This window comes from Enhydra lutris, unplaced genomic scaffold (genome assembly GCF_002288905.1).
Source record: "Enhydra lutris kenyoni isolate GAN:26980312 unplaced genomic scaffold, ASM228890v2 scaffoldscaffold49, whole genome shotgun sequence".
Lineage (NCBI taxonomy): Eukaryota > Metazoa > Chordata > Mammalia > Carnivora > Mustelidae > Enhydra > Enhydra lutris.
In genome coordinates this window covers 3,247,774-3,536,131 of record NW_019154133.1, presented here as the reverse complement: position 1 = coordinate 3,536,131, position 288,358 = coordinate 3,247,774, and the positions used below count along the sequence as shown (strand labels likewise).

The window sequence follows — 288,358 nt, the reverse complement described above, 5'->3', positions numbered from 1 at the left end:
AAGGGAGCGGGGATGAAAGAGAAAGGGATTGAGAGAGAAGGAAAAGAAAGAATGAATGAATGAAAGAAAGAAAAAGAACAAGAAAAGATTGCGTATCCAAAGGTAGGTCTTTGAGTTGCTGGTGGAACTCAGGCTTCAGGCTCCTTGTTTGCCCCTTCTTAGAATGAATGTTCCCCTCCAAAGAGAAGGAAAAGAAGCAGCAGCTCTAGCATGTGCCTGAGGCCAGCAGCACCGCCCTAGCCTGGGGTCCCCTATATAGTCCTATCTAACAGCTTTATTAAGATAAAATACACATAAAACATACCTATTTAAACTGTGCAAAAATTCAGAAAAAAAAAACTGTACAATTCAGTGTTTTAAATATATTCACAGAGTTGTGCAAACATCACCATAATCTACTTTTAGTACACTTTCATCACTCCTCAAGAAACCCCGGGGCCCATTCACAGTTTCTCCCCATTCCTGCTCCCATCTCCTGAAACCCAGGCAACCATGAATCTGCTTTTTGTTTTTCATACATTTGCTCATTCTGGACATTTCATATAAATGAAATCACAGAATATGTGCTTCTTGTGACTGGTTTCTTTCATTTAGTATCATGTTTACAAGGTTCACCCACATTGTAGCATGTACCAGAACTTTCTTTGTACCGTGGAATAATAAATAGTCCTTGGTATGAATACACCACATTTTACCTGTCTCGTCAGCCGTTGATGGGCATGTGTGTTGTTGTACATTCACTTTTGTACCTACTTTGTATATACCCTGCTGGTAGTCTCAGAGAGTAGTGGACAGGGTCAACAGACTGCCAGCACTATCTTTATATCCACTGGGCCTTCCCAACTTGCCCTTGACAGTTGTCAGGGAGCACTGGGACCCTATCTTGGATACCTGGAGAGGGATTTGAAGCTAAAGCTGCCCTGTGCCCCACTTCCGGCCTTGCTTCCCGGCATCCTGATTGAGGCTTCCAGGGGTCTCCCCTCAACCCAGGACCAGCCCAATGTAGGTGGGAGTATGGAGGAGAGGAAGAAGTGCCAGGACCCGACCAGGCCTAACCAGATGCTGGCATTCTGGTTGCAGGAGCCACGTCAGCTCTGATCAAAGAGCTAGAGTTCTCTGCGGGCTTACTCTATCTAGCAGGAGGCCCTGCCTGAGCACAAAATTAAAGGAAGTTATAAATGTTGCTCATAAGCTGTATGAAATTTCTCTAAAGTAATCCATTTTTTTAAAAGTTTAGTCACTTATGCTAAAGGAAAGACTGGATCATCCCACTTTTTCAATGGAAAATTATATTACGAAATTGTCATATGAGGAGATGATAAAAGAGTATTCGGAGAGGAATGATGTCAGTGAGAATGCTAGAGTAAGGATCTCCAATAGTCTTCCTTCCATGGAAGCAAAGAAAAAGCTGGCGAAAACTGTCTGAATCAAATTTTTCAGAAGCCTGGAAATTAACCAAGGGCTTGCTACATCCAGGGAGTACTTATTTAAGGAAAATGATGAATCTCAGTAAGATAGTGAGGTTTGTGGCATTTTAACTTAGCCCAGGCCCAGACCCACACCTAGCATAGAGGTAGCCTTGAAAAAGAACAGGTCACATTCCCAGTACTGAAGGGACAGAATGGACCTCATTTGCAAAGAATTATAATTTTATTATTTTTTTATCTGGTGGCTTCCTAGAAGACCAGTTCAAAAGGTTTGCCTTCATTTGCCTTGATTTAGAACTGGCCCAGTTCAAAAGCTACTGGGAAGGAGGGGTTATTTCTTGTTGCTGCTGTCTGAGGCTATAGATAACAGTTACTGTAAATCAAAAAATGAGGATAAAAGGCTGGGAAATTAGATGTTTATAAAGACTTTGAAAAGTTGACACATATTCCTGGCAATCTAGAATGCCATGATGCTCAGGAATGACATGAGATGGCCATAGGGTCTGATCTTTGGCTGACCTTGAGATTCTGCACAAAAAGAAAATGAATGTTTAAGCAGAGTTACAAACTGCTGGGCTGTGTGTTGAAAACATACCAACACATACACACAGAACCACTTTGGTAAAAAGCTATTTTTGGTAGGTTTTGAAAGTTTTTTGGTAAGTTTGGAAACGAAATATATATTCAATCATTAGCTCACCACTAATCTAACAGAACAGTGACTTAAAAGGCCCCAAAGAATGAGACTTTATAGAATAGTTCATAAAAGTCAGGAAACAAACAATAATAAATAAAATAAGCAACAAGCAACAAACCCTAGAAAGAGGAGAGAATCTGATTATCAGATTTGCCACATTATGATATTCAAAATCCAATTTTCAACCAAAAGTTATAAAGCATACAAAGAAAAAAGAATATATGGCCCAAACACAGGAAAAAAAAATAGAATTTAATAAAAGTTTTTCCTGAGGCGGTCCAGACATTGAACTTACTAGAAAAAGACTTTAAATGAAATAGGTTCAAAAACCTAAAAGAAACAAAACAAAACAAAGCAAAACATATCCAAAGAGCTAAAGGAAAGAAACAGAATGATGTCTAACCAAATAGAAAATAACAGTAAAAATATAGAAATTATATATTTAAAAGAATCAAATAGAAATTCTAGTGTTGAGAAGTACAAATGAATTAAAAGTCCACAGGGCACCTGGGTGGCTCAGTGGGTTAAGCATCTGCCTTCGGCTCGGGCCATGATCTGGGGATCCTCAGATGGAGACTCCTATGGGGCTCCCAGCTCAGCAGGGGAGGCTGCTTCTCCCTCCCCCAGCCTGTGCTCTCTCTTTCTCTCTCTCACTCTTTCTTACAAATAAATGAATAAAATATTTTTAAAAAATAAAATTGTTTTAGAGGAGTTCAATAGTAGATTTAACCAAGCAGAGGAATTAGCAGCACGAAGACAGGTCAATTGAAATTATCCAGTCTGAGGAACAAAAGAGGAAATAAAATGAAGCAAAAAGTTAATAGAGTCTTAAAAGCCTGTGGGACACCATCATATGTATCATGCAGATCCTAGAAGGAGAGAAAAAAGAGAAGGGAACAGAAAAAATATTTCAGAAAATAATATCAGAAAATGAAAATTTGATGAAAAACATTACCTACATATCCAAGAACCTTCATAAACTCCCAAGTAGAATAATAGACAGTAGAATTCACACAGACATATCATAATCAAATTATCAAAAGGCAAAGTCTCTTATGTACAACAGGAGAAAAATGACTCATTACCCATAAGGGAGCCTCCATAAGATTAACAGCTGATTTCTTATCAGAAACCACAGAGGCCATGAAGCAGTAGGATGATGCACTCAAAGTGCTCAAAGAGGGGGGGAAAAAAAAAGGTCAACCAAGAATTCTATATCTGGCAAAATATTTCCTTCACAAATGAAGACAAATTAAGATATTCCCAGATTTTAAAAAATGCAAGTGTATGCTAGCAGATGCACCCTATAAGAAATGCTAAAGAAAGTCATTCAAGCTGAAAGAAAAGGTCATTGCATGGTTACTAGAAGCCATATAAAGAAATAAAGATCTCTGATACAGGAAACTACGTGAGTAAATATAAAAAACAGTATGAATGGATTCTTTGTTTATAACTACTTTTTTTCTACCAGATTTAAAGATAACTGCACAATGCAATATTTATCAACCTATGGTGATGGGTACATAATGTATAAAGATATAATTTGAAATAATAACAGCACAGAGCAGGCAAGGTGGGAAAATTGAGTTATGTAGGAGCAAAGATTTAGAACACTAAACTTAAATTGATATTAATCCGAACTAAATTGTCATAAATTAAGAGGTTAATTGTAATCCCCGGGGCAACCACTAGAAAAAGAATTCAGAAATATATAGCAAAAGAAACTACAAGGTACTTAAGATGGCACAGGAGAAAATAACATAAAAGAAGGCAGTAGTGGAGGAACAACAAATATATAAGACATATAGAAAATCAATAGCAAAATGGCAGTTGTTTTCCTCCTTAACAGTAATTACATTAAATGTAAATGAATCAAACTTTTAAATGAAAAGGCAGAAATTGGCAAAATGGATAAAAACTGATCCAACTACATGTTCTCTGTAAGAGACTCACTTTCGATTCAAAAATTACAAATAAGTTGAAAGTAAAAGGATGAAAAAATATATTCTGTGCAAATGGTAACTAAAAGAGAGCTGAGTAGCTATATTAATATCAGACAAAAATAGACTTTAATTGCTACTAGAGGCAAAGGATTTTCAAAATAATGAAAGGGTCAGTCCATCAAGAAGGTATAACAATTATAAACATGCATACACCTAATAACAGAGCTCCAAAATACTGAAACAAAAACTAACAGAACTGAAGGAAGGAATAGACAGTTGAATAGTTATTGTGGAAGACTTCAATGTTCCACTCTCAGTTACTACTAGAACTAGACAGAAGACATATCGTAAGCAAATAATTTGCTTGACACTGTCGATTCTTCTATTTCTTTGCTGAAAGAATCCTTTCAGCAAAGAAATAGAAGAATCGACAGTGTCAAAGGACATTATCAAGAAATTGAAAAGACAACCCACAGAATGGGAGAAAATATCTACAAATCTTATATCTAAGAAGTGTCTAGTATCCAGACTATATTAAGAAGTCTTACAACCCAACAACAAAAAGACAAACACCCCAATTTAAAAATGGGTAAAGGATTTGAATAGATATTTCTCCAGAGAAGATACACAAATGACTGAAAAGCACATATAAGGTTGCCCAAGAGTATTAGTTATTAGGAAAATGAAAGTCAAAACGATAATGAGGTAACACTTCACACCCACCAGGACTTTCATTATAGAAGAAAAAAAAGCCATAAGTGTTCCTGAGGATGTGAGATATTAGAACTCTCTTATATTCTAGTAGGAACATAAAATGATGCAGCTGCTTTGGAAAACAGTTTGGCAGTTCTTCAAAAAGTTAAACATAGAATTGTCATATGACATTCCACTTCTAGGTATATTCCCCAAATAAATGAAAATGGGTACTCAAACAAACCCATATACACACATACATAGAAGTACTATTTACAATAATCAAAAGGCAGGAAAAAAAACACAACAAAAACATGTTCCTATCAACATATAAAGGGACAACAAATTGTGGAACGTCCAGACAATGGAATATTTTTTTTAAAAGATTTTGTTTATTTATATGAGAGAGCACAAGTGAGGGAGCACAAGGGGGAGGGGAGAGGGAGAAGCAGACTTTCTGCTGGAGCGGAGAAGCCGGATGTGGGGCTCAAGATCATGGTCTGAGACAAAGGCAGACGCTTAACCGACTGAGCCACCCAGGCGCCCCCAGACAATGGACTATTCGTCATCCATAAAAAGCAGTGAAGGACCAATATATGCTACAATATGAATAAACCTCATAAACATTATGGAAAGTGACAGAAGCCAAACACAGGTCATATACTGCATGATTCCATTTGTGGGAAATATCCAGAAAAGGTAAACTCAGAGAGTACATTGGAGGTTACCAGGGGCTGGGGGAAGAGGAAATGGGGAATAACTGCTTAATGGGTATGAGGTTTCTTTTCGGGGTGGTAAAAGTGTTCTGGAACTAGAGGTGGTATTATATAACACCGAGAAAGTACTAAATACCATTGAATCATTTTAAAATGATTAATTTTATCTTATGTGACTTTCACTTCAATGAATTTTTTTAAAAGGAATAAAGTACTGTTACAAGCTTCAGCATGGTTGAGTCTTGAAGACTTCATGCTAAGCGAAAGAAGCCAGATCCCGAAGGCCCTGTGTATCAGTATATCAGTATATATATGTGTGTGTATCAACATTCTTTCCCTTAAGGACTTTAGGCACTGAATAAAGAAATAAGCACATGAGAACAATTAAGAATATTAATATTATAAATAAATGTCAAGTGGCATACTGCAGAACAATAAAATGAGCACTGATGGCTCACAGAGCGCAGTGGATTGTATCATCATCATCACAAATGGGTTAAAGCTGATCAAAGGCAAGTTTATTGGCGTTGAGAGGTAGTAAATGGATTCAGGTGAAGGGCATTAGTTCAGGGTAAGGAGGCAAAGTGTTCTCTTTGGGAAGGAAAGAACTTGAAGGCTCTTTGGATGTGGGGAGAGAATTTTAACATTTTCATGTGGAGACAAGGGAATTCTTTGATCCCAGTGGGAGGCCCTCAAGTAATTTAGTGTTTTCTCTGGGTGTACTATCTTCTTGTACTGAGATTAAAAGACATACATGGTAGTCTGAGAATTTTTCCTACTCCAGTGAAAGCTTCCCGTGAAACCCCAAATCCCATTTAGTGAGGAAGAAGGAAATGGGGACCCAGTTAGGTACACGGAGTCAATTTATGGAACCTGAACAAAAGCAGACTTTGTTTTCCTCTCTTCCTTGGTCTTCCTCATTCGCTCAGCACTCTGAGGGCTTCCCAGGAGAAGCGGCAGACCACGCTATGCTAGGGACTCATTGGTGGATTCGTAGAAGGTAGAAGACACTTTTCTCACTTTATTTTGCTAGACTAGAATTCTGAGACCATGAAAGACAAAACAGAACCAAAAATCACAATGTATTTTGTATGTGAGAGGAAGAGGGGGAATCATCTCTCTTTTGGTATGCTGATGGAAAAGAGATTTATATGCTCCTTGGGGAAGCATGTGGTTAGTTTATTATGCAAATTTTAATCTAGTGTTTTATAGTTTTCTTCCTCTCCCTCTCTCTCTCTCTCTCTCTCTCTCTCTCTCTCTCTCTCTCTGTCACACACACACACACACAGTTTGGGAAGGTTTGCTTTGATGCCTTTGCCCTTATTTCTTGCTTCTCATGTCCCCAAACCTGGTGCCCAACCTCCTAAGCACCACGGAGATCTTCTAGGAGGATTTGCCTTTGCCTGAGAGCGTGAACATTGATAAGCCCAGAGGACTAGACGCTCATGAACCTGGAAGAAGAAATCTCCAGTGGGAGAACTAAAATCATGAGATGAGCCATGGGAGGTATTTGGGGGATTTAACAGAAAATCTCAAACCTCAGCAAAACCAGTGACTGATTCTTGGTTTCTTCCTTCCTTCAACAAACCACCGAATGCGTACTATGTGTTTGGCACTGTGCTATTGAAATGACATTGATGGGTAACTACTAAAGGATCTTTTGGAGGAGTTACGCCATCAATAAATCCTATAAGTAAATGTAAAGTTGCCTCTGTGTGTTAGAAAAGAGAGTTTAGGGCCATGCTGGTGGTGAGTGGGGGCACTTCTAGAGAGAGAGGACATCAGACTTAAGTCCCCGTAGCCAGAGAAAACCTAGCCAGTCAGAGAGATTAAAAGGTCAGTGTGGCCTTTACAGATTTGATTAGAAAAAAAAAAAAGTCACTCTGGCTGCTCTGTAGACAAGAGCCAAAGTGGATGAGGTGAATTGTTTAGGAGGGCACGTGGTAGCTTATAGAACTGGAAGTCTGGAAAACTCAGTTGGCCTCAGGAGACCCTGGAACCTAGCCCTGAAAGCTTCTGTTTCTCTGCCTCTCTCTGTCTCTTTGTTTGTCTCCCTCTCTCTTCTGTCTCTGCCCCTCTCCCTTTCTTTTCTCTCTCTGTCTCTCTCCTCCTCCCTCTCTCCCTATTCCCCTATCGGTTTGTCTTCTCTCCCTCTGTTTTCTCATATTCTTTCCCTGCCTACTTCACATACCTGCATTAGCCTTGGTTCTCTCTGCACCCAGATTAGGAATCTCTCTGTATCCCCCACCCCACCCTTGTTAATTCCTTGCTGGGTTAGCAGAGACTTACCACTTGGGGGGAAGAATGTGTGGGGGCATCATGCATGATTTTAGTGACTCACCACCAGAGTTCTGAGGGAGGGGGTTGGCTGGCCAGACCCCCCACCATGTATTTCTTACTAATACATGATTGTCCTTCCCCATGTTCTATGCATTGATCAAACGCATAGATTTTTAATTTTTAATTTCTTTTTTTAAAGATGTAAAGATAGAGAGCGTGTGCACAAGCATTGGGAAGCAGCAGGCAGGAGAAGCAGGTTCCCTGCTGAGCAGGGGGCCCGATGCTGGACTCCATCTCAGGACCCTGGGTTCATGACCTGAGCTGACAGCAGATGCTTAATCAACTGAGCACCCAGGTGTCCCCAGACACATAGATTTTTAAAAATAGCCACACGGGGCTGGGGCAGGGGCAGTCTATTACCCTAAGGCAGAACAGCCACCATTCATTGGCAAACATATTACTTGTGTACTGAGCACTGTGATAGGTGCTGGAGAAACAAAAGCAGCCCTAGACCTCGAACTGCTCATATCTTCTGCAGGAGGCAGGCACAGTACCGAAACCCTTCACATTCCTGAGTACTTTGCAGAATATTTCTTGTCTTCAGTTCAACTTAACTCAATTCAGTTACCATACTATGGGCACCGTGAGAGGGAACACAAAAATAAATGCTTGGACTCTACCCCCAATGAGTTCAGAGCCCAGGAAGGGAGACACATATCAACAGATATTAATGGTGCGGAGTGGCAAGTCAATCCTGTATGTGAAAGATTCACAGGCAGAAGAGAGAAGGGAGTGATTATATCCCCCCACTCCCCAACAACACACACACACACACATACTAATCATAGTCATCTTCCTGGAAGAGGGGACACCTGCTCTGGGCTTTGGATGCCATTCCAAGCAGTGGGGTTGGGGCACAAAGATTGTAGAATGATACAGCTGGAAGGTGAAGTGATGTCGGTGGTGAGTAGGTGGGAAGGTGGGGAAGGCAGCAATGGTGAAATTGTGAAGGCCTTTGTGTACTCTGATCAGGAGTTAGGCAGGGGCACCTGGGTGGCTCAGTCGGTAGAGTGTCTGCCTTTGGCTCAGGTCATGATCTCAGGGTCCTGGGATGGAGCCTTGTGTCAGGCTCCCTGATCAGCAGGGAAACTGCTTCTCCCTCTCTCTCTCTCTTCCTCTCCCCTGACTGGTGCTCACTCTCCCTTTCTTCCTCAAATAAATAAATAAATAAAATCTTAAAAAAGAAAAGGTATGTAGATGATGTGTAGCTATAAAAGACGATAGGGAGCAGAGAAATATGAATGGTGCGTGCAGGTGGAGAGACCGTTTGGAAGATGATGATGAAAATCTAGATAAGCGATGATGAGGACCTAAGTAAGACAAGTCCATGGGGATGAAGGGGAGAGGCTTGACATGAGAAAGGTTTAGGAAAGAATTCGAATGTTTGGTGACTAAGTTGGATGCATGTGTGTGTGTTGGGGTTGAGGGAGTTGGGGATGTCACAGAAAAAAATCCAAAATGAATCTCAGGTTTCTGCCTCAGGCCAAGAGAGAATATAGAAGGAATAGGGACAGTGGGAAGAACAGGACAGAGAAGGGAATCATTGAAGTTGGAGGAGGTTAGGAAGCATTTACATGAAGGTTTTCGGAAGAAAGTTGAGGATATATGTCTGGAGCAGGAGGAGAAAGCAGGACAGAAATGAACAGAAATGAAATTTGCAATCTTCTGGAATTTAGGTGTCAGAACCAAGGGAGAGGTTAAAATCTCCTCAATAAACAAGATAGGAGAACCCAAAAGAGGAACTGTTAGTGCCTCAGAGGTTTGGTAGGGTAAAATGATTAAAGGAAAGACATCAAGTAGGAGAAAGATAGTAGGGTTCTCAAAATCAAAAGGAGAAAGTGGGTAAAAGTATCAGTTGCTACAGAGTGGTCAGGAAAGACTCAGTAAGGATTTGGTAGCTAGGAAATTGTCGGAAACCTTTGCTTGGGTACCTTTTCCTGCATTGTTGGGAATGGGAGACCAATTTCGGGGTTGAAGAAGTGGCATTGTGAGTAGAGTTATCCCATCAATAAACTTGACTTTGAAGGCATGGAGAGAAAAGGTCAGTAGCTAGAAGGAGGCACAAGGTTTGGGGAAGGGTTTTGTGTGGTAGGGTCTTGAACATGTTTGTAGATTGAGGGGAAGGTGCCTGTTGAAAGGGAAGTTGAAGGTACACCTGGCTGGCTCAGTCGATTAAGTGTCTGCCTTCGGCTCAGGTCATGATCCCGGAGTCCTGGAATCGAGTCCTGCATCGGCCTCCTTGCTTAGCGGGGAGCCTACTTCTCCCTCTTCCGTGCTTCTCCCCCTGCTTGTGCACGAACTCTCCCTCTCTCTGACATATAAACAAATAAAATTAAAAAAAAAAAAAAAAAGGAAGCTGAAGAGTGAAACCTCCCTAGGGAGACAGAAGACGATGGGTTCTAATGCACAATTGGAGACACTAATCTTCAGTGAAAGGAAGAACATATCTTCCCCTAAAATTTTAAGAATGGCAATGGGTATGAAAAGGTTTTTTGTTTGTCAGTTGGTTGCTGTAAGGAAAATTTAGGAATTTTAAGCCTGATGGCTACCATTACTCAAATATGAAGGAGGCCATTTTTAAGGGTGAAGAATCAAGAAAAGAGGCCTGAGAGGCCATACTTTTTAACATATGCTGTGGACATGAGAAGAATGAAACTTACAAAGTGGAACTCCCTGGCATTGATACCACTGGAGAGATCATAAATTAGTGGAGGTGCCCATTGGCAGTCCAGAGACTCAAGTGTCTTCTTGCCCATGTCAAACTACTAAACCCAGGTCTAACACAACTTGAATCTGATGCTCTAATTCCTAGAAGTTCTGGGCTTTTTCCTTATGAACTAAGTACTTAAGTTAGATGAATATAAAGCCAATGCAAAAAGAGTCTGCTAAAATCACTGAATTTGTGGATTCTGCCAGTGGTTATTGAAGGCAGGTTTTCTGGCATTAGGAGACCGCTTCAAGCTATTAGATCTTCATTGAAGACAGGACAATAGGAAATGCACTTAAATTGCAGCAAAATGTCAAGAAAGAAGGATGTTCTAAGAAGGGTGGGCTCTGAGAGGACAGACAATAACCCGCGGAGGTGATTCTTAGGAACAAATAGTCTCAGGCGGTTTTACTTCAGTCCTAGGAGATGATTTATTTAGATTTCTTACATTCCCTTTTAGGTCTGTGCCACGGTTTGATAGTAAGTAAAAAGGATATCTAGAAGTAGCACACAGCATAAAATGGGAACAGCACATAATACTTTTTCTTTACATTTTATTTTATTCTCATAATGGGCACATTAGAAGTAGCTGCTATGTAAAAATAATCTGGACATTAAAGTAGAATAAGTCATATGTAATTACTAATTGTGTCATAGCCCCATCAGAGAGAGAGAGAGAGAGGAAGAGAGAGCAGAGAGAGGGAGAGAGAGCAGAGAGAGAGAAAGATTCATAAACCCCCAATTCTCTATCCAGCCTTGTTGGTTATCTCTAGCTTGATTAAAGGGAATGATACTCATTTGTAAATGCATTTGGCAAACTTACCCTGCTATTGTTTCCATTATTTTGCAAATTACAGACATTGAGATGAAGGCTCTGTAATTTCCTAGCGTTCCCTTTATTCCTGCTTGGAAAACTGGTGTTGCCCTGGCATACTTCCACTTTGCTGTTATTTCATTTGAATACAGCAAATTCTTTATTATGATTAACAAAGACTTCTGCTCCATTCCTCTTTGAATATCAGTCTGCTCATGGAGATGAGTTGATTTTGAGCCCTGCTGTCTCCTTGAATCTCTCTGCTTCGCTGATCTCAAAGATGTTCAAGACAACAGACACCCAAGTATTCCTAAATGACATGTTTTTTGTGTGTTCTCCCTTTTGAATTTGTTATATGTTTAGTAATTTTACCATCGTCTGGAACTTTCTTCTCTTCTTTCAGTTGTCTCATTCTAAATGTCTCGGTGCATTACTTAAAAGCTTGAAAATATACATGCAGTTGGATTTGATAATCTTGCTATTTTTAAGCTTCTTTCTCTTTTAATGTTTCAGTTTTCCTTTTTCCTCATACATACTTCTCTAAAGGTTTTACAAAATTTTGTAAACAGTCTTGATACCAGGAACTTTGGGGCATCTGGAATACAGAGATGGCATTCTTTGAGCACTATACATTTCTAATTCATACATTAGTTGTTGCGCTGGAATCACTTTTCCCCCAGTCAGGCTCCCCTTCTTTAAATATTGCCTGGATGTCCACCCAATATAACACTCACATAGCAGTCCTTATGCTTAGAGAGTGCTAATTAAATATTTCCTTCCTAAGATCAGTCATATTTATAAGAAATCCCATTGAGAACTCTTCTAGGGCTTGCTGGAAAATGCTCGTGCATGACTGTGACTTGGGAGCCCACGGTCCTCGATCAGATAAAACATTCTTCTCTTACTACTCTTTTCCCTCATTTCCTCTGGTCTTTTCTTATATATCTCCTCTGACATCTCAGCATCTTTGGTCACCCCTTGTTGCTTTAACTCTGTTGGGCCAAATAATTGGAAGGAATATGTGGAGGTGAGGGTAGAGCAGCCCTTTTTTTTTTTTTTCATATTTGGGCAGATAGCATTGTGGAAAATGAGGATACTAATAGCAACAATAATGTCTCCTACTAATCAAGAGCTTACCAGGCATTGTTCTGTCTGCTTTATGTGTTTTTATCTCAGTTAATCTTCTTAAGAATCTTATGAGGTAAATAAGACCGTTGGGTCTGGATTCTGATAGCTCAGAGAGGTTGGGGAACATGCCTCAGGCCCCACAGCTAGCAACTCAGCAGTAGGTGTGGGATTTGAACTCAGGATTTCTGATTGCCAAGCTCGGAGTAGACTGTACCTACACAGAGGAAGTGCCCAATGAATTGTTAGTATGAATTGTGGCAATTATTATTCAGATGTTTATCTTCTGTATGACCCTTTTGTCTGATTGAATTTAATCACAGTACTCCATGGAGTTATGCTTTCCATTTTGTAATCAAGGAAACCAAATCTCAAAGACTTTCTGTAACTTGCCCACGCTTACTCAGCTGGGAAAAGGGAGGTCCTGAACACTCCAGCGAGTTCCCCCTGTTCATCCCTCTCAGGGGTTTGCTCTGGAGAACATGTTTCTCTTCCTCAGGCTGCAGAATCAAATGAGGAATCTAACTTTAGTGATAACTCAGACGTCAATGGCGGGTGCTCTTACCTGCACCAGCAGGGTTCCCGCTTGAGCTGGGACCTGATCCTGCTTCCTGCAGCACTGCTGTCGCCATGAGGCCCCCCTCCCCCAGGGGCTCATCTGGTACAGTGTGGTCTGTGGCAATTGAGGGAGAAGCTCACACTGGCCTTAACTGTCCAGGTCCCCTGGTGGCTAGAGCTGTTGTTCTAGTGCTTTCCTAAAAGCTCCGAAAAAGCTCTTTCACTTTTCATTTCCAGCCCCTCTGCTGTCCGTAAGACCCCATTTTGAGTGTGGGGGGAACAGGCTCGGGATCGGATTCACAGGACAGAGCCATTCTGTGTTCAGAATCCTCCTCCTGTCCCCTGATTAAGATATAGGCCTGCTCCCTGGTGGAGGCCACTGAACTCGGATCTTTCTCTCTTTCGTTGACTCCTCCCAGGAGCATCCTCTTTCAGGGTCCACATCATCAATTTTCAAAACATGTTCTATACATGAAATCTCTCATTCAGACTCAAGCGTGGAGAATCTGTGCTGGCTGTTTTTTGTCCAGTGTCCAGACTTTCTAGCCTACAGCCCCCATTTCCTTTTGGGAAAATGCCTTTTCCCTAGATTATGTGGCCTGGGTGGAATTCCTGCCTCCTCCTGGGGGAAGCCTAGGGACCAGAATCTCCCCTCAAGCAGCCAGGGAGTGAGTCTGTGTCCTCATTTGACCAATCGGTGCTCTCCTCTGTGTCTTTGAGGTGGAAGGGACACAAAGAGGAGAGGGGTGGGTCGCAGTTGGTGTCCCTGTAGAAATGCTGTCCAGGGACCAGGCAGCTCCTGCTGGGAGTCCCGAGACCCAGCGCTCACGCTGCCCCTCATGTTTGCAGTTTCCAAACCTCCAGCCAATTGTCCGAGCTCCGGCTGTCCTTACAATAAATGACCCCTCCTGTAGCAGCCATGGTACCTTTCTGTTGCATACGAAGACGAGGACAGACAGAACTGCAAAGAAACGTGTAATGTAATGTAGCAAAAAAAAAAAAAAACATCTTCCTGGACCTCTTTTCTCTCCTTTTCATGCCCCTCCCTACTCTCCTCTGCTTCCAAATCCTCATGGACCTGGTGTTGGCCCCCTGCTCAGGCCCTCTTGTGGAGCTAAGGGCCCTACGCTTGCCCTCCCCGTAGCCAAGAGGTCTGGATTTTTTTCTCCACCTTTTACCACAACCCACATAGCAACGTCTTCTGTGCTTTCTTCAGCAAGGACCACCGTCCCCCAGGTCTTCATGGTTGTAAGGGGTTTCCATAAAAGCATACATTTTAAATCCTAGAACGCTCTTGATAAGAGCCTTTGGGAAATAATATGTCTTATCAGGGAAAAGAGCAGCTGCTCTGGCCCGCAGTGAGTGTGAAAGCCAGTGTGATAAGCCAATCCGCACTCCCTTCCACCAAGAGTATCCTAGGCTGATGATGCTTCCGAAAAGGCAGCCCAAAGAGTATTTGACTGGACCCGAGGTGACATAGGATCATCTCCCATCGCTGCCACCACCTCATTGTGGAGCTTTAAACATTAAGCCACTGAGCCCTTTTGGGTTTCACTTTCTGAGTTTGGAAAAAGAAGGGCATTACCTCAGTCTTTAAGCACCTTTCCATACAATGATTTGGTATTGGTATTTGCATTTTAACAGAAGATGCTTGAAGATTTCATACTTTTGAGCTTCAAATAGATCACCATTATCCAGACGTCAGACTTTGTAAGAGGCTAGAAGGAGAAGTATTTTTGGTTTGCTGGGGTGGGGGTAGGAGAGAAGGGAAGGAGACAAGAGGAGCAGTTAAGTACCTCTCCTCTCGGTCAGACTTCCCGTCCATTGCACTCTGCCGCCAGTCGCGTCCCTCATTAGACCCAGAGTCTCTCACCACTCCGGGGAGGTAGGAAGGGGCTCACTGCTGTGCCTCCACATTTGGCCAGAACACAAGACAGATGCTTTCCTGGTGCTTGTGTTCATTACCCATTCTTGCTCAAATTCAGCAACATCAACTCCCCTCGGAGTTCTTTTGTTCAAAACACAGTAAGTGGATCCACATTTTCTCCTTGAGTAAACAAAAATCTCTGCTTGCCACCTTGCTTAGAGCAGGCCGGTTTTTCTCTATGTGGGTCTGCGTCTTTGTATTTCGGGTCTCTTGCCCCGATGGGGGTGTTTTGTCTTGTTTTCTCAATTACAGCTCGTACTAATGAATGTTAGCTGACATGCCTGAAGTGTAGTTACTGTCTCTTCAGGATTTACACGGTGCGTACACAATGTTTGCAAATAATTTAAAAATATTACCATTTGTTTTAACAATTGTATTAGAGAAGTAAATTTTTTTTAAAGATTTTATTTATTTATTTCACAGACAGAGATCACAAGTAGGCAGAGAGGCAGGCAGAGAGAGAGGAGGAAGCAGGCTCCCCGCTGAGCAGAGAGCCTGATGCGGGGCTCAATCCCAGGACCCTGAGATCATGACCTGAGCCCAAGGCAGAGGCTTTAACCCACTGAGCCATCCAGGCGCCCCGAGAAGTAGATTTTTATTTGCATTTTAGATGAAGCATCTGGGCAACGAGAGTGTCCGTAACTTTCCCAAAGTCACTCAGATAGTAAGAGGCCTACCTGGGATGCGAGCCTGTGTCCATCTTTCTCGAAGTTCTTATCACTGTAAGGAACCTGGAAGGCAAAGGATGTTTTCCAGCATGTGGGCAGGTCACCTCAGGAATTGGAGGCAGACCAGGGCCTGTTTATCTCTATTCATTTAGACTCAGGCCTTCCTAAAATCAGGAAGTAGAAGGCACAAGTGTTGGCCACAATATTTGCAGTTTGTAACTTAGAAATTAGCAATCAGCCCCTTTTCACGTAGGACACTATAATAAACACTGGCATGGGCCCTGCAATTTGGTTATGCAAAGAAAACAGGAAACAAGCGCATTTCCAGTGCGCCTTCAGTCTGAGGAGGGCTGGCATCTGCCCACGTGAGGGCTAGATTTTCTTGTCAATATTGTATTTACTATCCTGGTCACATGAGTGGAGAGAGGAGGATGAGTCACAGTTAACTGACTGCTAAATTAGGCAAATGTAATCCATTTGTTTCTTTCAAATTAGATCCCCCCCCAAAGCATTTTAAAGCTTTTTTCCTCAACAATCATACTCACAACCTAAACAGCTAATGCATTCCCAATTTGTGCTAATCTGGCTCTCTATTATAAGCAAATAAGTGATCATTTTGTAGCATTGTCTTCCTCTGTGAGGGCAGGATTCTGAGTGTATTAATCTTCACCCACAAATGCCAAACCTCTGCAAACCTCCTGCCTTTGCTTTACTCATGTCCGCCCCTCGCTACTTACTTTGCAAAGCCATCAAAATACAATGCATCACGTTGAGTGATTCATATTATTAGCAAACAGCAACGTAGTCCTTAACCCCTAGGAATCACAGATCAGCAGCTCTGGAGAAGTCAAGTGGGTCATTCAATACAGCCGGCTAATTTTATAGATAAAACTGAGACCCAGCAAGGCTGAAGCAGTTGAATGGACTCAGGTCTTTGCATACCCAGTTCCTCATTTCTGGCCCTCTCTCCCTCCTCTGCAATGGCACACCTGGAGATCAGTGCTGCTCAGAAAGCCCTGGTTTGGAAGTGTGAAATGTGCGATGGTCAAAACAAACAAAAGAGCTAGTCCATATACCGCGCCAGTGCGGCCATCCCTCAGGAGAGCTCCCTGGGGTAAGGTCGCTGGCTCTGGACCTGTACCCATTTGCTTAATTTCCCTATGAAATTTGCTGCCTTGACTCAGAGTCTCATTTCTTATTTTACCCAAATTTAGCAATGAGGTCAGAGAGACCTGGATTTATTCGAGAATAGACACAAAGTTGCTCTTTTGATCTTTATTTTCAAGGTGCTCTGTGACTCTTTGGAAACCTCTGATGGTCTTTCTCCAGATGAACAGAGCTGTGTTTCCTCTTGCTCTGCACAGAGGAGGCACATGTCAGCCCATGCATGGGTGGGAATAGCCTCTGTAGGAATGTGGGGCAGGAGAAGGGACCTCTGGCAACCATCAGTCCTCCTGGGTCTTCCTTATCGTCTGCATCTCTTGCATTTATGGGGGGCAGTCTAGGACATTTGCATGGACGCCTCTCATTCTCACATGAAATGTTTTATAAATGAGAACACTGTTTTGTAGAGGTTAAGAAACCTGCCCCGGGCCACGCTGCTAAACAGAAATTCAAGCCTGAAAACGGAAATTTGACTCTGGAGCAAGTGCTGGAAACATTGTCCCACGTGGCCTTGACTGATTCACTCAGAAGTCAAATGTCCCAGCATTTTCAGCAGCATGTACGTGTTGAAAGAGAGCATCTACACATCATATAGGTCCAGGTTCTGGTTCAGCTACACCTGCTTTCTAGCTTGGGCATGGAAGTTGAGTTTTCAGTTTTAATTTCTTGTCCGGTCTAACAGTAATAAAAACAGGAGTTGCTGTAAGACTGAACTGAAAAATTGCATCGTCAATGAAAATGCCTTGAGTGGTAATAAAGACGGCAAATGTCAGTTGCTTCCCTTCCTTCAGGGAGATGCCTGGACTAACCTAATGGAATCACTTTTACTCTCTAATGGTGATTTTTAAAACCCTGGGGACTAGTCCTCCTGGACAGACAGTTTGTGGTAAAGGAGCACCAGTGTCGACCCCCTTTTAGCCATTTTGAAGAAGATAGCATTTGCATACCGTGGAGCTCTAGTGCAGGAGCAAAGAGCTCAAGGGCCAGATCTTGGCTTTGATCTCAGCTGACTGTTTGCTCCCTGTGTAACCTGAATTTTCTGGGCCTCAGTTTTCTTGTTTTAAAATTAGATTACACTAGCAAACCCCCAAACAATCCAATGAAAATGCAGGCACACTGTAGCTATTTCTTCAAAGGATATTTACACGTGGCCAAAAAGCACATGAAAAGTTGCTCAAACATTAGGCATCAGGGAAAATGGTTAGTGTTGGCAAGGCCATGGAGAAATTGGAATGCCTGTGCCTTGCTGGTGGGAGTGTAGGACGGTGCGGCTTCTGGAAAAGTTTGATCGTTTCTTGAAAAGTTAGACATAGAAATACCATTTAATTCCAGCAATTCCACTCCTAGGAATATGTCCCAAAGAATTAAAAACAGATATTTAAATAAAGCCTATACACTTAATTTAGAGCAGCATGAGTTATAATAGCCCAAAGATGGGAACAAACCAAATGTCTAGCAAATAGTGAATGGATAAATGATGCGGTATACCCATACAATGGGACACTGTTCAGCCCTAAAAGAGCACAGAGTACTGATAAATCCCACAACACGGATGAATCTTGAAAACATTTTGCTAAATGAAAGAAGCCAAACCCCAAAAGCCACATACTGTATGATTCAGTTTGTGTGAGAAATCCAGGGTAGGCAAATCCCAAGAGACAGGACGCTGAGGAGTGGTTGCCAGGGGCAGCTGGGGGGAAGGGGGACCAGGGAATGGCTGCTGACTGGGTATAGGGTCTCCTTCTGGGGGTGATGAAAACGTTCTGAAAGTAGGTAGTGGTGACAGCAGCACAACACGTGCATATATTAAGTGCCGCTGGATTGTGTAATTTAAAATGGCAAATGTAACGTTATGTGTGCTTTGCCACGATAAAAAAGAGATCATGGTAACACATACTTCAGAATTGTTTTAAGTCTTAAATTACATTGTAAACACAAAATAATCATTGTCAGTGATGATATCAACAGGGTTGGAGGATGGGAGACGGTAGAAAGGGGTATAAAAGTCAGGGTTGAAAAGGTGGAGTGGGGGGGCACCTGGGTGGCTCAGTGGGTTAAAGCTTCTGCCTTGGGCTCAGGTCATGATCCCAGAGTCCTGGGATCGAGCCCCGCATCGGGCTCTCTGCTCAGCGGGGAGCCTGCTTCCTCCTCTCTCTCTGCCTGCCTCTCTGCCTACTTGTGATCTCTGTCAAATAAATAAATAAAATATTTGAAAAAAAAAAAAAAGAAAGAAAAGGTAGAGTGGGGAAGAAATAAGTTGAAGCCTGGTAGGGAGGGCATGAGAGATGAATAGAGCTTGTGCAGGAGAACCTAGAAAAGGTGGTGCAGGCAGAAAAAGTGTATATACATATGTATTAAATGAGAGGAAGACATTGCAGCCTTTTTGTAAAAATCTAAGCAGTGGACTAGTTTACACAAATCCCAAAATCTATGGTATGGTTAATATTTTGTGATGAGAAGAAAGCCAGTGAATTTAGTGGCACATGTATAGCTTTGTAAGCCCTGACTTATGCAGTAGTCAAGTTTCAGTTTTAGAGAGAATGTTCATATTCAAGGGGCCTCATTTTTAAACATTTCTAAGTATACTAAGAAAGAGTAGTCAGGGGTACTTCGGTGAGGATGGACACATTTGTTAGGCAATGGCATGGATTCCAGGAGATGGGGCTGTGATGTTTGGTCCACCTCTGTTGAGCCACAGCTCCAATTCTAGAATATTCTTTCTTTCTTTTTTTTTTTTTTAAGTAGGCTCCATGCCCAATATGGAGCCCAACTTGGGGCTTAAACTCTCAAACTTGAGCAGAAATCAAGAGCTAATCATTTAACCAACTGAGCTGCCCGGTTGCCCCTACAGTATTCTTGATAAGGACCTTCTGATTGTGACTCCAGGGGGAAAGAATAATGGGCCCATAGCCAGCATTGTAACCCAGAGTGGCTCTGTGGGTTTCTTAATGAAAAAGATGCTTACCTCTCATTTCCACATAGCACCAACCCTCCTTCACCATCCTTCCCCTACCCCCAATATTCTGGCCATGTTAGTCTAAGTGTGAGTTACACACCTCTCACACCAGAAAACGTGGTAATTCTTAGGACCAAAATCTAGAAGAGAGAAGGGAAAGAGAGTAAGTTATGAACTGTTATCCCTGCAACTCAGTTATCTTACTCCTTGCTCTTTGGTGCTTAGACACTTCTAACTGGCAGGCACTCCCTTGAAAGTGGGAATAAGATGCAAACTTGTAGCAGACTAGGGTTCAAGAGTTCTTGATGGGTGCTCTAGAATCCCAGGAAAGTGTGATACCAGCTTTGTTGGCAGTCTGTGCTTTTGTCTTTCAGGTATGGTAGATCTACTTGTTTATGGGTGAATGTTTCCAGTGTCCTTTCTCCCAGGCCCTCACCTCATTCACAGATTTCTCCTCCCCCCGCCCCTTTCCACCTACTAACTGGGAATCCAGTTGGGTTCCTGAATGGTTTTGAGGAAAAAATTGAGAGAATGGAAGAAGGCAGCCTAAATGGAAAGGGCCCAGAAAAGTCAGGATTGAAATGGAAAGTTTAGAAGAAAGGGAATGGGGTGGGGCAGATAGCTTGGAGGGGCAATGACAGCCCACGGAATGGGGAAAAGGGGAGAGGAGGTGGGATGGGGGAGAGAAAAACCTAATGGGCTGTGCTGAAGAGGGAATTGTGGATTTTTGCATGTGAGAGGTTGTGCAGGAGTGTATGAGACTTGTGGGTGGGAAAGAAGGGGCTTTCGGTCCTCTTAATTAGAATGCTGCGGGAGATGAAAATAGGTTCAAATCCTCTCAAATTGCTTTTTGACAGCTGGACTGGTGTTCTTTGAATATAAAGATGAGAGCATAGAAGATCGGCTTATATCTGGGTTACACACTTAAGGTAGAGACTTGAATATCCTCTGGTATAAATTGTCCCTTCGATCTAAGAAAGAAACCCGAATGATGAAAAGACCATTGACAAAGACAAAGATTGATGAGAAGCCAATAGTTTTATGAAGCTAAAATGTCCTATGAGACACTGGTAGCTGGTTGTGTATGATCTAGACCCAGATGCTGAAAGTTTTGTGCATCTCTGAGTGGCACCATTTCTCTTTGGTTTTATCAGATGGATCTATATCCCTGAAAATCCTAGGATTCTTTCAGAGAAATCTCTCCTCCCCTACGAGTTAAAACAGATCCATAGCTATCGAAGCAGTGAAATCCTGAGGAGCTCAAAAGCTGAGAGAACCCTTAAAAAGATCTTGAGACCAAGTGATTTTAGGAAAATTACATTCATTCAACCGGTTACTTCCTCCTTGTCTTTACCATGAAATGTCAGGGATGTTTAAGTCTTATTATAAACTAGGTAAGAATTTCATTTAATCCTTTCACCACGACCAAAGTTACAAAAGGTCCTGGCCATTTTGAAGTACCCAATTTTTTTCCCCTTGTTTTAAAAAATGGATGTTTTCTCATCTAAGAAAATAAAGCCCCTTAGAAAATAACCCTGCAGTTACTGCTTTCAATCTTTTGAAATGTTACAGTGAGGTCATCTGAGCCCCTGTTCCAGTGAAATCATCACTTCTTCAAAGATTATTTCTAGCTGTTGTTTCATCTATTGTGTGATGAGAGGGATTGCTTATGAAGTCCCCCTTTAGACCCGAGGTGGGATGAGGGAACGGCAGACAGCCTTATCCCATGGACTGTTTTTAAGGCCCCAGTATAACAGACTTGCAGAAGTATAACAGAAAATTCCTTGTACGTATGAGGTAACAAATCTTACACCTTGGTTTTAAAATAGGCCTGGAATATTAAATCTCTCAACTTCCCACCGTCTCCTCCTTCCATGAACTCTAAAGAGCTGTAACCAAACCAAACCAAGCCGAGCCAAACCGTACAGGACCAAACCAAACCAAAAACTGCTTTGAATTCTAATATCTTTCAAAACTTTCAAGTCAGATGAAATTGTTTACAGTGATTTACCACAACATAAATAAATGTTAAGGGAGAGGCAAGGAGGAAAATCTCGCCAGCTCATGAGATCACTGTTCTCTACTAACTGCCTGCTTTTGCTGATCTGACAAAAATACGTTATTTCCTCCCAGGTTTCTGACATAGTTGTGGCAATATTTTGAAACAGGAAAAAGTCCTATTTGCTTCCACACACAGGCCTCTTGGACTTTGGTTCCCTGGGTATGATCCTGAGTTTGGAAGTGCTCCAAGTGACAGAAAATTGGCAAGTTCCTCCTCATTGATTCCCCACCGGCTCTTTGTGGGGTGGGAGTGGGGTGGAATTCTGCCTGGGACTTGGCTGAGCTCTTTGCTTGGCACCCCAGCCAGTTACTCCAAGTTCAAGGAACTTGACAGACAGAGGCTGCTTGTCTAGTGAAAGATGTGAATGGGCCAGGTTGAGCCTGCCATCTCATGCCAGCACATTCTGTCTTCTTCTGGGGAAGCCTAGTTTCTGACCAGGCTCACAGTGGCTCTGTGGGAAGACTGCCCACCAGCGGTGGCACTGGTCTTGCGATTGGGATGCAATCCATACCGCTTCACAGTGACCTACAGAAGTAGTGGCAGTGTATGAGAGAGAGAGAGAGAGAGAGTGTGTGTGTGTGAGACAGTTAAACAGTAAACAGTTAAAAAAAAAAAAAGACAGAAGGCTTAGACAGAGTTCCAGGAAACAGGCTGTGTTAGTCTAGACTAGTAAAACCCAGCCAATTTAATTTCTGAATTTGTGATTATTATTTCTGCATTTCTTTTGTATTTAACTACCACCCCCCCAGCCGCATAGAGTTAACAAGTGAGAAAAACTATGTATATGCACTAAGCTCTCAAATGACCAGCCAGTTTCAACCACTTTGAGGGCATCAATAGAGTTAATATTCTAAGGACTAGAAATTATATATTGTTGTTACAACAAAGAGCCTTTGTCTGAATATTTAACAAATCCTACTATTTTGTTAATAGGAAAGCAACATATGTCATTGTTGAAATTTTAGAAAAAATATAAGCAAAAAGAAGAAAATTAAAGTCCTGTATAATCTCACCATCTAGATATAAGGTTTCACTGTTTTGTTAGGCAAGAATTGGCTTTGAGTTGGGTAGAACAGAATTTAAATTATGGGCCTAACAGTATGACTCAGAGCAAGTTCACTTTGCTAAACACTGATCTTCTTAGCAAGACACCTATCCTATAGGGGTGTTGGAGGATTTTGGTAAAGTTTTGGACACAAATAAATTGCTGATTGATAATACCAGTATTTTATTCTTATATTACTGATCATGGCTCATTATTAATTTTATACCACCTACAGTTTCAGAAAATGAGCTCATGTAATTAGTCTTAGATTCCTTTCTTTCCTATATTGCTATGACATGAATTTATGGCTTCAGTGTTCTCATTATTGTTTCTGCTGCTTATACTTGTTTGGGAGAAGATGTATATAGAACAATATTTTATAGTGAGTAAGCCTGATTTCATACTCCATTATTTTTGGCCGTGGATGATATTGAGGCAATTCTGAGACCAACTTGATTTTCCTCCTTTTGTGTGGTATATTTTGCCTGATAGATGCCTGTAGATTTTCTTCAAATTCCATGGCATACTTAGGATAAACTTTGATATTGGTATTCTAATTTAAATATTCTTGGAACATAGTTTTCACTTTCATCTACAGTTATTGTAATATCTTAGATAATTCTCTTATATTATATCTTGGAATATATCTTCTATTTTGAGGTTTTTCAACTCAGATGTACCAATTGTTCTTATATTGGGTTATGTTTATCTACCATATATTGTTTTGTATATAATTGCTTTGCTTCTTTCATTTGTATTCACTGGGTTAGTAATTTAATTTTCAGCGGTATTTATTCTGTTTTGATTTTATTAGTTCTAAAATGTTGCTGTTTTGTCTTTTGATATGTTTTCATCTAGAAATTATCTTTTTTATTTCATTGCCTTGCTATCTTCCTGATTTGTTGTTCTTTAGTCAGTTGTACTATAGTGAGAAGGGAGTGCTGCTGTTGTGAATCAAAGTTTTATCTAAGTTTTTTTTTGGCTTTTTGGCTTTTGTGTGTTATGGTCTTTTTTTCCCCTTTATTTGCATTACTCAGTTTTTTTTTAAGTCAGCATTTTTATTTTATTGTATTTTATATATATATATATATTTTGGTAGCATATTATATTTTTTAATTAAAATTTTTATTTTGAGATAATCGTAGATGCACATGCATTGTAAGAAATAATACAGAGAGGGGCACCTGGGTGGCTCAGTGGGTTAAAGCCTCTGCCTTCGGCTCAGGTCATGTTCCCAGGGTTCTGGTATTGAGCCCCACATTGGGTTGTCTGCTCAGCAGGAAGCCTGCTTCCCTTCCTCTCTCTCTCTGCCTGCCTCTCTGCCTACTTGTGATCTCTGTCAAATAAATAAAATCTTAAAAAAATATTAATAAAAAATAATACAGAGAGATTTGATATATCCTTTTCAGTTTCCCTCTCTGATAACAGATTATAAAAACTATAGTACAATGTCACAAGTAGGCTACTGACATTGATATAGATTTCCCCAGTTTTACTTGAATTTTGCATGTGTGTATGTGTTTATGTATTTAATTCTATGCAGTTTTATCACATGTAGGTTGGTTTAAAAGATTTTATTTATTTGTCAGAGAGAGAACACAAGCAGGCAGAGTGGCAGGCAGAGGCAGAGAGAGAAGCAGGCTCCCTGCTGGACAAGGAGTCCAATGCAGGATTCGATCCCAGGACCCTGGGGTCATGACCCGAGCCCAAGGCAGCAGTTCAACTGACTGAGCCACCCAGGCGTCCCAGATGGGTTTATTTAGTACCCAATTACATTACTACACAGACCCCTGGGTTGTCCTTTATAACCATAATTTACCTATTTTGGATATTTAATATAGATAGAATCATACAATATGTGATTCTTTGTGGCTTGTTTTTTCCATTAATGTTTCAAAGTTTGTCTGTATTTTAGCATTTATCATTACTTTCTTCCTTTTTATTGCCAAGTAACATTCCATTTTACTAATATACCACATTTTATGAATCCATTTATCAGTTGATGGGACATTTGGGTTGTTTCTCCTTCTCGACTATTATGAATAATATTGCCATGTACATTTATGTACGAGTTTTTGTGTGGACCCATGTTTTCATTTGTCTTGGGTATATTCCTAAGAGTGGAATTGTTGGGTCATATGGTAGCTGTATGTGTAACCGTTTGAAGAATGGTGAGACTGTGTTCCAAAGTGGCTATACCAATTTACATCCTCACCAGAAATGTTCGAGGCATCTAATACCTCCACATTTTCACAAGAACGCATTATTATCTATTTTTTATTGCCTTTTTTTTGCGTTTTGAAAAAAATTTAATTCTAGTATAATTAACATAACGTAATTAACATTAGTTTCAGGTGTACAATACAGTGATTCAGTAATTCTATATATTACTCAGTGCTTATCCTGATACATGTACTCTTAATCCCCTTCAAGTATTTATTCCATCCGCCTACCAACCTCCCCTCTAGTAACTGTCAGTTTGTTCTTTATAGTTGAGAATCTGTTTTTCATTTGTCTCTTTTTTTCTTAAATTCCACGTGCATAATATCATATGGCATTTGTCTTTCTCTGACTGACTTATTTCACTTAGTATTATGCCCTGCATATCTATTCATGTTGTTACAAATGGCAAGATTTCATTCTTTTTTATGGCTGAATAATATTCCCGTGCACATGTGTGCATGTATAGCACATCTTCTTTATCCATTTATCTATTGATGGACACTTGAGCTTCTTCCTTAATTTGTCTGCTATAAATAATGCTGCAATAAAATAGAGGTGTCTATATCTTCTTGAATAAGTGTTTTGGTATTTTTTGGGTGATTACCCAGTAGTGGAATTACTGGGTTATATGGTAATTCTATTTTTAATTTTTTGAGGAATCTTCATACTCTTTTCTTCAGTGGCTGCAATAGGTTTCATTCCCACCAACAGTGCGAGAGGGTTCCTTTTCTCCACATTCTCGCCTGCACTTACTATTTCTTGTGTTTTTGATTTTAGCCATTCTGATAGGTGTGACACGGTATCTTGTGGTTTAGATTTGCATTTCTCTGATGGTGAAGGATGTTGAGCATCTTTTCATGTGCCTGTTGGCCATCCATACGTCTTCTTTGGAGAAATGTCTGTTCATGACTTCTGCCCATTTTAAAATTGGGTTATTTTTCTGATACTGAGTTGTATCATTCTTTATATATTTTGGATACTAACCCTTTATCAGATATGTCATTTGCAAATATCTTTTCACCTTCAGGAAGTTTTGTTTTAGTTTTCATGATTGTTTCCTTCGCTGTGGAGAAGCTTTTTATTTTGATGTAGCCTCAATAGTATATTTTTGCCTTTGCTTCCCATGCCTCAGGATACATATCTAGAAAAATGGTGCTAAGGCCAATGCCAGAGATATTATTGCCTATGCTCTTATCTAAGATATTTAGGTCTTTAGTCCATTTTAAGTTTGTTTTGTGTATGATGTAATAAAGTGGTCCATTTTCATTCTTTTGCATGTAGATGACCAGTGTTCCCGACACAATTTGTTGAAAAGACTGTCTTTTTCCCATTGCAGATTCTTGGGTATTTTGTTGAAGACCCAGTGAATTGGCCATTTAACTGGGGGCTTACTTCTGGGCACTCTGTTCTGTTCCATTGATCTATATGTCTCTTTTGTGCCAGTGCCATATTGTTTTGATTACTACAGCTTTGTAGTGTTCCTAGAAATCTGGGATTGTGATACCTCCAGTTTTGTTCTTTTTCAAGATTGTGGGGGCTATGTGGGGTCTTTTGGGGTTCTATACAAATTTTAGGATTATTTGTTCTAGTTCTGTCAAAATGCTATTGGTATTTTGATAGGGATTGCATTAAATCTGTGGATTGATATTGGACACTTTAACAATATGTGTTTCTCAGTCCATAAGCATGGAATGTCTTTCCATTTATTTGTGTCATCTTCAATTTCTTTCATCAGGGTTTTACAGTTTTCAAAGTATAGGTCTTTCATGCCGTTGCTTAAGTTTATTGCTAGGTATTTTACTAAATTTGGTACATTATAAATGGGACGGTTTTCTTAATTTCTTTTCCTGTTATTTCATGATTAATGTATTGAAATGCAATGGATTTCTGTATATTGATTTGTATCCTGCAATCTTACTGAATTCTCATATCAGTTCTAGTAGTTTTTTTGTTTAATCCTTAGGGTTTTTTATATATCATATCATGTCATGTGCAAATAGTAAGTTTTACTTCTTCCTTACCAATTTGGATGCATTTTATTTCTTTTTGTTGTCTGATTGCTATGGCTAGCACTTCCACTACTATAGTTAAATAAAAGTGGTGAGAGTGGACATCCTTGTTTTGTTCCTGATCTTATGGGAAAAGGTTTGCTTTTCACTATGGACTATGATTTTAGCTGTGGATTTTTCATATATGGCCTATATTATGTTGAGGTACTTTCGCTCTCAACCTTCTTTGTTGAGGGTTTTTATTATGAATAGATGTTGTACTTTGTCAAATACTTTTTCTGTATCTATTGAAATGTGGTTTTCCTTTCTGTCATTGATGTGATATATCACTTTGATTGATTTATGAATATTGAAACACCCTTACAACCCAGGAATAAATCCGACCTGACTGTAGTGGATTTTTTAAAATGTATTGTTGGGTTTGGTTTGCTAATATTCTGTTGAGGATTTTTGCATCTGTGTTCATTAGAGATATTGGCCTGTAGTTTTCTTTTTTTGTAGTATCTTTATCTGGTTTGGAATGAGGGTAATGCAGGCCTCATAGAATGAAATTGGAAGCTTTCCTTCCTTTTCCTTTTTTTTTTTTTTTTTTTTGACTAGTTTGAGAAGAATAGATGTTAACTCTCTTTTAAATGTTTGGTAATGTTTGGTAGAACTTCCCTGTGGAGCCATCTAGTCCTGGACTTTTTACTTGTTGGCAGTTTTTTGATTACTGATTCAGTTTCAGTGTTGGTAATCAGTAGGTTCAAATTTTCTATTTCTTCCTGACTTAATTTTGGGAAGTTACATGTTTCTAGGTATTTATCCATTTCTTCTATGTTGTCCAATTTGTTGGCATATAATTTTTCATAATATTCTCTTATAATCCTTTGTATTTCTGTGGTGTGGTTATTATTTCTCCTCTGTCATTTCTGATTTTGATGAGTTCTCTCTCTCTCTTTGTGATGAATCTGGCCAAAGGTTTATCAGTTTGGTTGACCTGAGGAACCAGCTCCTGGTTTCATTGATCTGTTCTATTATTTCTTTAGTTTCTATTTTGTTTATTTTTTAATCTAATCTTTATTATTTCCTTCCTTCTACCAGTTTGATGTTCTAGCTCCTTTAAGTGTAAGGTTATGTTATTTGAGATTTTTCTGCTTCTTGAGGTAGGCTGTACTGCTATAAACTTCCCTCTTAAAACAGCTTTTGCTGCATCCCAAAGATTTTGGACGATTGTGTTTTCATTTTGTTTGTCTCCTTGTGTTTTTTATTTCCTCTTTGATTTCTTGGTTAACCCATTCATTGTTTAGTAGCATGTTATTTAGCCTCCATGTATTTATGATTTTTCCAACTTTTTTTCTTGTGGTTGATTTTTAGTTTTATTGCATTGTAGTCAGAGAAGATGCATGGTAGTACTTCCAATATTTGAATTTGTTGAAACTTGTTTTGTGGCCCAATATGTGATCTATTCTGAAGAATGTTCCATGTGCACTTGAAAAGAGTGTGTATTCTGTTGTTTTAGGATGTAATATTCTGAATATATTTGTTAAATCCTCTGGTTCAATGTGTCACTCATAGCCACTGTTTCCTTGTTGATTTTCTGTTTGAATGATCTGTCGATTGATGTAGTGGGGTGTTAAACCCCTGCTATTATAGTATTAATACTGATTAGTTCCTTTCTGTTTGCTGTTCACTGGTTTATGTAATTGGCTGCTTCCATGTTGGGTACATAATATTTATAATTGTCTGTCTTCTTGTTGGATTTTCCCCTATATTATTATTATATAGTGTCCTTTTTTGTTTCTTATTACAGTCTTTGTTTTGAAATCTTTTGTCCCATATAAGTATTGCTACCATGGCTTTCTTTATACATCCATTTGCATGATAAATGTTTTTCCATCCCTTTACTTTCAATCTGCATGTGTCTTTAGTCTGAAATGAGTCTCTTGTAGGCAGCATATAGATGGGTCTTATTATTAATGCATTCTGTCACCTTATGTCTCTTGGAGTGTTTAGCCCATTTACATTCAAAATAATTACCATTATTTTTTAAAGATTTTATTTATTTGACAGAAAGCGACATAGCAAGAGAGGGAACACAAGCAGGGGGAGTGGGAGAGGGAAAAACCAAGTTTTCTGCTGAGCAGGGAGCCCAGTGCGGGGTTTGATTCAAGGACCCTGGGATCATGACCTGAGCTGAAGGGAGACGCTTAATGACTGAGCCACCCAGGCATCCCTGAAAGTAATTATTGTTAGGTATGTACTTATTGACATTTTGTTACTTATTTTATTGTTGTTTTTATAGCTCTCCTCTGTTCTTTCTAGCTCTCTTCTTATGGTTTGCTGGCTTTGTTCAGTGATATATTTAGATTCCTTTCTTTTAATTTTTGCATATCTATTACTAGTTTTTGATTTGAAGTTACCATTAGGTTTATATGTAACATCTTAAGTATATAGCAATCTGTATAAATTAATGGTTGCTTAAGTTTGAATTCATTCTAAAAGCACTAAATTTTTACTCCTTTTCCCCCAGCATTTTAGGTATATGTTGTCATACTTTATATCCTTTTATTTTATGAGTTCTTTGATCAATTTTTATAAATATACTTTACTGCTTTTGTGCTTTCTACTTTTCTTAATCCTGCTTATGGATATATTTCTATTTCACTATATAATATCTCTACTAATATTATCTATTTCTCTGAGAAAGTCTCTTTTAACATTTCTTGTGGGGTTGGTTTAGTGGTCATGAATTCCTTTAGCTTTTGTCTGGAAAACTACTTCTCCTTCTCTTCTGAATGATAGCCTTGCTGGGTAGCATATTTCTGGCTGCAGGTTTTTTCCTTCCCCAGTACTCAGAATAGTTAGTGGTCTGCAAAATTTCTGCTGAAAAATCCACTGATAAGCTTCTGGGGTTTCCCTTGTATGTAATTGTTACCCTCCCTGCCCCCACCCCACTTGCTGTTCTCTCTTTATCACTACTTTTTTACCATCTTAATTACTATGTGTTTTGGTGTGGACCTCCTTGGATTGATTTTGTTGGGTGCTTTTTGTACCTCCTGGATCTGGATTTCTGTTTCCTTCCCCAGATTTGGAAAATTTTCAACTATTATTTCTTCAAATAAATTTCTGCCTTCATTTCTCTCTCTTCTCCTTCTGGGATCCCTATAATGCGAATGTCATTACACTTGATGGTGTTGCTGAGTTCCCTTAATTTATTTTCATTTATTATTATTATTATTTTTTTCATTCTGTTGTTCAGCTTATTGTTTTCCATTACTGTGTCCTCCAGGTTGCTGATCCATTCTTCTGCTTCCTCTGGTATACTATTTATTCCCACTAGTGTATTTTTAAAAATTTATTTATTTGAGAGACAGAGAGATCAGAGAGAGAGTTGGGGAAGGGGCAGAGAGAGGGAAAGAAGATCTGAAGCAGACTCTGCACTCAGCATGGAGCCCACATTGGGGCTAGATCCTACAATTGTGAGATCATGACCAGAGCTGAAACCAAGAGCTGATTGCTTAACCAACTGAGCCACAGGTGCCCCTCCCTCTAGTGTATTTTAAATTTTAGTCATTGAATTTGTCATCTCTGATTGGTTCTTTTTTTATGTTTTCTATCTTTTTGTTAAGGGTCTCACTGAGGTCCTCCACTCTCGAGTCCAGTGAATATCTTTATGACCATTACATTAAATTCTCTATCAGGCATATGAGTCATGTCTGTTTCATTTAGCTCTCTTGCTGTGATTTTGTCCTGTTCTATCATTTGAGACGTATTCTTCTGTCCTCTCATTTTGTCTAACTTTCTGTGTCTGTTTCCATGTGTTAGGAGAGTCAGTTAAGTCTCCTGATCTTGAAAGTAGTGTTCTTTTGAAGAAGAGGTCTTATAGTGCCCTGCAGTACAATGGCTTCTGTTCATCAGAACCTGGCTTTTCAGGGGTGTCTCCTGTGTGTGTTGCATATATCCTATTGTTGTGGCTGAGCTGCTTTTTCCTTTAGTCCAGTAGTATGCAATGGTTCTCTTTGCCTGTTGTTGGCAGGGTTTGATTCCTGTGTTGTTGGGTAGGCCAGTCTGGGGCCAGTTAGTCAGGCCAATGTTTGCTAGAGCCATGGTAGCACCAAACTACAGGGCACTTTCACATTGCCTGTTTTAGGTACCCTGTATAATGAGAATCATAAAATATTTGTTCATTCATGGCTGCCTTGTTTCACCTAATATAATATCTTTAAGTTTCATCTACGTTGTAATTATGTGTCAATTTCCTTCCTTTTTAAGGATGAACAATATTCCATTGTGTGTATACACCTTTTTTTGTTTAGTCATCTGTGGATGGATACTTGGGTTATTTTCACCTTTTGGCTGTTGTGAATATGCTGCCACAAACACTAGTGTACAAATATTTGAGTCCCTGCTTTAAATTTTTCTACATATATACCCGTAAATATAATTGGTGGATTATATGGTAATTCTGTTTAATTTCTTGAGCACCTGCATCAGTATGTTTTAATATTGACCAGGTGACTCCAGTGTGCAGCCAAGTTGATTCCCATTGGCATAGAGCCTTGCCTGATTCCTTCAGGTAAATGTAACTCCTCCTCTCTCTTTTTTTTTTTTTTAAAGTTTTTTATTCAGAGAGAGAGAGAGAGAGCATGAGCAGGAGGAGTAGGGGAAGAGAGAGAGAAACTCAGACTCCATGCTGAGCATAGAGGCCAGTGCAGGGCCCAATGTCACAATCCCGCGATCATGACCTGAGCTGAAACCAAGAGTAAGAGGCCTAACCCAGGTGCCCCACTTCTTCCTCTTCTGATCTCAGCCAGCATTTTACTGAACTTTTCTTATAGTGCCCACTTATTTTATATTATCATTTATTTAAATATTATATTAAATATTATTAATATAGTAAATGTTAATATATGAAATATTGATATATCATAATATAATATATATTATAAATCTTATTACTATTTAGATTTTATATTAAATATATTTTATTTTTATATTATTTATTTTGTTATCATATTGTAGATGCTGAGTATATAAAGACAAACATCCCCCCCACCAAAATAACTTTAATGAAGCTTGCAATTAAATGGAACAGAGAGATACTAACTATATAATCATATAAATGTATAATTACAAACTGAATTATCTGCTGTGAAAGAAAGAAACATTGCTCTATTGAGGGCAAATTAATAAAAGAAACTGACCTAGACCAGAGGTGGAGATTGGAAGTCTTCCCCAAGTAAGAAATACTGGGGTTTAATGCTAAAAGATAAGGAGTTATGTAAGCCTATAGTGAGAAGGAAAGTCATTGTGGGTAGAATAAACACAGGTTTGGTGGGTATAAAGAAAGTCAGTTTGGCTAGCATGTGAACATCAAGGGGCCAATGCTACAGGATGAAATTGGCCATCTACAGGGGGCAGACCATTCCAGACCTTACAGGTATATGAATGACTTTGGTCTTTATGCTAAGAACAATGGGGAGCCACTGAAAGGTTTTGAGCAGTGGGGTGACAGTTGTGGATTGGCATTGTGGAAAGATCTCTCTGCTGCTGTGTGGAAAAGGGATTGGATGGGGTTAGTGTGGTCATGGGGTGATTACAGTGTTCCAGCTGAGAGAGGCTGAGTCTTTGAACAAGAGAGGTAGCAGTGGTGATGGAGAAGTGTCAGAGTTGAGAAATACTTAAGAGGGATGATCCCTAACAATGAATTGGACATAAGCAACCAAGTGTCAAGGATGATATCTACTTTTCTGACTTGCTCAAAGCTTTGAGATTGTAATTATGCTTGATTACACTTTCAATGCCTCCAGACCACCACACACAAAACATAGGTTCACTGAATAATAATCTTCTGATGAATTGATGAGTCAAAAACCAACCATTATATTATATTGAATACACCCATATCAGGCATGCTTAATAGCATTATCTTCTAGATTATTTTTTTCTGCAGATGGATATTTGCATGACTGTCTCAAATGAATTAAGTTCAGAATGTTTCTTCTCCTATAGTCAGCACTGTGCTAGGCACGGAGAATACATATGTAGATAATATATTATCTGCCTATGGGTAGTTCTAAATACAGTGGAGAAAAAGATACACAGATAAATAATTATAACAAAATATAATTATAGTAATAAATGTACACTTTAATTGCAGAAGGAATACAGAGGAGTCAGTGATTAATTTTTCTTCCCCCAGGAGAGCTAGTAAGGTTCCCAAGGCAGAAATTAAGTACAGCATATTCCAAGTGGAAGCTTCCCCCACCCCAAAAATGTACATAGATGTTTTAGGGAAGGCAGGCTTATTGTGGTTGGAGCATGGGAGACCAGGCAGGCAATATAACCAAAGTGGGGAAGGAGGTAGGAAAGAGGATGGAAGAGAGAGATAAGTGGCTGGAAGCCTGAGCATCATTGCAGCATAGGGACTGGGAAGAGTGAGAAGGCAAAGTATATTCTATGTTATACTTGCTCTAAGATGTTTTTCTAAGTCAAAGGATTTCATGGCCAAATAACATTGGTAAACACTGATAATTAAATTTTGGAGATTTGTATGCTCGTTGGCATATCAAAGTCTCTGTAGAATAGAAATTAGTTTAATTTTGCTCAATACAGTATTTCTTAAATACATTTGACGAATAAAATTCTTTTCCCCCCATATAACATATCACACATATTGAAATCCTGAAGTAGGTAAGAGTTTGGCAAAAGCTATATTGGGCTATGGATTAGAGATGGTTTTCATGGTTTTGCTGTCATTAGGATCAAGGTGTAGAATAAAGTCATATTTTTAATGAATATATTTGGTATTACAATATGTCTTTCAGATGGAACACTGAGCTGAGCAGGGCATGATAGAACAGGGTTCAGCTCTGCTAGCAGGAGGTAAAAGGAGAGCCACGGACTGAATGTTTACTGAAAGACATAAAATGCTACTTTGAGTAGGAAGGACAGTGTAGTTAGACTTCTACCTACTAGGGATCCTGTTAGTACAGGGTTGTTTTAGGGACCCTGTGAGACATTGTTAAACTGGACTAGTGACCGTGTTATCATTATTGCTAACTTGTTTAGTGTGTGTGTGTGTGTTTTTAACTTTAATCTCTTTTGAAAAGATTCCAGGAATAGAAAAAGCTGAGATCCATTGTTACTTCCCTGATACAACATTTGACAGACACCAGAGTATCCATCAATCCCATTTCTCAGTGACCAGTCATTGGATAGATGAGCAGATCCAGTCAGATGAGCAGAGCTCAGGGGCCAGGGGTCTAAGCATGGGTCTAAGCTCAGGAGCCAGGGGGTCTAACCATGGTTTTTGCATGTCCAGCATCCATTTCCCCTTCTGGTAGAATATCCTGATTTTTCATTTAGGAATAATCTCCTGAAGCTTGTTGTGGGTACCTAAGTATGCAAGAGCCATCTTATCCCTGTATGGGAGAACAACGCATCTCTCTTCCTGAAGTTACTAAGTTGCTCGTCTGCTTATAAATTCTTTTGCTACCCAATGACTCATGTATTCCTCTTGTGAAGGTTTTTGTCTTAGGGAGCAAAGCCTTTTTACTTTTTACAAGACCCTTCCTATAGGCCCTATGCAGTACATGTCACGTTACTGGAACTAAAAATAAAGTGAATGAAATGACTAGATCTCGCATAAAATATCTCTTCCATGAGTTATAGAATTGCTAAGCTGCTCTGCAATGTAAGCAATTATAGGGGTGCAACCAGAGCCTACCCGACTCTTTTATTCCCTTTGAATATTAATCACATAGGTTTTTTTCTTTCTGGCTTCTTTAGGAATTAGCCATAAATTTGGATCAGATGGCACTCTGGCAGCCTTACTATTACTCTGTGAGAAAAATAATATTATCTTGGTATTCCACTCACAGAAATTTGCTTTTGCCTTTTTTAGGATTAAACCTCTCTGCAACCCTTAGGGTGCTTTCAAATATTTATTTGATCTTTCTTTTGAAGCTCATGTACCTCTTTCAGGTCTAGGGTAAAACTAATTCTTCCCTCTTTCCTGGGTTAAAAAAAAACAAAAACAAAAACAGAAGAAATTCTTACATTCTTGTTGTCTGTGCCTGTAGTATGGCGTGGAGCTCAGGTAAAAAGATAAATTCTGTCTGAGGAACTTCGGTGCCAAGATAGTCCTCTTTCTTTTTACAAGTGTAACATGATCCCGACTTCACTGTACATTTAAATTCTCTCACTTGGGTGAGACAAGTTTATTCAAAATCATATGTATTTTTAGATGAGTGTCATATTTTTTTTTCTTTAATTCAGATGCTACTGCATTAATAAAGTAGCAGGAATAGAACTCTACTAATCCCTTAGGAAAGGTCCTTTTTCCCAAAGTAAAATGCAAAGGAAATGTAAATGAGTCCTCAATCCAATTGAATAGTTCTGTTTTCTTGTTGGGAGTGGTAGAAATTGTAATGGGGAGGGTGTTAGAAAAGCATAACTTGTTTCAATGAAACTCCCAGAGGTTTAGGAAGAGAAGACCATGGTTTTATAAATGTCTGAAAATCTTGGAAGGCTTTAGTGCCAGGGTAAACAGAAAACAGACACAGCTGTCATTTTGGATTTTTTTAAAGGTCTCAGAGAAACTTACCCTTCATGCATTTGTATTAGGGCACAAAGAAAGACTTGGTTCTGACTTGGATGTGGACAGGGAAACAGAGAAGACAGATCACCAACACAGAAGCTTTCCAGACCAAGGTTGGATCAAGTAGGATATTAACATGATGTACTTTATATGAGACAGCAGGTCATTGGTGGGATCCAAGGGAAATCTATAACATAGCGGGTCTAGAGTAACACCCCCATTGATCTGAAATCAATCACATTTTCCTAAGGAAAAAGTGAAATTTCACCCTGGTAAAATGCCTAGCTAACATTCATTTATTCATTCATTTAAAAAAAATGTGAAATTCCTACCAGACACTATTGTGGATGCTAGAAACAGAGTCCCTGCCCTTGCATGGTTCACATTCCAGTGGTAGACGATTCATATAAACTAAATAAACCATGTTTTCCCCTTATTGACAGCAGTTCTTATTTTATTAAGAAAATATACAGAACAAGATAGAACATGACTAATAATGGTGGGAGTGAGGTATAGACAGGGTAAGGACTTCCTAGGATAGCTAGGGGAAACCTCTCTGGAGATCACACCTGAGCTGAAACTGAATGACGAGAAATGGCCTGACCTGCTCAGGGTAGCAGCAGAACATTTTGGGTGCAAGATCAAACACTCTGAGGTCAAGACTCAAATGAAGGCAAGTGAGACTAAAGCAGAAGGAAAAAGAAGACAGAACTTACCCATTAAGTACCAAATTTGGATGCATTTTTTGGCCAAGTTTATTGAAGTGTAATTTACATAAAATCAAATGCATGTAGTTTAAGAATGACGTTCAGTGAATTCTGATGTAAGTGTTGACTTTTGCTTACTCCAAGATCTCATGGTTTCCTTTTAAGAGTTTTATAGTTTGGCTTTTATCCTTGCTTGTATCTATGATCTACTTTGAGGTAATTCTTGTGTTTAGTTTGAGGTAAAGGTAAATGTTTATTTTTTCCCATAAGGTTACCTCACTATCCTAGCATTGGTTGCTGAAGAGACCATCCTTTCTCCATTAAATTATCTTGGCATCTTTGGTAAAAATCAGTTGATCCTACTCATGTGTCTCTTTCTATTTTGAACCATAGATCTTTAGATTTATCCTTGCACTAGTGCCAGTCTTGATTACTGTAGTTTTATAATAGTTCTTGAAATCAGAGAATGTAAATCCTCTAATTTTTCTCTCTTTATAATAAAATTGGCTATTTGAGTTTTTTTTAAGACTTTATTTATTTATTTATTTGACAGACAGAGATCACAAGTAGTAAGAGAGGCAGGCAGAGAGAGGAGGAAGCAGGATCCCTGCTGAGCAGAGAGCCTGATGAGAGACTTGATCCCAGGACCCTGGGATCATGACCTGAGCTGACGGCAGAGGCTTAACCCACTGAGCCACCTAGGTGCTCCTATTTGAGGTTTTTTGATTTTTGGTATGAATTTTAAAATCAGCTTATCAGTTTCTACAAAAAGTCCTGCTGGGGTTTTGTTGGGGGTTGGATTAAATCTGTAAATCAATTTGTAGAGAACTTCTGTCTTAGTGATATTGAGTCTTTTGGTGCAGGAACACCGCATATTTGTCCATTTATTTGGGTCTTTAGTTTTGCTGATCAGTGTTTTGAAGTTTTTGGCTTATATGTCTCACATATGTTTTGTTAAATTTGTTCCTAAACATTTCATGTTATTTATGCTACTGTAAATGACATTCCCTATAAGTTTATTTTCCTATTTTTCATTGGTTGTATATAGCAATACAATGACTTTGAGTATCTGACCTAGTATTCTATAACCTATTTTTGTGGTGTGGAGCCCAACATGGGCCTTGAACTCACAATCTTGAGATTAAGACCTGAGCTGACATCAAGAGTCAGTTGCTTAACGGACTGAGCCTCCCAGGCACCCCTATCCTACAGCCTTTCTAAGTTTACTTATTTGTTGTGATAGGTTTAATTTGTTTGAAATGGATTAGAAAATGTGTTAGTTGAATGCTCAGCCTTACATGTTTGTAATTGAGGCTTTGGGTGAGAGGCAGGCTGTGACGTTCAAGGTTCAGCACATCTGGAGGCCTGTAGAGGTCCTATAGTGGGGCTGGGTGCGTATCAACCCACGAAGCCTCCTGGGAAAGTTGTCAACCTAAGGAGCCAACTGATGAGTCAAGGATTATGAGTTTTTGGAAAAGAGACACTGATAAGAAGCAAGATTCTTATCAGCCATAAAAACTAAAAGAGCTTTTTCACTGAAACCTTTTAAGACAGATAATCCTTGTTAAACCATTTGGAATAAAAAGTAACCACAACTAAAGAGACAAAAATGGGGATTTCATTTTGTTTCTGTGGTAATGTGTGTGTATGTGTGTGTGTATGTGAGAGAGAGAGAAAGAGATGGAGCGTTCCCAAACGAGATAGAGAGGGGAAATTTAACTTAATAAGACTTTAATGAGATAGAAGGACTAAGAACAAATTGAGGTTAAAGGAGCTGGCAGAAATTCCACACCTCTCTTCTCCCTTTCCCACCCCTGTCTGCCAGTATCTGCCCGCCACACACACATACGCCACAAAGGCTTAAATGAAGTCCATTATATTAAAAAATACAGGGGAGCCTGGCTGGCTCAGTCAGAAGAATCTGCAACTCTTGATCTCAGGGTTGTGAATTTGAGCCCCATTTGGGGTGTAGAAACCTCCTGAAAAATAAAACTTGAAATACAGACTTCTGTTGTGGTTGTTTGGATAGTAACACGTCATAGTTGACTGCAGTTGCATGAGTCAGAGCTGCAGTGGTCGTGAAAATAAAAGAAGTTTGGCAGATTTTAGATTTCTTCGGGGTATGGAAGAAAGGGTCAAGCTGATCTCACCTGTACCTCATGGGCCTGGCAACTCCAGCTCACATTTGGCATTCACGGGTAGCAGCACAGGCTGCCTCTTCCTATCTCACCTTTTATCTTCGTAGCTGTGTCGGAAAACGCACACGGTTCCAGTTTTGGAGATGGTTCGTCAGTGTCAGACGTACGGCCGGTCCACGGTTACAGAGCCTTGGGTTTACTGGTCCATTTTCCACCTGCTAGGGGAAGAGCTGCTCGGAGTGTTGTGTAGGGAGACTCCCTGTTCCCTCTGATCATTTTTTTAAAAAAGATTTTTAAAATTTATTTATTTGAGAGAGAGTGAGAGAGAGAGAGAGCATGAGAGGGAAGAAGGTCAGAGGGAGAAGCGGACTCCCTGCAGAGCTGGGAGCCCGATGTGGGACTCAATCGCAGGACTCCGGGATCATGACCTGAGCTGAAGGCAGTTGCTTAACCAACTGAGCCACCCAGGCACCCTGTTCCCTCTGAGTATTTAAAAAAAAATTTTTTTTTTTTTTAAGATTTGTTTGTTAGAGAGAGTGGGAGAGCGAGCAGGGGGAAGGGGCAGAGGGAGAGAGAAACCCAGTCCGACTTCGCAGTGAGCACAGAACCCAGTCCTACTTCGCAGTGAGCAGAAGGCCCAACGTGGGGCTGGATCCCACCACCCTGAGATCAGCGCCAGAGCAGAAGCTGAGTCCGCTGCTTAACCCACTGATCAGCAGCGCCACCCAGGGGCCCCACCCTCTGGTCATTTTAATATTAATGTAATCTGAGACTCTGCTCTGGTTTTCTGTTCTTTCGGTCATTTATTCACTTTTTAATTTAAAAAAATTTTTAAATTTTTAATTAAAAAAAAATACTGAAAGCCCACTACATTGTAGGCATTGTTTTACGGAGCAGGGGGTTTGTGCTGGGGGTTCAGGAGCAAATAAAGCAGACAAGATGATCTGTCTTCATGGGGTTTATATACACTATATATATTATACATTAAACTATTACTTCAACACCCATTGGTCGTACTAGGACTTGGGTCTGGTTTCAGTTTCACTAGGGGAAGGAGAAGATAACTATGTACCATACAGGGTGAGAAACGCCAAAACTGAGGTGAGCACAGGTTTCTGTGGAATTAATGAACCTATCCTGCGAAATCAGGGAGGGCTTCCCACAGGCGATGTCGGACCTGGGTGGGATAAGTATAGAAGGCAGGCAGAATTTTCCTCCACCCTCCTAGGGGCTCCAGCTGGGACTGACTTAAGAGGGGTTAACTGGAGAAAAACATATGCATTTTATTTACATATTCACAGGAGCCTCACGAGAAAACTAAAGACTCAAGTAGTGGCCCGGCCCAAGTCCTTCTGTACTAGGTTGAACAAAGCTTTGCAATTGCAGAAAAGTCACTAGAATACTCAAAAGGAGGGGGACCACTAATGGAAGAGAAGAGTTTTTTATTTTATTTTATTTTTTTAAGATTTTATTTATTTATTTATTTATTTGACAGACAAACATCACGAGTAGGCAAAGACATAGGCAGAGAGAGAGGAGGAAGGAGGCCCCCTGCTGAGCAGAGAGGCCCAAAGAGGGGCTTGATCCCAGGACCCTGGGATCACGACCCAACCTGAAGGCAGAGGCTTTAACCCACGGAGCCACCCAGGTGCCCCGAGAAGAGTTGTTTTTTTTTTTTTTTAATATTTAATTTATTTATTTGAGAGGTAGAGAGCAACAATGAAAGAGAGCATGAGAGGAGAGAGGTCAGCGGGAGAGGCAGACTTCCTGCTGAGCAGGGAGCCCGATGTGGGACTGGAATCCAGGACTCCAGGATCATGACCTGAGCCCAAGGCAGTCGCTTAACCAACTGAGTCACCCAGGCGCCCTGAGAAGAGTTATTTTAATCAGATCTGTATGTACAGATTTCTCTTAGCCTGGACGCCCTTTCTCTGACAAAAAGAACATTTCTTATGGCAGGGCACCATTCACATGGGAATTTTATCTCCTACTTTTAAGAAGAAAAAGGAAGGTCAGAATGCCCTTCTCGCACCTGCTGTTTTTTTTAAGGGAACTTTAACTCAAAAATAATATAACTAAGTGGCATATTTTGGGGTGGGATGTCTTGAAATCCTCCAACTAGGAACTATCTGGGTGAGACAACAGGAGCCGGCATTCCCTGCAGAGCAGAGAGGATGGGGGTGTGTGCTCATGGCCTGGGGAACCACCCTGGGATGGCTCTGGAGCATGGTTGGGGGTAGTGGGGGCTGTGAGGCTCGAATGGTAAGCAGAGTTTCAACACTGAAGGCTTGGGGGATGACGGCATCAGAGTATCTTACTGGGGCCGTAACATACTGCCGATGCTTGCGTATATCATCTCATAGTGCTGGTGGTCAGAAGTCTGAGTGGGTCTCACTGGGCAAAAATCAAAGTGTCTACAGAGCTGCCTGTGCTCCTTCCTGGAGGTTCTAGAGGAGAGCCCCCTTTCTCTCCTCCCCCACCACCCTGCCACTGTGCCTCCAGCCTTTTCCAGCTTCCAGAAGCCACGTGCATTCTTTTGTTTGTGGTTCCTTCGTCTTCAGAGCAGCCAGCACAGCATTTCCCCCACGTCTCTGTGCCTTCTGCTTGCTTCTCCCACTTTTAAGGACACTTCTGACTGGATTGGTCCCATGGGAGTGATCCCAGATAATCTCATTTCAGGGTCCGCTGGTGAGCAGCTTTCACATGATCTGCAGTTTTAACTCCCCACCCCCCTTGATGTCTAAAATTCCACAGTTACAGGTTTGGGGGATTCAGGTGTGGACATTTTTGGAGGGCTGCTGTTCTGTCTACCTCAACTGGGGAGCTTCTGAAGGACACAAGCAGAGGAGCCCTAGGGGCTGGGTGTAGAGGAAATGCATTTGGAGGAGTTGTCCTGAAGGTTGTGTGGAGCTTGAGCTGGGGTGAGCGGCTTTGGGGAGGGGAGGGCACAGGGCAGCCGCTAGCAACAGAGGCTGTAAATAGAAAGCCCAGGCGAGTGACAAAGGGTGAGTGTCTGTATGCACATACTTTAGGTAATTTATTCCTAGAATTCTTAGAAAAAATTAATCTAATTGAGCTTGAGACACACCCCCACAGTGTGGAGAAAAGGAAATTGATTTTTAATCCTGGTTTAAGGCATGAATAACTTTGGAACAAAGGCTGTGTCTTCATGCAGAATTTCCTTACGTTTTCCCAAAAGGAATGTTTTCTGAGTTTGTAAAATGGGGCGCTTGGATTAGGGCACCTGTAAAGTCCTCTATACCACCTCTCTGACTTTGTGAAAAGGGGATGGGGCTTGTAACCTGTTTATTTAAATTGCGACTATTAGGTAAATTAACCACAGGACTGAAAAGACCTTTGTGAGTGTAACAGAGCTAATGCTAAGTGCCATCCTTTCAGCAAACCACTGAGGACTAGAGCAAATGCTTCAGTGAACAACTCTGTGAATCCCAAGAACTGGGAGATTTGGATGTTCCTGGGGTGTGTTTTCAAAAGAAACACAGCAGGTTTTAGCTTCGATTCTTTTTAACCTTGCTGGGGGCAAAAACTCACTAAGGAGGGGATTCATACTGTGTCCATCAGGACTCCTGGTGGCAACTGAGGAGCCCATTCGGCCTTTAGAGGGAGGATCTTGAGGATGCACATTGGGTGGCTGTTAACGTCTGGGCTGGGAGGACCATCAGGGAGCAAGGGAACACTGGGGCCTCCGAGTGAGGAGCCACAGACAAGGGCATGCTGCAGAAATGTTTGGAACGTTGTGCCGCACCTGATTCTACAGAGCACATTACCTCAGTCTTTGTGTTACTAGCTAGAGAGCCAGAGCTCTGGGGGAAACATCTGGCTGGCCATGTACCCATTCCCTTAGCTGGAGAGGAAGTCTGGGCCCCCATGGCTTGGCCTCCTGTGTAGCCCACTGTTCACACTGAGAAATCTCTGTGAAGTGGAACAGATTCCAGTAAGCGTTTGTCTGTGGCAGGGGTGTTGTGTGTATATGTTGTTGTTGGTGGCAGGGCGGAGAGGCAGGGAGGATGGATGGCTGCTAGATAGCAAAAAAAAAAAAAAAAAAAAAAAAAAAAGACCGATGTATTCTAATCCAGCTGTCTTGGCTTTTCCCTCTGGTCCCCTTGCCTCTTCTGGGCTACTTTTTGGTTTGTTAACTCACTCTACGAGAAGTATGCCACATCAGTTTAGATCAGTGATCAAAGTAGGATCCCGACTTACAGAGCCAGTTAGAAAATGAGATTTTTAAGAGTCACTTTGATTTTTCTGAGTGCCGTCCAGCTGTAACATCCCCGATGCTGCAAATCTGTACCCCAACCACGGTTGAAATTTTAGCCAGTTTGATTTGTCTTTGTAGTGCAGACAGCTTCTGACTGCTTGCCAGAGAAGGCAAGGCTGTGTGGAAAGACAGAACAGGCATGGAGAACAGCGTGGAAGGACCATTGCTCAGGGCAGACGGCGCCTTCGCAGGAGTGACATCTGATCGCAGACTGGCAATGCCCCTGAGTTCCGTACGATACTTGTGTGTATATAGTGATTGTTCTCGTCGGTGCTCAGCGGCAGAGATAAGCCAAATGGGCTGCTTTGTTTTCTGGATGTGTATGTTCGCTGTTAATAGGACCGGAAAGGGATAGCCTTATGTACTAAATGTCACCATCATATGGATCCACAGTGAGAAAATAGATGCAATCCAGCCACTTGGGAAGCAAAGGTCTGGCTTTTTAGGGACCACTCCGTGTGTGTGTGTGTCTGGCTGAGGGGCTGGAACAAGCCCAGGCCTACTGGGAGGAGGGGAGCCAGAGGGCCAGGCTGATGACTCCAGCTCTGTCATTGTCCCCATGTGGGGATACTGAGCAGCAGACAGAACAACCACTTTCTCCTCTTCCTAGACTTCTTTGTCTGTTGGTTTCTAGCCGGGTTCAGCCAGTGAGACCCACTGGTAGGAGATTGGAGGGCAGGAGGAAGGAGCTAGGAGCTAGAACGTGTCTCTCACTTTGGATGTCACACTATGCAACAGTTACCACCCTTCTGTGGCGGCTCAGTAAAGTACGTGCTCCCCCAGCTCTGCCCGGGCTCTTGCTTCCAGCAGGTGCCCAGCCTCTGGGCTCTAATCATTCTGCCTCTCCATACCACCCCCCCCAACCCCGCCCCCCCTGGCTTGGTAGTGCCTTTCCTGCCATTGATAATCTCTAGAGTTTCCCACCAGCCCCTGGTGCAATTCCATTAACATAATCAAGTCCCTTAAATTCCATCTTGTAAAAATACTTAGATGGTTTCTGTTTTCCAGATTAGGCCCTGACTACTACAGCCAAGGTGAGGCTGTGGGGTAGTTCCCAGGGGCAGGAACTGAGGCCCTGAGGCCGGGACAAGAGGCTGCCACTGGTGCAGTGCTCTCTGTGGAGGTCCCACTGATCGTCCCCTTCGAAGAGCTACCGTCTGGATGCCTGCCATGACAGGGCCATGGGACAGCTGGGTTAAAGACTGTTTTCCTTCTTTCCATTTTGCCCTCCCCCCTTTGCTATGCTTTCCCTCTCCCCAACCCTTGGAGGAGCCTGAAGTAGCAAGCTGAGGGGAGAGCAAGAGAAGCAGGTGTGGGGTAAGGAAAAGGGAAAGAACGGACTCCCCCCTTCTGTCTCTGCTGAGCCCGGCAGAGAGCTACCATCAGGAGGGGGGGCTGCGAGGGAGTTTGGGAGGGAATTAGGTCCTCATTGACCCACACCTTAGGAAATAGCGGCCCACGTTAGTGACTAGGAATCGAAATCATGTTTTTAAACAGTCTTTATAAGGGGGGGTCACACATGAGAATGGCTAAATGTGGTAGGGCCTTCTCCATTCATTCACTGATGGACTTGTTTCACCAGTATTTGTTGGTGGCCGTGTCTCCAGACCTGATCTTCTGTCCCGAGCACTGAGAAGGTGGCGGCTCCTTCGTGGTTTCTGTAGCTATTTCTAAGCTTCCCCGAGTGGTTCAGAAAGCCCCGTCTTATTGAAACAGGACCGTGCTCTTTCTCATCGTTACCCGCGTTGTCCATTCAGAGATGCACACACCGTACGTAGATCGTCTGAGTGATTCTCTATTGAGGAGGGAGGATCTTATTACTGGACTCTGCCAGTTGATTTTCTTAGTATTTCTGAACATCTCAAGTCTCCAGAAGTCGTGAAACTGTAAGCCCTCCAGCTCTCGCCGATCCGGTCGGAAGGACGAGCCGCGCTGCCACTGCGCTGCCGCAGCCTTGGGAGGGGGTGCTGGCCGCTCACCTCTCTGTTGCCCAACGAGAAGTCAGCCCCTTCCTACAGCTGAATTAGAGCCTTGTACCGCAGCCAAAACACAGCGTGAATTAGACAACTAAAGATGTCTTTTCAAGTGAAACAAAGAAATTAATTAAAGCCAGACAGGAAGCGTCTTCGGTGCGGCGTCTGGCGTTGTCCCCTCTCCGGGGCCCGCGGGCTCTAACAGGAGGGCCGCCGTGTGGCAGGTGGCTGCTGGGAACGGAAGCCAGACCTTGGGGTTAGCGGAGGACCCCGCGTGGGATCCGTCCTGGCACACTGTCAGCGCCGGTGGGCGAGCTGGGTGGCCTTAGCCAGAGAGAGGGCGTCAGGGGTGTGTGCGCGCGCGCGCGTGCTTGCATAGGACTTGCTCAGGGGAAAGAAGAGGACCTTGAGAGTCATGACAAGGATAAATGGGCACTTTTCTTTTCCCCAGTGTAAAGGGACAGGGTCTCTGAAGGAAGGAACAAAGAAAACTAAACATGGCCAGGAGGATAGTAAGTCAGGCAGTTTCATCCATGTTCTTTCACGTGATCCTTTGAGGTGAGCACGGTCCCATTTTCCCAGATGAGCAGACTGAGGCAGCTGGAGTGCTGGTTAACCTGACAAAGGTGAAATGGTGGGCCAGTGGAGTCACTGGGATGTGAGGTCGTGAGGTCTGGTGTTTGACACCAAGCAAGCCTGTAGTCATCCCGCCCCCCATGCTGCCTCTCCAGTGGCCTCTTCCTGCACTTCCTTCCAAACAGTGTGCATCCTGGAGATTTGCTGAGTGGGACTCAGAAGAGAAATCACTTTGCCTCATGTCTTCATCTGTACAAGGAGGTGGATGAACTAGGTGAGCTCCGATTCCTTCTGACTCTGTTCGTGAAGCCTGAAGGATTTCAGGGGAGGCGGAAGGGTGACCCACACTCTAGGCTAAGCTGGTCATGGTGGAAATCTTACCTCATCAGCAGTTCCAGACACACATCATGGTATTTAATTTCTCAAAACTGACTTGGAATCAGACATTAATCCCCACTCTCTTCAACTGCAGGCCTCCTATTTTTAGAGGGAAATACAGTGCCTCACCCATTAAAAGATGAGTTATTATGTGGTGGGTGCATGGAACCGTGTGTGGAATTGGGCGCTCATGTGGCCGAGTGCTGTAGGTGTTGGGGGAAGGGAAGGAACTGTGCAGAAGAACATAGAGACACATATGTACGTAAGAGAATCTCAAATATTTACTACTGGGATCGAGTGGTGAAGTTGCGATTTTTTTTTTTTTTTTTTTTTTTTAGAAGCAAAGAAGCAAAGAAAGATCTGGTTTCAGTGGGTTAGTTAGATGACTGACTTTGATGTGGCTGCTTTGTAGACCTAGACTTACAATTCAGCAGAGGCTGTTTTGTGGAAAAGAAGTGAAACTTTAAAGCTACTGCCTATATTAAAGCTACTGAGTAGATGATCTGTATCTTGGAGGCAGTTAATTAGTATTAGAATATGCAGTGGAGGCTCTGGGGCTCAGCTGGGAGTGGAGAACAGAATTGCACAGGTTGTTCGAATAAGGAGATTGGGAAGTGTGTGTGTTCAGAGGAAGAACATTGCGGGTGGGTGCCTGCAGTTCAATCAAGATGCTTAATATTCAGTTCTGACTCCGACCTACGGCAACATCTGTTACCTGTATAAATGCTTTGTGCGAGTGATTTCCAGGGACATTCTAAGGGTGGGGTGTGGGTCACCTTAGAATAGGAAAGAGAACAGTTCTAAGAGCTAAGAAGACAGCAAGATGGATGGTTCAAGGACCAAGAGCCGTGCATGCCGAAGGCTCCTGGCTCTCTCCGGAGATCTTGGGACAAACTTGGACTTTCTAATATAGATGGGTGCATTTTGTTTAAATTTAAGAGAGCATGGCCTTCGTTGAAGTCTCCACAGTGTGGTTATGAGGTCTTGAGTGTGTGGGGCATCGCGAAGGCAAAAGGAGAGGGGCATTTGATTGAGAAAGCGAGTGAGAGCAGGGCCCACGATACACATGGCTGCTTTATTCCAGGACTCAGTGGGAGACCACTGGTGCCAAGGGATATGAATATTTAACATTTTCTCAAGGAAACAGTCAATCTGTTAGTTTTATCCTTCCCCATTTAACAAGATGTAGACGATAAGCAAGTGAAAGACACTGGGGACAATGGAAGATCACCGGATCCAACTAGTTATGAAAAAGAATGAAGTGAGAAGCATCAGGGGATTGAATGCCATGGAGGAAAAAAATGCTAATAATAATTGTAATTGACAACAAGAATCTTAGAACCAAAAACGTGTCATTTTCAAAGGCTTCCCAGTAATTAATGAGTAATGAATAAAAGAGAGTAAGGAACGTGATTATTTTGTGGGAAAATTATTTTTACCTCAATTAAAAAATTTTTAATTGTGTGTTACTGGACTGGTCGTAGAGATAATTTAATTCCCTGTGCATTCTTTCTTCCCTCTAACTGCTGGCCGGCTCTACTTCATTGAGTCTCTCGTCAGTTACTATGCTAGTCTCCATTCAAGTGTTTGTAGAGTTTTCATCCAGCATTGGCTACGATCATAATATAACATAACACTTATTCACTGAGACTGGGGTTAATGTAAACTAAGTTAATGAAGATAACCATGAATTTTCAGCAAACTCTCATGTGGAAGGACCTACTGATTTGGCTCATGTCTGGTTAATCATGGTTCAGTGGAAATGCCATAGTTTTCCAATTTAGTATAATTGGAGAGTTTACAACTCCTTGCTCCCTTATCCCCCTGCCCCCCAACTTGGTACATGAGATTATATAATATCTTTCACCAAGAAGCTCAAAGCAATATTATTGCATAATTATGATACCAATAAGAAATAGGTGAATATTATATTATCAGTTGTGGAAATGGAGAGGTGGATATTCTAAGCTCAAACCAAAGTCCTTATTTACCTTGCTTTATACCTTCTCCTTCTATATTTGTAGTTCATCCATATTATCATCTACCCAGAAACCCACGAATTATCTTTTCATCTCTGGGCCTCTAAGTGCCTACATCTTATCAGTTGCCGGATCCCTTCTGTTCTATTATCTTCTTAGGCAGAATAAGCATCTGTTTTTTCTATTCCCTCTGCCTTGGTCAAGCCCTCATCACATCCAGACTGGTCTCCAGCCTCTGGTCTTACTTAGAAGCCTCAAATTCAAACTCCAAGTTTGACTTGGAGCCAGACTGAAGCCTCTCAGTGACTTGCCATTGGATCTGCAGATGTCGCCTGCATCACCCAGAAGGTTGGGCACTCGAGGGGACAGAGGGAATCATGTGTGACATACATTTGTGTTGCCAGCATATAGCCTAGAGCCTGGCACATCAGCTCCACAGAAACCTCCACCCATCCATCATCCATCCTTTCCACATCTGTTTACTGAGCTCCTACTATGTGCAGATACACTCATGGGTGAATGAGACCATGGCAGTGAACAAAACAGATACTGTTGTCTTTACATATGTTGCTTCTTAGCCTGATACATATATTTAAACTTTTATAAAGGAGTTTTGTAAATGCATGGAGTCAAACATATCCCTATTTCTTTCTGTTTTATGCTTTTTGTGCATTGCTCAAGACATGGTTTGGTTCTAAAGCGTAATAAAAATCTCCCATGGCACAATGATGATTAAGAACCCAGGCCTAGAGTGCAGTGACCTGTATTCAAATTCCATCTTGCCCACTAGAAGCTGGGAAACTTAGTTTACTCTTCTGAGCTTTAGTTTGATCATTTGCACAGATAAGAGTATTTAAGGGTATTTAACTCATGGGGTCGTTTTGGAGATTAAATAAGCTAATACAATTAAATGCATATAGAATTATATCTGATAAGTTACAAGTTTGTACTATTACTCTGTTCTTTATTTCTCTAATCTGAAATTTATTTTCATTTATGGTGTAAGTTGGGAATCCAGTGTTCTCTTATTTTTCATATGGAAAGCTGTTGTCCCTGAGTCCTCAGTTATACTTTTTCAGTGGTTTCTCTTTGCCCCTAGAGTCACAGTATGATTCCTTACCTTAATCTACTTTGCTGTAGAGAATCTGGTCCCCACCTGCTTTCCAGACATTCCTTTTCACTACTCTCCACTGCTGTGCTTTTGCCTTGCTTGCCTTCTTTGTGGTCCTGGAATATACCAGCCTCTTTTCCTCCCCAGGGAAAGGCCCTTGCTCTTTCTCCTCTTGGAATGTTTTCCTCCCCCTGTTTTATATGGCTACTCCGGGTTATTCAGGTCTTCCCTGCCCACCCAATAGAAAACATACCATCCCCTCCCACTCTCACCTTCCCCCCCAAACCTAGGCATGATTTCATCAACATTTTACTTACTTTATTACATCGTATTTATTTTCTTCATCACATTTGTGATGTGAAATTTGGATAAATAATTTCTTCTCCCACTGAAATGTAAGCTTCATTGGAACAGAAGGCCTTGCCTGTTTTGTGTACTGCTGTATCCTCAGAATCTAGAATAGTGCCTAGGAAATAGTGGGTACTTAATAATTACTTTATGGGGTCATCTGTTCTTTTCTTCTGACCAAAATAGGCTTGCTTTTGAGATTATCCTGCTGAGTGTATGGAAGTTTGATTCGAGGTATCACAGAGACACTTAGGGTGGGAACTGGCTGCACAAGGGCAAGAGTGATGGAGAAAGAGAAATCTGGGAGTTCTGGCAGGTTGTGTTATGTCTACTGGTGGGGGAAGAGCTTGGTTTGCTTAGCTTGGAGTCTTGGTGTTGGCTATGTTTGATGCCTGGTATGCTTTTTCTCTGGCTTATCATTTTGGTCTCTTCTGAACTATTCACTAGTAACCTATTCACAGAGGCCTTTCTGGATCCCTGTACCCAGAGTGGATCTCCAGAGACTTGGTACCATTGGCTAAGGTATTGACTTATGAGCACCTTGAGAATTTAAATGTGCACGTCAAGCGTTTCAAGGTAAGCGTTGAGGCAGGCCATTGAGGTGAGCTCCAACGAGGCAGGAGTTTTTCTTCGATCATCGTGTTTCCGCAGCTGGCACATAGTAAGTGCTCAGTAAATGTTTTCTGAACAAATCATAGAAAATGGTTTTTCTATGGTTTCTTTTGTTTTCCTGTTAGCTTGTTTTCTATTTTGAGGTTGCACATTTATTTATTTATTTTTGTATCCTGGACCTGAGCATTTAAAGCTGTTTGGTCTGAATGACTTGTCTGCTTGAGAAGACCATTCTGCCAGGTTGTAATGCTGCTTATCTGCATGTGAGGTATTTCCCTTCCTCCCCTGGCTGCCGCTTTCTGGGCTGGTCTCACTTGGAGGCCACCTCTACTTGGTTACTCTGCCATCTCTTCAGAAATTCACAGTCACAGAGATGGTTGGGAAAGAGCTCAAGGGTAATCCTAAGGGTTTAGACATGCTCGTTCCAGACAGGCTCATTGGACTATGGTTGATAGAGAAGTGTGAGAGGTCGAGTCAGATCAAACATGTATTTAGTGCTTGCTGTGTGCGGGAAACTGTGGTATATGCCATGGGGGACACTTCAAAGCTAAAGTGTGCCCCTAAGGGCAAATGAGGCAGCTGGGAAAGATGCACTCCACTCCAGGATGATCACATTTCGAGATGACATCAGGACATACAGATGGAGAAATCTTGGAAACAGATGTGATGCCTGGTAGACAGTTGGCTTGGGAGCACCCGAAGGCCAGCCTTGAGATTTTTAAGAATCATCTAGGATGAGAGCAAATATTCATAATGCTGACCTTAAAGGTACAATTGGGTACTGAATCATTAATAACAAAAAAATTTAAAAAAAATAAAAAGAATCATAGTGCAGACTGTATTTATAGAGGTAGAAAGATGGACCAATGAACAACTTTTTTGTTTTTTTAAACAATGACAAGAAAGGGTGGAGTATGTCAGGCTCACCTTACCTTGGGTCTCAGAATTCTCCACTTCCTGTAATGAGTACTTGTTAAATATGTCCTATGAATATGTCCTAGAACTGGCAGTGTGCCTCTGAAAGGATTGAAAAGACCAGTGTATTCCATGGGTGACAGGAAATCTACCAACTTGCCAAGCTCTAGAACTTCAATTTCCTCAGGTAGCCCTGGTGGGAAACCTGGTTCTGTGATCCAGACACTCACAACAGACTTTGTTGTGAGAGAGCGAGCGAGTGAGCACGAGATGGAGCGCGCAAGTGCACGTGTGGATGAGGGAGAGACCGAATTTGCAGCAGGCGTCCTGCCCAGCACATAAGCCCCACGTGGGGCTTGAGCTCAAGACCCTGAAACCTGAGCTGAAATCCAGAGTCAGACCCTTAACCAGCCGAGCCACCCGGTCACCTCTTTTAGCTCTAACCCTTTGCACACAGAATGGAGTTGGGAGAGGAAGTTCTCCCCACATGGAGAGAAATGAAGCAGGGCTTTGAAACCCAGATGGCCTTCCTGCCTTTGCCTCAAGGTTGTCATCGCTGCCCTGCATCAGGGCAGAGAAGGTGGAGAGGGAGTTGAGAGCCATGGGGCAGGGTGGGGGATGGAGGGAAGGAGGCGGGGCATCTGTGAAGGCACCACAAACATATGCTGGTGAGGTATGGTCTGCAGGATGCCTTTGTTCCCTCCTTTGCCCCGCCCCACCCCCATGATTTGCGGGGCCCACAGTGACAATTAAGGGTGGTTGTGGCTCAAGACTATGCAGGGCAGCAAGGTCTTTAAATCATAAACAATCCTAGGAGCAGTGGGCACAGTAACCTACTACAGCGAGGAGTTAGTCCCTTAAAAAGAAATAGCTCAGTTCTGTGGAAGCTGGGACCAGGGTGTGTATCCTTGTGCAGAAGGGGCAGAGCAGAAGGAGGGAGCAGGGAAGGGACCCAGAGAGGAGGGCCAAGTTGTGTGTGTGTGGGGGAGGTCTAATAACAGGAAAGGTGTGGGTTTGGGGTATCCAGGAGTTAAAGGGCCAGAGGTAAAGGAGTCAGGAGCTTGCCAAAGAAAACATTTGCTTCCCCTTTTGGCCCCAAGGCCATTCTCCAGTTATCAGGGAAGGGGACAGCCAGGGTCACTGATTTCAAGCTCTTTGCTCTGAGATCCCTGCTGGGGTTACACCTCCCTTAGCCGTCAAGTGGTTTTCCTCACAGGCTGGGACCTTATATGCTCTCAGGTTGCATTTCTTCACAAGAGTAGCTGGCAGTGTGAGTAGACATCGTCATCAATTTGGTGGTCTGCTTGCGTTTACAGAGCATTTAGCCTTTATTTGCTGGGTACCGTGCTCAATGCCTCATTTAATCCCCAACACGTCCCCGTTAGTAGGTTCTATACTGTTAACCCTTACTTTTACGTGGAAATGGGTATGGGAAAGTCCAACAGCTTCCTCAAAGTCATCGTGGAGCTGGGAGTCAAACTCGGGGCCTTTTCTGCAGTTTGCGAGTCTAACCTGGACCCCTGATCATCAGGCACATCGTCTTTCCCGGCCCGCGGTGAGCTGGCTGCTGAAATCCCACAACCAGGGTTATGCACAAAGGCATTTACACAAGCATACTTGACATTCCCAAATACCAAATGAATTTTAACAAGCTTTTATATAAAACTGACTTTTATTGCAATTTAAAAAGAACAAAGACAATTTGATAAGTGCCTTTAATTACAACGTACCTGCTATTTACATGTAATTATACTTTTATACATAGCTTGAATAAGGTTCATTACATGTAAACTATAAGATATTACAAGTTAAACTCCAGCTTTTGGGGAACATTCAGAATAGAAATAGTATGGGCAGAAACACAGAAAACAAATACAAATTTCAGTTCCTTACGTACCATTACTAGGTGAATGATCAAGATTTGGCCACAGAAGAGAATTGTAATTGTGTGTTGAATTGAAACTTATTCTTAACATGACTAACAGTATTGCTGTTATTTAAACCCTAAACGTAATAACTGGATCATTAAAAAACAACACAACTTTAATTTATATAGCACCTTTCTTCCAGAGATCAAAGCGTTTGTATTTATATTATCTTATTTGTCCCCATAACATCCATGAGGTAGGCAATGGTAGGTATCATTATCCCCATTTTGTACATGGAGAAACTGAGGCACAGAGTAGTTAAATTATTTGTTCAAGGTCACACAGTAAAGTTGATGCTGGAACAGGGACCACAGAGCTGTGAGCTCATCTCTAAATCCAATGCTTCTCTTTAATATGTCCTCTCTGAGAATTTAATTCAATACCTCAATTCACTTTTCCAAGAAAAAAAAATGCATTTTTTTCTCCCATAAAAATTGTTGAAAAACTATACTATAGGCAAGAAACAAGCACTCTGGAGCAGATGATAGGCTGATGCCATACTCTTTTACTGAAGTCTTTTTGTTGGCTTTTTTTTTTTTTTTTTAATGAGGAGTTTCTATTCCCAGTTATAACAGTTAGGTCTTTAGATGAAACCTTTCACAACAGTTAGGTCTTTAGATGAAACCTATCTGAAAGGATGTATCTAGTTACCTGCAAATTACAGCTCTGGTAGCCATATTATGCTATTTACAAACCAGGCTTGTTCCTGAGTTTACAAAGAAGATATCTAAAAGTAATTTAAATCACTGAGGTCATCTTTTTCATTTCTACATATACATTTAGTGTGCTCCTTAAGCAACTCAGAGTGGGAGACAGGGAGCTGGGAAAATACATTTCCCAGAGACACACACAAACCGAGACGTAAGGGGTGGGAAGTCCAGCCCATGTCACTTAGTTACAATTTTATGTAGTTGGTACTCAGAAAAATTTTTTTAAATGTCAAAATCTGAGACATAAAGGACTTCTCAAATGCTTGTTGACTTGTACATAAAATTCAGCTTGTCTGGCATTTCCTACAAGCTCCTCCCTAAGAGGCAGGCCCAGTAACAGTGCTGCCACATTGCCGGGACGCCAGGAGGTGGTCATGGAGTAGCCCCTTGGAATTGTTTCTAGCATGGCTCCAGGGAAAACAAAACAAAACAAAACAACAACCCATATATTCAAAAAGTAAGTGCAAAAAGAAAAAAAAAAGCTTACAGGATAGGTCACGAACATCATCTCAGATTCATTATGGGCTTTCCATTAAAAACATAAAAATATGTCAAAGGAATATTCAGAGACAGTGTGGCTTTTGGTTTTAGCCCCTTAACCTAGAGAAGGACACGGCTGTCTTTCAGGGAAGACTTTACTACCTAAATGGGGTCTAAAATTAATTTTTTTTTCCTCCTTCAGCTTAAGAAGGGAAAAAGAAAGTTTGTTTTAAACTCATAGTTTCCAGCTTGTTGAGTTAAGCAAAACAAAACCAAGCCAGACTTTACAGTAAAATAGTTCTGAACTGTAGGCTCCAGGGGCCAACACTGGTCTCTCTTTTAGCCTGAATTTCCTAGTAAGGGAGTCTAACTGGTACACTAGGTGAACTTTTAAAAATTAAATCTGTAAATAGAATGAGCAAATATCAGTTCTGTTAATTGGCAGGGTGGGGGGTGGAATTACACTCTAGAATACCCATTCAAATAATTAACTATGACTTAGAGTGACGTTTAAAAGAACTAAACATATCCTGGATCCTTAGCTATATAAAAGTGACAGCCTCCCCGTCCCCCGCCCCCACCTCTGTATCACCCTTAGGTGAGTGCTTAAAAGGGATCTGGTTTCTCACTTCAAATATCAGTTTCCCTACAAATGGCCAAATTATTCTCAATATTTGGTAACTCCACAGCTAAATGCTCGAATATTTTTTGTTTCCTTGACACCTGGGGAAGTAGATCAAACTAGTTACAACTAACATAATTAACAAGCACTCTTTCCGGAGGGGGAGAGGATATAGTGGCCACATGGCTAAAAAATGTTACACTGTTTATAAGTGATTAATTTTTACAAGGAAGCAGTGGTTTTCCTCCAAAAAAAAATAAATAGCATCCTCCTACTTTATAGTTAAGTATGGGTCTGTTATTATCAGGATTTAACTTCACTGGAACTTAGGAGACACAAGGCAGTCTCAATACATCGTGGGGGACAGTGAGCTTACCCCATTAGACTGTGGTGCTGATTTCCCTGCAACCGTGAGTTTGAGTCCTCATTAGAACTTTTTAAGTTCTGTTCCATGGTCCCCTAGTGCTAACCATCCTCATGAAGGAGGTGGATTAAGAATGAGGATGGTTTAGCAAAGCCCATAACAAACAACACCCAGCATCTGCTTCCCTAGGTGGACCTGTGGCCTTGTCTCAGCAGCCTGCGACACAGCAAAACATGAGTTGGGCAGAGCGGTTTGCTCCCTAGATGGTGGGGGGGCATGGTTCTATGCTGGAAGGCAGGATCTGTGATCTGAAGATTGTGTCCCTATGGGAAAAGATGTGTTGGGAAGTCCTACCAATAGCAGAGAGCGGCTGGGGTGGGGGAGAGGAACAGGGGTGGTGCTGCGCCAAGTGGCAGGAGGAACCAAAGTGAGATGGAGGAAAGAGTGGCTTTGTGTCCCCGTGCTGCAGACCTGCTCCTTGAAAGGACCAGAGTAAGGCAGGGGAGAACATTCCGAGTTGAGGCCAATAAGAGATATTTTCAAACTTAAAACGAAGGTTTAAAAATTCCCAATATTGGAAACAATTTCCCCACTCTTGTGAATCGGACAGTTAGACCATGACAAAGACCGTTTGAGACAATGTGTCAAAATGCCACAGTCTTGAATGATTTTTGAGCAAAAGGAGCACTTTGAAACTGATCAGGACCACCTAAGAGATAATAGGTCACTTTTTTGAGAAACGATTTTTATGAGGAAAAAATGCATGAACAATGAAATGCAAATTCCTATTTGTTTAGCTATATTTCATACTTTCCCTGAAAACATGAGGTGCATCAATAATACATGATGTTTACAAGCTAACATTAAACTGTTGCCAATCTAACACACAGAAGTTTGCAGAATGACCATTTACCAGCCTTTATAATCCATTACATAAGGTGATCTGAGACAACCAGAGTACAACACATTTTTAAAAAATACCCCTAGCATAAGTGGTGAGCAAAGAAAAATCTGATTTAAATGCATTAAGTGATTACCAAACTGAATGCTTAAAAATTGCCTTTTTAATAAAAAGCATGGCATTAAGAGAAATCCGAACTACTATTTCTTAGTTCAATAAAGAAGAACCTAGGAAAACAGGGAATACTTTATAACTAGCAGAGACTGGCTGTAAACAGACTTAGAAATGAGCAGTAGGGAAAAAAAACCACTTATGAATATTTGTTCTCTTCTGGACCACGGCTTTTTAAAATTCACTTTCATAATTTCAGATGAAGACTAATTTAGCTTGTTTTCTGTACTGATCTCTTTAAGTCAGACACTTTCTATGTGTGTTCAACTTGTCCAATGGCACTGTCAAGAATGATGTTAAGAAAAGATACAACACAGAGCAAGAAAATACTACCACAGGACAAGGAATATAGATTTCACTGCAAAAAAAAAAAAAAAAAGCCATATTTGATATTTAGACACATGTTCCTATTTTTCACATCAGTCACTTATTATCAGCAAACATTACACTTTAACTTTCCTCAATTACACAGTACAATAAGCCTGTCAAGACGGTGCCTCCAGCAGCCCAGAGGAAGCTGGCGGGGGACCGGAAGCCGACACTTGCAGAAGAATGGCATCACTCGACCACACGGGCTTATAGGAACTAGTACAAGGAGCACTGAAAAAAACGTCATTTACTCATTTACAAAATCCTACTTGAGTCTTGAGCTGCGGCTCTGTGATTATCCACGTTCCCACCTCCGAGCTGGGCTCCGTCCGTAACGCTACCTCGGGGCTTGTTGGCTCTGCGCTAACCTCTCCAGAGAGTGAAAGAAAACGCAGCCCTGTGAGAACAGGCTCTGCTCCTGCCACCCAGTGGGGGTCACCTTGCTGGGGCTCCATCCCGGCTCACGTGGCTCTTGGTGTTTCTGCCAGATCTCTTCTCCACATGATCTCTGAGAAGGATGCCTATTTACATTTCCTCCTGTCATGTTGAATATGTAATGAGCCACACATATAAGAAAACTATTTTAAAAAATACCACTGTTCTTCAGCTAAGAGAATTATGGATGCAATTTAGAATCTGAATTTATTAATTAGAAAAATGATATGAGGTAACTTAGGAAGGTTTTCTTGTAATTACTAAATGAAAACTATTGGATAACATTTTTTCTATTCTGCTTTTATGACAATAGTCATCACATTAATAGGGTAGACATTCCAAATACATATTAGGATGTATCCTCACTAGTCAGGCACCAGAACTTTATATATGTATATGTGTGTATACGTAAATATATATGTATAGTGTACATACACACACATACACAGTTTGTTACCGGTTAAAGTAAACAAATGCTCTAATTAGAAAAATGAAAATCTAATACAAGAACAGATCTAGTGACATCCTGAGATTAAATGTTAGTTTTTTGTGTGGACTACCTATTGTTAGCACTCAATTAAAATTAACTCTTAGATTTTAAGGGTAGATTTTGAGGGCAGATAAATCAGTAATTAGCCTTTTCACCACAAAGGACAGCAGTACTTTCAAAAGCTTTTAATAGACCTAATGTAATTTAGTTCAGGACCGGAAAAAAAATTTATGTGGCCCACATATTAGCAAAAATTGCTTTCTTCTAGAATTTAAAATTTCCTCAAACATTTCACATAAAACAGGTCATACTTTCCTGCTGACTACATTTGAGAAACCGTAAAAGCAGCATAAAAAACTCTTCTAAAACTTCAAAATACCTGACTAAATAGCAAAGATTCTACTTTTAGGCAAGATGAGTTTATAATTCTGACTTATAAACAAACAAAAAGAATCTCCTAAAGCTTATTTTATTTGTAAGATTTCACATAACCTAAATGATAACAACAAATAATATAGATGTCAAAGTTGAATAGTAAAAAAAAAAAATATAATTACCTTTCATACATTTAAACTGTAACATTTAGCTGAACATGAAACTTTTTTCAAGAAACCATAGGCTTTTGTCCCATTCAAAGACTAGCACAGATTTTCAATGAATAAAGTAAAAAGTGATGAAATTTATGAAATGCTGTACAGGTCAAAACCACGATGATACATCAATGAAAATGCTTCAGTAAGGTACCCAGCAGTCTCAAGAGCAGAGCCAGCTCCTGAAGCTTACTCTGTTTCTCCCTCCCTCAACCCTCATGGATTGTGCTATTACTTTTTCTTTTAGGATCTGTACTGGAGGGCCTTCTAGTTTCTTCTAAAATATACTTATAATACTTTAAATCGCAACTTAGCACAGATCCTCAACTCAAGAGAGAGATTTCAGTGCATATTTTATGGCTATATTGCATAGCCTTTATTTTAGAACTTCTGGGGGGAAATTCTGATAATGAAGTTTCAAGATGATATGACTATTTATAAAGAACTTTTCTCTCTAGAAATGATTTTGCACTTTAGAGATCATATCCACTTCCCTGGCAATAAGTAAAGACATTATGAAATACAGGAAAACCTTTGAGTGGTCAGGTGCTCATAAAGGACATTATTGCAGCAAGCACAATACTAGGTATGCCATGTGACACGGCCATCACCAGGAGCTAAAGAAACCCCACGGTGTAGAGATTGTGGGGTCAAACTCATCAATACTAAGTAAGCAAAGAAAATCACCAGGCAAAAACAGTGCTTATGAAAGATATGAATTTAGAGAGTGAGGACCTTGGCACCTTCCTGATAATCTTTCCCCCAATCCAAGCATATTCTGCCATTTCCTTCTAGTCCGTGATGACTGTGCTTAGGCTCATGAGGTCTTCATGGGAGAGACCAGGCTGACTGTAAAATAATGACAACCGAGCAGTTTACCCTGGCAAAGCTCACTTCACAATTGCAGAAATGAATTGCAGGCAGTCACAGAACCAAGCCTTGAATGCAGGGGACGGGAAGGACACGCCAGTGGTCCCTCCTGTCCGCAAGATGCTTCGCCCTCCCAGCTGCATCCTTTGTCATAAGGAGTGAAAACAGTGAGTTTATTCAGTCTGAAAAGCCAGAGATGTCACAGCAGTACAGAATAACTGCCTCTTTTTTAAATCAGCGTAAGCAAGGGCCCCTTGCTGTAGCCGCTCCGCATAATAGCAGGGTCCTTCTCAAATGAAAAGTGAACAAGTTTCCCAATGTTGGCCTTATAAAATCTACAGAGATGATTAAATTCAAACCAGGCTGAGCTCTTAATCGGAGTTATCTCAGCCACTGATTTTTGTAAAACGAAGGGGAAGAAAAAAATCCCAATAGGCAATTTGCATTTGCAAGCACTGGATTGGAGAATCCACCACTGTAAATTTTCTTAAAAATGTAACTAAATCTTACTGGAATTATAATACCTTCATGAGGTTAATGCAGTCATCCCTAGTCATATTTCATTCTTCCTTTTTTTTTTTTTTTTTTACCATTTCAAATATTTGAGTATTGCCCACCACAAATCACGGAAAATGGTCATTTATGTCCACTCCACTTATTTCTGTAGTGAGCCAGAAACTTTGACCAGGGCTCCAAGTACCATTTGAAAAGTCTTTAAAAACCTTCAATATTTTAAATACTTGATTAGAAAACAGATAACAAGTACATGTAATTATCTAGCTTATGTGCTTTATGGTGTTTTTTCAGAATGAGAGTATAAATCATTGTACATAAAATCAAAATAGTTAATATACATTTTTTTCTGGCACTTTCTAGAAATTAGGCATTAAACATAAAACATCTTATAAATTTATATAACAAAAATAAATGTTTACATTTTAATTTTCGATAGATTACCTTAGGGTAGCAGTTAACTTATGAAATCTCACACTGTTGGTGTGGCAGCAGGGGTCATCAGAAGTACACATTCAAGTCCACAGCCCTTCAGAGACGGACGCCATGGCTGCCGTCCAGATATGTGGTCTGTGTCCCAACATAGAGATTAAGGCTCTCTGTTTCAGAGGAATGAGCTCTGGGCTGAAACAAGTATAGAAGTACCACAATATTCATTGAAAATACTGAAAAGGCTCTGAAGAGTTTCAAATACTGGGTGTGTAGGGGGTGAAGGAGGGGAACCGCTTTGACTAGAAAAATAAAATAAAGCATCTAAAAATGACTTCAAGTACTTCGTGAGAGGCTGCCGATGTAGAGGCCCAAATCAGGAGGCAGGAAGGTGTCAGGAGCTCAGGGCGCAGCCCCAGTCCTGCCCACTGTGGGGTTCTTGTTCTCCCAGGTGTGGCTCTCAGAAGATCACCAGGCACCTGACAGTAACCAGCGACCACAGTTTCTTACATCTTGAGACCCCAAAGTTGAAGGCAAAGGCCAAGCCTTGTGGGAGAATTTTCTTGGAATGAACCATTAGAAGTCAGACGATTTCAAGGGGGAAGAAAGCCATACATTTAAACATGAGGAGCAGACCGCAAAAAAGGGAAGAAAGGAAGAAAAACCTGGCTCTTGGGAATGGCAGTATCCTGGGCAGTTGGAGTCGTGGTTCTTGATGGACGCAGTTCTTCCTTGCATCTCGGCTTTCCTCACTCACCGGGTGAAACCACAGACAGCTGGGATCTTTCCAGAAGGTGAGGGTACATGAGGGAGATGTGCTTGGGTGGGCCCTGAGGCCCGCTCGGGGGCAGTCCCGGTCCGTACCTCACTGTTTCCAGCCCCAGGAAACAGTCTCCACGTGTTCAATTGTCATCGGGTTACTGGAGCAGCGCGCAGAGAAGGGGTTGCTTTCGCTTCTTGTCCTCTGCAGAAGAAATGCCCCCACCGGCCAGCATACGTTGTGCGGGCTTGACTTCCCGCTTGCTAGAGCCTGGTCATATCGCGGCATTGCTGCAAGTCCCCAATGCTCTCATAGTCATTCTCTTTTGGGAAAAGGCCACGCTGGCCATTGGTCTCTGGGGTGGCCTTGTCTTCCTCTCTGTTTAGAGTTTGTATTGCTTCGTAATCAGGCTCCGGCTCCTCACTGGGTCTCGCTGCTGGTGGAAGAGTGCTGACGCTGTTTGGAGTTTTCTCGAAGTCTTTAACAGTAGCATAGAGATCATTACAGGAAGAGGGGGATCTCTGAGTAGCTCCTTGGACGGAGGTGTGGCTGGACTCTGGTGCTTTGAGAGTCTGTCCTGATTTATTCCCTGACTGTCCGGGTTTATTTACTGAGGAATACATGGCTGAGATCTGGAAAACAAAGGGTAAATGAAATAAGCTTCAAGTTTGACTTCTCCCTGCCCCTTTATAGCGACAAGTTAGATATTTAGCACTATCGGCACGTGTGTGTCCCTTGCAGGTTGCTTTTTGTTTTTTTCTTTGACCAGTTTTCCCTCCAGCTTTAGCGAGATATCATTGACATATAACTTATGTATGTTTAAGGTGTACAACATGATAACTTGATAGATACTGTAAAATGATTACCACAAAGGTTAGTTAACTCCTTCATTGCCATAATTACCATTTTTGTGTGTGTGTGGTGATAACATGTAAGATCTACTCTTTCAGCTTTCAAGTACGATAGTATACTCCTTTTAACTATAGGTATATATTAGAGCCTCGGAACTTATTCAGGATATAGCTGGGATTTTGTACCTTCTGACTAAGGTATCCCTATTTCCCCTACTCCCCAACCCCTGGCAACCCCCGTTCTATTTGCTATTTCTATGGTTTGGCTTTTTTAGATTCCACATGTAGGTGAGAACATACAGTATTTGTGTTTCTCTGACTTTTTTTACTTGGCATAATGCTCTCAAAGTCTATCCAAGTTGTCACAAAAGGCAGAATTTCCTTCTTTTCCATGACTGAATAATATTCCTGTGTGTGTGTGTGTGTGTGTGTGTGTGTGTATGTGTACACCTCACATTTTCTTTATTCATTCACTGGCTGATGAACACTTAGGTTGTTTCCACGTCTTGGCTATTGTGAATAATGCTGCAAAAACATGAGGGTGAAAATACGTCTTCAAGACAGTTTTCATTTCATTCAGATATAAACCCCGAAGTGGATTCTTTGTTACCTGTACTGATCCTTGAGTATACTTCTAGAGAACAATTATATATAGTATCTTCAACTTTGCAAGTAGACCAGCCATATTGGCGTAACTCCATGAACACCAGGTTCTCTGGGTCTTCTGAGGGGCAGGCATGAGGAGAACAGGAGGAACAGGAAGTTCAAGAGGTCCTTGGGACCTCACTACAGTATCATGTTTTATTTGATTTCTATTATCTGAATGCTATTTCATCTGAAAAAAAGGCTCTACTGCTTTAGAAAAAAGGGCAGAAAACATGTTAGATGAATGGTTCTCAAAATGTGGGCTTCAAACTGGCAGCACCAGAATCTGGGAATTTATTAGAAAGCTAGGGGCTCCATCCCAGAAAGCAATGAATCAGAAATGCTGGGGCATGGGGCCCCAAAGGCCCACTAAAGTGTGAGAACCACTGAATTAGACTATCTGACCCACTCTTTCTGCATGAAAGTAGTCTGAAAAGTAGGTCCTGGATTCTGGTTGGCAATACACATATATCTATAAAAGCTTCATTTTCCATTAATTTTCAACTTCATTGCATCTTACTGGTTAAATAGACATTTACAGATGGGGCTAAGTTTTCTTCAGTGGGAAAAACTCATTCTTATTTGCAAACCAGCCAACTCAGAAATGAAATTTGTAGACAGTTAACGTACAGGACACTCTTTCCTGTGGGAAGATTGGGCTACTTTCCAGGCATACCTACTCAGTCTCCCTAATATACCCCCATATAACCTCTACTATCAAGAGGGATTTAATTTTTGTTGGTAATCATAGATTAAACATACTGATTAAGAGATTTTTTTAAGAGATTTTTTTTGAGGGTTATTATTTTGCTGTTAGAAATCATGCTTGGAAATAAGTGGAAATATCTTTCATTACCTATATTTATCTTGGCCATAATGATTGATTAATTCAAACACCCAGGAAATAAATGAACATGCCTGTTGACAGATGCTTGGCTTCCCAAGTGCGGAGAGATATTTTCTTGCTTTCACATATCTCACATACTGTGGATGAAGTTTCCAGCTGGCCTCAAAAGCTTCTCAAGACAGGCCTGCCGCATGCTAACTGGTCATTTGCATGAGAACTTTTCATTGCAGTCTGGGGGCTCTGTTTTGCCAGGCCTTGACAATCCAAACATTTGGAGCCAGAGAAATCATCTTTGGGAAGCGCTTGCCATGTTGCTCTGACCCTTCTAATGAATATTAAATTGACATTCTTACTCAAAATCTCACTGACAAACTCAGAATCTTAGAGATTTTAGTGGGAAAAATTACTCTTAAGATTTATAATTTCTTTGAAATTAGGAAGAATTAAGGTACATCATCTGCTTTTCCTAGCGAGGTACAAATATCTTAATATCTAAAAGGTGGTCTGAGCCAAAAATGTGGCTAGATTATCAAGCGTACATCATAGATGAGGATGAAGAGGGGAGGCAGCGTACTAGCCGGCCTCTTCACCTTCGGGGGAGCATCAAGGCTGAACACACAATGGGATTGGCCTCTGAGCTTCTCTCCTCAATGCTCTTCCCCCGATGCCTGCCATAAATGCCCCTACTCTTTGTAATTACTTGGGTTTTCTTGGTCTTTATATTCTTTTTAGAAAGTTATAGGCTCTTTCATTAATTTGGAACTCGTATTATTTCTGGGCAGGAGCCTACTCTGCAGAGGATGTCATAAATTTTAACGCTTATAAAAGATTCTCAAGTCTTCTAATGTTCTGTTTGAGTATTTGCCTTCAAGGACTATTCTGTTTTGTTGGAGTAAATTTTGTTCCTTTCAAGCCCCCTTGCTATTTGGCTTCATAACTTTTCTCTCTTAAATCTTTCATCTTTATTATTCTGGCTATAAATTGTTATTATGTTCTCCTAAATTACTACCTTTTCCCCATTTCTCTTTCTATAAGCAGCCCTTTCCCCATCATTCTGCTAAATTGGGATAATAGTACTGAAAACTCAGATCTCAGTTTCAGTCTGGACTAACATTCTATTACATTAATACAGAAATAAGTGACTTCCGTAATTATTTTTTTCTAAAACATCTTCCTAAAATGACTGTATGTGAATCACAGCACTTTAATCTATGTTAAAAATTCATCAGTATATCTAGGTCCTATTTTCTACAACCACAAACAATGTAAGATTAGAAGAAAAGTAATTTAAAATTTTACTTAGTCTCAATGTATTTTTTTTTTTAAAGATTTTATTTATTTATTTGACAGAGAGAAATCACAAGTAGGCAGAGAGGCATGCAGAGAGAGGAGGAAGCAGGCTCCCCGCTGAGCAGAAAGCCCGATGTGGGGCTCGAACCCAGGACCTGGGATCATGACCTGAGCCGAAGGCAGCGGCTCAACCCACTGAGCCACCCAGGCACCCCAGTCTCAATGTATTTTAAAGGCCTGGTTTCCAGAGCTCTCATATATTCTACTTTCTTGTCCAGCGGGGAGGGCTGTGGAGCAGTGTGGATGAGAGAAGGCTGGAAGAAGGCAAAGGAGCCGCCACAGGCTGGCAGGAGGGCGCGCTGCCTTAGTGAGGGGAGGGGCAGGCACTGTGTGCATGGAGAGAGCGGTGTGGGAAAGAAACCAGGGGAGCTGGCTACTGACTGACTTTGAGGACAATGAGGAAATGGGGTGGGAAGGATGATGTCCAGGGTTCTGGCTTATAAGGCCAGTGAGGAAATGGGGTGGGAAGGATGGTGTCCAGGGTTCTGGCTTATAAGGCCAATGGCAGATCCATTCCAGGGGGCAGGAAACACAGAAGCAAGTGGACAGCATTACCTGTGGACAGCTCGTATGATCTTTGCACTTCCAATGTGGGATCGTAGTCTATTTCCTATTTTAATACTCTGTGCAAAGTGTGATGGTAGGAGGGGATGTACCTGCATATGCATATCATTTTTCTACATGTACCAAATTTACCGTACTAGGAATTCTAGGCAGAAGCTATATATAGCCAGATAAATTAAGGTGTTCAGCTCTCTGAGCCTAGCTTGACTGTGTGTGTGTGTGTGTGTGTGTGTGTGTGTGTGTATGTATATGTATGTATGTATGTATATACTGGATTGTGTAAGTTTAATGGTTCACTGAAAAGTTTAACCAGTGAATATTTAGCCCTGGTATTTGGGAGAATTGAGAGTCCTCTCCTGTTGGCTGCTATGTCTGACTGTCGAGCCAGCCTGGAATTGGACTTCCTGGAGTTACTTGCTCTCGGCCTCCAAAATTCCTCATTAAAACCTTTCTCCTCCATCTCCTAGACTGGATTAAATTCCCTATACCCACCTGTTCAATTCCCTGTATTTTCCAGTCCATGATTAATTTCCTTCAAAGGTGGCCTTCTTGATTGCTCACTAAAACTCTCAATCATAAATTTCTCTCTTCTCATCCTACTTTCTCCCCTCCTCTATTTTTTTCTGATGCTTCTTTCCTACTCAGTTTCTTTTACTTAGGTGACCTGTTTATCCTCTCTTCATGTCTTACCCTCTGCCAGTCACTCTCTGAACCATTATAAAGCCAACATCCCCAAACCCTGATCTCCAGACATATGCTGAAGAGAGTATTTTAGCTTTTTTGGAGAAGGTAACATGACAGTCATTTATGCAAGGAGAGAAACTCTTTAGAGCTTTTGTGATTATTTAAAAAAGGCAACCAAACTCACCTCTTCTTCTGTGAGAGTTGGGTCCTCTTCCCGGGACTTGTACGACAATGAACTAAATCTCTGTTAAAATAAACACAAACCAAGGGAAGGTATAGTTTGAGGTCAATAATCCATCCTTTCTTTCACATATGTTGGGACACATCTATCTATAAAAATGTTTTCAAATGTTTTTTAGGGAAGAAATTTTTCTACAAAGAAATATGTCAAGCAACTGAAGATAAACACTTAATAAAAAATCTGTGTGATGTTGTTCAATACCCAGTAGTATTAAATACCCAGTGCTCTTCCTGATCACTGGTGAATTCAACCCTCCTGTGAGGCCTTAATGCTGCTCCCTGTCATACCACACCTGCTCGTACACCCAGTCCCTGCTCTCCTAGCTGTCCACTTCCCACTTTTTCCTCTCTCCTCAAACATCAACACCTTCTCACCCATCCTTAGTCTTAGCTGGTGACCCTGAGAAAACTGAAGAAATCAGAAGACATGCCCATCAACTTTTACCCACCTGCCCCCATCGCTGCATTCGTGAGTTTTCCTTCCTCCCCATCACCAAAGAACTAAATAAGCCCCTCTTTAAGATGACCCCCTCCTCTCATGCATGAGATCCTGGCCCTCCCCATCTACTCAGGAATATGTGCTCCAGCAAGACTCCCATTTTGTTTATACCATCAGCTTTTCCCTCGCTATGAAATCATTCCCACCCACGTGAAACCATGCTGATCTTTCTGTTTCTAAAAACAAAGCAACCCTTCTTCCAGTTCCATCTATTGCCTCATCCCTTTATAGCAAAACCTCCTAAAAGAGTTGTCTGAAGAAATTGCTCAAATAATTTTTCTCTTCTATTCTCTCTCTAAGCCCATTTCAGTAAAGTTTCTCCCTCTGACACTCCAAGGACACCAATATCCACCGTGTAACCAATGGGACGGTCAGTCCTCAGCCCGTACTTTCTGATCCACTGCTGTGTTTGCCATAGTGGCCACTCCTCTGTCCCTGCACCTTCTTCACTTGGCTTCCAGGACATTGAACTTCCCTGTTTTTCTTTCCTATTTTGGTGTCCTCTGCTGGTTCCTTTTCCTTCCCAGACCTGTGCCCTGGGAACTCTTCTAGATGCCATTGACACTCATTCGATGACCTCATTCAATGTCATAGCTTTAGGAAAAACTTTCTGCTGAGGATTTCCAAGTGTACAAGTGCAGCCCAGGCCTTTTCTCATAAGGCTGCTCATTCGTGCATCCAGTATGTGTCCAAAACAGAACATGTCTAGCACTGAATACCCAGTCTTCTCCCAAAACTTGACTGCCTGTAGTCCTCCTCTTCATTTCAGTTAAGGGTGATTCCATCTTTCCAAAGGCTCAGGCCAAACCTGGGACTCATCATGATTTTTTTCTTTCTTTCATTACACATCTGGTCCACCAGCAGAACTCCTGGCTCTCGTTTAGCATCTCCCATTATTGCCCTGTTCCAAACCACCATCCTTTCTCGTCTGGTTTGTGAGAATCCCCACCTGATTGGTCTCCTACCTTTGACACTTGAATTTGACACTACAGTCGGGGCTATCTTTTCCAAACTTAAGAATAATCCGTTCTTCTGCTCAAGATTTTCTAACGACCCCCTTTTTATTCAGATTTTGAATACAGGCCACACAGGATTGGGCCCTTGGTTACCTTTCTATCACTCTTCTCTGGCTACACCTCTGCCCTCCTCTTCCCTGGGTGGGCCGGGCAAGCTCCAGCCTCAGCGCCTCGCACTGCCCCTTCCCTGCTCCACCTGCTTTCCCCCAACTTTCCCGTCTCCTTGAACATTTCATTCAGATGCCACTTTCACAGTAGGCATGCCCTGACCATCTATTCACAATTGTACTCCCACTCTACTTTCCTTGTCCTCCTTATTCTAATTTTTCCCAGTAAACCTTAAAACCTTCTAAAATAAGTGTGTGTCTTATGTGTCTATTTATGTCTCTCTCTCCCCACTAAAGTGTAAGCTCCACAGGGGCAGGAATTTTTATTCATTTGTATGTTTTGGTGACCAGTGTATTCTCAGCACCTGGAAGGTTGTGTGGCACATAGTTGGTGCTCACTAAAATCTTCTTGTGCATGAATGAAAAAAATGAATGAATATTAAATATTTCAAGTTCCTGAATTACTTAAAATTAGGATTGTTTATAATGGAGATGATGGGTTATTCATTCTTGTATTACTATAGAAAAGTAATCTGATTCCCAGATGGATAGTTACAGATTCTGATGTGATATCTGGAGAATTGTTTACCAGTAGTGGTTAGATAATTGACCTTCTTATCTTTCAAGTGCTTTTAAGTAAAAAAGCCTTAATTGCTTCAGGCACAATTTATATGAAGGGCAAAATGTTAGGCTGCATTTTTGCATTTCATGACTAGGTTCATAAACACCTATATTGAGGCTTTCAGCAGATGATTTCATGGGTAATATTAAAGTCGAAATGCATTCAGAGAATACTGTGAAGAATGACTTATGTAGTATAACCTCTATAACCATAGCCAGGATTCACATTTTGATCATGAACTCCAGATCCTTTTTAAGGCTACTATTGACTGACCTACTTGTCCTTCCTACCAAAACCTGCGATGAGAGAACCTTGCTTTTTCCTGTGTAGTGAACAGAAATTATATTGTAGTTGCCTAAGAAGACTGGCCTAGTTAAATTCCAAGAAGATATTTACAACAGAAGATGTGAATTTCAGGCTGTTGTGGTCTGGTTCACAGAAAGAGAGAAGGCTTGGCCATTGTTTTATTTATTTATTTATTTATATTTTATTTAAAAAAAATTTTTTTTAAAGATTCTATTTGTTTATTTGACAGACAGAGATCCCAAGTAGGCAGAGAGGCAGGTAGAGAGAGAGGAGGAAGCAGGCTCCCTGCTGAGCAGAGAGAGCCCAATGTGGGGCTTGATCCCAGAACCCTGAGATCATGACCTGAGCCGAAGGCAGAGGCTTTAACCCACTGAGCCACCCAGGTGCCCCGGCTCGGCCATTGTTAATACATTTCAGAGCTTTGTTGAATATCTAAACTTAAGAGTTAAGGCTACTGTGGAAAGAACCTAGATGTCCATTAACAGATGAATGGATAAAGATGTGGTGTGTGTATACACACACACAATGGAATACTATGCAGCCATCAAAAAACTGAAATCCTGCCATTTGCAACGACGTGGATGGAACTAGAGGGTATTATGCTAAGCGAAGGAAGTCAGTCAGAGAAGGACAATTATATGGTATCCCTGATATGAGGAATTTGAGGTTGTGGGGGGTAAGGAGGGAAAAAATGAAACAAAATGGGACTGGGGAGGGAGACAAACCATAAGAGACTCTTAATCTCAAGAAACAAACTGAGGGTTGCTAGGGGGTGAGGGGGGTATGGAGAGGATGGCTGGGTTATGGACACTGGGGAGGGTATGTGCTATGGTGAGTGCTGTGAATTGTGTAAGACTGATGATTCACAGGCCTGTACCCCTGAAACAAATAATGCATTGTATGTTAATAAAAAAAAATTTGAATGGATGCCTATGGGAGGAGGGCAGTGAGATTGGGAATGGTGGATGAAGGGGACAAAACAAGAAAATAAACATATTTTTCTTAAAAAAAAAAAAAGTTGTAGGCTACTGTTTTGAAACTGTCCCAAGATAAAATCTACTTGATTCATATAAAAGTGCATAGAACCAGGTACTACCAGTGGCCCCTGTGAGTCTGTCCTCTGCATGTGTATTCCTGTGCTCAGACTTCTGGGGTCCCAGAGGGTAAAGATCACCCTGCTGCTTGGGGCAGCAACGAGCAGAAGGGGTAACTATGTGGCCAAGAGTCTAGTCTCCATTTAATTCCTGATCTTCAAAATGAAGAAAATAGTATTTGGTCCCAGTTAAACATGATGTAAAAACTGGAAAATATCCAAGTTAGGTGCCAACAGAGAAATATTTTACAAGCATGAGTTTTCAGCATTTTACTATTTGGAGGGGGAATAAGTCAACACAGCTTACGCTAAAACAGCTATCATCATTCAGCGAACCTGAAAGTGTTTGTATATATTTCCCAGAACGATGTGCCAGCAAAAGCCCCAGGAGCAGCTAGATGCCCAATCATGACAAAAGCACATGAAAGAAAACCATGGGAGCCCACCTTGTTGGTTTCGCTGGTCCCCTCTGAGGCTCCCTCCTCTGCTGTCTTGTTCTCTTCCTTCTCCTGAAGGTTTTCATTCTCATCCAGAAGTTTAACGGGGACAGGTGGTGGGGCCTCCTCTTCCAAGTCGCATGAATTTCTGAGAACAGTCTCTGCGTTAACGCTCTGTCGACACTTCTTGTTTCTGTCCACGGAGGCATACTCAGCAAAGTCCGCCTCGGGGGCTTGGGGCCCCGGAAGCTCTTTCAAAGCGGAAGTCGACTTTGACCTGCTGCTGTGGCCTTTCCCTGGGTTCACGGCTGCTGCCACCTCCTTTATTTCTTTCACAGTTTCATACAAGCAGTCCTCCACCATATTCTCTTGGGAGGAACTATCCTTGAGCACTTCATACGGCCCTTCCGTCCCCAGGCCCTGGTCCCCGTCCATGCTCCTCGCGTTGAGCATCGTGTCCACTGCGCTGTCAGGAGGAATTCTGGGCAGTTCCCGGCTCTGGTGACACTTTGGCTTCCCCGTGCTGTCCTGGGAGTCCAGCAGATCCGAAGCTGAGGTCTGGACCTCCTCATAATGTTGCATGCAGGTCAGAGTACTGTCTTCTGAAAGGACTGAAGCAGCAGAAGTATTAAAAATGGAGAAAGACTATCCCTTAAATAATTATTGCAGTGAACTGGGGTAATGCAAAGTCAAGTTAAATCAAGGTGCTTGTTTTTTATTTGACTCTACACTGCAAATTGCAGACAATATGATTGTTGATTTTTCAACCACAGCTGAAACTAGGGCCAGCTATTTTACATCTTTCCAATACAATGTTTAATAAACTGTCTTAGCTTTAAATTTGGTTCACACTTTCATCGCTCCTTGGTGGGATTCTTGTAGGCAGTGTGTCTAATGTGACCAGAGTTCTGACTCTGTGAGACGCTGGGCACCAAAGTTGGGGGGCACACATGGTGGCTGCCTTCCATTTGGAGGGAATAATTGGTAGCCATCCACTTTTCAGTGGTCACTTTTGTTTGGTAGACGTGGTGGAAACAGTGGGGTAAAACGTACCCTCAACCGCAAGTACAAAGGGATGGTACACTCGTGGCTCTTTAAAGGTCTTCCTTCTGTCTTGCTGCTCCTTTCCCCTACCATTTCTACCCCAAATTAGAAAATCAAATGTGAAATTCTTAGATTTCCATAGATATGCACTGTGTGAAACCATTCAGTCATCCCTCTGTCAAATGCTTTTGAGTGCCTACTACATGCCAGAGACCGTTAAAGTGCATCATCATCATCATATGTCATACATCAACCAAGCCTAGCCCCGCTCTTCTCATACTTAACATGGCAGTGAACAAGTTCTTAAATGACTGTCGCTCCATTTTATAGTTTTTATATAGACATTTAAAAAAAGTACATATGTATAAATGTGTACTTAAATACCTATATTCATGCATATATTTCTTATATACTTTTTATATAACATACGGTCCTTACATATTATGTATAGTCCTTATATGCGTGTGTATGTGTGTGTTTATGACTTAGGAGTTTTAATCTTTGTTTTTACTGACTAGACCGGGGTTCTCTAAGGCCCCTGGAGCCCGGGCCCATGTCTAGTACAGTGGTAGGCAATGCGGTGTGTGTACCCCAGCATCACAGAGGTGCAGATGAACAACCCGCTGAGCCTGAGATGGGAGAGCAGCCCAAGTTACCCAGGGGGGGCCCAGTGTAATGATGAGGGTCCTTTGAAGTGACAAGAGGCGGGAGAGTTGGAAAGAGACGGGGAGATGGAGGGAAAGGCTAGGAATCAAGAAATGCTGACGGCCTCAAGAAGCTGAAAGAGGTAAGGAAATGGATTCACCCCAGAGCCTTCAGGAGGAAATGGAGCTCTGCTGGTACCCTGACTTTGGGCTCTGAGTTAATACATTTCTGTTGTTCTAAGGCTCTGAGTTTGTGGTAATTGGTTGAAGCAGCAACATGCTACTGTTTCTTCACCCATAAGCTGTTAACAAGGGCTATCTTACAGGGAGTAATAATACTATTAATAACAGTAATCTTATCGGGTGGTGTAGGGATGAGTTAGTATACAAATCTTAGAGCAATGGCACAGAGAAACCAATGAATCAATATTAGCTTTTCATCCAAATGAGCTTATTTGTGCTGAAACTGGCAGGAATACTAAGAGTGAGCATGAACACACTGCCTAGTTTTTGAGCTGCATATTCTGAAATGACTTATTTCTCAGGAGACGAGGCCTGCGTGGAAAGCCAGTATCTTTGCGGAACTTACTGTCGCCATTGGTGAGTATCCCGTTCTGCTCGCTGCTGGCAGGCGCGTCTGTGGCCAGGCTGGTAACTGAACGGCTGAACATCTCCTTATCGGAAGGCTGCAAAGCAAACACCACATGGATCAGACTATAGGCAGAGGACAGTCGCCATGGCTTTTTCTCCAAATGAAAACAGCAACAACAGAAAGCCAGATCCACTCAAACTTAAGTGCTACCCAGCAGATCTGAGCTGCTCAGCTGAACCCGCCACACTGAGAATGCTCCGCAGCTCTCAGGCGCTCGGGGCTACTGCACCAGCTCAGGCGCGGACCATGTCCCTGGGGGTGTGGAGCTCTACTAGACAGAGTGGTCCTGGACTCTTCAGCACCCTGGGAGTCTTCCAAGACCATCTGCAGAGCTTTCTGCCCTGTGCTCTACAAGTGGGCTACAGGTGGGACATAAGGGATCAGTCCCTTTAGCTCAAGGTGAAAAGGGGACCAAGAGCTCCCGTGCTGGTCAGAATGGACGCCACAGACAGCAGGCTCATCGATGTGCCACAGGGGCTGCGAGATGCTGTTCTTAACAGAAACGTGCCATCTGAAGGAAAGACGGGAAGAGACTGCAGCCTGGCGGAAGGGGATAACGTCGCTGATGTCTGCCAAGTTTCTGCATCAGGCTTCATAAGAACTCCGTATGTTAAAGAGCAGGTCTGCAAATCTTTCTTAGTGTCACGGAGTCAGGATGCCTGGAGGGAAGAATGGCACTGACCATTTTCCTGCCGGGCTCGAATGTGGGGATATTACATGGAATGAGATGCGGCAGCCCGAATCACTGCTAATGTGACCTGTTCCACATCCTACTTGCAGAAGACACAGCATGTGTGACCCAGGAGGCCACAGCTGGGTCATGTTCCGGGAGTCCACATGGAAACTTCTTATATAAGCAGCCCCAGAAGCTTGGCCAGTTGACTTCATAAATTCTCTGACTTCTTACTGAGAACCAAATAATAATAATAATAATAATAATAATAATAATAATAATAATAGCAAACAGCTCACGCTGTGTCATGGACCCTTCCTGCGAGTCTGCTGCTCCTGAGTGAAGAGTGTCCCAAACTTAGGTTCTCATAGCAGACTCTCATAGCACAGAAGGGTCCCGCCTGGACAGGAGTCAGAGGGGTGGTGGAGGGGGGAAGGCCCCCATTCTGGCTCCTAACAGCATCCCAACCCATCTCTGCTGAAGTAGCATAAAGGGTTCTAGCCACCATGTCTAATCTCAGCTTCCATGACAGACATCCTGCAGGGAGCCCAGAGTGAGCCTCCCTCTCTCTTGGTAGCTGCAGGTGCAGACTCCAGGGCACCCTGTGCCCGGGACTGTTTGAAGCTAGGATTTAGCTGTGGCTGCTCTAGGGCTCGGGGGCGGGGCCGGGATGTAGAAGAGCTGGGATTGGGGGTGGGGTGGGTGGTGGTGGTGAGGCTGACCGCAGGGGCTTCTTAGGGCTAAATGGCGAGTCTGCAAGTTGAACAAGATTTAGAAGCTGAGAGAGAAGCTCTTAGAGCTGGGTGGACAGGCTGTATGTGTGAGCTCACACACCACTGCCCCTGTGCACATGCACACCCGTGTAAGAAGAGGCTGTGGGGTTGTGAAGGCTGTGGTACATGAGCATCTCCGTCTTCCTTTCACCTGTCTGCCACCATCTTCCCTCACACCCAGGGCTGCTGCTGACCTGGGGTGGATGAGCAGGCGCTGGAGGTCTACCACGGGGGTGCTCAGGCGGGAGCATCCAGCAGAATCACACGGTGGGGGGCTTGCTAACAGTTCCCTGGGCCCCGCGCCAGCAGCACAGGCCACTCCCTGAGAACCGCTGCTCAGGAAGGATGCAGGATGGAGGACAGACCCTCCCCACTGAGCCCCAGAAGAGCCACCACTAAATCCTAGCCTCAAATAGTCCCAAGGCGTGGGGACTCCTGCCCTAACCTCACCTGGCACCTGGCACTGAGGAGCATGGGGGTGGTGGAGAAACTCGGCTCCTGGGACCTGCATGTGGGAGGAGCAATAGTAGAGCCCTCCCCCCACAACACCGCCATAGCAGCAGTCTGTGGGAAGAGAGGCATGAGGTGCAGCTGAGAAGTGGGTTGACAGATGGGAAAAGGGTAAAGGGTCCTGGGTGCTGAGAACCCAGGACAGCCGTGGGTGTGGTGTGTGTGCCCAGAGAAGGAGGCTAGGAAACCCCAGGGGCTCCCAGCTGCTGGAGATACAAGAGTCCTGCCCCTCTGTAGGGTGGGGAGACCAGTAGTGAGACACCTCCTGGGGAAGCTCTGCCTCTGTCTGCCCACTCCATGTTTCACACCCTCTCCCCCAAAGCAGTTTTTCCCTGACCTTGAGAAATCCAGGGACTGGAAACACTTCTGTTTTCACACTGCCATGGGCTCAAGCAAGATGGATGCCGTCAGCCCTGCCAGTACGGGGGTGGCCCGGTCCCCAGCTGCTAGAATGGCTCAGTCAGGTGAGGGCATGACCCTGAGTGGAGAGAACATGACCAGGAGGCTCACGCTGCTCCTCACCAGGGGAGATCTGAGGGGCTTGACCAGGCCCCATAAAAAAGGAGGATGGTGGAAACCCAGCTGGGCCATATACAGGATGAGGTCATGCTGGAGTCCTTCTAATGGGGAAGCTTGTACAGAAACACGCAGAGCGGAGAGACCACATGGAGAAACACAGGGAGAACAGCACATGACAGCGACGGCACCAAGGAGCGGCAAAGACCGCCAGCAAACCGCCAAAGCTAGGAGAATGGCCTGGAACACGTTCGCCCTCCCAGCTCTCTGAAGAACCAGCCCCGTGGACACCTTGATCACCAGTTTTAGCCTCCAGGACTCCAAGACAGTCCACGTGTTACTTAAGCCCCACAGGCTGTGGTCCTTTGTTACACAGACGTAGCAAACGGGTACGAGGCTGGAGCTGGGCAGAGGCGGCCCTGCAGTCGCAGGTAGGCTGGAGCTCTTGAAGGCTCTCTCTGGCAGCAGCATGAGTGCATCCATGTTAGAAACTCTCCCAGCCAATCTGGCTAATTGCACAGGCCTCTAGCCACGCTGAGTAAGAATCCTACAGAGAGAGGGCACAGCCTAGTAGCCAGCAGACTCTGGCTGGGTTCTCTTCCTCGGTTTCCTTCAGCTTGCCAGCTTGTGGGCACAGGGCCCAGAGAAGCGGCTGATGTATTAAAGCACACACGGACATGTGCACATGGGCTCACCACGTTCATCAGGTTCTCATGGTCCCCACTGTGCTGCCTCGGCTTCTTCTCTCTGAAATGGAAAAATCAAACATTGCTGGATTGTCAAACATGCTATCTAAAATCAAACATACACTCCCCTTTCTATCCTAATATTTATCAACATTTAAATCTCTCTTTAAGATCCTGGTTTATTTTGCCAAGGAAGCAAAAGCTGGACAGTGACTCCATCACTCCTTTGCAGGCATCAGGGTCTGAGGGGGGGGTCAAGTCTCAGCATGAGACCGGTCATCTCTCTGGGTCTCCCTCTTCTCCCAGATTAGAAAATACAAGTTTACAACAAGAGGACTAGGCACGTTCATATCTAGAATACTAGAAATGATTTTGCTTTTTTTTTTTTTTTTAAACCAAATCCAGACAGTTCTCTACTCTTCATTTGTCTTAACTCAGGATCTTTGCTAAGTTGACTGCACACTGCCATGGGACTGGAAAAATAATGAAAGAAAATACAAATTTTGGCACGTCAGGAAGGATACATGCTCTCGGGATGAGTCATATGTACTTCCAGTCTATGGAAAAGTCCATCGAATAAAAATAGAATTTATTTTTACTCAGGACAGTCTAAAGAAAGCCGTCAATACTAGAGACTACATTTCCCACAAATGTACAAAGCAACAGTGACACCTAGTGGGAGTGTAAATAATTACAGACAGGTCCTCCCACGTCCAGGGAAGCAAACTCTTCTGCAGGCCACGTTTCCTGATCCGACTCAGACCAAGCTGTAGAGCCCCAGGTCCAAACTGGGCAGGGATTAGGAGGCTACTTGGTTCAGAGAATCAGACGTCCCCCCTCTTGACAGAGACCTCAGGGTCTCTCCTGAAGTCACTGGGAGGAGGGATTGGAAGAGGGCTGGCTGGTCTATACCAATCCACCCGGAGGCTGTCAGCATTCTAACAGTGTCTGAGCACCTGGGAAATTACTCCCCATTAGAAAGAACTTTGCTCCTAAGCAAAGATCTCTTTTGGGAGAGTATAGACATTTTATATGAGGGGACATGGAGGGGTGGAGGAAAAGAAGCCTAATTCTAAAAAAAGACAAGATGATTATTTCTCATACAGTTCATCTCTCCCATAGGAAAATTAATCTGTTTCTTAAGAAACAGTAGTTCTAGATTACCAATCTTTAATAAAATGATCCTTTCAAATCATGTAACAGCAATAATTCTCAGTAACTCTCAAGGGGCAGCAAAAAGAGTACCTTTAAGACACATCAGACTTAAGATTTTCAAATGTGCATAGATGGCAAAAGACAGCATACAGTTTAACAAAGATGTGCTCAGAAGAGCGGCAAGAATTTCATTCTGGGAAGTTTCGTACATGAGGCTTCTTCCAGTTGCTCCTCAGCAAAATCAGATACAGATTTTCATTCAACCTCAAAAAAATGTCCTGGGATGCTTTGCAGCAGAGAAATCAATTTTAACACAGGGGTTTCTGTGAATGCTTGAGAGTGGGATTCCTACATGCTTTTCAGGTGAAGAATCTTCTGGGTACAGGGAACGGGTTATTTTAGGGTTCCACTGGATATCCCTTGGCTCTCACCTGTCACAACTGGAGCACAGAAAAATCAGGAAGCTGATGAGGAAGAAAGCGGCAACAGCGGCCAAACTGCCCCACAGGACAACCTGCACTTGCCCACTGCTCAGCATGCTCCCCGGGGGGCCCATGGTGGGTGCACGAAGTGGCACACGCTGATGGAGTCTGTCAGTCCTTCAGATGGGGAACACAGGCATGGGGTGCTTCGTCTTCCTGCAGAGAGAATGGTGTGTTCTGAAACAACTTCTCACTAAAGTGATAGTCTTGTAATGCATGCGTGTTGGGAGGGAGGCTTTGAGCAGAGTTAGGGAGGGGTGTGCAGGACGCGCTGGGTCTCTCTTGTCTAGGCCTTTGTTTCCCTCACCTAAAAACGTACAGTGGGAATGCACAAGCGCCCAGCACAATGGATAGCTTACTATTTTGAATATGTTGGGGGACAGATTCTTAAGGTCTTCAAATCAAATGAGATCACATGAATTCCACAGCAAATAAATGCTTATTTGGATTTTTTTCTCCCAGAGCAGTGGAAAGCATTTATTACAGCTTTCAAAAAACACAGTTCACACCTTCCCCACCTATCTCCCTAGTTCTCAAAGCTACCACTCTTGGAGAAGGTTGAAGGCCGGTGCAGTTAATGAAGGAGAATGTCTTTTTATTCACCCCAGAACAGTTATCTGTTGTGACTGTGACTGTCTTCAGAGCCAGTTTTCACTGAACTGCTGTGAGTGCTCCATAAGCACATTTTCCAAAGAACAGATGAAAGTATGTGCTAAGAATACATCACCAGAAGTAAATAAGACCTCTTTATAAAAAACTACAAATTAAGCACAAAAGCTGTACCTAGTACATTTTAATACCTGGCCTGTCCTGGAATTTTTGCTAAACACTTTCCTTGTTAACTGCTACTGGCCTGTGAAGAACGCTCTGCTCATCCCCATTTTTCAGGCAAGAAAGTTGAATGGCAGAGACATTGAGTAAGTTCTCGCATGATGGCACAGAGGCGGAGTGGTAGGGTAAGCATGGGAGTCCAGCCATTTCGGACTCCAGAACTGTCGTCTTAGCCCCTAGAGGAAGCGCCCTCTCAGCGGGGGCGACTGCGTGCTCCCTGTTCCAGCTGTTAATCTTCTAAATGAAAATGGTCACATGAGTATTGTGGAATATTTTCAGTTACAGATTTTGAAAAATAAAGTAGTATATTAAAAACTAATGATTATCCTGGGAGATACAGGCTTCCAGTTATGGAATGAATAAATCACGGGAATAAAAGTCACAGCATAGGGAATACAGTCTGGTACCGTAATAGCGTTGTCTGCTGCTAGATGGGAGCTACACTTGTGTGAGCAGAGCATGACCTATAGAGAATTGAATCACTATCTTATAAACCTGAAACTAATGTAACATTGGCTGTCAACTAGACTCAGAAATTTTTAAAAAATTAATAGTTCTCTCTTGTCAGAAAGGCCTTGCTTAAAGAACATTTGCTTTGGCTCAATTCTAGAATATTCTAACTTAAAAGGAACCGCCTTTAATCTCAAATTTCACAAATTATCTTAATCAGAACTGAAAAAATTATTTTTCCTTGCAGAAGACGACCCATATTTACACTGTCGTTTGCTTCACTGAAAGAGCTGTGAGTACATTCTGGGAGCACCGCGCTGTGTGCCTCAAGCCAGCACCTGGCTGGCTTAGTGCCAAGCAGGAGTGCCCCTTGAAAGGGCTTGGAGAATAAAAGCCATTTTGGCAGAGGCAGTTCAATTGGACCAAATTTTCTCAAGTGAACACATACATTTATTTGAATATTCAAGATCGGAGAATAATAAAAAGCTGGAGAAAAAGAAACTTTGATCTACAATGTATGCAGAGAGTATTTTAGATGAAGTCCATGTTTTCCTTGGGGCCCTGAATCAACATGAACACTTCCTAATGCTCTGTAAATATATAAACGTACAACTTCCTGCGTAATACAGAGCGTCTTTCTTCCTGTGCTGGTTATATATTATGCCTGTAAACAATACACGCATACAGTAATGGATGGTCAAATTGCTTCTGTATGTTTGCCCCTGGACAGCTATAACTGAATGAAAATAACCACCGCTTTTCTTCTGGTTTGTTGAAGCAATGAATAATTCACTTTAAATTTAGACTACAAATTGGCACCACAACCAGTTACTAAAATATATTCAAGCAAGCACATAAATCATGGCGACCTATGAATATATATGAAATAAATTTTTATATACAGGCCCAAAGCATAACACATTTTAGGAAACACAAACAAAAGAGATCTGTTGTGCAGGCGTTTGCGTGTTCCCTCCTTCGTTCACTCATTCGCTCATACAACAGATTTAATCAATGTCTATTTATAAAGTGCCAGATTCCTAGAAAATATTTTGCTGTGTGAATTATTCAAGAGCCAGATATCCATCCAGCAAGCTAGTGTGGAATCTGTTGGACCTTTCTCCCTTTCTGCACACATTGTCTCTCTCTCTCAACAGGGAAGGTGGGGAGAATACAATGAAGTTATGTGGGGTGCCCAGCCTATCGGAACGGTGTAGGGAGACGATGAGAGTGGATTATTATGAGCTACTGAATAAAAGATGTAACTCAGAGAAAATGTGTCAAGGCTCCTGGCTCACTCCCCTTCAACTAAAATTTGTTGAAAAGCTACTAAAAGAGTTACTTTGTTCCCGGACAAGGATCTCACAAGGAAAAGCATGACCATCAGTGCGTTTCTGAGCTGTATTCCCGAAGGACAAGGGCTCCTGTGGTTTGGGCAGCTTCTGCCTGTTAGAAGCCTCAGAGTGAAACTCCACGGGAGGACACGGGAGGACCAGGTCACAGCAGTGGTGGCAGAGCAGCAAGGGCGGCCCCCCTTTTAAGGGCCTGGTGGGAGAGCAGGGGTTTGCACACACCTGACCTCTGGACCCTTGCAGCAGACCTGGGGTGTGTTGGGGGGTTTCCTATTGTACAGCAAGGCTGTGTCAGCTGTTGTTATTCTCTCTTGGTCTCTTCCTTTGTCTGGACTTCGGTTTCCGAATTCTCTCCCCCATTCCCTCTCTGGTCATCGCCTTCCATTTTGGGGTCTTATCTACAATTAAGCTAGGACTGTATGTCCAGATGGAACCCCACCATGTGTCCGGATGCACATATCACTCCACGCTCTTTTTTCTTGCTGGGGATGAGAGTACAGGTCTAGTGGTCCAGGCAGTGCAATCGCCTTTCCTCCCAAGACTAGATTCATGCGCTGGTTTCATGGAGGTTAAAAGCACTGCTCAGGGGCCAATTTAGTGTGTTCTAAACTGGGGGGCGGGAGGGGGAATCTGTGACGTTCCCTCTGCCTGGAAGGCTTCTATCAGGATTAGCAATAGCGGGATAGAATAAGAGGACAAGAGGCACCCTGAAAAGGAAGAGCTCCTGCCGCAATGATGACGTTTGCCAGCTTATACACTGTGCCTTTTTCCTAGACAAGTTCCTTGCGGAAAAGAGAATCAAAGGCTCCAAAGTCTGTGATACGTTCCTGAGGACCATCTTATTTTCCTCTAATGGGTATATCAGGGATGGTATTCTGAGTATCCAGAATTAATCTGTAGCAGCAGGACAGTTTGGACACCATGAACAATATGGAGCAATCTCCCGTGTTTTCTTGGAGTTATTTAAACCTCTTTCTTTCAGTCCTGTTCTTACCTGACTCAATAAAATTGCATTCAACTGTGGAATATTAGTTCTTGGAAGTTTGAAAAATATTTGTCAGACCACATGGGTAAACATTCTAAATATTCTATGAGTTACTCAACATAGAGAAAGGGAACACCATTCATTGTACCTCAGCTAACATTTATGGTGGCACCCATATGCCCTACTGAGATGAGCTGAAGATCATCATATTCATGAAAGAGTAATAGTTGCATATCATTTATTTTTGTTTTAGAATAGACTTCATTATTGGCTGCACTGATGTACACTCAGCTGAGAGTGTTACTTAATACAAATGTGTGATATTGTAAAATAGGCAATGGTACCATCCTCCCACCCCAATTTTATATAATTCAGACTACTGTGAGGACTTGTCATTTCGCTCTGAGAAAGGTCAGTACTTGAGGTTACAGAACTTCTGTTGGGGCTTCTCTGAAAAGATCTGGAAAGCTAGTCTTAATAAGTATTTTGGACAAAATTATTTTGCTCCATCATCTCTCATCCTCTTATATCCTTTCATGTTCTTAATATGTGATTCAATCAGGAAAAAACGATGGCCTTTCACTTTGAAAGCAGGTGCCACAAGGTGGCGGTATAATCCTAGTCTCAGCCCAATGATCAGCCCCTTCAAGGAAAGACTTTACTCTGCTGTTTGCGCCTTGTGCTAGGTGTTTCGTCTTCATTAGCCTAGACTATCAGCCACCTAAATCGATTCCAACAGGAAAGAAAAAAAAAATCCAGATGAAATTAGTGAAAGGGGACGACCAAATGACAGCTATTTGGTTTTTTGACTCTTTTAACAGGTAGGTGCTCTGACCACAGCAGACCGTGTAAGTAACAGTTTGGTGGAGTTGGGATGGCCAGTGAGATCAGAGATAGAAGCAGACACTTTGATTCCTCTGAAGCAGGCGAGGTTGGTAATGATAGTCATTACCATTTTATAGCTGTCCTAGTCAACTCATAATTAAGCATGATAGAAACCACCTCCGCTCATGACCCCTCACTGATAGACAAAATCAGGAAGTCAGGACACAACCCCATGGGAATTCCTCCTTCCTGGTCATGACCAGGTGTGGGAACCATGAGGTAAAATGACACATTATGAGTCACAGATTAGCCAGACAAATTTAACAATAGCCGAGGAGCCAAATTCTCTGCTGGGCTCCTGTCCTGTGAGGTATATGGGCAGATGCCCAGGCTAAGGCTAAATTAACCCATCGATAAGATTCTCAAGTCCCCTGAAAGAGTTTTAAGCTCATGTATTTAAACTCATGTAGATTTCTGTTCCAATTAGAGAGACTCTGATCTAGGCAAGCTGCTATGCTGTACTCCAGATGAGCGTGAGCCAGGTCTGCAGTGAGCATGGGGAGCTAAACCAGTGTTGGTCGTCCATCTTGCTAAAGGCACAAAGGTTCTCTGCCAAATAAGGTCGTCACAAAGATGTCCCTATTTCTCTTTTTTCCTGAGTTGGGGAAAATATATCCAAAGAGCAGAAGGTGGTGAAGGACTCCAAGGTAAGAGTCTTCTTGTTGATAGTTTCTCAAACTGTAAATTTTAGAGCATCACCATGGAGCAATGACTTGACATTTCTTCCTCTGCAGCCCAAGAGAAGCACAGCACCTGTGCGCGTAAGACAAAGGAACCTGGAAATCCTGAAGGTCGCTAACTGACCCTGTTATCAAGGGTTGCTGCTGAAGGCAGAACGAGCCAGGCATTCATTCTCAGAACAAGTTATAAATCCCGAAGGCCATCTGTCAGTGTAACCGGATTACTTTTCGTAGTACCAAATGTATTGATCCACACAGGAAACGTGAAAGCTGATCCTTTCCAGGGGAGGGGTCTGTGTGGCTCTCGCTTGTCTTCAAAACGTTAAACTCACGTGACAGAAATAATACAGTTTATTGCTTATGAAAGCTCCATCACCATTTTTGTTTTTTTGTCTTTAGTAAAGCCAAGGGGTAAGAGACTGATGGGTAAGGAGTAACTTCTAAGGTTGCTTTTGCTCGTATCCTGACTTGAAGACCAATTCTTAAGGTTCATGTAATTTTTAAAGATATTTATATATTTATTTATTTAGAGCAGGCGAGTGGGGAAGAGGGAGAAGAGTCAAGCAGACTCCACACTGAGTGCAAGGCCCAACGAGGGGCTCTGTCGCATGGCCCAAGACCATGACCTGAGCTGTAATCAACAGATGCTCAACGGACTGAGCCACCCAGGCCCCCTCATTTTTTTATTTTTAATGGTAAATCTCAAGAGAAAGGGAGGGAGAGGGGAAAAGGGAGCTACTGATAGATTCTTAGAGACCAGGTGAGGTACATAGTAAAAGGGCTTCATTTTGTGTAAGCGAGTCTAAACGGGAAGTGTGCAACCTGGGCTTTACTGTCTATCTCCTATGCCCTTGCTCTTCTGCACTAAATTCAAAGTTCCCTGGGGGCGGGCAGGATGTGTCCACCTCATTTCCCCCCTCTTCTCAGCATCAACATAAACTGGAAAATAGGAGCCAATCAAGAAATTTTTTTTTACTGAACGCTTATTTCTGTAGGAAAGATGAGGAGTAAAATTCCCAAGCAAACTCTAAAAATGAACGTTTAATGATTTATAAGGAAGAGAAGAAGAATAGAGATGCGCACATCAAGCAAATAATTAAAAAATAAGCCAAGTACGTCTTAAGGCCAAACCTGAACACAAACCAAACCTTAAACACCGCCACCTGGCTTCTCTGCACTGTCGCCAAAGCAGCTGAACATCTCTCGGGAAAAGGCACAGCAGGGGACACGTCGGTGCCTGTGCACATGGATCCTCGTGGCCTCTCAGCGCTGGTGGCCCCACTACGCCCCTGAGCTCGGCGTTCCTCTGACCCCTTCTCAGCAACGGCCTTTCATGCCTTCCTCTCTCTTCCCTCCCTCAAAAGGCATTGGGGCTTCCATGTCTCAAGGGAAAGAGAAGCCTTAACTATTCTTGGCTCGCCTCACGTTTTTTCATCTGATGAAAGCCTAACCACGCTTCAGATCTCAGTTGAAGTGTTACTTCCTTGGAGCCACTTTCTGGACGCTGCAATTCAGCCCCCCCTCTACACAGAGACACACACACACACACACACACACACACACACACACACGCATGTACGCAGGCACATGCCAGTTTAGGCCTGTTTTGTAAAAGCTTATAAAGCTGTTTGCTTCATGGCATTACTCAAAACTGAAATGATGAAGCTCTTCGCTGTCTCCTCCATTGGCCAAAAGTCAAAAGGGGGTGCTGAGAACAGACCTATCTGGTTCACAGCTATAGCCCTAGTGAGCGGCACACAGTAGGCACTTAATAAATAATCTGAATGAATTAACAGTCGAATGAACTAATAGAGCAGAGGAGAAAAAGAGGTGAATGTTGACCAGGCCTTCAGAGATGAGAAGGATGAGAAGAAGCTGCTCTTTCTTAGTCTTTTCAGATGGTGTTGAAATTCCGCAGAGACACAAGGAATTCCAAAAGTCTGCTTGTCAGCCTCCCTGATAGATTTCCATGGTACTGCCTGCCTCCCACCTGTGATCATCTTGCTCTACCCAGGCCCTGAAGGGCCCAACCACGTGCCAGCTTTGACTCAAAGGCTTGAAATAAAAAAGACTGAAAAAGCCCAAGTGAGTGTGTGCTCACTCTCCAGTGAGTACACTGGACTGGACTAACACTGGACTGGACCAGTCCAGCGACTGGACCAGTCACTCTCCTGCATGTTATGTTACTTCCTCCTTACGGTGTTCTGGTGGAGGCAAGGAGACTGAGGCTCGACGGTTAAGTACTGTGTCAAGGGTCACACAGCTAAAGGTTTCCTGACTTGGTGTCCCCGGCACTTTCCACTGTAGCATGACACCCAGCAGCGTGTTCTCAGGGGGCGGGTGGTGGCCAGCCCCACGCTGTTCACCATCCCCAGCCGTCCGCCTGTTTGGGATGTGGGAGCCTCACCCTTCTTCCTGGCCCTTTTAACTTCCCTCTATCATGACTTGTTCTTAGCACCAGAGGTTAGAATGCTCAGTCTCTTCTGGCTTACTCACTGCTCATTCCCAGCCATGCATCAGCACATGCTCTCCTTCCAGGGAACCTAGAGAACCCCATGAAGGCTTGGTGTTTACCCAAGGGTCAGCTTCCTGAGACCAGGTCTTGACAGCCCCGCTCTCTTAAGCACTGTTTGCACTGTTTTTATTTGGCTTCTCAGGTACAGTGATTCAGCCAGTTTCTTTTCCATAATAGTAAAAGGTGTGACCAATAACAACTTACATTTCTTTGCTGGCAGGTTCCGAAATTTACTGCTTGACCTAAATGCCTCTCAAATCTTCTCCATTCATGGCTGATGGTATCTAAACGATCAGGTATGTTTTAACAGCTGTTCGGACTGGGGGTGGACAGCTAATTACAAATGCTCCAGTATCCTTCACATGCCAATTAGCTTCTACCAAGCCCTCCCCGAAAGGCGCTATCTCATCGAGACTGCACATCAAAGGGCGCTTCTTCTGGGAAAGGTCAACTCTCACGATGGGAGAGGCAGAATCGAAGATGATGGCAATCTGAGTGGCGTGCCAAGGAATCCCCCTGGAGCACTGGTTTCACCCAGAGCTGGGGCAGAATTCGGGCAAGCAGTCTGGCATCCCTGCCACACCTCCCAATGTGGTTCTACACCCTCACTCGAGGGCAGTGGGTGTCAGAGTTCGTGTTCCCCCAGGTGCCGACGAGAATGTGGCTCCGCTTGGCCTCCGGGACCTGGTATGCCACGGCCATCTTCGTTCTCTTCTTGACTGTTTTTTAAAACACTATGAATTATTTATGTCATAGAATCAGCAGACAAAATCCTTTTTATTGACTCCGAAAAAACACAATCAAAATCTTCAAAAAACATCCCTATGAGTTACTTGCTGCTGTTACTGGGAACCCCTCGGGGCTGGGACTAGTTATAGTAGAGTAAGTCTGAACTTGTATTTGAAAGCACAGGTTCTCCGGGTTCATCCTCAGGGCCTTCTGCCAGGAACGGAGTACTCAAGGGCTCTAGAAGATTCCCAAGTGCCTTGCAAAGAAGTGGCAGGGCAAGGGTTCCTGCAGAGCAGAACTTCTCACAGTGGGGGCCTGGACCAGAAGCCTCATCGTCTTCCGGGAACTCGTTAAAAATATAGAAATCCGGCTCACCTGAGGCCTGTGAATCAGTCAGGGTGGGGCCCACAATCTCTCTTTTTTAAGATTTTATTTTAGAGAGAGAGAACGCAAGTGGGGAGGGAGAGGGACAAGCAGCCTCTGCACTGAGCACAGAGCCTATGTGGGGCTTGATCTCATGACCCTGAGATCTTGATCCAAGCCAAAATCAAGAGTCAAATGCTCAACGACTGCTCTAAAACAGACTTTAATATATCTATAGATCATCTGGGGATCTTGTTACGGTGCAGATTCTGAATTCTGTGTTTCTCACTGGTTCCCAGGTGAGGTCTAGGCTGCTGGCCTGAGGACTGCATTTGGAGTAGTACTAGGATACATGATCACCTTCCTTCCAACTGGGGCTGAAGGGTCATCCCTCCAGATCCCTGGGGCAGCTTGGTCTTCATTTCATTCAAGGTTATGTGAAGACGAGGCCAGAGCCCTGTGTCACAGGACTTTCTTGATTCCCATAGAAGTACTCCAGGGAAAGGCAGTTCTGTACCAATCCAGAGACCCATGAAATGCCAGTGAGCAGATGTCACTGTGTTCTTTAACATAACATGTTCAACCAAGCCCAAACTTCCTGCGCCTCAGTTTCTCCTGAAAAATGAAGTCATTTATAAGGTTTCTTTCCAACTCCAAGACTCTGTCATTTTGTGAAAGTAGCCAGAAATCCCTCGGGTCTAAAATAAAAACTCAGGGCTTTCCACCCAATGGGAAATGCTGACCCAGCAAGAACACGAAATTCTCAGTGTGATCAATGGTTTCAACTCCCCAGAAAGCACAGTCTTAGTAATTCCCAGGAAAACCTGACAAGGCCGCAGTGGTTACAGGAACGTCAGGAAGAAAAATCACAGGCAGCCTTTTCAGTCAGTGCCCGAGCCAGGAACCAGTCCCAATGGCCTCTGCCGTCATCAACTCCACTTCCAGCGAGCCCACTGCTGAACACTGGCGGTGCGGCTGACTTATGAGTCTGTTTTTTTCATCAACATCTAGCTGGCATATTTACCCATTTATAATTCATATTTATAACAGCCTTTAAGTAAAATGCAAAGACAAAACAAAAAATATGCAGATGGGCACACACCTGTCACAGAGAGAGAAAATGCTGCTGCTGGAAGCTTCTGAGGCTTTTTAAAGGCATATGCTCAAACTTAGAAAGATCTTACAGAGAAAGCAAGTCTGGAAGGGATCTATCTAATTTCTAACCTCAGTATTTGATAAGCCTGGAGAGGTTCCAAATGTAATAAAACATTCTGGAGAAGTTCTCTGTTTCTATTATTAAAGACGGTCAGCTCTTTGTGCTGGTTTCATTAGTTTCTAGGCTAGTATCTCTGATATTTCTTACTCTTTAACACAAAGGCACAAAATGTATTTTACTCTTTGACACTCTGTAATTCATCAAAAAAAAAAATTGTTAAATACCTACTATGTCCCCAGCATGGTTTCATCTTCTTGAAAATGAGATGACACAGGTCTGAGGCAATTTAATTGCAAAATTCAATATTCAGGAGGAGAAAAATGTCTCGAATCAAGTTCCTAACACAGAGCTATATTTTGATCAAAGACTGTAAAAAGCCCATTGTTGAGTTCCAGGCACGTGAAATCAGAAAGAAACAAAAAGCCGCAAGCCTTTTCACTTCTACCGTGTTGCATCAGTCACAGTAATTGCAGCTGGATTCCATTCAGCTTGGTGGCAGAGGCGTTGTGGCACTGACGCAGCCCCAGTGCCCTTGGACTGATGTTGTTTCAAGCTGGGAACTGTCCTCAATGTGTCTGGTGGATTCCACTGACAGCCTCTGCATGGGCACAGGGTGGGAAGGACCACCTCCCTGCATGCACTCAGTCATAGTCAGGGTCAGCCAGCCTCCAGGGACAGGTCAGAGTGCAAGGACCAGGGAAGGTACCTGTAGAGCTCCACCACCTCCTAACTAAGTGGGAGAAAACTGCTTTCACCTTGTGGTTAAAGGTGGTTAAAGGTTAAAGGCTTAGAAAACCAAATATTCGTGTAAGCGTTGGCATATGTGTTCAAAATCTTACGAAGGCATAACATGGAATAGACCAAGTCACCTGGTAAGGGACAGGGAGGCAAAGGTGAAGGATGAGAGGGCTGAGGCCAGAATGCAGGCACTGTGCGTGTGAGGTAGGCTGAGGGAAGAGATTTCTGTCATTTTTACCCTGCTTTACCACTTTACCTATAGCTGGCTTTAATCTGTGGTTACTTTGTGAATTTAAGAAAGATCTTTTCCTCTCTTCTTTTGCACAATTTAGGGAAGATAAAACCACACTGATGGGGTAGGGGAGTAGTTGTAACAGAGTGGAGATACCTTGGAGAGAGGTTCTTACACGACTCGATCCGGCACGACCAGACAGAACTCGACAACCAGAACCAGTCACCTCCTTCGGGGAGGTCCGTGTTCACTACAGAGCCACTCACATGCCAGGGAGCCAGAAGACTCTGGACCAGACAGGAAAGACAGATGGTGCGAACTCTAGGTTCTGAGGAAAGACATAGCAGGACACAACAGGATCATCCTTCCGAGCAAGAGAATGTTTCCTCAGTTTAAAGGAGGAGTAGTTTGTGGTCTGCTGAAGTGCCTCAGTTCAATGGCAGCCAGCCCCCTCTGTCCATCGGCCTCATCAGCTGCCTGTGCCTTCCTTCCCGGGCACAGGAGAGCACCAGCCATTGCACTTGTGTCCCTGAGGACCCCCCCACGTCCTGCTTCACAATGCCTGGGGCACTTGTTAGGTAGGCTGCTGATGCCCAGGCCTGAGCCTCAGATACTCTGATATCAGAGAGTTGGAGTGGGGCCCAAGAATCTATCTCTCACATGTCCTAAGTGATTCTGAAGTGAGTAGTTCACTGAAATCCATTGGCTCCAACTTTTTTAGGAGCCCAGTGGGAATCCCAGTGAGGTGGGAGTTACTCGACAAGCTTTCAAGAGTTCTGGAATCCTCAGAATAGACACAGCATTTGGCCAGGGGAGTCACTGTGGGAAGAATTAGGGAAGGATGAGAGGAAACGTCTTTATAAACACGGTTTCATGTGCTGTATTGTTTCTGTGGGTTCACCCTGTGAAAGGAAAAATCTAATCCTGTATTCAGTCCCCATGTGCAAGAGGTAGTGAGACTCCGGGGGAACCCAACCGGGGATCTCCGCAGGGCAGCTCCTCTCCTTACAATGTCACACAGCTAATGTGATTATGAGACCTAATGAACTGAAACTAATGCAATTTTGAAAATCTTCATAGCTAATGAAAATCACATCTTCTCCCTCCAGATTTCCCATTTTCTCTGTTTGTAAGCCCTGAATAAAATGGAAGTTATGGGTTGAGGCTATATTTATGGAAAGTCTTAATATAATTTGGAGAGTTCTACATTTTGAGTGTCACAGTGGCTCCAAGTTGAAGGGTTACATTTGGAACTTACATTCAATGTCACAGTGCTACGGAATGGTGGAAGAGACCTAGAATATAGATTCAGGACACTGACATTTTAGAGACAGGCCTTTTTCCCCTGCTGACTTCAAAGCACTCCATATGTCAAATAGTTAGTGTTGTCACTCTGTCCCAATTTCCATTTTCCCTGGAAAGTAGAGAACAAGAAAAGTCTTTCGATTGCACACTAAATGCTATTAGCGGGGTATAGCTTTGACATTCCCCCACCCTTCACTTCTCTCTGCTAGTTTTTCACCCATTTGCGGGGGAAGGAATGTTTCAAAGGCATTAAATTGAGAGGTAGGGGAGAGGCCTATGGTGGCAAGCTTCACAGGCTGGGACAGACACATCTTAGAGACGTGCTGTGGTAAGCTTGGGAGAAAGGGGCCAGCCACATCTCCTGAGGGTCTGAGGGACCCAATTTTAACTGTATTAAGAAAAGAAACACAGATATTTAAGGAGTATAAGGTAAAACTATTTACAACTTAAAAAATGGAACATGGGAACTCAAATTTTGCACACGGAGTCAAGAATTTGAATTCACTCTTCTCCGCCACTGACACTGAGATGTTCTGCCTTTGCTAACAGCACACACTGTAACAGGTGACTGGTGCCTCCTAGAGGTGTGCAGTGTCACCACAGAGCTGTGCTGGCAGCTCCGTAAATGCATCCTGTGGGGGAGCTAACAGTGGGATGTGATCCTGAGAGGGGCCCTGCTTAATTATTTTCTCATACCTCTATTACAGGACGACTTCAAGAAAAATATACTTACATAAGGAACAAGAAGGTATGTTTTTAGACAGAAAAGAAAACTCATAAAAAAAATCAAAATAGTGACTGACATCTAGTTATTGCCATTGGGAAAAGAAATTAGTATTTATCATTTTAATTCATTGGATTAAATGATCTAGGCCAAGTGGCTTCATTCCAGTTCTTTTTGTAAGCAATTATTTATAATGGTTATGAGATTCCTCAGTACTAATTGTAAAACAATACATTGTTAGTCCTGAAATTTAGGAGAAGGATTCAATCTTTTTTACGTTACTTAGCTTAGACCTTTCTTCAAAGTCTTTGAAATTTTACTTCATTTTATTTTGTTGGTGTATTATCAGGAACAAGCAAGTTTTAGGGACAGCTGGTCTGCTAGCAGTAACCTGTGTACACGGTTTCATTTTCCTGACAACATGATTAAGAACCATCGGAGACATTCTACAACATTCATTCGTCTGTCATAAGTCTTTGATTCTGGAATGGAAGGATCCAGGGTCCATCCAAGACACCAAGATGTATGATTTCAATAGAGTCCCCAAACTATTAATACTCTCCCCAAGACTGTGTCGGATCACTCAAAATCCAATCTGTCCTATTTCCTAACAGAGTTGTGCCTGATGCCTTTTCCCCTAGTCTATTACTGGATATGGCTTTCAGATGGACTAAAGGACAGACTGCTACCCTGGCTGACTGGAATATAAATATCCTCCATATCATAGCTGATGGGGTCCTATTGTCGTGAGCGAGGGCTACACTAGGTAGCAGCTAAACCTATGGACTAATGTCTTAATGAGGTGGCTGTTATGAAATAACAGTATAAGAAACTGTCAGGATTTGTTTATCTGCATTTTTTGGTAAAACTATTAATGACATTGTTCTGTTTTGTAGTACATAAAGCTTTGTGTGTCTGTGTGATAAACTTAGAGATTTTAGTGCCTGGAAAAAGGCTTTTTATCCTGCTACATTAGTTTGCATTTTCTTAATAACAACTCAACTGTATGTACGAAAATCATATTTCCCTTTTCTCATCCCCTCTCATATAGCTGGCTGGAAACTCAAAGATGTAATTATCCTCAATTATGGCAATTACCTTAGTCTAGCTCTTTCTTTCCTCTCTCGAAACCAACTGCAACTGCAAGTTTTTTATTTCAAACATTTTGAAGAGCATTATATATGAATGTCTTTATTATAACAACCTCAATATTTCTTAGAAACAAATCTTAATTTCTAAATATTGCACACATGAAGTTTTAAATTTAATTATCATGAACTGCTTATAGATTTTAAAAGTTTTCAATGTCTAGAATAAGTTTTATAAGAAGAGACTTTTTTTAAAAAAGCAAAGGATAAAGGGAAGGAAAGAGGAAGGAAGGAAGGAAGGAGGGAAGGAAGGGAGGGAGAGAGGAAGGAAGGAGGGAAAGGGATTTTCCCACTAATTTCCCACTAAGTTAATCTTCTGGATCATAAGTTCTGACCTTTACTTTAAGGAAATAATGAAAGAAGTATCCAGATGATATACAAGATACAAAGACAAAGATAACTGAAATCAAACCAACTTTATCCTAAAGGTTAAACAGAATTAGTAAGTTCCTCTGAATTAGATTAGGGTTTTCAGCCCTGGCTATAGATTAGAGTCACTTGGGAAACTTTTTATGGTATATGAAATGCCCAAGCCTAACCCTAGAAATTGGCATCAGTAGGGATTGGGTCTGGACATTGACATTTGTAAATGTGTCTCCAGACCATCTGAATACATAGTTAGGACCGAGAATCACTTAGCTGGATTATTCATTCATGTTTCTAAATGCTACTTCATCTTATTTCTTATGGTATTGAAACCTGCATAGTCAGGATGTGACCACGTGAAAAAAAAAAAAAAAAGCTCATCGTTCCTCTTCCCACACAAGTCCACACTGGTAACCACATCAACCAAGTGTTTTGCACACGTATATCCTCAGAGCTTGGGCCCAAAGAGAGCATGTGTAGAGTCTATTCCGGAAGGTGGTATCTGAGCTTGCAACATAAAGACCCAGACCCAGAAGACATTGGCACTGAGGCACATTCTCTCTCTGCTGTGTTGTCTACATATGTTTCTCTGCATTCCTCAAAACACTAATCTAGAAGTCATATGGCTAAACACAATTGACTGGATAAATAAAAAATAATTAAAATGATTAATTTTAACTTTAATAATTAAAATAATTCTGTTTTTAAAGTATATTCAAATATAAACAACAAGAAATAACAAAAAAAATCTCCTGATTGTTTACTGGTTCTCACATAGCCCTGGTTTTCGGTAGCCTGTCAAGGCTGAGCACAAGGACGCTCATTATCTCCCACTTGCAAAGTGACCCACAATACTTACAGGTAGAGAGTGTCCTGGAAGTGAACACAATAGGACGACGATACTTTGCATTATACTTTAGGCTACTTTAGCTTTTCTCTTGATCTTCGTTGCTTAAATGGACACAAGGCATTTTGTTCACCTCAGACAAACAGTTACTGCAAGGCTGCTGTGGCCTTTTCCTTCCAGCTCTTGGTCTTCACCCTGGGTCTTCTATCCTAAGTCTTTGTCTGCTGGAATGTTCATCCTTTAGGTCCTAGCAGAGCCGCTTCCTCTTCGTTTTTTTCTATCCGGTTCAAGCACCATGTTCTCAGGAAGACTTCCAAAGCCCTCCTTGCCCATCCCCACCTCAGCCTTTATCTATCCCATTATCTTTTCTTCCTTTCAGGCATCCCAGCTGAAAGCATCTTCTGTGTTAGACTTTGTGTTTACGCTTGCAGGATCCTCTTCAAGGTATAAGCCCCATGCGGACCCTCTGTCCTCGCAGCTCTAACTTCAGCACCCACAAGAGCAGCAGGGGCTCCATAAACCCCGACAGGGCGCATGACTGCATACGTGTGCAGGCTGACCAAGACTGTGCTGAGGACAGTCGTGTCCCCTTGAAGGGTGAAACTACTGGTAGTAATAGATAATAAATGAGAGTGTGTCCAGTGGCAATTTTTAACCTTTAGTTCCCCAGGCGATATGCACGTGCTGGGATTTTAATGAGACTCACGGGGCCAGCTGCATTTGCAGAGAAGGCGATTTGCACCCTGTGCCTTGCTGGCTCTACGCTTCTGCCGGAGGGCTTCTCTGTGCACACATCTTGCAGTCTTGGCTGTTTCTTTCACTTCCCAGCAGAGAGCAGCTAGACATTAATGTTTGTAACAGCACTCCCAATCTTCTGTTGAGGTTTCTTTAGACCACTTTATGGGGGGGGTGCGGTAAACACCATGCTTCTTTGGCATTGGATCCTGAGGGAACCAAGGAGAAGTTTTTGCATCTCTTGTTATTGGTCTTTCCCATCCAGGTCTGGCTTGGGACAGGAGTTAGACTGCAAAAAGCATCCACTTCATGTTGGGGGATTTATTATGGCCTGGGATCTTTTGTCAGTAATCTTACCCTTCCATTATCACCACATGATACTAATAGACGTGGCCAGGAAGTCAGCTGTAGTATCTTTAGGACAAATCCTACTGACATATGGAACCGACAGTTGGACACTACCTCTATTCTGAGGCGCTTCTGTTGGGTCTAGATTAGCACTTTAAGCCATATTGATAACACACTCTGCCAGCCTTCCAAATATGTGCTATGTTTGCATGTCAGCTTCATTCAGAATCTTCAGTATTTCAGTTTCCCATTCAGTACAGAAAAGTATATTTGATATCACTAGCAAAATAAGCTATGTTTGTATCCTGTGAAACATGCAGTTTAACTTGCCCTCGCCCAGAAAAGGCACTTGATAAATATTAGTTCCTCCTTCTGCTTTCCTTGCTATTTTAACAAAAATGTATTTTATTCAAAAATATATTTAAGGAATCTGCATCTTTTAAAAACTCAAAGTATATAAAGTATTTAAATGTCAGCTGGTATCTGCTTCTCTTTTTAGTTAAATGGAGCTACACTGAATGCACAGGGTGAACTGTAATCGTTACCAACATCAGAATCGGCCGCTTCGGACGCCGGATGGTTGATCACACTACAAAGTTCGAAGAGACAGTAGAGCTTTCCTTAGCCAAATCTAATATGCACAAATTTGTATTTGTAAAATAGTGGTATTATGACATGATACGAATGTTTTACAAAAAATACTATTTTAAACGATGACCAATTCAAATTTGTTTAAAATATAATTCAATTTCCAATAGACTTTTATGGAAACATATAGGAACCTAGTAACGCAGACAGTAGGTCATAAACAGTCACAAAGCCAGCTCAGAACTAACCATCCTTCCTCAGCAATGCTCTTCCAAAGACGGTTCAAACCATAGGGTTGGGGCTGATGGGAAACTCTGTAGTGAGTGAGTCAGGATGATTACACCTGAATCCGGTGATTAATCTTAACGTCAAGAAAAGAGGTGTAATCAGACACTGGGTTTTGCGGTGCAAGACAAGGCACTAACTATGAAGTCTTCTTGCCAAAATATGAATCTGAACTGATTAAGCTTCTAGATGCAACCATCAGGCCACTATTCATCTTTTTTTTTTTTTCCACTTCTATCACTGAAATGATCAAATAACAATCAAGGATTCTGTCTGCCCGGGTCAGTTAACTCACACTCATGAGACTGTGAGGTTTGTGATTAAGCTTCTATGTGTCTGTCTGTGTAAAAAAGGAAGAACCCATTTTATGTGGGCACCTCATATAATTATTCATGATGACTGTCATCAGTGTGTCAACTGAAATGCCACGGGCTCGTGTGTATGGAAATGAAAATGACAAACCGTGGTGCCAACCGCACACTGAGAAGACATTCCCAGAGCCTCACTCCTCTCCCTGGTTGTGTGATACTGTGATTCTTCTCTGAGGTTCAGTCTTAGGCCCTTTTCCTTACTTTCATATTATTCTCTTCCTGGCATCTTATGCACCCAAAGTCCTATGATGTCAGTCTGCCTTAGCACTTGTTATGGCAACGGCAGGAACAAGGCAAGAATCACAACATTATTCATAACACAGGGAATGGACACGGGGTCAGGTGTCTGACAGACACAGGCGAATTCCTGCTTCTGTGGTAAGTCACCCCATGCTCCGGGTGGAGCTTCTCAGCCTGAGTCCTTTCCTCATCTACAGAGACCCGGGAGCCTTCATGTTCCCTCAGCCCTCAGGTTCAGAGCAGCTATTATTATCACATTATTCCTGTGTAATACCTCAGTTTATCAAACATTTTCATAGATTTTACTTTTTGAGTAGCTTAACAATCCTGTGAGAAATTTAGGGCAGGGTTTATTTTTCTTTTTCTTTTTAAAAAATCATTATTGTTGTTTGAAGCTGAGGAAACAACAGACCAGAGAGATTAAGAGGCTGGCCAATGGCCAAGACCCTAACTAGGACCCACCCTAACTAGGAAAGAGTGGAGCCATCCCCTTCCACTGCCTTCCACTCTAGATCCTATAGTCTTTCCCCACTATACGTGGTATTAAAACATTGTGGTCTCATACGAAGTGAAGTTCTCATCAACGAGCCAGGAAAGCAAAGAGCACACAGCTGCCACCAGCCACCAGCTCCAATGCCGCAGGGTCCTGGCACGTACCGCAAACACTGAGGCAGGCCAGGTGGATATTAACCACGAGGAAGTAAGTTTCTCTTTCTCAAAGAAACGGGTTTCTCGTTTTTCTTTAAAGACAGAAGCTGTTCATTCTATCTTTTGCTTTCTTTTTAACTCTACCTTAAGAAAACCACAGCACAAAACTATTAATTGATGGTGATTAACATTCAACCTGATGGGCGGGGAATAACAGAGTAGGGTGGGGACTGCGGCCAATGATGATTCCCCACCCTCCATGTTGGGTGTTGGTTGCCATCCTTCTGAAAGGTATGGCATCCTCTAAAAGGGATAAAGTTCCATGGTCTTAACAGGAAGAGGAAGTGTGGTCCTTCACTGTGTCAGCCTGTGAGAACTTGCATGAATACTATAGAGGTATGAGGTCGAACTAATATTTACATTTTCCTAATCGCCTAAAATCTGAAGAATGAAATCAATTACGCTTACTAAATCTGTCGATGGTTTTCGTGTGACTAGGGTTTCCAATAGCATTCAAGGCATGTGCTCAATGTAAAATGTGTAATATACAGTACATTCCTTTATAGTAACAAACTAAAAACCTTATGATGTCCAGGGATTTTGAGATTGAGGACAGCACATTTGCATTTAATTTTTACTTATAAGAAATCATTGCAGTATTTTAAGAGCTTTGCCGGGTCTGCAAGGGTAAAATTCTCTCATCTGGGTTCAGAAACCCAAATACAACTTCTAGTTTGGCAAGCAAATGTCAAAAAATAGGGAATTTCCCTTAAAGACATTATGTATAAACAGAGCCATCACATTTAGAATAGCAAGGCCCAGATGGTCTATTAGTATCAACAAAAACCACTGTCCTTGCCAGCATGAATTTCATAAAGCAGAAATCATTTCCAGGCATGCAGAGACAGACACATCACATCCATGAATACTTATTACCATATGCTCTGGACCAGGTAAGGAACGTTATTACATGGCCCATAAAACAATACTTGAAAAACAAACACCAAGTGTTCAGATAAACTGTTTACTCTGATGGCGAGGGCACTGAAGCTTTTATGGAAAGCATGGCTTGTATACCCGTGTTTCAGAGTGAGACCGGATGGTGATTATGGCTGTGACCCGCAGGCTTTAAAGGCAGAAGCAAGGCCATGAGCAAACCTGGTTGTATTGGGCTGTCTTGAACATTTTAATTTACATTCTCTTTTTCTTTCTGATGACCTAAATTTCTGGGATTCGACATTTCTGTTAATAGCCATATGATGCAACTTCCATGTAAACATAAATGTCTGGACAATCATTATTGGCAAAATAAGGAACTGAGGCTTATGGAGTTTCAGTAGCTGTCCTTCACCCCCATCGCTCGGAGAGGAGGAAAGTGAGAGAGAGGAGGACAGCCATAGGTCTCTCCACCTCAAGGACTTCCTAAAATCATAAAAGGAACTATAATATGATGGAAGGGGAGCCCCTGGAAACCAGTGTCAGCAGGTAGACACAGCCCTTTGTGGGCTGTGGGGCTTCTGGAGGTGGAGGGCTGGGAACGCGGGCTGGATTTGGGATGCAGAGCCCAGGGGTCATCTGAGATCCCTTTGAGGAGCTTCAAATTACCGCAGTTGTAAAAAAGCAGACACTAGCCTCAGTGAGCATGTGCCATTTTTCTATACTACACGTTCTTGAATAACCTTTGATGTTCTATTTATTTTAAAGAAGATAGCCTTTTTTTTTTTTTTTTGGACCCAGTTCACATCACTGATTAGAGATATTCTAGCTGTCAGATAGATAAATCTCCACTGAATCCAATTTACAGGATCCAAGAGCAGTTTATGGATCAATGTGGAACAATATGGGGGTTAGCTGGTTTTGTGAAAATACTTAAAACACAACAATGAAAACAATCAATAAAGATTTATTAAGGCTGTTTTTGTGTTTTTGGTTTTTTTTTTGCATAGGTTTAAAAACGAGTTCTAACCCATTAAAAAGGACTTTAATATTTTTTGAGTTGAAATATAATGCTTTACTGTCTCTAACTTTTTTCTTGAGTTGACCCTTATTAAGCATGTCTTTCTCCTGGGCAGCTGTAAAAATGCCTAGCTCCACTGCTGGTCTGTCACCCTCATCAGGTGATGACACCTGAATTCCAAGCCAAGATATGCATGCACTCACGGGCAATGAGCTTTTCCCTACTCGTATCATCTTTGTGCAACAGAGCAAGAAAGCCTAACATTTATTTAACCTTTGTGAATACCAGTTGGAGGTTCACCTAATACTCTTTAAAATAGGCAATTAAAAGAAATCTGGCTGAAAATCTGATTTCTAATGTATGCAAGAAAAAGTTAATAGCTTCTTTTTATGGAACATCTACCATTTGCCAGATGCTTTTTAACTTAGAGCCTCACCTAGAAAAATCAAGTTACATTTAACTTATTCTTCATAGGATTTTTGTGAATGATAGGTAGGTTTAGAAGACTGTACAAATGGTTACAATTCTTCTCTTCCCTGTGTCCTCACTGCTTGCAATTTGACTTCGTAGGTCCTTCCAGTAAAAAATGTTGCCTATGTCTCTACTCTTAATTCTTGCTTTCCCTTGTGACTTAACTTGTCTAATGAAATGCATCAAGAAGCAACAGCGTGTCAATTGTGAACCTAGACCATAAGGTTTGCATGCTTCTGCTCTCTCTTGATATCCTTTGTGTGAATAAGCCCAGACTAGCTGGCTAGATGAGCACCATGTGGACCAAACACCCTCACTGCACCCCAGCTAGGAGCAGACACCTAGCCCACTAACAGTTGACTGCAGACATATATACGAGCCCAACTGAAATCAGAAGAACTGCCATAATGGTCCAGCCCACAGAATCAGGAGCCAAGTAGACCAAAGCCAAGTAGACAGTAAACTGTGGCATGGTTTGTTACATAGCAAAAACTAACATACAGAAAGCATTACTCTCTTCACTGTACTAAAGAGAGCTATGGAAGTTGGTAACTTGTCTAAGGTCACTCAGATGGAAAGCTGTAAAGCTCTCACATTATTACATCTGTCTTATGGGCCCGCCCACACTGTACTGATTTTTTTTTAAGTAAATGATGTAAATGTAAATGAAAAAGTACATGTTGAGTGCCTTCTACATGCTCTGTGTTGGACTGGACATATTTCCTACATCTGGGAAATTTTACAATCTCTACTTTGTTTTTCACTAAGGAAGGTGCAGTTTGTCAGGTCTGCTCATGCTATTGCTTTCGCCTCCAGTGCACTGTTTGTTTTCCTGGTTTGAGCCTGTTCAAACCATCTCTCAGACACCTCCCTTAATGTCCCAAGACAGAATTAGAGTTTTCGCCTGTAGCTTGATTGCAAAAATAACCACAATTACCCTCCCTCTTTCTTTTATCCTCACCCTTCGTAATAGGACTTCTTGCTATCATCCACCGAGAAATCAAGTCTATTTCCCGAGCCCTTGGATCTAGACTGGACTTGTGACTAGCTTTGGCCGAGAAGCATGGCAGACACGACAGTGACAGTCCTCAAATCAGGCCTAGGATACCTTATACTCCTGCGTTCATTCTCTAGGTAACCCTAACTCCCTCATGTGAGGAGGAACAGGCGAGCCCCGCTGAAGGATGAAAGGTCACAGGGACCACAGTTTGACCAGCCACGTTGTCCAGCCCACACCCCAGACATGTGAGAGCCCAGCTGAGATGAGCAAAGCGAAACCACAGCTGAGCATTGTTGTGTGTGGGAGACTGGCTGAGACCAGAGCAATTGCCCAACTAAGTCCAGCTTGAATTGCAAACAGCAGAAGTCATAAATGGTCATATTTAAGCCACTAATCTTATAATGAAGCAAAAGATAACACACACAGATCCTTTAAAAGTACTTTAAAAACTTACTTTGGAACAGCCCATAAATTCAATAAATGTTGTTTGAACGGACGAATAAATGATCAAATATCCAATTACACTGAGATACAACTTCTCTGACAAAACAAAACTCTGACTTTATTTTGAAGTGAGTAGCTTCTTTTGGTCCTGGCTGTGAGACAGAATGGTGTTTAGCACAGCGCCTGAAACTCACCAGACGCACTAAATGCTAGCTCTCACTGGTCTTGCAAACTACAGTGCCACACAAAACAAGAGCCAAAGCAAACACTGTAGTGCTGGAGCGTGCAATTTCAAAATCAGGGCAGACTCTCCTGGTATCTGTGAGGTGGAGATTTAGGGCAAGGGACATGCTTTTGTTCTTTAATCAGGCAAGCTTCCTTCTCTTTGGAAGTTTACAGTAGTCCTCCCCTTTATCCGCAGTATGGCCTTTGCGGTCTCAGTTATCCGCAGCCATCTGTGGTCCAGAAGCGCATGGCCCCCTGATGAGTTGTCACACAGTCAGTAGTAGCCTAACGTTACATCATAATGCATTCTGTCATGTCAGCTCATCCCGCGGGCATTCTATCCCATCATGACCAGAAGGGCAAGTACAGTCCAGTAAAATATTCTGAGAGAGACCACATTCAGATAACTTTTATTATAACATGCTGTTTTAATCATTCTATTTATTCTTAGTAATTGTTTTTAATCTCCTACTGCGCCTAATTGCTAAATTAAGCTTTATCACAGGGGGTATGTGTAGGAAAGACATAGTACAGACAGGGTTCTGTACTATCTGTGGGTCCAGACATCCATGGGGGGCTTGGAATATGTCCCCTATGGACATGAGAGGACTACTGTTCACTCTTTAAATGACCCATAGCTACTGAAGTCACCCAATTTCCAAGGGTGGGAGAGTTCTGCTGTATAAAGATCATCGCAAGAGGCATCCCTCACTCCTCCATTTTTGTTTTTAATGAAAAAAAAAATTTTTTTTAAGATTTTATTTATTTGACGCAGAGAGAGAGAGAGAGAGAGAGAGAGAGATCACAAGTAGGCAGAGAGGCAGGCAGAGAGAGAGGGGGAAGCAGGCTCCCTGCTGAGCAGACAGCCCGATGTGAGCCTCGATCCCAGGACCTTGAGATCATGACCTGAGCAGAAGACAGAGGCTTAACCCACTGAGCAACCCAGGTGCCCCTCCCTCATTCTTCCTTAAGGCTAAGAGTTCTTGACTTGCACTGTGTATTGGAGGCACTTGGGAAATTTTAAAACAATGCCTCCAGAGATTGGCTTGATTAGTTTGGGGTACAAGCTGCACAGAGGGACTTTTAAAAGCCCCTTGAGTGATTTTATTGAACAGTCAAAGCTGAGAATCACTATTCAGCCATTCCTGAGAGTGCCTCCACCAATCAAGTGGTTATTATTCGATTTAACTTTCAAGGCAGACCTAAATAAACTTTCTTTTTTTATATGCCCCTAATCAAAATACAGCACTGAAATACTAGAGCTAGAAACTAATTTCTTCTTATGGACAATGACTGGCTCAAAAGGAATTAAGAAATAATTGTCGAATGAGTAACTTCCTAATGATTAACTCAACAAGCATAATATGGACACTTGGCAGGATCTTAAATGTCTGTAAATGGCTTGAGAATAATTAGGTATTCAAAATTTTATTATCATTAACTAGAATACCACATAACACTATAAATTATATTAAATAATAAATTCAAACTTAATCATTTAAGTATATGATCCAAAAGCACATTAACCTAAAATTTTTGTTTGAAAATGTACCTTATATGTACTTTTGTGTACTTCATCACAAATTAAAGTAAAATTTAATATTTTAATATGATTTTTAGTTCAGATCTAATGTGGGTATTTGAAGACATTGTGATCTTGTCTTTTTAATGCCTAAGTGACCCTCATGTGGCAACAGTATTATTTTCAGGGACTATTTCCTTTTTGGCAGAATTCAAAAGTGCTGAAAAATGATGAATATTAATCTTATGCTATAAACTATAATAACTCATGCAAATTGGCTCAGTGCCAAAATTTCATCTTCAATGAATTCCATAGCTACAATCACAGACTTCCAGCACACATTCAGAGTAGAAATGCTCTAAGTCACAGATTTCCCAAGAGAAAAATCTGATGTGACCTCCTGATTTCCTAGAAATGGAAAATGAAGCCCAGAGAGGTTAAAAAAGTCAAGTAAAACCCCTAACCAAATGGCTGGGAACCGAGCCCAGGAAGCCTGAGCCTGCACCCTCTCAGCTTTCTGGAAAAGGGCACAGGCAAGATCATAGCAGAGCGTGTTCAAGGCCCACACAAATGGTGGTTGGCTGGATCTGGCCCCAGATTTTGCCAAAGTCAGCTACAGAGGGTTATATTCAAAGAGGACCTTGGCAAAAAGGGAACAGTTATCACTTTGTACCCTAATTATTCTTATCACAAAGCAGACTGCAGTCAACTCTACTGTTTAATACATTAGCCATAAATATAGTTATTGTAATTTTTCTAATCTACTATTAACTTTGTACATTAACATGGTACATTTGTATAGTTAATGAACCAATCCTGGTACATTATTATTAAGTAATGTCCATGTATTATTCAGATTTCCTTAGTTTTCAATAATGTCCCTTTTTTGTTATCCCGAGGATAGCACATTACATTTAGTTTGCACTATTTTTTATTAGTTCAACACTTTGTGTGTGGGGGGGGGGGTTGTATGTAAAAGAGAGAATGAGAGAGAGAATATGAATGTCTCTATTCGGCCACTTAAAGTGCAAAACCCTATAAATTACTGTTCTCATACTGTCTAATGTAAGAGAAAAGGCCATATGTTAATAAAGTAATCTAGAGTTTAAATTATGCGAAAAACACAGTGGAGAGTAGAAGGTTAGATTAAAAAGAACTTGACATTTGGAGGGACCTAGAAACATGGTCTCTGATTTCAACATGGGTTAGCAAAAATCTAAAAAGCAAGGAATGGGACAGAGTAGTGTGGAATTTAAAGTAATAAAAGGCAATTCACATAGAACTACAGTAATGCAGAAGAAAGCAATAATATTGTGAAATTTGTCATCATTTACTTTAGGGGAGTTTGCATTTTTAAAATCCACAGAAATGCAGTTACAGTTTCCTTGCCAATATTTGTATAAAACATTTTCCAAACAAGACTGATTCATCTTACTCTGAAATGAATTGTTAGATCACAACAGAGAATGTTAAAGAGTTTGCATCCCTTATAGAAATGCCAAACATTTTACTCTGCCTGATGCTGTACTATAAATAGGGAAATTCAAATGCTAAAAATGTTCTCCAAGTTGCCAAACATAGTTCTTTAACATCTACTTCCTAGTACAAATGACTCATTCTTCCAAAGTTTGAAAATGAAAGCTAGTTACAACACACAGAGAAATGTTGTAGCTTATACCAATTAATTAAATAACAAAAGATACTTCGCTTATGTATATTTCTTTTTCCTTAGGTCAAATCCACAGAAATGTTTCATTAGACTTTTATCGAGGTTTTATTAAAGAGTAGTTATTCCGATGACAGTTGGATTTTTAAATTAACAATTAGAACAGTCAAGCAACATTAAGATTGTTGGAACATGATGATGCTGATTGAAATCATTTTGAAACTCATTAGCTGCATTTGAATGTAATAGATGTAAAATTTACTATAATAAAAAAATAGTGAAGTCAGAACATGAAAACTAAGAAGCTATCTAACAAGACAGTACAAATTATGCTCCAACATCCAAGAACACAAGGAAACGCAACTCTAAGAAATGCAACCCGATTAAGAAAAATAGGGCTTCTTAGGAAGAAGTCACTTTTTGGTGTAAAATGAACAATAAATAGGGGACATGACATTCGTTTATGATTGGTATTTCAACATAGTATACATACGTAATGTATATCTTGCAATAAGTAAAGAGAACATCAACAGGACAGGGGCTTGTGTAACACATCTGAGGTCAGCACCCACTCGCAGAGGTAATGGCTGACTTTCCCAGAGAGATGGAACAGGAAATGGCAGCAGATGCACCTGTGATGTGGGGGTAGGGTGGGGGGGGAGGGAGGCAGGGCAACAGTGGTTTCATAACATTTTATTCCAATCAACTGACTCTACTGTCGAGCTTTGATCTTCTTTCTGCACCTCACTATACCTCACATTATCTCATTACCAACCACTTACTCCAGAATAGCAACATTCTCTTTAAACTGACTACAGATAATTACTGCAACGTCCTGTCCAGGCTTCACTCAAGTCTTCCCCTGCTTTGACTTGCATAAGTATGTATTCGCAAGCCTCCGCTGGAAGTGTTTGGATTAAAAATTTTATGGTATATAAGGAAGAGGTGACTTAAGTACAATTCTTTGATTTTAGACAAGCTATTAAAGTTTGTATTATCATGCTCACATATAAACTTTAATAATTCTATTTTGAGTGTTTCTTTTTTTTTAAGGGGAGGAGGGGCAGAGGGTGAGAGAATCTTAAGCAGGCTCCACAACCAGCACAGAGCCCGACACAGGGCTCGATCTTGCGATCCGGGGAACATGACCTGAACTGAAACCAAGACTGGGATGCTTAACTGAATGAGCGACACAGGCGCCCCTTGAGTGTTTCCTATTTAACAAGTGATGTACTATTCAATTTACTCTAAATTAATTATAGAATAAAATGCATGATTTGCAGATAAGTTTTTGAAAAGACATACAGGCATATGACATATATATCAAATATATAAATATTTTCATATATGTTTCAAATACATAAGTTCCAAATTATATTTAATATGTTACAATATCAAAACAGATAATAATTGCTTTCATTAGCTAATGTTCGGGTAGCTACCATTTTGGACAAACATAATCGACCTACGATAATTTTTGTGTTTACTTATAAAACAATAAGACAAGATAGAAAGGTTTAGGCTGCTGTTTGCAAGCATTTCTCTGCAATAAATATCTCTATTTTGTCCATTCTGACTGTGTTGTCCGCTTGCCAACGGGTGTATGAGGACACATATATTAAGGGTATGGCTGATACTTATTTCTAATAAATAAAAAGCTGCATTGTATGATTGTCACTACTACTTTTTTTTAACATAGAATTTTGTACAATATTCCAAAAAGCGGATATGAAACTTACCAAATATATTCAGATATTTAAGATTTACAGAAAGTATGATACAATAAACACCCATGTAACTACTACCCAGTTTAGGAAAAAAAAGGTCACCAACAATATGCTAAGTATATAAGAATTTTGTCCAGAGGACTGCAGTTTAGAATGACATTGATAATTCTTATGTTTCTTGTCTCACCAGTCAGCTAGCCACTATATAAAGTTACAATATGTGATTAAATATCAAAACTAATGAAAGCTGCCATGGGCTTGCCGCATTTGAGTGACATGATTGTTTCTCTGTCACTAAGGGCTTTCTATACTCTATGAGGTCCTCCAACAGTATCATTTTCTTTAAAAATATTTCAGTAATCATTCTAATTACTAAGACTTTAAAAAGAGGACGTGGATTTGAACCTTTAGCACCCTAACAATGAAAGACCCTGGGACATCTCTGACCTTATTAAGAGGCTGCAGGTAGATCCCGATCCAGGCGAGGACAAAGGGTAGGAAGTCAGATGTGGGTGGGGGGCAAGGAGATGGGCATCCTGAAAACAGAATGGAAGTAATGACGCTGTACAAGGCAGGTCACACAAATGGTCTCTGCCCGAGACACCGTCCCACTCAGCCCGCTGGCCTCCCATCACACAGCCCTCCAGGTTCTGGGGAACACTCCAGAGTCCAGGAAATTGAGCGAGACTCAGATGCCTGCACGTGTGCCAAGGCAGAGCGGCTCCACAGTGTGTACTGGTTTCATCAATGAGGACGAGGTATGTATAGCTACCTATGAAGCACTTTTATGGACGGCCCATCTCTTTGGCACCAGCCTGACACAGAGCCAAAATTTCGACCTGAAAGACCAAAAGGCCATAGAATTTAAAAACCGTGAGAAAAAACTGGTCTCAAAACTGGGAACCGTTGTTTCTGCAGCAAACATTTGTTTTTAGCTTAGGAAACGTTAATTCCGAAACTAGGATTCTAGTTCCTCTCTCTTCAACCTATTCATCAAAAAGCACTGAACAAGGAGCACCTGCCTTCAGTTCATCAAAAAGCACTGAACAAGGAGCCTCTGCCTTCAGCTCAGGACATGTTCCTGAGGGTCCTGGAATCGAGTCCCGCATTGGGCTCTCTGCTCAGTGGGGAGCCTGCTTCCTCCTCTCTCTCTCTCTGCCTGCCTCTCTGCCTACTTGTGTTTTCTGTTTGTCAAATAAATAAAATCTTAAAAAAAAAAAAGCACTGAACAAAACTTGTTTCTTTCATATCCACCATGAAGGATTTCACAGAATTCATTCTGCATACTAACCTCCTTCCTTCCTGTCTTTCCTACCTTCTATTCCCTATGCCTCATTTTACCCCCACCTGTTTTTAATTTACTCTGTCTTAATGCATTCTATATTGTGCCTTATTCTTAAAAGTCCTTCTGGAGCCAGGTAGGACACAAACAAATAATTGCCAGCTTTTCACAAAGATGAAAATAGCTTAGAGATAATCCAGTTCTATCCTCCATATTTTACGGATAAGAAATCTGACGCGCTGAGGTCCCAGTGACTACTGGTTTTAAGATGGACTGAAAGTTAGGAATCCCAAATGTAGCTGACTGATCTTTCCTCAATACCTGACTACCTTCTATGACCTGTTCTGTTGTCTCTCCTTTTCTTAAGGCAGCTCTGCTCTAAGGGGTGTTGCCAGACGTTTTTCCCCACCTGGCAGAATAAAACATTTAGGAAATTCTGCACTCTTTATCTTGCTGTGGAGAGTCACAAGAGAATTTGGAGAAACCTGCAATACGTACATCAATTTAATTTCATTTAATCCACATCTCTCAAACATAGCTGATCATTAATGAAACCCTCTTTCTTTTCTCTTTCCGGAGTGGTGGAAGGGAGCTGCACCCATTAACACAACTCTCTGGGAAGTACTGGGGTCAGGCAAGACCTCCTAAAGGCAGTGAAATCCTCACAGCAGGTCAGAGAGGAAAATTGTCAAACATTCATCTTATTGAAATATCGGCTTGAACAGTGGCTGCTCTTAATAATGGCAAGTCCAGCACCGCTGGCCTCGGGGCTGGAGCACATTAAAAGATCCAGGACTCACTCGGTGAAAGAGGTGTTGAGGAATAGGGAGAGCATGGCCCTTGGCCTTTCTCCCAGCACAGCTGGGGAGGTCGTCTGCAGGCCCGCTGTGGGGTACAGCTCCCCCTGACAGCCAGGGGCTGCAGTGCCTGGAACCCTAGCTTGACCATACAGCTCAAACCTGTACCCACTCTGAATCTACAAGGACAGAAATTAAAAATTTTTCTTCCGGGGCGCCTGGGTGGCTCAGTGGGTTAAAGCCTCTGCCTTCGGTTCAGGTCATGATCCTGGGATCGAGCCCCGCATCGGGCTCTCTGTTCAGCAGGGAGCCTGCTTCCTCTTCTCTCTCTGCCTGCCTCTCTGCCTACTTGTGATCTCTGTCAAGTAAATAAATAAAATCTTAAAAAAAAAAAATTCTTCTTCCCCCTTGTAAAGGCCAAGAGGCAAGAGGTGTACAGTTCAAAACCCAGCAATGTAACACACTGTGTGCACTTCTGCAGAGATGGCAGACCCCAAAGGGACAGGACCATGAAGCAAACCCTGCTGTTGGTATAGGAGGTACCTGCGACTGGGGAGCGCAAAGCCCTCATGCCTGGACTCTAGCGCAGACCCGCCCAGGCACATGCCATCCGCCCTCACCACCTGTGGATCCCCGGGTAAGTCACTCACCCTATCTGAGCTGCAGTTTCTTCTTCAGTAAAATGTGAATAATAATAATGAAAGCAGAGGATTAAGTGAGTTAGTATTTGCAAAGTGCTTAGACTTCTGCTTGCCCCACAGTAAGTGTAGTTCAAGTGTTTGCTGAATAAAATAGTGTCGTTAAGCGTGTACTCCAATGTCCCCCCACTGGTATATGCTTCCTTTCCCAACAGACAAGGATGAGCTGTCACAGGTGAAACAAGCCCTTTGCAACTCCTCATTTTAAGACCAGGATACTCCTTGTCCCCTAGTGACAAGGATGTGAAGGAAGCCAGACCGAGCTATGATCCTGCCTCTGGAGGCCGCACACACGGGCTTCGAAAGCCTGTGAGCTCCCACAGCTTTGCAGCAAGCTGAGGGCCAGGCTCTGCGGGACCAGGTCACTGGTACAAGCTAATGATCAGGGCTCCAGAACGGTGGTTACCAGGGGTTCCAGCAGCAGAATGACAGGAAGACAGGACAGTAGGTGTGGCCGCTGGGTCACAGATGGACCAGCAGTTATCCCGCAAACTGTCTTCTGAGGCTCCTCTGTCCCCCACCCTCCTGCCACAGCGCCTCCAAGGGACTCCTGCAGGAGCAGTTGGGACCGGCCTTAACTCCCTTACTAGCCCTTAATGTGGTTGTTAAAAATGATAAAATAAAAACTACTTTTAAAATAGACAAAAATAAATGTGCCAATATACTGAAGCGATAAAGGGAAACAGTTTTGTAACATCTTGGTTAATTGTACTTGGTTCCTTTGGTATTTCCTTGAAAATACCATCATATATATTTACATATTTTTAAGAGGTTCTACAAACACATTTTTTAAAAGATTGCCAAACACATTTTAAAAGACTAAGAAATTTAAAAACCAAGCAGATAATGTACCTGAACGATGTCATAAGTAGCAGAGGAAAAGATTTGCTTTAGGCATCTAAGACGGATCTTTCTATAGGTTACATAAAAATCCAAGCAGGGTTTGCAATCATTTAATGACTGACTGTGCACCAACATCATCACAGCTGTAATTTTAGAAATGTTGTAATTTATAGGATATCGTTCTTATAAAATTATACAGGGAGTTCTGATAAATACAAGCCAAGCCTGAGGAATAAGAGAAATCTCTCTTGAAGCACAAGGACGAGGGGCCCTTTTACTTGGCTGGGAATGGCCCCAGCACACCTGCTCTTGGAGCTCCCCTGGTCTAGCTCATGTGCTCTGTGAACACAGCAGCCCGCAGCCTGACAAGATCTCTTTTCGCTCTCAGTTTCCAAGGCAAGGTTTGCACACTGCTTTCCACCTTCACTTTGATAGTCTTTGACTTTAAGGTTGTGGACGTCTGGGGCATGGCATGCTCTCGCACTGTCCCTGGCAGTGGACTTCTTACCTCCAAACACATCATTTAATGTGTCTTTTCTCTCTCACCTTAGGCAGCTCACACTGGCTTCCGTGCATCACCAGAGCGGGTGCTGGGGTTGTTTTTCACTTACACGGACGTGAATGCTAAGGCACAGGGAGCCATCTCCAAGCAGGTCTGGTGTGTTTATAAACTTTATGATTGTAATTCTTGTTACCACGGTATTTAAATAGGCACACTGCTGTCTTAAAGCCTTTTTTATGTAATACACGCATAATGAAAGGTGAAGAAAACTGTCACTTGCAGGAAAACTATTTCCTTAAATTATGACTTGCATCTACAGTAATGAGAAGCTATTAAAATATATTTAAAAAAAAAATCTCTAAGCTAATCTATTGCTTTGGATTTTGATATTCTCCAGTGCTGTTTCCCCCATTCTGTATGCACAGCACAGATTCCTGCCAGCCTATTACAGTGAACAAACAATGTCTTCTCTGTCAGAACAGACAATGAATAGTATCGCAGAATTCTCCTCTAATGTACAGCTTCCATTCCCCCCACCCAGCCCCTTCCGAAAAGAACCGCCAGGACAAGGACTGACGACAAGGAACCCATTACTCGCCCCTTGCCAATCTGAAAGCACATTCTGGCGAGCTAAGGACTGAATAATGTCGGCCATATATTAACTGCTAAACAGAGAAAGCTGACAAGTTTATTTTCTTTTAAATTGGATCGTATATTTTTGCATTTCTGCAAAATGCAGAACATGGGTGGTGAACATGGGTATCTTTATCAGGAAGGAAGGAGGTGGTTTTTTTTTATCAGATCGAATTTCAGGGCTTAGCAAAAACAGCTTTTGGCTACAGACTGAGCAGCAACAGGGGAACTTCACAGAAGTGACACAGCAATTTGTGTTAAAATACTGGCAGCCAATTCATGAATGCTAGAGCCTACGACGAATTCAGCTGCTTCTGTTAAGCCTTTATTCCCGCTAAGCTCATGATTCATAAAGAAAGCGCCCGGAGTTACTCCTCTGAAACAGAGTATGTGCTGACAGACTCCTCTTTGACGTCTCTCTCTCCTTCTCTCTCTCATATTCCCATTCTCTCTTCCACACGGATGTCCTCTCCTCCCCCAAGAAGAGGCATTAAGGATGGGAAGTCCCTGTCACCGACCACCCACAGCCTTACTTAGTAGGTAATTTTCATGAAAGGAGCACATGGATTTCTTTAAAATCTTCCACATCTGTAAGTATTAGTTGGTGTAAAATATTATGACTCCGTTTTCTTTCCCTTTGTGACACGAATATAGTATATATTGGATCGTAACTTCTAGGAAGGACTGCACCACGCTTTTCCCAGAGAAGACAAAAATGCTATTTTTATCACCAAACCACACTGGCTGCTGTTTTCGTTAACGCCGGAGAGAGAGACTAACACGAAGAAAAAAGCACCGCCTCCCCTTGCCTCCCCTCCTCCCACACACGTGTAGTGTGACTCCGCGAGCTCCCGGATTCTGAGGGCGTTCTCCGTTCTCCGGGATATCCCCTCGGCTCCGCTCACTTCTCCCCTCCCTCCCTCGCGGCACTCGAGGCTTGTCAGACGCAACAATCAAGCCTGTGTGCGGCACCACTGCGCCCTGAAAATTCTAATGAGGGGCCCCCTTAGTGAACAATGGTAGTATTTACCTTGGAGAAATGTTTGTCCAAATAAGGAACCAAAGTTCTGGCGGTGGACTCCCTTCGAAATGTGGTGGCGAGAGTCCTCTTTTCCTGCTTGGCCTGTAACCAAAGAGAAAGAAAACTAGGGTTAAAAAAAAAAAAAAAAAAAAAAGACAGATGGATACAGACTGTCAAAGATACTTGTCCAGTTCGTTGTAAAAACACGAGCAAATTCGGGCCAAACATTGAGCTTTTCATTCCTTCCCAAGCAAAGCAAGCTGCAAAGTCAAGGAAAACTACAAATAGTAGTAAATAAATAAAAATATCTCCAGTGTAACAGTTCATGTCTGATCAAACATTCATCAATTACTTGCTCTTTCTATATTTTTCCTAATATTACGATAAATAAATCTGTGTCTTATTGCTGTTAATATTAAAATTCAAGTATTTGTTACCTAAATTTGGGATAAAATGAGGGATGTATTTAAGATTTATGCTTTTAAATAAAGTAAGCTATGATTTAATTATGAGAATGTCTTACTAAAAAAGGAACACCTTCAGGGTGCCTGGGTGGCTCAGTGGGTTAAGCACCTGATACATGATTTCAGCTCGGGTGATGGTCTCAGGGGGAGATCTGAGATCGAGCCAACATCATGCTCCGCACTGGGTGTACAGACTGCTCGAGATCCTTCCTCTCCCTCTCCCTCTGCATCATACACCCCCACCCTACTCCCCATGTGTGCGTGCGCTCTCAAATAAATCTTAAAAAAATAAAAAGGAGCATCTTCAGTACAGCATGAACCGTGTGACCTACATGACATGCAGATCTCCTGATCCCACATTGCTCCTTTACCCACTTCACTGTGGGAATGAAGACGACGTGCAGAAATGGAGGGGATGACTGGGATGTCTCCCCTTCTTTTCCCTCCTGATTCATCCGCGCCCCTTGGTCCCATCCCATCCATGGTTTTGGTCTAGTTTCGGTGTCCAGCCTTTCCTCCATGCCCCTTCCCTCTCCACGTCTCTTCCCATCTCCTCACAAATATCTCCCAAACTGAACCTCGGTTTCATGTAAGGCACCATAGTTCGTGCAGCATGGGAGGAATAGGGGAGGGTGATGGGATGAATGAATGAATGAGCTTACACCCTGAGGGGAACATCCTAGCTGCTAACTAAGATTTAGAACCTCTCAATTATTTTAACGGACTGAGCTACAATTCCAGATTTGAAGATGAAGAACTGAGTGCAACACGAACCTTCTAGACCCGCATCTAGTTAGGTTCTATTAGGGTCACATAGGATCATCGCAGACCGTATGTAGCTTTCTTCCACAGCACAGTCAGCAGATTATTTACACTGTCTCAAGGTACATCTATTGTTTCCCTGACAGTTACCAAGGGAGAAACGGCTGACTTTTGTTTGCCACTGCATTCAGCTATTATTATTTTCTTTTCTTGAATAAGTCTAAAAAGACCAGAATAAGATACACAATCATAGGCTGTCTTCTTCTGACCTGACTCCAGGTCTTTCCGCTGTCAATCATGCAAACTAAAAGGGCAGGGCGCCTTCACTGGGTGAGGGCTTGACAGACAAGGGCCTTTCCCAAACCACCTTTCGCTCTTTCATTAGATTTTCAAACAAACCTCCTCCTGAAACCCTGCCATGCAGATATATTTAGATGTGGATTCCAACTGTAAACATCTCCACTTCCCCATGTTGTCATGGTTGGTCCCAGAGAACGCTCCTGAATTTGTTAGAAATAGAAGCAAGATTGGATTATCTAAATCAAACTGCTGCAGCAAAAAAAAAAAAAAAAAAAAAAAAATGAAAAGAATATTTTTCTTAAAATGCCAAATCTTATTAATATGTATTAGAAATAATGTTTGCCTTAGCTCTATTACTAGGTGGGAATAGAGAGTCTAATTTGAAAATTGAGCATATAACTTGACAGTTATTTTAATAACATAAAAGTGGTACATAATTTTGCATTTCTGGAATATGCATTTCATGACAAAAATATTTCAAAGAAACAAGGTAATCAGGACACTGTGGAACCAGAATAAGACAGACATATAGATAAATGGACTAGAAGCACTATCCAGAAATAAACCTGTATATCTATGGCTAATTAATTTTCAACAAGGGTGTCAAAACTGTTCAGTGGGGAAAAATAGCCTTTCCAACAACAAAATCTAGGACAACTGATAGCCACATGCAAAAGAATGAAGTTGCATCCTCAACTCAGACCATATAAAAACTGACTCAGAATGAATCAAAACCTCCATTTAAAAGCTAAAACAACAATTCCATTAGAAGAAACCACAGGGATAAACCTTCATGAGCTCAAATTTGGCCAGGGGGTTATATATATGACACCAAAAGGACAAGCAACAAAAGAAAAAATAAATCAATTGGACTTGATCAAAATTAAACACATCCGTGCTTTAAAGGACACTATTAAAAGACAACCCAAAGAATGGGAAAAAAAATCCGAGCAAATCATATCTGATAGAGGACTTTTATGTAGAATATATGAAGTACTTTTATAACTCAATAATAAAAAGACTACCCAATCAAAAGCAGGCAAAAGATCTGAACAGTCATTTCTTAAAATAAATACATAATGGCCAATGAACACATGAAAAAATGCTCAGCATTATTATTTATCAAGGAAAAGCAAACCAAACCCACAATGAGATGAAATACCACTTCATCCCCCATAGAATGGCCATAATCAGAAGTTTACATGGTAACAAGGGTTGGTGAGGACGTGGAAGAAAATCAGAAACCCCCATATCTCCTGAGGGGAATGTAAAATGGGAGTCACTTTGAAAACAGCCCGGTTCTTCTTCCAAAAGTTAAACAGAGGAGTTACCATTGGTCCCAGGTATGTACTGGGGTATGTCTATATGGGTATATATTCCACTCCTCGGTATGTACCAAGGGAAATGAAAACATACGTTCACACAGAAACTTGTGTATGGATGCTCAATGTGGCATTATTCATATTGGCCCCAAAGTGGATACAGTACATATATCCATCAACTGGTGAATAAACATACAAAATGGGGGTATATCCATATCAAAGAATAGTATGTGGCCAATTAGATGGAATGAAGCACTGACTCATGTTACAATGGGGATGAACCTTGAAAACACGCTGAGTGAAAAAAAGCTAGTCACATAAAAGGCCAAATACTCTCTGATTCCATTGACATGAAATGTCCAAAATGGGCAGGCAGATAGTGGATTAGTGGTTGCCTCAGGGGGCAGGAGACGGGGATGAGAGCTAAGGGGGGCAGAGCTGCTTTCTGAGGTATGGACTGTGGGACGGCTGCACAACTCTGTCCATTAAACTGTCCACTTTAAATTGGTGAACTGTATGGCATGTGAATTCTGTCTCAATAAAGCTGCCACCAAAAAGAAACTCCAAGAAATGTGTGCATTGTAATGTCTGTCATTTTCCAGAGCAATCTGAAAGAAATATGGCAAACCCCAGGGTGAGTCTAGCTGGAATCACAGCAGTCATTGCCGCGAAGCGTGATCACTGGGCTCCAACCACTGCCAGCCATCGTGTTTGAACTGAAGACAACTGGAGAGTCATTCTGCATGGACCAAGTGCCTTTTCAGACCTCCTTTCACACCCGTGACTATGTCTACGGGTGGACAGCAGTTAGTCACTGCAAACGATGACTGACCCAATCAAATAGAAATCCTATGCTGTCCATGTTGCTTTCTTTTTCCACTGAATGGAACCGTAGGACTTGGGAAGCGTGGTGTCTACTCCAATATGCCCCCCTCCCTGCACATAGTATGTTAGTGGAACGGCAAATTCAGCACCGTGTCTTCCGTACCTAGTTCACTGACAGAGTTTTCATTAGGACTGTTAGCAGGTTCTTAACACAGATGATGACATTCAGAGGAAGGCTCAAACAAGTGAACTCTGATAATTCATGATGCATTTGGTCTGCTCATGTGAAGGCTTGTTCTAGCTACAGCCACTCAGAGAAACTGACACACAGTTCAATTTCTGGGCCACTGGGGCCCTGAGGGCTGGGTTATGCACCTGACAGATGGCCTGACCCAACCCCCAGCTGGCATTGCTGAGAAGAGGTGTAGGAAGAGGAGTGTTTTTTTTCTGGGTTGGTTTTTTTTGGTTGTTTGTTTATTTTATTTTTTAAAGTTATACCTTCTAGGGAAGCAGCGAGGAGGTTGACAGCAAAGCTGCCTGCTATCTGGGTAGATAAACACAGGGACTAGGTAGCCCTCACTTGAGTAACCCAACTCCAAATTCATGTTTGACTTTCAAAAACTATACTTGGAGACAGGTTATCCACTCACTGTGAGACTAGAATCACGCTCACTTAAGGACTCTCAAATTTAAAAGAAACTTAAGGATGATCTACAAATCAAACCCAGTTGATACTTGAACCCTTTCTACAATGACTGTGACCTCCGGGTCATAAGTATAATAACAAAAGGACTTGGTTAAATGTAACCGTTAAAAGTACTGAGCACAGAATGAATCACAGTATCTAATATATAATAATCATTGAATGTCTACTCAGTGATTGAGTTAACTTTTAAAAAATCAGAGTAGATTTGAGCATATTGATATAATAAAGCTGCTCTCCCTGACAGTCCCTGAAGACTCGTGATTGGCAAGTGACCACATCAGCATGTGTGGTAACACATGCAAATGGCACCCAAGTAAATACTATCTTTTATCCATGTTGCAATGGAAACAAAGCAACAAAACTTAGATCTGCTCATCAAGCCAATGCCAGAATCCCTTCCATAATGAAGGGCTCCTGGAAGGAATTCGTTTCTGTCTTTGGCAAATGCTGTTCGATATGAGCTGGGGTAAGGAAGGTGCTTTTTCACCTAGTGACTTAGTGGCCTCAACCTTGTTAGAGTCTTGGTTCTAACTTCTAGGGCCATACAGAACAAGTCCAATAATTTTCCTACATGGCAATCTTTCAAATACTCGAAGACACCTATTTAAAGAAGTTCCTCTCTCCTGCCCTTGAGCTTCCCCTTCTTCATTTTAAAGCATATAGTTCTGGGTACCAGCTACCCTAACTTAAAAAAGCATCCGGGCTGGAAGAAGTGAGCTAGGCTCTGGCCAGGCCTGCTCATGACAGCAAAGTAGGCTGACAGCCTGGACCAGCTACAAAGCCCAACTTAATGGAGCGGCTCAGTAACCAAGCACAATGTTCAGGGGACAGTGATCTGATTTAAGAAATAGTCCTTATGTGGGTTTTGATGATGGTGCTAGGGGAATTGTTGCGGACCAGATATCACAGGGAGGCAAAGCTATCAACAGGGAGCCATGATAGGCTGGTTAACTCAGGAGAGGGGTCTGTGATCATCCTGGGGTCCAATCACAGCTGCAGAATCTGGCTACTGGGCAGTGATTCAGGGTAAGAGCCACAATTTCTTGAGATCTCCCGACAAGATCAAGACAGACCATGGCACCCCAAATACACACTCTGTCCCAGACATTTAGAAGGAAGAAAAAGAGCTGAAACTTGCAAGGTCAAGGCGTGAGTATCATGGGAATCTGGAAGTCATTCCTGGGATACGAGATCCAACACCTGGTGGCAATAAAGGCCACTTGGGACGCGGCACTGGCCATCCCAGTGGTCAGCACTGGGGCAATACCATTCCCAGCATGGGAGATTACGACTTAGCCTACAAATCAGCCAGCACTGAGCAAGACTGTACTGTGTTCCACTGCCCTGGGGACTAGGTTTAAACATCTTCAGTGATGTTTCCTGCTTCAGTGAGAACAAGCTCAGCCCCGGGGAGGGCAAGATGATGCATGTGAGAGGAACAAGTGGGAAAGAAACGGGGGAGGCAGGAGGAGACATGCTGGGGGCCAACACTTCCGATTTTTTGGTTTTCTTCCAAAAGACCAAGCTCAAAGGCACGTCTCCGGATGACGTAGCACTTGGTTGGTGAGGAAGAGAACAGGACGCTTACTCGTGTCAGTGCAGATTCTCCTATAGGTATTCAGAAAACCTGTGATCACAGAAGCTTTTTTCACCAGCTACACTAATCAGACTCTTGCCATATATGAATCTTGTACTGGACTAAAACAAAATCTAACTTTCTTTCATATGTGATGCTGCTAAGACCAATCTCTCCTCCTGTCCTTTTGCAATTTAATTGGTGATGGTGACGGTGAGGTGCTTACGTCACCCCCATGCCATTTCTGCCTCTTAGATCTGGGTCATTGAGTTAAATGTCAAGTTATTCTTGAATTTTGTTTCTCTCCTTTGTTATTATAGAGTCATCTCTCTCAGCTTTGGGCCATGCATTTGCACAGTTATATCCAACTGAGGCCTAATGTCGACTAGGACAGGATTGGGTTCAAATACCAGAAGCCTGTCTCTAGGAAACAAGCAATTTATTCATCAGTTCCCCCCTGGATATACACACCAAACCAGTTATTAATCTAGCTAATTACATCTACCCCTTATTTGTCCAAATGATAAATGCTAGCGATTTGATATACTTTGGGTATTAAAAACCACAAATATATCTATAAACTAATGCATGTGATTTCTTATTAATCCAGCTGAATTCTAGGATAGGTTTAGTAAACTGTCAATATAACAGAGATCAATCTCAAAGCACAGATACTTCCTCCCATGAAAATTTCAATATTCAGTCCTTCACCATAATCATGCAAGAAAATAATACTGAATATGCCCAATGGTATAGCAATTAAAACAGTAGCTAAAGCCAACGTATCTGGGTTGTGATATCCTGAACAATCCGGGAAAACTGTAATTTACAACAGATACGTCTCCCTCCCTCATCCCAGTATTCTCGACTTCCTGGGTTGCACTTCTCCCCTCGCTAAGCTCCCTTGTGTTTTCTGGCCATTTTTTCTTGCCAGCTTTCCCAGCTGTGCCTCCCATTTCTCCTACCCCTCAGCTGCTTCAGCTCACACTTGCAGCCTTCCTGAGATTCTCGGTGTGAATGGTTCTAGTTCTCATGCTATCTGATGTCTCCTGCCCCATTTCTCACACGTTCTAACAGCTGAAATCCTTGAGGTATGTGAAGCAACAGTCCATTAAGAAAAGAGTATTTTCAGGGAGTTAATTTTCTTGGCAGAGTACAGAAAAATGGAAGAGGCAGGGAAAGAAAGTTCAGAGGTGCCAGAGAGAGGCCACTATGAAGATAAGATGAAAGCACAAAAAAGAAAAAAAAAATCAAAAATTTTTGGGCATCAAAAAGATGTAAGTATGGCATTGGGAAAATAATTCTTTCTGAAAATCCTCATAAATATTTTTATATATATAAAATATATATGAGGATACATTTTTTTTTTTTAAAGATTTTACTTATTTATTTGACAGAGAAACACAATGAGAGAGCAAACACAAGCAGGGGGAAAGGGAGAAGCAGGCTTCCCACGGAGCAGGGAGCCCAACGTGGGGCTAGATCCCAGGATCCTGGGATCCTGACCTGAGCCGAAAGAGACACCTAACAAGCGAGGCACCCAGGTGCCCCGATCTCTCTTCTGGAGGGGTAGGCGCGTTCCACTGTAAGAAGGACTCACACAGATACTGAGGTGATCAGAGGGACAGACTGAGTAGATACGGACTGAGTAGATACATGAGGACATGTATCCTCATATATATTTTATATATATAAGGATATATATATATACATATATATATGTATATATATATATATCCTTATATATATAAAATAATCCCCTTGCCAAGGAGAAGATGTTTTTCTTGAATTCTGGGGACCTAATGATAAAAATCTTTTAAGGATGTATCCTCATACTATCTACAATATACAGGATCCAGGTAAGCATAGATACAGTTATGATACACACACTGAGTCATTAACAAATGACATTTTGCTAGCAAAAACCTTCTTTTTGTAAGACCATTACCTGGAAAGAGGCTTAAAATGACACTATTTCTTATAAGCCTTATCTGTAAGATGCATCCCAAGCAAGGCTTGGACTTGAATTCCTTGCAGTTTCAATATTAACAGAGAAAAAAATCAAATGACCGAAGCGCACAACAGGGAAAAAAAAATATTTTCTTCCTGGTAAAAGACAGAGTAGTTTACAATTCGCAAATTCAATGTATTTGAGGGAAAGCTGCATGGTTCTCCAACATCTAAACATAAAGCAAGGTAGCACAAACACTAACAATAAAAAGATTAGCTTTGGAACTTACATGTTGCTTTAGTGAACAGAAAATATATAAATTGACTCCTCTACTTACTAGTTAATGAATTGGTAGTAAAATAAATATTGAAAAACATCCTCCTTTAGGCAACGTAGATAAACATGGAATAATAAACAGGACAATTAGGGGCACTTGGGTGGCTCAGTTGGTAAGCTTCTGACTCTTGGTATCTGCTCAGGTTCATGATCTCAGGGTCGTGAGATGGAGCCCGTTTCAGGCTCCCTGCTCAGTGTGCAGTCTGCTTGAGATTCTCTCTGTCCCTCTTCCCCTCCCACCCACACTTGCTCTAAGTAGATAAATAAATCTTTAAACAAACAAACAAACTGGGCAATTAAAGAGGTTGTTCATTCGTTCATTCATTCCCTTATTCACCTTTCAGTGTTATTTTCTTGCTAAAAACAAAAAGTAAACGCTACTCCAGTCTCTTTCATCTATTTTATCTGGGAAGCTGTCTTTTGGAATGGAACTTAAGCTGCCACTCACAGAGCCTATAGCTTTGGCTTGTGTCTCCTGGGGGGTACCTAACTGGGCAGCCACTAGGCACACCTCCCTGTCTCTCAGAGCCTCAGATGAGCCTTTAGACATTTCCCAGTGAGCAGCAGTTTCTGTTTTCTCTAGCCTTGGGATCACCAAGGGGTAGTCGGGCTGGAGGGTCCCTGATCACTGAGCTTTCCCGGGAGCTATTTCAATGGGTGTGTACGTATGGGGTGGGGGTAGGGGCACCTCCCCCAGGAAGCTGAGGAAGGTGTGGGGTCAAACACTAGCTTGAAGGTTCCCCAAGTATGTTTTTGAGAAAGCCCCAAATTCATAGAAATCTGATCACTGTTAGAAGTCCCAGTACAGACTGCAGAGTAAGCACAGGATAAAAAAAGAACCCCCTTCCGGACCCCAACCCCTCCCACTTGAGGTTCTAAAGAACTGGCTGTGTTGTTTGGGCTGGCTTGAGGCAATGGCTTTGCCTGTGGGATCAAAAAAGGGGGATACATTCAAGCTCTGTTTTTTTTTCCTGGTAGTTTTCCACATTATTAAAGATTATTGTCTATAAAGTGAAAGAGTTTTGGAGGAATGCATAGGGGTGTGTGTGTGCATGTGTGCTTGTGTGCGTGTATGTGCACGCTGGGGGTGGGTAGGCTGGCATTTTGTATATGGATCTTACGGCCCAAGTGGTTTCATAGTACCCTCTTCTTTCTATATATGTGTATATATGCATGTGTATTTCAGACTGTGTATCTATATCCATCTCTACATGTACATAAATGGAATAAATTGTATATATGTAGTTAGAATATACACACTCATACACATTTGACCTCTTCAACCTGGACTTTCAACACCGCCTGTGGGTATCACACCAGAACCCCGCCAGCGATATCATATTCTTGTGGCCATTCTTCTAGGAACTGAGGTTAGTTTTAGGAAATGCTATCATATGTATGACATTTCAATCATTTCTCTGATGGAAAACAACTACTAAATGACCAAAGGTGAACTTCAGGGAAATTCTGAGACACTCAGTGAGATTTAATGCTCAGTATCCTCAAGAAAGTCAAGGAGATTCATTTGAATGGAAATAATGCACGACCTGATAATGGATTGTCCACGCTCAGCAAATATTAGTTCTATGATGATTTGTAAGACATGGTGTGTTCAGCAGAACGGAAGGCATCATGATGGACTCTGGCCTACTGGGCTGCGTCTTCTCTGCAGAGTGGCTGCATCTGGGATGCTGTACTTTGCATGTGAGAGGACAGGGCTATGTTTTTTTAGGCCTGTTACGGGTTGAATTGTGTCTTCCCCAAAATTCCTATGTCAAAGTCCTAATGAATGTAACCTTACCTGGAAATGGGATCATTACAGATATTAGTTGCAATCAGGTCAGAATGGAGAACAGTTGGCCCCTGATCTAATACGATTAACGTCCTTATAAAAGGGGGAAATTTGGATACAGAGAAACGTATATAGGGAAAATGCCCGTGAAGATAGAAATTTATGCAGCCATAGTCCAAGGACATACTAGCAGCTAAAAGAGAGGTCAGGAACAGACAGATCTTTCCTTGCACCTTCAGAAGGAGAACACCTTGCTAACACCTCGATCTCATACTTCCAGCCTCCAGAACTGTGAGATGATAAATTTCTGACATCTAATCCACGCATATATAAAGCACCTTTACAAATGGTGGTGCTTCATTATGGTAACCCTAGGACACCAATTACAGGGCCAGGGCATGGAAACATGGTCAAGTTCTCTAACATTGGAGACCTGACTTAAAGGCACAGAGGGGAGGGTGAGCAAGGCAAGAGTCATTACTCTGCATTTCTCCTATCAAGAGAGGTTTACACATCAACCAGCCGCTATCCTGGAGTTGCTTCTTAATTATATATATTCAAATAACACTGAAATAACAGGGAGGTTCACATAATTCACGGAATTCATGATACAATCCCAAAGAAGGAATCTGTATTTTTAAACACCGTTTTCAGTAATCACCCAGCTCTTCAGGGTCTGAGCAGCGAACAGGACCCAGGCCACTTTTCATTGACTACCTTCTGCTCTGAAGTGGTGGCTTCCCCACGTGCCACCTGTGTGGGTTCTCCCTAACCCGCTGATCTGGCTTCAGAGCTAGTGCCTTTTTTTTTTTTTTTCCTTTTTTAAAAATCTCATCCAAAGATTCTGTTACGCTGCCTTATCCAGAATAGGCATACCAAAATACTTGTTTAAATACATACTATTTATGATATAGCCAAGTTTCTATAAGAAGATACTATCAACTCATAGTACGTGACTGTCCTTGAGGATACTGTTATTTTTTTTAAGTCTCTTCATTCAATATCTAGGACACAGTTCCATGAACCTGCCCATATAACTGACTGGCATGATGTATAATCCCAGTTTTATTTTCTTCTCTGTTTTGATTTCTAGACTAATGGCATTTTACACGAGCCACAGGATCTGGGCTCTGCTATTTAGGCCCTTTGTCTGTCTGGTCGAAGAAAGAACACAAGCCCGTCTCACTGATCAAGTGAAAAGAGAAGGGGAAAGGGAAGAGAAAAAAAATGAGAGAAAAGGAGGAAAAAACCCCACGCTTTAAAGATGTGAACTGCCTTGGACAAAGACACAATTTCTATTATAGTTGGTAAAAATCACCAGAAAACACATACTCCTGGAGGCTGCATCTTCGCATTTAACACAAAAAGAGCTAAGAGCAATTTCCATATCAATCTGCCCAAATGGAGAAAATGGTGTCACCTAGGAGCCTAGAAAGGAACAAAAACATCCCCTAAATCTAACTGTGAGAGCCAGAAGCAAGAAATACAGAAGCAGTTTCCTCACTGCAGAATTACTTTTTTTTTTTTCTGGTCTGCCATCAACAGGTGTTGCCATGGTAACTACCCTGTAGTTAAGAAATAGTAGAGGTAAAGAAATCTATACAAAACCACCATGGAGGAAAGAATAAGAAAGGTGCTGTAGCAGAACTAACCTCAGATCTAACAGAATGAGGAACCAGAGACTTGCTCTGCTTTTTGTCATATCTTTATGTTTGAAAGGCATTCTGCATCTGGAGGACTCAGCCCAGGAGCGTGGTCCTTGGGGGGGGCAGGCAACTCTCAGAGGGGGGCTGTTGTGGCCATCAACTTATTTCAGGTGCTAATTTACATTTCCACTCCCATGTGTACATTGTAGCTTTTTGATGGCTTTAAGGGGAAGACTGCAGCTGAGTAATGTCATGTTTGGAAACTTCTAAAAAGTAAACATCTATTAGTGAATGACTTTCTTACTAGACTTCTCCCTCTTGAAGTAATCTGTATAGTGATAATTTCTGCTTTCTCCCTTCCGATGGAGAAGCTGGGTTTGCATGTTATAAATGAGTGAAACAGTTAACAGCTATTTCTTCATCTGAACAAGTATCACCAATACCTCTGCTCCTAGTACCAGGAAATACCTCAGAGCCTGGCTAAAACAGAACCCATTTCTATGGTCCTTCTTTCACTGCTCACAGCTTAGGACTGTACCCCATGTGTTTAGCATCATGAATGATGTAACAATTATTTCTGGAATTAAATTCTACATTTTTATTTTGTGAGCTATTGTTGGTTAGCCCCCACAAAAGGGCACAATCTATCCCCTTTTTCTTACCAAGCTTTTTGTTGTTGTCCAAAGGATCACTCCACTCAATAAATGACATGAATTAATATATTTTGCTAACTTCTGTGATTCTTCAAAATTAGGAGACCTGACAACACATGTTTTTGAAAAATAATGTCTGCAAGGCGTAGCTTGAGAGACAAACCAGTGTGGTACCAGGGACGTCAGACATGAGAGTGTTGTACAAAAGAGACAGCTGAGATGTTAGCAGATATACTCTGAGATCTAACTACCTCTCCTCGCCCATTTCTGAGACTCAGTGTTCCTTCCCATAAAGAGATGGAATCATTTCCTTCTTCAAAGCGTTGTTATGAGGCTTTCATGAAATTATGTAGATGACAGTGTTTTGTTCATAAACAGTAAATAAGAGTGGATGCTGGAAATTCTATTGTCACTTGATTTTCAAGCTTTTTGCTGTGTTAATATTACCTATCAGAATTTGGATGCTCAGTAGGCAACAAAACTTTTGTATCATGTTTTTGGCAGAGGATCTCCTTCCTTATCATCATCTACAGGTGCTTATCTGATTTGGATGTCACTGTCTTCTATTAGTTTCTTTTCTTTTCACCTTGTTTTCAGCCTGGCAGATTTGTATCACAGACATGGGTGGGTGTGTGGGGCATGTGCATGTGCATGACAAGAAGGGGTAAAGGAGGGAAGAGAGAAAGGAAGGAAAAGTGAGAGGAACATATGAGTTAAAGGGGAAAGTTTTCCCTCCCATTCCACAGATAGGCACCCATCCCTCAGAGTGTTATTTTATCTGCAATCTGTAGATGGCTAGCACTAAGTTACTGGCAGCTTTATACACTATTTATACCCAGAAGCAATTCTGGGGAGGACACTAACTTCTGCAACCAACTCTCACCTCATGGTGCTCTGCTTCTCCACGCTCGTGAAGTGCTTTGCCAACTGTAGTTGAAAATGCAGAAATCCTACCTCTCAAACTATAACCCCCAGATCTTTTTTACAGTAAGATACAGACCTTCTTTTTTCTTTTTCTTTTTCTTGTTTTTTAAGAGCGGGGGAAAGGCAGAGGGAGAGATAGAATCTTAAGCAGGCTCCATGCCCAGTGCAGAGCCTGACACGGGGCTTGATCCCATCCCTGAGATCATGACCTGAGCCGAAATCAAGAGTCAGATGCTAGGCCAATTGAGCCTCATAGGGGCCCCTTACATACTTTCTTTTTTATTTGTTTAAAAAAAAAAAAAAAAAAAGAGCACTCTCTTTAAAATGTTGCCCTTGGGGTGCTTGGGTGGCCCAGTTGCTTTACTGTCTGCCTTCGGCTCCAGTCATGGTCCCAGGGTCCTGGGATGTAGTCCTACAGGGGCTCCCTGCTCCGCGGGGAGCCTGCTTCTTCCACTCCCTCTGCTGCTCCCCCAAGCCCACTTGTGCTCTTTATCTCTCTTTCTCAAATAAATGAAAAATCTTTAAAAAATATAAAAATAAAATGTTGCCCTTTTGTTTCTGAGGGATTTTGAATGTATCCTCCCCATTTAGTCCATTCCGTTCTATTCTAGTCCTCACTTGCTCCTTTCCCTTCCAACCTGCTGGTCAGCACATTCACCTACTGGCCAAATCTCACAGGTTCTATATCCCTGAATGTTTGTTACAGTAAATTTTCAGTTTTGTTATAATGTATGCTTATTGAGAATGTCTGCAGAATACAGAAAGACCTATATGCAAAATGAAAGTTCCTTTTCACCTTATTACCCCAAATCCCATTTCCTTGCCTAAGGTGAGCACACTTAGAGTTGAGTAAAACACTTGAAAGACGTGGGAAGATACAAAAATCTAAGGGGTTTTTCTTTATTGTTATATACTTGGTAATAACGAGCATCCCTATTTTGGGAATTGTTCAACAGTTTCATTGTACTCATTCACTGGATGTTCGAGAACTTTCCATGTTAGCACATACAGAATTATCTCACTCCTTTTAATGACTACAGAGCATTGACAGGTATTTGGCTATATTTGGGTCAATGGATATTTAGATGTTTCTGGTACTCCTCAATTAGCAACAATGTGATATGATAGCTCTTGCGTATGTATCTTTGGTTGTGGTGAGGATATTGATTTGGATAGATTCCCAGACACGGGATGGATGGGTCGGCACATGCATTTGTCACCTCATTCTCCCTCTCCGTACCAACCTAAAGCCAATGTCATATCAATATATCATCTACAAGACTGTAAAGGAGAATGCACTTCTCTATTCTGTTGGGTTTCACCACCAATCTTAATACCTTCTGGGGTTCTTGAGTATCTTTGTCTGCTGATGCTATGTCTGGCCAGGCTTTCCAGTGATGCTGTGAATTTGTGGATCTCTCTCTCTCTTTTTTAATTTGATGAGTGAAGAATACAGTAATACCTCATTTCCTTGGTCAGGCATACAAGGTCCATAAGACTTCTTGCCTGGACAAGGCCAACAGGTACCTCTCGTTTCTTGACTCCTCTGTATTCATCCTCCACAGCCGGCCAAGCGACTTACTCAGATGCAAATATCATCGCTCAACTCCTTTGCTTAAACTTTTTCAGTCACACGCGAATGCTTGGCGGGTATCACAGGCTGCATTTTCTCTCCTAAAAAATGTATGTTGGTGTCCTAACCTCTAGTATCTCAGAACGTGACTTCATTTGGAAATAGGGCCTTTACAGAGGTAATCAAGTTACAATGAGGTCATGAAGGGGGGCCCTATTTCAATATGACCAGTGTCCTTATGTAAAGGGGAAATCTGAACACAGAGACAGACATGCACGGTGGGGGAGGGGTAAGATGTCACAAAAAAGCATAGGAAACCCACCATGTGAAGACAGCGGCAAGAGGGAACCATCCTGACCCAAGCCAAAGAATGTCTGGGGCTACCAGAATGAGAATAGGCGATGCAAGACCTTCCCCCTACAGGTTTCAGAGGGAGTGTGAACCTGCCAACACCTTGATTTAGAATTCTAGCCTCCAGAAATGTGAGATAATAGATTGTTGTGGTTCTACGCCCTCCAAATGGTAGCGCTTTGTTATAGCAGCTACAGGAAACTGATACCTTGAGTGAAGGCTGACCTCTTCGGTTCTCACTCAGCACCTTTCATGCAGTGGCTCACTGCCCTCAGGATCTTCCTCCCCAACGTTCCTGGGAACAATACCCTATTGCCGCATGTGCTCATGTCCAAAGGCTCCAGGATGCTTCCTACCTCCTTGCTTCTGAACACACTGATCCCTCAACCCACATGCCCTTCCCCAAGCTCACACGCACTGCACACGTGCCTTTGCTGACCTCCCAGAGCCACCTCCTTCAGGAGGTGTTTCAGACATCCTGTTCCCCCCCAGGTTCCCCAGCATAAATGACTGTCCTGGGAGTACCCTCTGTGCTATATTTAGAGGATTCTGACATTATTTCATACCTACTTGTTTGTACACCTCCATCCCTCTCTTCTATGCTATGAGCTCCTTGGGGTAGACCCATTACCTTAGCGAAGTCCCCGCAGAGAGAATGTCCAACATAGGATTTTTCTGGGCAAATAGTGCACACTGTCACGAACTCTTAAGCAATGTGTCCTTGACTTTACCCTAATAAACATGTCTTGTGTAAAGAAGTAGAGTAGAGCTGGTCAGGGCTGACTGCATATGGTTGATTCACACAATGATAAGGGCTGAGGAGTCCTTTCCCACATACTGACGATGTAACTGCTTTCTAGCTTGTTATTATTTTTGATGAGATTCATTCTTCTAATCAGTCACACTTAGAAACTTCAGCTGACTGCTTCCTTCATTAGAGACAGAAAGTAGATCAGTGGTTGCTGAGGGCTGGGGGGGGTACTGTGGAAGACAGGGAAATTGTATGACAGCGAACGAATGAGGGGTTTCCTTTCGGAGTTATAAGAATGCCCTAAAGTTGATGACGATGACGGCTGCAAAACTCTGAATACGCTGAAAGCCACTGAACCGTAGAGTTTATATCAGTGAACTGTAGGACATGAGAGTTTTAACTCAATAAAGCTGTTTAAAAAAAAAAAAAAAAAGCCTGATATACTTAATTCAGTCCAGTCCATAAGAATTGCCCTTAAAATAAGTCAACTCTTCCGTTGCCAAACATCCACAGAGATAAAAGAAAATAAAGAAATAAACCCTCTGCACTAGTGAAAAAGAAAACAAACAAAAACCATATCCTGTAATGCTTTTAGCATCCTAAAGAAAACACAATGGCCACCAGGACGTTTCACATCAGGCCTCTGTACTCTGTGTACTCGGACCATCCTCTGACCGAGATGTAGCAACTTAACTAGACCTTAGAACTTTTCCTTTGTCTTCAGGTATCCAATTCCCTCTTCTTTCTCTCTGTGCCATATTAGAGATGTATTTAGTTCAATAAATACAACAGCAAGAAGGGAACTAAGGTAAAATGATAAGTGATAGCCAAGAAGGGAATTACTAAAATCTACCAAATTTCAGATAGGGAAGGGAAAATCAGTTATATGGGGAATCCAATTACCTCTGGGCTAAGTCAAGACACTAGCATTTGTCACGGTGTCAGGCAAAAGACACAGTATCTTTAACACTTACCAGACTGCTCAATAAGTTTTCTAAATAAACAAGGCAAAGAATGACAAAAAGCAGACATCCTGGTACAAAAAATACTGTTTGTATTTGCCACTTATAATGTAATGCCTGTGATGTAAATGCCTGTCACATTTCCCCAGTGAAATTTCAAACCCCTTAAAGACAGAGAAGGTGGCTACTAGGTGCTCTTGACTCCCACCTTTCCACACCTGGAGCATTCAGCCAAGAGTTAGCAATTGCTTCCAGGGTACAAGATACAGTTATCTCTGAAACTCACTGTACTGAAGAGATTTTTTTTTTTTCCTTTTTAGTAACACTGTTCTGCAGCAAACATTGTTTACCACATGGAACAACAAAGTCTGTGTAATAAATGATTCTATAATGGATTGTTACCATTCTTTGAAGCCCCATGTCTAAGGTCTTTATCTTGGAGAAATGTACACTATAAAAAAGCCTTTGAAATCCACAGGCCGTTGGCTCGTGAACGTATCTGGGCATGACTCGATGAGTGGGAATTTTACTGGACCCACCCAGACTGACACAGACGACAAGTCCAGCTTTGAAAACTTACTCAGAACTACACCTATTTTAGAGGGAGCTTTTCATGTAACCACGAAGATGTTAATCATGGAAAGGGAGGGAATTATTTTGCTCTGCAACACTTCCTCCTATAGGTCATACACTCCAAAAATGAGACTCTAAGCGACTAAAATCTGATGATTAGTGATCAACTTAGTGACTAATCTGATGATGAGTCACTAAGTATAATCCATAAGGTTACATGTAATTAGCTAAGATAAGTTACGGAGAGAACCAGGCAGATACGTGAAAAAACATTCTCCGAGTTCAATGTGCTATAGGATGCAATCAAGAAAAAAAATCTCTCACACACATTCACAGAGAAATACTCTATGCCACTTCTGAAGGTTCCTTAAGTAAGGAGGGAGGCCCCTCAGTTCCTAGGTTCCTTCTTTCCAAACAAGCCCACTAGCCCCTGCCCATGCCATCCCAAAATATTCTACACCCTTCTTCCTGACCGCTTAGCTCCAAGTCCCAAGGGTCCTTCTTTGTAAGGCACACATACTCTTTTCCTTCTGTCCTTTGGTTCTGCTCAGGTTCTTCGGCTTCAAGTATTACCTGTCCTCCACTGGGAGCGAACCCTTTCTCTACACAGTTTCAAGCAGATAACACTGCCGGGTCTTTCCTGGAGCTTGCTACCTCTCCATTTACTTCATGAGGGGGAGGGGGAGTGACTTCTCTGATGGGTGACCAGAGGAAGCACGAACGAGGTACTCCAGGCTTAGCAACTCCCTTCTTCCTCTACGGAGTGGGGTTGCCCTCTGAGTAGATGTGGTTTCCTCTGATCTTCATGCCATAGTGTGAGCGGCTCCTTCAGGCCCACAGAGATGCCTGTCCTGCCAGTGTGGCCTCTACTTACTTCTGGGCTTTGGGATCAGCCAAAATCCCTGCACTCCAACCTGACCTTTCCTAGTAATAATAAAGGTGATCTTTAAGTCTTACCTGCCAATTATTGTAGCCTATCTCTTACTTTTTTCCCCCCCAGACCTTGGGAGTGTCTGAGAGGTACCACTATTGTGGTTTTTAATCAAAGGCTCTGACATCACTGACATATGTAAGTATATATTCATATATGTAAGTATACAAACTGATTAGATAGCTTAAACAAGTGACATGAGATTGTGTCCCATATCCCTGCCTGGACGTAATTTTGGGTCGTGTCTCATAAGTCTTTACCCTCCAGGGCTTCACCACAATGCCCGAAGTACAGTAAAAATATGCTCAGATGGGTTCAATCATGAATGCATCATCCAATTAAGGATATAGAGAAGATTAAAAACAAAACTTAGGACTATAATACTTGTGAGTCCAGCTAATGCTTATGACTTTATTAATGCATTTTTGGTACCACTTAGCAGTGTTAAGCATAAAGTTAATATAGGCAGGGTGAATATAAAATTATTATACACCAAACACTATGATCCCACAGAGTAAATTTAATTGCACACTGAGTGAGAGAATAGAAGATAAGGCGTACACTGATTTTCTTCATCAAAGCCTGTAAGATCTGATTTCAACCAAACCCTGTCATTCAATTTACAGCACAGCCAAGAGTGAATTTTATGTGATATATATCCAAATCTAATTTCCAAAGCAGTAATGGCAATCCACCCATAAGCCAAACTTTCATTTACCTACAATCAACACTTTCATGTTATACATTACATTATCTCACTCTTACATAAAAAGCCTCGCATACATACAAAAATCTATCAATGTGCTGTGTTTTTTGGGAAATAATGATTTGGTTGTCTAAGTGTATGTTTTTGAGTGACACACCATGAAAAAAACCTAAAAAACTAAACTAATTATTAAATTAATTATAAATTTAATACATTAGTAATTACAATTTTGTCAAAATAAACACAGTATTTCAATAAAACTTTAGAGGTCAATTAATGTGATAAATTACTAATTTCTCTTCAATTTTATTTTTGGCACAATCTGTTTTTTAACTGAAATATGCCTTTATGGAATGCTAACTGGATGCCAGAACTAACAAACATATGGTACTAACAAGCAGTCTTAAAACACAATAATAATTCTGGTAATGACTACTCAGAGAAAGCCCTCTCCAGTTTTCAAATATGTGTCACACATTTTTCCTTTGACTCAAAGTTTCCCCTTAAAACAACAGAATAGATGTCATCATACCCACTTTACAAATGGGGAAACTGAGGCTCAGAGAGCTTCAGTGGTATTTCTAAGGACTGGCAGGCTAGTACACCATTTCGGATTGCCAATTCCCATTCAGAGATTCAATAGTTATTGGGCACCTACCATGTAATAAACCCCACAATGATGCTGGGTTAGAGATGGTTCCTCGTTCCCCCCCCCCCCCGCCCACCCGTCATCCTAATTGACAAAGGACATGCATATGGCAGGTTCAATGTACTCTTAATTTTACATACAGATAAAAACAAAAATAACTCTGCAAATATTTCGCCAATAAGAGCAAAGGTAGGAAAGACTGCTTTAAACTTAATATAGCTTAATCATTTACTTTAGAAATTAAAAATGTTTCATTGTTACTCCTCAATGCTCAAATTCAAATGATAGTGTTTCAATTAAAATTGAGATGCCAAATTAAAAATACCCTTTGGCATTTTTAAATAAAACATTTAATCTTCTATCTAATGAATGAGAATCTAATCACATCAATTAGTCTACCTCATTCGTGTACCAAAACGTCAAAATGTATCTAATGACACAAGCTGAGATTTATGCAGTCATAGGCACAGTGATGAGAATGTCACTGAAGAAGACCCTTTCTGAAGCTCAGGTCTAGGGTTTTACATATCTAAGGTCACAGACAGGCACAATTTTAATGGGAGGTTGCCTCTTCATAAGTGCAGTTGTCATAAAATGTCAAAATATGAGAGAGAAGACCCATGGTTTATCCTGAAAGGAAAAGGACTAGCACCGCTGTTGCTTTTTATCTATCTATCTCTGCCTATAAATGAATCAATGAGTCATAAATACATTTGGATTTCAGGGAGTTTTCCTTCTAGAAACTTTCCTTGCAAGAAAGACAAGCAATCATGATGTAGAGAAAGCCAACAAAGCAAAGTAAAATGGAAAGCAGGCGACTGAGTCAATCAGCCAGGGACGTGACCCCACAATCGTAGCCTCACTCTTGCTGATAAGCAGGCAGAACACAGTAGAACATGTGCTCATTACAAATGAAACACAAACCCCCACCTCGCCCCTCTAGGGGTTATCAATCTTCTGGAATTGAACAAGTAGAGAGGGGGTGCCCAGGTGTGTTTTATGGGTCCATCCCCTTCCACCACCTTCTTCCTCTGGAGGATTTTAACTCTATATTCGCCTTATACCTTTCTTGTCTTGAGACAAAGTGCATCTTATGTTTAAAAAAAAAAAAAAAACTCCTAATAATTGCAGCATTATATCTTAGTAGTGCATATTTCCCTATCCACCTATAAGTTGTCTCTGATAATGTCTGAATGCCAGGGTAGATCACTGTGATGCCAGTGTTATCACAAGCCCAAGTTGAAGGATCCCACACAGTGCCTGAGGGCATGGCTTTCTTCTGGAAAATGAACGCTGCTGCGCTACAAGCCCTGTTAGATGTGATAAAAGATAGGAAAAATGAGAACACACACAAGTCTTAATTTATATACATCACTGTCAGCTGCCCTTTAAAGACTACGCAGTTTTCTAAACCATGAGGTCCCAAATTGTCACAGAAATTGCACAGAATTGCTACAGAACGATGTCTCTACTTATGTATTTCTCTATTTGTGCTGGATTAATTAAAAATCTAAATCTTCTGTTCAACCTTCTCAACTTCTTTGGCTTATCATACACATACCAGATTTTGGCAACCCAGAAAAAGAAGACTCATTTACAAAATAATTTCACTCCAAGAGTTCCTCTTCAGACCTGTCACTAGGAACACGGAATGCACATTCTTATTAGCATGAGTAAATGAGGATTATTACTTGCTTAAGACAGCTCATAATTTCTTAAAAGTTAAGCAACTTTGTGGAAAATAAAGAAACCAGTGAACATTAAAACCCTATGTGTTGTCTTCTGAAGTTTTCTTTGGTCTCTAATTTTACAGAAATATTTATGAAGTTGCCATCAGTGAAGAAACACCAGAACGACCATTTTCAGTTATTATCTCAGATATACATTTCCATGTTTCAAAACAGCCTGCATACACCATTAAAAAATTATAAAATATTATCTATTTTTATATCCTTAGTCATGTCCTCCTTGTTGAGGCAGGTAGTTCCAACCTCTTCATTTAAAAAAAAGTGCTGTTATGAATATCTGCACGGATTTTACACATTTTTCTCAATCACATGAAGTCATGATCTCATATCACAGAAAATATATCACCAGAGAAGATCTATTTATAAGACTGAGATCACTCGTCCTTCCCTCAGCTAACGAGAGCACCAGTGAGTGACAGAGCTGACATGAGAAAACCCAACAGAGATGTTATATAATTAACAAGTGTAATGCCTCAGCACAGTTGTGGTTGTCTTGTTGTCATTATAACATCAACAACCACAGCCACCACAATTTCCGGAGCATCTATCACATGCCAGGGGCTCTGCAAACATCATTCCCATCCTTGGCAATTTTCATAAAGTAGGGAAGGAGTCATCTTCCCATTTCAAGTAGGAAAAGAATTAAGGGGCTCATCTGAGGTGACATAATCTCCATCGGGGCCACACTGGTGACAGAAGCCTCCATCTCTTTGTTCTGCCCCAAACTGCCTCATTCTTAGAAAAAAGATCACTGGAAGGGACTACTGACCTGCTCAAGACTATTCACTAAAGACCTGAAAGTGATTTTTATGTGAGACCGTATAGGGAGACTTGTGTATGGCGTCCTGTGTCTTCGGGGGTAGGTCCCAAGGCCACCACTGCCACTGACCAAGGGACCAGTGAAAGTCTTGGAGCCAGCAGCCACCTCGATGCACCCGACCACCTGACCCATTGGACAAGGAGACAATATTGTAGCTTGATGTCCTCAACCACCTCCTTTTTTTCTCTAAGCATTTCAGCTATTTTGAAGTCTGCTGGCGGGAGGCATTTTTCTCTACATCAGAACATAAAATCATTCTAAATTTGACAGTAATTGAGCTCCATCGCGTCTTTCCATGTCTGATCAAAATATAGCTTTGAGAGTCTACAGATAATTAAAATTTCAGGAAGTGTTTGGAGAAGCCTATTAATGTATTACATAATCATTCACCAGAGAAAAATAGGAATCTTTAAGATCACCGTTGAGCATGCGGAACTATTATTCTTTGGATTATTTTGTGTGAACAACACCAAATCCTAATGTTACACAAAGGCTAATAATGTCTTTGCTCAGAGGATTAGAATTAATTAATGACCTCTGCTTTGGACTTAAATGCTGCAAACATCGCTGTTGTTCTTGAAAACAAAGACTGCTCCTGCATCATTTTTCAGATAGAGAAACTGAAATTAAAGTACTATGGTAATATTTGCTGGATAAAACAAATGCCAAGATCAAAACTGCTAAAACTCTGAGTGGAGATTTATTATCCCCACTAATCCTTTTGTATTTCAAAGTTTATTTATTTTTACTATGCTCTTCTATGCTTGTCACTAGTTATTATGGCATAATTTTAAATTCATAAAAGAGAATGTAGAGTTAATAATATCACAAGCCTTAAAACAATATTCAAGTAATACTGATGAGGTTAGAAATGCATTTGTTATCTGAATATGTTCTTTGGATGAACCAATAAAAAAAAAAAATGGTAATCTAATGTTAGAGTTTTTAACTTGTCATGCCCCAGCCAATGAGGCCATGCACAAAGAACAAAGATTTAATTTTAAAACATCAATGAGTACTTTTAAAGGGACAACTCAGTAAATCAAATGGTCATGTTCTCTTCAGTGTATTCAAATGATAAAAGTACAATTTCACAATATTCTGACTTCCCAGCACTCCTAAATTCTTACTTGTGAAGCAGTATCTAAAGTTGAGAAACGGACCCATCTCTCCATGGCTTATTTGATGGAAACATGCCAATAATTATTTCTCACTGACTATAGTTAATGACAACTTCTAAAAGGCCAAAGAAGGAATTTCTGGTGTAACTGCAGGTGGGGCCTGAGAATGTAAGAACGATAAGCACTGGTTACTTAAAAGCCTAGATTACTGTCTGTCAGGCATGCGTCTATTTTGGATAGTCAGTGGACTGGCCTTGGTGACAGGTCAGGCATGAACAGTATAAAGGAGAGGAGCACCTTGGGCCTCTGGTGGTACCATTAACTGAGATGGGAAACTCAGACGGAGGAAATAAACATAAGGGTGAGAAATAAACATAAGAACAACTCAGTTTGGAAAATGTTGATTTTATGGTGGATGTGGGGCATGGAGGTAAAGAAATCTGGTAGGTGGCTAAATTTAGGAATTAAGATCTCGGGAAGAAGGTTGAAAGTCATAAGCAAGATAGGGGTATGCAATCATTTTCTGCAAGGGCCGAGACAGTCAATACTTCAGGCTTTGCAGGCCATATGATCTATCACGACTACTCAACTCTGCCTTTGCAGCATCAACACAGCCGTAAACAACAGCTGTTGAATGAGGGTTTCTGTTCTAATAAAACTTTATTTACAAAAAACAGGTGTCAGAATGTATTCATTTGGCTGGTAGGTCACAGTTTGCCAACCTGAGTTGGAGGACAGTGAAGCCCTGGGACTGGATGTGATCACGCAGGAAGAACATAGAGATGTAAGGCCAATTAGTATGATATGAATTTGAAAAACATGTAATCCTCAATTTGTGTTCAGTTCAGTAAAGATATATTTTTGCTTTTTTTCTTGATATGTGAAACAATGGCTAGCCTAGGGATATACCTATACAGCAGTAAGAAATACAAGAAAAGCTACTAACCTAAAAAGAAAAGGGAATCTAAGGTATAAGTAAAAAAATGAACTCTTATATTTTATTTTGCCAGTGATACTATTTTTCCAAACATTTTTTTAAAAGCTCAATAATCACATGAAATATGCTGAATTATTAAATGTATTTAATTATCAATCATTGCTAAAATGGAGTTAAAGTCAGTTTTAATTTTCCCAAAAGAACATGAACACTGGGATGAATTATTCCTACGCATGAAATGGATTTAGTATTTTGATATTAGAGAAAGGCCAGGAAGGTAGAACAAGAGAAAATAAAATGATTAGGCTATATAAGGGCAAACAGCATTCATAACACTTAAATGTTTTTGCTTATTTCTATAGTTATTCCATAAAACTATAAATAGCTTTATAACTACTTCTTTAATAGTCATCAAAATCTTAAACATATACTCCATTGCTAAAGGACTAAATAAATGTCTTTCTGCTTAACTAAAACTCATCCAAACATTCAAATACGCGTTGGGTGCTACATTAATGCCAGGGATTAAATGACCAGTATTTACTATACAAAAATTTAAGTGTAGCTCCTACTTAGCATTGCAAGTCGGGGTTTGCTTATTTGGGGCCCTATAGATGGATGCCAAAAGGTCCTTGGCCAACTTTGGGGAGTCTCTAGACTGCCTGCAATTATATGCAAAGCTTTCTGTGCATGTGTCCTTCTTCAGAGTGGTCAGTCCAGAATGGTCATTAAATTCCTGAAGGAGTCTATTACCTCTCCAGAGCTACACCGGGATCTGTAAACAGGTTTCTTTAAAACACATTTATCTTACTTAAAAAGCCTAAATGTTTTTTCCTACTTCCTATTTTTGGAAAGAATAAAAGACTTGATTATTAGTCCAAATTAAGCAAGTAAGTTTTTGTGCTTTTGCCCCAGACCACTGGCATTAGATCCATACTCAAAATTGTGTCCATTAGTAAGAAGCCAAGTTTCATTCCCACTATTCACCCAGAGAAACTTACTCTTAACCTAGAATTTTTAGATAGCTCATTGTTTCCAGGGATCTGAGGCACCTTTTTATCAAGCTCAAAGACAGAAATCAATAAATACCCCAAGATCTGAGCACTTCTGAAATGCTGGACTATTAGTATACCTTATCTTTAAATTAATCTGCAGAGTTAATTCTATATAATAGGTGAAACAGAGTAGTACCAGAATGTTTTTCTTACAGGCTGATTTTTTTTTAAAAGGCAAATTACAACAAGTTGATGGCAAAATTAAGGTAAGAATTGAAAATCCTGCTATTATTCCATTTTAGCATCTCTTGGAAAAGTAACCTATTCTTTCCAGAGCAGAATAAATTTCTCTCAAGAGTTAGATTTTTCAGAGACTCTATAGCATTGAGCACACCTCCTTGCTAATTTAATTTTCTGCCTTTCCTCTGTTAATAGTTAAGACCAATTTGGAATAACTTTTCCATATTATTGAAAATCAGGAGTGTGGTTAATGCTTTCAGGCCACTATGGTACAAAAGGTGACTCCTTCAAAGTGTAAAAGATGGTCCAAATCAAGTTGACTTTTCTAAGACAGGAAGTGGCAAAGGCCCTGAATTTCCAATCTGTTTTCTGTCTGCCTAACGCTATCCAACAAACATTATCTTTGATGACCAGAGAACCCACACTTCCTTGGTTCGCCTGACATGAGGGCCCATAAAATTATATGCAGGCTCCTCAGTAGCTTCTTTGCTACCTGAAAGAAGACAATGATTCATACACGTTCCCATTTTTATCTGTTTTGCATAAACGAAGCAGACCTGTAGAAAAGACTGGATTCATTATCATGTAAAATGCAGCCATTCGTGGAAAAGCGATAGTCCCAGACACAACAAGATCAGACTCTGGCATCTGGGCTGGACCTGGGGGTTAAGAGGTAGACCGTTTCCAAAAAAAGAAAGCTTTCCTTTGGCAAGAGTTATTCCCAGGGGTAAATTAAATAACACTACCAAAAAAGGATGCCAGAACAAGTCATTGCTTGGGTCTACCATCACAGCAGAACAATCTATCCAACCGACCCTTCAATGTACGGGTAACTCTTAAATGTGTTTCTCTCTCAGAATCTTTTGTAAGCTCCATCTTATGGCTGGAAAACTTGACAGGACTCACCTGCCTCAAATACCTATCACATTAACACACAAGAAATGTGTTATCACCATGCCAGCCAGATGCTACAACCAGGAAGCGAACACAGGCTAATTACAAAAAATACGAAGTTTAAAATACCATGGATTCTACAGCAAGGGAAGGTGACAGTCAGGTCTGCTTCCAGGCAGTAATGATGAAATGGTCTCAAAGATGAAAATGAGGGGAAGATCCGGAGAAGAAAGCAGATCCAGAACATTCGGGTGCTCTCTAATGGCCAGGCACTGCTCTGGGCACTGAGCATACATGGTGAAAAAAACAGACAAAGTCTCAGCTCACTTCCTGGTAGGTAAAGACTGACAAAAGACTAACACCAAGTATCAGTGGGGAAGTAAATTAAGAAGGTCAAGGATTAAGAAGTGAGAATGTCTTGAGGGGTTCCTAAGCCATGGATGCTTGGGAGGTCCTCTTTGAGCAGGTAACATTTAAGTTGCAATCTGTTTGTCAAGAAGAAGCCATCCTCTATGCTTTCAACCTGGAAGAACTATCTTTGCTAGGAAAATTGGAGAGATGTGAATTAGTCTCACAATCCTGCATTTTTCCCCTGTTTTTGTGTTTGAAGCATACATAATTTTTAAACAGTAGAATATTGGTCAGATTACATAAAAAGATTATAAGACAAAGCAATTTGAAATCAGTCAACAATAAAATAATTTGATCCTGTCACTCCTGACAATTTAACTGACAGTGTCTCAGTGCTCTGTAACAGTACCCACGCCCATTCCCAGTGCCACCAGCTGGCTTCGAGTCTGAGTGGCTATCTGCAGCCTATACCACAGTCATACACTCAAGAGGCAAATATCTCCAGTTAAAGTAAACAGGAGTTCTTTCTTTTTTTTTTTTTTTTAAGATTTTATTTATTTATTTGACAGACAGAGATCACAAGCAGGCAGAGAGGCAGGCAGAGAGAGAGGAGGAAGCAGGCTCCTTGCTGAGCAGAGAGCCCGATGCGGGGCTCGATCCCAGGACCCTGAGATCATGACCTGAGCCGAAGGCAGCGGCTTAACCCACTGAGCCACCCAGGCGCCCCCAGGAGTTCTTTCTTTAGCAGAGGCTCAAGAACATGCTCAACTAAAAATTAAACTTTTCTCGTCTTCTGCAAACATAGCCTGTTTGGCTTAATAATTGCCTAACAATACCTGAAATGTATGTACACATTTGATGGCCTAAATACATTCAAATGTGGGAAAACAAATTTCCCACATTCATGTCTGGCAGTGTGCCCTCGTGCTATGAGGCATGTATAGAGCAATGGCAAAGCACGGTGTAAATGAAATAGCAAACCCTGGTTTACCACTCCTGAGTTTCTATATTTTCTGGCTGTCCCATTACGAAATAATCAGTTTCAAAGAATTCTCAGCCTTGTGGTCATTTCCCTACATGAAGTTTTGGAAAGAGTTCTAATTTCTTGTCTTTTCCCCTGTTTTCTGATTCGTCATTGTTAAAAACTCCCAGCAGAGACAGGCTATCAGCATAACCTGTCTGGTGGCTGCAGAGACAGACACCTTCGTGTGTCTGCATGAGGCACACGAAGGGCGGGCGGGCTCTGGCATGACCGAGCAACATGTCAACATCTGGAAAAACTATGGTTGTTCCCAGAGGTCCTCTGGGAACTCAGAATCGTCATGTGTTACCAATTTGGGTCAGCTAGCTAGTGGTGACACCTATCATTCCACTGATGACGAGTGTTGACTTGCTGAGCCCAGAGGGCTAAAGAAAAATGACTTTCCTAAACAGCTTCCTGGAGGGGTGCAAAGTTAATTTTCAAAGATGGGGAAGAAGGGTAGGATTAAAGAATATGAAGCTGATTATACTGGAGGAATGTCAAAAAGACTTTGGAGGACTTTGTTAAAGCTGTTTAGAAAACATAACAAATAACCTTAACCTAATGGTTAGAGTCCAAAGAGCCAACCCCCTCCTCTTCCAACAGGCTCTGTAGTGTGCTTCTCATGCCAGGCGGTTTGAGTTTCTGCTGAAGATAAGATCTCAACCTCACAGCAGCAATGTCTACAAGAGTCAAACTATGGAAGGAGCCGAGATGTCCTTCAACAGATGATGGATAAAGAAGATGTGGTTCATATATACAATGGAATATTTCTCAGCCATCAGAAAGGATGAATACCCACTGTTTGCACTAACATGGTTGGAACTGGAAGGGATTATGCTGAATGAAATAAGTCAAGCAGAGAAAGACAATTATCATATGGTTTCTCTCATATGTGAAACATGAGGAATAGCATGAAGGACCACAGGGGAAGGGAGGGAAATCTGAATGGGAAGAAATCAGAGAGGGAGACAAAGCATGAGTGACTCTGGACTCCGGGAAACAAACTGAAGGGGGTGGGAAGATAGGGTAACCAGGTGATGGGTATTAAGGAGGGCAGGTGTTATGATGAGCACTGGGTGTTATACACAACTAATGAATCACTGAATACTACATCAAAAACTAATGATGTATTATATGTTGGTTAACTGAATTAAAAAAAAAAAATCTCAGCCTTAACACTCCAAAAAGTAACTCTTGGAATCTTCTTACTTTTGCCAAGTGAGTCATCTACTCATGAAAAGAACAGCAACTTTCTTGGGGCTTAATGGGAGAAACCCTTGAACATGGACATGCCACCCCACTGTATCAATGCCTAACACAGCGAGACAAAGAAAAACAAATGTGACCAGCAGTGAACAGTGAACAGCTTTACATCCTTTCCTTTCTAGTTCCTAGAACCTTCCTCTGAAGAGGCTCTCACTGTTGCTACCAGGAGAGATCAAACAGGGAAGAGCCAAAGGGGCAATGTCTTAGAGATTTCTCCCAAAGCTCTGGAGGGAGACTGGGGCCCCCTGGGAGCTACAGACCCAACAGGAGCACCCAGCTGCCCTCCGAAGCAGATAGTGAAGTTTCCAGTTCCTAAACTCAAGGTGTGTCCTCAATGGTTCTGAACTTTCTAAGGAAACTGTGGCTACTGGTAGCTGAGTTAATCATTGGAAATCTTTTCACAGAAAATCGTGGACCACTGAAACTGGAAAAAGCTTTGTTTTTCATGCAAAAATAGTCCTCATTTCAACAACCCATTTTTTCTTTTGTTTTCTCTTTCCGTCCTCTTTAAAAAATATCAACAAGTTACTTTTAAAAGAAAAAAAATCTTGATATATAGAAGACGATAGAAGTCAAGTGAATAACTTTATTTTATTTTAATGAACAAACACAATGACACTATAAACAAAATTTCAGTCCTTGAGAAGCTCAAGAACTCTACCTTGGGTCACCCAGCTGCTAGGAATAAATAATGAAACTAGCATCCAAGTCATCTGACTCCTCAGCCAGTTCTACCATGTAAAGATAAGAGAACTGATAGATAAAATTCCAGGAGCACCTTGGTGGCTCAGTCAGTTAAGAATCTGACTTGTTTTTTGGCTCAGGTCATGATCTCATAGGTCATGAGATCAAGCCCCGTGGCGGGCTTGGCACTCAGCTGGAAGTCTGCTTGAGATTCTCTCTGTCCCTCTCCCTCTGTCCCTCCCCTCACCCACATGTGCATGCTGAGCAGGGAGCCTGATGGAGGGCTCAATCCCAGGACCCTGGGATCATGACCTGAGCCCCTGAGCCAAAGGCATATGCTTAACCAACTGAGCTACCCAGGTGCCCCACAGAGGTATCCTATCTTCTTAAAATACCACCAAGTAGACAAAAGTATTCCACAGTGAAGGAAGTATCCCCAAAAGGGAACACACTTGTGTTACCTGCTCTTTGGGGAGAAATACCCACGCTGTGGGATCCCTGCACTATGGGGCAACATTACAGGGTTGCAATCAACAGGCCTAGCACATCTTTCAGGAGCGAGCTGACAGACTTGGTGTCAACGAGGGGTTGTCGTTGAAGCTTTGATTCTATCCAGCCTGATGTTCCAATTTTAGTTACACTTCATTTAGGTTCATTTGCAAAGTGGCACCAAAAAAAAACAACAACAGAGGATGGAAGTTAACCATATGCTGAAATTTTCCTTTCACACTTGGGAGCACAGCAAATGCACTTTTTCAGGCTTATGAATAACCCTCCAGCATCATTGATTTTCGAGTCTTACAAAAGCTCCCCGTATTGTGCCTTCACCACAGCCTTACACTGCTATAACTCCTGTCAGACATCATCTTAGCTTTATGAATAAATAAAACTATGCTCTGGGGAAACATTGATTTAAGAGGAAAAATCAATACCCATCTAGCACGTGATAGACTTGAGCTTTAAGGCTACTTATCCCCAAAGTACAATGCAATAACTGAGTGTAAAACCATACCTTTTGCACCCTAGTAAAAGGTAAGCGAGGGTAGCGGAAATTGGCAGGCAAATGCTTGCCTGCCATAGTTCTTAGTATCAGGATTTCCCTTTTCCTTTACAAAGTAGTTAGCAGATACTTCCAGAAGGGAGGAGGTAGGGAAGGAGGAAAACAGAGATGGATGAACCAATGGTACCAAAATCTTGATAGTGTGTGAATATGGATTGTGATTATATGAGAATTCACTGTATTATTAATTCTCCTATGTATGCAAGATTTCACATAAGAACATGAAGAGTATTTATGTTTGCTTGGAGAAAACTCTACAAAGCTGACAGCAGCCAAGATGCTGATAATGGTTCTCTTTGGCTAAGAGCCTCCCGTGGAAGCTTTTCTCCTTCCTAGGGAGTTCTGCATTTTCCAGTTTTCTGTAGTGAATATGTATCTTGCTTTTATAACTCAGAACACACACACACAATAAATGTAGCTAAGGACAGCAAAAAAAGAAAAAGATTAGAGAGACTGCCAAGGATTTGGTTGACTACTGGCCCAGAGAAAGCCAAGATTCACGACGTAACACATACTTTTATATTCAGCTCTTTCTTACTGCTCTTGGACATTTTTCAGGGCAGAAGCAGGTTGCTATTAAAATTGACTGGTTTTAAAAATAAAGCTAATAGCTTCTGCTGCAATTAACCTCATGTTTGTGAGCCAAAGATGAAACAAGAGATAAAAGCTGGCTAAAGTCACTATTTCCTCAGCCCTGCTCTCACCTGACAAGCTAAACATATTTTCACAGTGGAGACAGTTGTTCAAAGCCCTGACAGGTCTGTGGTAAACTCTGATTACAAAGCCAAGGCTTTTGTCTTCCTGCTCACAATTGGTTGGAATTAAAAATGAATTCCATTCTTTTTTCTCTAGCTCCTCAAAGATCCAGTCTATTGCTAACTGTGTTAACTGCGGTCTCTCAAGAAACACACTCATGTTGATTTGGATTAGGGCTCATGTCTCACCAAACAGTTACTGATGCTGTTCCTTCTCATTGCTTGTCTTTCTGATACATGGGAAGAACAAGTCTGGAAATTTAAAGCACTTTTTCCAAGTCAAAGGCGCATTAGAGGCCTGGAAATAGGTCGGGGTAATCTAAATTTTGAACCTCAAATTTAAGCACAGTGATGATGACTACTGTCATCACCCAAGCTGGTGAGGATATTGGCTGAATCTACTTCTAAGTTGGAAATGACACACAATTAAAATTCCAAAAGTATCTACAGGAGGGTCAGACATATATAAGTGGATAATTAAATACAGCACCATCAGAGACACAACTTAAGAACTGTGGAGGCCCAGTTATATCGGGGGATCAGGAGGGCTTCTCACAGGACATGGAAACTGAGGTGGATCTGGAAGGGTGCGCTGGAATTTATCAAGGAAAAAAGGGGCAAGGGCATTCTCAAAAGTGACAGCACGCACAAAGGCATGTGTGCCTGAAAGCCCACTGTGTGTTGGAATATCCTGAGAAATTCGGTCTAAATGAAGCAGCGATGCTGAAGTGGGGAGAGGCAAGCAGTGCACGAGAAGGGTGCACAGAGCCAGTCGTGGAGTCCACACCAAAGTGTCTGGATCTATCCTCAAGGTTAAAGCGTGTACAGAAGTCACTGAGCAGGAAGCCATGTTCTAAATCGGGGAGCAAGGGACCTAAAATTGGTAGAGTTTTGGAAGAGACTTACGTTAGTTCTAACAACAAACTGAAGCCCAGTCCTGAGGGCCAGAGCTAATGTAGTGATGGTAGGAGACAGAGGAGAGACTGGGAAGATATTTACAGTGAACATTTGTAGCAGCTGGCAGTTAATATTTGGCCTCATCAAGCCCCAGTCACTGTTCTTGGAATTTTCATATATGATCTTAAATCCAGAATCTGGTGTGCACTGGATGCAGGGGTGAAGCAATGTCAGGTTGGAGATTTCTGGCTTAAGTCACAGGGTTGACAGTGATGCCGTTAATTGAGATATTGATTCCAGGAGAAGGAATCCGTTAGAAGCAGAAGGCGAGCAGGTGGGCAAGGGGAAAATGTTTCACTGAAACCAGTATTAATTTTGAGAGCTGCCTGGGATACACAAGTGAAGATAACCAAAACACTGAGGTCAGGAATTTGGCAGAGAGCACACTGGAAATTTGGCAGGGGAAAAAAAAAAATCCTCGGTTAAATTTAAGCAATCGGCCGTGAACAAGAAAAGGAGCACACAATACAATGCTTTCCAAAAACTCAAGACTGTGATTCCACTACAGAAACATCTGAGACCTATTCTAGAATATATAGATTTCTGAGTTAAATCTTAATGCCCCCTAACTGGAAAATGTTTCATTTCAAGCCCACAAATAAAATGAGTAAGGCAAGCAGCTAGTGGAAATGGAAGTGCATTAGAGAAAATATTTAATCCCCAAATTGAGATTTTTGTCAAATGTTGGGAGATCAGAGTGAGGCATTTTTGGAGTGTGGATAATCAAAGCTCTTAATGCACTGATTCTTTAGGCTAAGTTAACTAACAAAAGGCAGGCTGTTTTCCAGAATCTGTAGTCATATTTAGAAAGACCTCAGAGGGTAATCAAAATGACCCCGAAATCACTCCCTGTTCTTGTAAGAGGAAAGGGTTACTCTGAAATAGAAAGAAATTCTCAGCAACTTAAAAGAAAGATTTAATTAAAAGACAGTGGCCTATTTTACTGGATTCATTCTGTAAAGAGATCGGGAACATTCAAGCCAGATGTACGCCTTTCTTTCTAGCCCCGCAGAGGAATTGCATAATGATGTATAATGGATAGGGGTCAGTCAGGTCACAGTGTTTGAGGTTTGTAAATCTTTTAAATGGGTGAACATAGCACTTTGCAGCCCAGAATTCATTATAAAAATTGATAATCAAGTAGTAAGCTAACTGCTATAATTAAATCTAAAATATCTTTGTGTTAACTTGTCCTTCACTTAGGTTGGATGATTTTTTTCTGGATTCGGTTCTATTCGAAAATGACCCAAAGTCATTAAGGAAATTTGATACAACTTTATCATTAGCATATATGAGATTCCTTACACCACTGAGAACAGTAAACACAGCCTCACAATTTCGATTGTGGTGGCAGTGACAGTGGGGAACACCACAGCATCCTATTAATCTCTCCAACAAACCCTTAAGACGGTAACAGTGATTATCCTTATCTCGAAGTTGAGTAGAGAGACCGAGAGGGTAGGCATTTTGCCCAGTCTCCCACTGGCATTAGAAGGCAGAGCCAGGGTTGTGCCCATCACCAATAGGAAATGCCGCACTATAGGAAGCATAACCATTGATGTCTCACAGTCTCTACGGCAAAAACCCCTGGTGCTGAATTTGGAACTGCACAGGCTAACACTCCTGAGATTTTTCAGTTTCAAAGCTGTGTCTAAGTTCTACGGTGCAGAGTCCCCAAATAATCTATCGATTCCCATACAAAGTTAAGCTAAAAGCAAGCTTGAATAAGCGAGAACATAGAATATATCAGATACGTGAATACCTTGAAATCACTCCTTCCCGGCTCTGAAGTTACACCCAACTGCTGAAATAAGATAACGGCCTCGTGTTTTCTGGAAGGGAAACACAAGAAGAAACAATTTCAAAACTCTGAACTGAAGGAACATTACAATAGCTAAGGGTAAAATGATCACCTTTTCATCTACTTATTAGGGTTCTGAACAATAAGAAAAGCAACCGACAATTCTTTAATTAACCTTTCGTATTTTAATACTATAAAAAAGAATGTTGAAAAACAACGTTTAAACCTTTCACTTAAAATATTCACAGACCTATATATTTATCTGAAATTCATATATGCAGAAAAGTGTAAATGACATCACATGTGCTCCCAACGATGAATAATTATGCCCAGGAGGTTTTAGACACATTGCTGCACTCTGTCTTTCTCTCCACAGACACTGATAGTGACGGTGGGTTAGTACTGCACACCTCACACAGAGACCTTCTGAGTTCTGCAAGATACCATGGGTTAAAACAAAAAGGGCTGCATGTCCCAGATGACGATGGCCTTTTCAAGAGAAAGATAGCTGGAATAAAGTGGTACAGAACAGTGTGATAATTATTACAATATATTTAGGCATATTATTTTATTTTCATCTTGAAATGTGCTATATATTCGTTAGCATCATTTCTTACCTTAAAATAAAGACCATATTACTTATTTTTTTTAAAGATTTTTTTATTTATTCATTTGACAGAGAGAGAGAGAGAGAGAGAGAGATCACAAGTAGGCAGAAAGGCAAGCAGAGAGAGGAGGAAGCAGGCTCACTGCTGAGCAGAGAGCCCGATGTGGAGCTCGATCCCAGGACCCTGAGATCATGACCTGAGCTGAAGGCAGAGGCTTAACCCGCTGAGCCAGCCAGGCGCCCCAAAACCATATTACTTATAAAGATCATTTCCTCTAAGAGAAAGGGTGATGCTATTTTGAGGAATGTAATCTCAAATCTGAAATTTTGTTTTTGTTGACTATGGATCTAGGAAGGCAACTTAAAATATGTTAAGTGGAAGAAAAAGGCAGGGGTCATGAAAGAATGGCCCAATAACTAGACTAAATATTCTCAGAAACAGTATCCACTGATGTAAACCGATGCAAATTTTTTTTCTTTTTGGTAGTGTAAAAGAGAAAAGAAAGCCATTTCTTATGAAAAAAATGAAATGCAAGTGAATGCTAGAAAGAACAAAAAATAGTAAAATCGACAATAAGCAAGGTGGTGTTTGCTCTGTGAGCTGCCATATCAGACTCTCCAGGGGCCACAAAGAGCTCCCCAATCCCTACTGCACCTCATGGAGCCTCCACCCACATAGACTAAGGGCCTGAATATAAGCTCCAAGAGAAAAAGGGCAGTAAATGGCAAGGGAGAGTAATACATCGGGGAGGTAGGGAAAGGGTAAAGATCACATTTACCAAATTTCAACAAAGAAAGGCAACGGAAATTCTTTCCTCTTTGCCTTTTGCTGGGAAATTCCCCATTCTGAACCACTAAGCATTACAGTTCAGCCATATCATGGGTTTTGGTAGGTTTCCTGAAAATTTATCATTTATAGAGCCAGGAAAGTACATTTCAATCTCTAATCAACTGCGTCAGAAGCAAGTGTTGGGAGTAGCACCTGTTTAGAAGTGGAGAACTATTTTGAGATTCTGCTACCTCTGTCTAACAAGCCTTACTGATAAACCTCTGTGCTATCTCAAAGCGAAGAGGAGAAAGCCCAGTTCCAGAGACCAAGTTACCAATATACATGATACAGAGACACAGGTAACAACAGACATATGTCCAGGTTGTGAAGAGACCACAGAAAAGAGAGTGAGAGCTCCACGCATAGGACTCTCCAAAGCTCTTCGGATGAAACCCAAGCCACTTGGCACGGTGTGACGAGCTCCCCATCATGGCACCTGCCACCATGCCCAGCACCCTAGCGGAGCCTCCACCTCATCTCCCTAAGCTCCCACCCACAGTTCTCCCTGCCTCTGCCACACTGTCGGTTTATTGCCTTTTTAAGAGGTCGAACAACTCCTCTAGAAATGAGTATCTAGTAAAGCACTTGTTTTTCAGCTGGAAACGATTTGTAATGTGCTTATTCAGAGTAGGTGGATGCTGGTACCTGGCAGGGGTGGTCCACCAACCTAGACCCACAGCCTGTCACATCCTTCTCAATCTTGCCTGTCTGTCTCTCTTTTTCTTTTTTTTTTTTTTAAAGATTTTATTTGATAGAGACACAGCGAAGAGGGAACAAAAGCAGGGGGGCTGGGAGAGGAAGAAGCAGGTTCCCCTGAGCAGGGAGCCCGATGTGGGGCTCCATCCTAGGACCTTGGGATCATGACCTGTGCTGAAGGCAGACGCTTAACAACTGAGCCACCCAGACACCCCCCAATCTTTCCCGTCTCTTATTTAGAGTCCAGTAGAGAAGTAAACTACAAAAAGCAGTGCAAAGTACAGAGCACTGGAATGTGGGGCTGGGAAATTCTTTGTTCTGAAGGGTTGGTGTTCCTCCACCCCTCAGCTGTGATGACCAAAAAGGTCTCTGGACTTAGGCAACTGTCCCCTGAATGGCAAAATCACTTCCTAGCTGAGAATCACTGGTCTCAATGAATGATGACTTATTAAAGCATAGTAATATTTTTATCTTAACTTCCATACTTTGCAGAAAGACAACAAATTGGATGAGGACCAGCAGGAAGGGCACAGGTGAGGGAAAAGAGAGGGAGGAAAGCACATATATTGAGAATCCTCTGTATTCTCGGCCCTAATACAAAACACACTCTGCTTTGGCTTCCTAAACCAAAGCTTGCTCAAAAGCTTGGGAGGCAAGGATCTATGCTGGCAATGTTATTAAAAGCAAAACTCTTCAGAATGAAATTAAAATAAATATTTCTAGAACTTTCCACACTGATACGCCTTTCCTTCACTTGCAATGGACCAACTGCCTGCATTTCTCATCCTTGAGAATGGGCAGCACTACACAGTCCCATGGAGAGTGCCTCCATTTGTGGCTTCATAAGACATTTCCTCTACCAACTTAAAGCCACGTACGTGGTTGTTTTCATAAGCATAGGCCCAAACAGCATCATATGCATGGCCAAAAATATCCTCTTTCCTAAACGCACGACGAAGTAGGCATAGTTAGCCTGTGGAATTGTCAAATGCTTTCATTACAGCTCTCCGTCAGGTCCCAAGTGAAGACAGCATGCTCTGTAGCCCAGAATAGGAGTGTTGGTTAAAGGCTCACGTGACTATTGACCTCCTTGAGAGTGTTTACTGAGAGAGGACAGGAATTCTTGGACACAACTGGATGTTGGTCATTTTCCCTCCTGATCCCGGAAGAGCCTGGCAGGCTCAACAACCTCTAAGACATTCAGCACAGTCAGGTCCAAAGGGGTCCCCAAACAAGGGTCTCCCAGAGCCTTGTCTGTTTAGAAAGGATGACAATGGCTTTTTAAATATCTATGTTGATATGTTGTTTTGTTATAATTGGCTTTTTCAGATTCTCTTCAAATATAATCCATCTTCCACTCTAATACATCTAATATCTGTTCAAATGCTTTATTTAAGGATAGTTTCCATGTGTTGGACTATTCCTGGTGGTGTTTCCATACTGACCAAGGCAGACAAAATTCCCAGCCCTCATGGAGTGACCTGGTAGGGGATGGGAGACAAACCAGCCACCTGGCAAAACAGTTATGAGAATTACTGAACAACTGAAGCTAGTCTGGAGCATGGGTACAGTCATGCATGCCCTTCAACGTGACCATCATGGTGGCACCACTGGGAGACTCAGAGAATGCTCAGTGCTCCCATGGCTCCTGCAGAGGAGACCACAGACATGGGCCCACATGCAGACATGGGGGTGAACCCAACAGATGAATGTGAGAAGCAATTTTATCAGCTGAAAGTAAAGAGGGGAAAGAAAACGGTGAAGGTTTCACAGAAGAGCAGAAAGTAGGGCTGAGTCCTCTGGGAGAGGGAAAGTGTGAATGAATGGACAAGGAAATCAGCAGTCTTAGGGATCCACTGAGGTAAAAACAAGACCTATTAGTGCAGGGGTGCGTGTCCCTCTGGCCACATCAGCAGCACAGATGCAGATGTGGACGGGTAGAGAGATGAAGTAAACAGGTGAGTAAAATGAGGAACGAGAGAAAGAAGCAAAGAACCTGAGGGTATAGCAAAGGAATGTTTGGAGGGAATGGAGAGAGAATGGCATCTAAGCAGGTTAACTGCAAAAGGAGAACCCGCGGGAGTGACAGTGGAATTTAGCAGGATCAATGGATTGTAGGTCCTGGCAGAGCCCCAAAATGCCTGAAAGTAAGGTGTGGGGTACAACTGAACACAAAGAGGTGGTGATTGGAGAACAGGATGATTGGAGGGAGAGTGGGCTAAACCCTCACTATTCAAAGTGTGGTCCCCGGACCCGTAGCAGCATCAGCATCTGGGGACCTGGGTGAAATGCAGACTTTCAGATCTACTGAATCCGAATCTACATTTACCAGGTGACTCATGTGCACACTAAATTTGAGGGAGAACTGGCTTACGTCTGAGCCTGACCAGAAGCCACAGGCACCAGATAAAAAGGAGCTACTGAATCAGTTTCTGAGGTTAGGGACTTCCCTGGGGTTCTGCTCCCCCTCCTCCACTTTAAACGGCTCATTTTGGCTTCCTGGGTTTCCATCCAGCTGCCTCGTGCCCTTGCTCCGTCCTGCCCTGCAGCCTTACAATATTGCTGGCAGGCTTTAGATTCCATTTACCAAAGAATGCAGCCCCTCTGAGTGCCTCATTCACATTCCCGCCCTTGCTGTAAGCAAATGACATCCCCCTGCTGCCTGAGCTAGCCTCCTCTGCTCTCACTGGCCTTCGAGGTAGCAAACTGATACTCAGCGCCCTCCATCCAGCCTGAATAATTCCACATGTCTACGCAGACCCATTACTAGGCACTGATGCAAAATATACGGTATTGGCAAAACATATAATATGGCTTTTCAAAGCTCCAGCTTCCTGCTATTGTAATTACTCAGGATTTTGTGTCTCCTTTAAATATGAGCAGACTGCCTTCACTCTTTATAGTTAATTTCATAAAACAAAGAAAACAACAGCTGTACACGACACTGCAGGATGAAAGATGAGGTTGAGCCTAATTAATGTGGGCTCTGCTTCAATAACAGCTTTATTCCTGATAAACAGAGTGTGACATTTTCATTAACCCAGATACAAACTCCCGTACAAACACTCACAGGTGAAATAATATAAAAATTCCAAATTTAGAATCTCTCACTCTTCTCTTTCAGTCCCAAATGATCCCAGATGCTGTCACTTGCAGTAGTTTTATTTTGGTGAGTAAAAATGATCGCTTATGAGTCCTACTACTTGCAAATGCTGTGCTACACATCCCGTACAACCTCATCTCACGTAACGCTCAGGAGAGTTCCATGGGCTCTGTACTACTGTTATTCTGGTTCCACAGAGGGGAACACTGAGCCTTGGAAAGGATAAGTAACACAGTCAGTGAGTGGCTGAGCCAAGTGTCAAACCCAAGTCTGATCAAAAGTGGAGCCTCACTGAAACATACCATTTCAGATTGGATTCACTTACAGCTGTCACCCCAGAGTGTGGCCATTGTGTGACTGTGTCCCAAAGCATATGCATAGTCACCGCTAAATATTATATGTGCCTACATGAGTCAAGAAGGTATAAACAAGTGCTCTTTAATCTCATTATCCATAAATATTTGATACAAACCCTCTTGGTTAGATGGGACCTTTTCTAGATCTGTGATAATTCTTTCAGCTGTTTCTAAGCTAGAAGAAATGAACAAACTGAGCCAATCTAACATCATTCTGATAAATTTTGACATGGTTATAACCATGCTGCTCCTCACTATGGGTATCTGAATGCAATCTTTGGTGGGTAGGTGGCCTGGCCTCGAGGAACAAAATCTGTTCTGCTAGCAGGAGAAAATGCTGGCAATGGCCTCTCGTCTGACCCCTTCCTCCACTAAGGCAGCAGAGACCTCAGATCTGTTTAACAAGCACACAGGAAAAAAGACACCCGAATCCAAACCTTCCTGTGTGAATTAACTACCAAGAGACTTGGGACACACCTGCTTCCTTCCCTGAATCCCTTAACTGCCCGTAATTCAGAGGTACTAATGTCTGGCCCTGCCTGCCCTGCTTCCCGAGGATAGCATGAGGATGACCTGATGGCCCCAAGGCCTTGGGATGGGAAGAGCTGAGGTTAATGAAACTGTGTCCACACACTACACTAAGCAATACAAAATCAGGCCAGGACACCTGCACGAGGTAATCAGAGTTAGGCAAGTGAGGCCAATAAAATATATTTTTTAAAATTTTTATTTATTTATTTGACAGAGAGGAGGAGAGAGAGAGAAAATGAGAGAGAGAGCGCACGCGCACAAGCAGGGGGAGCAGCAGAGGGAGGGAGAAGCAGGCTCACCACTGAGCGGGGAGCACTTTGCTGGGCTTGATCCCAGACCCTGGGATCATGACCTGAGCCACCCAGGAGCCCCTAAATATTTCTTCTGAAGTTAGTACAGCCAAAATAAAAACAATAACAACAAAGGAAGCCTCAGAAACTGACCTTCCCATTCCCAAATCCCCATTGGTAAAACAGAAACCTCTTCAAGTAAAAATCACAGAACCCCTTTCTAGTTTCCCAGATTTTAAAAGGAACAAAAAGCTGTAAGAAAATAAATATCCCAAGGCCCATGCTGAATACATAACCTTTTTATTTTAATACATCCTATAGCTGGATGAATATTTATCACTCAATATTTATTACTGTCTCTGCATAGTTCTCCATCTGTCTTAGGTTGTCAAGTCTGATAAGGCAAGGGCCAAAACTATTTAGTTCTTTTTGTAAAGCATGTGAAATTGTTATGCATAATTAGGCACTTAAAGGGTTTTTGATGAAGATGATTATGAAGACTGAGAACAGTTAATACATGGCAGGCATGCTTCCGGAAACCCTCCTGTCATTCTGAAATGTCAGATGATCACGCCCATAGATTCGTAGAGCTAATGGGCTCGGGGACAGTGCAGAGCTAGCGAAACAACATGTGGTCTGTGGCCCAGCAGTAGCAGCATCCCCGCCGGAAGCTCATGAGAAGCCAAAGCTTGGGCCCCACCCCAGACCTACTAAATGAGAAGCTGCAATTTAACAGGATGCCCGGGGACCATGTAAGCACATTAAAGTCTGAGAAGCACAGACCAGAGAACCATACATACAGTTCAACATACTTCATTTCACAGATGGGGAAGTAAGACATCCAGAAAGGCTGAGTGACAGATCCTGAACTAGGCTTGGTACCTTCCCAACCCAACATTCTACCACCTCTTGCTCCTTCAGGCGTATTCCTCCTAAAATTACTCTTCTGTACATCTACGAATATGTGACCATCTACAGCTTCCTGAGAATACACGTTTCTGTTTGACATGGAGTTGCTGATTCTTTCAACATTTTTTTAAAGATTTTATTTATTTATTTGAGAGAGTGAGAGAGAGAGAGAGAGAGAGCATGAGCTCGGTGGGGATGGGGTGGCAGGCAGAGAGAGAAGCAGACTCCCCACTAAGCAGAGAGCCCGATGTGGGGGCTCGATCCCAGGACCCTACAATCATGACCTGAGCCAAAAGCAGATGCTTAACAGACTGAGCCACCCAGACGCCCTCTTTCAACATTTTGAATACACTCATAAGATGCTGGAAACCGAGCTCTAGAAAACCATCTCCTAGTACTATGTTGGCTTACGGCATGCTGCCCGCAGTGACAGACCACACCATAATGGTGTGTGAAACTGGACAGCATGCTTCTCGGTTGAAATCCGGATCCCACGTTTCTGCATATTTCAGGTCTAGGGATGCAGTCCAGGCTGCCAATCATCTTTGCCCTTTACTCCCTATTTTACTAAATGCTCCCAAGGCTTGGCTGCTCCATGGCTCTGCCTTGAAGTTCAACTAAATGAACAGAATTCAAACCCACAGGGATATGCATTTCAAAAAAAAAAAAAAAAAATTGGAAAATTTTCAATCAGCTCTTTGAGTTGCCATTGATCCACGGGTTTGTCACTTTTAAGCCAGTTCCCTCCACACCTTCCCGGTCAGCCATACTATGCATTTCCTACATCAGATCAGGAGCCATTCATTTCTAACTAAATTAGGGGAATTTTATTATGGGTTTCCCCTTCGACCTCAGCCACAAAAAGTAGTTAGTAAAGAGTATTTGATATTCAAATTCCATCACTGTTGTTCAACTAATACTTCCCAAAAGGTTGAAAAGGACTGAGGCACACTTTAATCAGATCTGTGTATGGCAGATATCTGTCTTGACTCACATGTGAAGACCACATGGCACCCTCCAACATATGGTGAAAATACTAATTTCTGGAAAAAAATATTAATTTCTCTATCTATGAAAAGATTGGCTATATTTTTTCAATAACTTGGAGTTTTCTCTGCACGTTTAGAAATCAGAAAACGATTTACTGAACATAAAAGAAAAGCTGAAGAAGGCATGTTTTAAAAACACAAAAGATTAATTGAATCAATAACTGGAAATTTAGACTAAAGGTTTGGGGGAAAAATGTGAAAATTTTACTGAAAGAAAAACATTTAGTCAGCTGGAGACAAGAACAGACTGACCTATGTTGTAGGTACCACTTCCTAAATAAACCTTCAGAGAGACCACCTTATGAAAGACAGCCAGGCTTACCTTAAAAGCAGTGTTCTCTGTCTCAAGGCAACGTTCTTCATAAGAGAACATTCCATCATTTGAGGATACAAAGTACCCCCAGAAAAGATGAAGAAGAAAAAATACCAAGAGAAGATACTGCTTGCTGAAATGCAAGAAGCCTATCACAAACTAGCTGAAGTATCAGGTTTTAAGAAACATTCATTGCATCTTTGAGGTTGTGTTAAATCAGTCTATTAAACACTAAGAACAGGGCCTAGCTTACAATCAGTGGAATGTAAAATCTACCAGCATTAGACCCACATTCCCAAATTCCTGAACAGCAGCAACTGAATGAAACTATTTAACTGTTGCTTTTTAGATAAAGAATACTCCCCCTGTTTGCCACAGTCCTCACCACTCCCTAACGTCTCCCAGATACTGCAACCAGGTGCTAGCTGCTTCTGATCGCTGAAGGTCACTGCTGGTGTTCTTGGAGTTAACAAAAAGGGATGTAGCTTTACCCACCTCTCTATCAAATCACTGGCAGGGTCCTGGGAGGGCTTTGAAATCTGGCTCCCTTAACTCCTTTAATGTACCCACCCGAGCTTGTGACTCTTACCCTGAAAAATGCTTTCAAGCAGCTGCTTCTGCCAGCACCATTCTCTTCTCCCCTTTCCCATCCCCAGTTAGAATTCATTTCTTCAAGGCTTTTGCCATCTTTCTGATCTCATCAGTTAGAATCTACTGCTTCATTATTATGTGTATTAAAATTTTAGAATAAGTCCTCTGGACTATGAATCATTTTAGGCCAATGGTTGGATCTTCTTCCTCAACTTGGAGTTTTCATTGCTCACAACATCCAGCTGCAGCTTCTCAACCTTTCTATTGGAGCAATCATCATCACCATCCACACATACATACAGACCTCAGCATGGACCTGAAGAGAGAGAGAGAGAGTGTGTGCGTGTATGTGTGTGTGTGTTGGGGGGGCACTCTGCTGGAAAGGAGGTTGGGAGGAAGGGAGAAGGTAAAAAGGACAAAGAAGGCATTTATATGCTTTCCCAACTGGGATCTCTTATCCCCACAGGACCTAAAGAAACACAGTAGAGTGATAAAGGAAACTGGAAAAGATGAAGGAAAAAAGTTGCTTCGTTTTCTTCCAGTACTTCTAGAACTCCCCTCGCCAGCTTCCGCTCTGCAAAGTCAGATCTATGTGACAAGGTAGGATCAAGAGTGAGGAGGAGGAGGAGAAAGAGGTGGAGGAGGCAAGAGACAAGAGAGAGAAACATCCCCACTTTTGCTCCTCATGAATTCCTTACCCACTCTCCATTTTCCCCCACCTCAGAGATAAAGTCTGCAGCTGCTGAAAAAACAGGAAATAGAGAGGGGATCAGAGAATCAGGGGGCAGTCAGATCTCCTCACAGCAACCTTGCCTGCCATCTCAAGAGCCTTTAAACCTCCTTCACTCCTACATCTGCTTCGCAGGCCCAATCTCTCCCAGGCAATATGAATGCCTCTTCTCACGACTCAGTCTGCTCTTGTTCCTCCATCCCTAAATCCACTCCAGGGAGCCACACCTAGGGCTGGAAGAGCAGCTCCTTGAAGACAGGACTCTCTCATCTTGTTCAGCTGGTGGATAACCATGCCTAGCACTGCCTGCCTGGCCCAGGAATCCAGGCCACGTGAATGCAACTGGGTCAATGGAAACTCCTGAACTCAAAAATACTTTTCCTTACAGGATCATTGTTACAAATGTACTTAGGAAGCCTCTTGATATATAGAATTAGGAAAAATATAGAAACCGTCTGCTAGGGTATTTTCTTTCTTTCTTTTTTTCTTTGGAGAGAGAGAGAGAGTGTGTGTGTGTGTGTGCATGCCTGCAAGTAGGGAGAAGGGCAGAGAGAGAGGGAGAGACAGAATCTGAAGCAGGCTCCATGCCCAGCACTGAGCCAACACAAGGCTGGGTCTCATGACGCTGATATCATGACCTGAGCTGAAATCAAGAGTTGGATGCTTAACCAACTGGGCCACCCAGGCACCCCTGCTAGGGTATTTCTTTTAATGCTAGAGTTTCTGGTTTCAAATTACTCAGCTCCATATTATTTCTCATGTACTTGTTTCTTGAGGTAAGGTGACAAGGTTTTCATCTGTATAATAAGATCACATGCAAAAATATTTCAATCTATTACTAAAGATACTTTTAAAACAAATATCTGTGGGCACCTGGGTGGCTCAGTCGGTTAGGTGTCTGCCTTCAGCTCAGGTCATGATCCCAGCGTCCTGGGATCAAGTTCTGAATCATCAGGCTCCCTGGTCAACGGGGAGTCTACTTCTCTCTGTGCCCCTCCCCTCTGCTCATGCTCTCTCTCTAAAAAATAAATAGATAGAGAGAGAGATAGATATCTTGAAAAGAATTGAGGTCAATTTCACAATTAATAGGAAGTTTTTTTCTCTTCTAGTCCTTAGGAAAGTGGGGATAAGAACTAAGGTGTTTTTCGACAGGGGCAAAGATCTTCCTAACATTTTATAATGTTTACAAAGCCATTCGTGAATGGCTGTATTTTGGAAATGAGTAGATATCTGGGTTTAGTGCAAAGACTAACCCTGAAAAAACAGCTAAGGTTGGAAGCCAGCCTGCAAAGAGATGTCTGAGAACACTCACACATTGATAAGGGTCCCAAAAGCATGTGTAGCTTTGACTGGCATTCTTTATCCTTCCTTATTTGTAACTAAGTTAGTTCCCAGGCTCCATTAAAAGACAAGCTGTTTCAGATGACCTTGCAGGTACAGAATAAAAAGAGCAATTGACCAAAAAAAAAAAAAAAAAAAAATGTCCAGTGCAGAGATGTTGCTATTTATGAAAGGAAACATTGACTGTTTGGTGCAGGAGAGAGCAGGCCTGTCTTCTGCCTTTGCCCTGTGAGCCCTCCCTCCTAGAAGAGCCAACACTGCCAGTTGGCTGACGACACACAGCAGGCACTGTTCTATGCACTTTTCATATGCCAACAATCCGATGAGGGAAATATGATTATTATCCCCTTTTACAGATGAGGAAACTGAAGTAGTGAGAGATTCATTATTTGCTCAAGGTCACAGAGCAAGTATGGGAAGCGGGTGGGAAGTAGACACACAGCAGAAGTCTGGCTCCAGACCACAAGCTCTTACCCTCTCAACCCTTACTCTATTTGACACTCTATGGCTCACTTCTCCATTATCTTCCTTCCCTCCTGCAAATGCTCCAGTTTCACCTGCAGAGGCATTGTAAGCTAAGCAGTTGCTGATCCCCTGGTCTAGTGAAACCCCAGCCAGGTCTCTGCCTCCTCAGACCTTCCCTTTGAATAAAGATAAGGCGGATTAGCAGTGAGCTGTGAAATGGGCAGGAGTCCACAGATTAGAGCCCAGCAGACTCTCCATTCCTGAAACCTGCCCCCCCCCTTTTCTATCAGCACTAGTCACATGCCCAGCCTGGCAGAATGTCTTCCTCTTGGGATCTTCAATCATCCCTCAATCCTAACACGATTTGTACAAACAAGGCCACCTCCTGTCCCCTACTCTTTGATCAGGAAGCAAACAAAACAAACTTCTAATCGTAATATCATTTGCAATACCATTATCCTGAGACAATATCGAATTACACAGGAGTTCAATATTGAACATAATCAGTTCACTTCTCAATGTCTGCTCTGTAACAAAAATGTGCTAAGTACAACAAAGTATATCAATATGAATAATTTATGAGTCCTTTCCTCATGGTAAATTTCCCTTCTGTGAAATTCTTTACTCCTATTTCCTACTAGGTCAACTACTCCAGATTGAATATCTGAGAATCAGGGGAGACACTCAGGGTTGGGCCCCACAGGAAGCAGTTGGGGTCTCTGAGTTATAAAACTGAAAACAGCTTTAATATTTTCTCAGAAAACTAGATGCAGAAGAAATATTAGCTCTTACTATGCATATCATATACCATCCAACCAAATTATAAGCACCTCATTGAAACTCCAAATAGAACTACCAGAAGGTCCTGTGAGGACAGTTAAAGTATCTACAACAATGAAGATAGTAACTGCATAACACTCATTCTTGCTGATCTAAGAAATGCCAAAGGAGCCATATTCTCTTCCATGTATATCGATTTCATTTTAGTGAATAACTTTCATAGATGGTCAAATGGTATCCACTCCTCCAACTATACTGAAGTCTTAGAATTGCAAATTCTCATATAACAGAGGTTTTCAGAGACAGGACTTTATAATTAGGGAAGATACAACTATACAAACTGCTAAAATAAAAGGTAGAACATTAAAGCCATGATGAAGAAATGTGACTTGTATGGGAAGAAAGAAACAAACAAAGAAACAAATGGAGGGAGGGAGGGGAAAGAGAGAGAGAGAGAGAGAAAGAGAAAGAAAAAAAGAAAGGGAAGAAAGGAAGGAAGGGAAAAGGAAGGGAGAGGGAGGGAGGGGGAGAGAGAGAGAGAGATAGAGAAAGACAAGACAGTAAGACAGCAATAGATTTCTTACCAAAGAGATCAGAAAGGCTGCATAAACTTGGCAGAATAAGTCCCATCTGGGCAGGTGAGGTGAGGGAGGGAGAACATGGTCCTAGCAGAGGTAACAACGTTACAGCATCAGGAAGGGCAAGAGTCATAAATTCAAGTGTTGACTCTTGTCAGGCAGATACCACATCAGTAAAATGTACCAGAGGAATCCAAAGCCTTCTTAGGTCTATGATTTGGTAGAGAGGGGGGTTAAAATGTGACTTTCCTCTACTCTGATTTAAAAAAAACAACAGTGCTACATGATGATAAAAAGCTGCTGACTGGCTGTATTTCCCAGGGGCAATAAGGAGTGGGGAGGCCTGTGGCAAACATCCTTCTTTTAAAGAGCCAGTCACCAAGCATAGGTATCCAACCTTTCTGGGGGAATATAGGCATGTGAACCCAAGGTGGGCAGATTTTCTGTGTTTTCCTCAGAGAAGCTAGAAATTTGGATTTTTATATACCTCACAATGTTTTAATGAATGCTAACATAAATTTTAAAAGAATACTTTGCCACCCAATACTAAGTAGGTCAACACAACAGGCTTGAGGATGAAGTTTGAGGGCTTCTGAGGAGGTGGGAGTAAGATGGGATTTGGATAGCAAAGCCTTGGACTTTCATTCCCAGATTGACTCCCCTGTGGCCTGAGGAAAATGCTTAAACTTTCTGAGGTCAGCACCTTGCTCCAGAAACATACTTGAAGACAAAGTTAACAGCCTACACAAAGAGGCAGAAGAGTCAATCATTGAGAAAGAATGCTAATGATGTTGAACCTCTTTTCTTTTTTTAAAAGATTTTATTTATTTATTTGAGAAAGAGTGAGCCAAAGAGAGAGAGCAGAAGCAGGGGGGAGGAGCAGAGGGAGAGGGAGAAGCCAATTCCCCGCTGAGCTGGGAGCCTGATGCAGGACTCAATCCCAGGACCCTGGGCTCATGACTGAAGGCAGATGACTAACCCATGGAGCCACCAAGATGGCCCCTGGACATCTTTTCATGTGTTTATTTGCCATATGCATACCTTCTTCAGTGAAAGGTCTAGTTCTTTCATGTTCTTATTACATTGTTCGTTTTCTTTGTATTGTTGAGTTTCATTAGTCCTTTATTAAACACATGGTTTGCAAATATTCTTCCTCACTCAGTATTTTTTTCTTCATTTAATAGAATCCTCTGGAGAGCAAAAGTGTTTCATTTTGACTACATCCAATTTATCAAATTTTCCTTTTATAAGATCATACTTTCTGGTGTCAAGTCTGAGACCCTTATACCTAGCTATAGATCTTAAAGTTCTATTCCAAATCTTCCCAAGAGTTTTATACTTTTATTCTTTACATTTTAAATCCATTATCCCTCTTTCTTCAGATTGCATAATTTCTATTATTCTCTCTTCATGGCAGTGACTCTTTCCTCCATCATTGCCATTGTGCTGTTGAACCCATCGACTGAGATTTCTACCTTGGTTGTTGCATTTTTTCCAGTTTAAGATGCCCACTAGGTTTCTTCATTAAATTTCCCATTTTTTAAAAAAGATTTCCTTTATTTACTTGTCAGAGAGAGAGAGAGAGCGAGTATAAGCAGGGGGAGCAGCAGGCAGAGGGAGAAGCAGGCTTCCCACTGAGCAAGGAGCCCAATGTGGAACTGGATTCCAGGACCCTGGGATCATGACTTAAGCGGAAGGCAGATGCTTAACTGACTGAGTCACCCAAGTGTCCCAAATTTCCTATTTCTTTAATGAAACTTTCCATTTTTCATGTGTATCCTGCATGTTCATAATTGCTCAACAACGTCTTTTCATGATGACTGGTTCAACACCTCTGTCACCTCAGCGTTGGCCTCTAGTGATTGTCTTTCTTTTCATTCAGTTTGAGGTCTTCTCATCTGTTAGCGTGACATGTGATTTTTATTAAAACCTAGACGTTTGGGGTATGGTGACACTCTGGATCTTATGTAAACCTTGTTTTATCTGCCTTCCTCTGATACCATGGAGACAACAGAGGAGGGAGACTATGTTATCACTGCCGGGTTGGGGTAAAATCACATGCCCCCTACACCTCCACTGACACCTGAGAGAGGGGTTCCTCCTTGCTGCTGGCCAGGGAGCACTTTGGGCTCTCCCCTGGGCCCCTGCTGACATCTTCCTGGCTGGGAGGAGTAGTGTTACTGCTTCCAACACAGATGCCGCTGACACCACTCCAGGGGTGGGGACTGGGGGGGGTGGATCTAGATTCCTCTTGTGGTTTCCACTTATTCATAGATGTGGAGGTGGCAGGTTTTATGAAGGCCCAGCAGAAATCAAAGTCTTGGCTTCCTACTACTCAGCCTTCTGTGACACCACCCAGTGTAGGGGGCTTGCGTGCCTACTTAGAACCTGGTAAGTGTGGAAATCTCAGCTTCCCAATCAGCCTTTGCTGGAAAGGTCGGGCCACGGTTTGGGGGGTGTGTGTGTGTGTGTGTGTGTGTGTGTGTGTGTGTGTGGTGTGTATGAGAGAGAGAGACAGATTGAGAGAGAGAATCAGGATGTTTGGCTACAGTATAGCAGTTGTGATCTAAAAGTTTTCTACCTTGATGGGGTGTCCCTTTTTTGGTCCCTGGGCTAGAGAGGGCAGACTTTTGTTGTTGTCGTTTTGTTTGTTCCCGTTGGTGTTTCTTGATTGCTGGCTTCTCTAGCTCCAAATCTGGGATATATGAAGCCAAAAGAAAACCCATGTACTAATCACTGTGTCATTCCTTGGGTCTTGAAGTTCACTGATGTTCTGCTTCTTATCTCCATCTTTCACATCTTCTTATGTTTGTTTGACATAGAGTGTCCTGGGTTTTCAGTTGTATATTGTGGGAATAACAAGAAAAAATTAAAAAGTATGTTCACTCCATCTTCCCAGAAACAGAAATCATCCTTCCTTTCATTTTGAGGTTAAAATGAGCAACCTTATCAAGTAAGGAAATTGCATTTACCCTGTTGAAGAAGTCACATCAAGTAGTAGCAGAAGTTTACATGAAATTAATTTAGAATACTTATCAAAAAACCTTAAGAGAAACTTTAAAACTGTGCCATGGCATTTAACAAATAAGAAAACCAATTTACGAAGAGTATGTTTTAAGTGCTCTCCAAAAATAACCAACTTCTATGATTAGCTTTTAATCTCAGAAGTTTTCAAGAATAAGAAAGGGACTTTATCCCTGTGGCTGATGTTTTGCAATTGATTAGGTAGAATACTGAGGTTTTCAGCTTTTTTTTTTTCCTACTTCGGTCATTATTTGAAGGTGTATTTCTTTTCTAACCCGTCTGTAGGAAGTAGCTGCACAGGTCTTATATTTATATTATCTGAAAACTCTTCTCCCAAACAACCTCTTTAGAGAGTTTAAGAGAACCAGATGTATGCTAAAGGATGGCAGTCATCACAAGAGAGCAGACAGGGTCCTAACATTACATCTATTACCCCTTAATCAACCCTTTACAACCCTTTATTTTAGACGAAATGGGCAGAGTGGCAAAAACACTACTAAAAGTAAATAAAAGTCTGCCTAAAATACACTGAGATGAAGTCTGTTTTTGACAGAAATTCTTTTTTATAGTTCAATATAAAAGGTTACTCTTAAGAAATTTAATTAAGAAAGTGTCAGAATCACATAAACTATAGAAAGTCCCAAGAAATGTGTAAATTAGAATAACCTTCAACTCGATAAAGCACTTTAAACAATTTAAGAGCAGCTCTGAGTTAAGACAGCTGGGCATTTACTTGGAATCGTTCTGGAAGAATCAGGGTTTGGATTTTGTGCTTCACTTGCCAATTAGAAGCAAATGGCGATTCCTTAGGGTAGTCTCCAAATTCATCGCGTTATTACTTCACATAGCCTTTCTCTTCCTTGGATGAACAGAAGGAAACTGCATGGTACAGCACTCAATGAAATGTAAAATAAGGATTAACAAGCCATTCTGGAGATTTAGCAAAATTAAGCTTCATCAACCAGCTTGACTCACAGCCAATCTGGCAAAAAGCATCCTAGAAAGAAAACTAACAGCAAAGTGACATGTAGCACAAAAAATTTAAGTAACTCACAGAAGCATTAAAATCATGAAAAGGTGCACTGTGTTCTGTGAGCAACCAAGTCTATTACTAGAATAATAAGAGTCCATTCTGTACTCAATCTGCAAGTCCAAAACTAGCCCACTGTAAAATCTGCTTATGAAGCAAATAGTACATTTTCCTACCTATCGCCAAAGAAGAGAACTAGTCAATGGAGAGGAACGTATAATACGGTACAGAGACATATTTTCCCTTTAGGTGAAAAGGACCCAGAAGACATCCCTATAGAGCTGAAGTGTGACAAAGCCATCTCTGGCTGCCTGGGACCTAGAAGACTGAATAAATTTGGGGTCTCTGTAGTCTGAATATGTCTTTCATACACAAAATAGAACTGTTAATACAATCTGGTAAACTTAAGTAAACTGTCAATAGTCAAAGTCTTTGAAAGTCTGAAAATGAAAGGATGCATTTTGGTCAACTATGTTTTATGATTTTTTTTTCCCCACATACAATTCTAGTTCTTCTGGTAAGCAGTCATAATTTTTAGTCTGGCCAGGATATATGGGCTATTTAAAAAAGAGGATTGTACTCTATTTAATAGCTATTACATACTATAAATCAGAATTTGTACCTGGGAGCACTGTAAAAAGTCAGTTCATTTTCTATCTTCAGGTGAGACTACATTAAAGTAGTTCAGGCCCAACACCAGTAGTTCTTATTCTCACTTATAGGGAAGGAGAAAAAAGGGTATGTATGTATGAGTGTGTTTATTTTTCATGAGTTTATTTATTTAATATGTTTAACCTAGAAATCATATGCTCTAACTTAAACCATTTCCAAGTTTCCATGTCTCCTAATCTGAGAATAAATCACCAATGTCTTCCTTTAAAATGCTTGCATATTATTATTAAAAATCCTAGAGCAACTAGTTAGTCATGTAATTATTAGATCCCACCACACAACCTTATACAAACATCAATCTCAGATAAATTAAACATAAAACCATAGAACATAGAGAAGACCATGGAAGCCTTCCTACAACCTCCGGATCAGAACAACTTTCTAAGGACACAAAAATATATAAGCTACCATCTTTTACATATATACGTAAAATTATATAAAATGAAATCATTTTTAATGGGGGACTTTTTTGACCTGTTTCTTCCTCTAATGCATATAATCCTAATGTGCTTCTCCCTATTAGGCAGAAATTGCAAAATGAAGACAATACCTTTGGCTGCAATCACAGAAAAATGGGTAAGGAGACCTGGAAAAATTGTTGCAAAGTGCTAAGACTTTAAAGAAATCAACTAAATCTGCCTCATCAAGCAAACACTTAAACAAAACTACCACACACACATTCAGAGAAAAGCTAGCTTACCATGCCATTAGAAAGAACCAGAGATGCTAAGTTCTAGGAAGGGCTTGAAAAAATTATTACCAAAAACGCCAAAACAAAAGGCTTGGACAAACTGAGGAAGTTCATCAGTCATCCCTGGAAGGGAGGGGGAGTTAAATCAGCAAACAACTGGAGTCTCTTTCCAGGCAATAGCTAGTCTATTTGTTCTCAGCATTTGGAGAAATCATTGTATCAAATTCTTAACTGCTTCTCTTGAAATTTATTATGCTAAATTATGTTTATAAGAGGAGATTTATCACAACTCTGTCAAGAACTGCAAAGGCTCTGAGATTTTATCCAACTTGTAAGCTAACGAGTTGGCTTGCCAATATTCACAGGTACCGTAAGAAGACACAAAACTCCTGGGTCAGAGACAAAGGATTTTATTATTTGCAGCATAACAAGCAGCATGAGTTTTATGGTTAGTCACTTCTGCTTGGTGTTCAAGTGTGGATGCTGTGTTTACAGTGGGCTTGCATTACACCTAGAGAAGACTGAGTTTAGACAATAAGAATTGTTCATAACAGAGCTCTACAATGAAGGAAGACATTATCTTTACTGTAATGAACAATAAATAACCCTACCCTTTGGTCTGAACACAGACACTAACTTCTAAGGCTGTTCATATTACAAACATCATCCTTGAAAAAATAGTTCAGAACAAAAAGGCATTTACTTCTGCTTGCAAGACATGTAGAAATATGAGAGATGCCCCCCCAAAGCTCAAGAAATAAAAAACAAATAACAAAACCTATGAAGACTTTGATGAAAACTGCATTACAATTGTAGATTAATTTGGAAAATGACTGCATCTTTCCTGTACTGTTCAATCCATGAACAGTGTATGTCTTTCCATTTCCTGGTCTTTTATCTGTTTTAGTAAAGTTTCATACTTCTCTTCATAAAGGTAAGATTTTTCCATTCTCAGATCTTTTGTACTCTCTGTTGCTAATTTAAATAGTATTTTTTAATATTCTATAAAATAATCCAAAGCAATTGTCTAATTCCCTTCATGTATAGGAACACAATGATGATCTATCTCACAATCTTTGTGAACTTTTTCCCATGAAACTTCTCGAATTCCCACTCTGCTTTATTAATCCATAACATCCCACAAATATTCAGTACCTTCAGCATATGTCCTTGGAGTGACTATAAAAACAGTTAAGCATTATGTAGCTCTTATTATGTGCCAGGTAGTATACTGATGCTTTCTATGTAGTAGCTCTTTTATTTCTCAAAAACACTCTATGAGATAAATTCTGTTATTTGTATGAGGACAATGAAACAGATAGGGTATGCCACTTGCCCCAGATAACACACTGGCAGGCAGAAAAACACATTAAATGCCCTCAAGGAATTTCCAGTCTAGCCTTAATATTTATAGATGTGTGAAAATACATAATTTATATAGTGACTTTACTCTCCAGTAGGGTGTTTCTGGGATTGATTGAAATGTCACTATGGACCTCACGACCGGAGACTTAGGTTGGAGTCCTGCCCCACAAACTCCTAAGCTTTTTGATTTATACAGGCAAGTAATGTACTAGCTTTAAGTCTTCACTTTCAATGCCACAAAGAAAATGCTAATTGTTCTATGAATTTCACAGACTTAGCAGGAGAAACAAGTGAGAAAATAACAAATTGTGTAAAATGTCATAAAATGAATGTAAACTGTCATAACTGGCAGGTACTGATCCTTACTCTACTATTTCAGCAGTGTCTATATAATAACATCCGCCCATCCTACTTTTATCTTCAGTTCATTTCAGATCAATTTAGCAATTACTTGATTGGTTACTAGAGAGTAGATTCAATGCTAGACACTGGGGAAATAAACATTAATAAGGTGTGATGTCTGCCTTCAAGGAACTCATAGTCCAATGGGAGAAAGAGAAACCACTAACAAGGCAATTACAAGAATGTGAGTCACTCATTAAAAGGGATATAATAGAGCATTATGGGAATGCCATAAGAGATATCTAAATGAGGTTCTGTTAGGGTGGTTGTACAATCAGGGTCAGCTGCTCAGAAAAGGGGACACCTGAAGATGAAGGAGTCCGTTAAGGGATTTAGGGAGTTTATGCAAAGTCTCAGGCCACATTTGGGAGACTCTGACTTGCTGTATAACTAGAACACACAGGTGAATGTAAGAAATGAGGCTGGACTGCCCATCAGAGTCTCAGATCACTAAAGATTTTGTATACTATGCTTTCCAGGAGGCCACATTCAGAAAAATCAATGGAGAATTTTAAAGGATGACATGAACAAATATGCATATTAGGTCATCTTCCCTGATACTAGGTTAGAAAACATTATAGTTCTGGCTATGTTTGGCATAATAGAGACCAATTTTTAGAGGACTTCAAAAATAATACTGGGGCATATGTCACCCAGATGATAACATTCTAAACTAAGAGAATGGTAGAGGGATTTGAAATTGAGAGACTGATTCAATATTTAATAGATATGGTGTACAAACCTTGTTGGCCAAGGGCTATGAAGAAAAAAGAGGTATCAAGACCTTAACTGAACCTGAAAGCATAAAAATCCTAGAAGAGAGCAGAGGCAGTAATGTCTGACACCAGCGGTAGCAACATTTTTCTAGATATGTTTCTGAGGCAAGGGAAATAAAAACAAAAATAAACTATTGGGATTTCATCAAAATAAACAGCTTTTGCACAGCGAAGGAAACAATCAGCAAAACTAAAAGGCAACCTACTGAATGGGAGAGGATATTTGCAAATGACATATCCAATAACAGGTCAATATCTAAAATATCCAAAGGATTGATACAACTCAACACTCAAAAAACAGCCCAATTTAAAAATCGGCAGAAGACATGAGCTGACGCTTCAAAGAAGACATACAGATGGCCGACAGACACATGAAAAGATGCTCAACATCACTCATCATCAGGGAAATGCACATCAAAGCTATAAGGAGATATCACCTCACACCTGTCAGAATGACTAAAATCAAAAGCACAAGAAATAAGTGTTGGTAAGGATGTAGAGAAAAAGGAACCCTCATGCACTGCTGGTGGGAATGCAAACTGGTGCAGCCACTGCAGAAAACGGTATAGAGGTGCCTCAAAAATAGAACTACCTTATGATCCAGCAATCATACTACTGGGTATTTACCTCCAAAATACAAAAACACAAATTCAAAGAGATACATGCACTTCTATGTTTACTGCAGCACTATTTACAGTAGCCAGATTACAGAGGTCACCCAAGTGTCCATCAATGGTGAATGGAGAAAGAAGTGGTACACACACACACACACACACACAGCAGTATTATTCAGACATAAAAAGAATGAAATCTTGCCATTTGCAACAACATGGATCTAGAGAGTGTGATACTAAGTGAAGTAAATCAGAGAAAGACAAATACCAAATGATTTCACCTATGTGTGCAATTTAAGAAAACAAATGAACAGAGGTGGGGGGAAGACAGACAAACCAAGAAACAGACTCTTAACTATAGAGAACAAATGGGTGGTCACCAGAGGGGAGGTGGGTGGGGGATGGATGAAATAGATGATGGGGAATAAAGATTACGCTTATCATTATGAGCACTAAGTAGTGTACAGAATTGTTGAATCACTATATTGTACGTACACATGAAACTAATATAACACCATATGTTAACTGGAATTAAAATTAAAAACTTAATTTAAAAAAAAGTGACTTCCTGTGTTATTGGCCTAGTCTACTGAATGGGTGACATTAAGTAAGGCAAAGATTACAGGAAAAGATAAGATATGGCAGAAGGGTGGGGGGGGGACTTTGAAAAAAAGCACTAAACACAATTCTTCTCCTCCATGATCTGGTTGAGAATATACACATTGATAAACTATTCACAGCGGGACCTGACAAATGCTAGGGTCAATGAAACTACCAACAGCGAATGGGAAATTTTATCAATAAGTTGTACCACAAAAGTTATAGCACAAAGTGAAGCAAAAACAAACAAACAAACAAACAAAAAACACCCTATAAGTTTGGACATATGTAACCATCAGATGTTGATGTCCCTCTATAAATTCAGCAATCTTAGCTTAGTCCAAATTTTTACCCGATCACAGAACTGATTAGACAACTGCAATAGTGTTACAGGTTTATAAATTAAGCCTATCCTTTAGCAGGATGCTTTCCCTAACATCATAAAAAAACAAAAACAAAACAACAACAATAAAGAAAACTATTTCTCAAGTCAAGTGTGGGGTGTATACAATTTTAATTAAGTCAGAAGGGCATGTGATCTGATTTAATAGTTCATTCTTTAACCTCTGATTTCAAAACTAGTATCTATTTCTTGTGACGGTGAGATTTAATAGGAAAATCACAGGAAAAGAGGGAGTGAGCACAGAACATGACTTCCATCAGACCTCTTGTTAAGTACCAACTCAGAGATTTTCTAGCTTACAGGCAAGTCATGCCATGGCTTCAACGAGATTTCTTCCCTTCAAAGTAAGAACTGCAGGGCTTTGATAATATATATCAGTGTGTTTGAAAAATACTTGGTTTTCAAAAAATGTTTGATTAATGAGGACTCCAAAACATATACTGAACAGAACCAAATATCAAACCAAGAAGATAATATGCTAACAAAAAAATGCAGTCTTTTGGCACCCCCAAAACTAGCTATACAAAAACAGAAGAGACCAGATCCACACCCCAAGGCTGCCCTGGGTAACTCGTCCTCCCTTCAGTGGGCAAACCAGGAATCAAGGACACCACTGGAGCTTAGGGGGACAAACTAGTAAAATCAATTTTTAAAAAGCTTGAGGGTAGTCATATGTCTAGAAATCAGTGAGTATACATAACAAATAGCATGTTATTACTTTATAAGCCGTAGTATGTTCTAGGACATAAATATCTGTTTCTGGACTTTACAATCTACGTAATCAATACATCAATGCTTTAAGGAAGACAAAAAAGCCAAAGTCTCTCCCACTTATAAATGCACTGTTCTTTAAACTGCCGTTAAACCTTTAGTTTTCTTTCCCTTTCAAGCTTGCCAGAGAAGCACCTCTTTCCCTTACATACAAATGCAGGCACAGATGGGGGCACATTCTGCCTTCACGACAGGATGGCTTGTCTTGCATGCTCTATCCCCAGAGGTGGCTCTGAGCCCACCTGACACCATTAGTGATGGGAATGAGACTGACCACCAACTCCAAGCAAAAAAACGTGCCCCTGGGAAAAACTGTACGTAAGAAATGAGCCCCTCTGGACAGTGTGCCCCAAGCAGTAGCAAATGAAGCTGATGGCTGCTGATAAAAATAACCTCAGGAAGGAGGGTTCATCTAATGTTCATCATCAAAGCAGCGATCTGTGCTGTGATAATCATGACCGGGCCTATAAACAAAAAGGCCTGCCTCTCCCCTGCCAACTACATGACCTAGCAGGCAAGCTTCAGGGGGGAGAGCCCCCTTCATCACTTCTAGGAAACTCATTCCAGTTTCAACCTGAGCCAGGCAGTTCACACTGGAGTCTAGTGGGGAGGACGTTACCTTATGGCTGGTGGCTGGCAGTGGTCCTCCCCTCGGCCTGATGCAGGGGGAACAGGGCAGGGTAGGACATGGGGCCGGGTGGTGGGGGGGCGGGGGGTTTGGGGGGTAGGGGCGGAACCTTGCTCTGGGAAAATGGTTTCTGGTCTGTTTTTTTCATGCTCTTCTTCTCTATGTATTCCCCTGAGAGGGGGGCTTTTATGAGTTGAACTGTGTTTCCCCCAAATTCATACACAGAAGTTCTAATACCCAGTACCTTAGAATGTGAGCTAGGACCTTTAAAGAGATAATGAAGTTAAAAATGAAGTCATTAGGGTGGGCACTAATCCAGTATGACAGGTGTCCTTATAAGAGGAGGACATTAGGACACGCAGAGAGACACCAGGGGCATGCACGCACAGAGGGACGATGATGTGAAGAGGCAGCAAAAGGATGGCCATCTGCAAACCAAGGACAGAGGGAGCAGAGGGGCCTGGGGAGAAACAGAACCTGCAGACCCACTGGTCTCAAACCTCCAGTCTTCAGAATTGGTCAAAAATAAATTTCTGTCGTTAAGACCCCCACATCTGTGGTATTTGTTAAGGGAGCTCTAGCAAACCACTACAGAATGCTGCTTAAAAATCAGGGTGACTGGGGCGCCTGGGTGGCTCAGTGGGTGAAAGCCTCTGCCTTCAGCTCAGGTCACAATCTCAGGGTCCTGGGATCCAGCCCCACATCGGGCTCTCTGCTCGGAGGGGAACCTGCTTCCTCCTCCCTCTCTCTCTCTCTGCCTACTTGTGATCTGTCAAATAAATAAATAAAATCTTTAAAAAATTAAAAAAAAAATCAGGGCGACATACACGTTGTTATGAAATTAAATCTCCCCCATAAGTACATTCAATTTCTTAACAGAAGAAAATAAAGCTGGAAACTTCCTCACACTTTCATACGAGGGCAGGAAGGTAATTCATTTAAGTAAACGTGCTTCGAAGCTAGCTTTTAAACAAGAGTCCTAATCATCAGCAGACTTTCACTCAGCCATCTTCCTCTACCTCTTCAACATCATTTTTACAACTCTCAGTTCAAAAGCCACTTAAGAAATAAATGATTCATGGCAACTGAAAGCATGATAATTTTCTGTGAGGCATAATGGTTGGGTTTATAGGTCTATGGGCAATAATTTAAAAAAAAAAAAAAAAAGGCTACCCCTTAACCCTCTTAACTTTTCTGGAAAGAAAGGCAAAAAGACCCCAGAAAGACCTATTAAGATCAAATCTCTCTTTTGCAATATATATTTCTTAAGATATATATTTGAGGACTTTGAGGGCTTAAAATTTTACCTTTGAAGGGCGCTGGGGTGGCTCAGTGGGTTAAGGCCTCTGCCTTTGGCTCGGGTCATGATCTCAGGGTCCTGGGATCGAGCCCGGAATCAGGCTCTCTGCTCAGCGGGGAGCCTGCTTCCCGCTCTCTCTCTGCCTGCCTTTCTGCCTACTTGTGATCTCTCTCTGTCAAATAAATAAATAAAATCTTTAAAAAAAAATTCTACCTTTGAGAAACAAAATTAAGGGGTGCCTAGGTGACTCAGTCAGTTGAGCCTCTGACTCTCAATCTCAGCTCTGGTCTTGATCTCAGGGTCATGAGTTCAAGGCCTAGGTTGGGCTCCACGCCCACTTAAAAAAAAAAAAAAAAGAAAATTAAACTTTTCCTTTAGAAAAGAAAAGCTAGTTAAAAAAAGGAAACTTTCTGGTTCTATCCGAAGATGGGATGTATTGAGTCTTGGATTTGAGAGAAGGGTCCTGTTCATTCATAAGACATATTAACCTGCAAAGGTTTCTGAATTTTTCAGGGGCCACAATTCCCATTTTCACACAGGCAGGGCTAGCTACACAAAGGGCAGATCGCTTTGTCAGTCATGACACGCACCAGTGGTGTCACCTTGAGCCTGATGCTTAATCACACTGACCGTTTCCTAATCTGTAATCTACAGAAAACACACTTCTCTTACAGAGTTGTTGAGAGAATTAAATTGGATACTCAACAGCACAGTCTGTAAACACAATATTTCTCAAAAATTGGTCCACAGCCTCCACAACATCAGACACCTGGAAGCTTAATGAAATCCTGGGTCCCACTCCATATCACTAGACTGGGATGGGTTGTGGAAATAGGTATTTTTAAAAAAAGATTTTATTGATTTATGGGAGAAAGAGAACACACATGAAAATACAAGAAGGGGGAGGGGCAGAGGGAGAAGCAGGGAGCCCAACGTGGGGCTCAATCCCAGAACCGTGGGATCATGATCTTAGCCGAAGGCAGATGCTTAACCAACAGAGCCAACCAGGCGCTTCTGGAAATTGGCATTTTTAATAAGCATTTTAGCAAATGAATTAAGGCTTGTGTCCTCAACAGGCTGAAAGATTCAATCTGGGTCTGGACAAGGAACAGAGGAGGATCCCCAGATCAGCCTCTTATCATCCAGCTGGCATGCTGCCTACCCTGTTCCCAGCAGGTACCCTGGTTCTAGGATCTGGGCTCCAGCCTGGGGCCCTACCATCCCTGCCTCTGATTCCAGTTCACCTTCTCTCCTGCTCCAAAAGTGACCTTCCTCAAATACAAACCTGACCAGGCTGCTCCCTGCCACCGTGCACCCAGCCTCAATTCTCTGCCCTCCCCATCTCTGCCAGCTGCCTGGGTCTGCTCTGTCGAAGCTGGTCTCTGAATTCCTACCAGCCCTGGTTAAATTTCACCCCCTCAAGGGGGCTCGCCCCAACTGCCCAGTCATTCCTAATAACATAAATACATTTTACTTCTCTGCTCAGAACATAATACCTGCTGATACTCCCTTCCTTATGTGGTTATCTCCTCCCACCAGAACATCAGAAGAGGTAGCTTGTTAGCTGCTCTATCCACTACCTATCATGGTGCCCAGCACACAGTAGGAACTCAATGTATGCTGAAGAGATGAACACGTTAATGAATAACTGGCCTGCACCAAGGCCAGCCTTGGCCAGGTTCTCACACTGGACGCGTGAGGCTGAATGAAAAGTTCCATTTCTTACCACATAATAGGATGACCGAGGGGCAGAATTTTCTTTGTGCAATATCCGTGGCTCAGAGGAAAGTCTTAAGTATAAATTCTGTAAACTGACCCCATTATAGTAAAGAAAACTGGCATTTAAATCATTCCTATATCTTCCTAGTTGTTTATGAAGTGAGGCATTTTTTCTTTTTCTTTTTTTCCCACACAACTGGATTTTCTACAAATTTCACATGGGATGTCCTTGAAAGAGTTAGTCGTGTATACTTTTCATGAATACAAAAATCACCTCACTTAAATTTTCCTACTTACTGAAAAAAATAAAATTACTGTCTTTAGAACAAAATATCCCTTGACAACAAAACAGGTTCAGACAGCATTATAAATCTATTCATGTTATAAACGTTCTCAGCCCCTTTAGAAACTGTGGAACAATAGAGCCCATCCAAAGGCTCTTGTGTGCTGCTCTCTGGAAAACGGACAGGCATTCTGACCACAGAAAGCCTAGAGAAGAGGCTTTTTAAAGAAAGCTATCCGAACGCATTTCTGTCCAACTTCTGAATTCCTTATTGTGTAAGAAAGGATTTCAGAGACCCACAGGTATATTAAAAATAAAAGGAAACTGTGAATAGATGGCAGTTCAATTTTAGTAGTGGTCTTCCCTTCTCCCACTAATTCAGAAAAAATTATATTCCCTACAATCGTTTCCCAGCAAAGACCCTGCCACCCATCTTTCTCACAAGGGAAAAAGCAAAGTGAAAAATCTCTGCCTCGGAACTTTAATTGGGTCTCCTGTGTATGTCTTTATGGCAGTGAGTTTCAAACTAACAACAAATGAGGGAGGAGGGCCCGTGGCTTTGGTTTAGACAGAGTGACAGAAAGGAAAAATGGAAATAGTGGGTCGCAAGGCAGGAGGCCATAGTTATGAAAGGAAAATAAGGCCCCTTGCGGCCAGCCTCATGAGGAGATAAGTGCACACTTCACCTCCAGTGGTTTCAGTCCTGCTGGGGGTACATGGCTGCCAGGGATTTACAGATGGGAAAGCAGTCCAAGGGGGAGAAGCTGCTACACTGGGCTGGTGTAGGTGGCACTCAGAGAAACCCATTCCCCCTGAGCTAAAACTCAAAGTAAACAAAGGGACAAGGATGTTGCCATTGTTTAATCTCTTCTCATCTTTGCAACTTCCCTCCTCCTCCTTCCACAGTGGCTTGTGACCCACAGCACCCGACAGGTATCATGTCCTCTAAATGGGTGATTCTCAGTGATGGCTGGCCTTACTTGAGGTGGGACGTCGGAGAGGAGGTGCCTTTCAAAAACCACCAAGGTCTGGGGCACCTGGGTGGCTGAGGCACTGACTGAGGCACCTGACTTTTGATCTCAGCTCAGGTCTTGATCTCAGGGTTGTGAGTTCAAGCCCGCACTGGGCTCCACCCTGGGTGTGGACCCCACTTTAAAAAACAAAACAAAACACCAAGGTCAAGGCCCCCTAGGGCCTGTTAATCAGAATTACTGGGGGAGGCCCTGGACATCACTAATAATGTTCTTAAGTGGTAAATATGGTGAACCACTGCTCTAAAGGCAGCTAGACTGACAGAGGGAGAAAGACAAAGGTGAGACAGATCAGATGACCTGCCCCCAAAGAGGGGGAAAGCATCACCAGAACACAAAAGGGGGGGTGTACTTAATGAGGAAGGGAATGCAGCAGTGATGATGTGAGGCCCCTGTGGGCTGTCAGCTCCTTTACAACAGGAAATGTGGTAAAAGAAGAAATGCTTGCAAACTCAGAAAGATGCTTGGCAACAGAAGACAGGTGCAAAACCAAGGCGGGACAAGTTTAGCTCTTTCAAGTTGGGAGACAGGAGAGAAAATGATACTTGTGAGCATGCTGCAGCTGGAGTAAGAGGTGGGCATGAACCAAGACACCCAAGAATGAAGCTGCAGATGGGAAAGGCGAGGAGCCTACTTCCACTACCAAGGGGCAATGATGCAATGTCTTTTCCTGTTGATGGTTCACCTTCAGAGGAAATGTTGATATTACACTGAAGTGATGAAGAACTTCAAAAAAAAAAAAAAAAAAAAAAACTAACAGTAGCAATGTAACCCCTACTATATGCTCCAGTTACTGTAGTCACTCAGCTAACTATTAGCTCACATTGATCTTCAAGAGCTTATGACTTGATGATGTTCTTGAGTTCCCAAAAGGCAAAATTCTTGGATGTCCCTAAAAACATGCAGTTTTTCCCCAAGGCTTGTATAACACTGCACTATGTTCTTTCCTCTAATTTACAGAAATTGGGTCTCCCTTGGTGGTAAATGGGTCCCCCAACCTACAGTATGTCCTGCCTAAGTAATACTGCCATGCCATCACACATACTCACATGCAACAAGGGCAAATTTTACACACCGATCGAAATATCCATTCACATTCCTAGCCACTTAGGAATACCATGGAAAATCAGTTAAACCCCGGTGTCATAGAGTTACAGTTTCCTGAGTACCACCACTGGAGTCTGGAAATTAATAAAGACATGAAATTTATGTGAATAAACATATGTGAAAAGAAATACATGTGAAAAGAAACTAACGAGGCTTGCTAAGTACCATTAAGCAAATTATATAAGATTATGCAGAATTTTTAAGAAACTGGAACAAGTCTGAACTATCTCACTTTGTACTAGCATCTTACTTTTGACGTGAGAATGCACTAGATACCACATGTTTTATTCTTCACGTCTTTATCTCCTATCTCACTGCTTAGAGATTTGGGGATGGGTGCGAGGATTACTTCGCATGAGTCTGGGGCTACCTGGAGTGACAGCTGCCATTATTCCTTTTGGATTTTTCTTGAAGGATATCATTTTGACCTCAAAAAACTAACTTCATCTTCTGGGCCCCTGGGCCCCAAGGGTTCTGGAGTAAATGAACATGGCTACAATCCAAGGCCATAACAGGGAGGCAAAACCACAAACCACAAGAGGATGTAGATCTGGCCGCCATAACACATCTGTACCTGGCCTTTTTCCACCAAAATTGAACAGCTAACTTGGCATTTTATCAAGTCTGATGAGAAGCTAATGATGTGAAAGCAAGACAAGTATACTCAGGGCTAAATGGTATGAAATGTGTGTGTGGCAGGGTGGATGGGAGGCTGGGAGTAGATAAGAGGAAGGAGCAATTATTTGAGATGTAATATCCTGTGATATACTGCAAGTTCACAAACCTTTATCCACAATTCTGAAATGCAAATTTCCTGAAAAAGTTTCTGAAACTTTGTTCCATTGCTACCAAATGAATATACTCTAAACTCTAAAAACTGACCTGAGCGGACATCAAGTTATTTGGTCATCCTCTGTCTTCTTAAATGTTAATATTCATGCACTTTGCAACAGAAATTACTGTTTCCAAAAAAAAAAAAAAAAAAAAAAAAAAAAAAAGAAAAAAGTCTACTGTTTCCTGGGATCACGTGGGACTATTACATAACATACAGTATATAAACTGTATTACCTTTCTAAAAGCTGAATTCTGAAAGCCATGTGTCCCCAAAAGGATTGCTGTCCCCCTACACAACTCTCCAGACAGGGGAATTCTCTGGATTTAATCCTTTTGTAGTTTTCCCACAACATGAAGTATTCATCTGACCTCAGTCAGCTTATCAGTGATTTCAATGACATTATTTTAGTAGACAGATTCGCAGGGAACAAAACTGGTCAAAGCTGAAAAACAGGCATACCATGGGCTGTTTGATGTAGCACATATGCTGCATAAACATACATGCTTATCTTCCCCTTTGCCACATTTTCCACCTAATTATTCTGAGAATTCTGGTAACAAAGTACACTCAAACCTGCGTTATAGCTGGGTGTGGCAACAATAAAAAGAAAAATATAAACATGATAACCTTCAAAAAGAAGACATCAAACTACATTTTTACTTGCAAAAATTAATATCCCAAATGAAATGTCCAGAGATTTCCTAAAAGGCAAATCTATAGAGAAAGAAAGTGAGAAAAGACAAAGAGACAGAAAGATCAGCAATGGTTGCCTGGGGTTGGCCATGGGAATACAGTGACCACAAATGGGCACAAGGGATCTTTTTGGGGTGATGGAAAAGTCCTAAACCTGGAATGTGATGGTAGTTCCATAATTCTCTACATTTACTAAAGACCAGTTAGTTGCACACTTAAAACAGGAGATTTTCATGACATGTAAATTATAACTGAATGAAGATGGTAAAAACTAATATCCTAAATTTCTAAAGTAACACTTTTCATGTCAGTATCTCCTCTTCCTTCCTGATGTTTCAAATTAATACCAGTTGAAATGGAGAGAGAGAAAGGCAATAAAGGGAACCTATTCTTCATCAAGGGAAAAAGAGAAATTTTACCCATGAAGGACTAATTTCACATCTAGCCAGAGAACATAAATTTCTTCTGGATAGTCCTTTATATTTAGCAAATAAAATCAAAATTATTTTTTAACATGTCATATATTCCTCTAATTACAGCATACGTCACATTGAATAATAGTATTTTATTTGCCAGTCATCTTTAAAGAGAGTATAAACTCCTGAGGGCTGGGATGGATGTCGAGGTTTGCCCTGTGTTTTCAGGACCTCTTAAGTGCTCGATAAATGATTATATTGATTGCAACGATTTCTTTCTAAGGACCATCTATCACATTTTCATTTGCTAGGACAAGAGAATGCAAATTAAATAGACATTCCCTACTTTCTAGATCAGGGTTTCTCCACTTCAGCACTATTGACATTGGGTCAGAGAATTTTTCCCTAAAGAGGGCTATTCTGTGCACTGCAGAACGGAGGAGGGCATTCCTGGTCTCAACCCACTTGTGCCAGTAACATCCCTCTCCCCGGTCATGACAATCCTAACTGTCTCCAGACATTGTCAGATGTCTCTCCGCCCCCAGCTGAGAACCACAGCTCTCGCTAGAAAGAGAGTGAGACAGATCAACCCAAACGAACGCGTTCACATTTCAACAACGCCTTTTGTGTTACCACTTTCTGCAGTGAGTGAGAACATCAAGAAAGAAAAAGCCTATAACTAGGAAATGATGATTTTCTGACCACAGGCCTTGGCATATTATAGGGAGAAGAAAAGGAGAACATTCTTTTTATTCTTCCTGTAACTGTGGAGATGCGAGAGGCTTATTCTAATCCAAGGCTGACAATTTTCAGAATATGTGGAGCTGTGAAAATGCATAAGAGAAGGGTCCAAATGCCAAGTGGCCCATGGCTATAAATGGTATAAAAGCATGTTCATCATCAGCACTGGGCTGTTTATTATGAACTGCATCTAGGAGAACAATTTTGAAAATGCTATTGAATATTTATTAAAAGAAAAGATCTATAATAATTCGGGTCCCGACATGCCACTATTAGCAAATCACTCAGCCAGTGGGAAAGGTTAAGAGCCGTGGTGGCAAAAACCATTAAATTAAGTGTAAGTTTAACACTTTGTTATTTTATTTTCTCAACAACCATAGTGTTTCATAATCCTGTTCCAAATATCCCAGCACAAAGCCTGAAAAGCTGTTATCCATACTGTATGCTGCTTCTTTTTTTTTTTTTTTTTAAGATTTTTTTTTATTTGAGAGAGAGAGAGACTGAAAGAGAGAAGGAGCACAGGGAGGGGCATAGGGAGAAACAGAGAGCCTCACGTGGGGCTGGATCCCAGGACCCTGTGACCATGACCTGAGCCCAAGGCAGCCACTTAATCTACTGAGCCACCCACATGCCCCCATACTGTATGCTTTTAATGAGACTCCAGAGTTTGTAGTTTTAATTCTATTTTGGAGATACTGAGCATTTCACATTGATGGTAAAGTTTAAGACACACATTTTAGGCAAAGTGACTATTACATAATGAAGTAAAGGAAAAAATATTCTTAATATCATCTGAATACATTTAAATATTTACGGAGATTCATAATATTTTACTTGAAAACATCTTTGTTATTTAGAAAAATAAAGGTGTACACTTCTGACCTCAACACTGAAAATTTGGGCACTACATATGACACTATTCTAGTTTTCAACCACTTCTGCATTTATCAATCTGTTATATATAAGAAAAAGCTACAGGAGACAGTTACATGTCAATTCCTAATATCTGAAAAGGAAGTGCATCTTTTAAACTCCATTTGTAAAAATGTTTACATTTTTCTCTCTGTGTCTATCGGTAAATGCACGCAGGTTTAGGACTCTGAATATTAAACATGTAATTCCTAAATCCACTAAGAGAAAGAATATACACAATATGCAAAAACACTCTATTCAATCAAGCCCTAACTATACACATAATTATGGTATTCAAATTAGATTATTAATTTAGACATGCTCTATCATGTCAAGTATACACTCACATAAAAATCTCTGAACAAAATTCAATAGGAAATAAAAAGAGGTAAAGAAAATTCAGTTATTCTTTTTAGCAAATGAAAACTCTTGGTACAGAATGTTAAAATGTATACTCATGGGAAGATTAGTAGGAAATGCAGCTTAATTATTTATCTAGGTGGTGGGTAATAAATACAGTACTGTCAAATTACCTCAATAGAATGCTAACTCTGAGCCCTGGATTATCATATTTGCATTTGGATGAAATTGGGACACATGAGGCATGAAATGGCCAAATTAATTTCATTTTACTTCATTTGTGTTTCCTCACATATTATTATAAATCTAAAATGCAATAAAATCATATATAAAATACCATATTACTTATATTATTATCTACATTTTCATATGCCTCTACTGTACCTTCTCAATTACACTGCACTAAGGCCACTATAATACGCCAAGTGTAATAGTAGTTACTAGAATTAAGAAAGGTGCCTACCATTTTCATAAGACTTTTTAAAATATATAAATGTACTGCATTTTTAAAAATCAGCACCAGTAACAAGAGATCAACGTACCAAATGTCGCAAAACATAAGTCCCTTTAGATTCTACTTTTCCTACTGAAGCTAACATGTAAAATTGGCACCGTGAAGCTTGAAATTGAGATTTAAGGATAAGCACTGGTACCAGCATTTTGCCACTTGCTAGAAATTGCTTTCATCTGGAAACTGCCATTTAGCGAGGTTCATAGATATTTTTTTGTGAAATAAAAAAAAAATACAGCACCATAAACTTTACAAACTGTCATAAAATTCCATGTTCTCATGAGTCTAACATTCCTGTGTCTTAATAGCTAATAATTGATTTAAAGTAGCAAAACCAGGTAAATCATAATTTTAGAATACCAGGGGCTAAAAAAGAAGCTGTAAAACTAAAACCCTGCATCATTTTACACTGCTCACATGCAAAATGCTCAAGACAAATGTTTTATACCTTTGGCATTAAACGGATAACGTGACAGCTGCTTTGGCGAGATAAAGCAAGCTACGTCATTTAATGTATTTAGAATATACAAGAATAATATTAGAAGGGAAAACCAATAGCTTAAACTAATTTGGTTAATTTTTATTTCATGTGCACACACACATGTACACACAGAATGCTCCCCACCTACAATAGCCATTGCAACAACTGAACTGAATTTGTTGCAACAACAAATTTACATTGCATCACAAGTACCAAGTTCAACTACCATAATTTTGCAGTTTAAAATATTCACCCTTATATTTTATAACTCGGAGGCTTTTTTTTTTTAAGCTTCTAAGATAAGGAAAGAAAAAGATGTTCATTTTGTGAAGAAAGATTTCCCCTCCCTCCTCGGTCTAACTTAATTACATACATTTGCATAAATAACCTGCGGCCCATCAAATACAGACTAGCCAACACAGTTTCTACTGTTGTTGCCTTGAGGAGACTAATAAAAACAATCTCTGAAATGTTCCACCTGCTAATCTTCCTTTAGTAGCTATTCACGAAGACAGAGGCAACATGATGAGTGGCAAGAACCTGGAATCTGAAGTCAGAAGGCTTCAGGTTGGGTTCTGGGAGCTGAGCCATTTATGAGCTGTGTTATCTCCGCCCAGTTATCCCAACCCTGAATCTCAGTTCTTTCATCTTTACGATTGGAGTAATTCAGTCTTTCGGTCAAAATTAAAGCCAAAATGGCTGAGGACTAACATGTATGATATAAACAAAAATACCTGGTCATGATTTCCATCATCCCCAAATACTCTAGTTTGTCTATAACAAGGCCTGTTTTTTTTTTTTTTAAAGATTTTATTTATTCATTTGACAGAGATCACAAGTAGGCAGAGAAGCAGGCAGAGAGAGAGGAGGAAGCAGGCTCCCCGCTGAGCAGAATGCCGGATGCGAGACTCGATCCCAGGATCCCGGGATCATGACCTGAGCTGAAAGCAGAGGCCTTATCCCACTGAGCCACCCAGGCACCCCGACAAGGCCTGTTTTGATGGCAAGTGAAAATTACAGGAAACTATACTCAACTATGTCTCAAATATACCAATGAGCCAAAAGATTCATTTATAACTATAAAAGGATTGGTTCAAAGGTCCAAACCCTCTTAAGATGCTATGACCACGATAAAAGCTCAGTTTCCTTAAACTGCCAAATAATACACCATTTATCACTGTTCCCCCCAGCGTGCCCATTCATGGATACAATGAGACATGTCTGTTAGAAGAACCGAGCACTTTATCCACCGAGAAAGTCACTCTTTTATCCTTTCCACTTTCCCAAGTGCCCATGACCTGCGGCCAATGAAGGAGATAAATGAGTGGAAAAGAAAAATAAGAAATGGGAACTCAATCCCCCGTGCAGCTTCAGACCCAGGATCATGTCTTTCCATGACTTTATTTCTTTTTTCTTTACCCTTATCCACTGCACCCACCTCCCAGATGCAGGAATTCAGACAGCAGAAAGCTGCCTGAGAACAGCCACCGTCATCTGTGTAGATACAAGCAAGTTAACAGGCAGACCCGTCCCTCTGCTTGCTGCTTTCTTCTATTTCATTCCTTTTGTTACCATCAAGCCCCTCATTTTGCTTTGCCTCTGGTTTCCGCCACTTTGCGTCCAGGCACTTGTCAAAAACTTCCCTCACTGAATCTCACTAGCCCATCTCCTTTGCCTCTACCTGCGGTCTTGGCCATCATCTTTTTTTTTTTTTTTTTTTTTCCACTCCAGGTGTTCTCCCAGGCAGATCACCACCTCCACAACAACGTGAAACACACAGAAGGCTTGTAAGCTTTTATTTTCAGCTCAGCCTCTGTCCTGAATTCTAGAACCACTGCCGGTACAACAGTCCATTGACTCTCAAGCCCTGGAGAGCCTCTGGTGCCTCACATCACGTAACTCTGCCAACAAACTCGTCAGCTTGCCCTGCAGACTGCACAACCCTCTGTCTTCACGATCAGGACTAATGCCACCTCTTTCCATTCAGTCACCCAAGCCAGAGATCTGGAAGTCAACCTTAAAGTCACCATCCCCTCCCTGTTTCTCCCCTCCTCCTCCTTTCCCCACTCTTACCAGTCCAAGTTCAGACCTTAACCTGTACTAGGTTTCATTCAACAGTTTGTTGTTGTTGTTGTTGCTGTTGTTGTTCACAGGGCTTCTATGTCTGCCCCCCACCCGACACCCCCATTCTCTACAAAACACCCAGAGTACTCATTCTAAAAGAACCCCCAAAAGTACGCAAATTCATCTGGACCAAGCATGGTCCACAGAACACTTCCTAAAGTGGCCCCAGCCTCCACTGTCCATCTCTGACCTCGTCCACAGCCCTCGATGTGCACCAGCCACTGGGGACAACCAGCTGTCCTTCAGACATGCCACCTGCCCTGTTCAGTACTCCCATTGCACTGTTCTCTCTGAGCCCTCTGCTCAGAACGATTTCTGTCAGCCCACTCCCATCCTCAGCTGCCTGGCCCCCTCTGACTCGCCGGCCAGACTCAGATCCAGCCCTACACTTCCAAAGGGAAAGTCATCCCCTTGGAGCAGGTACCCCGACAGAGCCCAGCATCTTTTATGCACTGCTTACAACTGCACCTTTTTCCCTTCGTTCTGCTGAGATTCTGGAAGGCAGTGCAAGGATTCTTCTGTTTGAGGTTTCAACATCCAACAACATGCCTGGTATCCTATCAATATATATCTGCTAAATGCATAAATGAGTAATTATCATTCTAACTCAATCTGACTCAAACACGGCCAAGTTGCTAGTGATTGATTATGTGTGAATTACAGGTTCACAGCTCTCCTTAGAAGGTGTCAGGGAGAAAAGAGTAAGGCCACAGTGGTTGCAACTCCCCAGTGCTGAGTGCAGAGGTTGCAGTATTCTTGTATACAACTGTGTTACAGCTTGGCTTTTTTTAATAAAAAAAAAAAAAAAAAATCAGGGGCACCTGGGTGGCTCAGTGGGTTAAGCCTCTGCCTTCAGATCAGGTCATGATCCCAGGGTCCTGGGATCGAGCCCCACATCGGGCTCTCTGCTCAGCGGGGAGCCTGCTTCCCTCTCTCTCTCTCTCTCTCTGTGCCTGCCTCTCTGCCTACTTGTGATCTCCATCTGTCAAATAAATAAATAAAAATCTTTAAAAAAATAAAAATAAAAATAAATCACTGTGTTATGTGGTTTTATTGCCTCTAACTTATAACATGAGCTGCCTCAACATGAAAGTTTCCCAATAGCTTCAGCGTGTTCAACCATAATGGGAATGACAGAGTAATGGGTATGGACTGAGCAGGAGCAATAGTAACAGTAATAATCCCGTCACAAATGCAGTGAGACCAGATGCCCAAAGACTTGCCTGATTACGCTTCATCACTTAGAGAGTAAATCCACAGAAAAGCTTATATATGCAACACTGGGAACCCTGTGAAGACTAGAATGACTCACACCTTTTGGTATCTTTACAAAATTAACTGAAGCTGATCACTTGCAAATGAATACAGGATACGGTGTGTAGATGTTGGGTCCTATGAAATCATAGAGAAGATATAAAGCTGTTGCTGATCAACTGCAAAAAAAATTTTTTTTAACTGGCCTACTCCATAAGGTTCATAAGGTTTCTAGTGCTCTGTATTTTAAGTAAAGACTCTCCAGTCAAGCCAAATTTCCCTCTCCTTTGCAATAGTGTCTCTATTTAGAAAATTGAATTTTTCATAAGTTTTGAGTCACTCACAGGTTTGAAAATTGTACAGTTGTATAAAATCAAGGAGGGAGAGTAGATGAAACATCAACGCAATATGCCAAAATGTTATAACAACATAAAATAATAATTTAAAACCCAAGGAATAGGAAGAACTTATTGAAGAAACGCTGGCTCCAATGTGAAATCAAGAAAAATATGGAGGAAGGGAGGCTCCGAGGAAGCGTTTTAAAAATATTACAAGTTGGCCATAAATTCTATCTTTGTATTGTGCATTTGGACTGGAATTAGACTACAATACAGGCATAGAAAATGTGATGCAATGTTACTATTCTGAGACAACACACTTGACCCTTACTTGTTAGACTTATGTATTCACTGAATTTATAAACCATAGTCTCATTGGGAATAGCATATGACACTGTTGCAGTAATCTCCATTACTGATACTTTTTTTTTTTTTAATTTATTTGACAGAGAGAGAGATCACCAGTAAGCAGAGAGGCAGGCAGAGAGAGAGGAGGAAGCAGGCTCCCTGCCAAGCAGAGAGCCCGATGTGGGGCTCCATCCCAGGACTGTGGGATCATGACCTGAGCTGAAGGCAGAGGCTTAACCCACTGAACCACCCAGGCGCCCCTGCTGATACTTTTTTATAAACATTTACTTTTTAATCTTCAGAGAAAATCTCAGGTTTCTATACTTCCCCTTTCTTTAATGAGAGGGACTCAAACTATGTGACCCAAACACAAAGCTAACAGGCCTCTCCATTGGGTCCCATTATCAGTCGAAGGCTTTCCACTTCCTATTGCACAAGGTTAACATGTGGGTTTTCTTTTCTGGGTTTGATGTAGGAACTAAGCTTTAGTTCTTTCTCCACAAAGACATGGAGATGACACTATGTAGTCAATGCCAGATGCTGGTTATGGGCAAGAAGGTAGGCAATGGGCTTCCCTCGCATCTCTTTAGCTCTCTTCCGGGGTTATTGTGGGAACCAAAACAGATAGTACAGGATTATTTTGAGAAGCACAATATAGGACACCTAGGCAGCACAGCCGAACGATCATGAAGGCTCCAAAATTAGATGCAGAATGTACTGCATGAAACCTAGGCCTTGTCAGATAGCCGTGGACTCCATTCTTGGCTCCAAAACTTAATAAAGTGACCCTAGACAGGTGTCCTGACCTTTCTAGGCCTCAGTTTCCACTTTTGAAAAACAGAATAATAAAGTAACTGCCATATAAGTTTGCCATCAGGATTAAACACTGTAGGTAAACTTCTTAGCATGGCAGCTAGCACATGGTAAGTGCTGTGCGTTAACTATTCACTCCAGTTCTTATCTAGAAGGCACAACCAATAAGGACTAGAAAGGTGGCAGATAAAAAATTCTCAGAGCTGTCTCCCCCCATCTCTGCCCCTTGTCCTCAAATTCAGCCATGCCCCAGCCTTGAGGGACTGTCTCTGTCACGATGAATACGAACTGCCTGCTCGTATAACCAGAAATGTGTGTAACTCCCCAACACATCTCTCACGGATGTATGAAGCAAGAGCTCTAGAAACAGAATCAGCTCCCAACTTCCCAAGCCAGAAGTGAACATAATTCAAAAGAGTAGATATGACTAGGAAGAGTAAATGATGTTCATTCACTTTATCCATATTAAAATTACCTGTTTCCTGTACATATATTTTCTGACAGCAGGAAAAAGCTGATGTCAGAGAAGTTATTTGGGAATCTAGAGGTGACCACAGATGAGCTGTTAAATAGTTCACACAGATGAGAAATAAAACAGAGCTATGTAAATTCTAAAGAAGTAGTTAAAACTAAATTATGGACCCAGCTTAAGTCATGAAAGTGATCAAGGAAGACTTCAATTATACAATAACCCAGAACGAAGGAGCATTTGAAATGTAAATATTGATTGAGTAGAAGGGAATATCTGTACTCTGACAAAGAGGGTTAAAATTGAAGTAGAGGCTATTTCAAAGATGGGAAGGGGCTGTTGATGGCAAGGGTTCTCTTTTTGATGCACGGTATCTGTGGAATTGTGTCCCCAGGTATACTGAGGCACTCTCCTGAAAGCTCATTCCCAGAAAGTTTTTTTTAAACTGACAAGTAACGGACATATAAAATTCTACCAGTTTCAGGTATACAACTTAATGATCTGGTCTATATGCACATATTGCAAAATAATCTCAGTAAGTCTAGTTAGCATCTGCCACCACAGTTACAACATGTAATGAGAACTTCCGAGATTTACTCTCTTAGCAACTATCACATATGCAATATGGTATTATTAACTATAGTCACCATGCTGTAGAGAGAGTCTTGATTTCAAAAAAAAAAAGAAAGCCAACTTAGAACATGTGTCACCAAGTACTATCGGCGGTAAAATAGGTAGAATATGTTCACTAGGAGGATACACCAGTCTACAAGCAGTCTGTTGCTTATGTGCCTTCTAGAGCAATTGGATTTTAACATCTAGAAAACAGAATAAATATTTTCCAGAGTCAGAACACTATGTAGTATCTGGATGATAACCTAGGAAAGCTACACACACACACACACACACACACACACGGCCTCTCAATCATTCGCAACCTCTGAAGTCAGGTGAGAAGTTCAACAGGCTATGGACCAGACTTTTAACAAAGTACTGCTCACAAAGGACCCTGGAAACTGCTTCGTGTGACACTGGCATTAAGGCCTAAAAGAAGCATGCTTATTTAATGTAAAGTATAAATGATTTCCATTTCTGAATATACAGTAAAATGTGCAGGAAAGTATAAGGGCTCTCTTGCTCTCTCTGCCCCACGGCTGTTCTCTAGCAGGGACTGAATTCATGCTGAGGTATGATGCTCTTTGTGGATGGATGACAGCTGCCTGGGCTGCTTTGCTAGGCTGTGTGGATCACTGAAGCCACATCTGCAGGCAGAAACAAACCAAAGAGCACCGTCCTCCAGTGTGAACTGTCACATACCGTTTTTTCCCCAATAATTCTCTGAATATATGAATGGGGAAGTAAAAAGCAATGGAATCCACCTGAAAGTGAAGGAGAAAACACACTTCACCTGCTGGCACATCTACCCTGTGCTAGGCTAAGCAAGTTATTTAATAATAATTATGGTAATAATAACTCCCAATCTTGGAGAACTATGTTGAGAGTGCTGTTAAACACTTTGCATACTTTAATGCTTAACTTGAATTTCCTCATGTGTAAATTGAAGATAATAATGCACCTATTTTATTATTATGAGGATTAAAGGAGAATAGATGGAAAAAGCAAGATCAAAAGGAAGTTAAGGCAGCAAGGTCAAAAAGAACAGGATTTGAAATAAACAGACATAGGTTAAAATCCCAACGCTGATTTGATCTCACTGAGCTTCAGTTTCCTCATCTCCCAAGTGGAGACGAAAACACCCACCTCAGTGAGGAGGGAGACAGTAAATTAAACACCAGCTGCATCACTAGAAAGTGTTCAATAAATGTTTATATCCTCTCTCCTGTTATACCTGTGACCTGCTTCCATTAACCTCCATCAGCAGCCATTCAGTCCCTGGTATCCAAAGATGTGTTTCCTTTCATAGCAATGATAATTTTTTTAAACGATTTTATCTATTTATTTGAGAGGAAAAGTGAGTAAGAGAGAGCATGAGAGGGTAGAAGATCAGAGGGAGGAGACTCCCGGCAGAGCTGGGAGCTAGATGCGGGACTGGATCCTGGGACTCTGGGATCATGACCCAAACTGAAGGCAGTCGCCCAACCGACTGAGCCACCCAGGTGCCCAGCAACGATAATTTTATCAGCTTAATAATGCCAGACACTGGTGGGGCGCCTGGGTGGTTCAGTGGGTTAAAGCCTCTGCCTTCGGCTCAGGTCATGATCCCAGAGTTCTGGGATCAAGCCCCGCATTGCACTCTCTTCTCTGCTCGTCGGGGAGCCAGCTTTCCTTCCCTCACCTCCCCCCCTGCCTCTCTGCCTGCTTGTGATCTCTGTTGAATAAATAAATGAAATCTTTTTTAAAAAAAAATAATGCCAGACACTGGCTCAATAGCTTTACATCTATGAACTCATTTAATCCTCATCATAATCCCCTGAAGTAGGTACTGCTGTCATCCCCAGTTTACAGGTGAAGGTACTGAGACACAGAGTTTAGGTAACTTGCCCAGATTCAAGTGGTAGGAGAGCCAAGAGCTCAGCTGCCTAGTCTACCCTCCTTACCACAGTGCAACAGTGCTGATAGGGGTGAGTCTGTTTGAGAGTCCATGCTGGGATATGTTCTTTTCTAGACATAAGCAATGGATGCTCTCACAAAACAGAATGTGTTGCCTAACTTTTCAACTTCTGAAATAAAATTTTTGTATTTTCCTAGGATTCTTTAAAAACCTATGATATGTTTTTAAATGTGGTGCCTATTACTAGCTCATTTTGTTCTGTGTTGGAATACCATAAATAAAAGCACTTCTCTTTCTAAAGACTGCCTAGATAAATCTTACACTATAACACACCCCTGAGTTTTGGTTGAAACATTTATTACAAGTCCAAATTTAAATATATATATATATGTATATGTGTGTGTGTGTGTTTATATATGTATACGTATTATATATCTACATATATTTATATATGAAGTCTTAATGCTGTTTTGTTAAACTAATGACTTTGATACCAAATAATCTGAAAATTCTCCTTGCTTCTAATGTTCAGTCTTAACAGTAATAGCGGTACTACATGTAATTCAAAGTATTCCTTTTACAAATTTAACTGATTCAAATATTAAACATCAATGATGATAATCTATTGCTCTACTTAAAAGGAATCTCTAGGGGATGGATGAAAAAGAAAGGTTATAGAATTCTATCCTTCAAAGTAGAACAAGATAGCTACCTATAAATCGTGCCCTTTATTTATTAAGACAATTAAGCCCATCAGCACACTTAACTTTCAGACTCAACAAATGTCTGGGATGAACAATTTCCACTTTTTCTAAAACAAAGGGGATGTGTTCAAAAAGGGTCCTCTGCAAGCTCTCTGCACAATGCATGCTATTTTAAAACATGATTTATGTGTCTAATTCCTGGAGCTGCCTTGAAAAATATACTGGGTTTTTCCTCGCATGCTACCTATTAGGTAAAGACACTCCAATTTGAAGAGTGCACTCTGTTTCACACTACAGAACGCTATATCATGTCAGCATTTTCATTAAATACTGTTCAAGCTGAACCTTAAACAAATGGAACGGAGAGCCACAGCTGCAGCCACTGCAGAGACACAGTTATCCCGCCGGGAGGCTTATATAAGAGGTGCAGGACAGGCAGGGTGAAACCCAAGTGCCATCATCAGAATCCTATTTCTTTGAGACTTGCCCACATTCTTGAAATGTATGAAATCACATACAATGAACGCATTTCTCATTCTATTTGCCTTATGGCACAAAACGCTGTATTGGCTTACAAGTTGTTTTCTCCCCAAAGGACTGGACTCCAATTAAGGAAACGCTGGCAACTTCTGCCTAAGGGAAACGCTGGCAACTTCTGCCTAAGGGAAGAATAAAGTGGGATGCGCGGGAAGCCGGAAGGGCTGGGGAGGAATGACTTAGCTCCCACCTCCAAAGACCTATCGCATCCAGGAATATTACAGGAGTCACTCCCCGGAGGACTTAGGATAGAGGTAACAAGACCCTGCACGCACCCTCCACTGCCAAACACACACAGTCAAGGAGCTCGCAACGTGCAATCAGCAGCAGGCGAAATGCCCTCGGAGCACCTGTCCTCTCACAGCACGTTTCCAACTGGCACGTTCGTCAGAGGCTGCTGCCAGCCCGCCCAGGATTGCCTCTCCCCGCGTGCCGGGTCTGCTTCTTCGCACCCTGAACTCCCCGAGACCGAGCCCCGCTCCTAACAAGAGGGGCCGCCCCAGCTTCCCCCACGAAGATAATAAAAACGCACCTCCCCTTTCCACGGCCCCCTCCAACTTCAGAAACTACAGTCAACTCACCGGGACGCAGGAGACAGGGAGCCTTCCGAGGGGACCTCGCTCCACAGCGCTCAACCTCGCTGGCCCCGCACTGCCGGGGCGACGGCGAGTGCCAGGCTAGGCGCTGTCGCTCCGCACCAGCCACCTCGCTCCGCCGTGCCCGGAGCCCGGCACTCGCCAGGGCGCACGGCCCGCCGGCAGCGGCAGCAGCGGCGACTGAGGCTGCACCCGGCCGCGCGGACCGAGAGCTGCAGACGCCCCGACCCCGGAGTGCGGCGCTCCCAGCCCCTGGTGCGTGTCTGCGGCTCCGAGGGAATGGCGACTCAGCGAGGAACGCGGCAAGGGACAAGCCGAAGCGCTGTTACCCGCAGAGCCTCCAGCCCGCTCCCAGGCGGTCGGTCACATCGCCGGCGCGCCGGCGGGGAAGCTAGCGGGCGGGCACCGCAGTCCGCACTAGCCGCCGCGCCGCGGAGAATGACAAGCGCCGAGGCGGAGCAGCCGTGCGGGGCGCTGGGCGCGAATGCGCATGATCCCGGCCCGCTGCGGCACGTCACGGGGGAGGGAGGGGCGGGGAGGGGGCGAGCTGGGCGGGGCCGGGGTGGGAGCCCCCGGGGGCCCCGGGGCGGACTCGGGCGCGGCGCCCTGCTCCCTCGCGGGAAGGTGCAGGAAGTCTCCCGCCTCGGGTTTTGTGGACCTAAAAGCTGCGTAGTTGAACTTGTCTCTAGAGCCCATTGTCCCTTAAAAACCACTGTTTACTCTAAGCGGTCTTTAAGGCGCTGGGCAAGCCCAGGAAAGCCAGTTTAACTCAGGTTATAGTTTAATCGTAGTGGACTGCGATTAGGGGACAATGGTCCTCTACCTGGCTGCACATTAAAATAACCTGGGAAGCTTGTAAGAGCCCTTTCCCTGACCGCACCTCCGGAAGCCAGACTCCGTACAGGAGAATCCCTGGGCGAGGCGCAGGTATCAGTTGGTTGTAAAGCTTTCCAGATGATACCCACGCACCGCAGAGGTTTTCAAACCCTAATGTGTGTGTCAGAATCTTCTGAGGATTTTGTTAAAATGCACGTTTCTGATTCAATAGGCCTAGGAGCCAAGGGAAAATTCGTCATTTCTAACGAGATCCCAGATGATGCCGGTGCTGTAAGACCAGACCATCTTCTCCTTACTACTCCAAGTGTAGTGTAGAAGAATCTGGAGCAGAGCTTCTGAAATGCTGAGTGTGAGAATCTCCTGAGAAGTGTTTTGTTGTTTTTGTTTTAATTGCAGAGCACATTCCCAGGCCCTACCCATGTGGTTCAGCCTCTGAGGCGCTGCTAATTCCATATGTAAGGAGCACTCCCTGTAAGGCTGATAATGGGTGTTGTTTGACCCAAACTAAAGGATATTAGGCCCCCAACCTGGAGTCGGGCGTACACTTTCGCAGTGAGAAGGGCCAGGCTAGATCTAGAACTCAGAACATCTGAGTCGGAGTCCAAGCCTAAATGGTATTTTATCTAACTAGTCCAAATTTTCTACAATTATTATTCATCGCTTTACTTAGTAGGAAATATATATAAAACATATGAAATACACATGCACACAATGCATCCTGTATTCTTTACACATATTAAAGTGGCTTAAAGTTGGGTGAGGGGGAAGGGTCATTAGGAGGGGAGGGGTGGAATAAGGGATGTTTAGATGGTCTGTCCCATAGTGCACTGCAGAGGAAAGGGTATGTAGGAGTGAACAAACCTTAGCTTCACCCTAGAGCCTGGACTGGATCTTGGAGAAGATCCAGGAATCAGCTTTGGCCTCTGGTCTCATAGCACAGATTGAAACTCGGGTGTTCAAGAGCTTATGAATATATGGTGTGTCATAAATATTACTTCAATGAAATCTCAAAATGGTCTGGGAAGTTGGATAAAAAAAGATAATGGGCCCATTTTATAGATAAAAAGGGAAGCTCTGGACATTGCACAAGCAGTGGAATTTGAACTAGAGTACAGATATCAGTGGTGGACATTGCACAAGCAGTGGAACTTGAACTAGAATACAGATATCAGTGGTGGACATGGTTTCTATAATTCTAAGGAGAACAGTGGTTCAGATCTCACAAGGAAAATGTTTCTCTGTTTATTGTTCACATCCTTTAAAGCCTGCGCCTAAATTTTGAGTTAGAAAGCATTTCGTTTTTGTGAGAGGAATTGCATTCTATATCCTCACTCCACTTTTGCAGCTCTACAAATGGAATGCAAAATGTTCTGTTCAGAAAGCATCCAGTCCCGGGACATCACAGTTACATAATGCAGGCTTCACCAACAAGTTCAAAGAGCAATGCTCATATTTTCTGGTGACAAGTATAATTACCATCCTCATTTTATCCAGGCCCAAAGAAGTCAAGTGATTTAGACAAAATCCAGGCAATGTAGTCTCTGTCCTTTTTTGCTCTCCTTTTACCAAATGACATACTGAAGATTATTTTTCATTTCCAAATTTTTCATATCAAGATTTACCATCATTAAATTAGAACCAAATGTATTTCAAAGTCACTCCTTGATACAGAACCAGAAATATGAGGAACAATTCTTATGCTTGTGGTAAATTCTATAGACTATATTCTCAGTCGGTGTAAAAGTTTTGGGCTGAAGTATGTGATACTTATACACAATCTTTCAATGCACATGTTTGCCTTGGAATCCTACCTACCTTTATCTTTGCTTTTGATGTAACTTTTCCTTACAGCTATTCTTCTGTGTGATTATGAAATAAAAAAATAAATGAATGGCTGATTAAAAGAGAATTCTCTGTAAATGAAGGAGCTGGTTGTAGAATTTTGTTAGTTCAGTTTTTAATAAGAAAATATTTTAAATAAATTTAAAAAAAACAGAGGTAGTACACAAGTCTTATTAGGACCTTTAGAAGATCCCAGAATTGTCATCCCGTTTCCTTAGGTGTAAGAAACTCCAATAAAAATATTTATCTGCGTAGTATATGAATTCATTTGCGTATTGACTTTAAGAAATCCAGAATTTAATTACATAAAAAGTTAATTAGTATGTCCCATTGCCATTGTATTTTGAGCCACTATTATTGGCACTAAACACATGAACTGTGTAATATTGGTTTAATATTGACTGTCTTAGCATTAACCATGTCTGATTGAGAATTTGCTTCTCATTAGTTGGTGGTGTTATCTGGCAGGAATAGCAGCTTAGTTGGTTTGGTTTTGTTTTGTTTCCTCTCTGAGGTCTGCATTCTTTATGGGTCAGCAAACCTTGCTCTTTGGGTGAGAACTTCTTCATTCAGTGCCTCTAAAAGTCCCAACAGTGAGGACTTCAATTACATAGATGCTAGCAACTCATTAGAGAAACTGTACGTAAAATAGATTTTTATTAAACTCTTTTGGCTAAAGATCACAAGCCGAGCTGAGAAGTCTAGGCCCCCAAATTTGTTAATTACATTTCTTCAACCATTTTACTCAAATATCTTCTCTGACATCAAAAATCTTCCAACCTCTGCCGACTTCATACTTGTAGTCCAGAACTTGGACCTGAAGTCCAAGGTGACTGGCAAAGCTGAGACAGAAGTGGGAACACAGAATTAGATTTCACTAGGCAAAAACTAAGGTTACCATAAAGATTAATACAAGTTGTGCTTGATTTTTGGACATGGCTTATTACAGTTTGCTCTGTTTGAACACTTGCAGCTGCTAGTAACTTCACTGGAAACCATAGCTGAATCCCTGGTGGAGGGTTGCGGTGGGAGGGGGGTGGGGGGATAGGGAGATTAGCATTCTGTCTTTTTCCCTTGGGAAACTTTGAAAAACTATTGGAAAGCCCAATTCCTCTTGCTCTAACTTAGGGAATTTACCAAGTGCCCGAATTTTTACTTCTAGCTGGATTGTTCTAAATAATTTATTTAGAACTTAGAACAGTCGGGACGCCTGGGGGGCTCAGTGCGTTAAGCTGTTGCCTTCGGCTCAGGTGATGATCCCGGGGTCCTGGGATTGGGTCCCACATCGGGCTCCTTGCTCGGTGGGGAGCCTGCCTCTCTCTCCACTTCTGCCTGCCTCTCTGCCTGCTTGTGTGCTTTCTCTCTTTCTGACAAATAAATAAATAAATAAAATATTAAAAAAAAAAAGAAAGAACTTAGAACAGTTCTGTTGTTGTTGTCTAGGTTGGGGTTTGTTACATTCTGCTAATGTAACAAACCCCAACCTAGAAAGGAAATTAGCATTGGGTGCGGATTCTGACCTCATGGTAAGAGTAGGGTTTGGGGCTGGGGTAGAGGGAATTTGGGGACTGAAGAAGAAGACCAGTTATGGACTTTGGTGGCTGAAGAGCAGAGGCTGGGGGAGACTGGGCATCAGCAGTCTCTGAGATCAAGTTGGCAGAAGTATGTACTTGTGACCAAAAAGAGAAAGAGCATCGGAACTGTACCTAGAGCTTTGTACTTTTGTTTCCACTTAAAGGTCTTAGGGGTCCCATGTTTGACCTACCCTATAGGAAGGAATGATCGGAGATTAATAAATAGATTACAAACCCCTTATAAATAGATAAAAATAGGTAACTGCTTTAAAGAACTATTATATAATTTTAATGTCTAAGAATTATATCTGTGCCTCCCTAATTGCTCCCAAATTGCCCACAGACAGAAGAAAGTGGCTGGTGGAGAAGCCACATGCGCTCTTGGAACCAACCACACAGAACCATCTAGCTCCAGCTCCTCTCGTTTCCTTCTGTCTGCTGAAATCACATGGCTGCCATCTGTAATTACCTAACATGGAGTGCAGATAGCTTCAAGCACATAGTAGGTTCTTAATAAAAGCTAGCTGTTATATCAGATTTGTTTTCTCTCCTAGAGTTAAAATCTGCCGCTCGCTGTCTCCTAATGTCCATTTATCATTTTAATGTAAGCAGTGATTAACTGTAGATTTTAATGGAGTGCTTTCCTTTTCTGACAGAAGACTTAAGAGTGACTCCAGGGCTCTTCTGAGAACAGGGGAATCCTGAAGAAAAGGCTTTCAGGGGAGATCAAGACAAAGCCTGCTAATGTTACTCTGTGGCCTCACGCTGTATTGCAGGGAAAATGCAGGGCTTAGGACTTGACATGTGTAGATCTTTCTACTGGGAGAAACAAATGAGGGCGGGAAGAAAGAGAGTACTTAACAGAAGTGAAAACAGAGCGTGCCTTAAGGAAATGTCTCCACATTACAATTAAAGAATGGATATTCCCATCACCTTCTGGCATCCTGACCCTACACATTCCTTACATTTCTATCCCACCATCTTCACTCCCGATTTATGAGTGGATACTCATTATGTTGCCAGAGATTTCTTAGGTTCACTTTTTAATTCTTCTGCCTTTATTATCTCCATAGAATGTAATTCTTACACACCTACATTTTAAGTAGTCATCAGAGGAAACCATGTTTCATTAGTGATAAACCATTTGTCGGTCCACAAATAACAGCTCTTTCAAGACTGGGAAAGGAAGATGTATAAAATTAGAGTTTAAGTTCTAAGAGAAGCCGGTTGCACAGTCTTCAAAGTCAGAAAGTTGTAAAAGGTATTTAGTGGCCAAAGCATGTCTCTCATTTCTTGCCCTCTTGTAGATTTTCTTCCTCCACTCCCACCCTCTCAACATTTTTTTTGGCAAATAGACCTTTCTGCTCTCAGACCCTGGAGTAGAGGTCATCTCTTGCTACAGAGGATAAAAGATGACAGGGAGAAGAAATTCAGCATACTGTGGCTTTCTTCTTGAGTCAGTAGCCAATTTAGAAATGCACGAATGTGCACTGTTTACATGGGTTTCTTCCTCGGTCTAGATAAGTTTCCTTACTTTGAAAATAAGGATAATAGTAGTGGCTATTATTAATCTCTGTTCAGCCATTTACCTATTCCTACTTCCCCGTGTAGAAAGAGTATCCAGTTTCTGCTAAACTCTCTTCCCTTCCCTACTCCCAAAGAAAGGACCCCTTCTAGAGAGAAGTGATGGTCAATACTAATGAATGCTAGGGAGAGTGAGGGCTCCCCAAAGTTTCTATACACTTGGCAGTGGTCAAACCTACTACTGTTCTGAACAGGCAACAAAAACTGCTGGAATTTGAGATGTTACTTGTGTGGTTGGTGGTCAGACCCTCTGTGGAGTCTCAAATGCATTCTTTGGGGAAATGAATAAAAACACAATTGTGTAGCCTGAAGGCAAGGCAAGGGACCTTGGAGATTTCACAGCAATTCCTATAGAGAGAGGAATTGCAGGGGAAAAAGCCATAAAGTAAACCATCACTCCAAGATGTCTTATAAAAACAACAGTTGGTTTTAGAAATATTTAATCCCAAATTCCACTGACGTGCACATGGTATTTCCTGTTTCTGGAAACGTAGAAAAAAAATAAAGCTCTGTTTGAAAGCAAGCAAGCAGAGCCAGATGTTGGTGTTGGTAATGACCCGCAGCGCCCAACGCTCCTGTGGCGGCAGTCAGGAAAATGCATGACAGCTGTCTGAAGCCATGGGAGCTTAATTTCTTTTGGCCAAAAAAGAAACAAAGTGTAGAGTCTGTTTTATTTATATATACGAGAGGACAGCTGAACCCGAAAGACATTATTTTGGTTTATAGAGCCAGTAAGAGCAATTTAAAATATTATTTACATTCCTTTGACATACTTGGTCCAAATCACTTATTTGAGGAGTGTTCACTACCCAACCAACTATAGCTGTTGTCTGGGTTTTGTTTTTTGTTTTCTATTTTTTTCTGTTTGTTTTGTTTTTCGTTTTTAGAAAATATTAGACTATTAAATTTTAAAACCAAGTATAGTCAGTCTGATAGTGGTTTGTTTTGTCCATATGAATAATTAGAGTTTTTTTCTGAAAATACACGACTGAACTTCTTGATTAAAAGATCTTTGGGAGGGGACACCTGGGTGACAGTTGGTTAAGTGTCTGCCTTCACCTCAGTTCATGATCCCAGGGTTCTGGGATTAAGTCCCACATCAGACTCCCTGCTTAGCAGGGAGCCTGCTTCTCTCTCTGCTTCTGCTCCCCCTACATGTGTGCTCTCTCTCACTGATAAATAAATAAATAAATATATTTTAAAAATAAATAAATAAAAATAAAAAATAAAAGATCCTTGGGTAAGGGCACCTGGGTAGTATAGTTGGTTAAGCATCCAACTCTTGGTTTCAGCTCAGGTTGTGATCTCAGGGTTGTGAGATCAAGCCCCACGTCAGGCTCTATCTCAGCGTGGAGTCTGCTTGAGAGTCTCTCAAGAGAATCAACCTCCTGCTCCTGTTCTCTCTCTCTCTCTCAAATTAAAAAAAAAAAAAAAAGAGAGAGCATTGGGTTTACAGAAGTGATTACAACCTACTTTATCTTTTACTATACACCACCTTAAATCTTCTATTTTGGTCTAACTAGTTTGCTCTTCACTGCTTCACTATCCTGTGTTTTCTTGCTTTTGTGTTTGTTGTTTTTTTACTGAAGTTCTAAGCTGCATCTCTGTCCAAATACTAGCCGTGCTCTAATACCCAATTCATGTTTCACCACATTCGTGAAGTTGACCTTGATCATTTCAGCTCCTCTGCTGGAGGGGTCTCTCCTCTTGGGAGCCTCTGAAACACCTACTATATCATCCACATTGCACTCCTCCAAAACTGTTCCAGGTTCCTGGCCCAGACCTTCCAAAACCCTTGGAATTTCCTGAGTGAGAGGAGTGTGTTATGATATACATAATGAGCCCCCATGGACCATACCTGAGTTTTTGCTAATGAAATGTGGAGCAAAATCAACCAAATACTTAGAAGGTTGGAACCTTCAGCCTCACCTCCTAACCCTCGGCGGGGGGACAGGGAAGCTGGGGATTGAATTTAATTGCATGCCCAATGATTTAGAACATCACCCCTATGGAATGAAACCCTGATGAAAAACTCAGTACACCAAGGCTTGGGGAGCTCACAGGTTGGTGAACATGTTGATGCGCTGGGAGGGTCATGCACCCTGACTCCAGGGACAGAAGCTCCTACAGTCAGCACACTTCCAGACCTTGTGCTATGTACTGCCTCATCTGGCTCCTCATTTGTATCCCTTATTACAAAACAGTAACCGTTAAATACAGTGCTTTCCTGAGTTCTGGGAGTCATTCTATTGAGTTATCAAATCTGAAGGAAAGTTGTGTGAATCTCTGAATTTGTAGCTAACTCAGACAATACAGGAAGCCCGGGAACCCCACTTGCAGCTAGCATGTGATGTAAGGGCAATCTTACTGGGAATCCCACCCTTTTATTTGTGGGATCTGATGCTAACTCCAGTTAAATAGTGTCAGAATTTAATTGAACTGTGGGGCACCCATTTGGTGTCAGAACACAATATTACATAGTGCATTTAAAAACACACCATGTTTTTGCATTGCCTTATTTATAGTTTTGATTATCATATGGCAGAAATGATACTACCAGCTTAAGGTGAAAAAGAGAGCAATTATATCAAGTGTTTATGTCTTTATCAGTCAAACTGCAATGTTGATTGATGGTCAGGGAAGTAATCAACAAATTTGAGTATGTGCATTCCATCCTTTCAGCTGGACTGAGGGCTTCTGGAAATTGAGTTCACATTTTCAACGTCTATATATCTCAAACCATGCCTACTGCTTTGTCTTCAAATTCCCAAGTACTAATGACCTGCTTTACAGTTTATATGATGATGTACAAATAGGTCCTTACTAATTGCAATACTCACCTTGCATTCCATGCTTATTTAACAGTCTTCTCTCTGTGGACATTGCTTTAATACTCTTCTTTCTCTCCTTATTTCATGAACAGGAAATGCTAAGCCATAGAAAAGCATCTTTCTTAGGATCTCAGAGTAAGCCAGGACCAGAATTGAAATTCAAAGTCCATCTCCCCTAAATTTCCAAGCCTATTACTTAGCTTATGACACCCTCCTTAAGTAGTAAGAGCTACTGGTCATTTTTAGTTCCAACCGCTACATGGATAATGATAGTGAAGTAGCCATCAAAATTCAGAATCAGGTTTTATTATGCATGGTGTGCTTGTCATTCATTTTAGAAGGGTTTGTTTGGCCTTATGTTTATGCTAGTAATTAAATCCAATGTCTTCTTCCCAAGTCAAGTCAATGAATCACTTATAATGATAGAAAAGTTTAGGAATCTAACTCAATTTAACATGTACATGATTAAAGATGATGAGAAATATACCTCAAGTATTGACAAAAACAGAAACAGTTAAATAAAGAAATCTCAAAGGTATAAAAATAATTGCGTTGCTTATCTAGCAGGTTAAAATTTAATTAGCTGTATCGAGTCATAGCTGGGCTCACTTTTTTTGAGTCTTCGTGTTATAAATCAGAATAGAAACAGTAACTTTAGCAGGCAGAGTTTTTAATGGCTATGGGGACTACCAGCCAACAATTTATTTCACACTGGAGAACAGAGAGAAAAATCTCATTTTCTCTTATCTGATCTATTGTTACTCTTCAGAAGTAATGACTTGCTTTTCTAACACAACAAACTTTTACTTTATTACTAACAGAATCTCTGAAAATGATGGCAACTGGAGTCAGGGAACTGTTATTACTGTTATTCGATTTGACAACATGCAATCATGTCCATTAAGAGCTTTACGTTCTCTTCGAACGTGTGGTAGGAAACTTCAAAGTTTATTTAACCCACTGCTAAGTACACAACAAGCTCAATAATAAACATGTGTTGATAGGCTGTGTTTCCAACCACTTCCCTAGGAGCTTTATCTAAATGGCAAACATTGACAGAAATAATCGTTTTCTGGAGTCGTAAGACACTACTTGTGACACTTTCTCACAGACAAAGTGGATCATTCTAGGGGTCATTTTGTAGTTAAAGGAAAAGTTCATGGTCCCTCCCTTCTAGAATATTCCTGCATAAATGGTGACATGCTTCTGACCTTGGACTTCTGTTCCATACAAGCTTTTTTATGCATAGCTCTTGAATGGGAGACACCTGAGTGATAGCATTTGTCCAGAAGAGGCCTCAGAGTTGGCCTGTTTTAATTATTTCAACAGTATTTAATTTCAGGGGAGTCCAGGTCAGTTTTCTTTTAAGATCCACCACTTGGGATAATTTCAAATGTTCAGATTTTCAGAGCAATGTCTCTACTAATCTAGACTCTTCTGAAATAGGGATGATAAGGTCTACTATAGGCCCACCCTCCTGGGACCACAAAAGAATTGGTGGGGGGGAAAAAGTGGCTTTGGTTAGAGGTTTGTATCTGCTACAGCAGGGAGCCCAGAGCAGTTCTTCTTTTATGTAGTAGAGAGCTGGTAACAACATTTGGCCCGCAGCACAGTGGTTAGCAGCGTGGGCTCTGGGGGCAGGTAACCCAGGTTTAGAGGCCTCCACTGACAGGTACAGAATCCTAGTCCAGTCGCTTATCCTCTCCAGGTCTCAAGAAGCCTCCTTTATGAAATGTAGCAACAGCTTTTCTTATTTAACATTTACTAACAAGTTACCAAACAAAACGAATGGTTTTTAAACATTTGGCACAGTCTTTCCAACCTAGAAAGTGTTCAGCTGATAGTGCTTACTCTGTGCCTGGGGAAGTCTGCACATTAAGTACACGTAAGTCCTTTAAATTTCACAGCGTGAGATACCACAGTCCCATTTGACAGATGAGCAAACTGAGGCACATTCAGGCTAAATAGCTTGTCCAAGATCATATAGCTAGTAAGTAGCAGATTGCCTCTGCACCTTTGAACTCAGGCCATGTAACTCTGAATCCACGCATTTAGCTACTGTTTTCTGCCGTTTCTTGGATCAATATGGGTGATGTTTCATTATTGTTGTTTTCCTTCCTGTAAGGCTTTCCAACTTTATGGCACAGACGTGACCTTTGTTCCCTCGGGTCTTGTGTCCCAAAAGACCAGCTACTGCCTCCCCCCTGTTGCCAAGCCACTCATAATCCAGGACAAGCTACTTATCACTTGCACGGTTCCCATTGTGAAGGGGAAACGGTAGCAGGAAGAGCTGAAAGACCGTATATGAGGAGTTACGTTCTTGTTTGGATTTTGACACTCTCCTGGCCAAGGGCGCTTAAAGATCTTCTCTGGGCCTTAATATCCTAAATTATAAAATGACTGATTCAAACTGGAATATTTTTACATATCTTCCATATCTAGGATTTCACAGTAGTCTACTTACTTAAACTGAAATATTTACTAAATACCTTACTAAATTAGAACATTGTGGTCTCTGCTAGGATGAAAAAAAAATTAGTAGATATAAAAATGATAGAAAAAAACAAATAAATTGAAGCTGAGATTGCAACTACAAGTAATTTCTATCTAACAGGAAAGACAACTGTGTAAGTAAACAGGAAAGAAAGACTATGTGAGTTAGGAAGACCTGGACTCAAATACAATTTTTCTCTCCTTCCCCCCACAAATATATTATTTATTTATTTATTTATTTATTTACTTGGGAGAGAGTGAGAGAGCACAAGCAGGGGAGTGGGGCAGAGGGAGAAGCTGGCTCCCCACTGTGCAGGGACCGTCCCCCCCCCCCTCCAAAGCGAGATTCCATCCCAGGACTCTGGGATCATGACCTGAGCTGAAGGCAGACGCTTAACTGACTGAGCCACCCAGGCGCCCCACAATCTTTCTTTCCTATCTGTGCTTAATTTTAACAAAGTTATCTATCTAGACTTTAATGTTCTCATTTATAAAGTGGGTTTGATAATACTTTCCTTGAAAGAATTGGATCATTGCTGGTACTCATAAATGTTATTAAAAGTATTCCACAAATGCCTTCAATAAGTATGTTATTAAAGAGAAAGAACATAGGGATGTCAGCAGGAAAAATATATGTCGTGGAAATTTAAAAATATGGATGGAATCATGGACTCGCTTGATTTCCATGCTGTGTTTTCAAAATAAATTAAAAAGAAGTTATATGCCAAAATTCATGATAAACTGGTTAAGAATTTAAAGTCTAGATACCAACACAATTTTACAAATAGAGTCTCTTCTATCTCATGATCTCCAGAAACATGCTCACTGTATGCTTTGGCAGTTGTGTTCATGCTCACCTGTGGGGGGTGTGGGTGGGGAAGTGGGTGTGGGTGTGGTAACTTTTCATGGAGGTAGCCAGAGTGAAAGGCAAAACCCTGTGAAAGGCAGCAGTGTGTGTACAATCAAAAAAAATTGGGAGGAAAAACTGAATGGGAAGAAATCAGAGAGGGAGACAAACCATGAGAGACTCTGGACTCCGTGAAACAAACTGAGGGTTACAGAAGGGAGGGGTGGGGGGGTAGGATAACCAGGTGACTGGTATTAAGGAGGGCATGTGTTGTGATGAGTCCTAGGTGTTATACACAACTAATTAATCATTGAAAACTATATCAAAAACTAATGATGTACTATATGCTGGCCAACTGAACACAATAAAGAAAAAGACATATTTTGTTAAAAAAATTGGCTTTCAATAGTGAACAGTGAGGGGGAAGCTGTTCTTTCCTACCCTGTTATCTTCTTCCATGTTACAGGGATTCCATTAGCCTAAGCTATCTGGACTCCTTTCTCCCTGTTACTAGTTCCCCACCCAGCAGGGGAGAGTGACTTATCTGAACTGGTGAGGTTGAGAGAAGATACGGTGTGCATAGCCCTCTCCCTCCTCTTCTCTTTTAGGTATGAGTTGCCAGAAGGAAGGGAATTCTTTGCTCTGCTCCTTCTCTTCTTTTTGTGTTCCAGAGATTGATCTGTTCCCAAAGTCCAGCCACCCCCCTGCAGCAGAATAGGTGGGTCGGGCACGCTGAGATCCCTGCTGTGCCCATGAATGTGTAAGTTGCATCTTTATTGGTAATAAATGCTATATTGTGGCCTCCATCTACCTAACTACTCTATGTCTTAATTTATTTGGAATTCAAGAGAGGAAAACAGTGGCGTTAATTATCAAGTACTCTTGATCTCTGACATTCAAGAAATTGTTGTCCCACCCCAGGCGACCTCAGGTATTCCTGCTCAAGTAGGTGGCTTATACTGAGTCCTTGGCATTCTTCTGTCACCCCTTGATGGTGCCATGCAGTTTTCAGGGTGATTGTGGACTAATGGAATAATTTCTACATAGAATTTGACTACTTTAAACCCAAGTCAATTAGTGGGAAGAATTTTATTTAATAATCATTTCATCCTTTGCATGTGAAATGTGCTATAAAAAGATGTCAATGAATACTCTCTTAATTACAAACATATAATATTAATATACTATTTTAATGCTAAAGGAACACGTTATTATCAGACACTTGATAAGAATAAAATGCTTATTAAAATGGGATACATCAATGAAACATGATAAGCATGCCATTTAACCAATTTATAAATAAAAAAATGAAGTGGAAGGAGATGAGTATGGATTTGTGAATGTCCTGATTAAGCCCTGACTCAGGTGTCATACCTAAACATCATAGTGCAGAAATTACATATGGACCATTTTTAAATTCAGGGCTCTCACAATAATGTTAGTTGTTCAATTCAATTCAACGAATATTAATTTGACTCAAATTTTCTATATGCTATCCATGTTCTATGTTCTGTTTGGGCAAACAAAGCCGACAAATATGAGCCGTGCCCTCATGGGAAATAATGGAAAGAACCTAATTGTGTTTCTTAGTTAAATTTGTAATTGTGAACAAAGAAATTTTTTTTAATTAAAATGTCATATTTTCAATATATGTACCATGATTTTTATTGCTTTGTTTCTTATAACAGGAAAAAATAAGGAAAATATCCTGAGTGTTTATCAATAGAAGATGGCTTCATAAATAATTGTATTTCCATTCTATGGACTATTATGTACTTGTTTGATAGAATGAGGTAAATCTCTATGAAGGGATTAGGACACCATAATGATTCATTGTTAAGATAAGAGTTATGTGTATGATTTCATTTTTGTAAAACAACAATAGCAGCAATGATAGTTATATGTATATTATATGCTAGTTTAGCAAAGGAACAAGTAAGGAATTTTTTTTAAAAGATTTTATTTAATCTTTATTTAATTTAAAAGAGAGAGATCACAAGTAGGCAGAGAAAGAAGAAGAATCAGGCTCCCCGCTGAACAGAGAGCCCGATGTGGGGCTTGATCCCAGGACCCTGAGATCATGACCTGAGCCAAGGCAGAGGCTTAACCCACTGAGCCACCCAGGCGCCCCAAGTAAGGAAATTTTTAACAGTGATTACATTAATTGGGAAAATGTTTGAACTGTAACACAGGGAAGTAATATCTTTAATTAAAGGATTGGAATAAATGCTTTATTGGTAAAATAAAATAATGCTAAGTAGGAAAAAATAGACTACATTTCAACTAAGAAAAACAAATAAGAGTATGCTAGAGAATGAAAATGTCAAAATGTTGACAATATTTGCCTCAAGGTATATAATGATGATTACAAGTTAATTTTTTCTCTCCCTCTGGACACTTCTGTATTTTCTACAGAAGCATGCATTAATATAGCAATCAGAAAGAAAGAAAACTTATAAGGAAGATGATTTTGCCCTCTGACTTGCTAATTCTACTCTTAAGTTTCTCTCTGAAAATAGAACATACCAGAAGAATCCAAATAAGAACAATTCCTTTTAAAGTAATTATAAGGGAGAGTATGTCGTTATTCCAAAAATGATTATTTAAAATCATTTTTGGAATTTCTTTTGGATTTTCCTGTGTATTCAGCAGAATCATTGATATGCAGAAGCTTATCTTTGAGCTCATCTCTATGAGCAAATGGTGTTCCAGTCATTCTGGGTAAGACGCACGCTCCTCTAATCTGAGGTATCATGATGTACACTCATAGGAAAAAAAGCATGCTTCTCAGAAATTACGCAACACTTTCCCCTCTAGCTGTTAACTAGTTTAAGAGTCTCATGCTCTACCGACTGAGCTAGCCGGGCGCCTGCTGTTAACTATTTTAAAAGAGGCACCCTCGAAAGCCATCCAAAAGGAGCAAATAAATAAATAGGATACTTTTTAAAAAAAAGATCTATTTATTTATTTTAGAGAGAGAGGGAGTGCACATGTGCACATGAGTGGGGGTAGGAGCAGAGGGAGAGAACCTTCAACAGACTCCCGACTGAGTGCAGAGCCTGACCCATGACCCATGAGGTCATGACCTGAGCCAAAACCAAGAGTCAGGCACTCTGGGACTGAGCCAGCCAGGTGTCCCAGGTGTTTCTTATGTAGATATGTATATTCTCAAACCTGAGGAGCTTAAAGCTTGAATAATTGCTTTTTTGCATGAATGTGTGAGGGTACAGGAGACAATCCATTTGACAAACACTATTGATAACCCACCATGGGTCATCTTGTCGTCTTTGGGAAATATAATGGAAGACGTGAATAGAAATAACACCCTGTGTGGTTTGGTGGCTACCAGACCACTCTGGAGGCACTGGGGCTGGGACCACAGAGTGACATTGGAGAGAAGGGAAATGCACAGGAAAGTGGAGGCTTAGTTTGTCACGGGAAAATCGAGGCTGTTAAAACCTGCAGGTGAAGCGGGAAGACCTGGGGTGGAATTCTGTCATTGCCAAGTTTTTTTGAACTTGAACATGTCAGTTAATGTCTGAGCAATGACTCTCTGATTTGATCTGTGCTGAATTGAAAAAAGCTGTAAAAAATATGCAAGTGCTTTGCAAAATTATTGTGACGATTAAGGGAGATAATATATGCAAAAATGTATTTAAAAAGTGTGAAATTTAATACATAAATTCAATATGTTAATAATCAAAGGCTTATTCATATCCCTGGGGACACAGAATACAGTGTCTTCCGCTTGGTCATTATCCATTAAATATTTATTAAGTTTATTTGGGGAGGCAGGACACATACAGGTGATAAAGTGATGTTTTGGCAGCTATCTTCACAAAAAAAGCCAAGGTTCCCTAGGTAATGTAAAATTAAAAGATAGTTATCACACTTCACATGGGCACAGAATTCTTAACATCATGCAATTTTAGAACTGATAGGGTACTGTGTGGTCCCTTAACTCAACTTTTCATTGGTGGTGGTGTTTTCCCATGTACTCTTTCCTAGACCACCAATTCACTGATTCGGTATGACTCATGAATTCAGTTACTCAGCCAGGAAAGACTACTTGAGAACTGACCATGTTTCAGACACGCTATTGAGAGCTATGGATACAATAGCAAAGAAAGGTGTTCACATTCCCTATCCTTACAGAGGTGACAGCATGGAATATGGGCAGATAATTACCAAGTGGTCACACAAGCCGCTATAACCATGACAATTGGTGGCAGGGAGAACTATGTAATTCCAAGTGTCTGGGTGGCTGGGTTGGTTCAGCGTTTGCCATCTACTCAGGTCATGATCCCAGGGTCCTGGGAATCCCTGCTCAGTGGGGAGTCTGCTTCTCCCTCCATCCCTCCCCCCTGCTCATGATCTCTCTCTCTCTCAAGTAAATAAACAAAATCTTTTTAAAAAAAAGAGATAAATATGTGAATCCAAAGGAACCTATCATTTCTATGTTTGCTTTAGTCAGTAAGGTCAGGAAAGATGTCTAGTGGTACTTAGAAGAGGAAGATGGGAGAGAAGAATGTTCCAGACAGAAGGAAAGGCTTGCACAAAAGGTCTGAGGCAACAGGGAGCATGGTAGTATGAGTAAACAAAAGGAAGCCAGAGTTGCTGAATGCAGAATTAAAGGCAAGCTGAGAAGACGAGGTTGGAGAGGCTCAGAGAAACTGAAAACCATGAAAGACTTGACTGCTACGTTAAGGAGTTTGTGATGTTTCCAAAGAGTAATAGAAAACTGATTAGGGTTGTAAATAGGTGTGTCTTGACCAGATCTGTGTTTTGGGGGGAAAAATCTCTCACACTGTTTGTAAGAGTAGACCAGAGATGGGCCAGGGTTAAGTTATTAGTTTTCTATTGCTGCCAAAACAAATTACACAAATTAAACAATTTAAAACAATATCACAGTTTCCATGGGTCAGAGGTCTGGGCACAGCTTTGCTTAGCTGGGTGTTCTGTTTACCATCTCAGGAGGTAGAAAATGATATGTGGGCTGGGGCTGAGGTTCTCATCTCAAGCTCATAGGCTATTGGCAGAATTAATTTCCTTCTCCGGCTTTCCATGTAGCCCCTCCCATCTTCAAGCCAGTAAGGCTCTCATGTTTCCAATCTCTCCAGCTTCACCTTCTGCTGCCTCTCTCTTATTTCCTCTTCTACCTTCTGCCGACAGACGACTCTGCTTCTAAGGGTTCATGAGATGACATTGGGCTCACCTTGATTATCCAGATAATCTATTTTAAAGTCAAACTTATGAATAATCTTTATTACATTTGCAAAGGCTCTTTAAACCATGTAACATGTAACATGAGTTGCTCATAGGTGTGACATCAAGGGCAAAGTCATGGAGCCAAAACTCTGCCTACTGCACATGATATAGGGATACCAATTAGAAAGTTATTCTAGGGGCACCTGAGTGGCTCAGTAGGTTAGAGCCTCTGCCTTCGGCTCAGGTCATGATCCCAGGGGCCTGGCATCGAGCCCCGTATCGGGCTCTCTGCTTAGCGGGGAACCTGCTTCCTCCTCTCCCTCCTGCCTGCCTCTCTGACTACTTGTGATCTCTGTCTATCAAATTAAAAAAAAAAAAAAAAAAGATTCTCTCTCCCTTTCTCTCTGCCCCCTGCCTGTTCTTTCTTAAAAAAAAAAAAAAAAAAAAAAAAAAGTTATTCTAATAGTTCAGGTAGGAGAAGGTTGTTCTCTGGACAAGATCAGTGTTGGTAGAGCTGGCGAAAAAAGAGTATGTGTTAGAAGAATCTTGGGGACTGAGGGACGGAAAGGTGTAAAGGCACACTTCCAGATTTCTGGCCTGTACAATTGGATGAATGGGAAGCTCAATACCTCGCAATGCAACTTGTTCCATTTTGAGACTGTTTCCATATGATTCTTCTTTCCTGAACCTCCGTCTTCCTGCCCAATTTCCAGCCTCTCTTCATTCTGCATTTCAAACTGTTCCTGCATTTCTTCATCTTCGCCTGGAGGCAGCACTCCTGCAGATGCTCCTGGCCTCCTACCATTATTGAAAACATACACCAGAGAAGATCTGTTTCTTTAGTGATTAGTTTCTGGTTGAAAATCCCATATATGTATGAACTATAGAAATCCATTAATATCCATATTCAAGTCTAAGAGAATAAAAGCCCCCAACCTCAGAACTAACCACTGTTTATAAGTTAGTTTATTCATCTTGATTTTTTTGAATGTATATAAATATTTTTAATAGAAAAGGAATAAAAATATGTTCTACAACTGGATTATTTTTCTTAGTGATGTATCTTGGCAATCCTTACTTGTCACCATATGTGGATTTTTCTGATTCTTTTTAAGAGTGGCATAGTATCTTTTTAAATAGCTGTACCATAATTTATATAATCTGTCTCCTATTAGTGGTCTGTTTTCATTTTTTGCTGTTATAAGCAATGTTTGCATCACTATCTAGGCGCAGGTGTCTTTGGCCACTTGTACGATATATCCCTGGGATAACTTTTTAGAATTGGAATTGCTGAATCAAAAATTATATATATTTAAAAATTTAATTGTCATAATAAGCACCCTTCAAAAAAGTTGTTGCAGTACACGTCTTTCACCTAGCCTGGCGGAAGGAGAGTATAAGTTCATGTAGAACCAAAGGAAACCCTCTCAAGGAAAATCTGGGGTGAGACAAAACTTATCTCTTCAAGAAGTCTAGGAAATGCCGATTTAATGAAGATAACACATCCCAGTGTTTCTGATACTATGTTAGGTTCTGGAAATAGTGTCATGGTACTGGGGCGATTCAAAGAATGGGAATTGAGTCTTTTCCTCAGGGGTCCCCAGGTAGTATGCATAAGGCTGGTGGAAAGCATTAGAGAAGCATGAGAGGAACTTGGGAGGTGATGAGCTGGGGATAGTTTGGGCTGAGTCATTTTGGTGAGCAGGATTTTGGAGGGAAAGTATTTTTGTGCCCATCACGAAATAGCCCTGTGGGTTTGCAGAATAAAGTAGATTTTGTACCTCGAGGAATAAGGGTTTTGAGGTAACGAGGCTAGAAAAGCAAGTGATCTCAGTCTGTTTCAGTGAGGATTTATTATAAGGGATAAGAAGGGAACAGCCATGGCTTAAACAATTACAGGTTTATTTTTTTCTTAAAGTCTAAATGTAGGAGGCTGAGGAATGGGTTCAGTGACTAAATGGGGTTGGGGCCAGTGACTAGTTCTCTCAGCCTTTGTCCCATGGTGCCAAAATGGCTGCCTCAGTTTCTGATCTCACATCTACATTCAGGCTAGGAGGAGGAAGGAAAGGGTGGCACCAGCACAGCTGTCCCCTGCCTAAGGAAAGCAAAAGCTTCTTCAAAGACACCCCCATCCTGGATTTCTGTTGCTGTTTTCCTGGCTACCACTCACCGCAAGGGAAGCTGAAAGGGTAGAGAACAGAATGTCATAATTTGCTTAGGCCAACTACGACACTGCTGGGAAGTGGGCCCACAGATTCCCAAGCAAAACGTCAGGCCCAGAAGAAGAGGGAAATAGATGTCAGGAGATAACAAAAGCTATCCTTGTGGGTTAGATTTTGAAAGCCCTGTGCCCTCTGCTGGAATGTGAACTTCATGGTATGCCAAAGACAACCAACCATTCCATTTTCCATATGGACCATAAAAGTTTCTAGAAGTGACTGTTCTTTCCCAAAGAATTCAGAGATTCTGAACTTGGTGGAAAATTATTTCAGAGTGATAGCTACTGATCAAATGAAAAACTCCCTTTATTTACTTTACAATATGAAAGGACAAGATTGTGCTATCTCTTTCATCGGCAAAGCTTTCCTGACTTCAAACAGAATATCATAAACAAAACACTTCACAGGATGTGGAGATGAAAACAAGTTATGAAACCAGTTTACATGGCACAGTTTAGGAAGAGTCATAAGACATAAACAAACACCCCTTTTGGGTTAAAAAATTCCATATTTACACACAGATGTATAATTACTATCAAGTTATTATGAATTTGAAAACATCTTTAATTAGGTGGTCAAATAGCTCAAATGTGCCATTGTTTTTATGGTTCCACATAGTTTTCTTAAAATATAAAACAGTTTTTCTTCTCATCAAATCATAGTAGCTGAGAACCATTACTAAGCATTAGGTTATCTATAAATTCATATTCTTTCTCTATGATTATTGATATGCTTCTATTTAATACAGGAAAAAATGGGAACACAGACAATGAGAATAGGAAACACACCATGAATCCTACATAAGTTAAATATTAAAAGTAACCTGTTAAAAACTTTAAAAGAACGTTTAAAAATTATTGAATTGGCCTATGTATTATAATTACTGTTCTCTTATTAAACACAAAAAGTGTTTTGGGAGAAGAGAGGAGAATAATTTTCTTAAATAAGTTATTGCCTTTTTAAACAAAACATTATTATAAAACTATAATTTCTTATGTGAAAATATTAGTAGAAAGATCACAAGTCTAACTGTATTCTTCCTAGACAGTCTTCAGAGTTATGCCCACAGCATATGAATAAATGGTGGTAGTATTCTTTAATTAGGAAATTTTGATCATATGAAATATTATTTCATGTTACTGATATTCAATAAAAGACATAAATGTTTCAAACTCTCAACAACAAACACCTATTTGACCTGAGTTACTAGGTCAACTCCACTCCAAGTTACTATAAACACAACTAAGGACCCAAAAGGGGGGAAAAAAACCCCACAAAAACAACAGGTAAGACTCAGAAGTGACAAAAGGATCAATATTTATCCATCTCCCCCATAGGTGAAAAATGTATTGATGATTGGAAGATTTCAAAGTAATAAGCAGAAGGATATTGGAGATGGCTTTTTGTCATAGAAAGTGTTCCCTTCTTTTTACCTTCTCATATAATTCTCCCTTTTGCCCTGCTGGTGCTGACCCATCGGTGGGACTCTGGGGAATACCCCTAATGTGGGTCGGGGCTGCTCATCCTTCTCGCTCCACTACTGTGTCAGTCCAAGTTTTCTAGGAGATGGATGACAAATATGCAAGAGGCTTGTCTGGGGCATTGTCTGTGGGAAGCACAGAGAGAGGGGGCACAGGAGGAGACAAGGGGAGGCTACAGACTGACCTATGGACCTGACACCTAAGACAGGAGAGAGGAGGAAAGATTGAGCATCCAGAACCCAAACAGGGATGAGACAGTCTCAGCCACGCTAATGGGAAATACTCAAGGTGAAGATTCCCATCGAAGAGGTTGAGCTGGTCAGGAAGAGTGACACTGGGGAATTCACCAGTGGGGTGAGCCCAAAGGAGTGACTCCTGGAGACTATCAGTCATCTCAACTCCCCAGGAGATTGTCTTGAAGGGAAATCTGAGTAGGGCATTCTTGTCGCCATCAGGCCAGCATCATCTTTTTCATTCTGGATCAGCTCATGTTGCTCCCCTATTGGAAAGTCTGAGCCAGTTTCCTGCTGGCTACAGAACAATGTCCGATATGCATTGGTGGTTTCTGCAACCTTGACACCAGATTCATTTACACCATCCATTTTACTTTAAATGTATCTCTTCCTGATTCTTGTTCTCCCGCCAGACAACTTAACACCATTCCCCAGAGCTCCAATGCGGTGTGACGCCTCTGAGCTCTTGCTGTGCCTGTCCCTGCACACTCTCTTTCTCAGTCTCTCAAAATACCACGTGCATTTCCACGTCCACGGAAGCTCCTTCTCCTCGGAGGCATCTTGCTCGAGCCATCTATTCAGGATGCAGCCCCTTTCTTTTGTGCTCGAACATCATATGGTGCAGATGTGTATTTGGCATGGATTTCATTTTACCTTGTCTTATGTCTTTTCTTCAAAGAGCTAGTGGACAGGGACTATATCTCTAGGACCATTCCTGGGTCTTATGCATAGGAGGGGCCATTTGACAAGTGTTGATTGAAAAGAAATTAATCCACATGCAGGAAAAGACATATGTTTGTGAGAAGAGAGGCTGGGGAAGAAAGGGGACATTACCTAAGCAATCCCAAATATATTTCTGCAGGCACACTTGCTAAATTCTCTTTGCTTCTCATGGAGAGATAAAAGATCCCCTTTCCAGGAAACTGAAGCACATAGGGTCTAGAAAAGTTGAGAACTAAAGAGCAAGGAAGCAGATGGAACTCCCTTTTTACGCAGCCCTTAGAGGACTCAGCCTTAAAGAAGAGAAGCAAATCTGTGTTTTCCTGTATAACTCTTCCCTTTCTTACTTACGGTTATCCATGTGGTCTAAGATTCTCCCGCCTACTTCTTATGTGAAGACCAGACAGTGAGGTTTCTCATGCCTTCTCGTGTTTATGTTTGGGACCCTATCACCCAGCAGAGCACCTGGTAGAGATTTTGTGCAGAATAAACGACCACAGTGAGCAGCGCTAAGTGGGGTGTGTGGTAAGTGAGGAGGCAGGCTGTCCTACAGAAGCAGAGATCTAATCGGCAGAGGGTGGTTGCCAGGATATCACACAGAGAGAATTACAGAGACTACAACAGCAGCAGGAGGTGAAAGGACAGATGGCAGCATGCAGCCAAGAAACGGAGGGGAGACACTTGGCTTTGCAACGGTCAGTTGGATTAGACTATTTCTGACCCCAGTACAAATAAAAATATTAACTGCGTTCAAGTTAATAAGTCTGTTATGTGCTCATTTTTGCAAAAGGCCATCTTCATTTCTGTGGTTCAGACCAAAAAAAAAGGAGATATAATTAATTTCTGGATGCTAAGTAATTGTACTCTTGTTGGGAACACATATACAAACACACATTAAATAGCTTAATTATGACGTGAGAGAATTCACATTTGAGTTTCTTTACTCTTCTATCTTTCATTTGCCCCTAAGTTCTGAGGGCTTAACCTATAAAATAGATCCCAAATCTGTCAGCCTTTCACCATCTTCACTAGACCATCTCAGTCAAAACCTCTCTGTGCCCTCTGACCAACACAGCCTCCTGACTGGTTTCCCTTGCTCTGATCTGGGTCTCCCTCATGGTCCATTCTCTGCACAGGAGGCAAAGAGATCTTCCAAAAACTATATGCCATATGCTATCTTCTCCTGCCTAAAACCTTGCCATGGCTCCTGGATGCACTCAAAGTCAAAGCTGAGGTCCTTACATGATCTAGCACCGGCTCTCAATCAAAGTAGACCCAGCTTCCCCTTGCTCACTACCTCCCGCCCATATCACCCTTCTCTCTGTTCCTGGAAACTGTCATGCTTGGTGCCTCCTTAAAATGTTTGCAGCTGTTACTCATTCTGCCTGAGACATTTTGCACTCCATCTTTGCAGGACTGGCTCCTTTTCTTCGTGTAGATCTCAGCTCATTGAATTCATCTCAATGAAGCCCTCTCCACCCCCCAATCTAAGCTATCCATCTCCCGCTTCAAGCACTTTCTGATATCACCCTTTTATAGATCTTCCCAACACTTAGCAGCCTCCAAAGTAATCTTCTATTTTGTTTGTGTTTATTGTCTATCCTTCCCCCAGGGAATGCAAGCTTTCTGAGCGCAGAAATTTGAGGGTGTTTTTTTTTTTTTCCATTTTCATTCCTTTATCTCCATTGCCCTACCGTGATGCTTCGTGTGTAGTCAATTCTCATTAAGTAGTTGTTTCATGAATGGATTAAAAGTATGAATTATTGAAAGACAAAGAAAGGAGATTGTAGCTTGGAGTAGCTGGGAGGAAGAAAGCTGATTTTAGCTGTGAAGAATGGGGTGGGGAGCAGAGACTTAGAGGATGTGCATATGTTCGTAGAAGGGAGGACTCCAGCGTGGCTGGAGCAGAAGGTACAACACAGAGGCAAAGATGGGGGCAGGTATCACGTCAGGCAGTGGGGTTTGGAGGGAAACACAAGGCAAAGGAAAGTCATCCCACGGTCAAATAGTATATATGCATTATATATATATGCAGGTGGCAAAGCACTGGAATTCCACAGGGTACACGAGAGTTAAAATGTCTATTTATCATCTTATTTCCAATTGCAACAAATATGGAACAAATTACAGTCCCTGAATCATGACCATAATGAAAAAGATTTAGTAAGCCCCATATATTTCATATTTATACTAGTGAAGGTGATTTTATTTTATTTTCTGGCTCCTCTGTTTCTCATGAAGTGGTTTACTATTTTGATAGAGCCGCTCCCTAAATTATTCAATCTAGGAATAGTTTCCATTTACTTGACATTTTATTTTCTCTCAGGAATGAGAGAAATCCATATAGAATATGCATTTCTTTTCCTTGAATGAAATAATATATGTGAAAGTACTTTGCAAGCCATCAGGCGTCCCCGAAATAAAAGGTGAAATTATTATTATCGCGAAAGGTCTTAAGGGACATAAACTACTGAAAGCATCAAGGCTCCCTGCCCTGGTTTCCTTGCTTTTCATTGCAGTAAGATGGACTCTTTCATTATACCTGGAGATTTTTGTTGTTGTTGTTGCAGTCAAGAGGCAAACCTGTTTTTTGTCTGTTTATCTCCCAGTCATTAACGTTAAGAAAATTAACAAAACCATGTATTTTTGAGAGGAATCTTGGATGAATGATCATATAGCATATTGTTACTCAGAAGAAAAAAGAATTAAAATTCTGCTGATTTCAAAGAGCACGAGTTCCTCACATTCTCACTTGACTCATTCTCTCGTTAGCACTGGAAGTCTACACGCAGAGTCAGGAAGAACAGCAACTTCTGTGAGCACCTCATGTGGCAAGGGTTGATTGCAGAGACTGGGAGACTAGTTTTGTGTTCTAAGTAATGGTGAAACTGTTCCAAAAAAAAAAAGAAAGGAAAGAAAGAAGAAAGAAAGGAAGGATGGAAGGAAGGAAGGAAGGAAGGAAGAAAGAAAGAAAGAAAGAAAGAAAAGAATGAAACTGTTCCATTAAAGATTTTTAAGGAATGTACTTGAAGTGTGAAAATATTTTCCAAAATAGGACCATCGCTGTCTTTGTCTTCTATAATCAGCTCAATCATGGTTCCTGAGCATTAATATTTTTGTGGTCGCATTGATGCTTCCTGTGCCATATTTTTATAAGGTGGTCCTTTTGTCATTTATAGATATCAGAGGGGAAACAAAGTTCTCAGAGATCCCGGGGCTCCTGGGTCCTTCTCCAATCAACAGCAAAACTCTGCTTTCAGTTAGGAAGCAAAGGTCAGTCAGAGATAACAAGGAACAGAGTGGTTTGGCTGACTTGGGTAGAATTCCAATGAAATGAGCTGAAGTAGATGAACAGAGGATGGTGGGTCAGCTCTATCTGGAAACAACAACAACAACAACAACAACAAAACAAACAACAGAACAAAACAAAACAAACACTTGGAAAATAGGGACCCAGAGACAAGTTTTTCAGTGAAGAGGTAAATCCAAGGAAAACAAAGTTTTTCAGGTGGAGAAGTAAATGGAATCTAATGCAAGTACAAACTTCCAAGAGAACAAAGGGGGACAAGGATCCCACCTGGTTTAAGAATGGACTGGGATTAAACTTTGTCTGATAGGGCAGATAAACTTGGACTTTGAATCCAAAATAATAGTAGTAATAATAACTGAGCTTTCTTTTTATTACAGTATGCATTTTCATGAATCATTCTACGTTATCTTACGAATCTTTCCTATTTCATGATCTAAGAACTAAGCTTATTATTACATTATAGCCAAGGAAATAAAGATTTAGGAAATCCAAGATGCTTGAATGATGGAGCCAGGACCCAGGCTATGCCCTGCCTGACTCCAACACTCATGATCTATATAGTTCTCAAAGACGTAATGTGGTTTGGGATATATACTCAATTTGAAAAATAGAGAAGCACATACAAAGAAATTAAAATTCACGATAATTTTACCATGTAAAAAAAAATTCATGATAATTTTACCATGTAAAAATAATAAAAATAATTTTACCATGTAAAAAATAAAAAAAGAAATTAAAATTCACGATAATTTTACCATGTAAAAATAATGTATTTCTTCAGATCATCACTATTTCCAAAAGTCAGTTGTGTTAACATTTTAGTTTATATGGTTCCTATATACGTGTATATATATATATATATATATATATATATATATATGTACGTGTACATATATTTGTATATATGTGTATATATGTGTATAGATACAATATGTGTGCTTATGTGTATTTTTTCATTAATACTGCCAATAAGAAGTGGCACTAATTTATATTTTTACCTGTGTACCATGTAAGATCTCCCCTCTTCTTACATCTGTGTGAAAACTAGTTGTTATTTTGTCTTTACTTTTTTTTTAATTTGTTTTCAAGATTTTATGTATTTATTCATGAGAAACAGAGAGAGAGAGACAGAAGGAGAAGCAGGCTCCCCACAGGGATCCTGATGCAGACTCGATCCCAGGACCCCAGGATCTTAACCTGAGCCAAAGGCAGATGCTTAACCATCTCAGCCACCCAGGTGCCCTGCTTTTTTAAATTTTTTTATTCAAGAGGAACATTTTTCACATATTTAATGACCTTAACATAAATAGGTTTCTTTAAAATATATTAATGTAGATATATTTTCTCTTAACTACTAAACTGTTCTGTATAACTGTAATTTTACATATGGGCATAATATATAGTCTGGGAAGTAGGGATGGACAGTATCAAGAAAGAATGAATATTGATTGGGGTTGGGACAGTGAGACAGGACTATTTTAAATAGCTTTGAGACAGGACTATTTTAAATAGCTATCCCAGAAATGTTTGATAGAAGGTAATGAAAGAATGTTTCAAAGTACTGTTTCTGATCTTTGATCATTTTACTCTCTTATTATGATGGCTTTTTCACACCAAGATCTAATTTCTAATTTGTAAAACGGGGATAAAATTCTCTTTCCTCTTAAAAGGATATTTTGAGTATTGGAAAAGGAGACATGAGAACACTTTGAAATTGGTACTCGATAGCGTGATAACTGTCTTTATTTTCCTTTGTTTTATCAATGACATCCTCTCAAGTCTGATCTAAACCATTTCAAATCCACCCACACACTGTTTTTTACCCTTCTTATAAAAACACTTTTATAATAGTGAAAATAACACATCTTTGCCATTTCCTTGGATTTCCAGTCAATTGTCTTTCAGGCTTAAAGAAGGAGGTCTTATTCTAAAGTCAAGATGGAATTATCTGAGCTGTCCTTTAGTTAAGCATGAGAGCAGGAGAGTTTTATGAAGAAATATAAGACTCTGGAATTTTGCTTTCTTTTGATTCAGAAAAAACCTAAACCTATTGTCCTTTGGGGCATTACGCAAAACCCATCTGTTAAATCAGGATTTTCCTGATGAAAATGGACACGGGCTCTCTTGAAAATTTGACCTATTTGTATTCTGCTGGGCAGCTATACATATGCCCGGAGGGCCCACCAAAGAGTGGGCATTATGAATTGAAATAAAAAAAATCCCACTTGGCTGTATTAGAACCATGATCCATTAGACATGATCCCCGAATCTTCCTCTAATCAAATGTAGTTTTATTAACAGCTATCCATTTTTAATAGGCAGCTCGCTCTATTCATTGTAATTCAAGGTTGTGCCCCTGCCACCATCGTAAATCACTTGTTATGCTCTCCTGCTTTATAATACCACTGTAACCTTTTGCTATATCTTGCTGTCAAAACATTCCAATCTGATCTGATGCAATTTCGTTCCACATGCATCCTTCTCTAACCTACGGGACAGCAGAAATAATTGAGTACATCTGAGAAATTTTTTTTTCTCCAAATACCTATCATAATTAGAATTCTAAATAAATGGGAAATTCTTGGCAATAAGGTTTATCATTAAGAACTTCTTTTCATAGGCATAGCAAACAAGATGTGGACTGTGTACAGTAGCTGGTCAAAGATGGATGAATAATAGAAGCTCTATTTGCTGAGCATTCCAAAGGATCCCATTTATGAGACAGCTAAACATGATTCATTGGATCCATTAGTGGTTCCCACACTAGCGGCAGACTGGCAAGAAAGACCCCCATTTCCAGGCCTGAGGATATGGTAGTCCTTATATTGTCTCAAAAAAAAAAAAAAAAGGTTTCATACTACTTTCCGTATAGCTTGCAGAATTGCATTGGATTTTTTCCTACAGCTTTTGCAAGACAGATCTTCCCCAGATGCCTAGATCATACTTGCCAAATAGGTGTTCGGTCCAGCGGGTCTCTGGCATTCTGCACCAAGAGGTGTTATGGAGATACTCTGAAGGGCATAATACCTGAATGTGTAATAAAGATTTAACTAAGGGTATAGTCTTTTCTTCTCTTACCTCACACTTGAAACACAATATGATATATTTTTGGCTGAGAAGTGTTTTCTTCTTGTTTTCTATTTTTATACACGTACTATCAGAGAGGGGCACAGGAAATCTATGACAGCCCAGCCCAAGCTGTTCTGAGCTGAGACTAGGAATTAAGTTTCTAGCAGGAAACCACATGTATTTTGAAATCCGGTATAATATGCAACAAAATCATCTCTTCCTCTCTCTATCCTATAACAATAGTCATTCTATTCTTTTACCAGAGAAACTGGCCCTTTGTTTCTTCTCTAGTCTGTGGGGGTACTTAAGGCATCTTTAGAAGACATGAACTGCTTGGCTGGTCCTAAAGTATGTGCTCTCTCAATGTACTTTCCCACCATTCATGTTCTTTGAGAAAAACTTAATTTTCTTTTTAATATCCCTTCTATTAATATGGAGTCAGATTTTGTTATTTTCCTTATCTATAGTTTCCTTAGCCATATCAAAAATGGCACCTGGTAACCAATTCTTTAAAAATAAGGAAGGGCTTAAGGCCTTTTATTGCTTCTCATATTGAAAAAAAAACAAAACAAAACCACTAGAAGCACTGAAGAAGGAAGATGTGTTGCTTTTGCTGATCTAGGAAAGCAGTGTAATGTCCCCGAAGAGAGGGACCTCCAATGCATCACCGTATTTCTGCAGAAAAATTGGACTTACCTCTGATGCGTGTGGCTGGGTGCCAAGGAGGAAGATTAAAAATACCAAGTACACGATTTCTGGATCCATCCTACAGAGTGAGGAGGGAAGTGCTTGCTAGGGAGGCCAGAGAAGGCCCTACGGAGGTGACATCTGAAGCAATCGTGAGATCCTGAGAAGCAGGAAGCCAAGTGGAGAAGATGCAGGCAAAGAGAACAGCAAAGGCCGGGGAAGAGCAGGTCCCAGGCCCTGAGAAGGGAATGAGCTGGGTGTTTCTCAAGAGCTGGACAGGCCAGTGTGCCCAGAATGGATGGACAGAGCAAGAGGTGAAGGGCTGGGAGGTATCAGCTCACTCAGGACCCTGCAGGCCAAGGTAGGAAGTAGCATTTTGTCATGGTCTCAGATGAAAAGGCACCTGGACATTTTAAGCAGGGGAATGACATGATGTGACTTGGGTTTTCGAAAGAACATCTGCAGAAGTTGTTTGTGGTCACCGTGCAGAAGGCTCAAGGAGGCCTGAGCCAGGAGTCTGCTGCAAAGGCTAGGAAAGATGTGATGGCAGCCAGGGCGAAGTTGTAGCAGTGATGTTGGCAAGAAGTGGTTGACACTGGGGTATACGATGGAGTGGGGGGTGGGTGGGACTGGCTGAAGGGTTTAAGGAGGAGACTGAACAACGGAGTGAGTGAGTGGACAGCAGAAGGTGACAAACAGATTGGTTTTAGTTAAGTGGAAAGTGTAACCAGAACATTATAGGAGATAAGGATGGATGGTGAGCTTCCTGATGTCTGTTCTTTGGAAGGTTGAGTCAGTGAACTAGGAAATAGGACTGATCTGGAGATCACACAGCTAAAGGAGACTGGAATTTGATTATGAGGCTGAGATGGGCAGAGCAGAAAGGAGGAGGAGAAACTAGAACAAGAAGGTAGTAGCCTTGCACTTGGGGGTGATAGAAAGATTCTGGAAAGAATGAAGGTGAGCGATGTGACAGGAAATTGGTAGCCCACCTGTTGTGTTAAGACACTTCCAAAACAGTTGCTCCATTTATCAGTGCAGAGAAAAATCCCTGGAACCTGATGGAGTATCGTAGAGACAGACAGCCAACAGACTGCATTTCCACACATTAGCTACTTGTTTTTATACTTCAGACATGAAACTTTTTTTTAAGGATTGGATGGAATGGATGAAGCAAGAGAAAAAAAAATCTGAATTTGATTTCAAACTTGGTTTCAAATTAGTGTGAACACAAATACAGGGCTGCCTTTCATGACCACGAGAAACCTGGGAGAGAAAAAGAAGAGTAGAAGGATGTCAATTCATCTAATAGTTAATGAAAAACTTTTACCTTTGACTTTGGAAAGGTTTTTCTGTTTGCCTTTAAAGCCAAGAAGTGCCGTTTTCTGGAAGTTAATTTAAATATAATAAGTAAGTGGAGTGCAAACCAGACTCAAGAGATGCTGGGAAGCTACTTCATTTCCCAGTATCAGCTCTGCCCTGAGAATAGATCACCTCTCTTCTGGAAAGATGATCTTTCTTGGGCCTTCCCAGGAAGATTATGGGAAGAAGTTATGTGTTGTGTTAAATATGAAAAAAGAGTTGAGAGGTCAACAAAGCTATAATTAAACCCATTCATTTAGTCATTTGACGTTTATGAATTACAGTCAAATCCAAAAGTATGTGATAAACATTCAAACCCCTTTAAGGTCAGGAGCCATAGCTGATGCATCTTCGTATCTCTCACAGCCCCTGGCAACAGTTGGTGAGTGAAATGAATTAGACTGGCAAAAGGAAAGGTGACCGTGGTTGGACTGTGCAGAGGAGCCTCATGGACAAAGTAGAATTTTATCTTGTCCTTTAGCCGAGGGAGAGTTTGCAGAGAAATTAAAAGAGGTAAGGAGCTATAACAATTAATAAATCTGTACAGAAGATTTGGCTCCTAATCCAAATGTGAGCGACTCACTTAAAATCACTCATTCATTCCTTCAACAATTCACTTGGTACCCACTCTGTTTTAGGCATTGTGTTATGTCCTAGGCATGCATTAGAAAATAAAATAGTCACAGTCTATGCCCTAATGAGACTTAGAATAGATAAGAAACAAATTAGTAATTGAATTCAAAACAAAAACAAGCAAAAGAAATCCAATTTTTTCCCTGTGATGAAAACTTCTAAGATTTACTCTCTTTGCAACTTGTGAATATACAATGCAATTATAAATACATTATACAGTGGTATTAACTATAGTCATCATGCTATACATGACATCACAAGGACTTCTTACTTTTATAACTGGAAGTTGGTGCCTTTTGTTACAAAAAATTTGTGACTAATATGGGGTGATGAAAGTTAACTAGACTTATCATCGTTTTCATTTCACAATATGTGCAAATATTGAATCATGATGCTGTGCATCTGTAATTAATATGTTATATGAAAAAAGAAAAGAAAATCTATATTGTTCTGGTAGAAAATAATGAGGGATTGATTGACTGGGGTGATGAGGGGAGTCCTTTCTGGGGAATGACATCGCATTAGGATGAGGAGCAGCTAGCCAGCCTAATGGCAAAGAATGTGGTGGGAGAAGGAGGGAGTTGAGGTGGTTGATGTTCTAGACAGAGGAAACACCACGCAAAAGCTGTGAGATAGGCTATATCTTGGTTCTTTTAGGAAGCAAAAGGAGGGTTTGTAGCTCAATTTTTGATAGTCGGTTTTGAATAAAAATGGGATATCGAAGCAGAGATCTCCTAGAATAAGGAGGAAATGAACAGCCTAAAAGGGGATAAACTGTCACTGATAATAGTCACTCATTTCATTACTATACACTGAGCCAATCTGGGCATTGGGGAGATAGCAGTAAGAAGCTTGCACTCTAGAAGGGGATGACAAATCAGAAAACAAGTAATTCAATAAACAATTTAATTTCAAATCATGATAAGGTGTCATGAAGTTGACACCATGTCATGAAAGTGGTAACAACTGCTTTATTTTATTTTTGTTTTAAAGATTTTATTTTTATCTGACACAGCGAGAGAGCAAACACAAGCAGGGGGAGTGGGAAAGGGAGAAGCAGGCTTCCCACTGAGCAGGGAGCCCAATGCAGGGCTCGATGCGGGGCTCGACGTGGGGCTTGATCCCAAGACCCTGAGACCATGGCCTGAGCTGAAGGCAGACGCTTATCAACTGAGCCACCCAGGAGCCCCGGTAATGACTGCTTTAAATAGAAAAGTCAGAGAGGCTTTGGAGGAGAAGACACCAGCTGCCTAGCCTGGAGTGAGAACATTTCAAAAGCGCATGTGCAAAGGTCCTGAGATGTGCAGTTTTGTGGGGCTGTTTCCAGTGTCACAAAGGTTAGGCATGTTCTCATAGCATGCAGGTGCACCGCACTCCATTGTGTTCAGAGAAAGCCCCTCACCTCCGGCAAGCCAAGGTTGTCCCGGTGCACTGTACCTCCTCTCTCCTTGACCGTTGTCTCTCTTTCTGTCGCCCTGTGCAATGTATCTTCCCATTCCAGCTACACTGCCGGCAACACCATCTTCTTCATCTCCTTCTTGAAGTGGGCACAGTGAAGTGCTGTGGGCTTGACGCTGGAAGGAGCTCCACGCAACCAAGAACAAGAACCCTGTGTGACCAAAGAGGCTGGAGCAGGAAATAAGTGTGGGTAAATGTAATTACGGGCAGGAGCACTGACAACATGTCCCTGAGTTCCCACTGTGGGGGCTCGTGTTTCATCTTCCTAACATATGTATGCACTTCTGGCTGAGAATGTGAGGTCTAAATGTGGAAGCAGATGCTTTGGTGTCTATGTGCGAGATAAGAGTGAAGTAGAAAATTATGTTCTCAAAGACATACTAAGACTTTATTAAGTTGCAGTTAAATATGAACTGAGATGTTATCAAGCTGCTGCTTAATGAGAAGCTATATAAAATAGACTCATGTATTTTCCTGACAGAATCAAGGCACACGAGAGTCAGACTCCACAAACCTTAATCGAGCACCTATTATATACCAAGTACTCTGCTTAGAAAATGGATTTGATTCTATCCTTTGCAGTAAGTCTAATTTCCCCATTTTATCAATCAGGGACGAAGGAACAGCCTGACACTTGGGTCGTGTACTAAAAAGAGGCAGAACATCCTAGGATCATAGGTCTTCTGATGCCAGATTCTGGGGTCATCTGATGGGGTATCAACTGCCTGCTCAGTGTTATGACGGCAGATTGGGAGGGAACCTGGGGAGAAGTGGAGAGTGATGGGGGGCATGCCTGAATTAGAACATGAGATAGAGTCCATGTTACTTCTTTCTAGACATGTAAGACGGGGCCAGGGACTTTACCTTCCTAAGCCTCAGTCTCCTGATGGCTAACATGGGAATAATAATGAAATGATCTTGCAGGTTTGTTGAAAGATTAGTATCCAGAATCATGCCTGGGGTAGTTGGAACTCAATAAATGGCAGTTACCTATCACATCGGAGGAGAGAATTTAGCCCTTAGGGTGCTCTTTTTAAGCTGGATGATGTTCCCCAGCTCACTGTGTCCTCCCAGATTGGAGAGGGGGGCTCCAATGGAGCCCACTGATGGAGGGAGGGGACTCTAACACTGTCCCGAAGAAAGGTGCTCTTGCTCTCTTCTTCATGAAGGGTGAGCAGCCCAGTTGCCCTCATGAAAGCCTACACTTCCCACCACCCAGCCTCAGGGGGACAGAGCCCTCCCAGAGACATGAATGGCAGGCAGCTGTAACCTTCAGAGTCTCCGGGGCTATCTACAACCTGAACTCTTCTTCTCAGAGAACACTGAGGTTTCCAACAACTAAAAGGCTTCATATTTGAATCAAATGCTTTTCTAACATAATCACTGCTCCCCTGTACCTTTTAGATGTCTGAGAAGGATGATTTACATAAATATCCTGTATACCATGTCAGAACATTTGAATGTGAGTTTTGGATCAGGCTATTATGAAGAAGAAATTCATTGCTAATTTAACTTAATTTTTTTTTGCATGTTAGGCCCATCAAATAGGCTGCCTGTTAAATTATGTAATAAAGAAGTTAAAAATAAGCGAGTCACGTGACCTTGGCAGTGAGAAAATAAACCAGAGGAGAAAAAAGGGAAGTGAATTGTTCTAAGTATACCAGAAAGGCCTCATGTATTCAGAAACTCATTTACTTTTCGCCAAATCAATATGCAGTGCTCAGCACAGAGACTATCAGAGAACTACTGAATATAAAGCACACGAGATAACAGCCATGATTACAACAGGCAATTGTGCAGCTGTGATACTAGCTCCTCCCCCCAAACACGGTCCCCCTCCATCAGATTGGTTGCTATGTTAATATTTTAGGCTTAAAGGACCAGAATTAATGAATTCCGTTTTATCTCTGATGTGTTGGTTTTCTGTCAAAAATTCCTGACTGAATTAACAGCTAATGAATCAGGATAATTAGACAGAGAGATGTACCCTATCGTGTAGTCCTTGGAATCACTGGGCACAGTATCGTCTCCTGCCTGGTCACGGAGCCTTGGCACAAGATGATAGCCTCTCCCCATTTTTCTACAGGGCAACAATTTTCGGCTATAAATAGGCTACCATTTTTTATAATGAACATGGAGGATGATCTTCCTCTGTTTTGATGAACAACAGCAACTACAAAATCAGATGAAATCTGGGGAGGAAACTGGAAGAGGTGTTACGAAGTCCCTCACGCTGATGAAATTTAAATTAAGGAAAGTATATATAGTTTAAATTAAGGAGAATACGTAAAAAGCCTGATCATTTTACGGCCATTTTTTTTTTTAATGGTGATGAAGTCGTTGTCTATTAAGAGCGATCCTGTGAAGTAGGCAAAGATCCTCCAGAGAATGTTCCAGTTCATTCAGCCTGACAGTAAAAATAGGGAAGTTTGTAGGGGACGACAGCAGAAGCACAGGAAGCTGACAGGGGCAGACAATGTGAAACTCTAGCATTTTCACCCAAAGCGCTGGCCTCTGCCCTTCCCCACTCCATCTCCTTTTCTCTGGTGCCTTGGCTCTTGAACAGAAGTGTGGAGGAAGAAAGAAGGAGAAAGACTTATAGAAGTATCTGGCGGTCAATAAAATGAACACCTACTTTATGGTCAGAAATGACTAATCTTTACGACCTTTCTCTTCACCGTTTACTCAAGAACTGCTGAGAATTCAGAGTTCGGCTGTTGTCAGTGGCTAAAATCTTCCCAGTGCAGACCTGCTTTTGGTTTCTGATCTCCAGTTGGTTGTTCCAAACTAGCTTTCTTTACTTCCCTCTGCGAAATGTACTCAAATCCTGAAAAGACTTTCAGAGGGAGAATGCAGTGCCGCGGATCCTTGCGTATCTGAGGTTTGCGAACGCTGTAGAGGAAGGTGTTTTTGAAGCTCGGTAGGGGAAGGTCAAGACCTCAGCGGCCTCGGACCGGCACCTCCAAGTGCATTAGGCCTTGCCAGGTACAGTTGGCTGAGGTCGCCTGCGGAAGTCAGTAGTGAGGTGCCGGCAGCCAGCAGCCTTAGAACAGGAAGCGAGCAGGGGTGCGGGGGTGGGGGGGGATGGGGCGGTGGCGGGACGGGGTTGGCAGGAAGGTAAGTATCAGCTGAAACCCAGGAACGGAGATCGCCCTCTTGATCATCTCTTCTTAAATCGGCAGAGATGACTGAGCAACAAGGGAGGAGATACTTTGTCCTTTAGAAACGAAGTTGGTGTAATAATTAGAAAACTAGCTGTAGCAAGGGTCTGATGAAACAGACCATCCATCCTTAGAAAAATGGTTTCCCTTCCCCTCTGGCATGTTGCTTACCATAAGCAGTTGGGTAACACCTATGCTCTGAAGTGACCCATTCCAGATTTCCAAATGCTGGGTCACTGTCACAAAGCACCAGGCCCTATCTACTCTGATTTATAGCCCTAGGAGCAGCTACAGACATCAATAAATAAACAATGAAGGACCCACATAAATCTTTTCGCCAATCCCTCCTCTAAAATTTTCACTTTCCTTAGGAGTGGAGAAGATTAATTTTAATGTTATTAAATTAGAATAAAACCTAAGAATAGGCACATTTGGCCATTTGATAGAATGTACTTTCTTCCTTTCATTATGAGAGTAGCAGCTAAGGAAGGCCTCATCCTCATTTTACTGTGGCTAAAACTTGAGAGGGAAGAGAATCCGTTAAATAAAAGGGACTAAACGTTGAAAAATATTAATTGAACTGTCCTTAAGTATGACCAAATAAACTTAATCAGAAATATGGTCAAAACAGAATACACCCCCCGCTTTGTGCTATCCACAGAAAGCAAAGCAAATCTCATATGTGAATCACATTGTAATGACTCCCTGTTTCTAAAAGTTGTCATTTAATTTTTAAATATATGCATATAAATTTTCATTGCAGGAGTAGAGTGTACATTGTTGGACCATGTTTTGGGTTAAATCATATGTGACAGGAAGATCTCATTTCAATCTTCTGTACTTCCCAAGATTACTCTGAACTGCAGGACCACAAAACTACTACAGGCTCTTAGGCTTTGGGGAAAAAGTCATGGGTGATGTGTGTGTGTGTATAGGTGTGTGTGTGTGTGTTGTGTGTTTTGTGTGTGTGTGTGTGTGTGTGTGTGTGTGTCTGAGAATCATTTTGAAATATAATTTTCCCCATACCATTTCTTATTGTGGTAACAATATAACATCTATTTATTTAAACATTTTTCAGTGAATTTATTTTATTAAGCAGAGTTTAAAGTATTTTAAATGACAACAACAACAACAAAAAGGTAGGAGGTTTCCAATTCTGGTCATTCTTAATCCCCACCTTAAAAGAGTATTTTGGGAACTAGAGCACCAGTTTCAATACCCTGGTGAGTCCTTTGATCTTTTTGTTTCTTTAAAAAATCTAAAAGAAAGTGAAACTGGTAAGAGTGAAAACAGATATTCCCAAGTATACCTTACTAAAGCAATATTGTGACCCAAATTTCTGAATAAAGAAATTTAAGTGTATAAAAATAGACCTCTCATTTTATAAAAAAAAATCTACAAAGTTTTTATCAGGAGAATTTGATTAACCCACTAAATTTCATTCAAATTGAATTTGACTAGATAGTAGTAGGAAAAACAGATCTCTACTGAGACAAAATTGCTACAAACTGCATCATAATGTGTTCAAAGTATAGAATCTCCCAGATGGGACTCAGGGTAGCAACATAGGCATCTAAAAGCAATTTATGAAGTGATGAAAGCCCGAGAACATAGTGAAAACAGTAACAAATAATAAAGCAATGGCTGAATGGGATGTGTTATTCTTAAGTCCATCAAAGATAATTATAAAAAATATCCTCAACACAGAGTTAATTATCTCTTCATAAGATCAAATACTTTCATTAGAACATCTTTAAATTATCTATTTTTTAAATAAATGTTTTAATATAGATCAACTGGGGACATGCTCACTTTTTTTTTTTTTTAACTGATGGGAGACACAAAATATTTGCAGGCAAACTTTCCAAAAGAATTTAATATTAAAATTATTTAAACTGATGAGACATTTAAAAGCATACTTTTTCCTCTCAGAGCAGTAAACTCTGAAAGAAAAAAAATGCAGTTCTTAAAGAACAAATAAGACCATTAAAGCAAAAATTATTTTGGGGAAAATTTGGTTTATAATGTCATTTACTACAGTCTTGTGACTCCTGGAGACTATTTTTAAAATGCACAAGAATTTAGGTTTTTGTTTTTGTTTTTTTAATTTATATCAGCTTTACATATCATTTTAAAACTATTAGGTCTGGGGAATAAAGAGTAAGTCTATGGGGAAAAAATTGTTTTGCAGGTCACTTAGCTTACTACAACAAAATAATTTCATTTTATATCCCAAGTCTGACTCAAAGGAAGTCAGTGCATTCTTTTCAAGTTCCCAGAATAGAATTCCAAGTGAGCAAGGGGCACCTTAACTACAGTTTTAACTACTAGTACTCAGAAGTCCCCAGTGATATTGATTTGCTTTCCTTTCACCTTTTTTTTTTCCTGTTCTGTGTTTTCTACAGTAAATTCCTTTATCGCAGGTAGACTAATCCCACCTTCCTTTGACTCAGTTCCAGAGCTGATGCATCTCAGTAGTCTCTGGGAAATCCAATCCTAGCAGGGAGAAATCTGGTTTCAGGAAAAAAAAAAAATCTAGTCCCAGAAAATAGATACACTTCCAATAATTAAAAAAGAAAATCAGGTTAAAAGATTTAATGAGGTTTTGTTCTCAAAATTAGTCACGTTGTTTTATTAAAAGAAAAAAAAAACTCCAATGAGCCTTCTGTGCTCAGATTTGCATGTTGCTTTGCAGTTTACAAAGGTTTTTCACAGATTATTTTAGATTAGTTTATGTGGTGCTTGTTTATTTTTCTATCAGATTTTAGAACTCTGCTGTGATCTGTCATAATCTGGAGTTTGTTAGCAGTTGAGTTGTCTTGGATAAAATACAACACAGACTGGTAACAGGAGCCCCAGAAGGCACTCGTCATACACCGTTCCATCTCTAACACGATCTCAGAGTCACGACTTTAGAGATAACGTCATCGTGAGACTCTACTATACTTAATTTGATTTTTTTATTATTCAAAATCATTTCTTGGGAGACCATATTCTTACTTACATTCAGTTTTTACAAACATTTCATCTTCACCACTACTTCTTTTAAGCTTTCCAGACTGAATTCTTATAGGAAAGCCTCTTTGTAGTCATCATCGAGAGAGATGCTTTTGAAATACGAATACATGAAGGCAAAGTCAAATGCTTCGTGTTGTGAAAATAGCTATCATTCTTATTTGTAAAATTCAAATAAGCATTTCCTAATCATTTGTGTAGATCCAGTTTCGATTCATAATTTCCAGACTGCCACCTGGATGCATTCAAGCTGTTCTGTGACACAGTTGAGCTAATTTTGCAGGTTCCTCCTTTGTCTCTGGGCTCCTTCTCTTTTATCCCCCTAGGACTCTCTGCTTCAAATTATTTTATCTGAAACTATGTCTGAGCATGAATAGACAAACGGAGGACTGAGGCAATTATACTACTAATTCAAGCCGAAAAAGGAACACACTTTGCCTGAATTATCTGGAAATTCCTGGCAAACGTCTTTTTCTGTTTCATTGATCTGGAAGATTGCCTAACTTCTTTGGGTGGGGGTGGTAGTGGTGGGGGTGTAGATCTGGTCTATGTCACATGGCTCGAGCATTCAGTGTCTACACATGATTGTTTCATTTCCTGCTGCCTCAGACCCTATCTATTCTAGGAAGGCTAAGCCATGATAGAAAGGTTCGGTGGTTCCGAGGTACAGTTCTCATGAAGACATCCCTGTGAATTTTAAATTCTTAACTCTCTTAGGGTCTGTTACACCAGTCATGGTGAGCTGGACCAACTGATATTGTTATTCATTCATTTACTCATTCATCATTTATGAGTGTTCTGTGCCAAGTCCTAAGGGTACAAAAATGATGATGTCTTGCTACAAGCACTTGAAACCCTTCAAAGACACATTAAAAAGCAGGTATGATACAATGTAATAAGTTGAACAATGAGTCCACTGTGAGGGAAAGCACACACCCTTTGCAAGTTTCAAAGAGACAGAAGTAGAAGGCACAAAAGCAATTTCCCATGAAGATAATTTTCACGCTTATCTTGTTTTATTTTTCTCCTACAATCCCTTAAGAATGAGATATACCAGTCTCCCTGGAGATTCGTGTGCTACTTCTCAATATGCAGTCTCTGAGAGTTCTGGGGGTAGACATTCTCAACACATGAGGGCTTGGCAGAGGCTTGTTAAGTATCTCTGCCAAGGGCTCTCCCTGGCAGATGGTAACAGCTGTTTGTAATCGAGTCAAAGAAAGTACAGGAGGAACCCCTGCAAAACGTCCTTTTTATTACACTAATGACTTCTTCCCTGAGAGTGGTCCTTCATTGTATCTGTGCATAATTGTTTTTGCTGATGCGTTTGCTCCGATCACACAAAAATCTAATAACTCTGTGTAATGAATCATTAACAATTTCCTTAAATTCATTTCAGTGTTTGCATGCTGGTATTCAGTTTATGCTAATAAACCTAAAATATTCATGCCTTGAAGTCTGAGATTGCAGACTATGTTGAAAAAAATTTGTTTTTAGTAAGTGTACATTTTAAATCTGCATTTGGTAGAATAATGAAGTGTAAACTCTGCGGGATTATTCTTGAATACAATATTCTCATTTTCTATTCACTTTCTAAACTGAGTTCTTTTATTTCCTTCACACCCCGTGATCACTTAGCTACAACAAAATGACACGTGGTCATGTTTAACTTCAGAGCATTAACTGGTGTTTGGTAATGGAAGAAGATCAAAAGTGTTTGATGCTGACCTTTTCTATGATTTATTCACATCGAGACTCAGCCTCTGATTCATTTGCTGAAACAGATATTGGAATAAGTACCTTAATATCATTATTTTTCATCAAAGAAGGGGAAAATAAACTTTGAATTCTAGCCTTAAAAAGATACCACTCTGCAGTGCAGAGGTTTTCTACGTTATTATTATTATTCAACATAAACAATGCACCAGGTACTCTGCTAAGTGCCATGGTTCCCCATCTCATTTCCTCCTTCCCCAAAGCCCGTGAGGCCGGTGTTGTATTATCCTCCACTTACAGATAAGAGACTGAGATTTAGAAAAGTGAAGCAACTTGCCCAAGTTTGCAGTATTGCACACTGGTTATCAGCTGAAGACGGTGTTGCTTGCCTTCCTGAGGACATTTGGCAATGTCTGCAGGTGTTTTTTATTGTCACAACTGGACAGGGGCGCAACTGGCATTTCACGAGAAAAAGCCAGGGATACTAGAGAACATTCTACAGAGCACATGGCAGCCGCCATGACAAGCAATTGTCTGGTCCAAAATGTCAACAGTGCTGTGGCTGAGAACCCCTGGGCTAGCAGCTGTGTGATGACGTGCGATGCCCAGGTCACAGCCATGCGAGCGGCTGGTTTCCAAGCAGCTGTGCGGGACAGCTGGGATGGACACCGCACTTCAACTGCCAGCATCTCGCCATTGTGTGAAGTAGTGGGTCCTTGCTTTTCTGCCTCGGGGCTTTCTCTGAAACACCTGTGTAGGTGCTGCCCAGGCTTATTCAGACATTGACAGCTGGAGACAACTCTCCATCAGTGTGCAACCTCCCTGTTCACGGCCGGGACAATTCTGGGGGCCTTTTCTACAGTTCCTCTGCATGTCCCCAGACGGACTCATTCTTAACTTGTCTGGTAACCCCTGGTACAACAGGCCCTTGCCGACCCAGTGCCATCTCTCGCTGGTGGAGGGTTGCCCCAGGGTTGTCAGCCCCGCTGCCAATTCCAGGCTGTGTCTGTTGCTGAACTGTGGAGAAAACTCTGGGGCATGGGGACACAGACACCGCCACCTGAGCCTGAGTGGAACGCTGATAATGACGCTGAACTGTTTGCCGTAGCTGGCTGAAATCAAGAGCGTACACGTGATGGGTTTTATCACCTACCTATCTCACTTCCCATGCTCTCCTTCCTAGATGTGCCCTCACCCTCCAATAAACTACCTATACCCCCAGTCCTTATTTTAAACTCTGTTTTCAAGGGAGCTCAGACTAAGACACAAAGCTGGCGAGTCTGCTATGTTGTATCGCAGATCCAATCAAAACAGAGCCAAAAGCTGGCCGTCCCCGGAGAAGCAAGGGAGATCAGTCCGTTAGCAGCCTTTGGCTTACAAATCCCTCTTCACTTTAAATTTCATAGTCGGCGACTGAATATTGCATAACTAGGACTCTAAATTCTCTCCGTACTTTATCTTTTCCCAAACTCAGTAACACTTCCTCAGTGACGGGATCAATCTTGTTGTTGTTGTTGTCTGTGCACAGGTCCTATTACCTTGAGGGAGGAAGCCAGTTGACCTGATCGTTTGCAGGTTTATGCAGAGAATTTGCAGTGGGCCTTTGCTACTGTTTGGAAATCTCTCATGAATCTTTTAATAACTTTGTTGCAAACCTCTCCTTCCTTTTTAGGCCCTAACTTTTGTTAGCTCTTTGCCTATGAGCTCTTGTACCATTTGACACCTACCTAGTGAATTTTTTTTTCCACTGCTATTATTATACTATGTTTACTAGTCCTTGAATCTCTCCCACGCTCCCTCTCTCTTTTTTCAATCCACTAGGTTCTTTTTTCACTCCTTCCTCCAAGCTGAACATAAGATTTACCATCTGCCTTTTTCTACACTCACTCTCTGGGTGAGCTCATTCACTTCTAGACGGCTGATTTCTAAATAGTTGTTTCCAGGTCTGATATTTACCCCTAGGTCCGAGGGTCATTTCTCACTTTCCATTGGATTAACCTATCAGCTCATCTTCACCTAGGTGGCCCATATGGCTCAGAAGAGGTGAAATCCTTTCCCAAATCCAGGAATGTTCCAGAATAGTCTAAGGAGAAACTCCTTCTCTTGTCCAATTGGTTCAGCAATTGTCATGCAAACCAGTTCAGTTCCCTGAGATTCAAGGAAAGAGTTATTGGGGGTTCTGGGAAAATTCTTGTTTTATCTTCTAAGAGAACTTTTAGAAGCAATTCTTTTTCCCTTGCTTTTCCTCAGGATATATTTCCACGTGGCTGGGACATCTGGAAGGAAGGTCATTATATTAATACCCCGTTGGGGATGAAGCCAACAAACTGAGGAGTGCTAAGTCAAATAAATCTCGAGAAAGTGGAACTCGGAAAACTGGATTAAGTCTGTCCCAAGGGGTGCGCTACCTTTGGATATCCAGCAATGGGAGACAATATCTTTCCTGATCGTATAAGTCAGTTTCTGTTACTTGAAGCCAGAGGCTCTTAGTGAGAAAATAGTTCTGTTGTGTTCTCTTTAGAAGTATCATCACCTCTGTCCATTCTTCCCCATTATAATTGTCATCTGTTCCATGCACATCCAGTTATTGGCATTGTCCTAGTGAATCTACATACTTTCATTCTTTCTTCTTTCTGATTCATCTTTCATATTGCTGCCAGGCCAGTTTTCCTACAAAACAGTTTTTAACATGTTACTTCCATTCTGTAAATTCCTGTAATGATTCCTTCTTGTTTTCAACTTTTAGTCCTAACTCCCAAGATTTGTTTTTAAGGTTTTTCATAATCAAACTTTTTTATATACTCAGCAGGGTTCTCTGTGTTACACAGTATTCAATGATAATCTTTTTTCCTAATATTCTCCCAACTGAGAATTATTTCCCCAGTGAAATTCAATGTGTACTTTCAGTCTCTATTCAAGTTCTATATTCTTGATAAACTCATATTGAATAGAGAGAGCCTCTATTTATTCAAACAGTCTTTATGAGGTACATACTTAATGTTCTAAGTACTCAATAAGGCAGTTGAGCTATAAAGACAAGTATTTGAAAAATTCTGTCTAGGGGAACAACAGTGGGGAAAAAAAGTTGAGAAGCACTGTTCTAGATACTGGGTAAATAGTACTGAATAACAGGAAAAAGAAACCCCTGGGTTATGGAGCTTATATACTGGAGGAGGACACACAGGAAACAACATAAATAAGTAAAATGCATAATACAGCAAAAAAAAAAAAAAGGCAATAAGTAAAGGAAGGAGATAGGAAGTAGATGTATGGAAGGAAAGGACATTGACAATTGAGCAAAGGTGGCCAAGAACATTTGAGTCAAGGCCTTCTTGAGTGAGGGAGTGAGTGAGAATGTCCCTCTGTAAATGGAACAGCAAAGGCCCTGAGGCGTGAACAAACCTGGCATATTGGAGGAGGGCCAAGCCAGTGTGGTGGGAGAGAAGTCGGGAAAGGGTATTAAAAAGCCTGTCCAAAGTGTTTGCAGGGCCCAAGACATGAAGGGCCAGGTGAGGACCTTGTTTTTAACTTTAATGACGAAAGAAGTCCTTAGAGTGTGCTGAAGAGGAAATGATATAACCAATTTACACTTTTTTTTAAAAAAAAATTTTATTTATTTGACAGAGAGAGAGAGAAATCACAAGCAGGCAGAGAGGCAGGCAGAGAGAGAGAGAGAGGAGGAAATAGGCTCCCTGCTCAACAGAGAGCCCGATGCGGGGCTTGATCCCAGGACCCTGAGATCACGACCTGAGCCGAAGGCAGAGGCTTTCACCCACTGAGCCACCCAGGTGACCCCCGATTTACACTTTTATTGGGCTCACTGTCATTGCTGTGCTGAGAATGGACTGAAAAGACAAACAGGGCACCAACGAGGTTAGTTGGGAGGTATCTCAGCCTACTATGCTGCTGTAACAAAATACCACGGGCTGGGTGGCTTCAACATCAGAAATGTATTTCTCACAGTTCTGGAGACTGGAAATCCAAAATCAGAGTGCTAGCAAGATTTTTATTCTGAGGCCTCTTCTCTTGGCTTGTAGGCGACCGCCATCTTGCTGAGTGCTCACATGGCCTTTCCTCAGTGTGTGCACGCTGACAAAGGGAGTGCAGGCTCTTCCTTGCAACTTCCTATAAGGGCATGAATCATCCTAGGGCTCCACCATCATGACCTTACTCAATCCTAATCACCCCCTTCCCAAAGGCCCCATCATCACATACCATCACAATGGGGTTAGGGATTCAAAATATGAATGTTGGGGGGACACAAACACTCGGTCCCTAATAGGAGGTTACTGCAGTAACTCGGTGAGAGATGGTGGGGAGCTTGTATGACACAGCGTGGTAGTGGAGGATAGAAGTGAATATAGTTTTAAAGGGAGAGCAGGCACATTGTGTTGATTGATCTCATGTGGGAGGTGAGAGAAATAGGAGTCAAAGATGCCGAAGGGTTTTGGAAATTCATGGTATTATTTCTTACTGAAGTTTTCAATATTAATAAGTTGAATAACACAAATCAAAGCAACTAAGACTCTTTGGAACACTGAAATTTGAAAACATTTGGTCTAATGAATCTCAATTTGTAAGTAAATGTGTGGGGACATTTTAAACTAAATTAAAGTAAATTTTTTTTGACACAACAGTTGGGTAAAACTGGCATTTAGAAGACAGGGGCCAGGGATTTAAACCGTCTTGGAATGCATGGGGCAGTCCTATATAACTGAAAAACTATTCTGCCACGAATCCCAACTTTGCTGTTAAGAAACACTGAGGCAGTTTCTTTTCTGTGTTTATTTATTTATTTTTTAAATCTCTTATTGCAGTTCAAGCAACAGAAAAAGAGTATTTTACTGCCAATTATTTAGGCCCATTCCCTTCCCTCCCCACTAATCCAGCTTCGCAGCACCTTGAGGGGAGATGTGATCCCCTGTATTTCTGTCACATCCTCCTAGAAAGAATGGCATACAATGCCTTTATTTTGGTGTCTCTCTTTCTCTGTCTCTTCCTGTCTTCCTCTCTGTGTCTCTGTCATTCCTTCTCTCTCTCCCCATATGCAGTATATACTCTCATTTTATCCATTTCTTACTGGACTGCAAGGAATGATCTATGCCAAACTGATCCTAACCATGGTTAAGGACTGCCTTTTGCTCTAAGGACTTAGCATATAGGAGATAATAAAGAAATATTAGCCCTTATTAGTGATAATAACAGGAGGCATCTAAGATGTCTTGACTGAAACAAATACATGCCTTAGTTAAAAAGTCTTCTAGCTGCCATCACTTCACCTATTTTCTTAAATTCATATCTTAAAATAGGGTTTAAAAATTACTGTAAAGTTTAAGAAGTTTATTTTCTTAATCTTTTCATAATCTTAACATACTCTCAACTCTTTAGTATTTATTTCTTCATATCCTCTCACAAATTTTGTCCATGTGGAGTTGATTTTTTATGTTTTTTTCTTTTTCTTTTTTTTTTTAAAGATTTTATTTATTTATTTGACAGACAGAGATCACAAGCAGGCAGAGAGGCAGACAGAGAGAGGGGGGGAAGCAGGATCCCTGCTGAGCAGAGATCCCAATGCGGGGCTCGATCCCAGGACCCCGGGATCATGACCTGAGCCAAAGGCAGAGGCTTTAACCCACTGAGCAACCCAGGTGCCTGATTTTTTCTTAGAAATAATAATATTGAACGTGTATTCACTGAGAATGATTTTGTAAATATATTTTAATGTTTCTACCTGATTATCACAGTTATCATTTTAATAGTTGCATTATAGCCCATCACATTTACTGATGGTTCCTTCCTTTTATGTTGGATAATTTGTTTCTCATCTTTAATGCGTTTTATCTGATGTTTCTGCCTGGTCTTTTTGTCATTGATTTTTCTTATCCACTATTACATTCAACCCCTCCTCCATGGATTATTGTCTATTTGCTAGGTTTCTGACTATTGTGATTTATATGCGTACTAGCATCAGTTCACCAATCAGCTTTAGCTCTGATCAATGATAGTTGCTTGATCCTTCTAGCTTTTCTTCGATATTTATATCCCTGGCTCCCAATAGCTTGTGCTTCAGATCTCTGTGGCTCAGGAAGGATTTGTTATAGCTTGAGGCATGTGTGGGAAATCAGTTGGATGTTTCATGGTAGGAGAGAACACATATCCCAGAATAATTCAAACTTTTTAAAGATAAAAGCCATATCTTTTTTCTTTCAATATTATAAAATATATCTTTAGTAAATATTTATGTATTTACTAAATTATAGCAAATATGCTCCCAGGGTGCCCATGGATTATTTGATGATAATAAAAAATAACAGCTAAATATTGTTTTCAATATTGAAGAAAAGTAAACACATCCAAAGCAATCATAACGTTACATCATATGCCTTAATTAGGATGGAGTAACACTTTTTTTTTTTTTAAAGATTTTATTTATTTATTTGACAGAGATCACAAGTAGGCAGAGAGAGAGGAGGAAGCAGGCTTCCTGCCGAGCAGAGAGCCTGATGCAGGGCTTGATCCCAGGGTCCTGGGATCATGACCTGAGCCGAAGGCAGAGGCCTAACCCACTGAGCCACCCAGGCGCCCCTGGAGTAACACTTTTATAGAAGATGTGATCTGGGTTCAAATAACACTTATTGAATGCAAAGGATTTACTTCTGACTTCAAGGCACATTAAGTCCATCGAAGTTAAGATTCATTATAGGCACGGGTCAGATGCCATGACAAAATCTCAAAGAAACCAACCAAAGTAAGATAACTTCATAAGGCTCTAAGTAAACAGTCTACCACAGTCAATTTTATATATTTGATAAAAGGGAGGGAAACACTTTATTCAAGATGAAATATTTAGGAATAAGTGTGAGATCTATATAAGAACCTACATAAAGAACATTTTTACATGCTACTGAAACACACAAAGAAGATGAATATATAGAAAGATATTGCACTCCTTTAATAGGAAAAGATCTACATCATGAAGATGTGATTCTGTAGTAACAGCAGCAGCATTTTGGAATTATTTTGGAATCAGACAAGCTGGTAAGGTCAAACGGAAAAATGAAAAACAAGAATAGTCAAGAAAAATCTGGAGCAATTGTTGAGGAAGACTAGCTTTTTCTCATATTTGAACATATTTTAAATCTTTAATAATAAAAACAGTGGGGTACCTGAATAGAATGACAGATCAATGGAATTGAATAGAAAAAAAAATAAAAGGAGAATTTAACATATTGAAAAAGGTGGAACCCCAAATCAGTAGGATGAAGGTAGATTTTTCAGTGAATGATGTTTGGTCCATTGGTGAGGTCTTAAGCAACGTGTAACTTGATAGCACATCTTTATATGAACCCTCCCTCCTGCTCCCTTCTCCACCCCTCACTCATCCTCCAGACACACTCTTCAATAACATACTTGAACAAAAGCCTTTGTTACAGTTGTTTTCTAGGGAACATAAGTTAAGGCACTTACTTCTTCTCTAACCTCTTCTTCCCTCTACCTACCTATACTCTTTTCTCATATCTTTTATAACTTTTCAGAGGTTATAATATTTCCCATTCATCACTCTATTGCCTGTAATTTTTTTAGTCTTGGTCTTAAAGTTATTTAGATGCAATGCCCACTGTCAGTAGTTGGCCAAAGTTTGTCCTCAAGTCGATTCCTTAGGAAGTATTTCTGGGAACAATATTCCCTGAATTCTTGAAGATTCTAAAGGCAATTTGTCTATTGTATTTACACCTGAAAATCAGGGCATAAAATGTTTAAGTCACAATTTTTCTTTGAGGATTTTGTAGGTGTTTCTTTATTGTGTTTTGATGTTGGAAGGTTTAGAAAAGTCTGAGATCAATCTAAGGTCTTTTTTTTCCTGAGTTCCTGAAGAGTTTTCTTTCTTTTAAAAGTTTATTAACTTTATTAGAGTATTTCTAGGTAAAGTACATTTTGGGTCATTCTGGGTCAGTTTACTCTGGGAAATGGTACATTGTCAGTATGTGTAAAGTCATTCATTTTGGAAAAGTTTTCTTGAATAAGCATTTTGTTTTCATTTTACTTATTTTAAAAATTTTTATCTCTGTGTTTGCCATGTTTAGTTCCCTCAAACCCCCTCCAAACTTTACCTTTAGTTCTGTTGTTATATTTTTCTACTTCGTTCCTAAACTCCATTGGCTCATATTTCATCCTTTCTATTACCTTGCTATCTCTCTTTAAGTTATTGCATTTCCTTCTTTCTCTCTTTCTTTTTTTTCTTTGTTCTTTCCTTCCCTCCTTCCTTCTTTTTTTCCTACCTTCGTTCCTTCGTTCCTTCCTTCCTTTCTCTCTTTCTTTCCTTCTAAGATTTATTTTTTCATGTGAGACAGCAAGAGAGAGGAGAGGAAAAAGGAGAGAGAAACAGGAACTCAGTCAGACTCTGAGCTGTAAACAGAGTGCTCTACCACACTTGATCCCAGGACCCTGAGGTCATGACCTGTGCTGAAGCTAAGAGTCCGACACTCAACTAAATGAGCCACCGATGCACCCCAAGTTATTGCATTTCTGTTTTGTGCCTTTGTTATGTAAAGGTGATGGCTTCATTGGACTTCTTCCCTCCTATTTACTTATTTAAAATATAATGTATTATTTGCTGCAGGGGTACAGGTCTGTGAATCATCAGGCTTACACAATTCACAACGCTCACCATAGAACATACCTTCCCCAATATCCATCACCCAGCCACCCTCTCCATACCCCCACCTCCACCCCCCCCAGCAACCTTTAGTTTGTTTCCTGAGATTAAGAGTCTCTTATGGTTTTTCCCCCTCCCTAGTCCCATCTTGTTTCATTTTTTCCCTCCCCACCCACCACGACCCAGTGCCTTGCCTCTCAAATTCCTCATATCAGAGAGATAATTGTCTTTCTCTGATTGACTTATTTCGCTTAGCACAATACCCTCTAGTTCCATCCATGTCATTGCAAATGGCAAGATTTCGTGGTTTTGATGGCTGCATAGTATTCCATTATCTATATCTATCTAACATCTTCTTTATCCATTCATCTATTAATGGACATCTAGGTTCTTTCCATAGTTCGGCTATTCTGGACATTGCTGCTATAAACATTTGGGTGCACGTGCCCCTTGGGATCACTACATTTGTATCTTTAGGGTAAATATCTAGTAGCAGATTGCTGGGTCATAGAGAAGCTCTATTTTCAACTTTTTGAGGAACCTCCATACTGATTTCCAGAGTGCCTGCACCAGCTTGCATTCCCACCAACAATGGGAGGAGGTAGATGTGTAAGAGTTGTTCCCTTTCTCCACATCCTCGTCAACATCTGTCATTTCCTGACTTGCTAATTTTAGCCATTCTAATTGGTGTGAGGTGGTATCTCACTGTGTTTTGATTTGTATTTCCCTGATACCAAGTGATGTGGAGCACTTTTTCTTGTGTCTCTTGGCCATTTGGATGTCTTCTTTGCAGAAATGTCTGTTCATATCTTCTGCCCATTTCTTGATTGGATTATTTGTTCTTTGGGTGTTGAGTTTAATAAGTGCCTTATAGATTTTGGATACTAGCACTTTATCTGATATGTCATTTGCAAATATCTTCTCCCATTCTGTCAACTGCCTTTGGTTTTGTTGACTATTTCCTTTGCCGTGCAAAAGCTTTTTCTCTTGAAAAGTCTCAATAGTTCATTTTTACCTTTGTTTCCTTTGCCTTTGACGATGATTCTAGGAAGAAGTTGCTTCGGCTGAGATCAAAGAGGTTACTGCCTGTGTTCTCCTCAAGGACTTGGATAGATTCCTGTCTCACATTGAGGTCTTTCATCCATTTTGAGTCTATTTTTATGTGTGGTGTAAGGAAATGGCCCAGTTTCATTCTTCTGCATGTGGCTGTCCAATTTTCCCAATACCATTTGTTGAAGAGAGTGTCTTTTTCCATTGAACATTCTTTCCTGCTTTGTCAAATGTTAGTTGACCATAGAGTTAAGGGTCCATTTCTGGGCTCTCTATTCTGTTCCACTGATCTATGTGTCTGTTTTTGTGCCAGTACCTTATGGTCTTGATGATTACCACTTTGTAATAAAGCTTGAAGTCTGGAATTATGATGACACCGACTTTGGTTTTCTTTGTCAACATTCCTCTGGCTATTTGGGGTCTTTTCTGGTTCCATATAAATTTTAGGATTATTTGTTCCTTTTTTTTGAAAAAACATTGATGGCATTTTGATACGGATTGCATTACATGTGTAGATTGCTTTAGATAGCATAGACATTTTCATCGTATTTGTTCTTCCAATCCATGAGCATGGAACGTTTTTCCATTTCTTTGTGTCTTCCTCAATTGCTTTCATGAGTACTTTATAGTTTTCTGAGTACCGATTCTTTGCCTTTTGGTTTAGTTTATTCCTAGGTATCTTATGGCTTTGGGTGTAGTTGTAAATGAAATTGACTCCTTAATTTCTCTTTCCTCTGTCTTGCTGTTGGTGTATAAAATGCAACTGGTTTCTGTGCTTCGATTTTATGTCTTGACACTTTACTGAATTCCTGTATGAGTTCTAGCAGTTTTGGAGTGGAATCTTCTGGGTTTTCCATATAATGTATCAGATCATCTGCAAAGAATGAGAGTTTGACTTCTTCTTTGTCGATTCAGATGCCTTTTATTTCTTCCTGTTGTCTGACTGCTGAGGCTAGGGCTTCTAGTACTATGTTGAATAGCAGTGGTGATAATGGACAGCCCAGCTGTGCTCCTGATCTTAGGGGAAAAGCTCTCAGTTTTTCCTCATTGAGAATGATATTTGCAATGGGTTTTTCATAGATGGCTTTGATGATATTGAGGTATATACCTCTATCCCTACACCGTGAAAAGTTTTGATCAAGAAAGGATGCTACACTTTGTCAGATGCCTTTTCAGCTTCTGTTGGGAGTATCATATGGTTCTTGTTCTTTCTTTTATTAATGTGTTGTATCACATTGATTGATTTGCAGATGTTGAACTAACCTTGCAGTCCAGGAATAAATCCCATTTGGTCGTGGTGAGTAATCCTTTTAATGTACTGTTGGATTCTATTGGCTAGTATTTTGGTTAAAATTTTTACACCTGTGTTCATCATGGATATTGGTCTTTGATTCTCCTTTTTGATGGGGTCTTTGTCTGGTTTTAGGATCAAGGTAATAATGGCCTCATAGTAATTATGGCCTTATAAAATGAGTCTGGAATTTTTTCCTTCCATTTCTATTTTTTTGGAACAGTTTCAGGAGAATAGGTATTAATCCTTCTTTAAATGTTTGGTAGAATGCCCCTGGGAAGCTGACTGGCCCTGGGCGCTTGTTTGTTGGGAGATTTTTGATGACTGCTTCAATCTCCTTACTGGTTATGGGTCTGCTCAGGGTTTCTATTTCTTCCTGGTTCAGTTTTGGTAGTTTATGTCTCTAGGAATGTATCCATTTCTTCCAGATTGTCGTATTTGCTGGCATAGAGTTGCTCATAATATGATCTTATGATTGTTTGTATTTCTTTGGTGTTGGTTGTGATCTTTCCTCTTTCATTCATGATTTTATTAATTTGGGTCCTTTCTCTTTTCTTTTTGATAAGTCTGGCAAAGAGTTTATCAATTTTATTAATTCTTTCAAAGAGCCTGCTCCTAGATTTGTTGATTTGTTCTACTGTTCTTTTGGTTTCTATTTCATTGATTTCTGCTCTGATCTTTATTATTTCTCTTCTGCTAGGTTTAGGCTTTCTTTGCTGTTCCTTCTCCAGCTCCTTTAGATGTAGGCTTAGGTTGTGTACTTGACCTTTCTTGTTCCTTGAGAAAGGCTTGTATTGCTATATACTTTTCTCTCAGAACCACCTTTGTTGTGTCCCAAAGATTTTGAACAGTTGTGTTTTCATTTTCATATGTTTACATGAATTTTTAAAATTCTTCTTTAATTTCCTGGTTGACCCATTCATTCTTTAGTAGGATACTCTTTAGCCTCCATGTATTTGAGTTCTTTCCACCTTTCCTCTTGTGGTTGAGTTCTAGTTTTAAAGCACTGCGTTCTGGAACTATGCAGGGAATGATCCCAATCTTTTGGTAGTGGTTGAGACCTGATTTGTTACCAGGATGTGATCTATTCTAGAGAATGTTCCATGTGCACTAGAGAAGAATGTGTATTCGTTGCTTTGGGATGGACTGTTCTGAATATATCTGTGATGTCCATCTGGTCCAGTGTGTCCTTTAAAGCCTTTATTTCCTTGTTGATCTTTTGCTTAGATGATTTGCCCATTTCAGTGAGGGGGATGTTAAAGTCCCCTACTATTATTGTATTATTTTTGATGTGTTTCTTTGCTTTTGTTATTAACTGATTTATATAATTGGCTGCTCCCATGTTAGGGGTATAGGTATTTAAAATTGTTTAATCTTCTTGTTGGGGCAGACACTTTAAGTATGATATAGTGTCCTTCCTCATCTCTTATTATGGTCTTTGGCTTAAAATCTAATTTATCTGGCATAAGGATTGCCACCTCAGCTTTCTTTTGATGTCCATTAGCATGATAAATTGGTTTCACCCCCTCATTTTAAATCTGGAGGTGTCTTTGGGTCTAAAAGGAGTTTCTTGCAGACAGCATATTGATGGGTCTTTTTTTTTTTTAAATCCATTCTGATACCTTGTGTCTTTTGATTGGAGCATTTAGCCCATTTAAATCCAGGATAATTATTGAAAGATATGAATTTGGTGTCATTGTATTGCCTATATGGTGACTGTTACTGTATATTGTCTCTGTTTCTTTCCAGTTTATTATTTTAGGCTCTCTCTTTGCTTAGAGAGAGGACCCCTTTTAGTATTTCCTGTAGTGCTGGTTTGGTGTTTGCAAATTGTTTTAGTTTTTGTTTGTCCTGGAAGCTTTTTATCTCTCCTTCTATTTTCAATGACATCTTAGCTGTATATAGTATTCTTGGCTGCATATTTTTCTCATTTAGTGCTCTGAATATATCATGCCAGTCCTTTCTGGCCTGCCAGGTCTCTGTGGATAGGTCTGCTGCCAATCTAATATTTCTACCGTTGTATGTTATAGATCTCTTGTCCCAAGCTGCTTTCAGGATATTCTCTTTGTCACTAAAACTTGTAAGTTTTACTATTAGATCAAGGGGTGTGAACTTTTTTATTGATTTATTGATTTAGGGGGTTCTCTGGGCCTCCTGGATTGTGATGCTTGTTCCCTTCACCCAATTAGAGACGTTCTCTGCTGTAATATGTTCCAATATACCTTCTGCCCCCTCCCTTTCTTCTTCTGGAATCCCAATTATTCTAATACTGTTTTGTCTTATGGTATCACTTATTTCTCTAATTCTCCTCTTGTGGTCCAGTAGTTGTTTGTCTCCTTGTTTCTCAGCTTCTTTATTCTCCATTCTCCATCATTTGGTCTTCTATATCACTAATTCTATCTTCTGCCTCATTTATCCTAGGAGTAAGAGCCTCCATTTTTTATTGCACCTCATTAATCGCTTTTTAAATTTCAACTTGGGTAGATTTTAGTTCTTTTATTTCTCCAGAAAGGGATCCTCTAGTATCTTCCATGCTTTTTTCAAGTCCAGCTAGCACCTTGATAATCATTGTTCCAAACTCTAATTCTGACATATTACTAATGTCCATATTGATTAGGTCCCTAGTCATTGGTACTGCCTCTTGTTCCTTTTTGTGGTGAGTTTTTCCACCTTGTCATTGTATGCAGATAAGAATAGATAAATGAGAGAACAAAATACTAAAAGGATAGCAACGGCCCCAGAAAAATATACAGTAACCAAATCAGAAGAGACCTGAAACTGGCGGGAGAAAAAGGGGGAAAAAAAAAAGAAAAAAAATATGTTAGTTGGTGAATAGAGCAGAGCCACACACTTGATTTTGGGTGTATTTTGGTCTGCTAGGAGAAACTACCTCCCAAAATTTCAAAGAAAGAAAAACATATATATACAAAAATAAGGGTAAACATGATGAAGGGGGGTAATATAAATGTAAAGATGAAAATTTAAAAAGATTCTAAAAAAGGAATTGATAAGATAAGAAGTTGGTTGAGAAACGAAAAAAAAGGAGGAAAGAAAGTAATCAGCCTGGAAACTAGAACAAAGCCATGTGGTAAATTTAGGGTATATTTTGATCTAGTAGAATAAACTGTGTCCAAAATTTTTAAAGAAAAAAACCCTATATGTATACAAAAAATAAGCTTAAATACAATGAAAGGAAAAAAATATGTTATTTCATAACAAAGAAAATTAAAAATGATTTTTAAAAAGGTATTGATAAGATAAAGTGGTTTAAAAAGTTAAAGTAGGAAAAAGTAAAAAGTAAAAATAAAGAATAAGAAAAAGTAAAATTTTTAAAATTTAACTTTGAAAGACTAAAGAATCATGGGGGAAAAGCAATGAATTCTATGTGCTGTATTCCCATAGCTCTGAAGTTTTGCAGTTCTCATTGGTTGGTGAACTTCTTGGTCTTGGCTGGATGTTTTTGCTGATCTTCTGGGGGAGGGGCCTATTGCAGTGATTCTCAAATTTCTGCTCAAGGTATAATTGTGCTGCTCATGCCAGGGGCCAGCCTAAGTAATCTGCTCGGGTTTGCTTTCGGGAGCTTTTGTTCCCTGAATGCTTTCCGTAGAGCTCTGGAGGACAGGAATGAAAATGGCAGTCTCCTAATCTCCATCCCCATAGGAGCCCGGAGCTTGTGGCCCCACTCCTCAGTGCGCCCTCAGAGAAAAACGGTCAATCACTCCCATCTCTCTGGTCTCTGGCTCCTCCAAGATCACTCGGCCTGTGACTGAGTGTTTCTATCTCTGGTGCACAGCCCTGTTTGGAGTTTCCACCCCAGCATATTCTTGCTGGAGGAGGAAGGAGGGGGTCTCCCTGGTTTTGCCACCTGCAGGGTACCTGCTGGAAGAGCAGTGGCCTGACTGTGCCTCAGATCACAGATTAAGGTAACCCCGAACTGAGAGCTCACTCCTCGGCTCCATCTCTGTAGTTGGCTTCCCCACTTCGATACCTGGCAGCTCTGCTGCACTCAGACACCTTCTGTTTTTCTGTGACACCACAGGTCCTGAGACCACATGGTCCCCCCGAGGGCTCCACCCCCAGATTAGCCTCTGGAGCGATGTCCCTCAGTGGAGCAGACTTCTAAAAGTTCCGATTTTGTGCTCTGCTGCTCTACCCCTTGCCAGGAGCCAGCCCTTCCCCCTGCAGTTTATCTTCCTGTCGCTTCAGATTCATTTCTCTGCACATCCTACCTTCTATAAAGTGGTCACTTTTCTGTTCCTAGAATTGCTGCTCTTCTTTTTTATCACCTGTTGAGTTTGTAGGTGTTCAGAATGGTTTGATAACTATCTAGTTGAATTCCTGGGACCTGATGATATTTAAGTCTCCCACTCCTCCATCTTGCACTGCCCCCTTCTTTCCTCCTTTTTAATTCATTGCAAAATATTTGGTCTTTTTTTTTTACCCTGTTCTACAGCAACTTCTTTCTGGTGAGATTTTCATCTTTCATCTGTTTTCCTGCTTCTCTTATTTTTTTCTCCTCAGAAGAATTTTGGTGGGTGCTTGGGTGGCTTAGCCTGTGAAGCATCTGCCTTCACCTCAGGTCATGATCCTGGGGTCCTGCAATCAAGCCTGCTTCTCCCTCTGCCCCTTCGCCTATTCATGCACTCTCTCTTTCTCTCTCTCACAAAAATAAATTTATATAAATAAGTAAATAAATAAATATAATATAAATATAAATAAAAAAATAAAAAATATATATATAACAATCTTAACAATGTAGGAGGGTTCCCCTTTCTTCACATCCAAGTCATTTCCTGACTTGTTAATTTTAGCCATTCTGACTGGTGTGAGGTAGTATCTCACTGTGGTTTTGATTTGTATTTCCCTGATACCAAGAGATGTGGAGCACTTTTTCATGTGTCTATTGGCCATTTGGATGTCTTCTTTGCAGAAATGTCTGTTCATGTCTTCTGCCCATTTCTTGATTGGATTATTTATTCTTTGGGTGTTGAGTTTGATAAGTTCTTCATAGATTTTGGATACTAGCCCTTTGTCTGATATGTTATTTGCAAATATATTTTCCCATTCTGTTGCTTGTCTTTTGGTTTTGTTGACTATTTCCTTTGCTGTGCAAAAACTTTTGATCTTGATGAAGTCCCAATAGTTCATTTTTGCCCTTGCTTCCCTTGCCTTTGGTGATGTTGGTGGGAATGCAAGCTGGTGCAGCCCACTCTGGAAAACAGTATAGAGGTTCCTCAAAAAGTTGAAAATAGAGTTACCTTATGACCCAGCAATCGCACTACTGGGTATTTACCCTATAGATACAAACATAATGATCTGAAGAGGCACATGCACCCGAACGTTTATAGTAGCAATGTCCACGATAGCCAAACTATGGAAAGAACCTAGATGTCCATCAACAGATGATTGGATAAAGAAGATGTGGTATATATATATATATATATATATATATATAATGGAATACTATGAGGCATCAAAAAAAAAAACCCTGAAATCTTGCCATTTGCAATGACGTGGATGGAACTAGAGGATATTATGCTAAGCAAAATAATTCAATCAGAGAAAAATAATAATCATATGATCTCTCTGATATGAGGAATTTGAGAGGCAGGGCAGGGGTTCATGGTGAAAGGGAGGGAAAAATGAAACAAGATGGGACCTGGCAGGGAGACCAACCATAAGAGACTCTTAATCTTAGGAAACAGAGAGCTGCTGGGGAGGGGATAGGGGGTAGGGGGTAAGGATGAGGTGGCTGGGTGATGTACATTGGGGAGGGTATGTGCTATGGTGAGTGCTGTGAATTGTGTAAGACTGATAATTCACAGATCTGTGTACCTGAGACAGATAATAAATTATGTGTTAATAAAAAAAAAGAAAACATTAGAAAATAATTTTAAAAAACACTCCTTAAAAAAAAGACTTTGTTATGGTTCCTATTTTAGTGCCATTTTAATTCCTGTTCAATAAAGTATGCAAATTTTCTCAGGTAAGTTATTTGTGGGAGTCTCATAATATGGATGAGTCAAGTTTTGTGTATCCAGCTAGCTTGAGTTTTTCTTGTGATCTAATACAATGAGGCTTTATTTCTCCCCAGCTTGTGGAGATAAGCAACTATGGTATTTTTCTTTTTCTTTTTCTCTTTCTCTTTCCCTTCCTCCCTTCCTCATTCATTCATTCCTTTCTTCCTTTCCATGAAAGATCTTTCTTTCCTTCTGCTGCCAAGGATATGGAATACTTCTTGCAAATGTGGCTAGCGTGTATGATTCCCCATTTAATCTCATGTTCTCTGCCTCTTGGCTCTAAGGGAGGTCCAGGAAGCTCATGCTATCATTTGGTTGTACCTATTCTCATTACAGCAAAAGATTTACATTCAGTATCTCATCTAGTAACTCCCCACCTTCAGGACACTTATTTTGCTGTCTCTTTGAGAGATCTGCTGCTACCGTGCTCCTTCTGCTTCGTATTCTAAATCTGCTGCTTCCTCCAGAGTCTCCTGCTTTGGGCAGTCTTCCCACTTCTATGGAGCCTGAAGTTTTAGCTTCTCTCCTAATTTTACTAAAAATGTCACAGAAATAGAATTTGTGGTGTTTTGCCTTCCTTCTCCTGTATTTCTTGTTGCCTTTTGGATAATTTTCAAAAAGAGAAGAGGTAAATGCTGACTTAATGTCACTATGTTTCACAAGAAAACCCTACATTTCTCTAGAAGTGATGGTGAATTTCCTCATTAATGCCATCAACAAATGTTTGATTCTAGCTGAATGAAAATAGGCTCTGTTCAAGCATCAAAATAGTTTCCTTTGCAAGATTCCATGATGACCCTCTTTTATGCCCACATGAGTACTATGTGCATAGACCATATGATCCACTCATGGCACGTTAACTCAGGTGATCCACTCACATATCTCAACCTTTGGTCTGTCCTGTTCTTTCACTTCATATTCCAACTACAAGTGTTCTTGCATCTAGCTGATACTCTTTTCCCTTCAACCTTAATTTTCTCCCAATTTATCACCATGCTCTTGGCTCACTTTCCTTCTGTATCCAGCCTAGGTCCACATATGAAGTTCATTTTAACAATTTCTTGGTAGTATGTGATTTCTGTCACCATCTACTATACCTACTATATCTACTATACCTGCCCAAGAAAAGCCCAATCCCAAATCAGTCTAAATGTCCATCTTCTCTTCTCCAATATTGAGTACTGATAGAAAATAAATATCACACAACCAGTGAGATGTGTTACCCGCACAGATAAATGGTTCCTAGTCTCAGTCAAGCAGTAGTTATGGTGATAATAATCACTAACATTAATTCATTAGTTATTTCAAACTTCTGTTTAGGAAGTTTGGTGTCATTTTGCTTGCATTTGATATCCGGCTCCCTAACTTACCATCTCTATGACTTTAGATACTTTTTTCAACCTCTTGATCTCAGTTTTCTTGTCTATAAGATGGGGGAAATAAGAGTACCTACCCCTTAGTGCTATTGGGAGGGTAAAATGAGATAATATGATTAAGGAATAAGAATGGTGTCACACACATAGTTTACACTCACCAAGGGGTAGCTAATGTAGGTATAATTGCTACACAGTTTTAAGACACATTTTCAGACAGACACTAAGTCATAGAATATATTCCAAGGACTATAAATTCCATAAAGGTGGTGTCTCTGTCTGCTTGGGCTGCTATAACAAAATACTGCAGACTGGGTAACTCATACACAGTAGAAATTTATCTCATAGTTCTGGAGGCTGGAAGTCCAAAAAAGTGTGCCAGTAGGGACAAATTCTGATGAAGGATCTCTTCTGGTTTATAGACATGTCGCCTCACATGGCAGAAGGGTTTGGGGAGTTCTGTGGAATTTCTTTAATAACAGTACTAATTCCACTCATGAGGGTTCTATCTTCATGACCTAAACATTCCCCACAGAGCCCTACCCCTAATACTATTACATTGGGCATTAGGATTTCAACATATAAATTGGGGGGTGGGGCATAAACATTCAAACCATAGTGGGCAGTGGCTATATTGCTACTTTTTGTCTTTCACAGCTGAATATAATATTTTGCATCATACCTGCCCCATGTGAGAGTCTGTTATTCAACAAATAGTTGCTCAATGAAAGAATGAATGAATGAGCAAATACACTTCCCATGGGTCACACAGCTAAGAAGTGGCAGAGCCAGTATTTGAACTCAGATCTCTCAGACTTGCCAGTCACATTTACTTCAGCTGCATCTTATTGCTCCAAGCAAGTCATAAGACCAACTGGATTTCAAGGGTTGCAGAAACAGACTCCAGGTCTTGTTAGGAACTACAAAGGTTGTGTGGCCATAAGTAAACAACCACAGATGTTCTCTCCCATCTTTACCACTCTCCTTAAGTCTCCTAGCTCTTCATATATGCCCACTTTTGGAAGGTACATGATCTCTAACTTTATAAAGAAAATGGAGAACCTTAGGCAGAAATTACTTATGTTTCCTGCTTCTACCTGGCAATGAATTCACTATAGATTGTGCCTCTCCTGCACCCTATCTCCCTATCTCTCCTATCCTTGGTCCCATTCCCAGGAATTAGTCATTCTGATAGTTATCTTTTTATTCTTAATTCCAGGGTCAGAGATGTAAAAGTCTTCTTCCTGAAAAAGGCTGCTCTCTTTACCATTCGGTCTGTTCCCTATTCTATGTTTTCCTCAAGAAACTTCCATCATCGCTAAAATCTTTGAATAGTTTAAATATATGTTTTAAGTTTCATGCCATTTTATAAACATGCAGATATCTTTTCCATCTTTCGAGGGGGGGGGGAACCCACTCCAACTTTACCTTATCTTTTGCTTTTAGTCACATGAATATGTTTGCACAGAGATATCTTCACTTACCATCTCTTTTTCTTTACTTTTTCTTATCAAAGAGGTATCTTCACTTACTATCTCGTTTTCTGTACTTCCCATCACCAATAGGCTTTTACACCAACATGCCAAAAAACACAAGTTGTTTCCACCAAAGTTACCCATGACTTACATCCTAGTTGCTTAATCTAATGGATCTGCTTGATTCATTACTGGATGCTTCTTTACAATTTTTTCACTGATTTCTTTTCTGTAATCATGTATTAAACATTGGTTTAAATTAAAAACTTTGACACCTTTGTCCATGACTGAAACAATATGACCTCATGCGGGATGATCTCGTGCAGTCCTTGGTATTGATCATCATAATGGTTATATTCCTTCTCCCATGGGCTTGTAGACTCATATCCAACTCCCAAATGGATGTTTCCCCTCAGATATTCTACTAGCAATAGATCAGTTCTCCAAGGCTCTATAGTAAATTATCCTAAAATATAGTATCTTTAAAAAAACAATAATTTCTTCACTCCTGATTCTGGTAATTTGGTTAGACAGGTAGTTCTTCTGTTGGTCTGGCCTGGGGTCTGGTAGGTGGCTGCAGTCAACTGATGAGTTGGTTGGGGATTGGTTGGTCCTGAAGGGTCCCATCATCAAGTATTTGGGAAATCAGCTCAAAATGCTGGAATGGCTGGAACTCTCTTGCTCCACATTCTCTCTAGTCCTCAGAAGCTAGTTTCTTCTTCACAAGGTGATTACAACACTCCAAAAAGAAAAGAATAGAAACTGCAAGATGACTGTGGCTAAGAGTTGCCAGTCATGTGTTACTTCTGCCACATTCTCTAGGTCAAAGCAAATCATATGACCAGCTATATTTCAAAAAGTGGGAAAATGGACTCCATGTCTTGTTAAAAAGACCTGCAAAGAATTTATAACCATATTTAAACTATCACATACACCTGGTACCTTATATTCCCCTAACTGGTATTTGTAATCTTCCTTAAATTTTCTGATACTCCTAAATTTTCTGTTTGAATTCACATGGTCCCCCAGGCCAGAAATCTAAGAGCAGTTATTGACAACCCTCCTTTGTTTATCAAGTCCAATTGCTCTCCAGGTTCTGTCAAGTTAATCACATCACTTTCTCTCAAATCTGTTGTTTCTTTCCTTACCACCTTAGCTTCAAGTTGTATATGTGTCTTCAAACTCAAAGTCCAATTTTGCCTCTGTAATCTACTCTCAATATCCCTGCTAGGGTGATTTATCTGAAGTGCAAAATGGTCATAATGCACCAAAGTAGATGTATATCTGAAAATAAAGTTATTTTTGTTGTCTGGCTTCTGAATCTCTTTCTTATACTTGGTTTGTTTTACCTCTTCCTATGGAAACTAGAAAGAATGATCACTGTTTTCCCAGCCGCTGGCTGCTGGGGTGCATGACCATCACCCCGGCCAGCCCAATCAGACATGCCTACTGCAGACTTTGAATCCAAAACAAAAAGTGGCGGCAACATCCAGTCTCCAGGGCGACAGTGCCAGGAGTAGCCTCCAGAGTCTGGGGCTGAGGGAGCAATGGTGGTCATTCCAGTATCCAGTCATCAGATGTAGGGAATCAGTGTTTTTGTCCAAACAGTTTTATGTTTCTTCTGTTGCTGCCTAGTTTCTGAGCCTGGTTCTCCAATCTTCTATGTAAGGCTTTTCAATATTTTTTTGTCTCTTAAAATTGGCCTGGGTTGATTTTGGTGGCTTACAAATCAGAACTTTGTATGCTTCCTGTATTTTTGCTTCACATCTTTCAGTGAGGCATTCATGAACTAATTTTGAGTAAACATTTATTGAATGAATTATCGAACCTGGTTTTTGACATCCAGAGGCAAGCCATCTATGAAGGCAGAAGAGACTCAAAAGCATGAAAAAGTTCCATGATATTGTTGTAAGTATTTTGGAGTTGGAGAAATCATCAATTACCTTATGAAGTGCCCTCTGGGCTTTAGTAGATGTTCTTTTTGGTGCTATTAGAGAAAGACCATTATATGGGCTTGGCCCTTAGGGCTAGCATTTAAGAGATTTTAAGGACATATAAAATTATTTTAATTTTAAGAGAACAAGAACAGTGCTCTCTTTTATTAATAAAGTATTGTGTAGAAAGTATGATTTAATCAGTTAAGCATTACACTATTGCACAATGGCCAGAAAAACAAACAACCACACACAATGCCACTCTCTTTCTGTTTTAAATTGTAACAAATTTACTCTGAACCAATCATCTTGGCAAAATCTGGTTAATTAGTGACCAATATTAATTAATAATTCTAGATGGCATTATGAAAGGTCCAGAGATTTGAAGTAATCTCCTTTTATTTCAGCTGATTCCTGCTAAGCTAAATCTTCATTGGTAGAAAATACAAGGATACATGTTATTTGTCGCTAAATAAATGCAACAAGTAGCAAGTATAATAGTAGTTCAGAGAACTTTTATAAATAGTGTCATTCCCTTTTCATTCTAGGCTAATATTGCTTTTCTATTCATTGTGCTTTTGAATATATATGCTGGTAACGTTCTATGAACCAGAGAGATCAGAGAAAATCTATTAGAAATTCAAGACTTGAGCTGGGTTGTGACACATTACAAAGATTTAGGTATGGATAGGAGAAAGACAAAGGAGGTCGTTAGTGAGTGGGGAATGGACTGGGCAAGATATATGGAGGAGAAACTGTAGTTGGCATGTGAGAGTGGAAATAAAATTCCAGCTCACTTGAGGAGTATTAAAATAATGCAGTAATTAGAGAAGGCAGTGGGGAAGGTAAAATTAAGGATAAGGAAGTACCATCGACAATCTGTAAGTGGAAAAGGAATGGATGTAGTGTCTAGAAAGATTAATTCGGCAGTCTTGTGCATGATGGATGGAAGTGAAGAGATACTGGAGTCAAGAGTAGGTAAGGTGGTTAGTGAAATTATTACCTCATAGGGTTATTGTAATTATCAGCTCACAAAGATCTGACAGTGAGTCAGGTAAGAGGAATGAAAAAAGCAGAGACTTTTAAAGATGTTATGAAGCATACATTTACAGAATTTAAAGATAGAACATCAAGTCAAAGGACAAATGAATGAAGAGTTAGGGAATTAGTAGTTTGAGGGTTTCTCAATGTAGAAAGCATGGCCCCACTAATGCAGGTGAACTCAGAAGAGGATAATTCTAAAGAAAAAAGACAAATCTGGTTGTAGATATATTGACTTTGAACATCAAAGTGGAAGTGTTCAAGTTCCATTTGCATACTGTAGCCTAAAAGAGGCACTGAAGGCTGTAAACTATCCTCATCCTAAAGATGGTTTGGTATGGGATGAATGAACTCATGAGAAAAGTAGATCTCTGAGAAGTGGTTATGCAGTGGAGATAGGAGGAGAAAGAGGAAAGCAAAGAGGACTGAGAAGGAGCTATCTGAAAATCAACAAACAAATAAACAAACAAACAAAAAATAATGTAAAAGTAAAAATGGGAGCTGGATTTGGAGGATTAAGCAAGAATGGAAACATTAATAGTGTCAAATGCTATTCCAGCATTTTCTAAACATCCTTGAGGTTATCACATTTATATCTATATTTATTATCTATTGCTATATAACAACATTTCCTAGAACAAGAACAAACATTTGCTACATCAAATATAATTTCTGTGGGTTAGGAATTCAGGAGTAGCTTGGATGCAATATTTTGGTTTGCAGTCTCTCATGAGCTTGCAAACAAGATGGCAGCTGAAGCTGCAGTTATCTGGAAGCATGACCAGGGCTGGGAGGCTTTGCTTCCAAGATGGCTCACTCAAATGAGTAGAAAGTTGGCATCGGCTGTTGACAAGAAACCTCAGTTCTTCACACGGGTCTTTCCATAGGGTACTTGACTGTCCCTGAACCATGGCAGTGGCCTCCTCCTGAGTAAGTGATCCAAAAGAGAAAACAGGAGGAAAACCACAATGTTATTTATGACATAAGTTTAGAAATCCCACTCCATCATTTTTTGCAATACCTTATGATTAGACATGTCAGCCCTACTCAACACCAGCAAGAACTAGACAAAAGTATGAACAGCAGGAGGTGAGGATCATGGAGGGTGTCTTAGAGGTTGGCAAATACAACGTGCCATGTCTTGTCACCAATCAGAATCTTAGAAGTGTTTGGTCTTTCCTATAAATCTACTGACTTCTAAAAAATCAAGTTGATGGAAAAGTTCCTAAAATAATGAGAATGTCATATCTTTTTACAATTAATTCTTTTCTTCTTTCTGATCCATTAAGTTTCGTTTTCAATATATGCTCTGAACTTGTAACTTGGAATGCAGCATTATGAAATAGTTGGTGAAATCCATGGGGTCAGTAACCATAAGTGGACATTATCCTTCTTAATGAGACATTTAATATAAAGCAGATGGATTAGTGATGTTTCCTGGCTCATTTGTTGATTATTAATGCTTGTGTTCCTCCTTGTCTTCCCAAAGCACGTAATCCATTTAAAGGCACGTTGATTTTTAAAATTTTATTATAATTTTATGTATATCCTTTTATCATTTTTAAATGCTCTTCCAGTATGATGACTAAGCAAGGTCTCCATTAATTAATCAATTAAATTAATATTTCGTGAAAACACAGATGGCATTTTCAAAATAGGCCATCCTTTTCAAATTTGAAGGTGTAGAAGAATCACCCAAGAAGCTTGTTTACAGATGCAGGTTTCAGGGCCTTACCAGCAAAAATTAACTCATAACGTCTGGAATAGGGCCCTGGAAAGAGAAATTTTAAATGAGTAGCCAAGATGATTCTGAAATAAGTGGATCTATGAATGATAAAGACCTGTGTTCTTTTTTTTTTGAAGATTTTATTTATTTATTTGACAGACAGAGAGATCACAGTAGGCTGAGAGGCAGGCAGAGAGAGAGGGGGAAGCAGGCTCCCTGCTGAGCAGAGAGCCTGATGTGGGACTCGATCTTAGGACCCTGGGATCATGACCTGAGCCAAAGGCAGAGGCTTTAACTCACTGAGCCACTCAGGCACCCCAAGACCTGTATTCTTACGAAAAACTTTCATTAGCTCATAACGTTTATATCCAGCATTTTGTAGGATAAGTTGCAGAGAATAAGAGGCTTCTGAAAAAAGTTGCTACCAAACATTAGTTCTTAAAGGAATGTACTTTCTGCCCAGTACCTAAGGGAAGAACATTCTATAGTTACCAGCCAAGGCCTGAAGAAAGAGGTACTGTGCAAAGCAGCAAGGTATGAAGCAAATACCAGTGTTTCTCACCTAGGGTAATTGTGAGGATTACATGATGTAACACAAGGTGCTTAGAACAGTAATTCACACAGTAAAACTTCCACAAAATGTTCTTGATGATGATGGTACTGTATATTTTATATATCTAGAAACAATGGTTAAAGATGACTACCCATTCATCAATGAGTAGGAACTAAATATTGGTATCAGACCCTTGTGTGAACATACTCTTAACAGTGTGCAACATATAGATACGAGAAGTGAAGCATATACAGTTCTTATCTCCATGAATTCAGACATCTTCAAAAAATACCTAGCTGCTTCAGGTTAAAAAACACAAAGAAGAAAAACAAACAAAAGAACTTCTGCATTGGTTTCCTAGGGCTGTTATAACAAAACACCACAGACAGGATGGTCTGGAGAACAGAAATGGATCGCCTCACATTTCTGGAGGCTATGAGTCTCAGATCAGGGTGTCCGCAGTGTGTGTTCTTCCTGAGGGCCATGAGGAGAGGATCTGTTCCAGGTCTCTCTCCTTGGCTTGTAAAAGGCCGTCTTCTCCCTGTGTGTGTCTGTGTTCAAATATCCTGCTCTTAGCATCAATCATATTGGATGTGGGTCCCCCCTAGTGACTTCATTTTAAACTTGATTACCTCTGTAAAAGTACTGGGGGTTAGGACTTCAACATATGAATTTTGGGAGGGACACAATTCAACCCATAACAATCCCTCTCAACTCTCCTTGCAAAGCCTTATTTTATTTACAAGGTTTCAGATTGGGATTGAGGGTCCCTAATGAGTGGGCTTGGAATAGAACACACACACACACACACACACACACACACATACACACACACACACACACACACATAACAACAAAAATGGTCAAAGCCTGCTTTTCTCACATATTGCCTTAGTAATAAAGCTTTCTTTCTTTCTTTTTTTTTTTTTTTTTTTTTTGAGTGGATGGGAGTGGTAACATTGGCAATATGGGCAATATAAAGGAGTAAATTATCTTGTCCTTACCCTAGAAGGACTTATAATCACAGGGCACGCAAGGAATAAGTCGGGGGAGGGGAGAAAATAGTGTACAGAAATGTCCACTAGCTGAATTTAATTCAGCTTAGAGTGTGAGTAAATTTAATGAGTAATGTTTTGGGTGTAGCACAAGGAAGGTGCTCAATAAATCATGCTCATTCCTACCTCACTGCTGCTAACCTGGCATCCTTCCAGAAAGGCTTCGTATGAAATAAGTGAGAATGGGCCACAAGCAGAGAGAACATCCAATACAATAAAACTAATAGGGCATATTTGTCTGGAGTCCGTTCTTTTGTTTATAATCTTAAATAATAGGTACAAAGTGGTCGATCATCTCCACTTTTATTAAGTCTTCCCTTTTGTTATTCTTACTTGCTTTGGCTCTTTTTGTCTTTTTTAATATTGTCATATAACTATACATCATTTTGTAAGTCCTTTCAAATAGGGTTTGGAACAAGATGAGATATAAATAGAATAAAATGTTCTGAAGGAATTGTCTTGCTTTATTTTGTTCGCCGAAAGGAAAGTACTTTTATAAGTCAAGCCGGCTTTCAAAACCTTGAAACTATCAACAAGAAATATGAGCTAAGGAAAGGTCAAATAATGGAAAAAACCAAATCATGTAATTAGGATAAGATGTGTGTGCGTGTGTGTTTTTGTGGGACAGTAGAATTGTGTCAATTGAGTCAACCATACATTTAATAGGGGAAAAGGTCGCAGACCCAGATTGGCATGCACTTCATGTAATAAACTGAGATACAGAAGAGAATAATAGTGATTTATGGGATTCTTCTTGATTCTGACATTTCATTATTTTTAAACAGAAATAGCACTTCTAGTGCATGCTTCTGGCATTATGTTTCCTCATCTTGCTCTGAAATAATATATACACTGCAATGAGCCATCTCATTTTACAGTTTTCTGACTTCTATCAGGAAAATAGTACTATTTTCAGCTGTGTTCCTGAAAGTATGGAAAGGAATGACATAAATATGAAATTTAAGACTAAAAACTGACTTCTTACAAATTACATACACACATGCACACACACAAATACACACAAAACATTTCACTAATTGGTATGTGCAGTTTTAAAAGAAATAACAAAATTAAAATGGTAAGGCTTTACTTTTCCTTTTTAGCTGATTTTTTAACATCAATCATTTAATTATGCTTTTGAACAGTATGATTACTTAAGAACTAAAGAACAGGGTTTCATTTGTAGCAAGATATTAATATGGTTCTCCTCATTACCTATCAATTTCTTGTTTAATATAGAACTTTGTCATAAGTGATAGATGGCACAGAATTTAAGTAGGATGGAGAAAGTTTGTTGTATGTGGCAAAAGTCTGTGCCCAAAAATTATGATTTGGCTACAAACTCATCATATGGTTTTGACTATGACCTGTAGTCTACCACTTCAGGATAGCAGTAGTGTAGTCATATTGGACGTGGGATTAAATCTTTACTTTGACACTCAATTGGAAGAGGTACTTTACCTTTCTAAGCCTCAGTCTCTCCATCTGTAAAATGAAGATTATGATACCCATTTTATAAGACCTTGAAGAGAAGAAAATGAGGTAATATATGTGACAAATGTTAGGCATTACCTCTCATAGTACTTTCTAAGAATAGCTCAAATGTTAATTGAATGAAATTATGGTGTTTAAAAATAAGAATTATTGAAAAGTGATGATTAGAATGGCCATTGTCTTCTCCAAGTAAACATCTTTGACTTTAGGGCTTTTGCTTGAAGATTGTCAGTAAAGAAGTTTCACCATCTGCCAGTGTAGTTGGCTCTACGCTGAACTGTTTTAATTACTACCACATTTGCTATGTTATTTTATGAATAAAATATTGACATGTTGCTTCTAAACTCATATTGGAAAAGGAGATCACGTTTTTGCAATACAAGGCTGTGGACTTTACACTTGCAATGACTATGGTTCAAATGGCAAGGAAAATATGGCAACACCATGTTATCTAAATGAAATATTGCATGCCTGGGAGTACATCCTTTATAAAACAGATGGTTCTTTGTTGAAAACAAAATATGATTATTGTGTTTGCATGCAAGAAATTTTATGCTGTCCAATTATAGGAATCAAACTAGTTATAACTGTTTTGGAGTGCAAAGCTTCTTCAAATCAGAGGGAAATTTCCTACTCTTGAGTCTATATAATGGAGAAAGATGAGATAGAGGTAAAATAGCATGTTAATGAATACCATTAGGATGCCCAGGTCTATGAAACAAGACTGTGTGCAAGTTCAGACACATGATCCATTGTTAGAGTCGCCTGTTGATCTGGCTTCAATAAATATTGTTGAGCCAAAAATTTAGCTCAACTGCTGCTATGTTTACTAGGCCCTTCCCCTTTAAGAGCTCATCTTTACTAGTATTGCCTTGACACTTATCGTTGTATTGTAACTGGACTTCAGTGCAGTGGAATGCTTCTTTAAACGTTGACAGATATGAGGAAAGAATGACTATCTTGGTTTTAGAGAGGGTATGGAGATCAAGTAGATGAGTAAAATCATAAAGAAGAAAAGGGAAAATGCGGAACTATCTGAGTGAGTTGTCTTTACTTGATAAATGAATATAAATATCCTCTCTCTCAGTGACTTTCCACTGGGGTAATTTTGCAGAGAGGCATTTGGAAAGGTCTAGAGATAACTTTGGGTTGAAACAGCCCAGAGAGAGGAGAGATTGGCATGTAGTGAGTAGAGGCTAAGGTTGCTTCTAAACATCCCACAATGCACAGGTCAGCCTCTCACAGCAAAGAATTATCCAGCCCAGAATGTCAATAATGTGGAAACTGGGCACCCCGTGACTTGAAAGTCTGATTTACATCCCCTTATATACATTTTATGAGTAGATATATCTATAAAAGTTGGACTTGTAATAAACAATTTTTATATTGTATCAGCATCATTCCTATGGGATTCTACTCAGATTGTATAATTTTAAAAAATAGTTACTTTCTGAATGTTACATGAAAATAAGATTTTCATGGTGGTAAAACCTATCCTCAACAAGTAGTAACCTCAGAACTGTCTTTATCTAAATTCGGCAGAAGAGCAAAATATGCAGACACCAAATTTGGAAATACCTTAAGCCTATTTACATCCCTGAGGACTCTATGACCGCTCTCGGCAATAGCAGAAAAACCCAGTCAACGTGGGACACAGAGGTAATGGTAATTTAAGTTGTAAATATTGGGACAGTAGTAAAGACAGCTAAACTGAGCACAAAATTTGAGAAATTGCTGGGAACTGGAACAAATCAGCTTAGCTTGGGGGGATTAAAGCTCACAAGTTAAAAATAGGAAAAGTAATTCTGGAAACAGAGCTGAAAGGAAATCAACCATCTTCAGCCCTTAGATTGTTGACCCCATAATTCTCATGTTTGCTGAGTTATTACTATGCACATGCAACCATAAAATCCCAGTGCCATCCAACAGTAAGGGCTTATTTTCCATGGGTCAGCTTGTTGATGGCAGTTGGCTGATCTAGACCCTGCTGGATGGCTCTGTTTTAAACATCAGGCTTGGCTGTGGTTGGTTCCACTTGTCTTTATGCTGAGCAAACAGATATGCAGAAGAATCTCATTTCATGGCAATGGTGGAGACACAGGAAGGTAACTGCCCAGGCGCATTTCAAGCTCTTGTCAATGGTCAAAGCAAGTCCTATGGGCCCGCCCAAATTCTAGAGACAGGGAAGAATACTCCTATGGAGGTAGAAAGGGGAATGAATATTTTCAACAATAATGTAGCTTTCTACGTCATCTATAATTGAGCCCATTGCTTTTGGGGAGCAATATAGCTTTTATTTATTCAACTGCACTATCCTATTTTTAATTCTCAAAAGGAAAGGATGGCCTAGGTCATGAGTAATGTAGTTGGATTCCCAGGTCTGAATATTATTCCCCCTTTCTACCACTGACTGAGAAGCTGAGCATATTGGTTTTTCTGCAGTCTCATCTCTTCCATCTGCTACACGTAGATAACATTTGCTGTTGATTTACTATTGTATGTCTTCCAGGAAACAAGGTAACTCAAATTCACTAAAACACCCTCAGTGGACAGGAGTAACGAAGGACTGATCATTACTTAATTGTTTAGCCTTGATAGTTTTTCTGCATTTCCTTTGACATTATTTCGAATATTTTCAGGATGGAGAAAAAGAATTTGTCCAGACAAGCATTTGATGATTTTCCTCATCTCTTCTCCAAAGGATACTATTTTGAATTTGTTTAGCATTTTAGTAAATCCATTAACCATTCATCCTAGACTTAGCAAACAGGTCCAACAGTTTAATTCTGTTCCCTGCGAAATCTAAAACCACATCATAAACTGCATCATGTTAGGCATTAAATATAATGTATTTTCACACCAAATTCAGAGTTAGGATAATGAAAGTATAGAAAATAGGTGCTGGAGAAAGCCAAAGAAATTTGTCAGTCTTGGCACTTGCTAATTTTGGTGTAACTGGGTTAACTCCTGTTGATAGAAATGGTATAGGTCAACAAAGGGGCTAAAACAATAACTGGGTTTTTAGAAAATATCCACTTAAAATAAGCTTGTTCTCTTTCCTATGTGAGATTGCCGCCTATATCCTTTATTTAATCTGTGACGAGTCTTAGGGACTATTGGTTTCTCCATATGCTCTAATGTTCACAGCTTGGAATTAAAAGGAGTACCTCAGAAAGATGGATCTCAGTTTCTGGGGGAAAAAAAAAACTTGTTGTAAAAATCAGTCTGCTTTTCTGTTGCCTCCTTTCATTTCTTGAATCAATCCTGAAAAGCAGGAAACACATAAATGGCCTCAACAGGTTACTCTGAGGGAAGAAAAAAAAAAAGAGTTAGACTTTGTTTCCTTTACTACCCACATAGGTGTGGTTATTGCTAGGAACAGGCATTACAAGAGAACAAGAGCTGCCTTGTGCCCGACTCTCTACCACCTGGATAGCCTGCTCACTTCCACACCTCCCACCACACACATCAAAGCGAAGATAGTGCCTACTTGTGACTCACCTCATGTTCTGCCTGCTATCTACCTCCTGATCATCAAGGTCTTCTCAAGGGCTTTCATCAATGTGAATATCCGTATCTCACTGGAGATCCCAGTCACTTTGTTCTGTTATCTAACTGACCTTACAAAGGTTTGCCTTACAACCAGGTCAATTTCCTCCATTTTCTTGCGCTTGAACAAGGATTTCTTTCCAATTCAATATTTCTATCCAATTTCCAATATTGTTGAGGTAGCAGAGGTTAAGGCATTAAAGTTTCTAATGAGCAATAATTTCAAGGAAAGGAAAAATGGAGATGCACATTCCAACATTTCTGACAGTAGTTATTTGATGAAAACATCACTTCATTAGAAGTCTCAAATAAATCATGGACTAAGTGAGCCTTTATTATTTTGCGTGCTGGAGGTGAGTGAGAAGGGAACAGATAATGGGTAGTGATAATATGACATCCACTCTGTTGAATTATAGTGGCCTGTCATTGAAAGATATTACTTGGTATTTCTGTCTACTAAATAGGAGACCAGAAAAAGTTTGGGCAGAGAGCTATTCATTATGTTTTTAAAAAATTCTGCATTTCTGGTTTTCTATTTGAATTGGAGTAATGGTTTGTTATTTTACTAAACAATATTCACCAACAATATATTGTACATAGTGCTCTCCTACTTTTCTAAGTCCTTTAAGTATTTGTGGTTTTATTTTATTTTCATTTACAATGATATTTACTTCTGTTGACTGTCCACTTTTTCTAGATTTGACATACTGAGGGTTTCTCTTTTCATTCACTTCATTCTGTAAATATTTTGAGGACCTACATTAAGTGATTGATTCAAGAGTTTGTTGGTTTTCTAACTCATTACTTTCTGCCTTTACCTTTATTCTTCTTGCTTGCTGCTTTCCTTGAATTGCATCTCTTATTATCGTGTTTCACTTTATATTACTTTGATTATGAATCCTTTTATGCTTCTTTAATGAAAATGTTAATTTTGTATTTCATTTTTTTTAAAAGACTTTATTTATTTATTTGACAGACAGAGATCACAAGGAGGCAGAGAGGCAGGCAGAGAGAGAGGAGGAAGCAGGCTCCCTGCTGAGCAGAGAGCCGGATGCGGAGCTTGATCCCAGGACCCTGAGACCATGACCTGAGCCGAAGGCAGAGGCTTAACCCACTGAGCCACCCAGGCACCCCTGTATTTCATTTTTTAAAAACAATAGTAGCAGTTAACATTATAAATTTTTGTCTGAATATGTTTAGAGATGTAATCATCATATTGGTCACTTGGCCTTTATTACATATTCCCCTTTTTTAATAGTGAGCCTGTACAACCTTTAATGAGTAGGAACTCGGAACCCTACAGTCCCAACTGATTAGACAAGAGTGGGCATTTTATTCAACTGGACCAATCATATTTTTTCTCACCTTGAAGGTCAGATTTGGTAAAGTGATTCCAGTGAGTGTCTGCTAGACTCCAACTGGGATTTCAAAAAAACTCAGAATTGGAATGACCATGTTTAACCCATGAGCAACTGGAACAATAAAAGCTAGGCTGCTGGTAAGTTTATGCATGAAAACAGGAAGAACCAAGAGACTATGCAAGGTGAGACAGAAAGACAGAGAAAGAGGTCACTTTGATTCTTGTAAGATTTCCTGTTTCTTCTATAGTTTGGCTTCTCTTTTAGACTTTCATTTCCATTTTACTTAAGCTAGGCAATTAGTTTATTATCTTACAACAAAATGACTCTTAACATAGTAGTTCTTTCATTATATGTTAAAACAATGTAGTCTTTTTTTTTCCATTATTTTAAACTTAAAAAAATTTTTAAAATAGTGACTTTGGTTCACGTAAACCTATGGGGAAATTAACCAATTAGTTCATCTATCTGTCCCACAGTTCATCTGGTAACAGTAACTTGAGTTTTCAGTAAAGTTTCTGGATTTCTCTGCTCCTTTCAATAACATGATTATTTTAATGAAAAGAAGTAAGGTGTCTAGTTGGAAAGAGTGTATATTACTTTCCTATTGCCACTATAACAAGTTAATGTGACCCTCGTGGCTGAAAACAACACAAATTTATTGTCTTACATTTCTAGAGGTCAGAAATCTGAAATGGGTTTTATGAGCTAAAATCAAGATGATGGCAAAGTCTCATTTCTTCTGGAGGCTCTCAGGATAGTTACTTCCTTGCTATTTCTAGCTTCTCAAGTCTACTCACATTTTTGGGTTGTGGTCCTTTCTTTCATTTCAAAGCACATCTCTCTGAGCTTTGCTTTCATCATCTAGTCTCTTTTCTGCTTCTGAGCTTCCCTCTTTCTCTTACCAGGACCCTTGTGATTGCATTATACCCCCACAAATAACCAGAATAATCTCCTCATTTTATAATCCTTAACTTAATCACATCTGCAAAGTCTCTTTTAGTATTTAAGGCAACATATTCATAAGTTCTGGAGATTATAATATGGATAGCTTAGGCCGTTTACTCAGCCTATCAAGAGCATTAGATTAACGGCAATTTATTCAATGTCAATGCTGTAACTTCACTTATTAATCTTAAACAAGTTAGTTAAATTCAGTGTGTTTCAGTTTCTATATCTGAAAAGTAAGGGACTTATATTAATCACTTTTTACAAACTCTCTTCTTAAGCTAGAATTCTTTTTCTAGGCTACCATGAATAACGTGTAAAATAACATCAAATTGCCAGGATAATTTTGAAGATGTTTATTTTTTCTCAAGAATATTTTACTATCTTTAGCTACTAGGTTTCTTAATTTCAGGCAAGCATTTAAATGTTCCTCCTCATTTCACAAGAACAGCATTCTCCTTCACTCTGTATAATCATTTTGTGCTTTCTTAATGACAGTGCTCCTCATTCTTATTCAATACTTCCTTTCTTTTCTAATGCTTTTCCTGTTCCTTCCCACTCATATTACCCCACCTCCTAATTCTTTAAGGGAAAAGGGGAAAAAAAAAAAAACCCAAAGCTTGTAAGACCAACTAATAGATGGCGTCTTTTAAGAAAGTTTATTTTAAATAAACATCCCATCGTTTTTTCCATTATCACCAGCTGTTCTCTAGTCTTACCCATCCATGGCACCAAGGGGACGTGAGTAAGATAACAACTTTTTATTTTTATTTTTTAAGTAATTAAAAAACCACTGGGTGAAAGCATAGATAGCAATGGTTAAAATGTAACATTAAGGAGTTTGTGTGCTAAATTTTTATTAACAATTACAAGATTTTCTCATAGTAAGTTTACTAATTTAGCCAGTCTACTTTCCAGTATGAAGGGATAAGGGAAATAGAAGCAGACACATTTCAGTGGAGGCAAGTTGTAAAATATTCAGACAAGCATCATTGAGAAAAGATGTTACAGTGGAAAAATTGAAGAGGGAGCTTTAGAATCAGAAGAGGGTCTGACTACCAAGAGGCTGACTGCAGTCTCTGAATAAATCTCCTTCATTGTCCCATCTTGCTTAGAGTTGCTGGGAACATTACATTGTCCATGGTTTCCCCAGGAATGTCTGTGAGAACGGGCCATCATTTAAACCTTTGCTTTTCCTATTTAAATTTTAAATATGAACTAGATAATCGCAACTAACAAATTAGACGACCTAAAAAAAAAAATGCATACATTTCTAGAAACACAAAACTTGCCAGGACGAGTCATGAAGAAATAGAAAATCTGAGAAGACCAATTACTAGTAAGGAGATTGAGTCAGTAATCAAAAACATCCCAACAGGGGCGCCTGGGTGGCTCAGTGGATTAAGCCACTGCCTTCGGCTCAGGTCGGGATCTCAGGGTCCTGGGATCAAGCCCCGCATCGGGCTTTCTGCTCAGCGGAGAGTCTGCTTCCTCCTCTCTCTCTCTGCCTGCCTCTCTGCCTACTTGTGATCTCTCTCTCTGTCAAATAAATAAATAAAATCTTTAAAAAACAAAACAAAACAAACAAACAAAAAAATCCCAACAAACAAGGATCCAAAACCGAATAGTTTGTTAATTCTACCAAACACTTAAAAAATTCACACCAGCTCTTCTCACTCTTCAAAAAAATTGAAAAGAACACTTCCAAACTTATTTTCCAAGATCAGTGTTATCCTGGCATTAAAATGAGGCAAGGACATTATAAGAAAATAAAATTACAGGATGAACATAGATACAAAAATTTTCAACAAAATATTACCAAATTAAATTCAATGGTACATTAAAGTAATAACATGCCATGATCAAGGAATGCAAGGATGGTTTAACATCCACAAATTAATGTGATCCATTGTATTAACAAAATGAAAGATAAAAATCTGAATATCTAAATAGTTGCAGAAAAAGTATTTGACAAAATTCAACATCCTTTCAGGATAAAAACATTCAACAAACTGCATATAAAGGCTCAACATAATAAAATCTATATATGACAAACCCACAGTTAACACCATATTCAATACCAAAAAACTGAAAGCCTTTCCTCTAAGATCAGCAATAAGACAAGGATGCCTACTCTCATAACTTTTATTTAATATACTATAGGAAGTCCTAACCAGAACCCTCAGGTAAGATAAAGAAATAAAAGTCATCCAACCTATTTCTATTTGCAGATGACGTGATATTGTATATAAGAAACTCTAAAAACTACACCAAGGAACTTTCAGAACTAATAAACCAATACTAGTAAATTCAGTAAGTTGCAGGATACAAAATCAATATATATTAAAAAAAATGAGTTGTACTTTTTATATGCTAAAAACAAGCCATAAGAATGAGATATTAAGAAAACAATCCTATTTATAATTGTATCACAAAAAATAAATACCTAGGAGTAAATTTACCCAAGGAAGTGAAAGATCTGTACACTAAAAGCTATAAGACATTGATGAGAGAAATTAAAGAAGACACAAATCGATGGAAAGATACCCTATACTCATGAACCAGAAGAACTGATGTGAAAATGTACTTACTACCCAAAGCAATGTACAGATTCAATGCAATTCCTGTCAAAATTCCAATAGCATTTTTCACAAAAATAGAACAAACAATCCTAAAATTCATGTGGAACCACAAAAGACCATGAATAGCCAAAGCAGTCTTAGAAAGAAGAACAAAGGTAGAGGTATCACACTTCCTGATTTCAAACTATATTTAGCTTGCTTCTCCCTCTGTCTACTACTCCCCCTGCTTTTGCTCTCTCTCCTTCTGACAAATAAATAAATAAATAAAATCTAAACAAATTAAAAATGGCCAGAGAAACTGAATAGACATTTTTTCAAAGAAGACATACAAATGCTGAAAAGATGTTCCACATCATTAATTATCGGGGAAATGCAAATCAAAACAACAGTATTTACCTCACTCCTGTTAGAATGGTTATTATCAAAAGTCAAGGGATGACAAGGGTTAGAAAGATCTGCAGAAAAGGGAATCTTTGTGTATTGTTGGTGGGAATGTAAGTTGGCACTTCCACTATAGAAAACACTATGAAGGTTCCTGAAAAAATTAACAAAATACAGCTACCATATGATACAACAGTCCCACCTCATATATCTAAAGGAAATGAAAATAGGATGTTGAAGAAATGGCTATACTCCCATATTCATTGCAACAGTATTTACAATATCCAAGATATAGAAATAAGTGCCCACCAATGGATGAATGAGCAAAGAAGATAGTATATATACACATACACAAATAAGATGGCATATGTACATATTTATAGACCTAAAAAAGAAGGAAAGCCTGCTGTTTTCTACAACTTGGATGACCTTTTAGGGCATACCGTGAAGTGGAATAAGCCAGACAGAGAAAGACTTATATGGTATCACTTACATGTGGAATCCAAAAAATAAATAAATAAAAGCAAAAAAAACAAAAAGAAGTCAAACTCATAAACACAGATTATAGAAAACTGTTTTCCAGGGTGGAGTGGAAATAGGGAGAGATTGGTGAAAGTGTATAAACATTCAGCCATAAGATGAATAAAGTATGAAAATTTAATGTAAAACATGTTGACAATAGCTGGTAACACTATACTGTATAATTGAAATTTGCCAACAGAGTAGAACCTAAATGTTCCTACTAGGGAAAAAAAAGGGTAATATGTGAGGGGATGGGTTTATGAATTAAATTGATTGGGGAATCCTTCCATAATGTATATGTGTATCAAATCACTACAAGTATGCTATAAAATATCTTATAATTTTGTATGCCAGTTATTTTTCAATAAAGCTAAAATTTTTTTAAAAATGAAGCTTAAAAGAGTAGTTTGAACTTTTATATATTTACTATTTTTGCTTCTAAGTGGTCTCTTAATTTAGTAGTTTCCCAGCTCTGCCAAATCACAGTGACCTTTCATCAAAAGATATTACTTGGTAGAGCCAACATGTCTGGATACGTTATACGCTCTCAATCCTTCCTTTAGATTAGTCTTTTTTCCTTGCAAATCTTTGTTAAAAGTAACTGTCTTCAGCTGCTTGAAAATGTTACCATCATGCACATATTAATATAGAATATATCATCTAGACTATGAACCAGGAAGAAATCCAGGCTATATTTACTGATGTTACTCAATATGGCTGCCCTGTTCACTGCTCTTTTAAAAAAAAAGAGCACTGAGGGGTGCTTGGGTGGCTCAGGTTAAAGCCTCTGCCTTCAGCTCAGGTCATGATCCCAGGGTCCTGGGATCGAGCCCCGCATCTGGCTCTCTGCTCAGCAGGGAGCCTGCTTCCCTTCCTCTCTCTGCCTGCCTCTCTACTTATTTGTGATCTCTGTCAAATAAATAAATAAAATCTTAAAAAAAAAAAAGAGAGCACTGAGAATATTCATCCAAAACCTCAAGAACTTACAGTTCAGTAAAAGGAAAGTATAATTAAGAAACTTAAGCATCAACATTCTGAAAATAGGCTAAAAAGTTTAAGTTAAATAGGCAGAGATATTTCAGCTGCTATTTCTCCAGAAGTGTGTCTTTTCCTGAAAAGTGTCTATAGCCCCCAAGAGACTGAGATGTGTCATCCTCATTGCCCAACTGCGGACAACTCACATGTGGCCTTTTGGGGAAGAAACTCAAGCAATACTCCAGCTTGAAAAACTATTCCCACTACTATCAAGATGCTACTTCACAGCTGTAACGGCCACAACTCATTCTTCCAAAGAAATTATGTTTTTGTGGAGAAATTAAGGCAAAAAAAAATTTTTTTTTAAAGAAAATCGTGAAGAACTTGACAAGATTTTTGTAGCCAGTTAATTCTGAAATGTAGTTACAACCAGGTTCATTGTTCTCTCTCGGCTACTTTTATGACCAGAAGTTTCTACTGAGTCTAATTTTTAAGGCATGCAAATTACAGGAGCCTTCAGAATGCCAATAATAGCATGCTGGGGTTAATTATTGACTCAGAAGGGAGAATGTCAACTACTGAATCATCAACATATCTCTTGCCACACCTGGGGTTTTCTCTGGATGACTTCCATCCAAGTGTTGACAAAACTTGACCTTGGATAGTTACTAAGATTTGTTGGGACTATGGCCAAAGGTATTTATGTGCCAGCAGGACAGACTCCATATTCATTAACCAGGTTATTCTGCTCCACATATGGCAAGAAAAGTACTTTCTGAGTTTTCCACATTAATGCTGATTGAAAGCTTCCAGACAAAAAGGCTCTTATTACCGTAATCCCATGCAGTGACCTGGATTCCATCCTGATGTAAACCTGAGTATGTAGCGAAGTCGAAAGACTGGAGCTCAATGATGGGTCACCTTGGAAGGATAAGCATGCTCATTTATTAAAGTTAGGATACAGGCCCACAACCGGGATACTACGTTTATACCTTCTGAATGGTCTTGGCAGCAATTCTAGTGGGGTGGGGGAGTGCGTTCTTTTCCAATTGAATTAAATGGAGCCAAAAGTACATTTCTGACCCCAGCTGTGCTCCTGATTTGTCTGGGGAAAGGCACTTAACCTAGAGTCTCCCAATTCTCCTTGGAACATAAAATCATTAAGTAACTGACCTTGAAGGTTATTGTAAGGAATGATGACATTTTAGGAAGCCTTGTCTTTGGGAGAAAGGTGTTTCATAGCCCTCTCAAAGGCCTTGGTGCTTCCACAAGGGGTGGTAAATAGAATGAAGAGAGTGGAATAACAGTCATAAAAAGGGCGTTATAGAAAAAGACTAAATAATGTTGTCTAGCCTGTTAAAACCTTTTCTGCTGCTATTATCTATAATTTCCAGGTCAATTATGTTAATGTCAGCTCAGGGCCTAACTGAGTTAAGGAAGGAATACAGGAAGATTTGTATTGACATGATGTCAAGAGAAGGGTGGGCATGGGATATGGAAATGGCTCATCATGCCTCCATTTGGATATAATAGCCTGTTTTGGTGCAAGCTTCTAATAGGGCTTGATGGTTAATCATATCCCTGTGGGGTGAAACTTGTGTCTCACTAGATCACAAATCCCAGAGAAAACCAGTTTCACAAAATGTAAGGTTGATAGCAAACTTTGAACAATTTGCTAGAAAGTATCCTTTGGAAGAGTTTAGAAAATTGGTCAACAATAAAACAAAATTTATGCTTTCTGCATGCCAAGTCAGGAGTAAGCTCTTTAGACTTAATCGTAAATTATTGTCAGGTCATAAAGCAAATTCACCAAGATGAATAGAAAATTTCTAATATAAAATATGACATGTATTAATTTTAAATATTAACATATGAATAAATCATCCTGCCCCATTTTTCCTCCAGGAAGTCTTCATAACCCAGGAAAAAATATTTACTCCTTAATTCTGCCCCTCCCTGACCCATGATAACACATTCTCTTAAACTCAGGTATAGTGGGTCTTGGTCCTGAGGCAACTCCCCAGCACAAATAAATTTCCCTCCATGTAGAAAACTATCTGGAGAGAGTAAAGAGTTTTTCCCCAATAACTGGAAGTATGAAACTGGGATTGGGCAATTAGGCCCTTCCTTTTGGAAGAGCTCTGTCTTCCTTTTTATGGGGCCCAGCATTGGTAGAACTTTATCTGAGTAGACATAAGTTTTTGTTGAAACTTGTGTAAGGGAAATGGATGAGCAGCTTCCCTTGGTATGTCAGCACCATGTTGATTCAATTCCTTTTTAAAGATTTTATTTATTTATTTGACAGAGAGAGAGAGATCACAAGTAGGCAGAGAAGCAGGCAGAGAGAGAGGGGGAAGTAGTCTCAAAATGTTAGTGGTATACTGTAGATAGTACACTGTACTACAGAGTATACTATTCTATACAAAGTATATAATTATACTTCACTACTCCATAGCATATGGAAGTATACTATATCTTTAGAAAGTGTTCCAGGGTAAAAACAATTTAGAAAATGCTATGTTGCAGAAGCTACACATTTTTTAATTCAAGACTTCCTCAGTATCTTCAATGTGATAATGAGATAATGAACATTGTAAAACACTAAGAGGAAATATAATATGCACTATTCACTATTTCCCAAACTATCTGATCAGAGAAAAATTTTTTTCATAGTATACATATTAACATCTCAGAGCAAAGCTCTTCTTATTAGGAGTTAGTTGGGCAGTCAGGCAGTAGGGCCATGGTCCCTAACAAGAAAATACAGAGTCAGAACAGCAAAAATAAAACAGCACTACATCCTGTTTTGCAGCTTGGACAGGAGCGCGCTAACATTCTGCTTTGCAGCCTTTGCAGAAATGACTTCTGCAAAATGTCCTAAAGCAAGGCAATTAACCACAAAGCATTTGTCCCTATCATGAGGAAGGGGGCAGTTAAGACAGAAGCCTCCAGATGTCAGCAAAAAAGACCCTCAGCATGTTGACAGTAACCAGAGAGGTAGACAGATAATGACCAAAGTCCTGATTGGCACGACTCAACATACCCTGATTTTTATTTATTTATTTTTTTTATTTTTTTATTTTTTTAAAGATTTTTATTTATTTGACAGAGAGAAATCACAAGTAAGCAGAGAGGCAGGCAGAGAGAGAGGAGGAAGCAGGCTCCCTGCTGAGCAGAAAGCCCGATGTGGGGCTCGAACCCAGGACCTGGGATCATGACCCGAGCCGAAGGCAGCGGCTTAACCCACTGAGCCACCCAGGCGCCCCCATACCCTGATTTTTAAAGATAATTCTGCTGAAGAGCTCATAAAAACCCCTAAACTTAGGAACTCCAGGGGCAACCCACCACTCTGGCCCCACTCCCTCTCCTGGAGCTTTACACTATCACTCAATAAACTTTGCTTTGTTGCCCACCACTCTTGGTCTGGTCTAGCTCTTCATTCTTGGAAGCAGTGTGGCCAAGAACTATGGACACTAAAGACAGAAAATTCCTTCAACATTCCGAGTAGTTTGGGAAACATAGAGCTGAGCATTCAATTTAAGAAGCATTAAGAAAGAAGGAATAATAAGAGTGAAATTAATCAAAACCACAAACTGTTCAAATTAATAAATAAATTTATAATCTGGTTCTCTAAAAACAAAATAAAATGAAATAAATTAAATTCAAAATAAAATAAAATAAAATGGGCTACACTTGATAAGCCTAAATGTAGAAAAATAACAAAACCATTTGATAATAATAAAATTAAAATACCAATGAAGCATTTTTGAGTAAGTTATACATTACTTAAATTAGCTTAAAAGGAACACAGAAAGTCAAGAAAATAAATATTGTGATAGAATTGAGGGGAAAATCACGTAAGTGCCTTTAATAAAAGCTCGCAAATTACATGATTAGTTATTTTGGAACTTCAATGGATGTAAATGTTTCCAGAGGATAGAACCTCATGGAAAACCCATCAGTTCATTTCAAATATCTAGAGTAATATTTGTTCTGAAACAAAAACAGGATTGTACAAAATAGCAAAAAAAGTAAATTTGGGGGCAAACAGGTCAAAAATTTCCAAATAGGGGCACCTGGGTGGCTCAGTAGGCTAAGTGTCCTTTTCTTACTTTCTGCTAAGGTCATGATCTCAGGGTTGTGAAATCAGACTGGGCTCTAGGTGTGGAGACTGCTTGAGAGTCTCTCTGTCTCTCCCCCTACACAGCCCCCCCCACCACCGTCACCTCTCTAAATAACAAAAAAAAAGTTTCTAAATAAATTACCGATAACTAAATCTCTCATTTGAAATAGATATAAATATATATTCTATTTATATACTTACTTAAATATTTATTTTATCAAAATATTTATATACTTTTATTAAGGAATGCAAGCATTATTGACAACTAGGGGATTATTAACATAATCCATCAATATCAAAGACAAAAAAGGTGATAAATTTGATAGATGTTGAAAAGGCACTTGAAAGGGTTCAAAATCAATTTCTGACTAAAAGCATTTAGTTATTTTAAAACCGAAGAATTCTTAACAGGACAAGGAATATTATCTCAAGTTCAGTGTAGAATTTTCTGATAGGCCAACTAGACATGCATGTAGAGAACTAAAGCATTCGATACTTAGTATTTGCAAAACACCCAGTGAAGTAGTCACCTTTAGAAGACAGAATTTCTTGACCGTAATTTACAAGTTAATGCTGGTCTGTTTATTTGTTTATTTATTTGAGAGAGAGAGAAAGAGAGGGAGATAGTGAGAGTGAGCATGAACAGAGGGGAGAGGCAAAAGGAGAGGGAGAAGCAGAATCTCTGAGCAGGGAGCCTAAGGTGGGGCTCAATCCCAGGACCCTGAGATCATGGCCTGAGCCAAAGGCAGACGCAGACGCTTAACTGACTGAGACACCTAGGCACCTCAATGCTGGTTCTGTTTTGAACTGCATATTGAATCCTAATCTTTTCATACTTAAAGTGTCTATATGTCTTTAAAGGTTGTTTAATGCTTAAACAATTAGCATTCCTATTAAAGTAAATAACAAAACAATGATAGCCATCAGCATTTGTATTGAATAGGTCTGCCAGTATAGTAGGACAGGAATGATAAGATACAATTACAAGATTTAAGGAGGCAAGATTATCATTTTATGCTAACGATATGGCTGTTTACAAAGCAAGAAAGCAATAATAAAAAATTGTTCGATATAGTGAAAGACTTCATTAAGGTGATGGTTTATAAAATAAATATACCAAGTCATTCAGTTTTCTATTTACCCATAAAAACAAGTTTGAAAATATAATGGGAATAAATCTCAATTACAATAAAAAACAAAATTATAAAATCATCTTGGCATAAGTCTAATCAAAAGAAGGGCTTATCTAATTAAGATTATATATTTCTTTCCTTAGAAATGTAAAAGAAGATTGAATACATGAGGGCATATACCTTAATGCTGGAGGGAATCTTCAAAATTTTATGTATTGCCAATTATAACAAATTACCGGTACAAATTTCATGCTAATCAAATTAAAATATGGCTAATTCTTAGATGCATCTGGAAGAATAAAGTCTGTTTGGATTAAATATTTAAAATGATAAAAATTAAAATTGGGAGAAAATGAGAGGAGGTCTTTTTAAATAAGGTAAGAAATTGAGAAAAGCTATAAAGTAAGTATAAAACAGTTGGACTACACAAAAAAATTTTTTAAATGTCTTATGGCAATTTATATATTAAAAACAAAATGAAAGTTATAGAGAAAGGATATTTATAATGCATATTATTGATAAAGGGTTAACTATAATATACAAAGGGCTTCTATGCATTTATAAGGAAAAAAACCCAAATAATATCAATAGGTAAAACAAACTAGTTTTAGGTGGACAATTCATAGAATTGTATTGTATTAGTATTTAGCCACAAAATACTAATTCTTATGCATTATATTAGTAAAATTAAAGAAATGATAATGCCTAATGCCTGCAAAGATGTGGACAAAACAATATCCCCAGACTTCTGGAAGAAAGGTGAATTGTAACACCCTTTTTGGGAGGAAGCAATCTGGTAATATTTATTTCCAGATGTTACCCTTCAACCTAGAAATTCTATCACTATGAACTTATCAATGTAGAAACAAAGGTTTGATACCTTAGAATATATGCTCAAAAAAATCCTTTTCTTATAGGATTGTTTGTAGAAGAAAAATGTCACCAAGGTCAGTGATTGTCCATTCATGGGAAAATTGTTGAATATATTGTGGCACATCCATGCATGGATTTTATGCAACCACAAGAAAAAATAACCTAAATCTATACCTACTGAACTAAATTTCTATTATTTAGTGATAAAATCAAGATGCAGAAAAATGCTTAGAAGGCTCTACTTGTATGGGACAGAATTTTAAAAAAAGCCCTGTATGAGAGTGTGGGTACATACATATTTGCAACTTAAAGGAGCATAGATAAAGAGGAGGAAGGACATTCACAGGCTGCTGGTGATCATGTTCAAGGTGTAAGGAGAGGAAGAGAAGGAGAATGGTTTTAAAAAGTCTACAGTATACTGGAAAACACTTCTGTTTTAGAGAACATAAAATTCAATCTACATTATTGGTTCACATTGTAAAAATTAAATCTATGCATGAACTAGATAACATGAGTGGATTAAAAGTTTGATTTGCCCAGGACAGTTATTTCAAAATACTGAATTTTTGAATAAAGAAAGGGAAAAAAAAATTCAGTGAAAACAGCCAGGAAAACTGAAAAAGCAATAAAGAAGGGAAAATTGTCACAGCCTGTGAATTAAAATAGGCTTAGGTTGGTTGGGCTTTTTCAGATGTTAGCTCCACTGATAGGGAAAAAAAGCAGAGGCCCAGGAAAGGAGAAAAGGAAATGATCCCTGAAGCCCCCATGAAGATCTAAAGTGTCACTTATTACCATTCAGGACAGAAAAGTGGCTTTGGCCCACTGAGAGCACAGAATTCTGGTGTCCTCCATGTAGAGCTACATTTCTACTCCTTTGTCCATTTCAGGGGAAAACACGTTAGGGCTCATTTTCAGAGGTGGTAAGATCCATTATGCTTAGCGTATGGGTGGGACTAAGAAAGAAATTCTTGTAGAAGTAGAGCCACACCCCCTGGAGATGCCAGGGACCAGCTACTGTGCCTCCGACATTTCTATAGCCGTCTATTCTTGATTCCAATTCATACGGTAACATAGAGGTTCTTGTACCCAGGCGAAGACCACCATGTGACTGCCTCTCCTGGAAGCACCCCTTGTCCCTTTCCATGTCCATATTCTTCTACCTTCCTCCACCTCAGAGTGCCCATTCATTATACTGTAGAAATAGGGCTGTGCCTTGCAGTTGGTTTTAAGGCCTATTCTCTCACATTGTTTATAGGTTGTTTTCATCTGTCGCCCAGACAATGCACTGACAGACATGGGCTCCCAAATCAGCTAGATCTTGAACTTTAGAGGGGCTCTGTAGACTATGAGGGAATGCTGGTCACTGATGACCATGTAGTTCTAGTATTTAGAGGTTCAGGATTTGGGGAGAAAAAAGAGGTAGGTGATGAGTGTCTCTCTTTAGCTTAAACTTGAACCTGACCCACATAAATGAATGACTTGATAGATAGGTTGATAACATGTCTTCAAAAAACTCTTGTTCCTCTAATTTATTATAGGGAAGTCTTCTCATAAGTAAAGCAATATGTCTCAAATTTATCTTCTTTCTGGAATTTACTAAATGCTTTTACATATTTCATGCTTTGTGATACGCAGCTATGTCTTACAGGCAAATTTTATGCATTCCAAACTTTATACTCTTCATAAATATTTTAATTCAAATAAAGTAAATTTCAGAGTGTTTTTTTTCCAAGACCAAAAAATATAACTATTAATAATTTCTGACTTTATTAGTGTTCTCTAAATATCATAAACAAAATTAATATTATAAATCTTGGGTTAGGTTGTTAATTCTTCAAATGGTTCTAGTTTATATGTGAGGAACTTTTGAAACTTTAAAAAATACTTGGAAAAATAGTTCACTTTCTTTGAAAATTGCTTCTCCAATTGTATATCTCTAACTGTTGTGTTTTATCTACCTGATATTTATTTTTTTACATTCTAACTGCTTAATTTATGATCTATGTCTTATCACACGGATTACTTCAAATATCACTCTTTTGTTCCATCAATTAGAAATGCTTGTATTGATTCTGAAGTCAACTATCCCCTGTAGAGAAAAGTACAAACAAGAGAATCACAACAGTTTAAAAACAATTTTTTTTTCCTTTTTTTCCACTTTGGCTGGGAGATATGTACACTTAATAAGGTTCATAAATTTTGGTTTTCCTCAGTAGGACTGAATCTAGAAGGGAACTTGAACACGAATAAAATCACTTCACGTGAAATCCTCCAAATTTTGCAAGTCATCCTAAATTTATTCTCATTAGCAAGCAAATGAATAAGAAAACCTACCTATAGACAATTTTAAGGTCCTTGAAGAGGGTGTTTTTATGTTTGCTTGTTTGTTTTGTGAGGAAGCAACCAAAAAACTCTAGTAAAACAGAGGTACTGTGGATACAAGCCTGCTCTGGTTCATTCGCTCAGAGATTTTAGAAACTGAATACAGGGGCCTGGATGGCTCTGTTGGTTAAGGGTCTGCCTTTGGCTCAGGTCATGATCCTGGAGTCCCTTTCTGCACTGGGTTTCCTGAGCAGAGAGTCTGCTTCTCTCTCTCTCTTCTGCCCCTCCCCCTGCTCCATCTCTCTCTCTCTCTCTCTCTCTCTCTCTCTCAAATAAATAAGTAAAACCTTAAAAAACAACAACAACAACTGAATACAGAGGTTTTCTCTTTCTTCTGCCTTCTCCCACCTCCTCATTTGGAACTTGGTTGTGTTTTTTGTTTTTTGGTTTTTTGTTTGTTTGTTTTTAAACTTAGTTTTGAAAGGAAATATTAAGAGACTGTGCTGAATGCTAAAGTTATAATTATTTTCTGAGTTCCACCCTATAATTTTTTTTATTTTTTTTTATTTTATTTATTTTTTTTTTAAAGATTTTATTTATTTATTTGACAGAGAGAGAGATCACAAGTAGTCGGAGAGGCAGGCAGAGAGAGGGAGAGAGAGGGAAGCAGGCTCCCCGCCAAGCAGAGAGCCCGATGCGGGACTCGATCCCAGGACCCTGAGATCATGACCCGAGCCGAAGGCAGCGGCCCAACCCACTGAGCCACCCAGGCGCCCCTATAATTTTTTTTAACAAAAAAAAAAAATACAACTAAATTGAACCCACTTGGATTAATTCTCACATGTTAGTCATTAGGAAATGTATTTTCTGATCAAACAAACATCTTCAAATCTCTAAATATTGTTGGATACCAAGCTATGAAATACTTCAGTCGTGGGGTTCCATAATGTGATGCTTAGCACTGGACTCTGAAATACTTCAGTACGGGTCACATTGTTACGTTGACTCGTTCCTTAAGGGCACTAATTGGCCTCTTTAATTGGATGCCCACAGAGACAGTTTAATTTAGAAGCAATCTGACTGGCTACCTCTCAGTATCACTGGCTTTTGGTTCCATGAGCTTATTTTGTCCGCAGATGATCATAATTCCCTTTTGTCTTTCTTCAGCTTTTCCTCAAAATGAGTTCTTAGAATTCAGGAGACCTCAGCAACTCAACACACCCACCATTTTTTCTTGTTTGAATCACTCATTTTTTTTCTTACAAGTATTAATTGGACACCCACTGTTGGGTACCAATGTGTAGGGATTTAAGATAGTTTTAAGGATGTAAAGGTAATTTCTTCATGATTTTCCCCAACTCTCCTTGGGAAGAGTTATTATGCTATTATACTATTATACAAGCAAGAAAATGACAAGGACATGAGAAAGGGAGGAGAGAAATCTTAGGAGTCAGAGGAGGGAGCACCTGGTGTCAGCAGAAGGATTAGGGGTGGCTTCCTGGAGAAGGTAAAGGTCAGCTCTCTCCTCTACTGAAACAGAATACACATGCACATAGATTCACACACAAATCACAATGCTGCATTGCTTTTTAGTTACTACCCTACATAGCCTCTTCCCCATAACCAGGCTGCCTCATTTAAATCATGAACCCACTGCATCCTCTGTAGGTGGGTTTGCCCTTCCCACTCTATGAATGGTTCCATCAAGTACTAACTGGTTCCCTAACTGATATTACCACTAGATTCTTTTCAAGTCTTATTTCATTTGATCTTTCTCTCCCATGCTTCTAACACACTTGACCTCTTCTTTCTTCTTTTGACTTCCTAAATAGCACCCTCTCTTGATTCTATCCCCGTTCCAAGCATTGTTCCTCAGAATTCTTTCTAGCTTTTCTTCTCCTAACAACTTATTTAAGTATGGATAGACCTCAAATTTCTCTGACTCTCCTAACCACTCACTCTGTATATCCTCCCTGAAGGAGCTCATTCAATCCAGTGGTCTCAGTTAATATCTTCACCTAAACTCGGTCTTGTGTTCTGGGCTCAAAACTGCTACAGGATATTTCCACTTCAGTCAACCTAAAGCCCTGTTGTGGGTTAGAGTCCCTGAAAAAAGCACACCGAGATTTTGTGTGAGGGGTGTTTGTTAAGGAGTACTCTTGGGAACATCTTGAGAAGGGGAAAGAAAGAAGAATCTTGGACAGAAGAAGTTAAGTTGTAATGCATTCACAAAGCCTTAGGTAATGTCATGAGAAGCCCTGAAGCTGCGATGCTCCTGCAATCTTGTCCCTAGTTGGAACGAAGGGGTTGGGCCTTTGTACCCCTGTGCTGACCAGCAATGAACGCAGGCTGCCCCTAGAAAGGGCACTCGATGTGGGCGAGAAGCCTCGCGTTCCCGGCAGCACAGAGAGTTAAGTCTTTCCGCCATGAAGGTGTATCTGACAGCCCAACACAACGTTTACTACAGGCACCTAGAGTATCTATAAAACTGTATCCATTATCTTTTCCACGAACGTGTTACTTCTCTTGCATTTCTCTGTTTGTTGAATTGCTCTCCTAAATAGCAACCCATAGCAGACCCTGGCGGATCACTGAGTCTCCTCACTTTGTTGTCACTAGTAGCTATTCCAAAATCCAAATCTTGGGAAGGCTTTCAACCTCTACCCTTAAGTTTTCACTTATATTCTCCCTCATCTCCCAGGTTGTTGCTAGGGAGCCTAATACAGACTTACCTTCTCTCTCACCTCAACATCCGTGGTAATCCTACCGCAGGTTCACTTCTTGCATCCTTCCAAGATTGGAGTGAACTTCCTTCTGTTGTCCTCTTACCTCCAAAGTGCTATTTCTCCACTGTAAAACTGACCACATCAGTCTTCCATTTAGTCGGTAGTCTCCACTTTCTCCTGTATGATCAAATTTCGCATCATGGCCTGAAATTTCTCCAGCCTCATCTGAAGCCCATAATTCAGCCATTCAGAAATGCTTGCGGTCCTGCAAGTACAGCAGGCTGGCTCATATCTCCCCGCCTTTGATCATGACGTGCCTTCTGCCCGGACTATTCTTTCATCCCACTCCCTTGCCACTTGAGAATGTCTATTCATCTTTCAAGTCTTACTTCAAGCACTAACCCTCCGTGAGACCTTCCTGGCTTGTTTTATCCCCCTTGAATCATCCCATTCTTTATTTATGACCCTGCTACGTCCCCACATACTGCTATCTTTAAATCTATAATTAGTAATTGCCCTCTTTGTACCCACAACTATCTGCTCTACTCTTCATATCCTCCTAGAAGGCAGAAATTATGTCTGATTTATTCCTGAGGAGCATGGAAGAAAGCACATTAATTAATGATGAATGAAAAGATTGTTAAGTAGAGGGGAGGGGCCCATTGCTAACAGACAGGATGAATCTGAAAAAAATGAAAAACCCGACAAACAAGCTTGGTTCTGTGACTTTCTTCAATTATGCCCGAAAGCCTCATGAAGGGAAGGGAAGAGATAATGTGAAGTGCTCACAGTAAAGACCTGAAAAGTTGGGTCCACTGGAAGGACGCAGTATAGAAGAGATCAAGGTCTCTAGTGAGAGCTATACAGAAATGGCGACCCATAGGGAGTGGTCTGTATCGGAGACAAAAGAACCTGCAGTCTTTCCTGGATGGGCTGTGTGCGTTGTGTCCCCAAAGCTAGAGGACAGAAGAGGCAGAATCGGCAGAAGAGAGGCCATGGGAAGGGGAGGGGGAAATAAAAACTTTGGAGCTCAAAATTTTGGAGATGAAGCAGTTTGGGTGATGACAAGGTTCAAGGTTTAGTCTTTAATTTAGGTTGCTTAAGGGGAGTGTAATGAAGATAAAGGTTGTTATCACTAAGGAAACTGAAAATCTTTGAAATCAAGAACCTATATGGGTTTTTATTTTGAGTGACCACATATCCTGGGCTCTTGGCCCCTTTTTGAGTTATGCCTGTTGTTTTTGTGTAATTAATAGTATTTCTCTCACTCTCAAGTGTTCTTGTTTGGATGATAAATTATAGTCGCTCTAGTTATTATTAATTTCTCCCAATCACCATAATAATACGTAGCATAGCTAAGATAGCTTTCTGGATTTTTGGAGAAAAGTTAGGCATTCAAAATTAGAATTTTCACAATTAGAATGAAAATATAGTAGGGGATTTAAAGAATATTTATTGCAATTTGCCATGGGAAGATAATAATAAATGTATTTTTAATTAAAACATATGTCACAATTAGAACTTTTTAATTTTGCATTTACACACAAAATCTTAAGTTTTTCTGTAGTATGGGTCCTACATTTTGTGTTTTTTAGAATAGAGTGCATTAAAACAAATAAGTAAAGTTTAACATGTGGCCTTATAAGTTACACTTAAAGAGGAGTCCACCAACTTAGTGATGTTTCAAATATAATTGCTCTATTGTATAGAGGAAAGAACACAGGATGAAAATCAGAGGAAGTAGTTCAGCTTCTTACCAGCTAATGTGAAAATATCTAAGCCCATTACCTCACTAGTAAAAGAGGATAATAATAGTCATCTGACCTCACAAAGGAGTTGTGGTGAGGACCAACTGAAATAATGGAAAATTCTGTTAAAAACTATACAAATGTAAGTATACCAAATGTCCTTTCTAAAAACAAAACAGAAACAAAACAAGAAGAGGAAAAAGAGAGATTCCAGGTAAGTTATTAGTATTTTTGTTTTTAATGAACTTGAATATTTTTACATAAAAAGAGAGTTAACAAGTTTGCCACTGTTAATATAAAAGAAGATGAGTTGTTCAGGATTTAAAAATTCATTTCATAAAATAGAATGTAGGAAGAACACTGGGAATAACTAGAAACCATAGTTATCTTGTTAGAAATGTGTCTTCTCATTTTATGTGAAAGACAGAATCATTAGGGAACGGAAGGCTTGATGAGAAAATGAGATAATTTTTGGAGACAGAAATATCTAATTCATTCCTTTATAAGAGTTTTGCCTATTAAAAGCCCTCAACCGAACCACCAGAAGGTCAACCATTTTATAGATTAATTCACTCAACCTCTGTCAGAGGTTAGGAACTCTCTGGTGAGAACAGCTGTTTGTCATTTGTCTTTCCACATCAAAGACCCAGGGAGATTCTTTAGGAAATTAGGGAGGTATTGAGATGGGATTAGTTCCTGGTATTAAGAAAGTGCATACTACAATACTCGTTTCCCTATCATGAAGGTAGGAAATAATAAACATTAACTGGATGAGTGAAGCTTCTTGGTCTAGGACATTTTATTCTAGGACAAACTTATTCTAAGTTTGCAAATATGAAAAACATTTTAGGTAAAACATGACATATAAGTTCATAAGGGAAAATTATTTTTCATGCAGAATATAGGTTTTTCTGAGAGTAAACTTAACTTTAATTATTAAAAAGAGGCAAGTTTATTCTTGTACCCTGCTTGCAGTCAGTTCATAGAATAATAGGAAAAGAAGGTAAATATTTGTGAAAATGGATATACTTTGGTAAGAAAATGAATATATTTAAAATTCCAGCTATGGTCTGGGAGCTGTGCTGGGCATATAACATGAATAATGGCATTCAATTCCCATAGCAATAAATGAGGTAGGGGTAATTCCCACCTTCACTTTTCATAAAGGGAAAATAAGAGTAGCTAGGTTAAGTTAGAAGCCTTTAGGCAGAAATCTAAAGGTTCACCCCACCCCACCCCAGGATTCCCTGGTTATTTAATCAGACACTAATCTAGGTAGTGCTTTGCAGTTGTAATTAACGTCCCAAGTCAGCTGACCTTAGGACACGGAGATTATCCAAATGGGCCTGATCTAATCCCATGAGCCTTTAAAAGGCAGATTCAGAAATCTAGAGAGAATTAAAGTGTGAAAAGGACTCAGACTCGCTCTTCTAGCTTTGAAGATCCAGGAGCCATGTGAGTGTGGGCAGCCCTGACAAGCGGAGACTGGACCCTGGATGATGGCCGGCAAGTGAACAGGGACTTCTGTCCAATAACCACAAGGAAATGAATTCTCTCTAGCCTCATTACTAAGAGTCCCTGCTAGCCAACACCTGGATTTGGCCTGGTGAGACCGGAAGCAGAGAACCCAACTGAGCCATGCCAGACTTCCAAACCGCAGACTGTGAGGTAATAAGTAGGTGTCCATTTAAGTTGCTAAATTTGTGGTAATTTGTTACAGCTGCAATAGAAATCGAATACAGACATTTAGAATAAATAACCAGGAGATCTAAGATTTAACGCACTCAGCATAAAAGTATAGTGATGAAAATAGAAGTAAGACCATTGCATTGATTTGAAGAAATTTCATTTGTTCACTTGTTCATTCATTCATTCATTCATTCAGCAACTACCAAATATTTTTGGACTACCTTTTATATAACGGGCTTAGCTCTATAGAGGCTACAGAGATTTAAAAAAAAATCTAGTCTCTTTCCTCAAAGAGTTTACAATTTAAGGGTTGGGAGCAGACAAGCAAATGAGTTGGTACAGTACAATATGACTCTTAAGTACTATAAAAAGATAGGCTAGAGGTTATGGTAGCCCAGATACATTTACTCTGATTTCTTACCATGTTGACAATGGCAGGGAGGATAATGGGCCCCCAAAGATGTCTCTGTTCCAATCCCCAGAACCCATAATTCTATAGGATATAGAATATACTGTGTTATAAGGCAAGAGGAAACTGAAGATGTAAGTGGAATTAAGGTTGTTAAATTAGCTGACCTTAAGACAGGGAAATAATTCAGGATTTTCCAGGTGGGACCAATTAATCACAAGGGTCCCTAACATTGGAAAAGACAGCAGTATCTGGGTGGCTCTAGTTTGAGCATCTGATTCTTGGTTCAGGTCATGATCTCATGGTTTGTGGGATCGAGTACCTTCACCCCACCCCACCCCACACCATGGGCTCAGGGTGGAGTCTGCTTGAATATTCTCTTCCTCTACCCCTCCTCCTACTCTCTTTCTCAAATCAATCAATCAATCAATCAATCAATCTTTTTTAAAAAAGTGGAAGAGAAAGGCAGAAGAGTAAGTCAAAATGAGTTGATATGAAAAGGACTAGACAGGTCATTGCCAGCTTTGAAGATGAAGGAAGAGACCACAACCCAAGGCATGTGGGGAGCCTTCAGAAGCTGGAAAAGACAGTGAAATGGATTTTTCCTTAGAGTTCCAAAAGAGAAACACCCCTTCAAATGTTAACCGAGTAAGACTCATTTTTGGACTAATAACCTCCAGAATTATCAAATAATAAATTTGTGTCATTATAAGCCAACAATTTTATGGGACTATGTTACAGCAACAATAGGAAGCTAATACATTGCCTGAATTTCCCTAACATGAGATGAATTAAAATAGGAATAGAAGAGAGAGAATGCATTAGGTTTGTTTTATTTTAGCTAATAGTCAAGAGATAGTCTCTAAATACTGAGAGCATTTGAAAAAAAGAAAATGAGTGCAAAAAGCTAAATCATTAGAGAAAAATTATTTCATCAAATTAAAAAATTCTGTTCTTTATAGTTACTATAAGTATAATGTAAGATAAGAAACTATTAACATTCTTCTTTAAGAGAAGCTCAGACTGGGAGCAAATATTTACAAACATAAGTCAGATAAAGGACTTGTATCTTGAATATGTAAAACTCTTACAGATCAACAATAAAAAGACAGACAATACACTTTAAAATTAGAAAAATATTTTAAGGCACATTCCAGCAGAGAAGATATACAAATAACTAATAAATACATGAAAATATGCTTACTATCATTAGTCATCAGGGAAATGCAATTTAATATCATAAGGAGATACTACTATCTGCCTAGAATGACTAAAGTGGAAAAAATTGGCAATGTTAAGTGTGAGCAAGGATGTGGAGCAACCTTGAGTCTCCTACATTGGTGATGCAAATACAAAATGGTATAACTACTTTGGATGATGGTTTGTCGGTTTCATATACATGAAATATGCACTTAGCACCAGACCCAGCAATTCCACTTCTAAATATTTATCTAAGAAAAATTAATGTATAGATGTCTGAACTAAGATCTGGATATAAATATTTATGGCAATTTTATTCTTAACCCCCAAATAGTCCATTGGTTAGTGCATGGATAACGTGTGGTACATCTATACAATAGAAAACCATTTGCTAATGAAAAGGAATGAACTGATCTGTGCAACAACATGGGTGAATCTCAAAGACTTTATGCTATGTGAAGAAGGTAGACTCTAATGACCATGTATTGTATGATTCTATATGATATTTTAGAAAAGGCAAAATGTAATAATGGAAAGCATATTAGTGCTTGCCAGGAGTGGGGATTGGGGAGGTAATTGCAAAGGGACATGAAGGAAATTTTAGGATGACAAAAACATTACATAACTTGTTTGTGGTGTTGGTAAAATAAACATACATACATTTATAAAAATTCATTGATCTGGGGGCATCTGAGTGGCTCAGTTGGTTAAGCATCTGCCTTTTTTAAAAAAACATATAATGTATTATTTGCTTCAGGAGTACAGGTCTGTGAATCATCAGTCTTACACAATTCACAGCACTCACCATAGCACATACCCTCCCCAATGTCCATCACCTAGCCACCCTATTTCTCCCCTCCACCCCCCAGCAACCCTTAGTTTGTTTTGTGAGTTTAAGAGTCTCTTATGGTTGGTCTCCCTCCCTGGTCCCATATTGTTTCATTTTTTTCCTCCCTACCCCCCATGACCCCCATACTGCCTCTCTAATTACTTATATCAGAGAGATCATATTTTGCTTAGCATAGTACCCTCTAGTTCCGTCACTGCAAATGGCAGGATTTCATTTTTGATGGCTGCATTATATATATATCACATTTTCTAGATATATATAGATACATCTTCTGTATCCATACATCTTCTATAGATACATATCTTCTAGATACATCTTCTTTATCCATTCATCTATTGATGAACATCTAGGTTCTTTCCATAGCTTGGCTATTGTGGACATTGCTCTATAAACATTCGCATGCATGTGTCCCTTCGGATCCCTACATTTCTATCTTTAGGGTAAATACCCAGTACTGTGATTGCTAGGTCATAGGGAAGCTCTATTTTCAACTATTTGAGGAACCTCCATACTGTTTTCCAGAGTGGCTGCACCAGCTTGCATTCCCACCAATAGTGTAGGATGGTTCCCATTTCTCTGCATCCTTGCCAACATCTGTCATTTCCTCACTTGTTAATTTTAGCTATTCTGACTGGTGTGAAGTAGTATCTCACGGTGGTTTTGATGTGTATTTCCCTGATACCAAGTGATGTAGAGCTCTTTCTCATGTGTCTTTTGGCCATTTGGATGCCTTCCTTGCAGAAATGTCCCTTCATGTCTTCTGCCCATTTCTTGATTGGGTTATTTTTTTCTTTGGGTGTTGAGATTGATAAATTCTTTGTAGATTTTGGATGCTAGCCCTTTATCTGATATGTCATTTGCAAATATCTTTTCCCATCCTGTCAGTTGTCTTTGGTTTTGTTGACTGTTTCCTTTGCTGTGCAAAAGCTTTTGATCTTGATGAAATCCTAATAGTTTGTTTTTGCCCTTGCTTCCCTTGCCTTTGGCAATGTTTTAGGAAGAAATTGCTGCGCCTGAGGTTGAGGAGGTTGCTGCCTGTGTTCTCCTCAAGGATTTTGATGGAATCCTATCTCACATTGAGGTCTTTCACCCATTTTGAGTCTATTTTGTGTATGGTATAAGGAAATGGTCCAGTTTCATTCTTCTGCATGTGACTGTCCAATTTTCCCAATACCATTTGTTGAAGACTGTCTTCTTTCCATTGGGCAATCTTTCCTGCTTTGTCAAATGGTAGTTGACCATAGAGTTGAGAGTGCATTTCTGGGCTCTCTATTCTGTTCCACTGATCTACATGTCTGTTTTTGTGCCAGTACCATATGGTCTTGATAATTACCACTTTGTAATAAAGCTTGAAGTCTGGAATTGTGATGCCACTGACTTTGGTTTTCTTTTTCAACATTCCTCTAGTTATTTGGGGTCTTTTCTGATTCCATATAAATTTTAGGATTATTTGTTTCATTTTTTTTTGAAAAACATTAATGGCATTTTGGTACCGATTGCTTTACGTGTGTAGATTGCTTTAGGTAGCATAGACATGTTTACCATATTTATTCTTCCAATCCATGAGCACGGAACGTTTTTCTATTTCTTTGTATCTTCCTCAATTGCTTTCATGAGTACTTTATAGTTTCCCGAGTACAGATTCTTTGCCTTTTTGGTTAGGTTTATTCCTAGGTATCTTATGGTTTTGGGTGCAATTGTAAATGGAACTGAATCCTTAATTTCTCTTTCCTCTATCTTTCTGTTGGTGTATAGAAATGCAACTGATTTCTGTGCATTGATTTTATGTCTTGACACTTTACTGAATCCCTGCATGAGTTCTAGCAGTTTTAGAATGGAGTCTTTTGGATCTTCCACACAAAGTATCATATCATCTGCAAAGAGTGAGAGTTTCTTTTTGTTTCTTTTTGTCGTCTGACTGCTGAGGCTAGGGCTTCTAGTACTATGGTGAATAGCAGTGCTGATACTGGACAGCCCTGCCGTGTTCCTGACCTTAGGAGAAAAGCTCTCAGTTTTTCCCCATTGAGAATGATATTTGCTGTGGGTTTTTCATAGATGGCTTTGATGATATTGAGGTATGTACCCTCAATCCCTGCACTGTTAAGAGTTTTGATCAAGAAAGGATGCTATACTTTGTCAAATGCTTTTTCAGCGTCCGTTGGGAGTATCATATGGTTCTTGTTCTTTCTTTTATTAATGTGTTGTATCACATTGATTGATTTGCAGATGTTGAACTAACCTTGCAGCCTAGGAATAAATCCCATTTGGTCGTGGTGAATAATCCTTTTAATGTACTGTTGGATTCTATTGGCTAGTATTTTGGTTAAAATTTTTACACCTGTGTTCATCATGGATATTGGTCTTTGATTCTCCTTTTTGATGGGGTCTTTGTCTGGTTTTGGGATCAAGGTAATAATGGCCTCATAAAATGAGTTTGGAATGTTCCTTCCATTTCTATTTTTTTGGAACAGTTTCAGGAGAATAGGTATTAATTCTTCTTTAAATGTTTGATAGAATGCCCCTGGGAAGCTGACTGGCCCTGGGCTCTTGTTTGTTGGGAGATTTTTGATGAGTGCCTCAATCTCCTTACTGGTTATGGGTCTGCTCAGGGTTTCTATTTCTTCCTGGTTCAGTTTTGGTAGTTCATATGTTTCTAGGAATGCATCCATTTTTCCAGATTGTCGTATTTGCTGACATAGAGTTGCTCAGAATATGATCTTATGATTGTTTGTATTTCCTTGGTGTTGCTTGTGATCTTTCCTCTTTCATTCATGATTTTATTAATTTAGGTCCTTTCTCTTTTCTTTTTGATAAGTCTGGCAAGGAGTTTATCAATTTTATTAATTCTTTCAAAGAGCCAGCTCCTAGTTTCGTTGATTTGTTCTACTGTTCTTTTGCTTTTTATTTCATGGATTTCTGCTCTGATCTTTATTATTTCTCTTCTGCTAGGTTTAGGCTTTCTTTGCTGTTCCTTCTCCAGCTCCTTTAGATGTATGCTTAGGTTGTGTACTTGAGAGCTTTCTTGTTTCTTGAGAAAGGATTGTATTGCTATATACTTTCCTCTCAGGACCACCTTTGTTGTGTCCCAAAGATTGTGAACAGTTGTGTTTTCATTTTCATTTTTAAAATTCTTCCTTAATTTCCTGGTTGACCTATTCATTCTTTAGTAGGATACTCTTTAGCCTCCATGTATTTGAGTTCTTTCCACCTTTCCTCTTGTGGTTGAGTTCTAGTTTCAAAGAACTGCTTTCTGGAAATATGCAGGGAATGATCCCAATGTTTCGGTAGTGGTTGAGACCTGATTTCTGACTGGAATGTGATCTGGAGAATGTTCCATGTGCACTAGAGAAGAATGTGTATTCTGTTGCTTTGGGATGGACTGTTCTGAATATATCTGTGATGTCTATCTGGTCCAGTGTGTCATTTAAAGCCATTATTTCTGGAGCACTGGGTGGCTCAGTGGGTTAAAGCCTCTGCCTTCGGCTCAGGTCATGATCCCAGGGTCCTGGGATTGAGCCCCGCATCGGGCTCTCTGCTCAGAGGGGAGCCTGCTTCTCTTCCTCTCCCTCTGCCTGCCTCTCTGCCTACTTGTGATCTCTGTCTGTCAAATAAATTAATTAAAATCTTTAAAAATATAAAGACTTTATTTCCTTGTTGATCTTTTGCTTAAATGATCTGTCCATTTCAGTGAGGGGGTGTTAAAGTCCCCTACTATTATTGTATTATTGTTGATGTGTTTCTTTGCTTTTGGTATTAACTGGTTTATATAATTGGCTGCTCCCATGTTAGGGGTATAGGTATTTAAAATTGTTTCATCTTCTTGTTGGGCAGACACTTTATGTATGATATAGTGTCCTTCCTTATCTCTTATTATGGTCTTTGGCTTAAAATATAATTTATCTGGCATAAGGATTGCCACCTCAGCTTTCTTTTGATGTCTATTAGCATGTTAAATTGTTTTCACCCCCTCACTTTAAATCTGGAGGTGTCTTTGGGTCTAAAAGGAATTTCTTGCAGACAGCATATTGATGGGTCTTATTTTTTTATCCATTCTGATACCCTGTGTCTTTTGATTGGAGCATTTAGCCCATTTAAATCCAGGATAACTACTGAAAGATATGAATTTAGTGCCATTGTACTGCCTGTATGGCGATTGTTACTTTATATTGTCTCTGTTCCTTTCCAGTCTGTTACTTTTAGGCTCTCTCTTTGCTTAGAGAGAGGACCCCTCTTAGTATTTCCTGTAGTGCTGGTTTGGTGTTTGCACACTGTTTCAGTTTTATTTGTCCTGGAAGCTTTTTACCTCTCCTTCTATTTTCG

General features: G+C 40.6%; 1 protein-coding gene across 1 annotated transcript; it reads right to left on the bottom strand.

Annotated features, from left to right (window-relative positions):
• Positions 1-59,174: 59,174 nt before the first annotated feature.
• Positions 59,175-189,001, bottom strand: LOC111156805 (phosphoprotein membrane anchor with glycosphingolipid microdomains 1). Its single transcript, XM_022517874.1, has 9 exons — positions 188,691-189,001; positions 144,439-144,508; positions 110,081-110,173; positions 76,652-76,858; positions 75,075-75,126; positions 71,845-71,941; positions 69,577-70,178; positions 65,432-65,491; positions 59,175-60,938 (listed from the first exon to the last, which is right to left on the bottom strand). The coding sequence occupies exons 4-9, from the start codon at positions 76,774-76,776 to the stop codon at positions 60,570-60,572; spliced, it is 1,305 nt and encodes a 434-aa protein (XP_022373582.1). The 5' UTR covers positions 76,777-76,858; positions 110,081-110,173; positions 144,439-144,508; positions 188,691-189,001; the 3' UTR covers positions 59,175-60,569.
• Between the last annotated feature and the right edge of the window lie 99,357 nt (positions 189,002-288,358).

Coding starts and splice junctions, on each gene's coding strand:
- LOC111156805 (XM_022517874.1), bottom strand. CDS start 76,776: ATGGGCCCCCCGGGGAGCATGCTGAGCAGTGGGCAAGTGCAGGTTGTC. Junction 75,127..76,651: donor CTGTGCTCCAGTTGTGACAG/GTGAGAGCCAAG, acceptor TTTCCATTTCAG/AGAGAAGAAGCCGAGGCAGC. Junction 70,179..71,844: donor GATACTCACCAATGGCGACA/GTAAGTTCCGCA, acceptor CTGCTGCTTCAG/TCCTTTCAGAAGACAGTACT.